Source organism: Pleurodeles waltl, chromosome 4_1, assembly GCF_031143425.1.
Source record: "Pleurodeles waltl isolate 20211129_DDA chromosome 4_1, aPleWal1.hap1.20221129, whole genome shotgun sequence".
NCBI lineage: Eukaryota > Metazoa > Chordata > Amphibia > Caudata > Salamandridae > Pleurodeles > Pleurodeles waltl.
Window position 1 is genome coordinate 92,358,500 of NC_090442.1, and position 288,358 is coordinate 92,646,857.

Consider the following 288,358-nt stretch of genomic DNA (forward strand, 5'->3'; position numbering starts at 1 on the left):
TAAATCTGAAGCAGCGTCAAAATGCAATGGGTGTTGCTGTGGCACCCCCACAGCAACACCCATTGCACGCCTCTTCCACACACAGTGCTGCGTGGGAAGGGGCTGTATTTACAAGGTGAAGTTAAGCCACAGAAAGTGGCTTAACGCCACCTTGTAAATACGGCACAGTGCTTAGCACCACAGGAGCATCACGAAAAGTTACGCTTCTGTGGTGCTAGGGGCCTATAAATACGCCCCTTAGACTTTTGGTCTAAACTTAAACCAAGTGTTAAAGCTTACCTTTCTTAATGAGGCCCACTGTCTTTTCTCCTGCAACACCGTAGCAACAATACGCACAGCTCCCACCACCACACCGACCATACCTATCACGACTACTTTGGAAGAACTTACTGTTTCCTGCTCAACTCACAATCACTCTGCATGCACGTCACCGAAATGTAGGTGACCATCCCCTCCCTCGCTCTGAAGTCATCTTCCTCAACATGGATCAACCCCGCAGCGGCTCTCAACATCGCCTCTGCAACACCAGATGGCTACAAGATAGCATACCTGGACTGCAGCAACAAACACGAAGGTGGAATTGCCATCATCCACAAAGAACCATCCATTGCACCACAGCTGCAGATGACACCACCCTGATCATGAAACACCTCAATTTCTAACTTCAAATCAACAGCAAATCCACTATCAGAGGCACCCTTCCCTCAGACCCCTGAGGACCACACCCAGGTTTCTGCAACACCACCCTCAAATTCATTGCCCGCTCACCATTGACTCCACTCACTACATCTTTCTCAGTGATCTCAATTTCCACCTTGACGACCTCAATGACATCAACCACCAACCTCCTCAAAAGCAAGAATATCGGCTTCACCCAACTAGTCACTGATCACACACACTACGCCGGATACACTCTTGACCCTATCTTCACAGCCAGTGACAGAGTGAAGTATAACCATGTCACTAAACTCACCTGGACAGACCACACCATCGTCCACTTCACAATCACAGGAAACCCCTGCCACCAAGCCACCCATCAACCCACACAGCAGCTGGAACAAAATATTAGAGCGCCAGTGGACCGAAGCCTTCAACACCTCCCGCCCTGACATTGCAACCAACCGAGAACAGGCGGTCAAGAACCTCTCCGACTGAATCACTGATTGTCACCCCTGTCAAGCCTACCAAACTCAAGAGACCCACCAAGCATTCCTATTGGTACACCACAGGACTAAGAACCATGAAATGTAACTGCAAATGACTAGAAAGGAAGTGGTGAACAAGCAAGGAGCCCTCAAACAATACCACCAACTGCTGGAAGAGACAAAAAGTAGCACCCTTGCTGAACACATTAAAGCTAGGCCTAACCACAACAAAAAAATCTTCAACATCATCTGAGAGTACTCTAACCCCTCAGCCACCAAAGACATCATCACCCTTTGTCAGGAACTCTGAGACACATTGACGGACTTCTTCCATGGCAAGATCTCCATCACCTACAAAAGCTTTGAACCCCAACCCTCCACCAATGATACCCTCAGCCTCCTCGCTTCTATGGATGCAAACCTTATCTGATCACTGACCACCTGCTCACTGTCTGGGACCAGATCACCACAAAAAAACACCACAGCCATTATGAACTCCATTCACTCAGGAGCACCCACGGAACCCTGTCCCCACCACATCTTCAACCTCAGGAGCAAGATGATCAGCAGCAAAGTCACTGCCATCTTCAACTCATCCATAACCAGGGCCACCTTCCCTGAAGTATGGAAATAAGCAGAAGTCGAACCCCTTCTCAAGAAAGCATATGTCGACCCTAGCGAAGTGAAGAACTAATGTCCCATTTTGCAGCTCTAATTTCCCATCAAAGTCCTCGAAAAGGCCATCAAAAGCCAACACACAGAACACCTGGAGATCAACAACCTGCTGGACCCTTCCCAATCTGGATTTTGCATCAGCCACAGCACTAAAACTGCCTTCATCTCTGCCACTGATAACGTCAGGGACAAACACCAGCCCTGATCCTCCTTGACCTCTCAGCAGCATTCAAGACCGAATCCCACCACATCCATATCAAGAGACTTCATCACATCGGAATCCCAGGAAATGCCCTCAAGTGTATAGCTTCCTTCCTCACCAAAAGAACCCAGAAAATCCTCCTAACACTTTTCACCTCGGAACCCAAGAACTTCATCGCCGACTTCCCTCAAGGCTCGTTCCTTAGCCCTACACTGTTCAACATCTACATTGCCCCCTTGGCCAACATTGTCAGAACCCATGAAATGAACATCATATCCTCCGCAGATGACATGCAGCTCATCCTCTCTCTATCAGAAGACCACTACACCATGTAGGCCAGCCTCCACAGGACCATGATGGGCATTGCCGATTGGATGAAAAAGAACTGCCTAAAACTCAACACTGACAAAACAGAAGTGCTGGTCTTCAGGAAAAATACCTCCTGTGGAACGACTCCCTGTGGCCATCCGAACTAGAACCAGCATCAACTACAACGGACCGTTCGCACAACCTTGGCATCATCCTGGAGAGCAAGATCTTCAATTGGCTTCCTGTCAGCACCAGACAGACCGTCACTCCAGCACTAGTCACCAACAGACTGGACTACAGCAACATACTCTACATAGAAATCACCTTCCACCTCCTACAGACCATACAGAACTTTGCAGCCAGACTCATCCTCAACCTCCCCAAATGGACCCACACCATCCCCCACCTCAAGAAGCTCCACTGGCTCCTCATTCAGAAGTGATGTCAATTTAGGATCCTGATTCACAGCCACCAGGCCCTTCACAATCAAGGACCAGCATACATCAACCACCACCTTAATTCTACCAATTCTCTAGACACCTGTGCTCGACTTCCCTCTCCCTCGCACACACCTCCTGCATCCATCAAAGCAACTTTTGAAAGATGCTCCTTCTCCTACCTCATTGAAAAGTCCTGGATCATCCTCCCCATTAACCTACTGACCACATCCTCTCTTCTGGAATTCAGGAAAGGACTCAAGACCTCTTTTTTCAACTGAACACCTCAGCAGCTTGCTTCCAACTGCCTGCATAACCTCACAGGTGATTAGCTGCATTCTATAAATCCTGATTGGTTGACTGATTGATACCAAATATAGACACCAAGACAGTGTTGGCTGTCTATATGGGTTATGGTTGACCTGTTATAAGTCTCTGACCAAAACATGGAGAGAAAATATACCATGAACAGAAATTGCACTGTGATGACATGACTGTATGGACATTATAAAATATAAAGACCAAAAGCCTGAAGAAGTTTGTTTTCTGAATGAAACACATAGGCTATGGCTGTATACGTTTTTATCAGTTTGAAATGAAGGATGTCAGAAGACAAATAAGGAGGACATATGAATTTGGATGCTTTTTGACTTTTCTTTTTTTAAGTGCACCACCACATCAGGTATTCTATATTTACCTGTTTCACAGTAGTTTCATTCAGTGTCTGGGACAAGAGAGCAAGTGCACCAGATTGGACACTGGGGAAATCTAGGGAAGCTTCAATATAGGTTTGCCTGCTTCTAGTTTTTGTTTTCATTAATAGATCACTTGGTGCAAGTCAAAGGATACCTAGAAAAAATGTAGGTAGGTTGAAGGTATAAAGTGGGGGATATGGAGTTTCAGAATCGAGAGCCTGAAACCAACAAAGCCTTTATATTCCTCGGCAGCAGCTTAAATTGAGAAGTGACAGTAACATCTATCTTGACTGCCAATTGCAGGGCATGCCAGATACAAATATTCTAGCTACCCAGAACATTGGGGGTCGAAGGTCAAGTTATGCAAGCATTTAAAAAGATAACTATTACCTTAAAATGGATGCAGTTTTCTGTGGTCAACCAGTGCAAGGAACATCAGACGCGGCATATGATGTCTCTTGCTTGGACCAGTAATCAACTAAATTGGTGTATTTTGTACTGTTTAGAAGATGGAAGGTCAAAATAGATGGTTACGATCAGAGAGCTCCAGACCCAGATAAACTGGTGAGGTGAAAAGGGGGCAGAGAGAATGAGAGCAAACTATTCGGTCCAAGTGTGTCCTTTGTACCGGGGAATTGAATGCCTGAGCTGTTGTGCTTCCAAACATCCTCCAATGCCCATTGTTGTAGCCATGTTTGTAGACTCTTGTCTTTAGTAACTGTGGGGGAGCCAGTTAGTGGTGGATGAGAGTGATCTAGTAAAGAATCCAGAAGAGCACTGAAGTCACTCCCTAATAACCACCAAATATGTGCTCATCTCACCAGGCTGAACGAAAGTTGGTGTAGGAATGCGGGTTGGTCAGTGTTAGGGGCATTGATGCAACCTGTCGGGATATGATTACCATTCAGGTGAGCTTTCAGAAGAACATACCTACAACCAGTGCCTGTCTCCTGACTCAAACCCTCAAAAAGAGTACCCATCCGCACCCAAATGAGAGCTCCCCTTGCATATGTGTGAATTTGTGGTCTTAACCTGCCCCTCCATCTTTTCTGAAGCTTAACCCCTTCGGTCTTGGTAATGTAACTCTTGCAATAGTCTGATGTTTATGCCCTTCCGTTTCAGGAAGGAAATAAACCCAGAAACGTTTGGCCTGGGGTATGCATACCGCGGATATTCTAGGAGAGGACATTATACATCAGGGGGGCCATGGGTCCTAAATATGTAGTGCACCCTCTGCGTCCCACGAAGAGCCAAAGAATGGGTGGGTGAAAGGAATGTGATGATGCAGTGGGGGGCCCCGCCAACAAGAGGGTAGGCCAAGTATGCATCCGAAGACAACCAAACAAAGTGCCTAGCCTGAACATAACTCAACAAAGGATAAGACTACTGCTGACAGCATGGCAACGGCCTGCTGCCCAAACCAAACTAGGGGCGGGACAAGGGTGCAGATGTCCTAGTTTGTCCAAAGACCAGGTCCTTGAAAAATTAATGAAGCGGGCGGCCCCAGCTAAGTTCAAGTGGGCAACTGAGCCTCCCACTGGTCTGAGCCAGTACGCCATAGCCGGTGCACAGAGTAAGATATAAACTGTAAAGGGGGAGAGCCACTGGGCTAAATGAGATCATCTGCGTTTGAGGGGTCACTCAAGGGAGTAAGCCAGAATAGGACATGGAGGGAGCATGTGAGACTCCTCTATCTAATGTGGTTGATGACGAGTCAGACTGAACCACCAGAGCATCTTGAAAGGATGCCAAAACCTCCAGGGCAGACATGCAGCCTTCCTTGACCTGGTACAGGAAGGGGAACCTGGGACCAGAGTACAAGTGGGCCAGCTGTGCCCAGGACGACAGTGCCACCCAGTCTGTTGCCTGGGCAGCCCCTGCCGATCTGTCGGTGTAACTTCCAACCAGTCTCACGCCTCAGATGGTTCTGTCAAGAAGAACGAGTCAGTACCTCAAATTACTTAGGACCTTATAACAAGTTTGGCGGTCAGAACGCCAGACCTCCTTAGTGGCAGCTGCCAAAAGAACGCCATCTTGGTGGTCACACAGACTGCCCTATTATGAGTTACACAGCTAGCACTGCCAAAACCCAGCTTAAAAACTGACCCCGCCAGGACTCTGGGGGGTGGAAAATAGGCGGTCTGACCACCAACACTGCCAGCCCGTCAACCAACCACCGAACCTATTACAAGTCAAAAATCGTAATGGCGGTCCTGCCACGACGGTCTTCCAATGACAGTCTGAGCCACTGCGGTTGACGGTCACCACAGTAATACACTACACCACATTGGATGCATTTGAAAACAATATACGTAACACACAATCACACGCCTGACACACCAGGAAACAACACTATAAAACACACCCCCTCAAACACCACAATTCTTTGCATCTACAACGCCACACACAGCAAGATATAGGTCACAAAAAGAAAATTCAAACCATAGATTATGGACCCCTTCATCTTTCACAACCACATATCCCACATCCTCAACACACACCCATCACATCCAGTTGCACCTCCCATTTCTGTACACTCCCCGTCACCTGTTTAGCATCCAGCCATTTTTATTCCATCACCACCATGTCACCCTAGAAAAATTCCCATTTCACAGATGACAAATTAAGAATCATGATGGAAGAAATCGTTAGAGTAGAGCCACAATTATTTGGTGCCCAAGTCCAGCAAACTACTATTTCTAGGAAAAAGAAATGTGGCAAAGGATCATCGACAGTGAATTCTGTAGGCAGCTCCCCACACACAAGGAACAAACTCAACAAGAGGTGGCTTGACCTCAGGGACAAAGTCAGTTCCATGGCATCCAGGCACCAACTTGTGGGCCTGAAGGCTGGCGTTCGTCCCCCATTACCCTCCCGACAGTTCACATCATGAGAGGAGAAGGTCTTGGCCATCCTGCAACCTGAGGGTTTAACAGGAAAACCTGGGGGAGTTGAATTGGGTAAGTTGCAACAATTAAAATGGCATACAAATGTACTAGCATGCATGCTCACTGATCACCTTTGCCAATATTCACTGTCACCCCACTCACCAGCTCAGTCACCACCTGTCTAAAGACCACTGTCTGCCATCTCACATGGGAACTAGGCTCACCTGAGGGAACAATATCTCTGTATACCATGTGTTGCACAGGGATTGACAGCACTAGAATTCCAAGCAGACAGTGTTCTACCATTATCAAAACCAGAACGGTGTTCTACACTCAAAATTACCTTGTCCATCAATTCCTTTGTGAATGGTACTCACCTGAAAGAGGGACAACTGTACAGTGTGCGGGAGTAGGTCAGGCACTGACAGGAATGCCAAGGACAGGCGGCAATACTAGTGTCAACCCCTCCACCCCCGCCAACACAGTGAACCCTGATACAAAACACCATTCTCCCTCTAGTCACCTATTGAACTGTACTCACCTGACTGGAGGACAACTCTACAGTGTGTGTGATGCAAGGAGAGAGATGGTTAGAACTCATAGGAGGATCCCTTACTCTCACTCCAAGCAACAGTCCACTGTACGCCTGCCAATTACCTTTTCCTGGGAATACGCACGAGGTGCACATACCTGGGTGAGTCACACTGAATGACTGCATGTAGTATAGGGAGTCACATGACTGCTAAGGCCAGGAGGCTATGTCTGCCCAATCCAATGACCCAGCACACTCTGCATATGTTCAAACAACCTTGCTGGTATAATTGCTATGTAAGTCTAATCACCTTAGAGGACAGACAATGTGAACTGCGAGTTGTGATGTGAGTAACATCACTGTGAATCCCAGGAGGGCCAGGCCCCAAAAACCAGGCCAGTATCCATATGACATTGTGCCACTGTTCGTGAACTAATGAAGTTGACACACCTGGGAGGGACTAGGATACAGGTCACGGTACTCCCTCTGATGTGGCCACACACCCAGATCCATCTTGAGATGCTATACCAAGAAGAAAATAGTGTAGACAGTGAGGACAGCTCAAAATGTCTGAAAATAACATAAAAGGCAGGCCCCAAAATGTATCATCTGTATGGCATTGGCATTACGTACATCCACATTGCATTGACCACAGGATGACAGCTATAACTTTTTATCCAAGGTTCTGCCAATGCCTGCATGACAGACAACTTGGTCGCAAGATGACTCAAACAACATCCTGCCCAACCACTGTCTGCCTGCACTACAGGCAAGATAATAGCCTATTACCATCCCTGCAACAGATAATAATTCCAAACACTCTGAGGCTGGAATTGGAATGTAAGTCCCATTTCAAGTTACGACAAATGGGAAGACGTGTAGCTGTCACATAAGGGAAATCAGCAGATCCAATGTGAAGATGTCCCTAGGCCAATTGCACAGTCAACTATTAGAAGTAGATGTCACAATACCCAGTAAGGCCCTGATTTATACTTGTTGCCGCAAAACTGCAGTTTTGTGACAAAAAGTATAACGATGGCTTGCGTCATTCCAAAGCACCAGCCGGGTGTCAAATTTATGGAATTCGGCAAGCCCGGGCTCAGGTTGTGCTAGTGTCAGTAAAAATTATGTTAGCCGGGTAGCGGTGGCGGTGGCAGTAGAGGTGAAGGGGGTTTTGCCTCAAAAATGATGCTAGGCTGGTTAGAGGCAAAATAAATGCAGGTAACCTGCTTAGGGTCATTTCCTGATGTACGACCATCCATACCACATGACTCCTGTCTTAGAAAAGACAGGAGTCATGCCCACCACCCCAATGGTCACACCGGGGACCAGGGTCTCCTGGGCATGGCCACTGCACAGTGCCATGCAGGGGCCCCCAGGTTAGGGCCCCCGATGGCACTTAAAAAACAAATACTTGCCAATACTTACCTACTTACCTGGATGGGGTCCCCTATCCTCTGGCTGTCCCTTTGATGTGGGTGGGGGTGTTCCTGGGGTTTGTCGAGGGCACCTGCGGACCCATTTCATGGTGTTTAACCTTGGAAATGGGTCTACATGTCCCCTAATGTCTGGTCCCACGCATTAAATAATGGTGCAAAGCAAGCTTAGGACCATTATTTAGACCCTCCTCCCACCCGTGCGTCATTTTAGCAGAAGGGATAAATATGGGGCTTTGGGGATAGAAACATTTTTTAGATGGGAATGCCTACCTTGCATCTCATTGACGCAAGGTAGGTGCACGCATCTAAAAAATGGTGCAAACTCCAATATTTTGATGTGTCTAGCGGCAAAATATAAATATGGAGCTAAGTTTGCGCAAAATTTGTGCCAAATTAAGCAAATTCTGTGCAAACATAGTTTTAATATGTCCCTAACATTGTCTCTCTCACATCAGCAGGTTGAGCTGCCACTGCAACTACCTACACCACTGAGCAGACTGTCACAAACTCCATGAATGAAGCCCTCAGTGGGGTCACCACTCCTGGACCGCTGGATGTTGAGGAAGGTCCTGGCAACCTGGGCAGAAGACACTGGTCATCCTCAGCCTGACCACATCAACTCCTCCCAGCCCCATGGCCACTACTTTGCAGGCAGCCAGTTGCCCCCAAACCTGTGTCCCCAGGACAGACACCAACATCTTGTGCCTCCCAGTCCAAGTTCCTGAGTCACAGCCAGCCAACCTCGACAAAGAAGGACCTGGAACCAGTGGAAGGCAGTAGGCTGCACAAAGGGCGCAGACACATGAGGGTAGGGTGCGTGGCAGGTCTGGTGTGGCACAGTGGCAAGACACTGCTGATGATGCCCCCGGCCTGGATACCATCAGCCAAGTCTTGGGATCCTACCAACATTCACAAGGCATGATGGGCAAGGTACTAACTGAAGGAAATCAAGGGGCTACAGAGGGATTTTCATCGGGAAATGCGTGAACAGTCGGAGGACCACAATACCAACATGGCCTTCCTAACAGGAGTGCTGAGGGACATCAACACTACCCTAAGCAGGGGTCAACAACGACATCGCACCCCTTCCTTTGGTGCATCTACAACAGGCCATTTATCGGTGCCAGCCACTGGAAGGAAGGCTCTGCCAGGGGAAGCACCCACCTCAGACACCCATGCCTCTGTAGTTACAGAACCCCTGGCAAGGGGGGATGTCCAGCCAAGCATCCAGGATTTTTGGATGGCAAGACAAACCACTGTCAACTAGTGACCACTTCCTGATGTCACTCCTTTGTGTACCACAGATTCACTCTGTTGACTGTCCCTTACCACTTTCCATTTTTCATGCTATTAGGACGGTGGAATTTGGACTTCAAATGTTGTGTCCTCTACTGTATTGATCGCATCCACCATGGTGAAGGCACCTGGAGAAAATAATGATATACAAGGAGTTTAGGCAGGTAAAGGTATACATAAGAACCAAACCTCATTTAAAACATCTTTTGATCCCCTGACAGTGCAATGTGACTGACCCAAACAAAGAAGATCTACAAGAGAGTCACATTTTCAAGTCTGACTTAGCCAGCAAACCTTGGCTGTATGATGCATAGCATGAGATGTCTCCTCACTTGGGATTTCAGGAGGCTCACCCGGTGCCACTGCTGGCTCCCGGTCATCTGGAATAAACAGGATATTTCACCTCAGGGCAATGCTGTGGAGCATGCAGCAGGCCAAAATGATCTTGCACACTTTCCTGTGTGTAGAGGAGGGCTCTACCTGTCTTGTCAATGCTACAACTTTCAGGAGCCCAAAAGCCAGCTCCGTGATACGCTGTGTCCTTCCATGAGCCTCGTTGAAGCGGACTTCCCCTGGCGTAGTTCAGTTCCTCAAGGGTATCAACTACCATGGAGTGTTTGGGTATGCAGAGTCCCCTATAAGGTTATGCAACAAATGTGCAATCCTTAAGTCCCAAGCAGCGTCTCACTTGCAGAAGACATAGCATACAAACACACATGACATATGTGACTTACCAACCAGCCAGGCCCTCTCTGGGTACAGTTGTGTTATCAGCTGTGGAATAGGGCCGTTCCACATGATGAAGGCCTCATAGACTGAACACAAATAACAGGCACAGACCTGGGAAATGTAGAGGTCCACCAAACAAACACTCTGGACATTGATGGAATGGTAGTTCTTCCTGTTCCAATGGACTTGTTCATTGCTATGCGGTAGAACCAAGGCTACATGTGTACCATCAATGGCTCCCACAACATGTGGGATGTGTGCCAATCTATAAAAGTCAGCCTTCACAGGGGCAAAATCCTCTTGTTGAGGAAACAGGATGTAGCTGCCCAGGTGTTTCAACATTGTGTACATCCTTCAAGACCAAACTGTACATGGGTTGGGCCATCTGAGCAGATAGGGCCATTGTATTTTGGAAGGATCCTGTGGCCAAGAAGTGCAACACTGCTATGACTTGAGCAATGGGTGGTAGGCTATTTGGATGATTGACGGCTGGCATCAGATGTTGCTCCAACTGATGAAAAAGATTAATGACTGTCAGCCTATCCAGGCAATAGATCTCAATGATATGTCTGTCCTCCATGGCCTGAAGATCTGCCAGTGGACGGTACACAGGAGGTTGTCTGGTCCTTCCCCTCCCAGGGTAACTATGTGGGACAAAAGTAGTGTATTGCTGTCATTTAATGTATCCCTTGCAAGATACATCATACATGTCATTTACAAACAGTGAATTGGCATGTGAGTAGCAGAGGACATGATACTCAGTACACACACCACTCACAATTACACATAAGTGACACGTTTGCCTCTTGCTTTTCAACATATGTGTACACATCATCTATATGGACAGAAACAATGTGTGCATGTAACTTGCCACTCGGACTGTGATTCAATGCCCCAAATCCTAAGCTGCTCGTGGGGCAGGGGGCTGGAGCTGTGCCCCTCATTATGTTGTCATATGTGCTTAAAATTATACCAATATGGTTACAAAATTGAATGGCTTACATGACAGGACACGGCCAGCACTCCTGAATCGCCTAATCAGCATAATTGGAATAGCGACGCATCAAAAATAGTCATTAATAGCGTTGTATGCCTCTAAAATGGCAGGTGCCTGACCTACTCCACTGGACGTTAGGAACTGCCAGCAGAAGTCGTCATGACGGTAGGCGGATGCTACCGTGGCAGACAAAGCCATAGGTCAACATTATTGCCTCTGGAGGCATTGGGCCAATGGCTGTGTCTGCCGGAGGTGACAGTTGCCTACATGGTGGACGTGCCCGCCATCTTCTTCTGAATCCTCACTTGACTCCTGACACTGCTGCCAGCAAGACTTCCACTACCTGAGCTGCTGTGTACCGCCTCCGGGAGCAATCATGCCACATCCAACAGGTGATAGGGCCCCTGCCTTCTCACCGGAGGAGTTGGAGAAGCTCGCGGAGGAGGTCCTACCCCTTTATGAATGGCTCTATGGTGCACCAGATGAGCAGGTAAGTGCTCCATGTGCACACTTTTCTCAGTATTCGACATACCTTGCCTTTAGATTGCCTATAGTTTGGCCCAGTTTGTCAGATTGTGGAGTCAAACTCTGTAGGGGCTTTCAATGTATATCAATGGCTGTGTCAAGTGACAGGTAGTGTGTCCTGAGACAGTGTGGTGAATGTGTATGGAGTGTTCCCTGGGCCAACTTGTGTTGGATGCACATGATTAGGGGAGGTGTCATAACAGTTATCCCCAGGCAACTCTTGCCGGAAGACATTATAAATGAGTGGTCACATGTGATTGCATGACAGCAATAGAAATGAATGCATGTTGTATGTGTCGGTTGTTTGTAATTTGAGATCTGTCTATGTTGGCATAGTATTCTCAAGTCTCATCTGGCCTTGTTGGACTAGTGTTCAGAAGCCAGATAATGACTCACTGTGACCCTCAGCTCTGCACATAAACACCACATGGCAAATGGCTGTAGGCTACATAATGTACGCGCTGCGGCAGCCATGGACAGAGAGCTGCAGATCATGCCAGCCTTGCTCCTTGCCATATATCTACACGACCAAGACCGCCGACGAAGACGACGACGGTAAGTACCGCAACCTACAAAACAAGGGAGGAAAGGGCAAAGTTACATACCCACCCACTCCACCAACCCTGCAAAGCCCACCCCCAACCCTACCCAGCAGCAATAGTCAGACACCCCACACCAAGAAGGACATACCTGACCGAAGGCCACTGCAACATGGCCATAGTATATACAATAGCACCACAGCCATAAATTATTTAAACAAACACCAGGGTGGAACTGCATGCAGCCCAAACCCAGGCCACACAGAAACTTTATTATGAAGCTCACTGAGCGAAATGATGAAAACAGGGCCAATGGCCAGTCCATAAAAAGTCCATTTTCCTTGGCCACAACTGGCCACACCTGACTACCACAAGTGCTGGGTACTCCACTCAACAGGGCACCATAGCGGGATCCAGGCACCTCATGGAATGGGGGTGGGGGGTGGGAGTGGGGATTTACGACGGGGGTGGGACTTTAACTTGCATGAAGAGATAGGAGGGGGGTGGGCTTCTCCTTAGAAGGGGGTGGGGGCTGTTTGGCACGGGCGGAGCTGAATGCCTTAGGGTCAGAGCAGGCCTTCTTCTTAAGTGGAGAAGGGGCACGGGAATGGGAAGGCTGGACCGGGGTGGGCTGCGATGTGGAAGGAGCGGAAAGGGCAAGGAGGTGTGCACGTTTTGGGACAAGACGGGGTGGGACAGTGGGTTTGAACAGGTCTACACTGGATAGGAAACGTTTCTTGGGAGCAATTGGGGTGGGCGTGGATGAGGGCGTGGGAGTGGAGGCAGAGGGAGTTGATGTATGGGGTGTAGGTGTGTGTGTAGTGGGTGCCAGTGACTGCTCAGTATGCTGTGGTGTGGTGGATGTCTGATGGGTGGGTGTCTTGCTGCGTTTGAGTGTTTTGGGAGGTGGGGGGTGGACACAGTGGAGAAGACAGACAGCTAGTGTGGATGTATGTTGGGTGGGTGTCTGCAACTCGGGTGAGGGTGCTGCATGTGTCAACTACAGAGGAGGTGGTGAGTGCAGGTGTGGTGTATGGGGTGCATGTATGGCTGTCTGCTATTGTGGTGAGTGCAGGAAGAGGAGCAGTAACAGTGAGTGACGGTGCAGTGCATGAGGGCGTGCATGTAGATGGGACAGACAGGGAGGCGGAAGAGGCGGGCACACTGGGGAAGTGGACGTTGTTGTGTGTGCAGGTGTATGTTGGCTGTTCGAATGCTTGTGGTGGGAGGTGTGCTGCTTGTGTTTGGAAGTGTGTTTTTTGTGTGTTGAAGTGCTTGACTGTGTGTCTGAATGTGTGCCTTGGACGGGTGAACGGAGTGGGGCGCTGGAAGGGGTAGGGGAGGTTAGAGGGGGGACCGAATAGCCAGGGAACCTGGCTGCCGTCCAAGAGGAGGCTAGAGCCTGAAAAGATCTCTGTAGGGCAGACACGGCACCGTGAATGCCATCCAGATAGGCATTAGTCTGCTGCACCTCTGATGCTAGCCCCTGGATGGCATTGATGATGGTTGTCTTCACTACAGAGATGGTTCTCAGGAGGTCAATAGCCTTCTCTGTGAGGGCAGCAGGGCTGACTGGGGCAGGGGAGGAGGTGCCTGGGGTGAAGGAGACGCCCACCTTTCTGGGTGGGTGGGCACGGCCAACTCGGTAGGGAGCAGAAGGGAGAGCACTGATGGTATGGGTGGTGGCGGAAATGTCATGGTCGTGATTTGTCAACTAGTGTCCACCACTGCCGGAGGACCCCCATCAGAGGAGGTATCAGAGTCACTACCACCAGTGGTAGTAGCCTCCCCCGTGACAGTCCCCTCGCCCTCCCACCCACTGGTCCCCTGGGCGTCCGTTGTCTCTGCCTCCGAGGATCCGTGGGCCGTTGTCTCTCCACTAGCCGGTGCCTCAGCTCCCTTGCCTGATGTTGATGCTGTACCAGACACACAAAATAGAACAGGGATGGGGAGACAAAACAGGAGAGACACTTGTAAGTAGCTGAATGCTGATACACAATGGCCAGACATACACCCATCAGACACACCCAACAGGCAGCACCGTGCACTAGGCCCTTGACCATGCCCCTGACTCCCGAACAGTATACTGACCTACACCCATATCATGTCATTGCAGTGAAGCTGAGCTAGGTGAAACCTGACAGGGACACCCCTAAACCCTTTGGGGAGCAGACAGTAGCTGGACACCAGTCAAAACCCTGCTCTAAGACCCATGAGCCTTATCGCACACACACTGATCCTTCCAGGCTGAAGTATGGGCTGTGAGTACTCACCCCCTTGTGACTGCTGTGCAGCCTTCAAGCACCCAACCAGGTCTGGGTGCGCCACCACCAGGATCCTTCGCATTAATGGGGTCAGTGCCCGATGGGCACCCCTACCACGTTGGGAGGACTTCCCCAGCTGGGCCTCACTGATCTTCTGCACCCAGCGCCGCAGGTCCTCCCACCTCTTCCGACAGTGGGTGCTCCGCCGGTTGTAGACCCCCAGGGTCTGTACCTCCTTGGCGATGGCATGCCAATGTGCCCTCTTCTGGTGGGCGCTGACCTAGTAGGGAGACACACAGAAGAAACACAGAGGTCAGGCACCTGCACGGTGGCAATAGCTGGCTGATTGTTAGACATAGGACAGACAGTACTCCCAGACATGCAGGACAGTGGCACGCAGCATTCCATGCACCAAGCCCCATCCTGGCTCACAGGAACGCACATCAGAGCAATCCACTCCATCCATTACACACACAGTGCCCCCCAAACCCAGACTCACCTGTACCTCTGGCCGGCCGTCAAGTCTTCTTTACAGGGGCTGGACCCCTTCCACCAGTTTCTCCAGTTCTTCCTGGGTGAAGGCCGGGGCCCTTTCCCCTGCACCACGTGGAACATCCATAGCCAGAGGCAGGCCACAGCAGTACACGGAGTGGAGTACTTGTCCGCACAAGATCAGGGAGTCAAGTGAGCACACGATGACGAACGTGCGTACGTTCCGCAACGGAATGCACTGTCACCGCTGCCGGCGATCATGATACGCCAAGATTCCCCATTGGCATCCATATTATCCAATGAGGGTGCGAACAACGGTAAACACCGCCGAACGCTGTGACATCAACCGCTAGCAGTCTTAGGTCACTTCCACAATGAAGGGGCAGAACTACAGTGGGCAGACATTTTGCGATCACTTACGCATCCTGAAATTCAATTGAGTCACAATGCTGGGCCTACTAGTCATATGAATCACATATGCCTCTATCCATAGAGTATATTATCACACATGATTTACTCTGTTTCTTCTTAGTGATGACAATGTACATCTATCGGGTTGCAGTTATTGTACAGACACTACTATGAAGAATGCAGTGAATGTGGTTAGCAAATATGCCTGTGTATGTGTGCACATGACTCCTTGTTCTTACTCCTCACAGGTACAGACCCTTGTGGTGAGGAAGGGCACCTTCTGTGTACAGACTACTTGTGGATATGGGGACCATGGTTGAGCATCAGATCATTATCACTTACAGACTCACACATGCAACTATTCAGGACCTATGTGCATTACTGGATCTTGCACTGACTCCGGGAAATTGTAATCAGCATGCCATTCCAACTGAGGTGCAGGTGCTCTCCGCACTCCATTTCCTGGCCACAGGCTCATTTCAAGTGACAGTGGGCATGGGTGCTGGTTTCTCACAGCCAATGTTCAGCCAGGTACTTACAAGATTTCTAAATGCATTTGTACAACATCTGCAGTCCATTGTGCGATTCCCCTAAAGTGCTGAGCTCCCTGCCATCAAGTCAGACTTCTATGCCTTTGCAAACATTCCCCATGTTATTGGTGCCATGGATGGAACCTACATACCCATCATCCCCCCAAGAGTGAGTGAACAGGTGTACAGAAACAGGAAGAACTTTCACTCCATGAACATCCAATTGGTATGTACAGCAGACCAGTACATATCCCATGTGAATGCCATGTTTCCTGTTTCAGTCCATGATTCATTTATTTGGAGGAACAGTAGTGTGCCACAAAAGATGGAACAACTCCAAGAGGACAGAGGGTGGATCATAGGTAAGTGTGCCTGTCACTAACTGACACATTGCTGAAAAACAGCCTGTCAGACTAAGGACATTCCAATGACGGCTATGTATTGACCATTTCTCTAGGTGATTCTGGCTATCCAAACTTGCGCTGGCTCCTGACACCAGTGAGGAATCCCAGGACGGATGCAGAGAGGTAATACACTCAGGCCCATGGACGTACTAGGAGGGTGATAGAGCGTACTATAGGTCTCCTGAAGGCTAGATTTCGGTGCCTACATATCTCTGGGGGTTCCATGGCCTATGGGCCTGATATGGTGTGTAGGATAGTGGTGGCCTGCTGCATGCTGCACAATGTCTTAGTGAGATATTCTATCCCCCTTTTGGAGGTGGAGGGTACTACAGGTCCTGATCTGTTACCTCAGAGAGGTGAGGAGAGTGATGGTGAGGATGAGGAAGGGGAAGATGTAAATTCCAGAAACCCACTGATACAACTCTACTTCCAATAACTGTCTGGGACTTCAGCCTGTATATGTGGTTAGTGACTGATAGTGTAAGTGTGCCATGACAACTAGGGGGAATTGGTCATGATATGCGAGTCATGGACCTCTTCAGCATGGTACAGACAGACAACATAAGCATTCCCTTCTTGACTTTTTATAAACACACTGTACCAGCAGCATGCACAATTTGACAATAAAGTTTATCCCTGCCTGTTGCATCATTACTCCACTTTGTTCAACATTGAAGACAGGGGACAGTGTTACAGGTGAGATATGTTGTTTATTGGTGGAATACAGTGAAATGTGCTATGTACAGTGATGGAAGTCGGTATGGTTGGTTGTCCTCAAAACCGACTTGGTGGTAGGCCTGTTTGATTTCATAGGTGGGTCCTATTTGTAGTTCTGTACATCATTTAGCCCTCAGCTAAGTGCAGTTTGTGAATGGGTGGGCTGGTTGCTTGGCAGTAGCAGCAGTGTCAATTGTTGGTAGGGGGCTTCTTCTTTGCTGGGTTTCCAGTGCCTTATCTTAGCCTGACACTACGTTTGGGTGCCTGCTGTGAAGCTACTTGGGGTGACATGGTCGGCCCTTGTGATTCCTGGGAGGGTTTTTCCTGTGCTGTTTCAGCTGCTTGGGACAACTGTTGCTGTTTGTCCAGGGCTGTTGTGGGGGCCTCTTGTCCGGTGTGGGTGTCTGAGGGTTTGTTGACCAACTGCAGCAGTGCTCCAGCAATGGTGGCCATTGTGGCATTGTGTTCTTTCCACTGCTCCATGGCCTGTTGGTAGTGTTACAGCTGCATCCTCTGACTTTGCTCCAGGGTGGTTACAATCTGTGCCAACCTGTCTTGGGTATGTTGGTATTCCCCCAGTACCTCTGCAATGACGCCCTGGGCTGCTGCATCTATCTGGTGCCCTACCCCCTGACCCACTGGGGCACTTGACCTTGCCCTGGCCCCCTGTGCCTGTGTCCCGTGCACAGGTCTGGATGTGCCACTAGTACTGGGGCGCTCGTCTTCCTGCATGTTGGGGGTGGGAGACTGTGGCCTCTGTTGCTGTGGTCCACCTGTTTGTGCCCTGGGTCCACTGGTGTGGGCACACCTCCCCTGGCCTGCTGGTCTTGGCTGGGTGTTAGGGGTGTCAGTGATTTCCTGGGTGGGGCTGCTGCATGGTGAGCATCCACGGCTGTGTGAGGGGCCTGCCTGCTCATCAGTGTCCAGGAATCCTTCACCAGTGTCCTGTGATGTGCCTCTGTCTCCCTGGAATGCTGTGGCACTCCTTGTCCCCTCCATTAGGGTTGCATGGGTGGTGGTGCCTGTTGGGGGACATAGAAGTGTTTGTTACATATGCAGGAGAGTCTGAGGTGGGCGGTACTGTACAATTTAGTGCTGGTGTGCCTTTCAGTGGTCTTCAGGGGTGCCTTTGTGAGGTGGACATAGCATCTAGTGGAAGTGGTGGCGTTACATTGTGGTGGGGGTTATTATTCCATTGTGGGAACGTGCAGGGGTGCGTGGCTGTGCACAGGGGGAGTGATGTGGGCCTGGTAGTGAGTTGTGGGTGATGCAGGGTGGTGGATGTCGTGGGTAATGGCTGGGAGGGGTGTTGGTTTAGGTGAGTGTGGGTGGGGTGGGGTGGTGCATGCATTACAGGTATGGTGTATGGTGTATATGGGGTAAATGTAGACGACTTACCCGAGTCCATTCCTCCAGTGAGTCCCTCTGGGTGCAGGATGGTGAGTACCTTCTCCTCCCAGTCGGTGTAGTCGGGTGGTGTTGGTGGTGGCCCTCTCCAGTCTTCTGCACTGCGATGTGGTGCCTGGAAGCCATGGCCTGGACCTTCCCCCGCAGCTCATTCCATCTCTTGCGGATGTCGGCCCTGGTGCGTGGATGGTGTCCCACTGCATCCACCCTGTTGACGATGGTCTGCCACAGCTCCATTTTCCAGACGATGGGTGTGTGCTGCACCTCGGAGCCAAATATTTGTGGCTCCACTTTTAGGATCTCGTCCACCATGGTCCTTAGCTCCCTTTCGGTGAAGCATGGATTTTTGGGGGGGACATGGTGAGGGTGGTGGATGGTGTTGGGACTGGGGACAGTGTTTGGGTGCTTCTGTGTGGGTCGCTATGCGTGTCCTGTCTGCTGGCGTTCTCTGTCTGGCTCTGGTGCTCTCCGTCTTCTGGTCCTGGTTTCCTTGCAAGTGATTGTGGGGTGTGTCTGGGGGTGTTTTATGGTGTTCTGGATGTGTGTCAGGTGTGTGGGTGCTAAGCCTAGCCAATGTGTGCAGTGGTTGCTGTTGGGCCCTCTTACTGCCCGTGGCAGTTGCAGCTGCCAATGGTCATCCGGCCTCCACTGCCCGCCGAGGTGATTTGTGCATCTTTATTTGGAGGGCAGGGTGTGGGTGTGCTTGGCGGTGGCGGGGTGGGGTGGGCCGTGATTCCCGCCGACAGGGTCCTGGTGGGGAATGGTGGTGTGGGAATGTTTGGCGGGTTGGGTTTTTTGTTCATTATATGGTGGGTTTCTATTCGCCGCTGGGATTTTGTTCACCGCCGCCACGGCGGTCTTTACCGCCATGTTCATAATGACCGCCATGGTATTTCATGTAGGTCTTTCTGCTCAGCCTGCGGAGACTGGGGCCTGTCTACCGTTATTCACAGTAGCAGTTGAAATTTGGGCTGGTATGGATTTCCTTTTGCTATGCAAGTGAGTCACTGTGCCCACACCCAGTATCCTTGCACAGCATGTTTTGATGCCAACTCATGCCTCAGTCCTAATATGCATTTTCTTGAGCCTCTGTCCGCTGATAAGAATGGAAATGTTATTAGAGACAGGATGGTGATATGTGACTGATGTGCTCTTATGATCTTTGACAATATGTGTTACACAGTCTTGACAGCTCCCTTGATCCCGCAGCACTGTTGTCTCTTTCATCCAGCTCAAATGTGTCCTGTGCAGGGTCCTTGCATTTTGGCCATTGCTTTAGTGCACACAGTGTGTTGTTCACTGATGAGCCATGATATCTGACTCTGTTGTTTTGGGCACAGAGTGGGACATGGACAATGCATGCCCATGTTTTTCAGAAAGTACTCTAGGTGTGGAAGTGTGTAATGTGATGTGGATGAGACACACAGGCCCCCGCCCCTGAAGTGGCATGTGTCTGCATCTGTCTCTGCGTTCTCTGCACATGTCCACACCTGGCCAAGCTTGACTCCTTATGTGCCCAAGACGTTACTCCCTCCATTTTGTAGGCTGGCTGTGGCCTGTAGGGACTATACGCAGTGGGTAATATTTAGAGACAGTAGAGGTTTGTGTGAATTCTTGGCTGAGGGGTTTAACTATCATTTGCCACTTTGTGTTATGATTTAGATCAATGTCAGGTTGCTAACTCATGTCCCACAAAAGTCACATTTGACCTAACTAGTCACTGCAGTGCCAGAGCTGGGTGGTGTGTGGGGCAGCCTATTGGGGAGTGTATGTAGTCATGTCCCTGTGTCCAATGGCTGACAGGATGCTCTCAGCTTGGCACACTGACATGTATGTGACTCAGCTAGTTTGTACAAGACATGTGGACATAATTTACTTTCTTGTCTTTTGTATCCATGAAGGTCAACACCCATCAGAGGAAGGGGATATGGAGAGCCATCGCCAAGAAGGTGCAGACCCTGGGGGTCCACAGCCGGTGCAGTGCCCACTGTCGGAATAGGAGGAAGGTCCTGAGACGCTGGGCCTTGAAGATTGCGGCGGCCCAGCTGGGGCTGTCCTCCCAACGCGGACAGGGTGCCCATTGAGCAATGACCCTCCTAATGGCCTGCATTTTGGTGGTGGCCAACCCAGAGTTGGATGGGCATTTGAGGGCAGCAGAGAAGCCAAAAGGGGGTGAGTACAAGGCAAATTCCTGCTTGACCCTTTGCTAGGTGAATGATTGAGAGACTGACTGCTCTCCCTGACAAAGTGGGATGTGTCATGTGTCACAGATTATTTGGGAGCTAATTTGTGTAGATGGGCCATGTGTTTCCAACTGGTGTGCTCTGCCTTTTGGACCTGGGACCTAGGACAAAACTGTGGGAAGTCCTCAGTCCGTTTGCTCAGCACGAAGCACATATGGTTGTGTTTATTGTACAGATATTCTATATTACCTCCTCTGGTGGGTGCTAGTTTTCACCAAAAGATCACTCCTCACAAATGTTACAGTCTAAAGGTAAGTAGGATGTGGGTCACTGTACTCTACCATGCGTCTGGGGATATGTGTAGATTGACACTCGCCACCCAGGAGCAAGCTTTCTCATGTGTATGATGGGTGCTGGGGCCTCACTGCAGTCTGTGATGTGTAGGTGTCCGTCATACATGTGACATGATTTACATGGCTAATTGATGACAGCTGTAGCAAATTACTTTCCCTTGGTAAGTGGGGAATGTGCATTGTCATGAGTGATGTGTCATCACTGTAGCCATCATTCCTTGTGCCCTCATGTCTGCATGTGCTCCATTCCCCTTAGGATACAAATCAATGCAATTGTTTTAGGCATGTGCTAGCCATGTGGATGGGACTATGTATTGAGTCTCTCACATATATGTGCATGGAGTACTACTGCTGTAATGGTACATCTACAATGGTGGTCCATGTTTGTGCTACCACAGACAGGAGTGTGCCACCAGCATATGTTGTCTGATAGATACTTCCAAAGCCTCATAGTATGTCATTAGTAATGTGGAACTGCAGTAGCTATGAGGGACATAAGAGATAGGGCCAGAGTGTGGATCCTCTTCATGTTCATATGTACCCTTGATGTGGAATCATGTTTGGAGGTGCACTGCACCTTTGTACATGTAGTACATTCTGCCCTGGCTGTTGGGATGGATCATTGATTGACTTGCAGTGATGTTTATTTTAAAAGTAGGACAAAATAAACATGTTACAGCAGTAATACCTCATTTTCAAAATAAGATGTAATTATTTTGAATACATTAAATTAAATTAAAATTATTTTCCGAAATTTAAATTAAAAAGTAATACCTCATGTCCAAAATTAGATATAATTATTTTGTATATATTAAGTTGAACACTTTTTAAAAAAAATTCAATTAAAAAGGAATCCCACCTAAAGTGAATATATTACATATTTTTATGTTTAGACAATTATTAAGAGTAATGTTTAGATATATTTAAAACTATATTCATAATATTTTAACAATAAAAATGAATGTTGCATTACTATTTAATTAAAAAAGATTACTCAATTATGTACAAATAAACGTGTTTTATTTTTTGGTAACTTTTAATATTGCATTACATTTACTTATATTTTTAACTATTTTAAAATAATTACATTAATATTGTCATTATTTCGTTGAATTTTTATTTGTAGTCCCTACTACCATTATTTTCTGTGCGAAGGTTTTGCAGTGTATGTAAGTAGCCATGGACTTCCTCCAGCTTTGAGCTGAGGTGCATTTCCAAATGTTTTGGATATTTTTTGTCATTAGTAATTATAATGGTGCAGTTTCGTTTCTATCCCATCCTTAACTCCAACTTTGTCCCTGCTAAACTCATCCACTTTAGTCATAAAAATTCCCCATTTTACAGACATTGCTGCTTCCCTGACACATTTATTACTAAACCATATACCTACGTGTGCGGAGACTGCTCGTGTGTGTGGGTGTGGAGCTCCAAACAGAAAAATCTAGGACAGGTTGGGCATAGCCCTCTGCAAGTAGTTTGTGAATAGCATTTTAGGGCTGATTTTGAGTTTGGAAACTCCAGATGGTGAGGTCACCATGGTACCATGCTGGTGACTTCTCCGCTGGCCCCATTACAACTTTCCCACTGAGCTGACCGGCGGAAACCAAAGTTTCTGCTGGAGAGCCCAGTGGAAAAGGTGCGGCAACATTGCCTGCGGCTCCGCAGCATGCAGGGGGCACTAGCTCCCTTGAAATGTGCACTATCTGTACTGCCCCTTGTACTTATCTCCGCAAGCCTTTTCATGGCAGTGGAACCATCATGAAAGGACTGGTAGAGAACAAGGTTGTAATCAGCAGGGCGATGATGACTTCAGCGTCACCCTGGCTGATTACAAGTAGAACCGACGTCAGCAGTCGGGTTCACTGGTCCTGACGGGGACGGCAGTAGGTTGGTGGGTCTGCCCACCAACCTCATAATGTGGTGATCGGACTGCCACAGGCACAGCAGTTCGACCGCCACCGTGAGGGCTGGTGGTCGTGGGACCACCAGCCTCGTAATAAGGCCCTTGTAGTAAGTTTTGTGGTGCTACTTTAATACTACAAAGTACAGTTTGTAAATTGGCCCTATTGAGTTTGATTCGTTTTCCCATGAAAATACAGGAAGGCAAGGTTTTATTCTATTGAATTTCAACTTCAGCCTTTTGAGAGCAACTGAAAGTGAATTATGTCTCTTCTCAGAGGGGGCGGAAGCTGACCCTCCTATAACCTTTGACAAAGCCACAACCTTTGGAAGAGTCTGAGAAAACAGTCTCTCTCGACGTTCAGCTTCCTGTACACAGGAAGTAGGCGTGGGCGTGAGTATATTTTTTATCACCAGTAACCACGACTTGAACTTCATCTGGTGCTGGGGAAAGAAGCATCCTTGGGGTTCTGCTAATTGGGACAGACGGAGAGGAGCTCTAAAAGGTAAGAGAAAGGGAAGAAATAATCGAACCCAATCACAATTAAGCTATTGGACTTTCTGTACTAGGAGGCTGGGGCCCAGTACCACCCACTGGAGAGGCACCGTGCCTGGTATATTGTCACACTCATCGCTACATTTTCTGTCATGGCAGTTTAAGACATCACTCTGTCTCTCTATCCCGCTCTCTCTAGATCCCTCTCTATCTTGCTTTGCGAAGTTCCTTTCCTGGATCTGAACCCTTTTGGTGTTCTGTCTCTCCTTCCCTCTTAAGATCCGTGTTTTTTTCCCTTAACTTTTTAAGGTGAGGTGCCTCCTGATAGTAGCTAAAGGTCTCTTGAAGTCAGCGCCTATTAAAAATTACAACTGCCTTTTAATAATTCTCTTAATTTTATACATTGCTTTACATTGGAGTCGACATATACCTTTTTGTACCATTTCATATTTTTCACTTAGTAGAACATCATTTTTGCTACTTATCATCTACAGTGCAATTTTAAGCAAACGTGCAAACTCTAACACGAGGCTACTGGATACCTTAAATAACAGAGAAATATCAATAGGAGAAGCCACTGGAATCATCACATTGAAGAACTAAATTATGTGATCATGTTCTTTGAATTATGCGGCTTGAAAAGAAATATTATTAGCTCACTACTTGAACAGTATAACCTGCTTTTTCCCACATGGCTTGACACTTCTCTTGTGCCCCCTCAGCGCCCCCCTACCGCCACCAATAGTGCGCTGTATTTAATAAAAGGTGGACTATGGCGCAGGGTAGAGGCAACATCATCAACATTTTTTATGCTATTGATGTACTGTGCAGGATTACCACCAAATATTGGTTCTAATCCTGCAGAGTACATAGGGGACCATTGAAAACAATGGTATGCCCCCTTTTAACGCCTGCTCTGTGCAGGAATTTAAAATAGCTGCTACAAATGGCACAGTGGAATGTCTTAGATTGCACTGCACCATTTCTGCGGTCCCCCTAACGGGGGAACGCTCCCCCTTGAATACATTATGCCTGGTGCAGGCATAATGTGTCGCAAGGGGTTACAAAGTGGTGCAATGCATTCATTGCTCCACTTTGTAAATATGGTGCTGCGAATTAAGCCTCTTTGGGCCACATTAGCATCATAAAAAATTACACTAATGTGGCTCAAGGCGACGCTAGGCCTTAGTAGCCTTAGGGGCCTGATGTACTTTTTGACAGATTGTAAATGGTGGGTGCAAATAGTGAGTGCACCAACTTTTTGTGACCTGTCCATTGTTATGCAATGCAACTTTTGTCCTAATCTGTTACATCACTTTTATGCCTTGCTAATAATAATCAAGCAGAATGCAATTTGGGACCCCCGCAAAAGGCTTAGAATGGAGAGATGGAGCCCTGCAGCCAAATAGTGGGACGCTTCATTTTTTGCAAATCAGACGCAGCCCCAACTCAGGTGCAGATATTACATTAGTGGCCTGTAGCTGCAGTTGAGGTCAGAAAGCATTGGTACCTACTTCTCCAACTCTCATCTTGGAAGGGGATGGATAACCCTTTCCTGGACATTCTTATTTGCGATTCCCACTGGGTCGCAAAACCCCCTTTTAGAAGTAAGAATCCCAACTTTTAAAATGGGTGTTGTACCTAATAAACCACACTAGCATGTCCACAGAGCTGTGTTTTTAGGGGCGAGCGCTCCTTCCCTCTTTTAATATCTCTTTATGGGGATTTTAACTACGCCCATGTCACGTCAGTCACTTTCATTTGTTTCGTGGGTTTGCCTTTTAAAATCCGCTTGTTTTCATTCGTGAAAGGCATTCATACGTCATGCCTTTTCCGGTGTTTAGCCCTCCCCGAGAGCACCGGTAAACTACTGGAAACATACGAGGCTCCATGTTTTCCGTCTGGTTTTTGGACTACTTTTTCTCTTTATTTCGCAGCGCAATCGCGCTGTGTTCATTTAATGTGGCAAGAAAATCTGGTTCGAAGTTTACAACGCTAATAGCTCTAACTCGACGTAATGCGTGACCCGTTTTATTGCAAATGCTTGCTGCTATTGGGGTTGAGATTGGGGGCTCAAGAACCTGTCTGCCCAGGTACCCAAAGCAGTAATTGTCACAAGGCCAAAAGCCAAACTGTTTCTTCATTTTATAGGGTTGCATCTCCTTGACACTATCTGCTCAATGGTTCTTACAGAATGGACGGCACAAAAGTCTGCAACTCCTTTTGTGGTAGAAAAGTGTCTCAAGTTATAAAATGCAGCAATAAGTGGCTAGATGCAGCCCTATGGCACTACACGGCAAACCTCCGCCTCAATCTATTCATTGAAACCATGGAGCTGTGAACAGGTCCAGATCTAGGCAAAGCTGCACTGTGCAAGGTACAATCAGCTGATGATGCAATATGGTCCTTAGAAACAGAACATATGTGCTCATTAACAAATGAGGCACTTTGCGTAGGTGGCAAAACTCATTGCATCATGTTTTCTGTTAGAGGGGGGAGTGTGAGCTTTCTATGTAGTGTGGGCCATCTGGAATATTGCCACTTGGCTTGGTTAAATACTGGATCATACCCATCCTGTACACAAAGAGAAATATGTTTAGATTCGAGTTTCCTGAAGCTGGCCTTTACAGAACATTTAAAATAAAACCCAACCCAAATGGTTTTCCAAAGATCTCCAGGTCAGATTTTGAGCTTCTCTGTCTTCAGTACATAAGGATGTTTCTCATTAATTTTCCTGGCAAAATTGATGCTTTGACACTCTTTCATGGGAATTGATACTGAATTAAAAAAGAGGTATTAGCAGATGTGGAACAGCACAGGACCTGTAGATTCCCTCTGTGACGCTTTCTGTCGTCAGACTTGCACCCAAATCCTAGAGGAATTCTCACACCTCATACAATGCAGATCCAAGAGTGAAAATAACACAGTGACAGCAGGCCTGCCACGGGGTTCCAGCTTGGCTGATCTTTTTTGAAGAAGGGGTATGTCATCGGAAAGTGGGGAGTCAGAAAAGTGATGTACTGGATGTAGTGGGAGATCTCTCCTATTATGTGGGGACCATTGGTGGACCTTTTCTCTCTGGAGCCCTGTGGTTTACGTGATGCATCAGAACAGGGACACGTCCTTCGGGATGGGCTCTCCAGACACGGGGCGGACCTACTGGCGGTAGGAAAATTCCATCTGGGTTGCCCACACACTCAATGCCATTTCCATCTGCTATTTTTCTGTCCAGCTCCATTCAGTAGAGATACTAGCCTTTAACTGTAGAAGGGGAGCCAAGTGAGGTGGGCCTGTTTTTGGCAGATGTCCCTTTGATACACATCTTTAAATTAAGGGCTTGATCTTTAGGAATCCTGTTGTAAAAAAAAGTGTGATTTCACAGACAAGGTGATAACATAAGAACAACTATGAACAATGATTCGACGCCTCGCTTTAGGGTTCATGATGAATAAATGGAGAATAATGTGCCGTAAAAGTGCTACTGGATGTTTGTTTCACTTTTCCATCCCAAAGCTCCATAGCCATAAAGCATTATGTTAACAGTATAATTGCATCACATAAGGTAGTGCTTCATAAAAGGTAGCTGGTCCTGGGTGTGGTAGCAAGTCTTGAGCACAAGATGCAGCTTCAGTGGTGCTCAATGCCTGAAAGGATCAATAGACAGAAAGAAATATCATAAACATGAACCCTCTGTGAACCAGCACAGTCTCATTGTCTTTGGTTTCCCAACTTGGTAAACTATTCATGAAGAGGAAAATAAAAGAGACCATGTGAAATCTTGTAAAGGAGCAGCACACATCTTTCAATGTGATAATAATGAATACATATTTTTATATTTAACACATACTATTACCCAATGTAATGAAACTCAGTAAAGGCACCGAAGAAGCATGAAAAGGTTATTGTGGGTATTAAAAGATGCCAGTGACAAGTAATTATATCAATGAATCACCTTGTCACCAGTACACAGAAGCCAGCCAGGAGCAAGGATGAATTCTGGGTAAGTCTTTGTATGTTTCCTGAAACTGCCTGTATTGCTGCCAAAGACAGCCAAGGACCAAAAGGGCTCGGATGTTGCATTGTTTAGGGGATAATATGAGCCACCTCCATTGTGTATAGAGTTGTTTTAGACTTGCAAGGAAGGGCGAGGGGTGTTCTGTGCTATTCTGCGTTTGCCAATTGCTCTTCTGATCAATGAAGCATCTTTGAAGGGACCTTCAAAACATGATAAAATCTGTATTATTTATAAAATGGTCCCTCTGTGGCGTACCCCATGACCGTATTTAGTAATGCCAGAATGAACTTTCTTTTAAACCTCAAGCTGCTCTTTATTTCAGCTTTTTAGGAACAGCATAACTGTCAGGTGAAGTTGTCATTTACTGAGACTGTTATCTATTTGTTTAAAATTTTTTTTGTAACAAAAATAATCTGTCACAAGAATGCGATCTGGGTGTAAGAAAAGTGACAGCAGTGATTGTTCCTTTACTTTGATATTTTGAAGAAAGCTGTTGGAAATGGCCCTCTTTGGAGGGTCATCCCCAATCTTTTTGCCGCCTTACTCCTATTTCTCCTGACCTGTTTGTGTTGGCGTTAGGACTCTGGGCACTTTACCACTGCTAACCAGTGCTAAGGTGGATATGCTCTCTGTGTAAATTGGATTGGTGATTGGCTTTTCCATGATTGGTCTATTTGATTTACTAGTAAGTCCCTAGTAAAGTGCACTACAGGTGCCCTGGGCCTGTAAATCAAATGCTACTAGTGGGCCTGCAGCACTGGTTGTGCCACCCACATTAGTAGTCCTGTAAGCATGGCTCAGACCTGCCACTGCAGTGTCTGTGTGTGCAGCTTTAAAATGCCAATTCGACTTGGCAAGTGTACCCACTTGCCAGACCTAAGCCTTCCCTTTTTATACATGTAAGGCACCCCTAAGATAGGCCTTAGGTAGCCCCATGTGCAGGGTGCAGTGTATGTTAAAAGTGGACTTGTACTGATGTGTGTTACATGTCCTAACAGTTAAATACTGCTAAATTCAGTCTTCATTGTTGCAAGGCCTATCTCTCTCATAGCTTAATATGGTGGATGCCTTTAAATATTATTAAAGTGTAGATTCCCTTTGAGGGCAGATAGAAGTCTGGAGTTTGGGGTCTCTGAACTCACAATTTAAAAATTCATCTTTTAGTGGGGTTGGTTTTTAGATTATTAGTTTGAAAATGCCACTTTTAGAAAGCAGGCATTTTCTTACTTAAACCATTCTGTGCCTGTTTGTGGATTACCTGTCTGGGTCAGTTTGACAGTTGGGCTGTTTGTGAATCCCATCTAGACAGTGAGACAAAGGGAGCTGGGATGGAGCCTGCATTTCCTGATGAGCCATCCGTGCTAGAGTGGAGGGAGGAGTGGTCATTTACACCTGAATGGGCTATACCTGCCCTCTCACAATGCAGTCTCCAACACCCCTGTGTGTGTCTGGGGCCTGGCCTGGGCAAGGCAGGATCTTGTAAACAACAAACACTTTCCTTTGAAGTTGCCAACTTCAAAGGCAGAAAGGGATATAAGTATTGGGCCCAAAACCCCTGAAAATCAGATCACTTCTGGATTAAATAAGAACCTCTGCCAAGGGAAGAGCTGAAAAGCTGAGGAGAGGTGCTGCCCCTGCCTGTGACTGTGCTTTGTTGGGCTATCCTGCAGTTGCTACTTCTGCCTGTGAAAGGAGACAAAGACTGGACTTTGTTGTGCATTCCTGCTTTTGAAGAATCTCCAAGGGCTTGAGTTGAGCTTGCCTCCTGTTTTGAAGTCTCAAGGCAATCAAAGACTTCCTCTACTAACAACTGGATTCCTGCCGAGACTCCTGCCCTGCCAAGTGGTGTCCTATCCAGTCCCGGGGCCCTTGAAAGGTGAAGTTGGCAGACAAGAGCTGAAAATCCACACACAGAATGCCGCCTGGGGAAATTTATGCAGCACCATCTTCAATGCGGCTGATAAACGATGCGCCGCCGGTCTTGCGGCTAAAATCGGCGCTCCACGTGCATCGCGGCTAGAAGAGCGACACATCACGGCTTGAGAAACGCTTGCGGCTGCTGATAATGACGCAAACCCCACGCAGTGCTGTTTTCTCACACTGTGCAACAGGATTTTCCACGCATCGTCCCTGGGCATCAAACTCAACCCAACTCTGTGCGGATCCAAGGTGCCCTATCCAGAAATCAACACATCGCTATCTTGCGTGGGAGAAGAAACAACGCATTGCCGACCTGACCGGAGAAGAAAATTATGCACGGCCTCCCTTGTGAGGTCGGAATCGATGCATTACTGCCTTTTCCGACGCATGCTTGCCCGTGCGGCTTCATTTTATACACTAACCAGGTACTTTGTTTAACAACAGCATTCTCACTGTTTTCTAAGAATTAAGACTCTTATTATTTTTCAAATTCATATCTTGACTTGTGTATGTTGGATTTTTGTTGTTTTGGTCTTGTTGGATTTAGATAAATATTACCTATTTTTCTAAACTGGTGTGGTGTGGTGTCCATTTTGTAGTGTCTTCACTGTATTACTGTGTGTGTTGGTACAAATACTTTGCACATTGCTTCAGAAGTTAAGCCTGCCTGCTCATGCCAAGCTACCAAGGGGTGAGCGGGGGTTAATTGAGGGTGATTCTCCTTTACCCTGACTACAGTGAGGGTCCTTGCTTGGACAGGGGGTTACCTGACTGCCAACCAAAAAACACATTTCTAAAAAAAGCTTTGGCTCACGTTTTTGGGTGAGTCTGAAAATGTTTATTGTGATGTTAACAGTCTGTTATTCAGAGAGGTAACCAAGAAGGTGACCCCTATACATCAGTTATGGAGCAAGGCTCCCTGATACAAGGCTGAGCTCAAATATCGACTCTACTATACACATGGTTTTAGTATCAATCCCATGACAGTATTTAACGTAGCTGGTGGCTAGCTACGCTCAGAAGAACCAGTGAGTGACCTTCATGAGCAGCAAAAATATACACAGCTGAGGCTGAGGAAGCTAGTTTTCAACTTTCGCATCTCTGCTCCTAGCACACAGCAATTTCATGTCTCATAGATGGTGCAGCCATCCGGCATAGAATGCAGTAGTGGAGAGTGCAGTGTTTCAGAATAGAGTGGCATAGAGTGGAGCAGCATAGAATGCAGTGATGCAGAGTAGAGTGGAGTTGCCTACACTGGAGTGGTGAAGAGTGAGGTAAAGCGCACTGATATAGAGTAGAGTGATGCAAAATAGAGTACAAGGCGTAGAGTGAAGTGGCATAGAGTGCAGTCATATAGTGCAGTGCTGCAAGTGGCATAGAGTGCGGTGGTGTAGAGTGTAGTGATGTTGAGTGCATTGGTGCCGAGTGCATTGCCTTAGAGTGCAGTAGAGTGGTGTACAGTACAGTGCAGTGGCATATAGCGCAGTAGCACAGATTAGAGTGGCATAGAGTTCAGTGGTGAAGAGTGCAGTGTTGCAGAGTGCAGTGGTGTAGAGTAGAGGGGTAGAGTGCATTGGAGTGGAGGGCAGAGGCATAGAGTGGTGCAGAGTAAAGTGATGTAGCTTGCAATGGTGTAGAGTAGAATGGTGTAGAGTGTTGCAGAGTATAGTGGCATATAGTACATTTGTGCAGAGTAGATTGGCATACATTGCACTGACGTAGGGTATTTTGGTATTGAATAAAGTGGTGTAGAGTGCACTGCCATTGAGTGTAGCGGCGTAGAGTGCTGCAGGGTAGAACAGAGTGGTGTAGAGTGGAGTAGGTAGTTTGCACCATTCGATTCTGCACCACTCCACTCACCATTCCATTCTACGCCACTCCACTCTACACCACTGCAGAGTGGAATAAAGTGACGTGTAGTTCAATGGCGTAGATTAGATTGTTTCAGAGTAGAGTGCAGTGGCATAGTGTGCAGTGTCATGGAGTGTATTGACATAGAGTGCAGTGGTAGAGTGACGCGGAGTGTAGTTGCATACAGTGCATTGTGTAGAGTCCAGTAGAGTGGCATAGAGTAAAGTTGTGCAGAGTAGAGTGCAGTGGTGCAGAGAAGAGTGGCGTAGAGTTCAGTGTTGTAGAGTGCAGTGTTGCAGAGTAGTGTGGCGTATAGTGAAGTAGTGTAGAGTGAAGTGGTGCAGAGTAGAGTGGAGTGGTGCAGGGCAGAGTTCAGTGGCGTAGAGTGGAGGGGTGCAGAGTGTAGTGGTGTAGAGTGCATTGTGGTAGAGTGGTGTAGAGTAGAGTGGTGCATAGTAGAGTGCAGTGGCATACAGCGCAGTGGCAGAGAGAGCAGTGGCATAGTGTGCATTGGTGCTGAGGGGAGTGCTGCAGAGTAGACTAAAGTGGCATTGAGTGCAGCTACTTAGAGCGCAATGGTGTAGAGTTGTGTAGCATGCAGGTGTGATAAAGTGAAGTGGCATTGAGTGTTGCAGAGTAGAGTACAGTGATGTAGAGTGCAGTGGCATAGAGTAGTTTGGTAGTGTGCAGTACAATTGAATGTATTGGTTTTGAGTAAAGTAGTGTTGAGTGCACTGACATAGAATGCAGATGTTTAGAGTAGAGTGGCTTAGAGCACAGTGGCATAGAGTGGTGCAGACAGACTAGAGCAGCACAGGATAAAGTGCAATGGTGTAGAGTGGTATGGTGAAGAGTGGAGTAGAGTGGTATAGAGTTCAGTGGCATAGAGTAGATTGTTTCTGAGTAGAATGAAGTGTCATAGAATGGAGTTCTGCAGGGTAGAGTGGAATAGTGCAGAGTAGAGTGCAGTGGCATTGAGTAATGTCAGAGCATTGTGGCATAGATTAGAGTGGCACAGAATGGCGTAGAATTCAGTGGAATAGAGAACAATGTAGAGTGGTGCAGGGTGGTGTAGACTGCATTGGCATAAAGTGCAGTGGCATAGAGTAGAGTGGTGCAGAGTTGAGGAGAGAGGCATAAAGTGAAGTGGCATAGAGTGCAGTGACATAAAGTGTAGTGGTGCACAGTAGATTAGAATGGCGCAGAGTGTAATGGCGTCTAGTGCATTGGCATTGAGTGTATTGGTGTAGAATGCATAGGCATAGAGTGCAGGAGAGTGGTGTAGACTAGCCTAGTGCAGGACAGAGTGTAGTGGCACAGAGTAGAGTGGCAGAGAGTTCAGTGGCAAAGAGTGCAGTGTTGCAGAATAGAGCATTGTAGAATGCAAAGGTGTACAGTAGAGTGGCATAGAGTGCATTGGTATTGAGTGCAGTGGCGTGGAGTGGTGCAAAGTAAAGTGATGTAGAGTGTAATCGTGTAGAGTACCATCGCATAGAGTGTTGCAGAGTAAAGTAAAGTGTTGTACAGTGCATTTGTGCAGAGTAGATTGATGTAGAGTGCAGTGGTGTATTGTGCATTGGTTTTGAGTAAAGTGGTGTAAAGTGCATTGGCGTTGAGTGTAGTGGCACAGAGTGCAGTTGTGTAGAATAGAGTGGTGTGAAATGGAGCAATGCAGGTTAGATTTCAGTGGTGTAGAGTGGCATAGAGTGCATTGGTGCAGAGAAGAGTGGTGTAGAGTTCAGAGGTGGAGGGTGCAGTGTTGCAGAGTAAAGTGGCATAGAGTGAGTGTGGTAGAGTGGAGTGGTGCAGAGTAGAGTGATGTAGAGTAGTTTAGAGTAGAGTGTAGTGACATAGAGTGCAGGGTCATAGAATGAAGTGGCATAGAGTAGAGTGGCATATAGTTCAGTGGAAGAAAGTTCAGTGTTGCACTGTAGACACTTGTAGAGTGCAGTGGTGTATAGTAGAGTGGTATAGAGTACATTAGTGAAGAGTGCAGCGGCACAAAGTGGAGTGTTGCTGAGTGCAGTGGCACCGAGTGCAGTTGCCCTGAGTGCAGTGGCATAGTGTAGATTGTTCAGCTTAGAGTGCAGAGTAGATGAGAATGCAGTAAAGTAGATTGACATAGAGTGCACTGGCATAGTGTGGAGTGGTACAGAGTAGAGTGCATTGGCGCAAAGTTCAGTAGCATTGAGTGCAGTGTTGCAGAGGAGAGGGGCATAGAGTGTAGTAGCCCAAAGTGGAGTGGTGTAGAATGCAGTGGCGCATAGTAGGGTAGTGTGGGGAAGAGTGCAGTGAAATAGAGTAGAGTGGTATAGAGTTCAGAAGCATAGAGTCGAGTGGTGCAGAGTAGAGTGCCGTGTTACAGTGTGGAGTGTTTTGGGGTGGAGTGGGGTAGTGTGGAATGGTACAGAGTAGGCTGCAGTGATGTTGAGTGGTGCAGAGTGGAGTTGGGTAAAGTCAAGTATGCACGGTGTGGTAGTGTACTGCCATTACAGACAACGCATTTTCAATTGAAGTGACCATTACATTTGCACAGACATACACTTTCACTGCTTAAAAACGATTATGTGTGAAAACGTCATCAGCTAGGGGGTCATTACGAGTATGTCGGTCTTAAAACCGCCACACGTGTGGTTGCAGTCAGGACCACCGCGGATTCAGTAGTTGGACCGTCACATTACAACCGTGACTGTTAGACTGTCAGGAAACTGCCGGCTCCGCCAAGATCATGGATCCTGGCGGCCTGGTGGTGGCGGAGATCGTAATCCGCCAAGGCAGTGCTGCGGATTACGACCGCGTTCTCCGCCAGCCTTTTTATGGTGGTTTCACTGCCATGAAAAGGATGGCAGAAAACAGGTTCAGGAGGCCACGGGGGGGCTTGCACTTCTCTTGCACACGGCATGGGCAGTGCAGGGGCCTGCCTGCCCAGCACCCTTGCAATGTTCACTGTCTGCTTTTCAGACAGTGAACATTGCGAGGGTGCTGGTGCTGGTGCACCCTGCTGGCTACAGCATTGCTACCAGCTCAGTTACGAGCTGGAGACAATGCTGTAGCTTGTTTCCCGCTAGTTTGGGGGTGGAAACTCAGGTTTCCGTCTTCCGGAAAACTCATAATGACTCCGGCGGGGAGGTCAACACTTAGGCAGCAGCCACCGTGTCGGGAGTTTGTCGGACGGACTTTCCCATCTGCCAAACTCTAAATGAGGCCCCTAGTGAATTGCTTTGTTTTGATCGTATTTAAATATTTGTTTCCACCACATTTAAGAATTACCAAAAATGGGCTTCATTTGCGCCTTTCTAATTCTGATACATTATGAAATATCTGCACAGTTAATTTATTAACTTTTTTTTTTTTTGCTGTGCTACAAAAAATTTAACATTGTACAGCCTTCCTCGATCATACCTCTAGTAACCAGCATGATTTTCACATACATCTTCTCACTTTGAAGTCAGAAACAAATGCAAACATCAAGCTCTCTGGAAGACAGAGTATGACGTATTTGAAAGCACAGCAAATGCAGCAAGATTTAAAGGCCTGTTTACAATAATCCAGTACTGGTGGAAGATTACAGTAAATAGGGTTTGGGCAACTGGACAGCCGAAAACAATTACAGCCAGAAATAGAAAGCAAACAAATGTGAGGTACAAACCTCAAAGCTGACGGTGAGCAATGGGTGGAATGCATTCCCAGGGAATCTTTCCAAACGTCCCCAAGGGGAAACATCCATTACCATGAAGTCTTTACCACGTATAACACTTACAATGTAGTCACTACAACTCATATGTCATTACGACATATATACATTTACTACAAATGCTTTTACCACACATGGTTTTACCAGTGATTAGTAAGTCAGTATATAGGTAAGTATATATATATATATATATATATATATATATATATATATATATATATATATATATAGCATTTAATAAGAGTATTGTTTGATTAAAAGATTTTAAAGATTGCTATACTAATCTTTAGGGATGGGATGCAAGGGGTAAAGGGAAATTGGGTGGGGGAGTGTATAAATACTCAGGTATTACATTTATTAACTGAGCATTAATGTTTAAAGATTAAAATATAGGATTTTTAATAACAGTGCACTGCACAACTTTGCATTACTTTAATATACTATCCAATGTAAATATTGAAATCCCACCCTTACACTTTGCATTGAGTTTGTAATGCAAAAGTCATGCAAAACTGGCCTAAAGGATTAGTTATCCTGGGCTTGAGTGTCAGTAAGTATGAGTGAGTGAGATTAAGTGAATGCAAGCGAGTGAGTGAGAATGAAGTGAACGTAATTATTGTGATAAAGAATTACCTAGGGCAAAATACTGATGCTAGCATATTTGCAGAAAATCTTAGTGTAAGAAACTTGGGTACTAGATGAGGGGGACGAAAACCTACCCAAGCAGCAACCACAATCACAATCACTAGCAAACCCAACATTAACGTGTGCTCAACCCTCTGGTAGCATGGCAGAGAGCAGTCAGGCTTAACTTAGCTGCAATGTGTAAAATATTTGTGCAGCACTTCAAACAGTAATAAAGTGAAAAGACAACACAAGAAAAGTCCCACATCAATTTAGAAAAATTGAGTAAATTGTAATAAATGATTTGAGATCAAAACAACAAACATCCAATCAGTAGAACTGTAGATAAGCAATTTTAAAAATGTAAGTGAAAATAGTGCCTAAGACCACAAAGTGCTACCTGTGGATATCTGGTTACACTGGATCGAGACAAAGTCACAAGTTCACGTCACCTGCAATGGAGTGTATACTGGCTAAAAGGATCCACTTAGGCCCATGGAACACACCTTAATCCTGGTTCTGAAAAGATACAGAGTGTTGCGTTGAGGATGCTTCGCACAGCGGTGATTCCTAAGAGCTGCAAAGCTATGATGCAAGATCCTGGGTCTTCGTCGATGATGCCATCGATGAGGGGCTTGCGATGAGAAGTCCGCATGGAGATGTGTCATGCAACGGCTGTGGGGCTTGTGATGCAAAGGCCTGCATTGAGGTTGTGTAGCACAGTGGCGGTTCCTAGAAGGCTGTGGATGGTGATGCAAAGTCTTGCGCTGGACATAAACCGCACAGAGGTCCTGAAGAGGAGTTTGGTGAGGGGATGTGTTGGGTAGCATCTCCCATGTGGTGTTTCTATTCAGTAATACATTGCATTGTGGCTCTAATGGGTCTGTTCTGCTGGAACCACATTTGGGCTGGCAGAGCACCTTCATGTCCACGTCCAAGGGTCCAGGACTAGGGTGCACCACTTGGGAGGGTAGGACTCACAGCAGAAAGAGTCCAGGTGCTAGGTAGAAGATGGGCCAGCCAACTAACCCTTGGAGTCACTGTGGTGATCCTTTCTTAAAGTAGCTCGACTCTATTAGTTGGGGGAGACATCCCTGAGCCACCTTTCCATGCGCAAGCTCATAAATGGTTGGGGGAGCGAGTCTGTATATAGGGTTTGTAAGGTTCAAGAGAGTGATGGAGGGTTTGGAAGAAGGTTAAGGAGCTGTTGAAGATCAAGCACAGTAATAGATATACCCCTCTGTGGCAATCGCTGCTTTTCCCAATTAATTTCTTTGATACAATGGGTAGACGATGGGAGCAGTCCAGCCTTCTTAGGTTAGGGGATCATTATTATGCAGATCAGGCATACTCGTCTATGGACTTACAATCAGAGTTTGAGATTGACTCTAGGTCCTTCTTTAAGTATCTTCAGGCTCTGGACTTCAGTAGGCAGGTCAGTGCTAATAAGATCTCCTTGGACAGAAAAGCTCTTATAGAAGCAATAAACCGTCCAGATTGTAGGATTGGTCACACTTACAACCTATTCAGAGATACAGTGTCCGATGATATGGATAATGCTGAAGCCATGTGGATTAGATGATTAACCATTGACCATTGAATTAGGAATTAAGGTTTTTCACGCATCCAGTTTGAAGGCACAACACTACAAAACCATTTTTTATTTATATTACACTCCAGCGAAGCTAGTTGGCTGGGGTAAAAGGGAAGATAATAAGTGCTGCAGGTGTGGAGAGGGTCCAGCGGACATGATACATATGTTTTATGGGTGTGAAAAACTATCCCCACTGAAGCAGGGCATTAAGACCTTTTGGAACAAGCTGTTTGGGGGAGGGGTTTGCATTAGCCTATTAAAGATGCTTTTTGGTTATGACAATCGTAATAACTACGACCTGACCCAGTACTATTTTTAATTAATTTCCATGTCTGTCGCTCGATTATTAATTGCCACAGCGTAGACAAATCCTGAGCCTCCCAAGTTTGGGCCATGGTTAGGGTGACTAATGGGCATATATACAATGTGGAAAGAAAGTTATATAATTGGAAGGGCAGAGGGGCCAAGTAGTGGAGGAGGAAGATCTGGTCACCCTTGATTAACTGGCTGACTGGCTCTCTAGAGTGTACTGACTGGTTAGCTCAACACCACTGTTCGGGGAGAGTTATTATCCATCATGTCACGTGGACTGGGGTGTCAAATATGAGGCTGACCTACAGCATTGGATCCTCCGTATTCAGGATAGTGATGCTTTTGCAGATATGTATTTATGAATCTATGATGACTTTGGTTTTGTTCAATTTTATGCTTAAGTAACAGCACTACAGCTGGTGAAAAAAGATGATGTTTGTTCAGTTCAAGTAGTCATTGGTGTAATGTATTATACCCTTTTTCTTTTTTGAGTGTTGTGCTCTCCTCTTTGGTGATAAATAAAATATTTAAAACATTTTTTTAAAAAAAGAGGCACTATGGTGGTCCTGGATTCAAGATGCAAGTCATTCACTCAAGCAGCAGGGCAGCAGGCATTAGAGTAGAAATCATTCTTGCAGAGCAGGACAGTAGTCCTTCTTCTGCATCTTCCATAGGTTCGGGTGTAATGAAGAGTTGGGGTCTGAGGTCCAATATTTATACCTGCTTCCCACTTTAAAGTAAGAGAAATAGCTAAAGGTTTCCATCATCTAGACATGTGTGGAATTCCCTGCGTCTCTGCCATGGCCCTAGATTGTCTTGGGTCACCAAAGACTAGTATCAAGCCTCTTTGTGAGAGTGCTCAGACAGACCCTTTGTGATGTGCAAGTGTGGTAGGTGACAGCTCCTCCCCCTCAATAATTGAGAGTGACCCATCCTGCCAACACCTAGCTTCCCTTTGTCACTGTCTTATAGCAATAGACAAAGCCAACTGACAGCTACACCTAGGCATGTGACCCATGAACAGGCTGCAAACACCAAATGGTTAGGACACACATATGCCACATTTCTAAAAGGGGCATTTCAAGAATTGTGACCAAAAATCAGACTTTACCATTAAAGAGGGCTATTAGTCACAATTCCATAGGCTCCAAGCTTGGCCTTCTTACCTCTTCCCAATTGGAAGATATCACTTATTAAAATGTAATAAGGAAGCAAAATGTTATTGTAGGACGTTGGCTCTGTATATACTATCTCAAAGTGAGAGATAGTGTGCACAGAGTCCAAGGGTTCACCTTAGAAGTAAGATAGTGGCAAAATTAGATAAATATAATGCTCTATTTTGTGGCAGTGTGGTCGAGCAATAGGCTTATCAGAGGGTAGTTTTAAGCATTTTTTGTACTTACACAGGCAATAGATGAGGAACACACACTCATTGACTTAACTCCAAGCTAATAGTTTCTATATAGAAAAATATATTTTCTTAATTTATTTTAGAACCACAAGATTCAAGATTGGAAGTAAATACATAAAATACAAGGTACTCCACACAGGTAAGTAAGGAACTTTGAATTAGGGCAGTAACATACACAGTTTTAGTTAAAATGGCAATAAGCTATTTTAAAAGTAGACAGTGCAAAAATCATCAGTTCCCGGGGGAGGTAAGTATTGGTTAGTTTTTCAGGTAAGTAAGGCACTTACAAGTTCAAGTTCCTGGGCATAGGCAGTCCACTGTTTGGGGTTCAAGGCAACCCCAAAGTCACCGAACCAGCAACACAGGGCCGGTCAGGTGCAGAGGTCAAAGGAGGGCCCAAAACACTTAGGTGCCTATGAAGAACCGGGCTGCTCCGGTTCCAGTCTGCCAACAGGTAAGTACCTGCGTCTTCGGAGGGCAGACCAAGGGGTTTTTGTAGAGCACTGGTGGGGACACAAGTAGGCACACAAAACACACCCTCAGTGGCACAGGGGCGGCCAGGTGCAGTGTGCTTAGCAGGCGTTGGGTTTTCAATAGGAATCAATGGAGGGACCCAGGGGTCACTCTAGCGGTGCAGGCAGGGCGGGGCATCTCGGGCCAGCCACCAACTGTGCTAGGCAGAGGGTTGCCTGATGGTCACTCCTGCACTGGAGTTCGGTTCCTTCTGGTCCTGGGGGCTGCGGGTCGGGTGCTTGGTCCGGGCGTCGGGTTCTTTGTTCCAGGCAGTTGCGGGGGAGCCTCTGGATCATCTCTGCATGCGTCGTTGTGGGGATCCAGGGGGGTTGTCTCAGGTTACTCATGAGGTCGCAGTCACCTGGGAATCCTCCCTGTAGTGTTGCTTCTCTGGAACTTGAGCTGGGGGCGTCGGGTGCAGAGTGTGAAGTCTCATGCTTATGGTGGGAAGAGTGAAGTCTTTGAAAGTTGCAAAGTTGTTGCTGTTTTTTGACAGTGCTGCTGTTCTCAGGAGTTTCTTGGTCCTTTGGGTTCAGGGCAGTCCTCTGAGGCTTCAGAGGCCGCTGGTCCCTGTCGGATGCGTCGCTGTGCAGGTTCTTTGAGTCTGGAGACAGGCCGGTAGGGCTGAGGTTAAGTCAGTTGTCATCTCCGTCGTCTTTGCAGGGCTTTCAGGTTAGCAGTCCTTCTTCTTTGTGTAGGTTGCAAGAATCTGATTTCCTGGGTTCTGGGGTGCCCCTAAATACTAGATGTAGGGGTATGTTTAGGTCAGGAGGGCAGTAGCCAATGGCTACTGTCCTAGAGGGTGGCTTCACCCTCTTTGTGCCTCCTCCCTGATGGGAGAGAGGCACATCTCTAATCCTATTGGGGGAATCCTCCAAAACCAAGATGGAGGATTTCTAAAGGCAGGGGTCACCTCAGCTCGGGACACCTTAGGGGCTGTCCTGACTGGTGGGTGACTCCTCCTTGTTTTTCCAATTACCTCCTCCAGCCTTGCCGCCACAAGTGGGGACAGTGGCCAGAGGGGCCGGCATCTCCACTAGCTGGGATGCCCTGGGGTGCTGTAACAAAATGCATGAGCCTTTGAGGATCACCGCCAGGTGTTGCAGGTCCTGCAGGGGGAGGTGAGAAGCACCTCCACCCATTACAGGCTTTGTTCCTGGCCACAGAGTGACAAAGGCACTATCCCCATGTGGCCAGAAACTCGTCTGGTTGTGGCAGTCTGGCAGAAACTCATCAGCCTAGCACTAGGAGTCTGTAGGAGGCTGGACTGGCTTGTAGTGAGTACCAAGGGGTACTTGCACCTTGCACCAGGCCCAGTTATCCCTTATTAGTGTATAGGGTGTCTAGCAGCATAGGCTGATAGATAATGGTAGCTTAGCAGAGCAGCTTAGGCTGAACTAGGAGACAAGTGAAGCTCCTACAGTACCACTAGTGTCACTTGCACAATATCATAAGAAAACACAATACACAGATATACTAAAAATAAAGGTACTTTATTTTTATGACAATATGCCAAAGTATCTCAGAGTGTACCCTCAGTAGGAGGATAGCAAATATACACAAGATATATGTACACAATACCAAAAATATGCAGTATAGTCTTAGAAAACAGTGCAAACAATGTATAGTTACAATAGGATGCAATGGGGACACATAGGGATAGGGGCAACACAAACCATATACTCCAAAAGTGGAATGCGAACCACGAATGGACCCCAAACCTATGTGACCTTGTAGAGAGTCGGTGGGACTATTAGAAAATAGTAAGGGTTAGAAAAATAGCCCTCCCCAAGACCCTGAAAAGTGAGTGCAAAGTGCACTAAAGTTCCCCAAAGGAAATAGAAGTTGTGATAGGGGAATTCTGCAGGAAAGACACAAACCAGCAATGCAACAACGATGGATTTCCAAACGAGGGTACCTGTGGAACAAGAGGACCAAGTCCAAAAGTCACAAGCAAGTCGGAGATGGGCAGATGCCCAAGAAATGCCAACGGTGGATGCAAAGAAGCTGCTACTGGACAGTAGAAACTTAGGATTCTGCAGGAACGACAAGGGCTAGAAACTTCCCCTTTGAAGGATGGATCCCCCACGCAGTGGAGAGTCGTGCAGAAGTGTTTTCCCGTGGAAATACAGCCAACAAGCCTTGCTAGCTGCAAATCGTGCAAAAAAGGGTTTTTGGACGCTGCTGTGGCCCAGGAGGGACCAGGATGTCGACAATTGCGTCTGGGGACAGAGGGGACATTGAGCAAGACAAGGAGCTCTCTCAGCAGCAGGTAGCACCCGCAGAAGTGCCAGAAACAGGCACTACGAGGATGCGTGAAACGGTGCTCGCCGAAGTTGCACAAAGGAGTCCCACGTCGCCGGAGACCAACTTAGAAAGTCGTGCAATGCAGGTTAGAGTGCCGTGGACCCAGGCTTGGCTTTGCACAAAGGATTTCCGCCGGAAGTGCACAGGGGCCGGAGTAGCTGCAAAAGTCGCGGTTCCCAGCAATGCAGTCTGGCGTGGGGAGGCAAGGACTTACCTCCACCAAACTTGGACTGAAGAGTCACTGGACTGTGGGAGTCACTTGGACACAGTTGCTGGATTCAAGGGACCTCGCTCGTCGTGCTGAGAGGAGACCCAGGGGACCAGTGATGCAGTTCTTTGGTGCCTGCGGTAGCAGGGGGAAGATTCCGTCGACCCACAGGAGATTTCTTTGGAGCTTCTAGTGCAGAGAGGAGGCAGACTACCCCCACAGCATGCACCACCAGGAAAACAGTCGAGAAGGCGGCAGGATCAGCGTTACAGAGTTGCAGTAGTCGTCTTTGCTACTTTGTTGCAGTTTTGCAGGCTTCCAGCGCGGTCAGCAGTCGATTCCTTGGCAGAAGGTGAAGAGAGAGATGCAGAGGAACTCTAATAAGCTCTTGCATTCGTTATCTAAGGAATCCCAAGAGACAGAGACCCTAAATAGCCAGAAAAGAGGGTTTGGCTACCTAGGAGAGAGGATAGGCTAGCAACACCTGAAGGAGCCTATCAGAAGGAGTCTCTGACGTCACCTGGTGGCACTGGCCACTCAGAGCAGTCCAGTGTGCCAGCAGCACTTCTGTTTCCAAGATGGCAGAGGCCTGGAGCACACTGGAGGAGCTCTGGACACCTCCCAGGGGAGGTGCAGGTCAGGGAAGTGGTCACTCCCCTTTCCTTTGTCCAGTTTCGCGCCAGAGCAGGGCTAAGGGGTCCCTGAACTGGTGTAGACTGGCTTATGCAGAATTGAGCACAAATGTGCCCATGAAAGCATTTCCAGAGGCTGGGGGAGGCTACTCCTCCATTCCTTCACACCATTTTCCAAAGGGAGAGGGTGTAACACCCTCTCTCAGAGGAAATCCTTTGTTCTGCCATCCTGGGACAAGCCTGGCGTGACCCCAGGAGGGCAGAAACCTGTCTGAGGGGTTGGCAGCAGCAGCAGCTGCAGTGAAACCCCAGAAAAGGCAGTTTGGCAGTACCCGGGTCTGAGCTACAGACCTGTGGGATCATGGGATTGTACCAACAATGCCAGGATGGCATAGAGGGGGCAATTCCATGATCTTAGACATGTTACATGGCCATATTCGGAGTTACCATTGTGAAGCTACACATAGGTAGTTACCTATGTGTAGTGCACGCATGTAATGGTGTCCCCGCACTCACAAAGTCCGGGGAATTGGCCCTGAACAACGGGGGGCACCTTGGCTAGTGCAAGGGTGCCCTCACACTAAGTAACTTTGCACCTAACCTTTACCAGGTAAAGGTTAGACATATAGGTGACTTATAAGTTACATAAGTGCAGTGAAAATGGCTGTGAAATAATGTGGGCATTATTTCACTCAGGCTGCAGTGGCAGGCCTGTGTAAGAATTGTCTGAGCTCCCTATGGGTGGCAAAAGAAATGCTGCAGCCCATAGGGATCTCCTGGAACCCCAATACCCTGGGTACCTCAGTACCATATACTAGGGGATTATAAGGGTGTTCCAGTATGCCAATGTGAATTGTTAAAATTAGTCACTAGCCTGTTAGTGACAATTTGGAAAGAAATGAGAGAGCATAACCACTGAAGTTCTGGATAGCAGAGCCTCAGTGAGACAGTTAGTCACTACACAGGTAACACAGTCAGGCACACTTATGAGCACTGGGGCCCTGGCTGGCAGGGTCCCAGTGACACATACAACTAAAACAACATATATACAGTGAAAAATGGGGGTAACATGCCAGGCAAGATGGTACTTCCTACACAATCCCCCCCAAACGAAGGACAATAAGACTAATCATTCCCAGATGGGTCTTCATTGTCTAAGTGGAAATATCTGGAGAGTCCATCTGCATTGGAGTGGGTACTCCCAGGTCTATGTTCCACTGTATAGTCCATTCCCTGTAGGGATATGGACCACCTCAACAATTTAGGATTTTCACCTTTCATTTGTTTTAGCCAAAGTAGAGGTTTGTGGTCTGTCTGAACAATGAAGTGAGTGCCAAACAGGTATGGCCTCAACTTCTTCAGTGCCCAGACCACAGCAAAGGCCTCCCTCTCAATGGCAGACCAACGCTTTTCTCTAGGGGTCAACCTCCTACTAATAAAAGCAACAGGTTGATCATGGCCCTCAGAATTAAGTTGTGATAGGACTGCCCCTACTCCTAATTCAGATGCATCAGTTTGGACATATAATTTTTTAGAGTAACAAGGGCTTTTCAGGACAGGCACATGGCCTGCTTCAGCTCCTCAAAAGCTTTTTGACAGTTTGCTGTCCATAATACCTTTTTAGGCATTTTCTTGGATGTGAGGTCATTAAGAGGGGCTGCAATGGAGCCATAGTTCTTAATGAACCTCCTGTAATACCCAGTGTGGCCTAGGAAGGCTCTCACCTGAGTCTGAGTAGTAGGGGGAACCCAATCAATAATTGTTTGGATTTTCCCCTGAAGTGGTGCAATCTGTTCCCCACCAACAAGGTGTCCCAGATAAACCACCTTCCCCTGCCCTATCTGGCACTTTGAAGCCTTGATAGTGAGGCCTGCCTTTTGCAGGGCCTCTAAAACTTTCCATAGGTGGACCAGGTGATCATCCCAACTGGAGCTAAAGACAGCTATATCGTCCAAATATGCTGCACTAAAAGCTTCAAGCCCTTGCAGGACTGTGTTCACCAACCTCTGAAAAGTGGCAGGTGCATTTTTCAAACCAAAAGGCATTACTGTAAATTGGTAATGTCCTCCAATGGTTGAAAATGCAGTTTTAGCTTTAGCAGCTTCTGATAATTTGATCTGCCAATACCCTGCAGTCAAATCAAAAGTGCTTAGATACTTGGCAGATGCCAGTGTATCTATGAGCTCATCTATCTGCCCTGGGTATAGGGTGAGCATCAGTTTTGGTTACCTGGTTGAGACCTCTGTAATCTACACAAAACCGCATTTCCTTCTTTCCATCTTTGGAATGAGGTTTTGGTACAAGTACCACAGGAGAAGCCCATGGACTTTCAGAGTGGTCAACCACTCCCAGTTCTAACATTTTCTGGACCTCTTGCTTTATGCAGTCTCTGACATGGTCAGGCTGCCTATAGATCTTACTTTTGACAGGCAAGCTGTCTCCAGTATCTATAGTGTGCTCACACCAAGAAGTGGTACCTGGCACAGTAGAGAAGAGTTCAGAGAATTGATCTAGGAGATGTATGCAGTGGTCTTTCTGCTCAGCAGTAAGGCAATCTGCAAGTACAACACCTTCCACTAGAGCATCTTGTTCTGTGGAAGAGAAGAGATCAGGTAGAGGATCACTGTCTTCTTCCTGTCCCTCATCAGTTGCCATGAGCAGGGTGAGATCAGCCCTGTCATAGTAGGGTTTCAGGCGATTGACATGGAGCACCCTAAGGGGACTCCTGGCAGTGCCTAAGTCAACTAAATAGGTGACTTCACCCTTTTTTTCAACAATTGTGTGGGGTCCACTCCATTTATCTTGGAGTGCTCTTGGGGCCACAGGCTCCAGGACCCACACTTTCTGTCCTGGTTGGTACTGAACCAAAACAGCCTTCTGGTCATGCCATTGCTTCTGGAGCTCTTGGCTGGCCTGAAGGTTTTTACTGGCCTTTTTCATGTACTCAGCCATCCTTGATCTGAGGCCAAGTACATAGTCCACAATATCTTGCTTTGGAGCTTTTAAAGGTTGTTCCCAACCCTCCTTGACAAGTGTGAGTGGACCCCTAACAGGGTGTCCAAAAAGAAGTTCAAAGGGGCTGAAGCCCACTCCTTTCTGGGGTACCACCCTGTAGGCAAAAAGGAGGCATGGTAACAGGATATCCCATCTCCTGCGGAGTTTTTCAGGGAGACCCATAATCATGCCTTTGAGAGTTTTATTAAATCTCTCCACCAGTCCATTTGTTTGTGGATGATAGGGTGTAGTGAACTTGTAAGTCACACCACACTCCTTCCACATGGCCTTTAAGTAAGCAGACATGAAATTGCTTCCTCTGTCTGATACCACCTCTTTTGGGAAGCCCATCCTGGAAAATATTCCCAGGAGGGCCTTTGCCACTGCAGGAGCTGTAGTGGTTTTAAGAGGAATTGCTTCAGGGTATCTTGTGGCATGGTCCACTACCACCAAGATAAACCTATTGCCTGAAGCAGTAGGAGGGTCAAGGGGGCCAATTATGTCAACCCCTACCCTTTCTAAGGGAACCCCAACCACAGGCAGTGGAATAAGTGGTGCCTTTGGAGTGCCACCTGTCTTGCCACTGGCTTGACAGGTTTCACAGGACTTACAAAACTCTTTTGTGTCCTCAGACATTCTAGGCTAATGAAACAAGGGAACAAGCCTGTCCCATGTTTTCATATGTCCTAGATGCCCAGCTAGGGGAATGTCGTGAGCCAGTGTTAGGAGGAACTTTCTGTACTCCTGAGGAATCACTAATCTCCTGGCAGCTCCAGGTTTAGGATCCCTTGCCTCAGTGTACAAGAGGTTGTCCTCCCAGTAGACTCTGTGAGAGTCACTGACATCCCCATTAGCCTGTTTGACAGCTTGCTGTCTCAGACCCTCTAATGTGGGACAGGTTTGCTGTGCCACACTCAGCTCCTCTCTGGCAGGCCCCCCTTCACCCAAAAGCTCAGCAGTGTCTGCTTCAAACTCCTCTGGTGTAGGTTCTGCACAGGGAGGGAATTTTTCTTCCTCAGAAGTAGAATCCACTGTAGAGGGAGGGATAGTAGGTAGTGCTTTACTTCTACTAGCCCTAGCTTTAGGGAGCACTTGGTCCATTGTTCCAGGATCCAAGCTTCCCTGTCCTTTTTGCTTTTTGGCCTGAGCCCTGGTTAAAGCAAAAATATGCCCTGGGATGCCCAGCATTGCTGCATGGGCCTCCAACTCCACATCTGACCAAGCTGATGTCTCCAAATCATTTCCTAGTAAACTGTCTACAGGTAAATCTGTGGCTACCACAGCTTTCTTTGGACTGGTAACCCCCCCCCCCCAGTTGAGATTTACAACAGCCATGGGGTGGCTAAGTGTGTTGTTGAGAGCATCGGTTACTTGGTACTGGTGACCAAGTAGGTGTTGTTCAGGGTGGACCAGTTTCTCAATTACCATGGTAACACTGGCACCAGTGTCCCTGTAGGCCTGAACCTCAACACCATTTATTAGGGGTAGTTGCTTGTACTTATCCATGTTAAGGGGACATGCAACCAAGGTGGCTAAATCAATAGCCCCCTCAGAGACTAACACAGCCTCTGTGGTCTCCCTAATCCGACCAACCCCAACTAAGTTACCAATAGTGAGCCCAGCTACTCCCTTGGATTGGCTATTAGTAGGTTTGCTCCCACCACCACTGCTATTAGTAGGGACACTAGGTGTAGCAGCAGGGGTTGTAGTGGTAGGAGGCTTGGTGCTTTTCTTTGGACAACTGGGATCTGTTGTCCAATGGACTTTTATTTTACATAAATAGCACCATGGTTTCTTTTCTTTGTTTTGATTAGAAGAGGATTTGGGCCCACCACCCCCACCAGAGTTCTTTTGTGGGCCTGATGAAGACTCATTTTTAGATTTGTCCCTACCCTTCTCAGAAGACTTACCATCCTTCTTCTTATTGCCATCTTTGTCACCCCCTGTATGAACTTTTCTGTTCACCCTTGTTCTGACCCATTTGTCTGCCTTCTTTCCCAATTCTTGGGGAGAGGTCAGATCTGAGTCCACCAAGTACTGGTGCAACAAATCAGACACACAATTATTAAGAATATGCTCTCTCAGGATCAAGTTATACAGGCTGTCATAATCAGTAACTTTACTGCCATGTAACCACCCCTCCAAGGCCTTCACTGAATGGTCAACAAAATCAACCCAGTCTTGTGAAGACTCCTTTTTGGTCTCTCTGAACTTTATCCTGTATTGTTCAGTGGTTAAGCCATAACCATCCAGGAGTGCATTCTTAAGAACTATAAAATTATTGGCATCACTTTCTTTCACAGTAAGGAGCCTATCCCTACCTTTTCCACTAAATGATAGCCATAGGATAGCAGCCCTCTGCCTTTGAGGGACATCCTGTACAACACAGGCCCTCTCAAGTGCAGCAAACCACTTGTTAATGTCATCCCCCTCCTTATAAGGGGGAACTATCTTGTGCAGATTCCTTGAATCATGCTCTCTTGCAGGATGACTATGGGGAATACTGCTGCTGCCACCATGGGTTTCTAAACCCAACCTCTGTCTCTCCTTCTCTACTTCTAAGGTCTGTCTATCCAAATCCAGCTGTTGCTTCTTAAGCTTCAGCCTGGTTTGTTCCACTCTCAATCTATTGAGCTCCCTTTGTAACAATCTGTCATCAGGGTGGGTGGGAGGGACATTCCTAGACACAGAAGTATGGGGAGAATGGACAGAAGGAGACCTGTCCCTTATAGAAGGCACCCTAACAGCATGGCTAACAGTGTAATGTGAGAGCACACCACCTGTATGGTGTGATTCAACCTCTGTACCAACTATGCTAGACTGTCTAGTAATGGGCAGGCTGAGAAGTTTCTTTCCTGAATCTTTTCCTGGGGGAGTCCCTGGATCAGACTGGGAACCATTTGCTGCTTTTTCACCAGATGTGGCCCCTATGGCCTTATCTTGTTCTCTCAGCATATTAAGCAACAATTCCAAAGAAGGATTCTTCCCTACACTCAAACCTCTTTCTACACAGAGACTCCTTGCTCCTTTCCAGCTAAGGTGGTCATATGCAAGTTTGGACAGATCAACATTTTGGCCTGTGCCAGACATTTTAGAAAGAGTTTAAGTGACAGAAAAAGTGAAGAAAAAGTTTTTCAGAACTTTTAGAAAGAGAAAAAAAACTTTTTTAACTTTTTAAGAACTTTTTAAAAAGTTAGAAGTACTTTTCAGCACTTAGAAAAGAGTGAAAAGAGGAAATGCAGAACTTTTTAGCAATGTGTACACACACTGAACTTGTTTTGTATATTTTTCTCTTATGAAAAGTACAATGACAAGAGTGGTAAGTAGTCTCAAAGCACTTATCCCACCGCTGCACAACCAATGTAGGAGGCTGGACTGGCTTGTAGTGAGTACCAAGGGGTACTTGCACCTTGCACCAGGCCCAGTTATCCCTTATTAGTGTATAGGGTGTCTAGCAGCATAGGCTGATAGATAATGGTAGCTTAGCAGAGCAGCTTAGGCTGAACTAGGAGACGAGTGAAGCTCCTACAGTACCACTAGTGTCACTTGCACAATATCATAAGAAAACACAATACACAGATATAGGGGGTTATTCTAACTTTGGAGGAGGTGTTAATCCGTCCCAAAAGTGACGGAAAAGTGACGGATTTACCACCAGCCGTATTACGAGTCCATTATATCCTATGGAACTCGTAATACGGCTGGTGGTATATCCCTCACTTTACCGTCACTTTTGCGACGGATTAACACTCCTCCAAAGTTAGAATAACCCCCATAGTAAAAATAAAGGTACTTTATTTTTATCACAATATGCCAAAGTATCTCAGAGTGTACCCTCAGTATGAGGATAGCAAATATACACAAGATATATGTACACAATACCAAAAATATGAAGTATAGTCTTAGAAAACAGTGCAAACAATGTATAGTTACAATAGGATGCAATGGGGACACATAGGGATAGGGGCAACACAAACCATATACTCCAAAAGTGGAATGCGAACCACGAATGGACCCCAAACCTATGTGACCTTGTAGAGGGTCGCTGGGACTATTAGAAAATAGTAAGGGTTAGAAAAATAGCCCTCCCCAAGACCCTGAAAAGTGAGTGCAAAGTGCACTAAAGTTCCCCAAAGGACAAAGAAGTCGTGATAGGGGAATTCTGCAGGAAAGACACAAACCAGCAATGCAACAACGATGGATTTCCAAACGAGGGTACCTGTGGAAAAAGGGGACCAAGTCCAAAAGTCACAAGCAAGTCGGAGATGGGCAGATGCCCAAGAAATGCCAACGGTGGATGCAAAGAAGCTGCTACTGGACAGTAGAAACTTAGTATTCTGCAGGAACGACAAGGGCTAGAAACTTCCCCTTTGGAGGATGGATCCCCCACGCAGTGGAGAGTCGTGCAGAAGTGTTTTCCCGTGGAAATACAGCCAACATGCCTTGCTAGCTGCAAATCGTGCGAAAAGGGTTTTTGGACGCTGCTGTGGCACAAGAGGGACCAGGATGTCGCCAATTGCATCTGGGGACAGAGGGGACGTCGAGCAAGACAAGGAGCCCTCTCAGCAGCAGGTAGCACCCGCAGAAGTGCCAGAAACAGGCACTACGAGGATGCGTGAAACGGTGCTCGCCGAAGTTGCACAAAGGAGTCCCACGTCGCCGGAGACCAACTTAGAAAGTCGTGCAATGCAGGTTAGAGTGCCGTGGACCCAGGCTTGGCTGTGCACAAAGGATTTCCGCCGGAAGTGCACAGGGGCCGGAGTAGCTGCAAAAGTCGCGGTTTCCAGCAATGCAGTCTGGCGTGGGGAGGCAAGGACTTACCTCCACCAAACTTGGACTGAAGAGTCACTGGACTGTGGGAGTCACTTGGACACAGTTGCTGGATTCAAGGGACCTTGCTCGTCGTGCTGAGAGGAGACCCAGGGGACCGGTGATGCAGTTCTTTGGTGCCTGCGGTAGCAGGGGGAAGATTCCGTCGACCCACGGGAGATTTCTTCAGAGCTTCTAGTGCAGAGAGGAGGCAGACTACCCCCACAGCATGCACCACCAGGAAAACAGTCGAGAAGGCGGCAGGATCAGCGTTACAGAGTTGCAGTAGTCGTCTTTGCTACTTTGTTGCAGTTTTGCAGGCTTCCAGCGCAGTCAGCAGTCGATTCCTTGGCAGAAGGTGAAGAGAGAGATGCAGAGGAACCCTGATAAGCTCTTGCATTCGTTATCTAAGGAATCCCAAGAGACAGAGACCCTAAATAGCCAGAAAAGAGGGTTTGGCTACCTAGGAGAGAGGATAGGCTAGCAACACCTGAAGGAGCCTATCAGAAGGAGTCTCTGACGTCACCTGGTGGCACTGGCCACTCAGAGCAGTCCAGTGTGCCAGCAGCACTTCTGTTTCCAAGATGGCAGAGGCCTGGAGCACACTGGAGGAGCTCTGGACACCTCCCAGAGGAGGTGCAGGTCAGGGGAGTGGTCCCTCCCCTTTCCTTTGTCCAGTTTCACGCCAGAGCAGGGCTAAGGGGTCCCTGAACCGGTGTAGACTGGCTTATGCAGAAATGGGCACAAATGTGCCCATGAAAGCATTTCCAGAGGCTGGGGGAGGCTACTCCTCCCCTGCCTTCACACCATTTTCCAAAGGGAGAGGGTGTAACACCCTCTCTCAGAGGAAGTCCTTTGTTCTGCCATCCTGGGACAAGCCTGGCTTGACCCCAGGAGGGCAGAAACCTGTCTGAGGGGTTGGCAGCAGCAGCAGCTGCAGTGAAACCCCAGAAAAGGCAGTTTGGCAGTACCCGGGTCTGAGCTACAGACCCGTGGGATCATGGGATTGTACCAACAATGCCAGGATGGCATAGAGGGGGCAATTCCATGATCTTAGACATGTTACATGGCCATATGCGGAGTTACCATTGTGAAGCTACACATAGGTAGTGACCTATGTGTAGTGCACGCATGTAATGGTGTCCCCGCACTCACAAAGTCCGGGGAATTGGCCCTGAACAATGTGGGGGCACCTTGGCTAGTGCCAGGGTGCCCTCACACTAAGTAACTTTGCACCTAACCTTTACCAGGTAAAGGTTAGACATATAGGTGACTTATAAGTTACATAAGTGCAGTGAAAATGGCTGTGAAATAATGTGGGCATTATTTCACTCAGGCTGCAGTGGCAGGCCTGTGTAAGAATTGTCTGAGCTCCCTATGGGTGGCAAAAGAAATGCTGCAGCCCATAGGGATCTCCTGGAACCCCAATACCCTGGGTACCTCAGTACCATATACTAGGGGATTATAAGGGTGTTCCAGTATGCCAATGTGAATTGTTAAAATTAGTCACTAGCCTGTTAGTGACAATTTGGAAAGAAATGAGAGAGCATAACCATTGAGGTTCTGGATAGCAGAGCCTCAGTGAGACAGTTAGTCACTACACAGGTAACACAGTCAGGCACACTTATGAGCACTGGGGCCATGGCTGGCAGGGTCCCAGTGACACATACAACTAAAACAACATATATACAGTGAAAAATGGGGGTAACATGCCAGGCAAGATGGTACTTTCCTACAGAGTCGCACTGGTATTCAGGGGGCATCTCTAAGATGCCCTCTGGGTGCATTTTACAATAAATCCCACACTGGCATCAGTGTGCATTTATTGTGCTGAGAAGTTTGATACCAAACTTCCCAGATTTCAGTGTAGCCATTATGGAACTGCGGAGTTTGTGTTTGACAAACTCCCAGACCATATACTCTTTATGGCTACCCTGAACTTACAATGTCTAAAGTTTTGCTTAGACACTGTAGGGGCATAGTGCTCATGCACATATGCCCTCACCTGCGGTATAGTGCATCCTGCCTTAGGACTGTAAGGCCTGCTAGAGGGGTGATTTACCTATGCCACAGGCAGTGTGAGGTGGGCATGGCACTCTGAGGGGAGTGCCATGTCGACTTAGTCATTTTCTCCCCACCAGCACACACAAGCTGTGAGGCACTGTGTATGTGCTGAGTGAGGGGTCCCCAGGGTGGCATAAGACATGCTGCAGTCCTTAGAGACCGTCCCTGGCATCAGGGCCCTTGGTACCAGGGGTACCATTTACAAGGGACTTATCTGGGTGCCAGGGCTGTGCCAATTGTGGGAACAAAGGTACAGTTTAGGGAAAGAACACTGGTGCTGGGGCCTGGTTAGCAGGGTCCCAGCACACTTTCAATCATAGCTGGCGTCAACAAAAGGCAACAAGTCAGGGGATAACCATGGCAAGGAGGCATTTCCTTACAGTTATCTTATGGGAGAGGTAGGCCTTGCAGTAGTGAAAAACCAATGTAAGAGTTTTTCACTATCAGGACATGTAAAACCTAAAAGTACATGTCCAACTTTTTAAACACACTGCACTCTGCCCTCTGGGCTGTTCAGGGCCTACCCTAGGGGTGACATATGTATTAACAAGCATTTGCAATGCAATGGGTCTCAGATTTGCTCGAGTTAGAGCTATTAGCATTGTAAACTCCTAATCGAACTTTTCTTGCCATGTAAATTGAAAATTAAAAGGAACACAGTTTCACATAAGCGAGCCGATTCAAAGCACTACGCCATGAGCATGAGGGGGGCAGCCAAAAGGAAAAAGAAGTTCACTTGCAGTAAAACGTATCAGCAAAAGTGCAATTAGCGAGGTAACAGGGTCGATGTCCAAGGCGGTAAGCAAACAGCCCCAAGGAGGGACAAACGTAACACATTTACCAATGATAACAAGGGATTTTTGAAGGGCAAGCCCATGAATAAGCCATAGTGATGTGCGTGAGGTGGGCGTGGCTAAAAGCCCAAATAGATAACACGTCAGAAAAAGCAGCGCTTACGCACTGCTAAGTTCAACCTAAAAATGGAGCACCACTTAGAAAAATTGAAGTACTGTGGTATAAAAGATTATTTTTTACAACACTGCCAATTCCTGAAAATAGGGAAGAGACTGATCTTAGCACAACAAACCTTTTGATGATGCCATTAAAAAACCTGCACTTTCTTGCACAGCCCTTGTTTGGCAGTTAGAAAAAATACAAACAGTCAAATCTAACTTTATTTTGGCTGTTTTCTTGGTTCCCTCCAGGCTAATCCTCAAACCTTGGATACATTTAGAATCCCCAACATGTGGGGAAAAAGGAGGTACATCTGACCTTGGTAACTTTTGTGAAAAAAAGTAAGGAAAGCTTAAGCATGAACAGCCTCAAGCATCAAGTAACTGTGAGCACTTGTGGTTTGGGTGGGATAGAAACCTTAGCACTTAAGAGGTTAAACCTCTCTGATTCTGTTCCTCGTTGGCTCTCATTTTGAGTGGACCTAATAGATAACAGAGCTTCTCATTTTCTTTGACATCATATGGCACAGTTGATTTGCCTGTGGAGGTTGTTTGTAGTTTTCATAAGCTGTTGAGTATGAAGGTTTTGTGTTAGGGTATGCTTCATGCGGTTAGGAAGTGCATGTCATTATTGCAGTGTTGCATCTTTTCCATACATGGATTGGAACATGTGTGGCTGCGTTGGAACAAGTGTAGCTGCGTGTTTTAATTCTTTCCAGGAAAGTGATATTTGACCTCAAGGTTTAAAAAATGCAAGGACACACTTTTGGTTACCTGATGTAGCATAAATTTAACTACGATTTTTCTCATGTGAAAGTTGTACCATATGAGCATAAGACCAATATACAGGGAGTGCAGAATTATTAGGCAAATGAGTATTTTGACCACATCATCCTCTTTATGCATGTTGTCTTACTCCAAGCTGTATAGGCTCGAAAGCCTACTACCAATTAAGCATATTAGGTGATGTGCATCTCTGTAATGAGAAGGGGTGTGGTCTAATGACATCAACACCCTATATCAGGTGTGCATAATTATTAGGCAACTTCCTTTCCTTTGGCAAAATGGGTCAAAAGAAGGACTTGACAGGCTCAGAAAAGTCAAAAATAGTGAGATATCTTGCAGAGGGATGCAGCACTCTTAAAATTGCAAAGCTTCTAAAGCGTGATCATCGAACAATCAAGCGTTTCATTCAAAATAGTCAACAGGTTCGCAAGAAGCGTGTGGAAAAACCAAGGCGCAAAATAACTGCCCATGAACTGAGAAAAGTCAAGCGTGCAGCTGCCACGATGCCACTTGCCACCAGTTTGGCCATATTTCAGAGCTGCAACAACACTGGAGTGCCCAAAAGCACAAGGTGTGCAATACTCAGAGACATGGCCAAGGTAAGAAAGGCTGAAAGACGACCACCACTGAACAAGACACACAAGCTGAAACGTCAAGACTGGGCCAAGAAATATCTCAAGACTGATTTTCTAAGGTTTTATGGACTGATGAAATGAGAGTGAGTCTTGATGGGCCAGATGGATGGGCCCGTGGCTGGATTGGTAAAGGGCAGAGAGCTCCAGTCCGACTCAGACGCCAGCAAGGTGGAGGTGGAGTACTGGTTTGGGCTGGTATCATCAAAGATGAGCTTGTGGGGCCTTTTCGGGTTGAGGATGGAGTCAAGCTCAATGTAGGAAAGTACCATCTAGCCTGGCATGTTACCCCCATTTTTCAGTGTATATATGTTGTTTTAGTTGTATGTGTCACTGGGACCCTGGTAACCCAGGGCCCCAGTGCTCATAAGTGTGCCTGAATGTGTTACCTGTGTAGTGACTAACTGTCTCACTGAGGCTCTGCTAATCAGAACCTCAGTGGTTATGCTCTCTCATTTCTTTCCAAATTGTCACTGACAGGCTAGTGACCATTTTTACCAATTTACATTGGCTTACTGGAACACCCTTATAATTCCCTAGTATATGGTACTGAGGTACCCAGGGTATTGGGGTTCCAGGAGATCCCTATGGGCTGCAGCATTTCTTTTGCCACCCATAGGGAGCTCTGACAATTCTTACACAGGCCTGCCACTGCAGCCTGAGTGAAATAACGTCCACGTTATTTCACAGCCATTTTACACTGCACTTAAGTAACTTATAAGTCACCTATATGTCTAACCTTTACCTGGTAAAGGTTAGGTGCAAAGTTACTTAGTGTGAGGGCACCCTGGCACTAGCCAAGGTGCCCCCACATTGTTCAGAGCCAATTCCCTGAACGTTGTGAGTGCGGGGACACCATTACACGCGTGCACTACATATAGGTCACTACCTATATGTAGCTTCACCATGGTAACTCCGAATATGGCCATGTAACATGTCTATGATCATGGAATTGCCCCCTCTATGCCATCCTGGCATTGTTGGTACAATCCCATGATCCCAGTGGTCTGTAGCACAGACCCTGGTACTGCCAAACTGCCCTTCCTGGGGTTTCACTGCAGCTGCTGCTGCTGCCAACCCCTCAGACAGGCATCTGCCCTCCTGGGGTCCAGCCAGGCCGGCCCAGGATGGCAGAACAAAGAACTTCCTCTGAGAGAGGGTGTGACACCCTCTCCCTTTGGAAAATGGTGTGAAGGCAGGGGAGGAGTAGCCTCCCCCAGCCTCTGGAAATGCTTTCTTGGGCACAGATGTGCCCAATTCTGCATAAGCCAGTCTACACCGGTTCAGGGACCCCTTAGCCCCTGCTCTGGCGCGAAACTGGACAAAGGAAAGGGGAGGGACCACTCCCCTGACCTGCACCTCCCCTGGGAGGTGTCCAGAGCTCCTCCAGTGTGCTCCAGACCTCTGCCATCTTGGAAACAGAGGTGCTGCTGGCACACTGGACTGCTCTGAGTGGCCAGTGCCACCAGGTGACGTCAGAGACTCCTGCTGATAGGCTCCTTCAGGTGTTAGTAGCCTATCCTCTCTCCTAAGTAGCCAAACCCTCTTTTCTGGCTATTTAGGGTCTCTGTCTCTGGGGAAACTTTAGATAACGAATGCAAGAGCTCATCCGAGTTCCTCTGCATCTCTCTCTTCACCTTCTGATAAGGAAACGACTGCTGACCGCGCTGGAAGCCTGCAAACCTGCAACATAGTAGCAAAGACGACTACTGCAACTCTGTAACGCTGATCCTGCCACCTTCTCGACTGTTTTCCTGCTTGTGCATGCTGTGGGGGTAGCCTGCCTCCTCTCTGCACCAGAAGCTCCGAAGAAATCTCCCGTGGGTCGACGGAATCTTCCCCCTGCAACCGCAGGCACCAAAAAGCTGCATTACCGGTCCCTTGGGTCTCCTCTCAGCACGACGAGCGAGGTCCCTCGAATCCAGCGACTCTGTCCAAGTGACCCCCACAGTCCAGTGACTCTTCAGCCCAAGTTTGGTGGAGGTAAGTCCTTGCCTCACCTCGCTGGGCTGCATTGCTGGGAACCGCGACTTTGCAGCTACTCCGGCCCCTGTGCACTTCCGGCGGAAATCCTTTGTGCACAGCCAAGCCTGGGTCCACGGCACTCTAACCTGCATTGCACGACTTTCTAAGTTGGTCTACGGCGACGTGGGACTCCTTTGTGCAACTTCGGTGAGCACCGTTTCACGCATCCTCGTAGTGCCTGTTTCTGGCACTTGTCCTAGTGCTACCTGCTGCAGTGAGGGCTCTTTGTCTTGCTCTACGTCCCCTCTCTCTTCAGGTCCAATTTGCGACCTCCTGGTCCCTCCTGGGCCCCGGCAGCGTCCAAAAACGCCAAACGCACGATTTGCGACTAGCAAGGCTTGTTGGCATCCTTTCAGCGGGAAAACACTTCTGCACGACTCTCCAAGGCGAGAGGGATCCGTCCACCAAAGGGGAAGTCTCTAGCCCTTTTCGTTCCTGCAGAAACCTCAGCTTCTTCTGTCCAGTCGAAGCTTCTTTGCACCCGCAGCTGGCATTTCCTGGGCATCTGCCCATCTCCGACTTGCTTGTGACTTTTGGACTTGGTCCCCTTGTTCCACAGGTACCCTAGATTGGAAATCCACAGTTGTTGCATTGTTGGTTTGTGTCTTTCCTGCATTATTCCTCTAACACGACTTCTTTGTCCTTAGGGGAACTTTAGTGCACTTTGCACTCACTTTTCTGGGTCTTGGAGAGGGTTATTTTTCTAACTCTCACTATTTTCTAATAGTCCCAGCGACCCTCTACAAGGTCACATAGGTTTGGGGTCCATTCGTGGTTCGCATTCCACTTTTGGAGTATATGGTTTGTGTTGCCCCTATCCCTATGTTTCCCCATTGTATCCTATTGTAACTATACATTGTTTGCACTGTTTTCTAAGACTATACTGCATATTTTTGCTATTGTGTATATATATCTTGTGTATATTCCCTATCCTCTCACTGAGGGTACACTCTAAGATACTTTGGCATATTGTCATAAAAATAAAGTACCTTTATTTTTAGTATAACTGTGTATTGTGTTTTCTTATGATATTGTGCATATGACACTAAGTGGTACTGTAGTAGCTTCACACGTCTCCTAGTTCAGCCTAAGCTGCTCTGCTAAGCTACCATTATCTATCAGCCTAAGCTGCTAGACACCCTATACACTAATAAGGGATAACTGGGCCTGGTGCAAGGTGCAAGTACCCCTTGGTACTCACTACAAGCCAGTCCAGCCTCCTACATTGGTTGTGCAGTGGTGGGATAAGTGCTTGAGACTACTTCCCACTCTTGTCATTGTACTTTTCATAATAGAAAAATATACAAAACAAGGTCAGTGTATATACACATAGCCAAAAAGTTTTGCATTTCCTCTTTTCACTCTTTTCTAAGTGCTGAAAAGTACCTCTAAACTTTCAAAAAGTTCTTAAAAGTTTAAAAAGTTTTTTTCTGTCTTTCCAAAAAGTTCTGATAACTTTTTACTCTTTTTCTATCACTTTAACTCTCTCTAAAAATGTCTGGCACAGGCCAAAGTGTTGATCTGTCCAAACTTGCATATGACAACCTTAGCTGGAAAAGAGCAAGGAGTCTCTGTATAGAGAGAGGTTTGAGTGTAGGGAAGAATCCTTCCTTGGAACTGTTACTTAACATGCTTAGAGAACAGGATAAGGCCATAGGTGCCCCATCTGTTGAAAAAGTACCTAATAGTTCCCAATCTGATTCAGGGACTCCCCCAGGAAAAGATTCAGGAAAGAAATTTCCTAGCCTGCCCATTACTAGACAATCTAGCATAGATGGTAATGATGATGAGCCACACCAAAGAAATAGTGTTGTCTCACATCATAGCAAAAGCATTTATTCTCACCATACTGGTAGTAATGTTTCTGTAAACCAAGCTGTTAAGTTGGCTTCTGTAAGGGACAGGTCCCCTTCTGTTCATTCCCATCATAGCTCTGTTTCTAGAAATGTCCCTCCCACCAACCCTGATGACAGAATGTTAGAGAGGGAACTCAATAAGTTGAGGGTGGAACAAACCAGACTGAAGCTTAAAAAGCAACAGCTGGATTTGGATAGACAGTCTTTTGAATTAGAGAAGGAAAGACAGAAGTTGGGTTTAGATACCCATGGTGGCAGCAGCAGTATTCCCCATAGTCATCCTGCAAAAGAGCATGATTCCAGGAATCTGCACAAGATAGTTTCCCCTTATAAGGAGGGGGATGACATTAACAAGTGGTTTGCTGCACTTGAGAGGGCCTGTGTTGTACAGGATGTCCCTCAAAGGCAGTGGGCTGCTATCCTATGGCTATCATTTAGTGGAAAAGGTAGGGATAGGCTCCTTACTGTAAAAGAAAATGATGCTAATAATTTCCAAGTTCTTAAGAATGCACTCCTGGATGGTTATGGCTTAACCACTGAACAGTACAGGATAAAGTTCAGAGAAACCAAAAAGGAGTCTTCACAAGACTGGGTTGATTTCATTGACCAGGCAGTGAAGGCCTTGGAGGGGTGGTTACATGGCAGTAAAGTTACTGATTATGACAGCCTGTATAACTTGATCCTGAGAGAGCATATTCTTAATAATTGTGTGTCTGATTTGTTGCACCAGTACTTGGTGGACTCTGATCTGACCTCTCCCCAAGAATTGGGAAAGAAGGCAGACAAATGGGTCAGAACAAGAGTGAACAGAAAAGTTCATACAGGGGGTGACAAAGATGGCAACAAAAAGAAGGATGGTAAGTCTTCTGACAAGGGTGGGGACAAATCTAAAAATGAGTCTTCATCAGGCCCACAAAAACACTCTGGTGGGGGTGGTGGGTCCAAATCCTCCTTTAATCAGAACAAGGAAAAGAAACCATGGTGCTATTTATGTAAAATAAAAGGCCATTGGACAACAGATCCCAGTTGTCCAAAGAAAGGCACCACAGCTCCTACCACTACAACCCCTAGTGCTACACCTAGTGTCCCTACTAATAGCAGTGGTGGTGGGAGCAAACCTACTAATAGCCAATCCAAGGGAGTAGCTGGGCTCACTTTTGGTAATTTAGTTGGGGTTGGTCTGATTAGGGAGACCACAGAGGCGACTTTAGTCTCTGAAGGGGCTATTGATTTAGCCACTTTGGTTGCTTGCCCCCATAACTTGGAGAAGTACAAGCAACTAACCCGAATAAATGGTGTTGAGGTCCAGGCCTACAGGGACACAGGTGCCAGTGTCACAATGGTGATTGAGAAACTGGTGCACCCTGAACAACACATACTTGGACACCAGTACCAAGTAACCGATGCTCACAACATAACACAAAGCCACCCCATGGCTGTTGTAAATCTCAACTGGGGGGGGTAACTGGTCCAAAGAAAGTTGTGGTAGCTTCAGATTTACCTGTAGACTGTCTATTAGGGAATGATTTGGAGACATCAGCTTGGTCAGATGTGGAGTTGGAGGCCCATGCAGCAATGCTGGGCATCCCAGGGCATATTTTTGCTTTGACAAGGGCTCAGGCCAAAAAGCAAAAAGGACAGGGAAGCTTGGATCCTGGAACAATGGACCAAGTGCTCCCTAAAGCTAGGGCTAGTAGAAGCAAACCACTTCCTACTATCCCTCCCTCTACAGTGGATTCTAATTCTGAGGAAGAAGAATTCCCTCCCTGTGCAGAACCTACACCAGAGGAGCTGGAAGCAGACACTGCTGAGCTTTTGGGTGAAGGGGGGCCTGCCAGAGAGGAGCTGAGTGTGGCACAGCAAACCTGTCCCACATTAGAGGGTCTCAGACAGCAAGCTGTCAAACAGGCTAATGGGGATGTCAGTGACTCTCACAGTTTACTGGGAGGACAACCTCTTGTACACTGAGCATAGGGATCCTAAACCTGGAGCTGCCAGGAGATTAGTGATTCCTCAGGAGTACAGAAAGTTCCTCCTAACACTGGCACATGACATTCCCCTAGCTGGGCACCTGGGTCAAATGAAAACTTGGGACAGATTGGTTCCATTGTTTCATTGGCCTAGGATGTCTGAGGACACAAAGGAATTTTGTAAGTCCTGTGAAACCTGTCAAGCCAGTGGCAAGACAGGTGGCACTCCAAAGGCACCCCTTATCCCACTGCCTGTGGTTGGGGTTCCCTTTGAAAGGGTAGGGGTTGACATAGTTGGCCCCCTTGACCCTCCTACTGCTTCAGGCAATAGGTTTATCTTGGTGGTAGTGGACCATGCCACAAGATACCCTGAAGCAATTCCTTTAAGGACCACTACAGCTCCTGCAGTGGCAAAGGCCCTCCTGGGAATATTTTCCAGGGTGGGCTTCCCAAAGGAAGTAGTATCAGACAGAGGAAGCAATTTCATGTCTGCATACTTAAAGGCCATGTGGAAGGAGTGTGGTGTAACGTACAAGTTCACAACACCATATCATCCACAAACAAATGGACTGGTGGAGAGATTTAATAAAACTCTCAAAGGCATGATTATGGGACTCCCTGAAAAACTCCGCAGGAGATGGGATATCCTTCTACCATGCCTCCTTTTTGCCTACAGGGAGGTACCCCAGAAAGGAGTGGGCTTCAGCCCCTTTGAACTTCTTTTTGGACACCCTGTTAGGGGTCCACTCACACTTGTAAAGGAGGGTTGGGAACAACCTTTAAAAGCTCCTAAGCAGGATATTGTGGATTATGTACTTGGCCTCAGATCAAGGATGGCTGAGTACATGAAAAAGGCCAGTAAAAACCTTCAGGCCAGCCAAGAGCTCCAGAAGCAATGGCATGATCAGAAGGCTGTTTTGGTTCAGTACCAACCAGGGCAGAAAGTGTGGGTCTTGGAGCCTGTGGCCCCAAGAGCACTCCAAGACAAATGGAGTGGACCCCACACAATTGTTGAAAAGAAGGGTGAAGTCACCTACTTGGTTGACTTAGGCACTGCCAGGAGTCCCCTTAGGGTGCTCCATGTCAACCGCCTGAAACCCTACTATGACAGGGCTGATCTCACCCTGCTCATGGCAACTGATGAGGGACAGGAAGAAGACAGTGATCCTCTACCTGATCTCTTCTCTTCCACAGAACAAGATGCTCTTGTGGAAGGTGTAGTTTTGGCTGATTGTCTTACTGCTGAGCAGAAAGACCATTGCATAAATCTCCTAGGACAATTTTCAGAACTCTTCTCTACTGTGCCAGGCACCACTTCTTGGTGTGAGCACACTATAGATACTGGAGACAGTTTACCTGTCAAAAGTAAGATCTATAGGCAGCCTGACCATGTCAGGGACTGCATAAAGCAAGAAGTTCAGAAAATGTTGGAACTAGGAGTGGTTGAGCACTCTGACAGTCCATGGGCTTCTCCTGTGGTACTGGTACCAAAACCCAATTCTAAAGATGGAAAGAAAGAAATGCGGTTTTGTGTAGACTATAGAGGTCTCAACTTGGTAACCAAAACTGATGCTCACCCTATACCCAGGGCAGATGAGCTCATAGATACACTGGCATCTGCCAAGTATCTAAGCACTTTTGATTTGACTGCAAGGTATTGGCAGATCAAATTGTCAGAAGATGCTAAACCTAAGACTGCATTTTCTACCATTGGAGGACATTACCAGTTTACTGTAATGCCTTTTGGTTTGAAAAATGCACCTGCCACTTTTCAGAGGTTGGTGAACACAGTCCTGCAAGGGCTGGAAGCTTTCAGTGCAGCATATTTGGACGATATAGCTGTCTTTAGCTCCAGCTGGGATGATCACCTGGTCCACCTATGGAAAGTTTTGGAGGCCCTGCAAAAGGCAGGCCTCACTATCAAGGCTTCAAAGTGCCAGATAGGGCAGGGTAAGGTGGTTTATCTGGGACACCTTGTTGGTGGGGAACAGATTGCACCACTTCAGGGGAAAATCCAAACAATTATTGATTGGGTTCCCCCTACCACTCAGACTCAGGTGAGAGCCTTCCTAGGCCTCACTGGGTATTACAGGAGGTTCATTAAGAACTATGGCTCCTTTGCAGCCCCTCTTAATGACCTCACATCCAAGAAAATGCCTAAAAAGGTATTATGGACAGCAAACTGTCAGAAAGCTTTTGAGGAGCTGAAGCAGGCCATGTGCTCTGCACCTGTCCTGAAAAGCCCTTGTTACTCTAAAAAGTTCTATGTCCAAACTGATGCATCTGAATTAGGAGTAGGGGCAGTCCTATCACAACTTAATTCTGAGGGCCAGGATCAACCTGTTGCTTTTATTAGTAGAAGGTTGACCCCTAGAGAAAAGCGTTGGTCTGCCATTGAGAGGGAGGCCTTTGCTGTGGTCTGGGCTCTGAAGAAGTTGATGCCATACCTGTTTGGCACTCACTTCATTGTTCAGACAGACCACAAACCTCTACTTTGGCTAAAACAAATGAAAGGTGAAAATCCTAAATTGTTGAGGTGGTCCATATCCCTACAGGGAATGGACTATACAGTGGAACATAGACCTGGGAGTAGCCACTCCAATGCAGATGGACTCTCCAGATATTTCCACTTAGACAATGAAGACTCATCAGGTCATGGCTAGTCTTATTGTCCTTCGTTTGGGGGGGGGTTGTGTAGGAAAGTACCATCTTGCCTGGCATGTTACCCCCATTTTTCAGTGTATATATGTTGTTTTAGTTGTATGTGTCACTGGGACCCTGGTAACCCAGGGCCCCAGTGCTCATAAGTGTGCCTGAATGTGTTACCTGTGTAGTGACTAACTGTCTCACTGAGGCTCTGCTAATCAGAACCTCAGTGGTTATGCTCTCTCATTTCTTTCCAAATTGTCACTGACAGGCTAGTGACCATTTTTACCAATTTACACTGGCTTACTGGAACACCCTTATAATTCCCTAGTATATGGTACTGTGGTACCCAGGGTATTGGGGTTCCAGGAGATCCCTATGGGCTGCAGCATTTCTTTTGCCACCCATAGGGAGCTCTGACAATTCTTACACAGGCCTGCCACTGCAGCCTGAGTGAAATAACGTCCACGTTATTTCACAGCCATTTTACACTGCACTTAAGTAACTTATAAGTCACCTATATGTCTAACCTTTACCTGGTAAAGGTTAGGTGCAAAGTTACTTAGTGTGAGGGCACCCTGGCACTAGCCAAGGTGCCCCCACATTGTTCAGAGCCAATTCCCTGAACTTTGTGAGTGCGGGGACACCATTACACGCGTGCACTACATATAGGTCACTACCTATATGTAGCTTCACCATGGTAACTCCGAATATGGCCATGTAACATGTCTATGATCATGGAATTGCCCCCTCTATGCCATCCTGGCATTGTTGGTACAATCCCATGATCCCAGTGGTCTGTAGCACAGACCCTGGTACTGCCAAACTGCCCTTCCTGGGGTTTCACTGCAGCTGCTGCTGCTGCCAACCCCTCAGACAGGCATCTGCCCTCCTGGGGTCCAGCCAGGCCTGGCCCAGGATGGCAGAACAAAGAACTTCCTCTGAGAGAGGGTGTGACACCCTCTCCCTTTGGAAAATGGTGTGAAGGCAGGGGAGGAGTAGCCTCCCCCAGCCTCTGGAAATGCTTTCTTGGGCACAGATGTGCCCAATTCTGCATAAGCCAGTCTACACCGGTTCAGGGACCCCTTAGCCCCTGCTCTGGCGCGAAACTGGACAAAGGAAAGGGGAGGGACCACTCCCCTGACCTGCACCTCCCCTGGGAGGTGTCCAGAGCTCCTCCAGTGTGCTCCAGACCTCTGCCATCTTGGAAACAGAGGTGCTGCTGGCACACTGGACTGCTCTGAGTGGCCAGTGCCACCAGGTGACGTCAGAGACTCCTGCTGATAGGCTCCTTCAGGTGTTAGTAGCCTATCCTCTCTCCTAAGTAGCCAAACCCTCTTTTCTGGCTATTTAGGGTCTCTGTCTCTGGGGAAACTTTAGATAACGAATGCAAGAGCTCATCCGAGTTCCTCTGCATCTCTCTCTTCACCTTCTGATAAGGAAACGACTGCTGACCGCGCTGGAAGCCTGCAAACCTGCAACATAGTAGCAAAGACGACTACTGCAACTCTGTAACGCTGATCCTGCCGCCTTCTCGACTGTTTTCCTGCTTGTGCATGCTGTGGGGGTAGCCTGCCTCCTCTCTGCACCAGAATCTCCGAAGAAATCTCCCGTGGGTCGACGGAATCTTCCCCCTGCAACCGCAGGCACCAAAAAGCTGCATTACCGGTCCCTTGGGTCTCCTCTCAGCACGACGAGCGAGGTCCCTCGAATCCAGCGACTCTGTCCAAGTGACCCCCACAGTCCAGTGACTCTTCAGCCCAAGTTTGGTGGAGGTAAGTCCTTGCCTCACCTCGCTGGGCTGCATTGCTGGGAACCGCGACTTTGCAGCTACTCCGGCCCCTGTGCACTTCCGGCGGAAATCCTTTGTGCACAGCCAAGCCTGGGTCCACGGCACTCTAACCTGCATTGCACGACTTTCTAAGTTGGTCTCCGGCGACGTGGGACTCCTTTGTGCAACTTCGGTGAGCACCGTTTCACGCATCCTCGTAGTGCCTGTTTCTGGCACTTGTCCTAGTGCTACCTGCTTCAGTGAGGGCTCTTTGTCTTGCTCTACGTCCCCTCTCTCTTCAGGTCCAATTTGCGACCTCCTGGTCCCTCCTGGGCCCCGGCAGCGTCCAAAAACGCCAAACGCACGATTTGCGACTAGCAAGGCTTGTTGGCATCCTTTCAGCGGGAAAACACTTCTGCACGACTCTCCAAGGCGAGAGGGATCCGTCCACCAAAGGGGAAGTCTCTAGCCCTTTTCGTTCCTGCAGAAACCTCAGCTTCTTCTGTCCAGTCGAAGCTTCTTTGCACCCGCAGCTGGCATTTCCTGGGCATCTGCCCATCTCCGACTTGCTTGTGACTTTTGGACTTGGTCCCCTTGTTCCACAGGTACCCTAGATTGGAAATCCACAGTTGTTGCATTGTTGGTTTGTGTCTTTCCTGCATTATTCCTCTAACACGACTTCTTTGTCCTTAGGGGAACTTTAGTGCACTTTGCACTCACTTTTCAGGGTCTTGGGGAGGGTTATTTTTCTAACTCTCACTATTTTCTAATAGTCCCAGCGACCCTCTACAAGGTCACATAGGTTTGGGGTCCATTCGTGGTTCGCATTCCACTTTTGGAGTATATGGTTTGTGTTGCCCCTATCCCTATGTTTCCCCATTGTATCCTATTGTAACTATACATTGTTTGCACTGTTTTCTAAGACTATACTGCATATTTTTGCTATTGTGTATATATATCTTGTGTATATTTCCTATCCTCTCACTGAGGGTACACTCTAAGATACTTTGGCATATTGTCATAAAAATAAAGTACCTTTAGTTTTAGTATAACTGTGTATTGTGTTTTCTTATGATATTGTGCATATGACACTAAGTGGTACTGTAGTAGCTTCACACGTCTCCTAGTTCAGCCTAAGCTGCTCTGCTAAGCTACCATTATCTATCAGCCTAAGCTGCTAGACACCCTATACACTAATAAGGGATAACTGGGCCTGGTGCAAGGTGCAAGTACCCCTTGGTACTCACTACAAGCCAGTCCAGCCTCCTACACTCAACTCCCAGTCCTACTGCCAGTTCCTGGTAGACACCTTCTTCAAGCAGTGGTACGGGAAGAAGTCTGCATCCTTCAAGAAAAACATGATTTTCATGCAGGACAATGCTCCATCACACGCGTCCAAGTACTCCACAGCGTGGCTGGCAAGAAAGGGTATAAAAGAAGGAAATCTAATGACATGGCCTCCTTGTTCACCTGATCTGAACCCCATTGAGAACCTGTGGTCCATCATCAAATGTGAGATTTACAAGGAGGGAAAACAGTACACCTCTCTGAACAGTGTCTGGGAGGCTGTGGTTGCTGCTGCACGCAATGTTGATGGTGAACAGATCAAAACACTGACAGAATCCATGGATGGCAGGCTTTTGAGTGTCCTTGCAAAGAAAGGTGGCTATATTGGTCACTGATTTATTTTTGTTTTGTTTTTGAATGTCAGACATGTATATTTGTGAATGTTGAGATGTTATATTGGTTTCACTGGTAATAATAAATAATTGAAATGGGTATATATTTGTTTTTTGTTAAGTTGCCTAATAATTATGCACAGTAATAGTCACCTGCACACACAGATATCCCCCTAACATAGCTAAAACTAAAAACAAACTAAAAACTACTTCCAAAAATATTCAGCTTTGATATTAATGAGTTTTTTGGGTTCATTGAGAACATGGTTGTTGTTCAATAATAAAATTAATCCTCAAAAATACAACTTGCCTAATAATTCTGCACTCCCTGTAATACTTATAGCTACGGTTATTCTATCGTTTTACTTATTTTGTCATTCAAATGAAAGACATCGCTGTCCAAAACATACTGATTTATTTCTGCGACTGACAAGGGAAAAAAAATATTTTTTAACAAGAATGACTCAAATACTCACAAAGCACAATTCCAGAATAAACTCGAAATGCATTGGAGGAAGCAAAGTTTCATGGCACAGCAAAACCTCTTCATCCTTCCCTTTGCTATTTTTACACTGACACAGCTGTTTACTTTCCAACAGTGTTTCCTGTTGCATTATGACAATTATAATTATGATCAGCATTGCTTTTGGAGGAGCCCTGACATACATTGTGTATTTTCCCATTAATGGTGTAGAGGCAGCTTCTTTTAGTGCACAAGAGACAGATGTGAAATTGTCAATGGTAACCAACGTGTTACATAATGGTTTTGCATTTCTATGGTGTAAAGTTCAAAGTAAATTTGACACCCAAATGTTCAGTTTTTTTAGTAAGCTAATGGGTCCAGCCACAGTGCACTGTAAGCCTGTTTGCCTATACGTCGACACCCATCAAAGAAAATAGGTATATGTGATGCTATTCTGCCAGCTAATTAATTGTTAAAAGTAATATTTGAATGAGGTCATTTTAAATTGACCAAAATGTCTTTCCCTTGATTTGGTTAAGACTGTTGGAGCTATGAGCAAAAGAAAAGCTTATAATTTACCTTAAGTGGTAGATGAATGCACTTGTGTCACATTATTATGCCAGGAAAAGACTATGGCCCTCATTACGAGTTTGGCGGTTTTTGGGCAAGACCGCCATGTGAAATGGCACCTCCATACTGGCAGTGGTGGCTGCATAACAACCGCCGTTTTACAAGTCACAAAACACAAACCGCCCAAATACAGACACAAAACCAACACCGCCAGAGCAACCCACAACAAAAGAGTGACTAATCAACCACCTGCCCTGCCACGCCGACCCCATTGCCACCGTCATATTATGAGGGAACCTCCAGCACAGTCGAACATGCACAGCGGAAACCGTTGGCAGTTCGCATCGTGGTGGAACAAAAAGGCACTGCGGAAAGTAGCCAACACCACATTGGCTAGTTCAAGTATCCCACACCTGACAACCATACACACACCACGCACACCTGACCACATCACCATATAACACCCCCCACACCAACAATCCCTTACACCAAATACTAGCAGCCACAGCCACACCCGAAATGAAGCACACACCAAACACAGCAAACAAATATCACACAGCACACATTGCACAAATCAATGCACCAGCTCACCACCACACAAAGCCAAACACCCCCACATCACCACACACCCCGCACTGCACCGGACATGCACAACACATACCCACACCACAACATGTCATGCCAGAAGCACCCACGGTTCACCAACAGTGAGTTGAAGGTCATGGTGGATGAGATTTCGGAGTAGAGCCACAGCTCATGGGAGTCCAGGTACAACAAACATCCGGAGTTATGGTGGAGGATCGTCAACAGGGTCAACGCAGTCAGCACATACCGACACACAAGGGAGGACATCAAAAAGAGGTGGAACGACCTCAGTGGGAAGGTCCGGGCCATGGTGTCCAGGCAGAGGAAAGCCAGTTACAAGACCGGCGGTGGGCCCTCACCTTCTCCCCTTTAGTTGACATCCTGGGAGGAGACGGTCCTGGACATGTTGCATTCTGAGGGCCTGACCGGCATTAGTGGATGGCTCAACTCTGGTAAGTCAGCAATACCCCCCAAGCACCAACCACCCATGCCCAGCATGCCTCCCCACCACTCTCCAACCCACTGCAAGCCACCCCACTACCCCCGTCCCAAATACCCCACACCCCTCCTCTGCATGCCACCCCACTCCACCATCCCTACTCACACACCCTTAATGCATGGATGTCAACCACAATGTGAAGAAACACAGCTCCCACCTACCAATCCAAATCAATGTCTGCAGTCCAGTAGCTGTCATTGCCATCACTGGAAAGCAAGTCAAGCCACTGCATGCATCACAACAGGGACATAACTACAACCACACATCTACCCTCTACCATGTCCATTCACAAGTACCCCTGCCACTGACACCCTGCAGAGGATGTCTGGATGAGCATGACTTGCCTGGGCAATCTGGGGCCACTGGACAGTCCACCAATGGCACACCCCTGCAGAGGATGTCTGGATGAGGACGACTTGCCTGGACCATCTGGGGCCACTGGACAGTCCACCAATGGCACACCCACCCTGGACACACCGGACACCCCTACCCATGTGGCAACAACACCACAGCCAGACTCTGAAACCCAAACCTGTGTCCCAGGGACCCATCAATCAGAGGTGTGCCCTATAGTACAGGGGCCAGAGTCAAGGGCACACACCCCAGACAATGAAGGCCCTGCTGCTACTGGGAGTGGGCACACTGTGCCAGGGACACAGGCACAGGGGGCCAGGGGTAGTGGGAGGGGAATGTTAGGCCAAGGCTCAGGACAGCCACACCAACTGACTGCCCAGAAGGGCCTCAACAAAGGCCTGGGAGTATACCAGCACACCTCAGGACACAGTGGCCCAGATCCTCGCTACTGGGCAGGAGACCCAGCGGCTGCAAGGACAATACCATCAGGAGGCCATCTAACAATGGGAGGCCCACAATATCACCATGGCCTCCATAGTAGGTATGCAGGGGTGCTCAAGGACCTGACCACTGTCATGCCTGAGTCCGCACCCACCAGCAGGCCCTACCACTGGCCACATCCCATCACAGCCCTCCACGTCAGTGGGAGCCAGTGCTATGGAGGCCCTGCCGCAGGACTCGCAGGACACTGTGTGACTGTTGTGCTGTAATTGACCCATTGCACCCTATCTCTCTCTCTCTCTCTCTCTCCCCCTCCCTGTCTCCTCTGTCTTTGTGTGCATCAGCATCATCTGGCGAAGGAGAAGGGGCACCGGCGAGTGGGTAATCTGCAGCCCACGGGACCCAGGAGGCTGACACCAGCGGAGGTCAATCTGGTATCCCCCGGGAGTGCCACTGGGGAGACCAGATTGACCACTACATGCTCTGATTCCTCCTCTGATAGATGCTCCCTGGAGGTAGCGGACCCATCTGGGACCATCCCAGCACCATCCTTGTCCGCCACCCCCCTTACCAGCACCGCCCTCCCTGTAGCTCCCCACCCAGTTGCCTGTGCCCGCTCACCCAAGAGGGTGGGCATCTCCTTCACCACAGGCACCTCTGCGCCTGCCCCAGTCAGCCCTGCTGCCCTCAATAAAGAGGCTATTGACCTCCTGAGGTCCATCTCTGTGGGGCAGACAACTATTGTGAATGCCATCCAGGGACTGGCATCCCAGATGCAACAGTGCAATGCGTTTCTGGAAGGCATTCACAGTGCCTTGTCTGGCCTACAGAGATCGCTTCAGGCTTTGGCCTCCTCCTTGACGGCAGCGAGTGTCCCTTCTTCTTCTGTCCCCCCTCCAGCTACCTGTTCCCATACCAACATCCTACTCCCCTCACCCATCCAAGGCACACCTACTGACCACTATGCATCCACATCAACAGACACGGTACGCAAGGTTAGGCATAAGCACCACAGACACCCCCACCGCCATGCACACACACAACAGACACATGCAGACATGACAACATCCACACCCTGCACCGACTCCCCTACCACCCTCTCACAGTCAACACACCACTCACACCTGCAGTCAGCAGCACATCAGTCACCGATCCTGCCACATTTGCCCTCACTGCCACTGTCACCACATCCTCTGACCCCCATTCATGCACCCCATACACCACTGGCGCAGACCCCAAGACTGTCAACACACTCACATGCAGCACATACACCTTAACTGCAAACACCACCCTAACATTCACTCACACATCCCCTCTGCCATCTCCCTGCATCTCCTTCCCACCTCCTCCCTGTACACCTAAATGCCTGCACTCACCCACCCAACAGTCCCCCAGCACACACATATCATCCATCCATGTGCCTGCACCCAAGGTACCTCCACATACACACCTCTCAACCATACCCACTCACAAACATCTTAACCTTGACCACCCATGTGTCCCCAAAAAATGTTTCCTACGTGAGTTTACCCTGTTCCCCACCACTGACCCAGTCCCTGTTCCCCACAAGTGCCCTGCTACCTTAGCAATGCCCCTGCCTTCCACCTCCTGGTCTGCCACTGCCCCTGCCCCTCCACCACCTGCCACTTCCTGCCAGTCACGTCCACTGCTCCTGCTGCCAAACCTAAGCCCACTCCCTCCACTTCCCAGGCCATCCTGGCCCAGACAGAAGGACCCCCCTCCAAGCCTAAGGCCCCCCCTCACCCCTGAGGTGCCAGCATTCCTCATTGATGCCTCTGCCCTATGGAAGCCTGCACTTTGCAGTCAGGAGTTAAGTTGCCTTGTGTGCTCGGGGCACTGTGGATTATTGGACTGCCCCTTGGGCCTGTATGTTCATTGTTTTATGCACAGTTGTTACATTATTATTATATTTATGCTACACAACACCGTTGGTGTCGATGGTACCTACCTAGTCCTGGCTTTCCTTCAACATGTATGTGTGGTGGTTGTGAGTATAAGCGTGTATGCATGTGTGTATGTGTGTGTGTGTTGGTACAGGTGTTTGTGTGTGCGTGGGCATGGCTTCCTGTGTCATGTGTGTGTTGTCTGTGTGTGTTCTAACATCATTCCCTCCAGTGTGTGCTAGGATGGTGTACTTATGGTTTATGTTGTGGTCACCATCGCTGGGCCGGGAGTTACAGGGCCAGGTAGAGGATTGAGAGGAGTTGCAGTTTGCGTGCCATTGTGCCTACGGACTTGCCAATGTTCCTGAAGGTAGGTGTTCCCTTTTATATTGTTGGTTTCCACCAGACTTTTGGTGGCGGTGGCTCCACCCCAGAAATCCTGGCGGTGTGCAACCTTGTAATATGGTCGTGGGATACAGCCTGACCACCAGGCTGAAGATGGCGGCTGCCTGGCACACAAACGGTAACTTGGCTTCCCAGTACTTGTGATGTGGCGGTCTTCACCGCCGGGCCCGCAGTGGTGCGGCTGCCAACTCCACCGCAGCTGTACACTGACCGCCAAACTCGTAATGACGGCCTATATATGTATGTCGCCTTCACAGTTAGCAAGTTCACCTTTGTCACGGGATCCAACAGGACTCGAGTGTATCTCCATGAAACCATTAAGGGCTAGATCCCCCTTCTTAGTATAGACATGCCCTCATCCACGTTACCCAGAGAAGTTGATTTAGGACATTAAAGGCAGGGTTTATATCGCCAAGTGAACACTCTGCTTTGAGAAATAATGCCAGCACACAGGAAGACGGCAGGGCATTTTTATATCTTCCGATAGATATTAAATCAACAGAATCCTTGTGTTTTTGAACTAATGTGAAGGTCAACATTTTGCCCGGTCTTATTTACTAGGAAGCAATTATGACGTTTCATTGTCTCTGCTGCTACAGTAAATAAAGGTTTGGTTGGCATGGACATCATAGACAGGGGAAAAAAGTGGGCATAAGAAGAGTGTACCCTCAAGGTCGAACTGACAGTGCCCAATGGCCTGGTCTGACTGATCAGTGTGGGCCAGTTTTTAGCAGTAGCGTTTTAAACTCCGGACTTTTCTTGCCACATAAACTGAAAAGTAAAACAGTTTCCCATAAGCCAGCTGACTGCCGCCATGAGCGCAAAGCAGACACACAAAAGGAAACAGAAGTTCGCTCTCAGTCAAACGTATCAGCAAAAGTGCAATTATCAATGTAACTGGCAAAGGTGCAATTATCCATGTAACCAGCAAAACTGCAATTATCCATGTAACAGGATCGATGTCAAGCAAAACGCTTTACTGCCCAGCGAGATCGCGCTGCCTACGAAATAAAAAGAAAAAGTAGCACAGAAAACACAGAGCTTCGTATGTTTTCAGTACTTTACTCGTGCACTCGAGGAGGGCTAAACAACGGAAAAGGCATGACGTGTGCATGCCTTTCACTAATGAAATCAAGCAAATTTTAAAAGGCAAATCCACAAACCAACCAAACCGATGGGAGTGACATGGGTGTGGTTACAAGCCCACAGGGACAGAGCGCTTTGCGTGCTCAACCCTAAAAAGGAGGGTTTAGGCCTAGTAGAAGGTTTATTTTGCCTCGTCGAAATGGCAGTTTAAAACTGCACACACAAGCTGCGATGACAGGCCTAAGACATGTCTAAAGGGCTACTTAAGTGGGTGCCACATCAGTGCAGAAGGCCTACTACTAGCATTTATTTCACAAGCCCTTGGTACATGATATAACACCCAAGTAGCGACTTGTGAGTTAATTAAATGTAAGAGGAAAATCAGGGTCGGGACCATGATGCCACTTCCTCTGATGTAATTATTATCAATGGGCATATGATGTAATTTCCGCTACCCCTGGCATTTTGGTGAATCCATGTCCTTGATGAATCAGGAAAACATTTCCAGGTAGCCTTCTCAGATACATGTAGCACAGTTATTGAGTGTTGTACATCAAATTAAACAACAAGGTACATTTAGGTCAAGGTGTGGAGACTTTTGGCGCATAATACCTGTAAAACAGTTTCCACGTGCATTTGTCGCCCCAAGTGGGAAGGGTATGCCCAGACATGGTCCAGTGCTCACTATGCCACCAGATTCAAGCTAGCCTGGCTGATACCACGAAACCGGTCCCAGGATGCTTCTTTCTGGTCCAGGGAGGACCTGGTCTGGCAGTTCGGGCTGGACTGTTCCCATTTGGAGCAGGGTAAGACTGATTTGCATATGGCTGGGTCCAAACTGGAATGGCATGGTGAGCAAAAAAACTGATGGATTAAACCCAGATCTGTGACTGGGGTGAATGTTTGATTTGTTCTGCGTTCCGTCCATCAACTGTTCTTTTTGCAGTTAAGGAAAGGTGGCATTCACAAGTAAAACCTAGTACTTTTTTGTGGTCATTATTTAAAAATACAAAATGCCAAGATGTTCACAGTGATGGGTGAACTGCAATTAACTGGTATTGTCTTAAGGTTAAAAAAAAGATTACTCTACGGGCCTTTTCGTGCTTTTTTCACATAGCTTTTGTAAAAATGTGCTCACACACTTAATTTAGTAACCCACAGAGGTTCACACAAAGCACATAGCAATTAATACGGGTGTTTGTTGTTTTTCAGGCTACCAGCCAGAGATAGTGGAGCATTTCTGGAAACGGGGTATTTTAAATCAGAATTTGATTTGGATCTCATTTGCTCCCTGATAATGCCGGTGTACTTGAAAGGTATTACGGGGCGTTAGATTTAGATAGAACATTGAAGCTGATGCTAGGCATTTTGTAACCAGACCTAGCCGCAAGAGGGCGCCAAAGGCGTGCTTTAAGGACACGTTTGACCTGTTCATTTTTACCGATGTCGCATTTTTTAGGCCAGTGGCTCTTAACCTTTTGACTTGTGTGGACTCCCACTTAATCGTTACTGGATCCTGTGACCCCCCCTACTGAGTCATTACTGGGCGACGTGGTCGATGATTTGAACCTCAAAACAATACACATCATTACAGAAACATTTATTCATCAAATACACAAAAGCTGAAATATTTTATTTAATCCACAAACAAGTATAAAAATATCCAAATTGTCATTTTAGTGGGAAGGTTGGCGATGCTCTAAATTCAACTGAGGCCACCGAGCACCCGCATTATAGTTTGTTTCATGCATTCTTTCTCCTCCCACGAATCAATCTAAGGGCACCAACATTTAAAATGTATTCACATTTCCTGAACATTTAAAGTTCTACGTTTTGCTTCTTTATATACAATTTATTAATAATTTACTAAGCAGTTACGAACCCCCCACAGTAGGCGTTACGGACCCCCAGTGGTCCCTGCACCACAGATTAAGAACCGCTGGTTTAGGCGTCATATGACGTGTTTTTGCAAGACCTATTTACAGTCGTCTTTTCGGATAAAAATACATGAAGATCAAAAAGGTGGAGGGAGGTGCTTAAATATATTCTTTGTGCCACACACCCAGTTCAGTGCCTAATTTGAGGCGGTGGTTGCCAATGGGGGGCACCGGCACATATTTTTCTGCATCAGGCAACCAATGCAAAGACGAAACAAAGAAAGAGGGAAAAACGTCACAAAGGGAGAAAGCAGAAAAGTGAAAAATCAGAAGGGTCAGAGAGAGTGCCTGTAAATGCATTAAAGATGCCCGAGATGCCTCCGTATGCTGGGCTCGCAAATTTAAATGCAGCAGCTGCGTGTTTCAGAGGACAGCTTTTGCCACCGTCATGTTTTCAGGTTGAGCGCGCAAGCGCTCTGGCCTGTTATAATCTATCTTTGGGCTTTTAACCACACCCACCGCACGCCCATCACTATCACTCGTTCATGGACTTGCCTTTCAAAAATCCTTTGTTATCATTGGTAAATGCTTTATGTTTGTCCCTCCTTGGGACATTTTTTTTACCGCCTTGGCCATCGACCCTGTTACATGGATAATTGAGCTTCTGCCGATATGTTTGACTGCGAGTGAACTTCTTTTCCCTTTTGTGTCTCTACTTCACAGTCATGCTCCTGATGGCCGTGGCACTTTGCATTTGCTTGCTTATGTCAACTGTTTTATGTTAAATTTCCAATTTATGTGACAAGAAAAGTCCAGTTAGGAATTTAGGCCCATATTTATACTTTTTTAGCGCCGCATATGCGCCAGCGCAAATTTAGAAAATCCAATTGTATTTTGTAGGCTTGTGCCGCTTTTGCGTCAAAAAGCGGCGCAAATGCGGCGCTAAAAAAGTATAAATATGGGCCTTACAACGATAATAGCTCTAACTCGAGCAAACGTAAGACCCATTGCATTGCAAATGCTTGTTATTTATAAGTTAACCATTGAATACACCCAACTTTTCAGCATCGTCAAGGAGTTCTCCAACCCCAACGCCAACGCCGTCACGCCCTCACAGGATTTGTGCGAATCCCTCGCCACCTTCTTCCATCGCAAGATCAGCGACCTCCACGACAGCTTCGGACACCAGACCCAACCAAACATCACCGAACCCGCACCCCCCGCCTTCACCTTCAACAACTGGACCCACATCAACACTGAAGAAACCAAATCCATCATGAACTCTATCCACTCCGGCGCCCCTTCGGACCCCTGCCCTCACTTCATCTTTAATAAAGCCGACGACATCATCGCCCCGCACCTCCAGGCCGTCATCAACTCTTCTTTTTCTTCTGCTACCTTCCCCGAATGCTGGAAACACGCCGAAGTCAACGCCCGCCTAAAGAAACCTACGCCTGACCCGAGCGACCTGAAAAACTTCCGCCCCATCTCTCTCCTGCCTTTCTCAGCCAAGGTAATAGAGAAGACCGTCAACAAACAGCTGACCACCTTCCTGGAAAACAACAACCTGCTCGACCCTTCACAAACCGAATTCCGAACCAACCACAGCACGGAAACCGCCCTCATCTCAGTCACAGACGACATCAGAACCCTGATGGACAACGGGGAAACAGTCGCCCTCATCCTCCTCAACCTCTCGGCTGCCTTCGACACTGTCTGTCACCGCACCCTAATCACCCGCCTCCGCTCCACCGGGATCCAAGGCCAGGCCCTGGACTGGATCGCCTCCTTCCTCTCAAACCGGTCCCAAAGAGTTTACCTCCCACCGTTTCGCTCAGACCCCACCAAGATCATCTGCGGCGTACCTCAAGGCTCATCGCTCAGCCCGACACTCTTCAATGTCTACATGAGCCCCCTCGCCAACATCGTGCGCAAGCACGACATCATCATCACCTCCTACGCCGACGACACCCAACTTATACTCTCCCTCACCAAGGACCCTGCCAGCGCCAAGACCAACCTACAAGAGGGGATGAAGGACGTCGCAGATTGGATGAGGCTCAGCCGCCAAAAGCTGAACTCTGACAAAACGGAAGTCCTCATCCTCGGCAACACCCCGTCCGCCTGGGACGACTCCTGGTGGCCCGCGGCCCTCGGCACCGCACCGACCCCCACAGACCACGTCCGCAACCTCGGCCTCATCTTGGACCCCCTTCTCACCATGACCAAGCAAGTCAACGCCGTGTCCTCCGCCTGCTTCCTCACCCTCCGCATGCTCCGCAAGATCTTCCGCTGGATCCCCGCCAACACTAGAAAAACCGTGACCCACGCCCTCGTCACGAGCCGCCTGGACTACGGCAACACCCTCTACGCTGGGACCACCGCCAAACTCCAAAATCGCCTGCAACGCATTCAAAACGCCTCGGCCCGCCTCATCCTCGATGTACCCCGCAACAGCCACATCTCCGCACACCTGAGACACCTGCATTGGCTCCCAGTCAGCAAAAGGATCACCTTTCGACTTCTCACCCACGCACACAAAGCCCTCCATAACAAGGGACCGGAATACCTCAACCGACGCCTCAGCTTCTACGTCCCCACCCGCCTCCTCCGTTCCTCTGGCCTTGCGCTCGCTGCCGTCCCTCGCATCCGCCGCTCCACGACGGGTGGGAGGTCTTTCTCCTTCCTGGCAGCCAAGACCTGGAACTCCCTCCCCACCAGCCTCAGGACCACCCAGGACCACTCCGCATTCCGGAGACTCCTAAAAACCTGGCTTTTCGAGCAGCAGTAACCCCCCCCCTTTTCCCCTAGCGCCTTGAGACCGGCATGGGTGAGTAGCGCGCTTTATAAATGTTAATGATTTGATTTGATTTGATTTGAACCAAACGCCCTCCCACCCCACCACTCCTCCTGCTCTAATCTCATAGTTTGATAACACTGTGGGTAACAGGCTTTAAAATGATCCAGCTAAAAGGGGATCATTTGATCTTCTTAGGAAGGATAAAGAGCTGAATTAAACCTTTATGATTCGGGCTCATAGTCAGGAGAGAGATGCTCTCAGCAACAAGCTCTCCTCCCCGTTAGGACAGTGTATTCTTGGCTCTGTACGCCGAGATCACACAGTCGAACGCAGCTTGCCTGCAGCATCCGAAAGACAGGGCCCTATCTGCAGAGCGGTAGTATTACTGGCTTACAACCCCAAAAGGAGCAATGTGTCTTGGGGAGCAATGCAGGCAGTGGTAGACAGGATCAGTTTCCAGTACCTAATTATTACAGCATGACATGCACTCTTAGAAGCACCTGCACGCTGCAGCCTTTCTGTAAATGCACTGTGGCTGTACAAGAAGTTCACATCCTCAGAACGTTGACTTTTATAAAGCCTAAAAGGAAGCAGGAAAGAGAAAAACAAAAACCAGCATTGATCGCATCCTAGCATTTAAAAAAAATTAAATAGTACCTGAATCACTAACGGAGCAGTGGAGGGACACTAATTAAATGTAGTTAGTCAGTGTTTGGTCCATGCGCCGCCACCAGAAAAGGAAGTGACGCATACCAAGCACTGCCCAATTAGAAGGCAGAAAAGAAGAGTGACAGCATTGCCAGCAAAAGGGAAGCAATGGGTGGATTCCAAGCCCTTTATAGAATACAAGAGTCTCTCAAGCGAGAGTGCATGCGGTAGCTTATGCTCACGCAGACGAGACCTAAAAATAAGTGAAATAACACTGCAAACCAAATAATATAGACATATACACTAAAATTGTACCGAATGGATAACAAACATTGGTGTCTGGATGAGCATGGAATATATATTTCCACCAAAGCGTTGTTCTCTATGGAGGCCTCAATCCTTTCCACTGAGTTGTGGGAAGGATCTTCTGTGACTAGCTGTTGTTAACACTATAGCTGCATCTGGAGTTCTCCTTCAAGTCCTCCTTTGCAAGTGTGGGACTGATGTGAATGAGAGCTCCATGCAACTTCTGAGGACAGTACCATTGCCTCAGTGTTGGATGCAACAATTATTGCGTCTGCTGAGGGATTCAGAATTCATCGGGTGGGATAATTATAGCTTATATCAGTTTTGCCTGAACATGGAGTATAATTTCAGAATTTTGGTACTTGCTGCACCGTTATCTGCATATCCAGGCATTTACCAGTCATTTTCCCCTGGTAACTATTCCATTTCACCTGGGTAAAATTGCAGAGGTGCGCTGTTTGTTGCAAAACCTGTAATTATGATATGTGCCATTTACAGGATATACACAGTATATCATCTGCCTGCTACTGAGACATGGTAAAGCACCTGAAACTAACACATAATTGTGAGAAATTGGGTTGCTGATTGAGAGGGGTGTGGGGCCTTCTGACGCAGTAGCCACAATTCCTGTCAGGTGAACCACAAAAAGTCAATAAATTAACCTGCACTTAACCCAAAAACAGCTTGGCTCAAAAGCAGTCAGGCTTAACTTAGAGGCAATGTGTAAAGTAGTTATGCAGCATTTATACAGCAAAACACAAGACAAACCTCACACCAATTTACAAAATAGAGTAAATGTTAATACATTATTTGACACCAAAATTCCAATAAGAAGTTCCAGAGTTAACATTTTTTAAAGTGTTAAGTGAAATATATCACCTAAAAGATCAAAGCACCAAACACACACATCTAGTCACGCAAGACTAGGGCAAAGTCGAAAGTTATCGCCAACCAAGATGCACGATGGAGCACAGTTCAGATACACAAAGAGGATTGGACCCGGACTACTTACCTACGGACTTAAAAAACAAATTAAAAGAAAAATGTCTGACAAGGAAAAGTTCAGCGGGGCAAGGCAGCTTACAGTGTCCAAAAAGGAGGTGTTGCGTTGGGGAGCTGTTGGACAAAGTCACATTGAAGGTTTTTATGCTCAGATCTCGTTTCTGTTTTTAGAAGTCAAAATTCTCAAGCAGGACAAAGCTGCAGGCTGTAGCTGCCAAAGGCCCCACAAGGCTGATTACCCCTTCTGCGAGAAGCTGTGGAACAGGATTTGCTGCTCTGGAAAGGTATACAATGGGAGCTGCCGCAAAGTCAGGCCAACCAACGATGCAACCTGGGCAGATCGGCAAGCAGTCCGGGTCTACTCTCAGTTCTCAGTGCACTTTTTGGCAGAAAATTTTCTAAGTCTCAAGTTTTGGATTTGTAGTATATGGGCACCTTCAGCACCACTTTCAAGGGTCCAAAACTGGAGGGGCGGGTTCAAGATGGTTGGAGCCTTTTCAGTCCTTGAGACTCCGATCAGGAGGCCCTGACGTCACTCTGGAAGTCTTGGGTTCAAGCAGGAAAACAGGTTTCCAGTAGTAGGGCAGGCCTCTTGGTGCAGGAGGGCAATTCTCTGAAGTATACAGCAGGCCAACAGTCAGCAGGGCAGTCCTCTGGAAGTCATTTCACCAGTTCAGGAGCAAAATTAAGAATGGATCTGAAAGGCCTATTTTTAGGTTGAGCATTCGAGACCTCTTGTATATACTTAAAAAATATATACTTCTTTTTAGGTCGAGCATTCAAGACCTCTTGTATAAACTTTATTATATACTTCTTTGTGGGCTTCAACTTCGCCCCTGCTTCCCATTTGCTTATGTGAGTGTCCTTTAAAAATCCCTGCTTCTTAGTGGTTAATCTTTCCTATTTGTCACACCTTCTCCTCCTTTGTCTACTCCCATGGAGCACACCCCCAGTACATGTGCCCTTCCACTTGTCCTATTAAAGCATCTGTGTCAGGGACTATTTTTTCCTTGTTGCTCTGAGTGCTTTTTGAGCCAGAGGCTACGGTGTTATCTCCTCCAAGCTTGTTGTCGATCCCCTGCCTGCCGAGTTCTTAATTTTAATTATATTCGTAAATCACTTAATCTGTCTGTGCCACCTCCCACCCCAACAGCTCTCACACATGGCTGCTGGCATTTTATTACACCTACAATCTCCCCGTGCCTTCGTGCCGCTTGCTGCTTTAAATAAGTGGAACCAGAATTCCTAGCCACTTTTAAGAATGCAAAGAAACAATGCACAGAACAGAACTTTCTATTTTCTAATCCTTGGTATTATTCTTTTTCGGTCGCTAGTTAAGGAGCAGCAGGGAAGCAGCATCTTTGGTGCTTTAGCCTGCTGAGCGCCATCTATCATGTATACAATAGGGAGGTTTATGACATTAAGTTAAATCTGTCGGCGAACGATCGGTTGCACTGCAGTCACAAAAAAAGGCTTTTCTCTTGCAGGAAGGAAAACACATTGAAGTTAGAGAAATAAACACTAAATAAGATGCAATTATGTTTGTGTGTGTTCATTAATAATAAAAAGAGCCTCCCCTGCACATGCTCATTGCTAATATTCTACCTGGAGTTGAAAAGTTAGCTCTGTGTATAGGCTGTGCGTGGGGCTGTCAGTAAGCTTAACGCCCTCTATAAAGCTGTCCCAGAGCTGCATACTTGGTTAGTATGGACTGTGTAAGAGGCTGCCACTAAGCTTTCGCTTAGTTTTAGGGGCAAGCGCAAAGTGCTCCGTCCCCTGTTGTAATCCCTCTTTGGGCTTATAACCACGCCCATGTCACGTCAGTAATATTCATTGGTTTGTGGGCTTGCCTTTTAAATTCCGCTTGCTTTCACTAGTGGGAGGCATGCACACATCATGCCTTTTCTGGTATTTAGCCTTCCTCGAGCACTCCGACCAACTACTAAACACATACGAAGCTCAATGTTTTCCGTCTGTTTTCTAGACTATTTTTTCTCTTTGTTTCACAACGCGATCTCTCTGGGCAGTAGGCGAGCGCATTATATGACATCAGTCCTGTTAAATAGGTAATTGCACTTTTGCCGGTTACATGGATAATTGCACTTTTGCCAATAGGTTTCACTGCAAGCAACATTTTATTTCCCTTTGTGTGTCTGCTTTGTGCTGAAGGCGGCCGTTGGCTCGCTTATGTGAAACTTTAACTTTTCAGTTTATATGGCAAGAAAAGTCCAGTTAGTTATGTGAAAAATCAGTTTAGGAGTTTACAATGCTAATAGCTCTAACTCAAGCAAACGCGAGACCCATTGCATTGCAAATGCTTGTTATATCAGGTGTCCCCTTTGAAGTGGAAGAAACCTTAGAAGTTTTCCCCTTACAAAAGTGTCTGGAATTTCCTGCCTTTCTGCCCTGGTCCCAGTCTGTCTGCAGGCCTAATAGGTTAGTGTGAAGTTCTTTGTGTGTGAGCAGAAGCTGGTCCCAGTCTGTCTGCAGGCCTAATAGGTTAGTGTGAAGTTCTTTGTGTGTGAGCAGAAGCTGAGTCTGAAATGCAAGTGGGGCTGTGCACAACTTTGCTCCCCCATCATGCCAACACTAAGGCTCTCTATTGTGAGGCTATCTGGAAGGAATGAATGAATGAAGGCCAGCTGTCAACTACACCTAGTCATTTGACCCAGGAAACATGCTGCAGGCACCAGATACTTAAGACAAGAAAATGCCAATTTTATAAAAGTGACATTTTCAGAATTGTGACTTAAACACAAATGTACCATTAAAGAGGGTTTAAATTACAATTCTTCAGTCACTAAGCACAACATTTCTGCCTGCTCCCAAACAAAAGGTATAATTTATTAAATGTAATAAGGTAACCCAATGTTATCCTAAGGTAAGACTCACAGGGGTGAGAATCAAATTTTGAGTTTTTCACTACCATGACATGTAAAACCTAAAAATACATGTAAAACCTAAAAATACATGTCCACCTTTTTAATTACCATGCACCCTGCACTGTGGGCTTCCCAGGGCCTACTTTAGGGGTGACTTATATGTAGTGGAAAGGTAGTTTTAGACTTAGCAATGGGATTATTTTGTCAAGTTGAATGGGCAGTTTAAAACTGCACAAAGTTTGCAGTGGTAGGCTTGACACATGACTTAAGGTGCTATTTAAGTGAGTGGCCCAATAAGTGCTGCAATAGCATTTCATTTATCAGCTCTGGGTATGGTATGTTATATTGATTTGTATACTGCACTAATTACCCAAGAGGGTATCCAGGTGCTGGGTATATGGTATACAACTTTACTAGGAATGTTCAAGTAAATTAAATATGCCAGTCCTAAGGCCAACAACAATGAATTCATCAAAAAAGGAGGGGAGAAGGTAAAACGTTTGGGAGTGACCATGCAGAGCGGATCGAGTCCAAAAGCCAAGGGAATACCTTGATGGGTTTCCCTCCTCAAGCCGTAGAACATGGGGAATGGCCCTCTACTGCAGATGCCCTTGCCAGTTCTGTGCCCTTCTGAACACAGTTGCATCCCTCTGTGTAGACTCTCTTGAGCCAATGAACTGACCCGTAGGGAACCCTTCTCCTCACCTGTGGACCCCGCTGGCGAAGCACCTAATCTTAACTTGCTCACAGATGCATCCCAGTAGGCAGATAGGATCAACATGGCCAACAAAATGATGTGGCCCATTCCACCCTCTGAATCGGACTTCTCACCCCAACTCAAAGAAAACTCTGCACATAAGGACAACAACCAACAGAGGCCACTTACAGTTGTTAGTGTCAAGAGCCAGGTTCCAGGCAATACAGGGTTCTCGGATCTCTGCTGTTTCTCATAGTTAGAGCAACAGCCCCAGATATTAGGCATCTTTCTTCCACTCTCCTTCCCACTAGTCCAGTAGTGATAACCTGGGACTTGTTCTCCAGTCCTGGGGCTGGACAGGGGTCAGCAGTGAGCTTTTCCTCCTCCTTGACCCCTCTTGTGCCTCTGTACCCTGGGTTTGGGAGCAGTACTCCCAGAACCCTGAGCGTTGTTCTCCCCTTTTTCACTGAGGAGAACAACACTTTGGACCCATCCCAATCCGGATTCTGCAGCAACCACAGCATCGTAACTGCCCTCATCGCCACCACCAACGACATCAGAATCATACTGGACAGCGGCAAAGCCGCAGCCCGCATCCTTCTGGACCTCTCAGCCGAATTCAACACCGTCTACCACCACACCCTACACACACACACGCCTCAACAACGCAGGAATCAGAGACAGAGCTCTGAGCTGGATCACCTCCTTTCTCACCGGCAGAACTCAGAGAGTCCCCCTCCCTCCATTCCGCTCTGAAGCCTCCAAAATCATCTGCGGCGTACCCCAGGGTTCATCCCCCAGCCCGACCCTCTTCAACGTCTACATGGCTCCGCTCGCTAACATCACCCGATCTCACAACCTCAACATCATCTCATACGCCGATGACACCCAGCTGATCCTCTCCCTCACCAAGGACACCGCCAAGACCAACCTCCACAAAGGAATGAAGGCTATCGCCGAATGGATGAAGAACAGCTGTCTGAAACTGAATTCCGACAAGACTGAGGTCCTCATCTTCGGCTCCACCCCCCCTCCGCACAGGACAACTCCTGGTGGCCTGCAACACTGGGAACCGCACCGACACCCACAGACCATGCACGCAACCTGGGATTCATCTTGGACTCTTTACTATCTATGGCCCAGCAAGTCAATGCCATCTCCTCCTCCTGCTTCAACACCCTCCGCATGCTTCGAAAGATCCACACATGGATCCCCACTGAAACCAGAAGAATAGTCACCAAGCCCTCGTTAGCAGCAAACTGGACTACAGCAATGCCCTCTATGCAGGAACCACGGCCAAACTCCAGAAAAGACTGCAACGCATCCAGAACGCCTCCGCATGCCTCATCCTGGACATCCTCCCCCACTGCCACATCACAGCCCACCTGAGAGACCTACATTGGCTCCCCGTCAACAAGAGAATTACCTTCAAACTCCTCACCCACACTCACAAGGCACTGCACAACACCAGAACAGAATACCTCAACAAACGGCTCTCCTTCTACAGTCCGGCCCAACAGCTTCGCACCACCGACCTTGCCCTCGCCACCGTCCCACGCATCCACAGAACAACCACCGGCAGAAGATCGTTCTAGCTCCTCGCCGCCAAGATGTGGAACACTCTTCCCACCCACCTGCGTCAGACTAAGGACCTCCTTACCTTCAGGAGACATCTCAAGACATGGCTGTTTGAGCAGTAGCAGCCCCCCTTCAGCGCCTTGAGACCCTCACGGGTGAGCAGTGCTCTTTACAAATTCCATGATTGATTGATTGAGAACCCTGAGTTTTCAGGGTGCCCTTGGCGGCCATCCCCCCAGCTCCTCTACCACCCACTATAACCATTTCTCTGAATTTAGTCAGTCGGTACCTGGGGACTAACTATGACCCTCTTCTGGGTCACCTGCTGACCCCACTCCAGGGATAACAGCTCCATGGGGCAGAACATGCTCTGCCACTAGGTCTGGGTTACCCTAAACACCTTACGGTTTACTGCTCTAGGGAAACTAGCCTTTCCACTTCAATAGTCAGGCTGGCTCCAGTGGCCCTCAGAGAAGTGGCAGGGATCCGATTCACTTTGGCCTACTGGAAGTGATGATTCCCACCCTCAGGGATCACAAGCTCACCCTCAAAGTCTAAGTCCCAACTAAGGGAGATTAGGGTATGTTCTATCTCTTGCCCCTTGCGACTTCTTACCCCTAAGGCCACATTGGCTATCCCTGTAGGTGCCTCAAGTCTTGTGGTATGCAGACTCTCACCTTTCCAGTGGACCCTGAGCGTATGCTGCAACAATTGTTGCTGGACCCTGCTTATTTGGCTTTGAGCTCAAGCCCTCAGTGACTGAGCTCACGGGTCATTCTTCTTTCCCCCATGTCCAACTTATTTTCCTCAAGGGACCAGGCAGCTTCTTCTACCACCCTCTTGGCAGCAGCCTTCACCTTGGCTGCTTCCAATTTTATTTTGTCCAGCTGCAGCTTGAGCCTCCTCTCACCTTTTCTATCCTCCAACTCCTCTTGGGACAGACCTCAGGAAGACACACTGCTCTCTGCCCTGACAGGGGGCTCCTCTCCTGAGGGTTAGTTGTCTTCCTTCTCTGAGTGTGGAAGCTCAGGACCTGTGCCAAGGCTCCCCCATAGCCTTCTCCTCCTTCCCCTCATGCCCTAAGGTAACTATAACTCGCTCCCCCGCCATGCACAGTTTTTTCGTCAAAACTTTTACTGCAAATATTACATTGATATTATCAATGATGTTATGAAAGATGGCATGATTGCCGTAAATTGTGGGGTAATTTGAGGTGCATGGCGAGGGCGCAAGTAATAGTTACCTTAGGGCACGAGTTATAGTTACTTGAGGTACCTTTAACTATAACTGGTGAATTTCCATGGTTTGGTAAGGTTAAAATCTGAGCCTGACTATAAAGTCCCTGTAACCTTTGTTATTTTAAGTAAATTTCTATGTTTTTTTAAATTCTATTTCCTAACTATAACATCCCGGTAACCTTTGATTTTATCAGTGAATTTCTATGTTTTTTTTTTAAATATAGTAATTTTAATTAGTATATGTTAAAGCAAACACCGCCGTGCAGAAGCAGGCCCTGGGGGGTGGAGGTCCCCAGGGCCTTCTGTGGCTCCACAAGGGGGGCTGCACTGCCCCCTCCAACATGAATAGAGCCCCTGGGGATGGTGGTCCCCGGGGCTAATGGGGGTCCCATAGGGATCCCCTTTCTTTTTTTAAACTTTTGCACCGGGGAGTGGTGGTCCCCGAAGCAGCGGAAGGGGGCCAGACTGCCCCCCTGCTTATTACAGTAAAGCTGTGGGGAGGTGGCGGCCCCCAGGGCAGCGGGGGGGGGCACAGGCCCATCCACATCCAAAAAATAAGACCCGGGGAGGTGGCGGTCCCTGGGGTATTTGGAGGGGACCAAGAGGCCCCCTTCCCTCTTTTAAAAAAAAACAAAAGCCCCCAGGACTTGGCCCACCAGGGGGCATTAAACTAAAGAAGCGCAGGAGACCGCGCTTCATTTAAAAAAAAAAAAAAATTAGGACCGGATTCACGGATCCACCGCGTGTCTGCTCGTAAAATAAAATAAATGCTTTTTAGCCCGGGGGGGGGGTGACTCCCTTTGGGACCCCACTACCAGAGCTAAGGGATCAGGGTGTTTGTACCCTGGCCCCTTTTGTTTTTTTACTTTTATTTTGGGACTCGGCTGAAGCTGAGTCACAAGATGGCTGATAACACTTCAACTGCTTCTATTGTTGAAGTGTTATCAGCCAATCAGATCTCAGCAAGAGATTGTTAGGGGTCGCGAATCCTTCATATCCCTAGATATTCAAATTTGTTTTCTCCTTAACTTCTCAAAAACTACTGAATGGAATTATGCCAAAACAAAAAAGCACTCTTTCTAGACCAGGACCTACCTTTCTGCCAAATTTGCTGTAATTCCGGCCAGTAGTTTTTGCGCAATTGCTGTTCAAAATCCCTATGGAAAAACGAATGGGGAAAACGTGTTTTGGGACCCCTCCTTTTCTCTCTAGAATCTCGGCGACAGATAAAAGGCCTGTGATAGATGAAATATCTCAAGAACATGCTGCCTGACTGGAATCCCAATCAGAGATTTTAGACGGCCCACACATCATAAAAAACAGTCAGGATGTGTTGAGATCTCCTCCTCTTCCTGTACTTACTATCCAAATATTTTCATTCAACAACATCCCCAGGAGTATGGGAAAAGGCCCACAGTGCCTTTGGTTCCACATGGTAATAGAATAGTCATTATGGCTCTCTATTCCATTTCAGTATAATGGGTGTAACATACAATGTAGGTTTGAAATGTCACAGTAACAATTACATAAGTTCATACAAAATAACTCCCTTGACAAGCCATCAATGATAAAGTATTTCATTTGTTTTTTTCTCTTCATATATTCTGTTACAGGTTGCTTGTAGAGATTGTTCTAAGTTACATAGGCATAATTTCACAGACTGCACACTGGCTGTGCTCTAGACCACTGTGAAACTCAGTGGCAGCCGTTGACATTTGAAAATGATGGGGTGTAAAAGTTGGGTATGTCTTTTACGTAATGAGTGAAACGAGCAAGGTTAATGGGCAAATGTGGGGTATGTGGGGACGGGGGTCATCCTCTCGAGAAAAGTTTTGATAAAATATTGCCAAATTATGTATTCTAAGGCAAATGAATTTGGAGCTAAAGCAAAGTTTATAGAGCAGTGGGAACATACAGTCTTGAAATGGTAAATACATTAAGGCCCTCATTACAACCCTGGCGGTAAATGCCACCTACCGCCGTGCCGACGGCCGCCAACATACCGTGACCGCGGCGGTATTCCGCTACGGGTATTATGACCCACACTAAGAAATCCGCCACTATAAAGACACCCACACAAGTCCACCAGACCAAAGGTCAGTGATAAACTGGCGGTACCAAAACCCACACCGTTACACCAACAGGAATACGCCCACAGTATCACGACCCACGAATCACTGTGGCGGTCTTTCAACCGCGGTAAACCATTGGCAATACACACCGCTGCACTCAAAATACACACACATTTACAAGACACCACCACATTGGACAATTCAAAGTACACACACCTGACACACATAAACACACCACACCCACACACCCACACCACTATAAAACACACACCCACATTACCCACAACCCCTTACAGCGAAAATAAAGCAAGCAGAGAGAGACAAGCCAGGAGCACCCACTCAATCAGAGGCACAATACATCATCACCCATACACCATACACACACCTCACAACACAACACCCCACACATCACCCCACACATCCTCACACATACCACTCACACCACATCCATGGCACCCCAAAGACACCCCAAGTTTTTAGAGGAGGAGCTAAGGGTCATGGTGGAGGAAATCATCCGGGTAGAGCCGCAGCTATTCGGATCACAGGTGCAGCAGACATCCATTGCAAGGAAGATGGAGCTATGGCGGGGAATCATCAGTAAGCGGTGGAACGACCTACGGGGGAAGGTACGTTCCGTGGTTGCAAGACACCAGGTAGCCGTACAGAGGACTGCCGGTGGACCCCCACCTCCTCCCCCATAACTAACAACATGGGAGGAGAAAGTCTTGGCAATAATGCATTCTGAGGGCCTCGTAGGAGTAGCAGGAGGACTGGACTCTGGTAAGTCAAATCTTTACTACTATATCCCCCCCCACCCTACCTGCATGCCATCACAAACTCCTACCCCTACCGTCACCCCCATCACTCTGCCACCTCACACATGCCCACTATCACAACCCACCCATCCCAATAACAAGCCCTGCATGTAACACCAATGCAAGGACCCCCATCACAGACCTGCATGGACACCCATCACCACAGCATGCCCAGTAGAGAGACTCACCCAGCCCACAAAATCACCACTCACACAAGGCAAAGCTGACAGGGAAATCATAATCATACAGGGAAACACACCCATGCACAAGATGGCACATGCAAATACAATAACACTGCTTTTGCATCCCCACAGGACCCATACTCAATGTCACCAGAGAGGAGGTGCCAGCTACATCCAGTCCCCCCCAGAAGAGGCCCACAGCGACGACAGCAGCTCTGCACGGCTGGATCAGGATGACCAACCTGGCCCATCAGGGACCCCTGGACAGTTGGTTACCCTGCCACAATCCCATACCACCATAGAGCCTCCCCCCCTCAGTAAACACCACCACAGCACCCACCCAGCGGGCCCATGCCACTGTCCGCAGGACACGTCAGTCAGCAGTGTGTCCACCACTACAGGGACCCCAGGCAACCCCACAAACCCAGGACGAACAGGGACCTGGGGTCAGTGGGCACACGGTTCAGGGGACAGAGGCACAGGACAACAGGGAAGCTGGGAGGCCTGCTGTGCGACGGGGAGGACAGGCCCAGGGAATCCACTCTCTAGGAGGCACTCTCTAACATCCTGGGAGCATACCACCATTCCCAGGAGACCATGGGCCAGATACTGTACAAGTTGCAGGAGACCCAGAGGCTGCAGGAGGGACAGTACCAGGGGATCAGGGAGGACCGCAAAAACATCTACACCATCCTGGTCACTATTACAGGGGTGCTGGCTGACATAGGCAAGACCATGAGGTAGGCAGTGGCACACCAATGGGCCCTGACACTAGCCACACCAAAGAACAGCCCTCCACCTCCAGCGGGGCTAGTGGACAGGAGGCCCCGCCACAGGACCAACAGGCCATCAGCACCCCACCCCCTGCAGAAGGAGAACCACCCCGCAAACGGTCCCTGTGATCCAGGCCGAAGCCAGAGAACATTGCCAAGACCCAGCCAGGAAATAAGACTCTCCTGATTGTCACCCTTCTGTCCCACTCTGTCACCCTGTCCATCTTGAACTGCCATTACTCCCCTTCCTATGCCCCATTGGACAATGCACCTGTGATACCAAGAGACTGGACTCTACCCTGGACTTTCCTCCACTATCACCCCAGCCCATTTCACACCCCCCTCTACTTATGAGCACTTAAATAAACACCCTTGGAACAAATACAAATCAGGAGTCTGTCAAATGATTGAAAAATGTATTAGTTCAACATTATCAAAGCATTGCAAGTCATATGTACAGTTAAATATACTTTGGAATGACATTCGTTGGGCAGCAGTACACATATCAGGGCCAGAGCTGGACACAGAGATCTGAAAATAGAGATGCCAAAGGGTACAGTAAGTGGCGATAGTCATAGGGAAATCAGTCTGCCATGTACAATGTCCAACAGAAAACTGAAAAGTTAAGTGAAGTTACAGTGTTTTACCTGTGTGTCACTGGAAGTACTGCTGTATTATATTACTTCTGTTGTCTACATCTTCTTCCTCTGCCTCCTCTTCCTCACTGTCCATAGGCTCCACCGCTGCCACAAGACCATCTCCAGGCTCATCTTCCTGCAGAAAAGGCACCTGGCGCCTCAAGGCCAGGTTGTGCAACATGCAACATGCAATGATGATCTGGCACACCTTCTTGGGTGAGTAGTACAGGGATCCACCTGTCAGATGGAGGCACCGGAACCTGGCCTTCAGGAGGCCGAAGGTCCTTTCAATAACCCTCCTTATACGCCCATGTGCCTCATTGTAACGTTCCTCTGCCCTTGTCCTGGCATTCCTCACTGGGGTCAGTAGCCATGAGAGATTGGGGTAACCAGAGTCACCTGCAAATATCGTGGGATACCTGTTAAACACACACTAACCCTTAGGGACAACCCCATACCCAGACACCTACTTATACTGTGTGGGGACCATGGACTCACCTATCAGTCGCACCCGGTGCCTCTGGAGTTGGTCCATCACAAATGGGATGCTGCTATTGCTCAAGATAAAGGCGCCATGCACAGAGCCAGGATATCTGGCATTCACATGGGAGATGTACTGGTCCACCAAACACACCATCTGCACATTCATAGAGTGATAGCTTTTTCTATTCCTGTAAACCTGTTCATTTCTCCAGGGGGGGGGGAATGCCACATGTGGACCATCAATGGCACCAATGATGTTGTGGCTATACTGTTGTTTGGAAGGAACCACTTGCCAGGAAATGGAGCACTGACAGGACCTGCACTACAGAGGGGATACCTGTGGGCTGGCGGATAGCTGACATCAGGTCTCGCTCCAATTGGGCACACAGTTCTTGGATTGTGGCCCGATCAAGTCTGTAGGTTAGGATAATGTGTCTGCCCTCCATTGTCGCAGGGTCCACCAGGGGTCTGTACACCGGAGGATGTCGCCATCTCATATTCAGCCTCAGCGGTTGAAGCCTATGGAAGAAAACGGTGAGCAGAGGGTCATATTCACACATATATTACACTATAGATGATTTTTTTCCTTTACAGAACCAGTATGTGAATGCGACAGTCAGTTGCTGTGCCAGTGTCTGCTGTGACGCAGTTAGGTGCCATGCCTTGTGCCCCCCTGAAATGGCGGCTGCAGGACCTGTGAGGAGGGACAAGTGGAAAAGAGGTAATTCTGCTGGCGTTGTGCGCCGATGCAGTAAGTGGTCGAAGACCGCCTTGCAACTTCGCATTGGTTATCATTGGGCCCAATGGGTTTCAGGAGCCAATGGCGATGTACGCCAGTGGTGACTGTATGCACCGCCGTGGACGTGACCGCCATTTTCTATCCGTGCTCTCACTTGCTACCTGACCTTCAACAGGAGAGGACCTACACTGTAAGTGCTGCTGTGACCTGTGTCTGGAAGTGACAATGGCTTATGTGTCTGGGGAAAGGGCCCCTGCCTTCACTGCGCAGGAGTTGGAGAAACTGGTGGATGAGATCCTACCCCAGTACACGCTACTCTACGGTCCTGCAGACAAACAGGTGAGTACACTGTGAGCATGATGCGTGGGTCATGAATGTATGGAGTGCTGTGTGTGTAAGCCACATGTTGGGGGGACTGCGGGGTCCTGGACAGAGTGCTGCATGTATGGTGGTCAATGTATGTACGTAAGGGGATGGGAGGGATATGGTGGGCCATGAGGATGACAGCACGGATGGTATTTCTAGTCCTTTTTCTGCTGTCTTTTCCCTGCAGGTCAGTGCCCACCAGAAAAAGGGTATTTGGTGTGCCATCACCAAGGAGGTGCGGACTCTGGGGGTCTTTGACAGGCAGAGCACCCACTGGCGCAAAAGGTGGGAGGACCTGCGCCACTGGGCAAAGAAGACGGCGAGGCCCAGCTGGGGCTGGCTGCCCAACGAGAAAGGGGTGCCCGTCACACCATGACCCCCCTGATGTTCTGCATCCTGGCGGTGGCCTACCTAGAGTTGGATGGGCGCTTGAGGGCACACAGCAGCCACAAGGGGGTGAGTACAAATTCTGATTCATTATTTTGCGCGTGTTAAGGTTTTACCTGGGTGGGGATGTGGACTGTGGGTGCCCCTAGGCCAGGGCGAACATGGCAGGGTAGGTCCCTTGAAGGGAAGGCACTGAAGCACTCCTACCCCAATAGTGTTAGTGGGCATCTACTACTGGGCAGGGTCCTGTGGGTTTCGGGTGTGCAGCTAATGGCGTTAGGCCTTGTACCCCATGGGCTGGTGACCATCTTAGCAACTGGTAGTGCATGGCCTAGTGCATAGGGCTGCTCCCTGTGTGTTGTGTACGCCAACGGTAGTGGTGTTGCTGGCATTGACCAAGTGTATCTCTCCCCCCCTTTTTGTTTTGTCACCCTGTCCTTGTGTGCATTAGCATCATCTGGCGGAGGAGCAGAGGCACCGGCGACAGAGGGAGCTGCATCCCACATGGGCATGGAGGCTGAATCCACTGCGGGTGAGGGCACCAGTGGGACTGAGGGCGAGGGGAGCACCACGACGGGGACAGGAGGGGAGACCACAGACAGCGACTCCTCCTCCGATGGAAGCTCCCTGGTGGTGGCGGACACCTCTGTGCCCACCCCAACAAAAGGTACAGCCGCCATCCCCCCTACCAGCACCACCCTCCCAGCAGCCCCTCATCGTGTTTCCCGTTCCCGCTCACCCAGGAGGGTGGGCATCTCCTTCGCCCCAGGCACCTTAGGCCCTAACCCAGTCAGCCCTGCTGCCCTCAGTGAGGAGGCTACTGACCTCCTGAGATCCCTGACTGTTGGGCAGTCAAGCATACTGAATGCCATCCAGGGTGTTGAGAGGCATTTGCAACAAACAAATGCATACCTGGAGGGCATTCACTCTGGCGTGGTGGCCCAACAGAGAGCATTTCAGGCTCTGGCCTCAGCACTGATGGCAGCCCTTGTACCTGTCTCTAGCCGCCCCCCTCCAACTTCCTCTACCCAGACCCAATACCCTCAACCCCATCCTATCCCAAGCACACCTTCAGACCAGCATTCACCCAAATCAACACACAGAAGTGGCTCAGGCAAACACAAGCACCACACTTCATCTCACAGGCACTCACACAAGCCCCATCCCCATGAAGACACACCAACATCCACTGCCTCCACTGTGTCCCCTCCTCCTCATAGTCCACCTCCCTCCCACTAGCATCTCCACTCACACCTGCATGCACTACATCATCATCCACTACCTTTATCACCATCACACCCATCACAACACACCCCTCACGGGCAGTCACCACCCCCACATCCATGCACACGTCCCCTGTGTCCTCTCCCAGTGTACACAAACGCAAGCACCCACCCACCCAACAGCCATCCACCTCACAACAGCATCCAGCCCAGCACCTGCACCCAATCTCAGCAGACAGATACCTCCTACAACCACTCCCTCTTCCTCCACTCCCAAACCCTCTCCCTCTTCTCGCCCCAGTGTCTCTAAGAAGCTTTTCCTGGCAAACATTGACCTCTTCCCTACCCGTCTCCCCCGTCCTTCCCCTCGGGCCAGGGTGTCCAGGACCCAGGCCAGCACCTCAGCCACCAAGTCGACGTCCGCTCTGGTACCTGCAACTCACAGAGGCTCAAAGGGGGCACCTGTCAGCCCAGCCAGTGTGCCACCAACCCCTGCAAAGGACAAAACCATTCCACCACCTGCCAAGGTGAAGAGGAGGACAGCATGCAGCAAGGGCAAGGAGCACGAACCACCCAGCAAGGCCTCCTCAAAAACTCCAGCTGCCAGACCCAAGGTCACACCACCATCTGCCAAGGTGCGGAAGGGGCAGAAAGCACCAGGCAAGGCACTTCAGCCGTCAGAAGCTGCAGGTAAAGGCCTGGTGGCTACCAGCACAACCGCCAGCCCCGCCACCTTCACCGCGGCCAGCACCGACAGCAGCCCCGCCGCTAGCACCACCACCTGCACCGCCGCTAGCACCACTACCAGCAACAGCAGCCCCAGTGGGCAGCCGTCCGAGGCTACAGGAGAAGGGCTGGAGCTTCCCACCACCACTGGCAGCACCCACACCAGCACCGGCACTACCACCAATTTGCAGCCTTAGCCGCCGCAGGATGGAGTCTAGCCCTGCCTCCATGGACTATCATGCAACCTGTTCCCTGCAAATCTCGTGCCTCAGACACCCAGGTGAGAGACTGTGGCCTTGCACCATCCAGGATGAAGCACACTGGGCACAAAGCCCCCTCCAGAACCAGTGGAGATATGCATCCACTCACCCTATCCTTGGCAGGATGAAGCACACTGGGCACAAAGCCCACTCCAGAACCAGTGGAGATATGCATCCACTTACCCTGTCCTTGGCAGGATGAAGCACACTGGGCACAAATCCCCCTCCAGAACCAGTGGAAGAAGGCATCCACTCACCCTATCCTTGGCACGATGAAGCACACTGGGCACAAAGCCCCCTCCAGGACCAGTGGAAGAAGCCATCCACTTGGAAAACTGTGGCCTTGCACTCCCCAGGAGCAAGCAGTGGGAAAACCACCCACTTGAGAGACTTGTGAGACTGTGGCTTTGCACTCCCCAGGACCAAGCAGTTGGCAAACCACCCACTTGAGAGACTTGTGAGACTGTGGCTTTACACTCCCTAGGAGCAAGCAGTGGGCAAACCACCCACTTGAGAGACTTGTGAGACTGTGGCTTTGCACTCCCCAGGACCAAGCAGTGGGCAAACCACCCACTTGAGAGACTTGTGAGACTGTGGCTTTGCACTCCCCAGGACCAAGCATGGAGCCACCTCGAGGAGCAGTGGCGTTATTCCATCTTCCGGATGAGGTGCCCCCCTTTCTCATTCCTCTGAGGTGCCTGTGTGTTTTCGACCTGATGCCCCTGCAGTGTTCTCTCCGTATTGAGGCAGGAGTCAAGTGTGGGCTTGGCCCATGATTTTTGGCCCAGTGGCCCACGGACATTTAGAATGGACAATGTACCATCTTATGTACATATTGTATATTTTTGTAAATACTGTTTTTCTATTTATTACGTATATCTGACTATGTCTAAAATATCACTCAATTCCTTTTGTCCTTGCATTCTTCCAGGGGGTTATGGGGTTTAAATGTAATATTGATGCATGTGTTTGTGTGTATGGTGTTCTGGGTGAGGGTGGGGGTGTGGGTGTTGTGTGTTGTGTGTGTGTGTCACTCTCTTTTTCCTCCCCTGTGTACTAGGTGCAGTACTCACCGTGGTCGTCGTCGCCGCCTTTCATATTCCTGGTAGATGAGGTAGACCAACATGGGCAGGACCTGCAGCTCGGGCTCCATGGCGTCCTAGTTCTTCGTTGAGTGTCGAGAGGTGAGTTGTTTCCCTTCCAAGTCATGTTTCCGCTGTGCTTTTGATGGCATTGGTACCGCCCCAGAAAAGCAGGCGGATTTGCGGGTTGTGATGGGGTGGGCGGTACATTGTCTTCCACCTGGCTGTTGGCGGTTACCGCCGCGGTGTTTGTTGCTACCGCCGTGGCGGTCAGAGTATTAAAGTGGCTGGCAGTGTTGGCGGTTTCCGCCATGGTCGTGATCCCATTTTTTTTACCGCCGGCCTGTTGGCTATATTACCGCCTGTTAGAAATGGGGTCTTTGGTTGGCAGTCAGGTTACCCCCTGTCCAAGCAAGGACCCTCACTCTAGTCAGGGTAAGTCACACACAATCCAAATTATCCTGTGCCCACCCTCTGGTAGCTTGGCACTGAGCAGTCGGGCTTAACTTAGAAGGCAATGTGTAAAGTATTTGTGCAATAAATTATACAACACAATATAGCAGCACAAAAATACACCACACAGTGTTTAGAAAAATATATAATATTTATCTGGATATTTGCAGGTCAAAACGATCAAAGATGCAATAAGTAACTGTAGAGATATCACTGAAAAGTGATATAACGTGTCTTAAGTCTTTGAAAAGCAAACAAAGTCTCTTTTTAGCACACAGTACCTGGTTCGCGTGAAAAATCTCCGCAATGGGCCGCAGAGGAGGAGAAGCGTGGAAACAAAGGGGGTGTGCGTTGATTTCTTGGGCCGCACAAGGTGATGCGTCATTTAATTTCCACGCAGGGACGGCTGTGCGTCGATTTCCGGCGCTTGGTTGTGGATCCCCTTCGGGTTGCGGGGTTTTCAGACGCCCCGGGGTCTGTGCGTGGAATCCTGGGCACGTTGAGCGGAGTCACAAACGTTGCATCGTTCCGGTGGGCGTTGCGTGGAAATTTCTTCCGCACGGCAGGCACTGCGTCGATTTCCCCTCTGGAAGTCGGGCCGCGTCGTCCCAGGTCAGCTGTGCGTCGATCCGGTAGCCCATGCGTTCAAGTTCTGGTCGCAATGCAGGCACCACGTCGATCTTTTCCTTGCGAAGTCGGGCTGCGTCGTTCCGGTTTGGCATGCAGTGAATTTCTCACCGCGGGGCAGGCTGTGTGTCGTTTTTAGCAAGCTGTGCACAAGGAGTCCAGTTGCAAGAGAGAAGTCTTTCTGGTCCTGAGACTTCAGGGAACAGGAGGCAAGCTCTATCCAAGCCCTTGGAGAGCACATCTTCACCACAGCCAGGGAGCAGCAAGGCAGCAGGGCAACAGCAAGGCAGCAGTCCTTCACAGAAAGCAGTCAGGTGAGTCCTTTGGGCAGCCAGGCAGTTCTTCTTGGCAGGATGCAGGTTCTGGTTACAAGTTTCTTTTCCAGGAAGTGTCTGAGGTGGTAGGGCAGAGGCCCTGTTTTTATACCCAAATGTGCCTTTGAAGTGGGGGAGACTTCAAAGAGTGCCTTAGAAGTGAACCAGGTCCCCTTTTAGTTCAATCCTGTCTGCCAGGGTCCCATTAGGGGGTGTGGCAGTCCTTTGTGCGAGAGCAGGCCCTCCACCCTCCCAGCCCAGGAAGACCCATTCAAAATGCAGATGTATGCAAGTGAGGCTGAGTATCCTGTGTTTGGGGTGTGTTTGAGTGAATGCACAAGAAGCTGTCAACTAAACCCAGCCAGACGTGGATTGTAAGGACCAAAAAAATGTAAGTGCAGAGAAATGCTCACTTTCTAAAAGTGGCATTTCTAAAATAGTAATAATAAATCCAACTTCACCAGTCAGCAGGATTTTGTATTACCATTCTGGCCATACTAAATATGACCTTCCTACTCCTTTCAGATCAGCAGCTACCACTCCAACAATGTATGAGGGCAGCCCTAATGTTAGCCTTTGAACGGAGCAGGCCTCACTGTAGTGTAAAAACGAATTTAGGAGTTTTACACTACCAGGACATGTAAACTACACAGGTACATGTCCTGCCTTTTACCCACACAGCACCCTGCCCTAGGGGTTACCTAGGGCACACCTTAGGGGTGACTTATATGTAGAAAAAGGGGAGTTTTAGGCTTGGCAAGTACTTTTAAATGCCAAGTCGAATTGGCAGTGAAACTGCACACACAGGCCTTGCAATGGCAGGCCTGAGACAAGGTTAAGGGGCTACTTAAGTGGGTGGCACAATCAGTGCTGCAGGCCCACTAGTAGCATTTAATCTACAAGCCCTGGGCATATATAGTGCCTTCTGCTATGGACTTATAAGTAAATTAAATAGTCCAATTGGGGATGATCCAATGTTACCATGTTTAGAGGGAGAGAGCATATGCACGTTAGCACTGGTTAACAGTGGTAAAGTGTGCAGAGTCTAAAAACCAGCAAAAACAGTGTCCAAAAAGTGGAGGGAGGCAGGCAAAAAGTTAGGGGTCACCACCATAAGGCTGTCAGGTCTAACATGTGTCCCCCCCAGCTGAAAGTGGGGAGAGCTACCCAACCTCCTGGGAACTCTCATCACTAAGGAGGAAGTATCTGGAGAGACCATCAGCGTTGGCGTGGTCAATCCCTGGGCTATGCTCCACCGTAAAGTCCATCCCCTGTAGGGAAATGGACCACCTCAAGAGTTTTGGAGTCTCTGCATGAGCCATCTGAGGGGCCTGTGGTCTGTCTGAACCTGGAAGTGAGTCCCAAACAGGTAGGGTCTTAACTTCTTCAGTGCCCAGACCACAGCAAATGCTTCTCTCTCAATAGCACTCCACCTCTGTTCCCGTGGTAATAGCCTTCTGCTAATAAAAGCTACTGGTTGGTCTGAGCCCTCTTCATTTAGCTCTTCTAGAACAGCCCCTATGCCATGCTCTGAAGCGTCTGTCTGCACAATAAATTCCTGGGAGTAGTCAGGGGCCTTGAGCACGGGGCTGTGCACATGGCTTCCTTCAGAGAATCAAAGGCTTTCTGACAAGCCTCTGTCCAATTCACCAACCTGGGTTGTTTCTTGGAAGTGAGTTCTGTCAAGGGTGGCACAATGGTACCATAGCCCTTGACGAATCTGCAGTAGTATCCAGTGAGGCCTAAAAAGGCTCTCACTTCAGTCTGTGTTCTAGGTGGTTGCCAGGCCTTGATAGTTTCAATCTTGGTCTGGAGTGGCTGCACCTTGCCACCATCTACTAGGTGTCCCAAGTACACCACAGAACCGTGCCCAATCTCGCACTTACTAGCCTTGATGGTCAAGCCTGCCTGTTGCAGAGCCTAAAGCACCTCCTTGAGGTGGAGCAGGTGTTCCTCCCAGCTGGAACTGTAGACAGCTATGTCGTCCAGGTAGGCTGCACAGTAGGCATCCTTGCCAGCTAGGACCCCGTTAACCAACCATTGGAAGGTAGCGGGGGCATTTTTCAACCCAAATGGCATCACCCGGAACTGGTAATGGCCATCAGATGTGGAAAATGCTGATCTCTCTTAGCCCCATCAGTCAGGGCAATCTGCCAGTACCCTGAAGTAAGATCAAACGTACTCAGGAACTTGGCAGCGCCTAGTCTGTCAACAAGCTCATCAGCTTGGGGGTTGGGGTGAGCATCAGTCCGTGTGACTGAGTTGAGACCCCGGTAGAACACACAGAACCTGAGTTCTGGCTTCGCACCGGGGGCAGCAGCCTTAGGGACCAGCACCACAGGGCTGGCCCAGGAACTACTGGATTTCTCAATAACCCCTAAAGTCAACATCTTGGAGACCTCCTTCTTGATGCTGGCCTTCACCTTATCCGATAACCTGTAAATTTTGTTCTTTACAGGGGGACTGTCACCTGTGTCAATGTCATGAACACATAAGTGGGTCAGTCCAGGAGTAAGGGAGAACAGGGAAGATAACTGCTCCAACAGCTCATAGCAGTCTCCTCTGTGATTCAGAGTCAGGGAGTCATACAGAATGACACCCTCCACTGGCCCTTCACCTTCTTTGTCAGAGAGGAGGTCGGGGAGAGGTTCACTCTCCTCTTCCATGCCCTCATCTGTGACCAGGAGCATACTGATCTCAGACCTCTCAAAGTGAGGTTTGAGCCAGTTGTGATGGAGGACCCTTAGGGGGTGCCTAAGGGTCTTGAGGTCCACTAGGTAAGTGGCCTCCTCTTTACGCTCCTTGATCTCAAAGGGGCCAGTCCAGTGGTCCTGGAGAGCCCTGGGATCTACTGGCTCCATCACCCAAACCTTGTCTCCAGGTGAGAACTGAACCTGAGTGGTCTTCCGGTCATACCACTCCTTCATCACCTCTTGACTGGCCTCGAGGTTACTCTTGGCCTGCTTCTAGAAGCGTTGGGTTTGGTTGCGGAGGGCCAGCATGTAGCTGACCACATCCTAGGGAGGTGTCTTGGGAGCTTTCTCCCAGCCCTCTTTAACAATGCTTAGAGGTCCCCTGACAGGGTGACCATAGAGAAGCTCAAAGGGGCTGAACCCCACCCCTTTCTGGGGCACCTCTCTGTAAGCAAACAACAGGCATGGTAAGAGGACGTCCCACTTACGCCTCTTGGCTTCAGTCAGGCCATTAATCATGCCCTTCAGGGTCTTCGAATCTCTCAACAAGCCCATTGGCCCACCAGTAGGTCACCCCACACTCATCCCACATGGACTTCATGTACGCAGACATGAAATTTGTGCCCCTGTCAGACACAACCTGCTTAGGGAATCCCACATGGGTAAATATTCCCAACAGGGCTCTGGTCACCACCGATGCAGTCACTGTTCTTAGAGGGATTACCTCTGGATAGCGGATGGCATGGTCCACCAAAACTAGGATAAACCTGTTGCCCAAGGCAGTTTTGAGGTCCAAGGGACCAACAATGTCAATGCCCACCCTTTCAAAGGGGGTGCCAACGACGGGGAGTGGGAGCAGGGGAGCCTTAAGCTTTTTCCCTGTCTTCCAACTAGCCTGGCAGGTGGGGCAAGCTCTGCAGAAATTATCTGAGGCTAACCTCATTCTGGGCCAATGGAAGTGGGTGACAAGCCTGTTAAAGGTCTTGTCTTGGCCCAGGTGTCCTGCCAGGGGGATGTCGTGAGCCAGCCCCAGTAGGAAGGCCCGGTAACACCTGGGCACCACCAGCACACGTGCTGTCCCAGGACCTGGAACCTTAGGCTCGCTGTAAAGGAGATCATTTTCCCAGTAAATATGGTGAGTGCCAGAGGCGTCACCTGCTGCTTGGGCTGTGGCCTGTTGCCTCAGACCCTCAAGGGTTGGGCATTCCTTCTGCGCCTGGCAGAATTCTGCCCTGGTTGGCCCACCCTCTACTTGCCAGCCAGCAAGTTCAGGTAGGTTACCCAGGTCAGCTATGTCCTCCCCAGTTGGCTCAGGGGCCTCCTCCTCCTCAGGGGCCCCATCCACCACCGTGGAAACATTTGAGGTGGGTTTCCCGCGCCTCTTGCCCTTCCTCTTTGCAGCGGTCTGGGCCATTTTTCCAGGCTCCAGACGCCCTTGACTTCCTTGACGGGCAGCCATGGACCGTGTGGTCATGCAGACCCACTCAGGCAACCCCAACATTTCCAGGTGGGATCTGAGCTCTACCTCTTTCCAGGCAGTATGCTCAAGATCATTGCCTAACAGACAATCTACAGACATGGCAGGACTCCCAGCTACTTTCAGAGTACCAGAGACCCCCCCCCACTCAAAGGGAACCAGAGCCACCAGTAGGTGACTCTCGCGATTGTCAGCGACTATGACCTGGTGGAATGTATTGGGGACTATCTGCTCTGATGACACCTGTTGACTCTTGACAGTAGTCATACTGGCTCCTGTGTCACGCAGAGCCTCCACCCTTTGCCCATCAATGGTGACCCACTGCCTATACTTTGAAGTATTTTCTGGCATGTAGGCTTTAGGCACCATCTCTCTTTCTCCCAGGGACACTAGGGAAACCTCTGCCTGCTCCCCAAAGCTAACTGGGACTGTCTCCCCCCCAAGCGCTACACTAGCCAACCCAGGTCTCTGTCCAGTGGTGGACGGTGCCATCTTGGGGCACTGGGAGTCGCCCTTAGAGTGTCCATGCTGGTAGCACTCTAAGCATTTGGAGATGAATTTCCCTAATGTTTTATCAAAATACCCTGGCTTCTTCCCAAATCTAAAAGAGGAATGGTGACCACCCCCCCTTGGGAATTCTTTTGGGGGCCTTTTGAGAACTCCTTATCTTTAAGTTTTTCTCCCCGCTCTTTCTTCTGTTGGGAACCTTGACCACCTTTGTAGGAGTCCTCCCCAGATGCCTTTTTGGACACTATGGTGCTCACCCGGAGGTCGGCCTCCTCAGCAAGCTTCCTGGGGTCAGTCAGCTTACTATCTACCAAGTGCTGGCGCAACTCTGTAAAAGAAGTATTGAGTAAATGCTCTCTCAGAATCAAGTCATATAACCCTTTATAATCATCTACTTTGCTGCCCCGCACCCATCCATTCAGTGCCTTACTGGAAAAGTCAAAGAAATCTACCCATGTTTGTGTGGACTGTTTGGTGCTGTCCCTAAACCTCTGACGGTATTTCTCAGGGGTCAGCCAAAACCTGGCAAGTAAAATGGCTTTCTGAAGTGTGTATGTGTTTTGATCCTTTGGATCCTGTGTGAGAAGTGTGTCCCTCCCCAGTGCTGGCACATAACTCCACATAGCTGTACCCCATTGCCCTTCAGGAACCTCATGAGCCCTTAGTGCAACTTCATAAGCAGCTAACCATTTATCTATGTCATCTCCCACCACAAAACTGGGCACCCCATTTTTGGGTATACAAACCTTCTTTTCTCCAGCAGGTCCTGCCTGTATGCTGCCACCATTACTGCTGGACTCAGACTGTCTCGCCATGATCTCCAGCTCCTTGAGACTCAGTTCATGAGCCAACAATAGTTTCTTCTCAGCCAAGGCTCTCTCAGCTGCAGCTTCAGCTCTTTCAGCTTCAATCTGTTTGGCTGCTCTTTCAGCCTCAGCTTGCTTGGCTTCTCTCTCTGCCCTCCTTTCCTCCTGTTGAGCCTCAATTTTTAGCCTTGCCATTTGCAACTGAAACTCTCTCTCTTCTCTACTTTCCTCTGCGGTCAGGCTTTGATCAGAGACACTGCTCCCTGGTTTTGCAGGGGGCATAGTTGTAGTGGTAACATCCACTAGTGGCAAAAAATCCTCTGGGGAGCCATCTTCTGGCTCCTCCTCCTCAGGCACCCTCCTCTGAATGGGCTTCTCCCCAGGCCCTCAGCGCCTTTTGAAATTCCTCCTTTCTGGAGGCACCTTGGGTGGGTACTCCCATATCCCTGCAGAATCCTTTCAGCTGTTTGACAGTGCATGTCTCCAGCAGGGCTAGGTCAAAATCTCCTGCTTGAGACCCAGCCTGAGACATGTTGATTGAGGATTTTGGTCAAAATATTGACAGGAAAAACGAAATTGCAGAAAAAATATAAAAATCAAGTTGACCTTCAACTGTGGGTAGGTAGTGAAATACTTAGCTACTGTATGTCACTGCACAAATACAAGTCCTATCCTCACCGCTGATAAACAATGTTAGAAATGGGGTCTTTGGTTGGCAGTCAGGTTACCCCCTGTCCAAGCAAGGACCCTCACTCTAGCCAGGGTAAGTCACACACAATCCAAATTATCCTGTGCCCACCCTCTGGTAGCTTGGCACTGAACAGTCAGGCTTAACTTAGAAGGCAATATGTAAAGTATTTGTGCAGTTAATCATACAATAACACAATATAGCACCACAAAAATACACCACAAGGTGTTTAGAAAAATATATAATATTTATCTGGATATTTGCAGGTCAAAACGATCAAAGATGCAATAAGTAAATGTAGAGATATAACCGAAAAAAATTATATAAAGTGTCTTAAGTATTTTAAAAGCAAACAAAGGCGGTGATTCTAACCGCAGCGGGCGGCGGTCGCCGCCCGCCATGCGGTTACCGCCAAATGACAGCACCGCGGTCACAAGACCGCGGCGGCCATTCTGGCTTTCCCGCTGTGCTGGCGGGCGACCGCCAAAAGGCCGCCCGCCAGCACAGCGGGAAAGACCCAGCAACGATGAAGCCGGCTCCGAATGGAGCCGGCGGAGTTGCTGGAGTGCGACGGGTGCAGTAGCACCCGTCGCGAATTTCAGTGTCTGCTAGGCAGACACTGAAATTCTTTTTGGGGCCCTCTAACGGGGGCCCCTGCAGTGCCCATGCCATTGGCATGGGCACTGCACGGGCCCCCAGGGGCCCCGCGGCACCCCCTACCGCCATCCTGTTCCTGGCGGGAGACCCGCCAGGAACAGGATGGCGGTAGGGGGTGTCAGAATCCCCATGGAGGATTCTCAAGGGCAGCGGAAAGTCGGCGGTACACCGCCGACTTTCCGTTTCTGGCCGCGGCTGAACCGCCGCGGTCAGAATGCCCAGCGGTGCACCGCCAGCCTGTTGGCGGTGCTACCGCGGTCATTCGCCCTGGCGGTTTTTACCGCCAGGGTTAGAATGACCCCCAAAGTCTCTTTTTAGCACAAAGTACCTGGTTCGCGTGAAAAATCTCTGCAATGGGCCACAGAGGAGGAGAAGTGTGGAAACAAAGGGGGTGTGCATCATTTTCTCGGGCCGCACACAGTGATGCGTCGTTTAGTTTCCATGCAGGGACGGCTGTGCATCCATTTGCGGAGCTTGGTTGTGAATCCTCTTCGGGTTGCGGGGTTTTTTAGACGCCCCGGGGTCTGTGCATGGAATCCTGGGCTTGTGGAGCGGAGTCACAAGCGCTGCATCATTCCGGTGGGCGTTGCGTGGAAATTTCTTTCGCACGGCAGGCGCTGCGTCGATTTCCCCTCTGGAAGTCGGGTCGCGTCGTCCCAGGTCGCTGTGCGTCGATCCGGTGGGCTGTGAGTCGAAGTTCCGGTCACAATGCAGGCGCCGCGTCGATCTTCTCCTTGCGAAGTCGGGCTGCGTCGTTCCGGTTCGGCGTGCAGTGAATTTCTCACCACGGGGCAGGCTGTGCATCGTTTTTAGCAAGCTGTGCGTCGAATTTCCGCCGCACAAGGAGTCCAGTTGCAAGAGAGAAGTCTTTTTGGTCCTGAGACTTCAGGGAACAGGAGGCAAGCTCTATCCAAGCCTTTGGAGAGCACTTCTTCACCACAGCCAGGGAGCAGCAAGGCAGCAGGGCAACAGCAAGGCAGCAGTCCTTCACAGAAAGCAGTCAGGTGAGTCCTTTTGGCAGCCAGGCAGTTCTTCTTGGCAGGATGGAGGTTCTGGTTACAAGTTTCTTCTCTAGGAAGTGTCTGAGGTGGTAGGGCAGAGGCCCTGTTTTTATACCCAAATGTGCCTTTGAAGTGGGGGAGACTTCAAAGAGTGGCTTAGAAATGCACCAGGTCCTCTTTTAGTTCAATCCTGTCTGCCAGGGTCCCAGTAGGGGGTGTGGCAGTCCTTTGTGTGAGAGCAGGCCCTCCACCCTCCCAGCCCAGGAAGACCCATTCAAAATGCAGATGTATGCAAGTAAGGCTGAGTATCCTGTGTTTGGGGTGTGTCTGAGTGAATGCACAAGGAGCTGTCAACTAAACCCAGCCAGACGTGGATTGTAAGGTACAGAAAAATTTAAGTGCAGAGAAATGCTCACTTTCTAAAAGTGGCATTTCTAAAATAGTAATATTAAATCCAACTTCACCAGTCAGCACAATTTTGTATTACCATTCTGGCCATACTAAATATGACCTATCTACTCCTTTCAGATCAGCAGCTACCACTCCAACAATGTATGAGGGCAGCCCCAATGTTAGCCTATGAAGGGAGCAGGGCTCACAGTAGTGTAAAAACGAATGTAGGAGTTTTACACTACCAGGACATGTACACAAGTACATGTCCTGCCTTTTACCCACACAGCACCCTACCCTAGGGGTTACCTAGGGCACACCTTAGGGGTGACTTATATGTAGAAAAAGGGGAGTTTTATGCTTGGCAAGTACTTTTAAATGCCAAGTCGAATTGGAAGTGAAACTGCGCACACAGGCCTTGCAATGGCAGGCCTGAGACAAGGTTAACGGGCTACTTAAGTGGGTGGCACAATCAGTGCTGCAGGCCCACTAGTAGCATTTAATCTACAAGCCCTGGGCACATATAGGCCCTCATTCCAACCCTGGCGGTCATAGACCGCAAGGGTGGATGTCGACGGAAGCACCGCCAACAGGCTGGCGGTGCTTCATTTTGCATTCCGACCGCGGCGGTACAGCCGCGGTCACCCAGCCGGGTCCGGCGGTTTCCCGCCGGATTTCCCCCGGCTAGGAGAATCCTCCATGGCGGCGTTGCAAGCAGCGCCGCCATAGGGATTCCGACCCCCTTCCCGCCAGCCTGTTTCTGGCGGTTTTTACCGCCAGGAACAGGATGGCGGGAACGGGTGTCGTGGGGCCCCTGGGGGTCCCTGCACTGCCCATGCCACTGGCATGGGCAGTGCAGGGGCACCCTAACAGCGCCCCAGCATGATTTTCACTGTCTGCATAGCAGACAGTGAAAATCGCAACGGGTGCAACTGCACCCGTCGCACCCCTGCAACACCGCCGGCTCCATTCGGAGCCGGCTTCTGTGTTGCAGGGCCTTTCCCGCTGGGCCGGCGGGCGCTCCCTTGGTGGGCGCCCGCCGGCCCAGCGGGAAAGTCTGAATGGCCCTCACGGTCTTTTGACCTCAGAGCAGCCAAGTGGTGGCGTAAGTTTGGCGGGCGGCAATCGCCGCCCGCCAAACTTGGAATGACCACCATAGTGCCTTCTACTAGGGACTTATAAGTAAATTAAATAGTCCAATTGGGTATGATCCAATGTTACCATTTTTAAAGGGGGAGAGCATATGTACTTTAGCACTGGTTAGCAGTGGTAAAGTGCGCAGAGTCTAAAAACCATCAAAAACAGTGTCCAAAAAGTGGAGGGAGGCAGGCAAAAAGTTAGGGGTGACCACCCTAAGGCTGTCAGGTCTAACACCGCCGCTTTAATACCGACCGCCAGGGTTGTAATGAGGACCTAAATACTGCCCCATATTTTACTGCATTAATATGTTCAACAGTTACTGTAATGTGCAAATTGTACAGCGCAGCAACTTTAGGCCCTATAGTGAGTGCGTGCCCAGTGTCTTGCATTGCATACTGCATCGACTTTGGAAAAAAATATTTTAACCAGGCTTTGGGAAGCACCCACAGCTGCTGGCTGCAATCATTCATTTAGAAATACATGCAGACAGATCCATAAGTGGAATGGAAGAGAGTGGGGACACTCTTAAAGGGAATGCATAAAATATATTTCTGTGGTTCCCATAGAGTCCCACCTGATGTTAATGCATTCAGGTATATAACACCACAACCAACATACACCTAAAACCTGCCAGTACTTTTGGTGTTGTCAAAGGCTGTCAATCAATCAGTCAGGGATTTGTAAAGCGCACTACTCACCCGTGAGGGTCTTAAGGCTCTGAGGAGGGGAGGGGAGGGGGAGAAGGTGGAGGTGTCGGAGGTGCTGCTACTGCTCGAATAGCCAGGCCTTGAGAAGTTTCCTGAAAGTAAGGAGGTCTTTGGTCTGGTGCAGGTGGGTGGGAAGAGTGTTCCATGTTTTGGCGGTGAGGAGTGAAAATGATCTACCACCGGTTGTAGTTCTGTGGATGCGTGGGATGGTTGCGAGGGCGAGGTCAGCCGAGCGGAGCGAGATGCCGGGTCGGGGTGTAGTAGGTGAGTCGTTTGTTGAGGTATTCTGGTCCAGTGTTGTGTAGTGCTTTGTGAACGTGGGTGAGGAGTTTGAAGGTGATTCTCTTGTTGACTGGGAGCCAGTGCAGGTTTTTCAGGTGGTCTGTGATGTGGCAGTGGCAGGAGATGTCCACGATGAGGCGTGCGGAGGCGTTCTGGATGCGTTGCAGCCTCTTCTGGAGTTTGCCCGTGGTTCCTGCGTAGCGGACATTGCCGTAGTCCAGTTTGCTGCTTACGAGGGCTTGGGTGACTGTTCTTCTGGTTTTGGTGGGTATCCATTTGTAGATCCTTCGGAGCATGCAGAGGGTGTTGAAGCAGGAGGAGGACATGGCATTGACTTGCTGGGTCATGGATAGGGAGGGGTCCAAGATAAATCCTAGGTTGCGTGCGTGGTCGGTGGGAGTCGGAGCGGATCCGAGAGCGGCAGGCCACCAGGAGTCATCCCATGAGGAGGAGGTGGAGCCGAAGACAAGGACTTCCATCTTGTCCGAATTGAGTTTGAGGCAGCTGCTCTTCATCCATTCAGTGATGGCCTTCATTCCTTCATGGAGGTAGGTCTTGGCGGAGTCCTTGTGAGGGTGAGGCTCAGCTGGGTGAGCTGTTTAAGATAAATGAGTAACAGCCAGGAATTGAGAAGTTTCCAGAAAGTAAGGAGGTCTTTGGTCTGGCGCAGGTGGGTGGGAAGAGTGTTCCATGTTTTGGCGGTGAGGAGTGAAAATGATCTACCACCGGTTGTAGTTCTGTGGATGCGTGGGATGGTTGCGAGGGCGAGGTCAGCCGAGCGGAGCGAGATGCCGGGTCAGGGTGTAGTAGGTGAGTCGTTTGTTGAGGTATTCTGGTCCAGTGTTGTGCAGTGCTTTGTGAACGTGGGTGAGGAGTTTGAAGGTGATTCTCTTGTTGACTGGGAGCCAGTGCAGGTTTTTCAGGTGGTCTGTGATGTGGCAGTGGCAGGAGATGTCCACGATGAGGCGTGCGGAGGCGTTCTGGATGCGTTGCAGCCTCTTCTGGAGTTTGGCCGTGGTTCCTGCGTAGAGGACATTGCCGTAGTCCAGTTTGCTGCTTACGAGGGCTTGGGTGACTGTTCTTCTGGTTTTGGTGGGTATCCATTTGTAGATCCTTCGGAGCATGCAGAGGGTGTTGAAGCAGGAGGAGGACATGGCATTGACTTGCTGGGTCATGGATAGTGAGGGGTCCAAGATAAATTCTAGGGCCCATATTTATACTTTTTGACGCTAAACTGCGCTAACGCAGTTTAGCGTCAAAAAATTTTGCGCCGTCTAACGCCATTCTGAAGTGCCATGCGGGCGCCGTATTTATGGAATGGCGTTAGACGGCGCAATCAGACCGGCGCTGCCTGGTGTGCGTGGAAAAAAACCACGTAGACCAGGCAGCTCCGGCGTTGGGAAAAAATGACGTTAGGGCGTCTTAAAATGGCGCAAGTCAGGTTGACGCTAAAAAATCGTCTTAACCCGATTTGCGCCATTTTTTCGACGCCCAGACGCCATTTCATGACTCCTGTCTTAGTAAAGACAGGAGTCATGCCCCCTTGCCCAATGGCCATGCCCAGGGGACTTGTGTCCCCTGGGCATGGTCATTGGGCATAGTGGCATGTAGGGGGGCACAAATAAGGCCCCCCTATGCCACAAAAAAAATAAAAATTTAAAAAAAATTATACTTACCTGAACTTACCTGTACTTCACTGGGATGGGTCCCTCCATCCTTGGGTGTCCTCCTGGGGTGGGCAGGGGTGGCAGGGGGGGTCCCTGGGGGCAGGGGAGGGCACCTGTGGGCTCATTCTGAGCCCACAGGTCCCTTAACGCCTACCCTGACCCAGGCGTTAAATTCAGGCGCAAATGCGGGTTTTTTTGAGCCGCCACCTCCCGGGCGTGATTTTTGCCCGGGAGTATAAATACGACGCATTTGCGTCGCCGTCATTTTTTTAGACGGGAACGCCTTCCTTGCATCTCATTAACGCAAGGAAGGCGTTCACGCTAAAAAATGACGCTCTTTCTTCATACTTTGGCGCTAGACGCGTCTAACGCCAAAGTATAAATATGACGTTAGTTTTGCGCCGAATTTGCGTCGAAAAAAACGACGCTAATTCGGCGCAAACGGAGTATAAATACGGGCCTAGGTTGCGTGCGTGGTCGGTGGGAGTCGGAGCGGATCCGAGAGCGGCAGGCCACCAGGAGTCATCCCATGAGGAGGAGGTGGAGCCGAAGATAAGGACTTCCATCTTGTCCGAATTGAGTTTGAGGCAGCTGCTCTTCATCCATTCAGTGATGGCCTTCATTCCTTCATGGAGGTAGGTCTTGGCGGAGTCCTTGTAAGGGTGAGGATCAGCTGGGTGAGCTGTTTAAGATAAATGAGTAACAACAATGAGTTGTTGTATCATTGGGAAGGTTTTGAATTGTGAAATTGTGAGACTGTGAATTAAATTATTGAGGCCTGTGGAAGGATTATTGGCCTTTAGTTATGTGTGCTTTAAGTTAGACATGTATGCCCTTTTTCTCTGCACATCCCATCCATCTTCAACATCGTCTCTTAGCTCTTCACCACCCTCTTTTCACTCTCCCCCAAATGCATTTCCTTGCATCTCCCTCTCTTCACTGCTCCCCAAAATACACTGCACTCTCTCGCATTTAGGCACTTTATTTTCTCATACTTTTGCCTTGTAAATATTTTGACATCTGCGTACCCCTTTCACGCAGTATTTCGATTGCAACTGGAATACGTGACTATTATTCTGAGTGCTCTGCAGAGAGGCCAACCCACTGGCAGGCACTTTTCTTTGACTTCAGCCTCGTTGCCAGAGCTCTCAATCAAAGTTCCTCCTAAACAACTAGCCCTACTCAAAGTATGCACTATTCAAGAGTAATGAGATGCACACAAAAAATACAGAAACACGACATGATGAAATAGCTAACACTCTTGGGGACTGCAAGAATAAGTAAAACGTGAAAAGAGGAACGAAATCGCTGCTATGCATTATTTTAATGTTTTTAACATATATTATTCGTAACTCAATCCATGTTTTGACCATGTGCGTTGAGGGCATGAAGATAGAGCTAGTTTTAACGCCATACAGCATGTAACTATTTTATTATAAGCACATAGTTCTCCCTTTGCGCTTGACTTAGATATTTGGATCAACTTTGCAAGGGAACAAAACTCTGCTCATCTTTTGGATCACTTTTTCGGGGGAACAAATACAGCAGCTCCACTTCTAGAGATGGCTTCCATCTTCTGCTTCAAAGCGAGGCGGTGCAGGCAGCCTGGGACAAACAGACCAGACTTAAATACTTCAATTTGTTTAACGATATGATTGTATCTCTATGTAAATCGATCTTTTTCATATTTTTCTGGTAAATGTGTAGAAATTTCAGAGGGGCGCAGCCCAAGAGTGCTATATGGACCAGCTTCGTGAAAGACTCATTGCAATTTTTTTTTTGAGAGAACCACTAGAGTAGAGTTTACAAACAATACTGTCTTGAAAAAGCCCCTGGCCTGTGAGTCTACATGGAGCGAAACAGATATGGGTCATCAATGTTAGTGCAGGACATATGCAGGACATATACATTTATAACCCTCAGGATAGATTTGTCGAAAGGCTAGCTTTGTGTTAGCGAGCAACCAGCCAAAACCATGTAGCGTACTGGTAAGTAGACATTGGTTTTCTGCACAAGAAATTGTGCACGTCCCACCAGAATGTTAAAACGAGAAGCAAGTTGTCACACAGACACAGCACTCGAGACGTTTGACCCTACAGAATGTGACTAATATCCTGTGGCCTGGTAGTAGGGGTGTACAAAGTAGCCAAGGATTCTTTCGTAAAATTCGTGTCCTTCTTTTAAAAAAAGAAAAAAGCTAAAAGACTCTTTTTTGGAGCAACTATCTTACAAAAGATGCGACGGCTGGAAAATTAATCGTAACACTGTAATCTCTGAAGTGCAAAGCAATGGTGGCCAAACTGAGCTCTTATCTTCCCCTCTCAGTAGCAACCATTTCTTCTCCAATCAGCAGCAGTCTATGCTCTGCACCGATTTCAAAGACCACACAGTATCCCTTCGTTATTTACTGAGGAGCACATTGTAACTAGTGATTGGCTTCCCCCTAGCTGCCAAATGGGCCTCGTGTTCGCTGACAGTGGGCCTAATTGTGTTCCTGCTTTTAACCAAAACCATCTGTCTACTCAGCCCTGCGCGTGTTTTTAATTTGACAGCGTTTGATGTATTTCCGAGAGACAAATACAATTGGTTCCTTGTTAAAAGCTGTAGATGGGATTTGGTTTCAATTCCCAAAGCTTGCCTGATGCTTTATGCATTGAGAGTACCTGCCAGTAATAACACCCGAGTCTAGCAGTGACCTTAAGAGCTCGTGCCCCACTTCAGAGGTGTCTCCTGCATCCTAGAGTATATTACGTAGATCTCATTAGCATGCGGGCTTTCATCTACTATTGGCAAATATTTTGTCTACTGGCGTGCGTGTAATATAATCACCTTGATTTGGACTCTGAGGTCCAGGCAAATTTCCAGGAAGGGGCTGTGCACGACCCTTGACCGCTGTGACATCACCGGAAGTGACATTACATCGTATGAGGATCAATTACAGATTAACCCAGAAGCACCAGAAGACGATTCTCGCTGAATTAGCATGGTCTAGTGCTCAATTGCCACATAATAATACTAATAACAATGATACGTCACGAGATTAATTTATTCCTATCCAGGACTGCGCCCGTCTTGTTATGCATACATTCGGGTGTTGCACTTACATCAGCTCAATTAGATAACATTTTCTGACGCATCTTTACGTGCACCTAGGTGCTTGTTAAACCACGTGAGTCATTTGTTCAGCGTGTGAATATCATTCAGTTCACAGATGTAGCCTTGATCTGAACTGTGAATTTTACTGAGGAGGACTGCCACTCTTAATACGGGGTAAGGAAAATATATATATATGCAGTGGCAGCTGGCATCTGCGGAGGAGAGGGGGGTTGGTCAAATGGGTGGATGCACGCGTGAAGAATACTGAACAATGTTAAACATTCACCCCCAGTACAGTGATCTGGGCCTAAATCCATTGTTTTTTTGCCACCCATGCCATTCCAGTTTGGACCCAGCCATATGCAAATCAGTCTTGACCCTGTTTCCCATGGGATCAGTCCAGCCCGAACTGCCAAGCCAGGTCCTCCCTGAACTGAAAACAAGCATTCTAGGACTGGTTTCAGTGTATCACTCTTCATCAGCCAGGCTAGCTTGATTCCAGTGGCATGGGGGAGCAAGGGACCCACGTCTGAGCATACCCTTCCCACTTGGGGCAGCAAATTTAAAAAGAACAAGTGATGGACGGAATGCTGAACAATGTCACACATTCACCCCCCAGTACAGAGATCTGGGCCTAAATCAATCATGTTTTTGTTACCCATGCCATTCCAGTTTGGACCCAGCCATATGCAAATCAGTCTTGACCCTGTTCCCCATTGGAACAGTCCAGCCCAAACTACCAAGCCAGGTCCTCCCTGGACTGAAAACAAGCACCCTAGGACCACTTTCAGGGTATCACCCTTTATTAGCCAGGCTAGCTTGATTCCAGTGGCATGGGGAGCAAGGGACCCACGTCTGGGCATACCCTTCCCACTTGGGGCAGCAAATTTAAAAAGAACAAGTGATGGACGGAATGCTGAACAATGTCACACATTCACCTCTAGTACAGAGATTTGGGCCTAAATCCATTGTTTTTTTGCTACCCATGCCAATCCAGTTTGGCCTGGCCTGGCAGTTCAGACTGGAGTGTTCCCATGTAGCACAGGGTCAAGACTGATTTGCATATGGCTGGGTCCAAACTGGGGTGGCATGGTGAGCAAAAGAACAATGGCTTTAACCCAGATCTGTGACTGCGGGTGAGTGTGTGCATTGTTCAGCACTCCGTCCATCATCCTTTTGTGTCGCTAAAGTTGCCCAAAGTGGGACGGGAATGCCCAGACGTGGGTCACGCTCACGGTGTCACTGGATTCAAGCTAGCCTGGCTGATGAAGGGTGATATCCTGAAACTGATACCAGGAAGTTTGTTTGTGGACCAGGAAGAACCTGGCCTGGCCTGGCAGTTCAGGCTGGACTGTTCCCATGAAGAACTTGGTCAAGACTGATTTGCATATGGCTGGTTCTAAACTGGGGTGGCATGGTGAGCAAAAGAACAATGGATTAAACCCAGATCTGTAACTGAGGGTGAGTGTTTGCATTGTTCAGCACTCTGTCCATCATCCCTTTGTGTTGCTAAAGTTGCTCTAAGTGGGAAGGTTATGCTTAGATTTGGGTCCCGTGCTCACTGTACCACTGGATTCAAGCAAGCTATCCTGACTGATAAAGGGTGATACCCTGAAACCAGTCCCAGGATGCTTGTTTCCAGTCCATGGAGGGCGGGCCTGGCAGTTCAGGCTGGACTGTTCCCATGAAGAACAGGGTCAAGACTGATTTGCATATGGATGGGTTCAAACTGGGGTGGCATGGTGAACAAAACAATGATGGATTAAACCCAGATCTGTGACTCGGGGTGAGTGTTTGCATTGCTCAGCACTCCATCCATCATCCTTTTGTGTTGCTAAAGTTGCCCTAAGTGGGAAGGGTATGCCCAGACGTGGGTCCTGTGCTCACTGTACCACTGGATTCATGCTAGCCTGGCTGATGAAGGGTGGTACCCTGAAATCGATCCCAGGATGCTTGTTTCCGGTCCAAGGAGGGTCTGGCCTGGCATTTCAGGCTGGACTGTTCCCATGAAAAATAGGGTCAAGACTGATTTGCATATGGCTGGGTCCAAACTGGAGTGGCATGGTGTGCAAAAGAACGATGGATTTAGCCCAGATCTGTGACTGCGTGTGAGTGTTTGCATTGTTCAGTACTCTGTCTATCATCCTTTTGTGTTGCTAAAGTTTCCCTAAGTGGGAAGGGTATGCCCAGACGTGAGTCCCGTGCTCACTGTGCCACTGGATTCAAGCTAGTCTGGCTGATGAAGGGTGATAACCTGAAGCCGGTCCCATGATGCATGCTTCCAGTCCAGGGAGGGCCTGGTCTGGCAGTTCAGGCTGGACTGTTCCCATGAACAACTGGGTCAAGACTGATTTGCATATGGCTGGGTCCAAACTGGGGTGGCATGGTGAGCAAAAGAACAATGGACTTAATCCAGATCTGTGACTGCGGGTGAGTGTTTGCACTCCGTCCATCATCCTTTTGTGTTGCTAAAGTTGCCCTAAGTGGGAAGTGTATGCCCAGACGTGGGTCCTGTGCTCACTGTGCCACTGGATTCAAGCTAGCCTGGCTGATGAATGGTGATACCCGGAAACCGGTTCCAGGATGCTTGTTTCCGGTCCGGGGAGGGCCTGGTCTGGCAGTTCGGGCTGGACTGTTCCCATGAAGAACAGGGTCAAGACAGATTAACATATGGCTGGGTCCAAACTGGGGTGATATGGTAAGCAAAAGAACAATGGATCAAATCCAGATCTGTGATTGGGGGTGAGTGTTTGCCTTGTTGAGCACTCCGTCCATCATTCTTTTGTGCTGCTACACATACTATAAACCAGCATGAGAGCAGTGCCCTTATTGGAGGGAGAGGCTACTCTTGGCGCTCTCTAGCGCACTGTAATCCTGCACTTGCTCTCAACCCAGCTGTCTTAAGACAGCTGTTTGAGAGGCCTAAAATGTGCATGTCAGGCTGGCCGTCGCAAGACGGCCGGCAAAAGAGAAATGCACACTTTAAACAGTGCACAGGAAGCTCTCTGCCCACCACTCCTCCCTGCTGCCACTCAGCAGGCCCCACCCTGTCCTGCACAGGATGACGAGAAATAAAAGGGTAATAAATTGCCCTTTTATTTTTCATCTCTGGGGCTTTGGGGGGCATTTAAGTGTGGCAACGCTCCTCCGCTCCAAAGGAGTTGTGACTGTATATCTGCTATATGGATGGAAATCACTGGTGACAGTACTTAATTTGAGCTGGCAACTGCAGGTTGGGCCCAACTTATTTGGGGCACTTACTTTTCCTCAGCATAGAGAAAAACACAAAAGGGGGAACGAAGGAGGAAGAGAAAGACGGAAAACCAGATGAAAAAGAAGTTGCAGGCGTAAGTTAGAGTGGCATGGAATGTCCGGTGATGGATTAAAGACGCATGAAGTGGAATCAAGACTACGCATCCTTGGTATTGGGCGCCACAACCTTCTGCAGCGTGACAGCAGCTTTTGAGAAAATGTTTGGGCCCGACACTTATTACTTTACTACTGAAACCACAGATGATCAAAGAGTCAGGCAAACCCACACATGTTCATCTGACTGAGAAGATATTCCAAGAACAAAGCAAATTGTTCTGGAGATATTGGATATATCATGTTAAAAGATTGGTATCACTGGTATTTGAAATTGTGGTTGTAAAAGCTCTTACTGGTATTTTCATTATTTGTGCATAAATGATCATGTTCTGCCAATACCAAACTGTCTAGGTAATCTGCCCCAAAATGATCTATTTATCTATCTATCTATCTATCTATCTATCTATCTATCTATCTATCTATCTATCTATCTATCTATCTATCTATCTATCTATCTATCTATCTATCTATCTCCCCTTTTGAGGAATCTCCACCAAACTCTCCAGACCTATAGCTTTTCCTATATTGGCAGAGGATAGAAGAATTTGCGGTGATTGGTCAAGTGGGAGCAAAGATGAAAGAGGAGTCCCAAACTGCGGTTTCCCATCAATGCGTTTTCCATAGACTTTTGTATCACAAGTAGCACGAAAACAGCAGAAGGGCTTTCCATGAAATTTGACAAGATTATGCACTATGCTGCGCAGATGATCTTTTTGGGTACTACAGGTAAGTGAGGTAATTGTTATTTAAGCTATAATGTGTTTAAACGTAGTGATAACTGTTTTCACTGTAGCTTTGCAAAATTTCACGTATTTGGCAGAAGTACCGTGCTACATAGTGATGACAAGGCATTATGTGATTGGCTAATGATTGCCTTTACAAAAATGAAAGGCAGCCATGTTGTTTTCAGCGCACTTTGGCTGTGTTCTGCGTTACGCTCTTAGACATAGGTAGGTATTATGGTTGATTTTTTGTCCCTACTTATCACCACTTAATTAAAGTGGTAATAGGTAGGGAAAATCATTGATATGTTTCTGTATATTCAAGCAAAATGTACGGAGTTCCCAGTACTGTCTTGGAAGTACCTCAGTACTTAGAAAAAGAAATGCAATAAAAAATAAATATATTAAAAACTTAAAAATGCACAGTTTACACTATGGGGCATATTTACAAGCCTCTTGCGCCTCCTTGCGCAACACTAGCCTCATTTTTTTAACGCTAATGTGGCGTTAAAGAGGCATCTTTGTCACACCATATTTACAAAGTGGAGGAATGCAAACATTATGCCACTTTGTAACCCCTTGCGCCACATTATACCTCCGCCAGGCATAATGTATGTAAAGGGGACGTTCACCCATTAGGAGGCCCAGAAAAATGGTGCAGTGAAATCTACAGTTTTCACTGCACCATATTTAGCATAATTTGTAATGCTTGCCATAAGCAGGTGTTAAGGTGACGTTCCCATTGTATTCAATGGGCCTCCCTTGACTTTGGTGGATTAGCGCCATAATATTTTAAGCTAATTCACCAAAGAGCCACAAAACTGTCAACATTGTTGACACTATTGGCCTAACATGCACCATGGTGCACCGTATTGTAAATACGGTGCACACATGGTGTTGCTGGCGAGGCGGTGCAAGAAAAGTGGTGCATCTTCTATGATGCGCCACTTTTTTGTAAATATGCCCCCCAGTGTGCTACAGTGAATTTTCATTTTTTTAAAAATTATTTACAAAAAAACTATATGGAATACTGCCGTAATACCTAAAAAATACCATGCTGATTAAAGTTCTTTAGTTAAAAATGCATGGTTCTCTGTATAGTGGTGTAAAATATCTGGAAACATATAAATACATTGAATTACCTATTATAACTATTAACTATCATTATCAACAATAAAATCTATCACTTACCTATATTTGAAGCCCTAAACCAGAAGACAGCAAAAGTGTGCGGAAAACAGCATGGCTGCCTTTTACATTTTGTAAAGACAGCCATTAGCCAATCACCTACTGCCTTCTCATTGACATGTGCCACAGTACACCTTAAACGTAACGTGGTATACCATGGCACAGTATATAACTAAGTATTTGCAATATTATAACTTTAACACTACTCACATTATTTACACCATGTACCAAAAATTGTCATTTACTCCTCATAATCTATATTCTGCCACATTAAATATACATCCATGCACCCACTTTCAATCTACATATGTTTAAAGTACCACACTCCACTTTACTCTACTCCATTCTGCGCCACTCCACTCTATCCTACTCCACTCTATGCCACTCCACTGTACACTCTATGCCATTCCATGCCACGTCACTCGACAATATGCAATTCACTCTATGCTAATCCAGGGTATGCCACTCCACTGTACCCCACTCTACTCTATGCCACTCCACATTACAACTCGCCACTGTACGCTATTACACTCTATGCCACTCCATTCTATGACATTCCAGTGTACACCCCTCTACTCTAGGCTGCTCCACTCTAGGCTATTCCACTCTACACAAGTCCACTCTATGACATTCCACTACATTGTACACTTTTCCACTCTATACCTCTCTAGTCTACACCACAACACAATACACTACTCCACTGTACGCCACTCCAATCAACGCCAATCCACTTTTCACCACTCCACTCTATGCCACTCCAGTGCACACTATTCCAATGAACGCCACTACACTTTATCTCCCTCCAATCTGTGCCACTCCACTGTATGCCACTCCACGCCACTGCACTCTACCCCACTCTAGTTTATGCCACTGCAATATATACCACTACACTCTATCTCACTCTGCTGTATGCCACTCCATCTACGTCACTCCAAACAGAGCTACTCCAATGTATTCTACTCCGCTCTATGTCACCCCACTGTACGTCACTCCACTCTATACCACTCCACTGTACCCCTCCTAAATCTACACCACTCTACTGTATGCTAGCCCACTGTATGCTACTCCACTCTATGCCACTGCACTGCATGCTACTCCACTCTACACTATTCCACTCTTCATTACCACACTCCACTATACTGCACTGTACACCACTCCACTGTACGCTATTCCACTGTACACCATTCCATGCAACTCTATGCTATTCGACTCTATGCCATTCGACTTCACTTCACTGTACGGCCATCCACTGAACGCTATTCCACTGTACGCTACTCCACTGTACACCACTGCACTCTATTCCACTCCACTTCATGCCACTCTACCGTATGCTATGTTGGTTTATGCTACTCCAGTCTACGCCACTCCACTCTATGTCACTCCACTCTATGCTACACCACCCTACGCTATTTCAATGTACGCTACTCTGCTGTATTCTATTTCACTATATAACACTTAACTCTATGCCACTCCCCTTTATGACACTCCTCTGTACACTATTTCACTGTATGCCATTCCAGTGTACCCCACTCTACTCTATACCACTGCACTCTACACCACTTCACTGTATGCTATTCCTCTGTACACTACTCTGGTCTATGCCACTCCACTCTACCACACTGTACCGCACTCTACTCCACTCCATGCTACTTTACTGAACAACACTGTAATCCACTCTGTGGCACTCTACTCTACTACATTCTACAACACTTTATGACACTGTACATCATGCCAGTCCAATCCACTGTACGACACAACACTCCACTCTACAACACTTTATTCGATCGTATGTTACCGCAGTCCACTCTAATCAACTCCATACCACTTTACTCTACAACACGCTACTCCAGTCTATGCTACGCCATTCCACTGGACTCCCCTCTACTCTACTCAAAGGCACAACATTTTACCATACCCTATGGTGCTATAAAACACTCCACTCTACACTGCTCCATTTTACCACACTCTACTCCACTCTATGCAACTTCACTGTACTACACTGTGTGCCACTATACCTTACTGTCCTCCACTATATTCCCTGCAGTGTACTGTACAACCCTCTATTCCACTCTATGCCCCTACTGTCGACACTGTACTCCACTCTACGTCACTTTCTAACACTCTATGACCTACCACTCCACTATAGAAAACAACACAGCATTCCAATTTATCACAATTTACTTAACTCTTCACTACACCTATTTGCTGTAATGCACTCCGCACCACTGTACTATACAACACACCACTGCACTGTATGACACTTTAGTCCACTATATGCTACACCACTCCACTGTACTCCACTTCACTGTACCCCACTCCATTTAACCACTCCACTCTTCTCCATGTTACAGCACTACACTATATGAAAGTGTACTGTATGACAATCCCCTCCACTCTACTGTACCATACTCCACTTAATGACACTCCACTTAGCGACAGTAAACCCTATGATTTCAAACACATTTTTTTTAAAGCATTTAAATTGCCATTCTGTCGTTTTAGTTAGGAGTCCCATAGATAGGAATTCCATTAATGTTTGATCGGTAATAACTTTGGGCCCGTTTGATGAATTTTATGAAACTATGCAGACCAATTCATTTTTCTACATTGGCAGATGAATTAAAGTTCTGTGGTGATTCATCAAGGGGCACAAAGAAAAAAGGGGCCCCAAAACCCAGTTTTCTTCCAAAGTTTTTTCAGAAGACTTTGAGGCATATTTATACTCTTTTTGCGGCGAATGTGTGTCAAAAATGTTGACGCACATTCAGCGCAAACCGTGCACCATATTTAAACTTGGACGCTGAGCCCGCGGACGTCAAAATTCCTCATTGTGCGTCATTTTTTGGATGCGGGAAACTGCCTTGCGTTAATGACATGCGAGGTAGGCGCTCCCACCCAAAAAATGACTTTAAGGCCTGTGCGCCTTATTTATACTCCTGCGTCATTTTGACGCACAGGAGGGGGCGGGCCTTAATAAATGGTGCACAGCCTGTTGTGCACTGTTTTTTAACACCTGGGTGAGGGCAGGCGTTAAGGGACCTGTGGGCTCAGAGGTGCCCTTCCCTGCCCCCAGGGACACCACCTGCCACCCTCGCCCAACCCTGGAGGACACCCATGGGTGGGGGGGACCCATCCCAGGTCAGTACAGGTAAGTTGAGGTAAGTGAGAAAAAAGGTAAAGTCCCACTAAGATAGTCTTGATTTAAGTCATAATTTCAGGTCCAAAACCTTTGATTCAGTAGATTGGAATTTAACAGGAGGTACAAGGAACGTCGTAGTTGAGCAAATTAATCTTATTTATTTGTTGTTGAGAAAGCGTTATATTTCCAAGACAAGAAGCATCAATAATGTTCCAAGACAAGAAGCATCAATAATGAATCCAAAATAGTAACAGGAAGGGTCAGCCAACACGTGTTTCGCCCCCTCTGGCACTTTAGCCGGGGCTTTCTCAAGGCCTGCAGAAAGGGTTCAATTTTGTGATGCAGTCATTGAAATATATACATTGATATAGTCTTTATCTGAGCGGTGCCCGAAAGTACGGGAGACCGCGTCGGACTCCATTAATTAAAAGCAACCCTCTACACACAACACTAGGCCTGGGGTCCATTTGTGGTTCGCATTCCACTTTTGGAGTATATGGTTTGTGTTGCCCCTAGGCCTATTGCCTCCTATTGCATTCTATTGTGTTCTACAGTATTTGCACTACTATTCTAACTGTTTACTTACCTGATTTTGGTCTGTGTGTATATTTTGTGTATATTACTTACCTTATAAGGGAGTATATCCTCTGAGATACTTTTGGCATATTGTCACTAAAATAAAGTACCTTTACTTTTAGTAACTCTGAGTATTGTGTTTCTTATGATATAGTGCTAAGTGATATAAGTGGTATAGTAGGAGCTTTGCATGTCTCCTAGTTCAGCCTAAGCTGATCTGCTATAGCTACCTCTATCAGCCTTACCTGCTAGAACACTACTAATCTACTAATCAGGGATAACTGGACCAGGAACAAGGTGAAAGTACAACAAGGTACCCACTATAAGCCAGGCCAGCCTCCTACATTCACTCATAGATCCACTCACACACCCACTCAGAGACTCATGCTCCCACTCACACACCAACTCAGACACTCACGCACCCTCTCACAGAAATACCCACACAGGCACTCACGCTGCCACTCTCAGACCCACTCACACACTCATAGACTACTTCACACAGCCACTGAGACACTCACACTGCCACTCACAGACCACACACACAGTCATACACCCACTAACGCTCACACAGATGCTCACATATCCACTGTGAAACATTACAAGTTACTGTTATGAGAATATTTTTATAAAAACCTTAGAAATTCACTGAAAAAATTGAAGGTTACAGAGACGTTATAGTTAGGAAATAGAATTTAAAAAAATATATAAATTCACTTAAAAAACAAAGGCTACTGGGACGTTATAGTTATGAAATAGAATTTTAAAAAGCATAGAAATTCACTTAAAATAACAAAGGTTACAGGGACGTCATAGTTAAAAGTCTGAATTCTGAACTCGCACAAGACCATAGAAATTCAGCAGTTATGGTTAGCTCAAGTAACTGTGTAACATGTACTCGTATGTTTTGCATGTCCTAGCAGTGACAAACAGCCTATTTCATTTTTCACAACTGAGAGGGTTGCTTCTCTCATGGGTTAGCAATGGGAAATCCCTTACATACGTCTGGGACTGAACCTCTGTCAGAATGACTGATGAACTGCTCAAAAGACTCATCTGGAATACTCTTCCTCTATTGCCCTGCTGTCTGCTACTGCTGGTTGGCCTAAAGGTCTCACTGTATTGTTTTTCTGTTTGTTGCCTTGCTGCCAGCTGCTCTCTGACTTTGTTCTGCCAAGGCACTGTGGTGCTCCCAGGAGGGATCGCCATTAGGACTACTGGATTTTGTGTGATGGTCTGCCTACCCACTGCTGCCTGGGTCCCCCCCAAGTGTTCTCCCAGGAGTCCAGCACGTGGTGAGCGCTGGTGGTGTGCTTGGCCTCTGCAAAACACAGCACCTTGTGAGTGCTTTATTTTCCACTTTGTAGCATCTTGCGCATAGAGAGCATGGTATATTTTCCCTCCATCTTTGCAACCAGCACGTAGTAAGGCCCATATTTATACTTTTTTAGTGCCACATTTGCGCCGCTTTTTGACGCAAAAATGGCGCAAACTTACAAAATACAAATGTGTCAAAAAGCGGCGCAAATGCGGCGCTAAAAAAGTATAAATATGGGCCTAAGTGCTTTCGTTTCTCAGCCCTTCTTGGAAGACTAGCGTGTGGGAGCGCATCATTTCCATTTCACGCATGAGAAGCTCTTTTCATTTTGTTTTCCTGGCGCGTGTTGGGCACTTCACTTTCACCACTCTTTTAAAAGAAAAGCCTAGCATGTGGGGAGCACTATGGACTGAACCTGGTGTGGTGCAGCCATATGAGCCCGATTCGCTGCAGTGCCACCTGGTGCATGTGCAGCCAGGAGAGGGAGAAGAGCTGTCATGCCAGATGAAGCCCCGGCCCCAGAGTGCAGAAGGTTGCCCAGCAACGCGGGAGCCTCTGCTGGCTTCAGCAGAGGGCGGACTCAGCTGCTGAGCTGGAGCGTTTGGAACTGTGACGTGAAGGGGAAGTGCTGCACTGGGACTGACTTGTCACTGGACGGAACACCCAGACAGTCGAAGTACCAAGGGTGAGTCGGGCCCTGGGGAAGTCTGGAAGTCAACTCCTGATTCCATTGCAGACAGACTGGCTTGGGAAGAACAAGCTGTGCTTACTCATACTGAACACGGGTGGGACCTGGCAAGGTAGCTCCACATGCCGATGTAGTTGTGCCTCCCCTGCTTTGTTCTTTCCAGAGAAAGGGACTGTGGGGGTATTACTTACCTCAAGGATGCACCGGCCATTGTTTTGTGGGGCCAAAGACTTTCCACCACAATTGGCCTGGTTCTGGTGGGGGCTACTGCAATGCCAGTAATATAAGCTCCTGTGCTTTTGCTCTCTTCTGATTAAACCTGGTTTCTAAAGGAGTCACAATAGTACCGTAACCAGGATATTAGGGGCCCCGGTGTTCTTGTCCCCCAGTTACATTGTGATAATGTGTTTGGTATTCCTACGCTAATGGGTATCACAAACAGGAGAGGTGTGATTCAGGCCTAATGTGAGAAATATCTATAATTCATGCATTACTTGGTGACCTAAGGTCCTACGGTGGTGATTGGTCATTCTTGTGTCCTCTGGCCAAATTGCTGCATTCTATCACCTTAAACTATCATGTATGATTTTCTGATTATTGCATTATTAGGACACTGAGCCCTATGACAGTAATTGTTTCATATGCACAGTGTTTATGATTATGTTGCTTATGAGCTATAAGATATATATCTATATATATATATATATATATATTTATATACACCAATTAAATAAAATATTTCATATAATCCTGTGCACAGTGTTTTCTGTTTTGTATTTATTGTGTCATGGGTGTGAGTGTGTTGTGCAAATGCTTTACGCATTGCCTCTGACAATAAGCCTGTCAGCTCTGTGCCAAGCAAGGTGAGCATATGTTATCTTTTGGTGTGTAACTTACTTGCCCTGACTAGAGTGCTAGAGTGGTGGGTTCTGCCTGGCTTAGGTCCCAACTAGAAACCTCATTTCTAACAAGGGTAATATTATCTAATTTAACATTAAAAAGCCCCTAGAGATTCACTGAGAAAAATGACTTTATAGTCAGGCCTTGTAATAATATCAAAAACAGTGTTATAGAAAATTAGGTCTAGATGTACCTTACCAAATATCTTCTATTACAATAACTAGTATAAAAACGTTCACATTAATTGGATGACATCATCAGTAATGTCATCAATTATGTCACTGAACATGTCATGAGTAATGTAATAGGTGAGGTGGGGTGCAAGTTATAGAATATAAATGGTGAATTTCAATGTTTTGTTTGTTGTAAAATGCTAGTTTTTTATATTATTACAATACCTAACTTTACTATAACTTTAACCTTTGTTTTTGTCAGTGAATGTCTGGTGTTTTTTTATGATATTAACCCATCACTCATCAAGAACACCTATTAACCACTCATGGCATCATGTTGGCCACAGGGCCTAGCTTTCAACCAGTCCCTGCACCCAAACTATCCATGGGCAGCCAGCTCTCTGTGGGCAGCCAAACCCCATGGATGCTTCCCACACATTTTCAAATTTTTTCTTGGTCTTTTTTTGGTGTCCTGCGATACTCCTGTGGCAACCGTAGGATTTTGTTTTTCTTTTTTTTTGGCCCAGTGTAGGGGTCCTCTGAAACCCCCCACCCTCACTCCAAAAGAGCAGGTAGTCATGGTACCACTACTACCCACTTGTACATTATTATGTTTTTGGGATTCAGGACACCGGGACAGCCCTTAAAATTTCACAAGTAACATTTCTACTGATGAAGTGGTAAGCCAATCAGATTGCTCAGTCTGTAGGACCAAAGCAGTCAATAGAAAAAGCCCCCTCAGCCAGTCAGAATGCTTTATTCTTGTAATTTGTGGTACCTCAGTAGTCTGGGAGCAACTGACAATGTATCACTAACTTTTGAAACATAATTACTCTAAAACTGAGGAGAATACTTAAATCAAATCAAACAAAAACACACTTTTTGACTATAGATCTAGCTTTCTGCAAAATTTGGTGTAATTGTGTTTAGTTGTTTTGAATAAAATGCTCCTAAAACCCCTGTGGGAAAGTCCATGAAGAAAACATATTTTGCCTCCCTCATCCCCTTTTTCTCAGCCTTTGTTTGAAGGATCACCTTGAAACATTCCAGGATGGAGCTGAGTTGGATGAACTTTTAAAAAAATAAATTTGAGAGGATTTGTCAAACGGTGACAAACTTATTACATATTATACACATACCTATGTACACAAACAAAAATATATATATGCCTACGTCACATATTGTTTTCCTATATACAGGATTTGATTACTCAGTTGTTGTGTACTTCCTGTGAAAAAGAATGCTTGTTTTCCAGGGATTATGCTCAGTACGGTAGGCCTGGATTGCTTATGGTGATAAGCCGAAGATCAAGGATGTAGGCATGATTGGTTCTTTGAGAAAAGTTATGTTAGATTCTATTGGTCTCATCTATTTATTATGAAAAGTTATGACAAAGGCAGTGGGCCTGAATTGTTTATTGTGAGAAGCATATGTTAAATTTAATTGGCCTATATGGAACTTTTTGTAAAAAAGCAAAGGTTTACATTCTGAACTCTCTTACAAAAACAATAGGAAGGGCTTTTACACTGTGAACTTCTTTGGCAAACACCATAAACAGTGGCTTCACATTGTGAATCTTCTGAGAAGTGCAGTATTGAGGGGTTTTATAATGTCAGCTCTGACAAATGCAATAGGAGGGGGGTTATATTCTGGGTTCTGACAAAAATCATAGGCAGATAATTTACATTGTAGACTTAATGACAAACACAATACAAAGACTCCTTATATTTTGAACTATTTGACAAACACAACTGGTATGGATTTTACATTGGCAGTTTTCTGACAAATGCAATATGAAGACGTTCAGAGCATGTCATTCTTGTTAGTTCAGACTCAGTAAATCCTTAATATTTTCAAAAGGACAGTTAATGGTCATGTTAATGTATACTTTGGATCAGCACTGATAGTTTGATTGATATCTTTTGGCAAAGACCACATGCCATGTGTTAGAAATTGGGTTTCTGATTGGCAGAGGCATGCGCCTTGTCCAAGCAGGAACCACAATCCTAATCAGGGTAGGTCAGATACACACTAAAATAAAACCTGTGCTCACCCTCCGGTAGCTTGAAACAGAGAAGTCAGGCTCAAATTACTAGCCAATGTGTAAAGTATTTGTGCAACACTTCAAACAGTAAAGGAGAGAAAACACCACACAAAAAGACAAGACAACTGTTTAGAAATATAGAGCTTACTTTTATGAGTAAAACAAGGCCAAAAAGAAAAAAATCCAGTAAGTAAATTCGAGATATTAAAGTTTAAAGTATAAAATGTAATATATTACTTAAAAGCATAAAGTGCCAACCGCGAATATCTGGTCATGCTAGCCTGGGGTAAATCCAAAGGTTCAGGCCAACTGCAATGGAGCTTGAGTCAGATACAGTCCCAGGAAAGTCGCGCTGAAGTTTTACCTTCTTGGACTTGAGCCAAGAGTCCCGTTTGTGGGGAAGAAGTTCTCCAGGAGCAAGAAGGAGCAAGAAGTGTGTCGCTGGTATTGATCTGGGGGTGCGAAGACTCAGTTGAGCGTTGCCGAAGGGCAGACTTGAGCCTCATGGTCAAGTGCGGCAATGCTTGCCGTACGAAGAGGTGAACTTGCAGCGGCTTGCAATGATTTTTCGTGTGAGCGGTGCGGTTCTGATGCAAGCTGGCTGGCCAAGAAGTGCCCAAAAGCTGGATTTCAGAAGCCACGAAACAACTTTAGGGTCCCAGGACAGCAGTGGCACCTCTTGGAGGTCAGGGGCTGGATGAAGATGGGTCCAGAAACTGTAGCAGGAATGCTGGGTTCAGATTAATTTGATTGCACTAACACCTAAAAACAGTGATTTGTAAAAGAAAATACTAGGACTGGAAAAAGAATGTACATTTTATGTGGAGTTACCTGGTTGTGTACACGTTCCTGGAGGCAACGTGTGCTCCTGGCTAAAATACCAGGGCTGCATAAAGGGGCTATGCAGCGACAGCTCACAAGCCCAAGCGGCGGGCAAGAAGAACACCTTACCAACTACCACATGCTATAGTTTTTAGCAAGCAAAGGTCCAAGCACAGACCAACACTGAAACACATAGAAGCCTGTCTCAGCTTGGCCATCTCAGCTTTCACACTCTAGTCCTCTGAAAAGAGCACCAATGAATTCCATAATAGTACATGCATTACCATGTGACATCTTCAGGTACTCATGGCTTTTAAAGCAACCGGAACAGGGTAGGACATACTTATAATGGAAACTACATGTCCCAGAATTCAAGGTATTGTTAGCTTCATAGTCAGAACTGCTGCAAGTGTCACACACAACTTGGGGCCACTTGGCAGTCAGTGAGTAACAAGGACATCTGTTGTTACAGCTCTTGGCTCCTACTGGGTACGAATGCTGTATAAAACACTTTATTACTCCTTGTATAATTATTCTTACCCATGATATCATGTGCCTTTGAAGTAATATTTACATTCGGCCACCTGCTCAAGTGGGTTTGCACTCATGGTTTTGTTTTGAAAAATATGTCCAAGCCCCTGTCATACCGCACTGCCAAGCAACATTGACTCCAGTCACACTGCTATTAACTGGCTGCATCTGATGAGTGTGAAATACGGGAAATACGGTCTGATGACCAGTCAAATTGCGTTGTTACATAATTCATTAATTATCTAATATTTCCATAATTGAATACTTGTGGACAAATGTTTTTTTGCTCTGGAACAGGAGGCATTATCAAGAAATGGCAGGGGATGGGCCTTTCAAAAACAAAAAATCGTGCCTTTTTCTTGGCCGCTTCACGAGCACAGGAAGCAAAACCATGTAGCTCAACCTAAATCGAAGTTAATAGAGAGATACAATGAAATGCTCCCAATGTCTTGGGCACATTTAGAATGCGTGTCCAAAGTTGCAAATATTTTCCAGAATAGCAGTGAAGCATTGTTTGAGCATGTCTACTGCCAGTGCATGCTAGTGGTGGTGTGCTGCTTAGGCAGGTGCTAGGACTTTGAGGAGGAGTAAAAGTTTGAAGGGAGAGATAAACAAATAACATGCAGTTGATGAACATGTTTAATTACAAAGTAAAAAGTAGTGCCTTAAAAGGAGAAGGAAAAGTTCAAAGGAAGGAGTACTTGGTCCAAGCTCTCCTGATAAGAAAATACACAAACTAAAAAACAAACACAACAGGAACTGGCATGCTGCAATCAACAGAAAGCAAGGGAAACAGAGTGACAAGCATAAGAGCAAATGAAAAGTAAGGATGTTAGTCCAGTCTAAGATTTTTTTTTCCTTACAAAAGATTTCACAAGCAAGCGCAGTGCAAGTGCTGTGCAGGCGACACCTAAAAAAGCTAATGGCTGTGAAAAACTGAGAGCTTTCTTCCAGTGAGACGAGAACACGTGTGCACTATTCCTGTCAGGGATACACGGCATCAAATACCATGGACATAATGCCACCTAATGTGGTGGCAGCTCTGCCAAGTGGATTTTCTTGATGGAGGAGGAAGCTCTGCTATGGGGAATCATTGCACTTTAAATGAAGCAGCCAATGCAAGAGGTGGGAAAGATGGAAATGTCATCTATTTTGGGACCTGTCCTTTTACCTCCCACAGCTAAAAGAAGGGGTAGTCTTTACTTTTTTGCATCAATTTTGTTTGCTTCCGCACCAGAGGTATAATGCAAAATGATGGGCCCCCCTGCAGAACATGACGTGCACCCCTAAGCCCTCTATTTCTCACAGGTATTCATTGGTCTTGTGCTGAATGGGGAGTCCCTGAAGTGTTGGGGACCCTCCTGTGCTGCAAGGGCTGCAGGGCCTGTGTTATGCCCCTGACCTGCATATCTCTTACACACTTTGCCACTAAGAACCATTTTCTTTAGAACTGCCTTTACTTAGGTATTTGTGAGACCAGCAGTCTAGCTTGCGCAGTTTATTGTGAGATGTATTGTCATCTTACAGGGGGTGGGCTTGGAGCCCTCTCATTGCTTACCATTGGTTGGTTTCATTGTCACTCTAATGTATTTGCTTCTTATTTGTTAGCTTTTGAGGCTTTTCCTTCCTTTTGTATGTTTGTCCCTCTCAGAGATTTTATGCATTACTCATGTTCTGTCACTGCTCACTTTTCAGGCACTAATTTTTAGGGTTGATCGCAAGCGCTCTGGCCCCTTTTATAATCTCTCTGTGGGCTTTTAACCACGCCCATGTCACACCCATCAGTATGGTTGGTTCATGGCCTGGCCTTTTAAAATGTGCTTGGTTTCATTAATGAAAGGCATGCATATGTCATGCCTTTTCCGGTGTTTAGCCCTCCTCGAGATCACCGGAAAACTACTGACAAAATACGAGGCTCTGTGTTTTCCGCATGGCTTCTGGACTGCTTTTTCTTTTTCTTTCCTATGCAGCGCGATCTCACTGGGCAGTAGTCAAGTGCTTTGCATGACATCAACCCTGTTACATGGATAATTGCACTTTTGCCGGTTACCGGGATAATTGAATTTTTGCCAATACGTTTGACTGCGAGCAGACTTCTGTTTCCCTTTGTGTGTCTCCTTCACGCTGATGATGGCTATCAGCTCGTTTATGTGAAACTGTTTCACTTTTCATTTTGAGTTTATGTGGCGAGAAAAGTCTGGTTTACAACGCTAATAGCTCAAACTCGAGCAAATGCGAGCTCCATTGCATTGCAAACGCTTGCTCTTTTTGATTAAGCACTCCATGAGAGTCCATGTGTTTTCAAGCTGTCTCCCTCATGTAATCCTTCCCTCCGCTGCACTTGTGTTGCTGTTTCTCTAACCATGTGCTTTCCCTGCCTCCCCTCTTTGATGTGCTCGCCTTGTGCGCTTTTCCCATATGTTGGTTTCTCGCCTGTGTGCTTCTCCCCTCTCCCCAGCTCTATGCTCTGCTCTCTCTTGTCCGCTTGCTTTCTCCTCTGATGCTCTTCTCCCCCATTTCCTTACCTTCCACACCCTCCATGTTGCTTTCTGCCATCCTTGCCGCGTGTTGCATTCGTCCACCCCGTGTTGCTTCCATAGTCGTGCTGTTGCTTTCCCAGCTCCTTCCTCTGTGATGCCCCCATGTTTCTTCCACCACTCAGGTATTGCTTCCTCGCTCCGCTCACTCTACTTTCTTCATTTTGTTTACAGATCCAACTCAGATCAGTAAACAAAAATTTAAAAAATGCTTGCGTCATTTTACAGGCACAAACTTTTTTATGTGCCCACCAACAAAATGATAGTTTTGGTCATGTCACAGGCTTTTTTTCTTTTTTTTTTTACCCATGCTGTAGCACATGGCTAAAAACCTTGGCGATGCTGAAAGGTTCCAAAGGTGAGACCTATTGGCTTTGCCAGTGCTTGTTTTTAAATCAACTACAGTGAACCATGTTTTAATTAATGTACTTGGCAGTGACTGTAGATTGCTTTTATCCCTCATGGTTAGCTGTGGCCATTAGCTGTGATCTGAAGTGCAAAGCCATCAACGCAGACTCTATTTTCCATATTTCTGAAATGGCTGAACTGAGTGCAATTAAATAAGGTATTACTGACATTCGTTATTTATAGAGCCTAGAAACGGCAGAAGTGCCGTTCGAGGCACTATATAAATAAAAAGCGTTTCATTGCCGGTGCGGGGCGGGCTGTATCTGGCTCAGGGCAGTCGGACACGCCCTCGCGTCACTTTGTCTTGATATATCTATAAACAGAGCCGGGCACAGTTAAGCAGACCTCCCCCTTCTAGGCTGCTTTTTCTCAGAAGGGTGTGGGCGGGCTCGGCAACTGTTTACGTCTGTCATCCTTTCACCTTTCACCTCCGCACGGCGCATTTCAGATACTCTTCTGGCGGGCAGAGAGCGCTTTATCTGCCGAGGGGGCATCTGGGCGCCGCCGAGCTTCCTTCTCTGGGCTTCACGAGTGAGCCGGGCGCGCTCTGCATCTCAGCTCTCTGCTTCCCACAGTCACCCCCTCTCTGTCTTCCTCTTCACACCGCTGTCTCTTCTCTGCTCGCCCCTTCCTCTCTACTTCTACATCCAGACCTCTTTGCCTTGTCTCTTCACCGGCCCGTGACCTTTCCTCCAATATTTACATCCTCTTTGTTTCTCGAACTTCGTCACTTTTCTGTCCCTGGCCAAGTTTATTGTTTCCTCTCTTGCGCTTTTCCGCTATATTGCGTTTTTCATGGTCTTTTCCTATTTCTTTTCGTTTTGCTGCGGAAGCAGGCTATTTATATATTTATTCCGTATTTCATTAGATTCACGAGTCCAGCGTCGCATGTCGCTGAAGGCAGCTTCTGAGCGCTATGGCCTCAGCACCGACAGGCCTCAGCAGTGCGGTGGAGATGGACCTGCCACCGCTGCCCATCAAAGATAAGGACGGCCCCGCCCTTCCTGCCCCCTTGCCTCGGTCGCTGCAGAAGTTTTACGAGGGAGAGCCTTTGGCCCTAGGGGTGAGTGCAAAGACCATGCCTCGGAGCTATTGTATTGCACTGCAGCATTTATACAGCGCTTACTAGCCTGTGGGGCGCTGAAGCGCTTGCCTACCTCGATTGCACGCAAGGCTGTGTAGGGTGTATGGCTGGAAGGATGTTGTCTTTGTTTTGATGCAATGTGGGAAGTGTTTCCATGTCCTACGTGGTGAACACTCAGGTGCGGTTTTCGTGTTATGGGACTTAGCACATGCAGTGTGGTGGGTGATACAGTGAGAGACAGACGTGCAGTTTTATGGTCTTCAGTAAGCTGGTAGCTTTGAAAGCTCCGCAGGTCGCTTCATAGTATTTTATATGATATGTAGTCTGCTTAGATGGTTACTGCACTGGGTGTGTGTGTTTGGAAGTTTAAGTCGTAGTTCACGTTTATTTATGTCTGTAATTCCGCCACTGATGTGAGATCCTCCCAAAGGTGTGCTACTCAGTACTTGTTTATAATTTGTGGCGAACATTGTGACTCCATATGTTGAACTAGGGTTATGTGCTATGCTACCCCTGTTGCACCCTGTAAATACATTGCATGTGTTGGGACAGGAATGCTCCTTGCATGGAATGTCGGTCCCTGTGTCCTGAGTGACTGACTTGGAGTACATCTGGTGTCCTACCTTTTATTTTGTCCCTCGAGTTGCACTAATTTAAGCGCATGTGCAGAGTTAGGCCCGTCCCGGAGTAAAAGTCTTGGACTTGTCCTTTGACTGCAACATAGTAAAAAAATATATCTATATATATTTTGTGTTTTTACAACAAATTTTATTGCAAAAAACTATAAACATCCATTTAAAAATGCGACCCTGTTACAATATAGATAAATCCACACATAGCATCCTCAGCACATTGAGCTCATATAGTCTTATAGCCCTACAAAGCAAGCTATACCGGCCATTAAAGGCCTGCTCCAGCGTTCTCAATGAAGCAGGACTTTAATGCCGGTATAGCATTACACAGAGGGCTATAAGGCTATTAGAACATTCGCCACTAGAGGCAAAATGTTCTAACAAATAAAACAAAGGCCTCATGGAGCCCGACGGGGATTAAAATCCCCTCGGGCTCCGTGAGACATTGTTCACAGCAACAACTGTGGCCAACATTGGAATGCTGGAGCTCTGGGCTTCTACCCATCATTAGAAGCACTATATTGTTTTCAATGGAACTCCCAACATTCCAATGTTCTTACATACATTAGTCCAGCCCAATAATCCCTCTTCCCTAAATCCACCTTTTAAGCATTTCCACCTTAGGTTCCAGTCTAAGTGCAAGGGCAGGATCTCTTTTGGGTGTAGCATGGCAGTCAGCTTTAGAATATTTCTGCTTCCTCCTTCTACCCAAGTCCATAGTGTTCCCTTCATGTGCCCCACATTGAGTCAATTTGTTTGGGGCATTCTCCTCCTCCATGCACATATGCATGCCTGTATGCCATTACCACATAGATGGTACCTTCAACCCTCCCCAGAGCTGGGCTGTCTTTTTTAGCCATCATGAATCCTAAGTGGGAGAATAAGAGGTGAACCCATGGGAGATCCACGTCACACGGGATTCCCAGGAGGAGAAACTGCAATGTTGTGTGGATGGTCACCTCTAGAATGGCTTCCAATTCCTTGACGATGGAGCCCCAATATCTGTAGAAAGGGGGTATAAACCTACCCTCATCCACTGTGTATCGCTGGCATGGAGGGTTTAAGTTCCTTCTCATTTGGAATAGCCCACTCCTTTGATAATACATTTTGTGGAGGATTTTCATTTGAAAAAGCCATAGTTTGGACCTGTTGGCAGATACCAACACCATCTCCCGTACTTGTGCTGCTGAATCTGTCAGCAGCCCTTGACACATCTCACATGAAATACTGCTGTGCAGACTGTGTGAGATTGGTGTTGGTGGTAACATCCTAATATAACTTGCTGACTTTCTAGACAGCCGCACTCAGATGATCAGGCTGGGCTCGTTTAAGTCCCTCCTCATCTCCACCAACAAAGGGGTTCCTTAGGACTCATCCTTGGGTCTGACGTTATTCAACACTTACATAGGTGCCCTTGCCCAGATAGTTAAATATTTTGGTTTTGATGTCATATCAAACGCGGATGACACCAGACTCATCTTCTCATTTGGTCAGGGCTACGATAGTGCAAAACTTTGATAGATGGACTTTATAAGAAGGATTGCTGCCTGGATGACGGCAAACTGTCTTCAACTTAATAGTGATAAGACAGAAATATTGTTGTTCGGTAAAGCCCAGGACCTTTGGTTCCCAAACTGGTGACTCCTCAAACTCAGACAGCCCTCTTTCCTAGGCTTTCTGTGAGAAAATCTGGGCATCAAACTAGACCAGGCACTATCCATGAAGGATCACATCTTTGCTACCTGCGGAGCCTGCTTCGCCAACATGTGGCTCCCGAGGAAAGTCTTACCCGGCTCCTCACTGCCGCAAGAAAAACCCTGGTTAAGGCCGTGGTCATAAGTCGCTTGGACTCTGGCTACGCCTTGTTTATGGCCACCAATGACCCCTTATTCGCTATACTCCAGGTGGTGCAAAACTAGGCCACTCGCCTGGTTTGCAATTTACTGGTTACCAGTCAGAAAGCGTGCCGTTTTCATGATCTTCTGCCTTACTCATAAAGCTCTGATGGGTGGTGCCTCTGACTACCTGCAGGACTAAATGAGGTACCACAGTTCTGTTATAACACTTAAATCTAGCGATAAGGAGCTTCTGACCGTTCCTCACATTTGCGCTTCCAAGCTCGGCAGCAGGTCTTTCTTTTATCGCCCCATCAGCTTGGAATCAACTCCCACACCACATTCGTTGCTGTTCCAACTTTGCCAAGTTTAAAAGTCTCTTGAAGACCTGACTATTTAGAGGGTTGCGGTGTTTCTCTGTTGGGTTAGGGCCGAGATTTACCTTCAGGTCTGAGTCAATGTGCTATTTCAAGTGGAAAAAACATAACAATGACCACTTCTTTAGGGTGAATTAGGGCCCTCTCCCTGTCCACTGTCTCCATAATTCCTAAGTCTCTTTCCAAAGTCCCCCTAAGTCAGATAAGCAGGTCATGCTTGTTATTGATATTAACACAATACGTTTGGGAGACCACTTTGCTGGTCATTTCTTCTCCAAGTATCGGGTATAGGGGCTGCAATCGGGTATCAGCGTCTAATTGTGGCATTGCAGCTGGCACCCTGAGTGCGGGTACCAGCGAGATCCGATCCTGCCCAGAGACGTCAGGCTGCTTGCGATACACATGGAAGTGCCGGGCAGGCACAGGCTCACTCTCCAGAGTGGTGCGGCCCCTCTCCTCAGCTATCGGAGCAGCTCTCCATCCACAGCGATGTGGTAAGTCAGGTTCTCCCTGGTGGGGAAATTCAGTCCTTCGGCTCCCAGCTAAAGTCCCACTTGTGCACTTTCTCCTCTTTGGCATCATCCTGCTCCACGGGTGTCAGTCAAGGCAGATCCTTTGGTGGGGCTAGTCCTGCTGGCAACAGCCTCACTTCGGTCCCAAACGAAAGGCAAAAGACTAAAGATTTGGTCCCAGCAGCCCACTCAGCATACACATTTTGTAGCAGCACCTTCCGGTTGCAATGTAGACTCCCCAGGTGCAACGACTCCCCTCACAATGGCCCCTCCTGGCATATGGGGGCACCGCTCATGCCCTCACGAGTCATGACACACTGGTCACACAGCTTCTTTACCAGTGGCCCCCTCTGGCATAAAGGGTTACTGCAAAGAGTCGGATGGGCTTGGCACCCTCCGCACTGCGCTGGATACTTGGCACAGTCTATGCTAGTCCTCTTCTGGCATACAAGGGTTGCCAAAGACAGTTTTGCACATGGGCTATAAGCCCTAATTGGTGCACAGCCGAATCCTCTCACCTCGCGCAAGGAGTCCTCATGGTAGAGCTTCCCACTGGACCTTGCTCCCTCCAACACTCTTCCCTTCTTCACAGGGCACTCTGGTCTTGGCAAACAGGCAGGCGCTGGTGCTCCAGGCTCCAGGGCAGGTGGTCTTGGTTTCCCTGGGTGATGTCCCCTCAATCAGCAGGGAGACTAGCAGGCTTTGGCTTCCAGTCCTGGTCACAGGCACAAGTCTTGTAGAACTTCCCCTCCAAAAAATCCGGTCTGGCTGTTTGGCAGATGACAGATGTTTGGGGACTCGACCTCTCCTTTTTATAGTCCTTTTCCAGACATAAAATCAAAGAGTGAATCAAAGAGCAGTCTTTTGAACTGTAAACGGAGTCTCTCCCTTTTCCCTCAGTATGTCAGTAGCTCACAAAAATGCAGCAATGCATAACTCTGTGTGGGGGGAGGGGATTTCTCTCCTCCTCATGTTTATACCAGACAGGCCTGGGCTTCCGAAAATGCAAAATAGGGTCCTCCATGCAATGTACTATTGCAGGCACACTCACTCAATGTATATTCACAGCACACTTTGAGTCTAGCACTGTTGCCTGCCAGCACACTCACTCACTATGTGCACACTGCACAACATTTCACCTTTCATATTTTATTGTATGCAACAACACATACACTTAGCACATGCTTTATCCACACATACACTGTACATCACTACATCTCTCATGTAGTGCATTCCTCTTGGCAAACATATACCCAGTACATGTACTAACCACACTTGTACTGCATAGTACTGCTCCATCCTAGTACTGTACCCTTCTGAGGGACACCTACAACCTACACAGAGTCACCACTCCTGCCCTGCGTAGCACTCCACATTATACCTGTTGTAGGCCAAGAGTAAGTCAAGCACAAAGCACCGGAACTTTTAAAAAGATGAGTGAGCCTGTAGGCCTCAGTCCAGTGATACAGGGTAACGGGTCCTGTTCACTACTACTGACCACTATGCGGTATGCTACCATCACCACTATGAGGGTAGCACTTTGGGTGCCCCAAATGGTCCAAGAAGACCACAGTCCGTGACACAAGGATACGTTGTGGCACGCACATGATCCGCGTTCACCTATGATGAAGAACTCTGTATTAGGTATCCAGACAACAGTACAGTTGGGCACTCGGGGTAGGGGACCACATCTTTACCATGCAGAATACTTTTCAGTTCCAACAGCAGGAGTTTATAAACTTATTGATCTTGCCTATGAATTATAGCTCCATGATTTATAAGATGTTTCTTGGAAAGCATGTGACTTCATGAATATCCTAGTGTTATCTGTCAGTGACTCTCTGGTTTGCCTAATGTTCTTGAAGATGCATGAAATAAAAAATTTCCTAGCTAACGTGAAGGAAAGTTTCAATTCTATTAAGGACACGGAGGCGAGGATTATGCAGTTCTTTCTTCACTTTATTAATACAGCAGGTTCAAAGTACAAATAATAAAACGTCATAGAAACTTCAACTCCCATGACGCCCATGATCGTAACCATAACAATCAGTAAACCAATTAAGTGTCCATCCGAATGTCCATATAAGTGTCAGCCGGGAGCAGTCCTTCCTCTTATTCACTATAGGAAGTTAAGTTCACCTTGGAATCACCTCCTAAAAGATAAGGGAGATATCAGAGATACAGAACAAACCCATGCAGGTGTAACCATATGACAAAACGTAATCCTTAGTCAACAAAAAATAACAGGAAATATTATTACATCCTCACAACATACTAATCAATGGTTGCCTCAACTAGAAACATCAGAATATCAATTAACATGTTAAAACACATAAATGGGAAATTACTAGTAAAACCAGAATATCATAGAAATCACTTGCTTATATATATATATATATATATATATATATATTGGAACTCATAACCGACCTGTAAATAGAATCTCTCCAAATAACTTGTCAAGTATAGCCATCCAAACTGAGAAGAAAAACCCCTTTGGTGAGTAATAATGGATCAGTATTAGGGAGGGATAATCCTCACCTCCGTGTCCTTAATAGAATTGAAATTTTACCTCACGTTAGCTAGAAAATGTTTAATTCTATGTCAGGACCGGAGGTGAGGATTATGCAAGTTTAAAGCTTACTCAACACCAACGATGCGGCTTCATGTATAGGTTTGAAGTAGAACCTCTTGAAGATCGATTCAGATTACCAATCTGCGGCATTCATAATGTCCTCCAATCTACCACCTACCTGTATTGCTTTTGAAGCTACCGCCCCTCTGGTAGAATGAGCCCCAAAGAGGTGGACATCTATTCCTGCCTCCTTCATGATCCATCTTACCCACCTGGCTATAGTGGGAGGCGCAACCGCCTTATATGGCTTCCTGATACTAATCAGTAACTGTCTCTTTCCCGGAGGTCTAGATTCCTCCATCATTTCCTCATACATTTTAAGGCATCTTACCACACATAGTTTAGGATGTTGGCCAAAACTGGGATATGATACTGACCTTGTTCTCATTTTAGTTCTCCTGGAAATGGTAAACGTAAACCCTTCAGGGGTGAAGACTCTTGCCAAGATATCCGTGGCGCGTACATCTGAAGCTCTTTTGCAGGAAATCAGGTACAACAGCATCGCCAATTTCGCCAAGATTTGTTTTCTGGACAGAAACTGATTATCCTGCCACGAAGAGATGAGGTTGAGTACCTTATTGATGTACCATACCCAGAGTATCTGGGTGCCAGAGGTCTCAACAATCTAACTCCTTTGAGTAGTTTACTCACCCAAGGATGTTCACCAACCGGCAAATTATTGACTTGGTTGTGGCCAGCAGAAATGGACAGTTGGAAAGAATTGATCATGCAATATGCCGAGCTGGAATTGTAAAATTCTGCTAGGAAGTTGACTACGAGAGTAACAGGAGCCCCCACGGGATCCACCTTCCTCTACACACACAAATGAGCCCATCGATTCCAGGCTGATTTCTATCGCTTGATCGTGCTCGGAGCCTACGACTGTCTGGTAAGTGCATTAGCGTCTTGTGAAAGTTGGATGTTTTGCCAACGTCCCCTGAAATCCTCCAAGCCATGAGGCTGAGATGACCCTGAGTCACTAACGGGTGTTGATGTCCAGCTGGATCCCGAAGGATTCCGATGGAAGTCGGAAGTTTGAGGGGTGCTATCCATAACAATTCCAGAAGTGCAGGGAACCATGCTTGAGCTTTCCAAACTGGTGTGATGAAGATCAATGATGCTCTCTGCCATCTGACTTGAGCTACCACCCTGGGGATCAACAGAAATGGAGGGAAAGCATATCCCTGAATTCCCGACCAATCCTGCAGAAAAGCATCCATGGCTGCCACTCCCGGGTCCAGTCTCCAACTGGAATACTTGGGAAGCTGAGTGTTCAGTCGCAACACAAACAGATCCACCCCACAGGGTCCCCAAAGATTCATCAGAGATCGAAAAATTGCAGGATCCAGTTGTCAGTCGCTGGAATCCATGACATATTGTGAATTCCATTCTGCCACCTTGTTCTGCGCTCCGGGAGGTACTCCGCCGTAACCTATATCTGTTTCTGTAGGCAATAATGCCAGAAGTCTTTTGCCAGTTCCTCTAGGGCTCTGGAGCGAGTGCCCCCCAACCTGTTGATGTATTGGACCGCCAAGATATTGTCCAGTCTTAACAGGATACAGCAGAATAACTTGTCTTGTGTCAGCGATCGGATTGCGAACCAACCCGCTAGGAGTTCCGGGCAGTTGATGTGTAGGGTCAGCTCCTCCGGAGTCAAGAGACCTCCCATGGATATTTGTCCACACCTGGCTCCCCAGCCCAGCCTGTTGGTGTCTGATTCTGTCACCAAGTCGGGAAAGGATCCAAAGATCGCTCTCCCGTTCCACGTCTCCATGTGATCCAGCCACCACTGCATCTCCGATCTAACTTCTGATGACAACTCCACCAGTTCCGAGTACGTGTGTCCTTTCCTGAGGTGTTATGCTTTCAATCGCTGGAGGGACCTGTAATGTAGTGGGCCTGGGAAAATAGCCTGTATTGACAAAGACAGAAGACCCACTATCCTGGCTATCTGCCAAAGGGAGATCCTGTCCCTCCTGAGCACTTTGGATAATTCTTTCTTGATCTTGGAGATCTTGTTCTCTGGAAGTTTCAGCGTCGCCAACGTAGTGTTCACTACAAACTCCAGGAAGGTCATGGATTGTGATGGAAGGAGCTTAGACTTCTCCCTGTTGATAACAAATCCGAGGTCCTGAAGCAAGGCAATAGTCATGTTCACATAATCCAGCAGCTGAGTACGTGATTGGTCCTTCAAAAGTATATCGTCAAAATAAATTATTATTCTGACATCCTGAGTCCTCAGGTACTCTACCACCGGTTTCAACAACTTTGTGAAGCACCATGGTGCTGACGATAGGCTGAAGGGTAGAAATTGGAATTCATAAATTAGGTCCCGCCACTGGAATTTCAGAAAAGTCGGTGAGGCAGGAATATCTAGACCGTGAGGTAAGCATCCTTGAGGTCCAGATGGACCAGCCAGTCTCCTTGGCACAGAAGGTCCCTGAGAAGATGGATACCCTCCATCTTGAAGCGTCCGTAGACGACCCACTCGTTGAATTCCTTGAGGTTTATCACGGGTCGGATTCCTTTGTCCTTCTTCGCGACCAAGAAGATATTGCTCAAGAAAGTCCTCGGATGAAGGCTCATTTGGATAATGGCCACTTTGCCAAGAAGGTGTTGTATCTCCGTGTCTATCATTTGAGATTCCTATAAATTGAATCGGATGGGGCGAGGCCTTACGCATTGCATCGGGGTCCCATAGAACTCGATGTTGAAACCTTTCACCATCACCTAAGGGTCGGATTTAATCAGTGCCCAGTTCTCTAAGTATAGGCTTATTCTCCCTCCCAGATTTTTAGGGGAACAAAAGGGGGATGCTTACCGCCACCTCTTCCTGGAGCATTGGAGCTTCCTCTGGTAAAGCTGGAGGGGCGGCTTCTACCGGAACGTCGGTTGGGGAAGAAGGCACCTTGTCTCCCATCGTTCCAGCTATTGTTACAGCGGGCCTGAGCTCTGGAGGGGCCTGGTTGCAGGGACCGGCTGGAGGAGCGACCCCTGCCTCTTCCGATTTAATGGAAAACCTTCCCCGGAAAAATCTTTCTAGAGCTGAGAAAGTTGCCACAAACTTCCCCAACTCTTTTACAAAAGGGTCCCCAAACAGATTGCCTTGTGCAGTCGCACCTGCCTCAGAGATGGATAAGTCTCCCAATTTGGGATCAATCTTTATTATGAGGGAGCGGCGTCTCTCCGCAGAGATGGTGCAATTCTCATTCCTGAGCAGACAGACTGCCCGTTGTGCCCATCCCGCGACGACGTCAGTTTCCATGGGCACTCCTGATTGTCTGGCCGACTCTGCCAGTTCAATTATTTTTGTCACTGGCCCCAGGACTTCCAAAGGTTTATCCTGGCAAGCCCACCAGGAGCGATCGATCCCTTCCTTGGGGTCACAAATGTACTTATAAAAGAAGGTGCATAATTTGGGGCCGATAGACGGACTGGCCACCACTTTGTCCTCCAGCACGGGTCTGGGGCATTATGTGCGAAGGCGGGCTCTAACCTCCTTCCCTAAAGGGTGCTGAATCGTCTTGGCCACATAAGCCGCTACTTTGGGGTCAGGGACCCATTCTGAGGACCTTGGATGGTATATGTCCTCAGGGTTAAACATATCGGAATCGTCGGGCCCCTCCTCCTCTAGGCTACAGACGCCAAGGTCTGCCAAAAACACGCACCTCCGGTGAGCCCTCATCACCCCTTCCCTGGAACGGGGCAATCCCAAGAAGGGATCCATCTCTAGGTCAGCTGCGCCGCCATGCTCTCCGGGTATTGCATCCTTCCGGCAGGGTATGTTTGTGAGCATCCGCACACTCTTACGGAAAGTCTCTCTCAATTTGTTGAAACCTTCCAGGTGCCCCACGTCACGCTTAGTTGGCCTAGAGAAGGAGAAGCTACTAGAGGCATTGGCCCTCGTACCTGAGTCCCCAGATATGCCAGGGGCTTTAGACACTTGGTCCATTAACCTGTCAGCTCTATCCTGCAGGGGTGCTAAAGCCTTAGCTACTGCCTGCAAAAGGAGTTTGTCCACTCCAATGTGTAACTGGCACTGAGGGGGCCATACTTCTTCAGCCACTAAGGAAGGAGCGTAAGAATGGTCACCAAAGGACTCCATCAGAATCTGTCTCCGGGCTGTATGGACAGAAAAATATATATGTTGAACTCCTTGAGGGAGTGTAAATCTTTGTTGGGGTGAGAGCACCAGAATTTGCCGAAATACTAAATTATTTAAGGGCATCCCCTCGCTGTGCTCCCCAGCTAAGTGGTGGCTGAGAAATTCCACTATTGTGTTTCTACCAAGTAAAGATTTTAGCAGGCCCATCCTGCACCAATTGCGGTGTCAGTGAGGTTTGGGGGGCACTAATGCACTCAAAAAACCCTTAGGGAAGTGGTTTCAACGGTCCCCACACACGTCGGCAGGTCACATACGCGCTAACAATCGCTGAAGTGCGACCTGTCCAGCGTTCGCCAGAGTGCAATAATGGCGTGCAAGCGCGCCCCTAGCTCTGGTAGTCACTGTACTGTGCGCTCGGGCCGTAGCCTACCGCACACTCTCTTCAACTAAAATATGCCAGTAATAGAAAACACAGTAAATGTGCTCAGCACAATGTGTGAAATAACAAACGGTAATCCCTGACAACCCCTTGTAAAAGAATGAGAAGGAAGTGAGAACTTAACTGACGGGCAGCATTGAAGAAAGATGAAGGACTTCTCCTGTCTGACATTTATATGGATGTTCGGATGGACACTTGATTGGTTTACTGGTTGTTATGGTTATGATCATGGGCATCATGGGAGTTGGAGTTTCTATAACGTTTTTATCATTTGAAGTTTGAACTTGCTGTATTAATAAAGTGAAGAAAGGACTGCATAATCCTCGCCTCCGTGTCCTTAATAGAATTGAAACTTTCCTTCACCTTAGGTAGGAATTTTTTTATTTCAGGCATCTTCAAGAACATTAGGCAAACCAGAGAGTCACTGACAGATAACACTAGGATATTCATGAAGTCACATGCTTTCCAAGAAACATCTTATAAATCATGGAGCTATAACTCATAGGCAAGATCAATACGTTTATAAACTCCTGCTGTTGGAACTGAAAAGTATTCTGCATGGTAAAGATGTGCACCCCTACCCCGAGTGCCCAACTGTACTGTTGTCTGGATACCTAATACAGAGTTCTTCATCATAGGTGAACGCAGATCATGTGTGTGCCACAACGTATCCCTGTCTCACGGACTGTGGTCTTCTTGCACCGTTTGGGGCACCCAAAGTGCTACCTTCATAGTAGTGATGGTAGCAAACCGTGTAGTGATTAGTAGTAGTGAACAGAACCTATTACCCTGTATCACTGGAGTGAGGCCTACAGGCTCACTCATCTTTTTAAAGGTCCTGACATAGAATTTCAGAACAGGCCTTTCCTTTTTAGATACATTTTATATATCACAGATTGTTCATTGTCTCCAGCGTTGTGCTAGTTATCAGGGGCCAGAGTCCATATCCTCAGACTTGTGCACATCCTGGGCACCAGAATGTCTCAGCCAGCAGTTCCCAGATAGGTCTTAAGGTATCTGGGGATATGACATATGTTCTGATGTACTCAGACAAGCACTGGTTACCTTGATGGCTAGTCCATGAGCAAGAAGTACTCTAGTGGACTGTGTCTAGGCACCAGGCACCTTACCTTATCTCAGCACATGTGAAAGTGAGTATTTTGCTGCCAAACACTTGGGTGTGCAATTTATGCTGTAGGAAGGGGGCCCGGAGGTAGGTTTTTAGCTTGCGGAGGGTTTCTTGGAGGGGCACCAAAACCATTATAATATTTCTGCAGAAGCAACCCAAACCAAAAATCACATATGAATGGAACCAGAAAGATATATTTGACTTCAAAGTGTACTATCCTTTGAGACTGTGATCCTACTGCTTTAGGTTTCCTGGGTCCTTTTCTTGAATTCCTCGGACCACGTTCCAAGGCTGCAGACGATCTTCTTGAACATCATTCTTTGAATAACAGTTTTCACAGACTCCAATGCTAAAATGTCTAATTGGAGCTAGAGAGTTGGGTTGTTATTTGTTTAATCATTTCATATTCATCATCTTTTCCTCTATGTGTATTAAAGTATTTCCTTTTTAAGAAGTAAAGCACTGACTGGAGTTGTAACTTTATTGATTGCTATGACTGTAGACCAGAATGAAAATTTACAAAGGCATCTTGGAGTATGACAGTGCCTGGGTATGAATGATAAAAGGAAGAAAGACATTGCAAGGTTTAGAATGGGGATGAAAGAGGGTTACAGGAAAAGACACAAGGAAACTCGGAAGAAACAAACAGAAGATGCAACAAAGATTCTGTCAGAAGTAAGTGGGGAAGAGCGTGCTGATGCAGCCGACTTGCAAAAGCAGGCTGGAAAGACTAGTGAAAAGCGTATAAACAACATAAATCGGTTGATGTTGTTCAAAAAGACAAAAAATGACTTATTTCTGTGTTTGGCAGAGAGATAACAGAAACGGATGGGTCAAGAGAAGAAGAAAGAACTGGTCAAAGTGCCTGCAACCATAGAGAACTGGGCTACGTCCTTCTCTGCTTATAATAGTGTGATATTTAAGAGGGAACCCACATGCAGTGTCTCTCAATGGAAATACATGGACGTGACCTGACAAGCTCATGCCAACTTTGAAGCAATGGCGTGGTTACGAGTATGACGAGGAATATGGAGCCAGGAAATGGGAGTGTGTCTTAGTGTGAATTGGGCAACAGTTTACGGCTTTACTCAATGGCACCCACAAAGCCATTGGTGGTAAGCCACATGGCAAGTGAACATCCAGTAACTACTTACCAGCTGCCCTTTCAGGGTGCTCCACATAGATTGTGGTGAGCAATTATAAAAAAAATGCAAGACAATATGGAGGAGCGTGCTGGTCATTTAATAAGGATTCTTGAACACCACAGTACTGCAAGTTCAAACATGAATGCTCAAAGTGTTGGAGGAGGCATACAGTTGCAAAGCCCAGTGACACCGAAAGGGCACTGGAATAGTCACAATGGAGAGAAAAAGAGGTAACAGAAGGGCTTTAAATAAGAGCCAATACTCCGGTTAGGTGTGACGTGGCTAGCTCACCATCCTGATGAGAAGAGCATGCACATGTTTTACTGAAGGGTTTTGAATACCTTAATATGGGTCCAGGCAGCACAATATTGACTGGATCTGGGGCCATCTCATCTCTCCTCTGCCCAGCCAAGTCCTGCCCCTTAGGCACAATCCCATCAGTTTTCTTTACCACCTGCTCTCCGTATGTTTTCCAGCTCACTTTATTATAGGTTTTCTACATATCCAACAACGTTCCATCTGCTTCCACATCTGTAAAATAATAAGCACATACCATCATCCCTGCTTATTTACTTCTCTCACAAATACTTTCTAATTTTCGGAATTCCATTTGCTCAACCTCCCTCCTGCTTAGTCCAATCTGTACTCACTCTGTAACCGCTCTGTGTAGCTCCTTTTCTCTCAAACCAAACCTAGCTAAACCTTCCCTCAACAATCCCAGCTTTTTACTTCCTTTACTCTGTTTTCATTCTTGTGCACACAGAAACTCTCTTCCACTCCTCTGTCTTGTGCTAAACCTTGTCACCCAAGAACAACAAGGCAGTCTCTCATACTGCATATTTTGTCACCCATTACTCCTCTGGTCTGTTTTACTTTTGCTAATCCACCTATGCACCCATTCTGTATTCACCTCTACTTATTCATGCCATAAATCAGTGTAGGAGGCTGGCCTGGTTTATAGTGGGCACCTGACAGTACTTACACCTTGTGCCAGGTCCAGTTCTCCCTTATTAGTAGATTAGTAGTGTTCTAGCAGCTTAGGCTGATAGAGGTAGCTATAGCAGAGCAGCTTAGGCTGAACTAGGAGACATGCAAAGCTCCTACTATACCACTTATATCATATAGCACTATATCATAAGAATCACAATACTCAGAGTTACTAAAAATAAAGGTACTTTATTTTAGTGACAATGTGCCAAAAATATCTCAGAGGATATACTCCCTTCGGAGGTAAGTAAAACACACAAAATATACACACAAACCAAAATCAGGTAAGTAAACAGTTAGAAAAGTAGTGCAAACACTGTAGAATACAATAGGATGCAATAGGCCTAGAGGCAACACAAACCATATGCTAAGAAAGTGGAATGCAAACCACTTAGGGACCCCTGGCCTAGTGCAGTGTGTAGAGGGTCACCGGGAGTGTAAGAAAACACTAAGGGTGTCCAAGATACCCCACCTCAAGACCCTGAAAAGTAGGAGTAAAGTGATACTACTTCCCCAGAAACACACTAAAGTCGTGATATGAGATGCTGCAAAGACCACAACAGACTGCAAAGCACTGAAGATGGATTCCTGGACCTGAGGACCAGTAAAGGAAGGGGACCAACTCCAAGAGTCACAAAAGTGTCTGGGGGGGCAGGAGCCCACTAACCCTGGATGAAGGTGCAAAATGGCTGCCTCCAGATGGAAGAAGCTGAAGATTCTGCAACAACAAAAGGTGCCAGGAACTTCTCCTTTGTGCAGAAGATGTCCCACAGAGTGCTGGAGGAGGCAGAGCTGTTTCTTTGGAGAAAGACCACAAACAAGCCTTGCTAGCTGCAAAGGTCGCAGTTAAAGGAAAAGGGTGATGCCCGGGCCCAGGAAGGACCAGGAGGTCGTCACTTGGAAGAGTATATAGTCCATGGACCACAGTGCCAAAAATGCATGGGTGAGGCCCACACAAGAGACCCGATCTAAACGGAGAGAACACTGCAGGGGCATCAGATAGAAATACAATAGGCACCTCAGGGGGAAGGGAAGGGAGGGCACCTCAGCCGAATGAGTGCACGACGCCAGATCCACGAGGGGGCTCCATGCCCATTGATGTTTCCTGTGGAGTGATGGACAGGGGAGTGGTCACTCCCCTTTCCTTTGTCCTGTTTTGCACCAGAGCAGGGGCGGAGCACCATCTGTGCCCTTCAAAGCATTTCCAGAGGCTGGGAGAGGCTACTCCTCCCCAGCCCTTAACACCTATTTCCAAAGGGAGAGGGTGTAACAACCTCTCTCAGAGGAAATCCTTTGTTCTGCCTTCCTGGGACTGGGCTGCCCAGACCCCAGGAGGGCAGAGCCCTGTCTGTGGGGTGGCAGCAGCAGTAGCTGCAGTGAAAACCCCAGAGAGCTGGATTGGCAGTACCGGGGTCCATGGTGAGCCCCGGGGATGCATGGGATTGGCACTCCAATACCAGATTTGGCGTGGGGGGACAATTCCATGACCTTAGACATGTTACATGGCCATATTCAGAGATACCATTGTGAAGCTACATATAGGTAGTGACCTATATGTAGTGCACGCGTGTAATGGTGTCCCCGCACTCACAAAGTCTGGAGAAATTGCCCTGAGCTATGTGGGGGCACCTTGGCTAGCACTAGGGTGCCCCCACACTTAGTAACTCTGCACCTAACCTTCACTAAGTGAGGGTTAGACATATAGGTGACTTATAAGTTACTTAAGTGCAGTGAAAAATGGCTGTGAAATAACGTGTGCGTTATTTCGCTCAGGCTGTAGTGGCAGTCCTGTGTAAGATTTGTCTGAGCTCCCTATGGGTGGCAAAAGAAATGCTGCAGCCCATAGGGATCTCCTGGAACCCCAATACCCTGGGTACCTAGGTACCATATACTAGACAATTATAAGGGTGTTGCAGGGTGCCAATTAGAATTGGTGAAGATGGTCACTAGCCTATAGTGACAATTCTAAAGGCAGAGAGAGTATAAGCACTGAGGTTCTGGTTAGCAGAGCCTCAGTGGTACAGTTAGGTACTACACAGGGATACACATACAGGCCACAAACTATGAGCACTGGGTCCTGGCTAGCAGGGTCCCAGTGAGACATACAAAACACACTGACAAATAGAGTTTCCACTATGAGCACTGGAGCCCTGGCTAGCAGGATTCCAGTAAGACAGTAAAAACACTCTGACATATACTCACAAACACTCCATAAGTGAGGGTAACAATGCTAGAAAGAGGCTACCTTCCTACAATCAGTACTTATTTTTCCTTCTATCATCCCTGAAATCTTGAAAGTCTCAAAAACATAACTACAAATAATGTCCTAAACAACTTGTGTTCTCATTCTGAGAGGCATATGTCACTTAAATTATCCACCAACTTCTTCAGTATCAACATACAAGTCATCTGCAACCCCTTTGTTTTCGTTTCATTGCAGAGCATCCTTCTACCGTCCTCCTGAAAAACTCTCCACATGTTGGCCTATAGCACCAAAGCTTCTGCCAGAGAATTGAATTACTGTTAAGTTCCCAGTGATCGTGCCGGGGGCAGGTTGTTCACCACTCCTAGCTAATATCTCCCCATATCTTGTTTTCTTTCTTCCATGTCACTTTTGTCACTGCATCTCAACTTTACCCTACTAGCCAAAAATTGTAACCAGGCTAACCGGTAGGTACCTAAGGTGGAAGGTGGCAATATGTTTCCAGTAGTCTTCCAGTCGTTCGACGCCTAACAATCAAAGTTCATCTGTCATCCTGCTGGGCCGCACATTCACTTCCGGATCATACCACAGAATCTCGTCCACTGTCAACAAGGTAGTGCATCAGCCACATTATTACTCAGACCAGGTACACGTTTTGCATGAATTAAAAATGTTCAAGCACAGGCAATGCAGCACTACCACTCCAAGACTGCTATGATGTGTCTCTTCCACATTCTTGTGGCCACTGATCTGTACACTACGCTCCATTTCAGTACACCCCAAAACCTATTGCACCAGCAGCATCCAAGCTTACGTCAAACTGCCAGGTTCTCAGCTCCGCGTTCAACCATATGCTTCTGCTATTGTAGTTGGACAGGAAGAGATCCACATTACTAAATCTCCTTTCACCAGACTTGGTAAGTCACACTCTGTTATGTGCTTGCTGTGCAACTTTTCTCACATTCGTCAGTCAACTGCAAATCACTCTACTTTCACTCTACAAAGTTAAGTTGTTCCAACAAATGTCGTATCTCTTTCAATGCACAATTTATCAACCTGTTCACTGTTATTAGATCTCTCAGCTTAGTCAATTTATCTCATAGTAACCTCCTTTCCATCATAATGGAGTCCAACTCTATTCCAAGGAATACCAGAGTCTTTGATACCTGCGAAAGGTACTCCTAGTTCCTCCACCACCCTCAGGCGCTCATCTAACATTCTTTCACACCAGTTGTTTCCATTAACCCCCCTCCAACAGGAACTCCTGCCAGCCATGAGGATTGAAGGAAAAGAAAGGATGCCCCCTTGTGGTAGTTGTGAATTTTTGTGACAATAATTTACTAAACATTTTTTAAGTACCTTTATTAGAATTTTCAGTTTGGTGTCACATTGCTATACACACACACACACAATGACACTTAAACCTCCAGTATCAATAAGGATCACAATTACCCTGTGTATAGACCTCATGAAATAAGGACATCTCGTATTGAGGACTGTGATTTTCATAACCAGCCAAATAGTGGATACTTCAACAAGAGCAACAACAATAAAAACAACATTGCATGTAATGGTTCACCCACTGGGAACCAACTACTAAGCCCTGTACCCGGCCACACCGCACCCAGCATAACCGCAGTGTTTCTCGTGTTTCATTCTGGAGTACCTAGATTGCCCCCAGAGTTAATGATTTGCTAAGCACAACAGATTTGTCATTATAGAAGGTGATGAAAGAGACTTGATGGGAGTGTGCTGAATGGTGCCAGGAGGCAGGATGTGGTGCACACTTTTGTTCCCTAGGTGAGTTTGGAAACAAGCATGAAAATCATCCACAGAAGACAAAGCTAAAGGAAAACTGAATAAGCAAATGAGGGATTTTGTGAGGTGTTCGGAGTTGGGTTAGTACATCATTTAATAAGGTACGACACACCTGAAGACAGTGTTCACCTACCATTGGGAGGAATGGTGGTATACCTGGCAACACTCATGAAAGTGGTAGGAGAACCTGTGCAAGAAAAGGAGGGAGCAGTGAGAGGGGAGCAGAAATAAACACTCAAAGTAAGTTATTTCTGAGTGGTGAAAGTTAGCACAAGATGGACAATAAAAGTTTGGCGTTCTGTGTTAATAGAAAGTTGTTGGAAAGGATGTACTGAGTATACAGAAGGAAGGACCACACTAATCCTGGCAGAGCGAACAGGTGACAGAAGGTCGAGTTAACTCTAATAATAGAGTTAAGAAACAGCGAGACGTGCAAAGACACTGCGACCGCACCCTAAACTTTCATCGTTTAAACTGGTTTCACAAGATCTATTGAATGGTTGTGTTTGGAATAGGTAGGCACCTCAATAAAGCTACCTTTTCACAACAAAGAGCCTCTGTGTGGTTGATCGCCACCCCCCTCCTATGGCTTGAGAAAGGGCAATAAACTATGAATGCACTAAGCCCATATATATATTTATTACACAGTCAGTAGCTGGAATTCCTTTCCAGGGAGGCAGGGCCCTTGTGAATCTTTGGTATGTGGGCAGCACTCCATCAAGGAGCAGGCTTTCCAGACATGGAGGAAAAATATGGAATGTGTTCTGATAGGAAGATTCTGCTTAATGTCTTCTGTCCTTTCAGTTGTTCATAAGCTGGGATGTGTGTGTGTGTGTGTGTGTGTGTGTGTGTGTGAGAGAGAGAGAGAGCGCGATCATCATGGCCTGAATAGATCTAAACACACCGACGCTGAGAAAGTTGTATAGTGTTGTTGAAGTGTGCCATTGGCCGCCACATTGGAGATCAGTAGGTCCCTAATTTCCTGTTTCTTCTCAGATCACACAGATCCTAACCGGCCTCTTCCAGATCAGCTTTGGAATCCTCCTGCAGGAGGTGGGACAGGGAGTAAGCTTCGGCTCCCCAGCGCTTTCCATGAATCTTCCTGTCTGGTCCGGAGCTCTGGTAAGGTCACGCAGAGAGGTAAAGGCCCATAGACACGAGGATTATTGCAAGTGCTGTAGTCACTCGTCACCTGCTGCTGGTTCATTTTGCTTAACTCGCAGGAGCAATGCACAGTTTTCTTAGTGCTGCACCGTTCCACCTTTGTGCAGTGCAACCAACAACTATAGCTACTCTGCCGAACCACAAAGAGTTACCTCTGCCTTCGTGCACTGACTCTGTACAAAACTTCACTGATGAATTTCATATTGAACTCAGGGTGGGAGAACGGGCTCCATTCATTGGTGTAAGGCTGCCCGCGTTACAGGCGGGATTGCTTTTACGCACGAAGGGACACCTTCCTGCACAAAAACAATTCTCTGACCCTTTTTCCTTTTTCTGTGTGCTGTATTCTGCATATTTACATATTAATAAACATATTTCTCAGCGTTAGGCCTCCCCTGGGAAGACCTAGCATTTTAGCGCATTCCCATGTCTAAGACTCAAGGAAAATCTGGGAAAGCACCACGACGGGGAACACCCACGCTTCAGCTATGGAATGCCTTCCTGGGGCAGAGTAATGCAAGGCAGTGACTTGCACTGCCTTGCGTTACTCGAGATTTACAAGCCATGCAGGGCCGTGCAAGGTGGCCCTGGGTGGCCTGGTACATCTCATTGTAGATTTTGCATCGTCCTGCATCTTCTTGCATGGCGCAAGGGTGAACCAGAACCTTTGATACATCTGGCCTCTATTTTTTAGCCGTGCTCTGCTGCATCTCTGATGCTACGCAGCAAGGGCAATTAAGAACAAAAAGAAAAAGCCTACGATGTGCCTGTTTTTTTCTTTTTATTTACTGATCCGAATTGGATCAGCAAATAAAAAGAAAAAAAGTTGTTTATTTTTTAAAGTAGGTTGGGTGGAAGCAACTTGTGGGTAGCAGAAGGAATACAGGGGGTGGAGGTGGAGGGTAAAGGACACAGAGAGTGCAGGACAAACACGGAGAGAGAGCAGCATAGAGTGTAGGGTTGGGAGGAAAGCAAATGTGCGAGAATACTTGGAGGTGGGGGGTGGGGGGCTCGCACACAAGGGTGAACACATCATGGAGGATCCCAGCTGCACAGCCGGCGTAAACGCTGGTGGTGCCCAGTGCGACAATCATTTTTGGCACCCCCTTACCAATACCCTCTTCCTCGGTTTCCCTCATTACCACCGGGCAAGAGTGTCCCCCATCTCTCCATAGTCCCCCTCGCACATACATTTCATTTGTTTTAAAGCACTGGCAATGGCTTGCTTTACCAACGGGAATGTACATTTTTAGCAACATTAGGAATTGAGAATCAAAGACTGGGGGGGAAAAAAACTATGTTCTAAGCTATTGTATGCAGTTTTCATGCGGTTCTTTGATGACAGTTCATAGCAGCCGCTGTTCTATTGCATCTTATGAACTGCGGCAACAAAAAAACCTCTGACAAAGGCAGTGATCCACTCAGCTAGCCACATGAAATACAGATATGTTCTTTGCAGCAGGCATATTAACCCTTTGAACTACTTTATGGAGAATCACAAATTCCACTAGACAAAACTCTGATCTCTCTTTAGCGGGAACATTAATTACAGGAGTTATCTTGAAATTTTTGTTGCTGCCTGAAAGCTGGATGCACAGGGAACTCTGCACCAGCTGCTTTTGAATCACAAGTTATTGCTCAACACAGCACCCCCCCCATGAGGTCAGTGCCCCCCTTCCAGGTCAGCGCCCAGTGCGGCCACACCAGTTGCACTGCCCTAAAGCCAACCCTGCCCAGGGGAAAAGCACACATGGGACAGAAAGCAACACATTATGGTGGAAAGAAGTACACAAAGAAGAAAGCTGGAAAACACATGCACTCTTGTGAAGTGGTTAACTGAAAAGGAGAAAGTAGTGCTTCAAAAGCAAGCCGAGGAAAGGGACAAGTAATGTGCCCATGCTTCAGGAAAAGGACGAACACAAGAAGACAAAGTAAACCTCACACAAATAAGAACCAAGCAAATGATAGTGACAATTAAGCAGATGGTAGGCAATGGGTGGGCTCTAAGCCCATCGTAACATGACAACAGGTCCACAGCAGACAGGCCATGGCTACCTAGTAGGCGAGTTCTAAAAATTTCAAATTGTGGGTTCGATTCTACGCTTTCCTTTTTTATGTAAATGTAGGGAATCCACGTGCAAAGAAATACCTCTCACACTGCCAAGTGGGTGGAATTTGGGGCTGTATATGCCAAATTCGGAAAGTTAAATCAAATAGAAAAAACGTGCATTCAGTGTCCAGATAGTGCAGTTTGTGTTCCGGAACGAATTACACGCAGACCAGGACGAACACAATGGTTCACTGCGTTGATGTTTAATCTATGTGTCCGATTGTGTAAGACTCACACGGTGAGGCGCACGTGTGCATTTTCTTACTTCAGCCACCCCTGCCCCACGAGGAATACACTTGTCACAAACTCACAATGGCAGGAAAATGTAATAGGAATGGATACAAATGTTTAATATGTTATCAAAACCTGCAACTTTAACATGGTGGAAAAACAACGATACATTGTGTACTAATTGATAGGCATTCGGTATAAAATGATTGTGATTCACAAAATGCAAGAGAAATAACTTGGTAGAATAGTTCACGGTCTTTAAAGCCAAAACACGCACCTCGTGATGGTTAGAAATAGAACGTTCTCATTGCATGACTTGTATTTGTGAAGCGCGCGCTATCCGCCGGTTTCTTGGCGCTGAATTACAGATGTTCCGCTGCGATCCGGCGCACTGTTACTATTTTTATCGGCATTGGAAGGATAAATGGCTGAGTGGACTCGTAGAGACCAAACCTGCGACCAAGGGGTTAAGCATAGATCTCCTCGAAGGAGCCATGTGATTGTCTTTATGTAGCGCTTACTACCCCTAGACGTCGTATGGAAAATGAAAGTCACTTTCCCTGCTGAAGGTACTCGAGTGTGCCCCAAGTACTCTTTCCCTCTCTGTACGAGTCAGACTGTGCCTGAGTCTCAGTTGCAGGCAAACTATGAAGCATGCGCTTGTTTTTTTCATATTTTTTAATCATATTCAAACAGCAAAACAGCCTTCTAGGCGCCTGTTGTGTTTACTTCTTAATCTGCTGAAGGTTTGTACAGCGGCAAAGTATGACACCGTTGTGATGTGCCAAGACATATGGTTCTGGGCACTAGGCCAATGTGTTCATTTATGTATTTAAAAATGATATGTTATTTTTATATACCAGAAAATCTGGATTTGAATGTACTATCCGTACCTCTTATTCAGTAAAAGCTGGTGCCTGTCAAACACATCCAAACTTGCGTTAAATACTCAGGTATAATCAGCCCATTTTATATTCCATTTTATTAATTCCAAATGCACTTTTTCCCTTATGGTACACGCTAAAGTAATATATTAATTCCAACTAGGTTTTGAAGAGTTGAAGCTCAACAAAGCTTATTAGCGGTTAAAAAGTTTCAATGGAGTGTTTAAAGAACCGTCGTGTAAACAGAGCCCGGTCTGTGTTCCTTGCAGCTGGCCTGGAGCTGTTGTGGTGTGTGATCTTTACAACACACACTTCCTGGCGCCTTAGGTGGGAGGGAAGCGGAAGGTGAAACGAAAGCGCCATGACGCTAGGCTAGGATGACCCGGGCCCCCCATTTGCCGAGACAGCGCCCTTCACCTGCTGTCTTGGCAGATTTTACTAAATTTGGCTCATGTCCCGGTTTTCAGAGAGAGGCAGCTTTTATGTGTTCCAACGCAACACTAGTTAGCATTTGTTATCAGAAAGCAATTTAATGTGCAGGTAAGATTCTGGGCTTAAAACAATGCATTTTATTTCCTTAATACCTCGTTGTCTGTGTTGTTATGTGAATGAGCGCTGTCATTATGTGCCCCTGGGATGATGTAAAATTGTGGTTCTTCTATTTTTGTGAAATGTCCCTGTTTTTTTTGTTTTAAAAATCTGGTAACCCTATGTGACGCGGCCATCGCTAGACTTGTGATATTGCTTTTATAGGGTTGAGCTCGCGCAATCGCTCTGGACCATGTTGTAATCTCTCTGTGGGCTTCTAACCATGCCCATGTCATGCCTGTCACTTTCATTAGTTCGTGGGCTTGCCTTTTGAAAATCAATTTGTGAAAGGCATTCCGGTGTTTAGCCCTCGTTGAGCGCACCTGTAAACTACTGAAAACATACGAGGCTCTGTGTTTTCAGCTGGTTTCTGGACTACTTTATCTTTTAATTTCCTGTGCAGCACGATGTCGCTGGGCAGAAGTCAGTACTTTGCATGATATCAAACCTGTTACATGGATAATTGCACTTTTGCTGGTAACATGGATAATTGCACTTTTGCTGATAACTTTCACTGTGAGTGAACTTCTGTTTCCTTTTCTGTTTCTCTTTCACGCTCTTGGCGACCATCGGCTTGCATATGTGAAACTGTTTTACTTTTCATTATTAGTTTATGTAGCAAGAAAAGTCCGATTAGGAGTTTACAACGCGAATCGCTCTAATGCAAGCAAACGCGAGACCAGTTGCATTGCAAATGCTTGTTTTGTTATGGAGGGTGGTGAGGGGAGGGCAACGCAGATAAGGGGGTGGTGGGATGGACAGGAAGAGGCAACAGGGATAACAGGAGGGTGTGGGGGAAGAAGCAACGCGGACAACGGCAGGGTCGGAGTGGGGTATAAGAAGCAACACAGACAATGGGAGGGTGGAGAAAAGAAGCAACATGGACAAGGGGGGGTGGATAAAAAGGAACACGGACAAGGGTGCGGGGGGAGAGGAAAAAGCAACACGAAAAAGGACGACAAGGGAAAAAGAAAAAAGTACCTGAGTCACAACAGGACCAGCGAAAGGACAGTAATTAATGCAAGCACTGTATAATTAGGAGGCATCAAATAAGAGTGACAATGAACCCAACGAATGGTACGCCAGGAGTGGGCTCCATGCCCCTTGTTATACGTAATATCTCCTGCAAGCGGCAGCGCATGTGCACTGTTTTAGGCGAGCCTTAAAAATGAGCTGAAAACAAGGATGGAGGAGCCTTGACGCCCACACAAGTAAGACGCCACTGCTGGATATTTCACTTGTCTTGTTCAGAACTCCGCAGTGAAGTCTCTTTTGTGCTGAGTTGAGCCACCCTCCTTCCGTCTTGGTCAGCCAGGAGGTTCGGCAGTGTGTATAATGATCAGACACAATATAGCACTTAGAAAAACTATCTTCTGGTTTCTCCCTGGTTTTCACGTTTGTTTCACATATGGGTATTACATTTTTCTTAAATGTTAACAGTCTGGTCCTCTTTCAGAGAGGAGCAATAACAGTCGGTTAAACAGATTGGTAATCTCTCACCCTGACCTAAGAGTACCCAAAATATCGGAAGCACGAGGTTCCAGAATATTGTAGTATTCCAAATGAACTGCACCTTAGAAAGAGTAGTTTTCTCCTCTATGACAAATGTACATTTTGTAGGAAAGTACCATCATGCCTGGCATGTTACCCCCATTTTTACTGTATGTATGTTTGTTTTTGCCTATGTGTCACTGGGATCCTGCTAGTCAGGGCCCCATTGCTCATAAAGTGTGCCCTGAATGTGTTCCCTGTGTGGTGCCTAACTTTATCACTGAGGCTCTGCTAACCAGAACCTCAGTGTTTATGCTCTCTCTGCTTTTAAAATTGTCACTGCAGGCTAGTGACTAATTTTACCAATTCTCATTGGCACACTGGAACACCCTTATAATTCCCTTGTATATGGTACCTAGGTACCCAGGGTATTGGGGTTCCAGGAGATCCCTATGGGCTGCAGCATTTCTTTTGCCACCCATAGGGAGCCCAGGCAATTCTTACACAGGACTGCCACTGCAGCCTGAGTGAAATAACACACACGTTATTTCACAGCCATTTTACACTGCACTTAAGTAATTTATAAGTCACCTATATGTCTAACCCTCACTTGGTGAAGGTTAGGTGCAAAGTTACTTAGTGTGTGGGCACCCTGGCACTAGCCAAGGTGCCCCCACATTGTTCAGGGCAAATTCCCCAGACTTTGTGAGTGCGGGGACACCATTACACGCGTGCCCCACATATAGGTCAATACCTATATGTAGCGTCACCATGGTAACTCCGAACATGGCCATGTAACATGTCTAGGATCATGGAATTGTCACCCCAATACCAGAATGGTATTGGGGGGACAATTCCATGCATCCCCGGGTCTCCAGCACAGAGCCCGGGTAGTGCCAAACTAACTTTCCGGGGTCTCCACTGCAGCTACTGCTGTTGCCAACCCCTCAGACAGGTTTCTGCCCCCCTGGGGCCTGGGCAGCCTGGTCCCAGGAAGGCAGAACAAAGGATTTCCTCTGAGAGAGGGTGTTACACCCTCTCCCTTTGGAAATAGGTGTGAAGGGCTGGGGAGGAGTAGCCTCCCCCAGCCTCTGGAAATGCTTTGATGGGCACAGATGGTGCCCTCTCTGCATAAGCCAGTCTACACCGGTTTAGGGATCCCCAGCCCTGCTCTGGCGTGAAACTGGACAAAGGAAAGAGGAGTGACCACTCCCCTGAACAGCACCTCCCAGGGGAGGTGCCCAGAGCTCCTCCAGTGTGTCCCAGACATCTGCCATCTTGGATGCTGAGGTGTGAGGGCACAGTGGACAGCTCTGAGTGGCCAGTGCCAGCAGGTGATGTCAGAGACCCCTCCTGATATGTTCTTACCTTTCTCAGTAGCCAATCCTCCTCTGTGGGCTATTTATGGTTTCTCCTGTGGGCATCTCACCAGATAACGAATGCAAGAGCTCACCAGAGTTCCTCTGCACCTCCCTCTTCGACTTCTGCAAAGGATCGACCGCTGACTGCTCCAGGACGCCTGCATAACCGCAACAAAGTAGCAAGAAGGCTACCAGCAACATTGTAGAGCCCAATCCTGCCGGCTTTCTCGACTGTTTCCTGGTGGTGCATGCTCTGAGGGCTGTCTGCCTTCACCCTGCACTAGAAACCAAGAAGAAATCTCCTATGGGTCGACGGAATCTTCCCCCTGCTAACGCAGGCACCAAACATCTGCATCAACGGTCCTCTGGGTCCCCTCTCATCCTGACGAGCGTGGTCCCTGGAACACAGGAGCAGGGTCCAAGTGTCTTCAACAGTCCAGTGGCCCTTCTGTCCAAATTTGTTGGAGGTAAGTCCTTGCCTCCCCACGCCAGACAGCAATCCTGTGTACTGCGTGAACTGCAGCTGCTCAGGCTTCTGTGCACTTTTGCAAGACTTCATATGTGCACAGCCTAGCTCAGGTCCCCAGCACTCCGTCCTGCATTGCCCAACTCGCTGAGTTGGACTCCGACGTCGTGGGACCCTCCTTTGTGACTCTGAGTCGACCCCTGTCCTCAGATCTTCTAAGTGCCTGTTCAGGTACTTCTGCGGGTGCTGCCTGCTTCTGCGAGGGCTCTCTGAGTTGCTGAGCGCCCCCTCTGTCTCCTCCTCCAAGGGGTGACCTCCTGGTCCTTCCTGGGCCCCAGCAGCACCCAAAATCCTCAACTGTGACTCTTGCAGCTAGCAAGGCTTGTTTGCTGTCTTTCTGCGTGGAAACAACTCTGCGTCCTCCAGCACGCCGTGGGACATCTTCTGACTAAAGGAGAAGTTCCTGGCACCTTCCGTTGTTGCAGAATCTTTGGCTTCTTCCACCCAGAGGCAACCCTTTTGCACCTTCATCCGGGGTTTAGTGGGCTCCTGCCCCCACTGGAAACTTGCGTGACTCTTGGACTTGGTCCCCTTCCTTTACAGGTCCTCAGGTCCAGGAATCCGTCTTCAGTGTTTTGCAGTCACTTGTTGTCCTTGCAGAATCCCCTATCTCGCCTTTACTGTCTTTCTGGGGTAGTAGGGTAACTTTACTCCTACTTTTCAGGGTCTTAAGGTGGCGTATCTTGGACACCCTTAGTTTTCTTACACTCCCAGCGACCCTCTACACTCTACACTAGGCCTGGGGTCCATTCGTGGTTCGCATTCCACTTTTGGAGTATATGGTTTGTGTTGCCCCTAGGTCTATTTCTCCCTATTGCATTCTATTGTGATTCTACAGTGTTTGCACTACTTTTCTAACTGTTACTTACCTGATTTTGGTTTGTGTGCATATAATTTGTGTATATTACTTACCTCCTAAGGGAGTTTATCCTCTGCGATACTTTTGGCAAATTGTAACTAAAATAAAGTAACTTTATTTTTAGTAACTCTGAGTATTGTGTTTCTTATGATATAGTGCTATATGATATAAGTGGTATAGTAGGAGCTTTGCAGGTCTCCTAGTTCAGCCTAAGCTGCTCTGCTATAGCTACCTCTTATCAGCCTAAGCTGCTAGAACACCTCTATTCTACCAATAAGGGATAACTGGACCTGGCACAAGGTGTAAGTACCACAAGGTACCCACTATAAGCCAGGCCAGCCTCCTACACATTTGTGCTGGGAAGTCATACTGATGGCAAAATGCTTCCCATGGTAACACGTATATGGTGTGTGACAAAAAGACAGCGTGTTTTGCAGCTAGTCTCTCCTAAAAACATAGAATGCAGTATTGCACAAAAGTATTCTCTTTGTGTTGGTGGCAGTGGCCCGAATGCCGCTCGCAGTAATAAAGATTTACATCACATGGAGTCAGAATCTGTGATAGGATTGTTTGCTGGTAACGTTTGCTGATCAAGAGTTATGAGACACTTATTTAAGAAAAATGACGTTGCACACGTCTCTTGCGCCCCTTAGTGCCCCCCGAATGCCACCATGTGTGCGCCATATTTAAAATCGGGCGCACCATGGCTGTAGTTAAGGGACTAGCGTCAGGATTTCTGACGCTAATCCTGCAAGGAACCCAGAGGCCCATTGTAACCAATGGAAGCCTCCTTTTAACGCCTGCTCTGAGCATTGCGCCGCTCTGTAAATATGGCACAGAGTTTTTTGCCTTCTAACGCCACATTAGCATTAAAAATGATGCCAATGCACTGTTGAAATGGAGCTAGGGGCTCTTAAATATGTCTTTTAGATTTACTTTCCTTTTCAGCCCACTAGATTCAGAGTGCATTTACATTTCATTCTTAATGCAAACCAATTACTTAGTGTGTGTAGATGTCTCAAGTGAGCAGTGGGCCTCTTTCTAGGAAAGGTGCCACATTAAGGGATGAGGGCGCAAGCCTGGGAGCTTCAATGCACAGCATGCGTACAGAGTGGTACATTCTGCTGCTTAGCATTTTCATGCCATTTAGTCTCAGTGTTCCCAGTATGGACTTGTAGGTTATTGCAGGAAACAATGAAGGTGCCCTTTGTTTTTTACGGGTGCAGTTATCCGTATGTATATTGGTGCTATGGGCAATGCACTTAATTTATGATCTTGATTTACATGTTCATGCAGTACCTTGCTTGCTCCTTTACAATTATAGTTACAATCCTTGTAGCATGAAATAACTGTATGGATTAATGAAGGCTTCTATGCATTACAGCATATTGCTGCTTAAAGTGATATTTCTTGGACTGGTTTCTTTTAGTAGGAGGTTTAACAGCATTCCTATGTGGCTGTATTTTTTTTTATCTCGGCTACGTTTTAGCTGTTGTCTGCTGAAGACCTATTGGGCTAGATTCATCAATAGTTCATGCAGCAGCAGCACAACTTGCTGTGCTGTGCTTTGTGAAAGGGAGAGGGCAGGAATCTTCCATATTTTCCGATATATGGCACACACCTGCTCTCTGCCGGCGCTGGTGCCAATCTGCTGTCTAGTGCCAAAGTAAGCACCCTTACGTTGAGGCGCAAGGGTGCCTGTGTTGCAGACAGGATTGTTTTTAAGCAGGAAGGGACGCCTTCCTGCAGGAAAAAATCCTCTGACGCTTTTTCCTCTTTCTGAGCGTGCTACAGAGGAAAGAATTAAGAAGAAAACATATATTTCTCCTTGTTGTGCCTCCCTGGGAATGTATAGCATTTTGATGCAATGCCAGGTTTCCCAGTGATGGTTAATCTGGGAATGAACCAAAATCCATGGGTGGATGTGGGGGAACTCCCACGCTCCACCCATGAAACGTCTTCCCAGGGCACAGAGATGCAAGGCAGCGACTTGCGCTTCCTTGCGTTACTCCAGGTTTACCAAGCACCACAAGGCCATGCAAGGTGGCCTTGCGCTGCTTGGAGAATCTGATTTAGGGATTATGTTGCCCTTGCAGCTCCCTGTGTAACCAAAAGGCAATGCGATCCCTTGATAGATCTGGCACCTATTGTTTCCAATATAATACATTTACATCGAGCCGCCTTTGGGTCAGCCCCTTTCTCTTGAATTGATAGCTTTGTTGTCTGTCTCAGTTCAGTGCTTTAAATTGGTGGTTTTCCTCCTTAGTCTTGAGTTAGTTCCTCCCCGGGCCAATGCAGACTTAGAGGGGCATATTTAAGAGCCCGTGGCACCACCTTAGTGCCGCCATAGTGTCATTTGTTAACGCAAAGGCAGCACTAAAGTGGCTTTTTTGCTGCAACATATTTACAGAGTGGCACAATGCCTGCATTGCACCACTTTGTAACCCGTTGTACAACATTATGCCTGCGCCAGGCATAATGTATGCAAGGGGGGCATTCCGGCGCTAGGAGGCCTGCAAAAATAGCGCAGTGAAACTTAAAAGGTTTCACTACGCCATTTTTGGCATAATTTTTAACGCCTGCTCAGAGCAGGCGTCAAAATGATGCACCCATAGTAACCTATAGGCTTTCCTGCACCTTGCTGCACTAGCGTCAACATTTTTTACACTGGTGTAGCAAAGCGCCACAATAGCGTAAAAAATAGTAACGCTAACAACTGCCATTGTGCACCGTATTGTAAATATAGCGCAACCATGGTGTTGTTAGGTGTCGGTAAGGGGGACCACTTTTCCTTCAATATGGACCATAGTTTTTTGATTGGTTGGTGTGTCCTCTCACTGATTATGTCAGATCTTGGCCTGCATGGAATGTGAGAGACTATTTTCTTTTCCTATCTCTCTTCCTTCTCCTCCGTTCACCCTCTATTTGCTTCACTTCAATTTTCCAACTTTCCTCTCCCTTCCCATCCTCCACATAGTATTATCTTGGCCTCTGTGCTACCAGTGGTTGTCCATTTTAATATAATTTCTTGACCATTTCAAGATGGCGGCCCCCATGTGTGCGGGAACATGAATGCGTGGTGGGCATTTTTCACTTTTTATTTTCTTTTTACAGATCCCATTCAAAGATGCTCGATGTAGTTGTTCATGCATCCACAGAGTATCTGTGCATTTTATTTCCTTTACAGAAACTTTGCTTCTAATATCTGTTGATTTTCTGGTCCAGAGTAGATCATTATTGCTTCTGATTACTAATTTAAGACAGTGTTTCCCAACCTTTTGACTCCCGAAGACCCCCACTGAATCACTACTGGAAGCCGGGGACCCCCAAGAAATTTGTATGATTTAAATTTCAAACAATAAAACTGTAATTCGCAAAAAATACACAAACAAATACAAGCCAAACAAATACTCAAATTAGTAAAGATATCATTATTTTATATTGGAAAAAATAGCAAAAATTTGAAAATTTAATGGGAAGGTTTGTGCTGCATGTCAGTGACTAACTTTTCAATGTTTTGGTTTTATTTAGGAAAACTGAATCCTCAAGTCAGATTCTACATTTCCCAAGCAATTTTATTTTTTATTTTTTACATACATAAACTTTTTAATTTAATGTGTGGTGGGCAAAGGAAGTAAAACCATAAAGGCCTCTCATCTCTCCATAGCCTCTCTGTCACATGTATTTAATTTGATTTATAGCACCTCTCATACCAGTGAAGGGTGACAAAACACTTTACAGGGGACTACAAGGTGTAGGATTCACCTCATCCATACTGTTAGGCATTTTCCAAGAGTGCTTGGTCTGGAAAAACACAAACTCAGGATTCAGAACATAACACAGTGGCTAGCATTGATTTTAATAATAGCGTTCTTCTATGCAAGCCAACCTTTCTTTTAGCAGTAATGAAAGAATTGGAAAAAAATATAATTTTCTAATTTGTTCCATGTAGTTCTTTGTTGGCAGTTCATAACTCACTGTGCTAGATTACGATTGTGACTTTTGAACTGCACAATAAAAAAGAATCTCTGTAACCCACTGTGCTATGCACATAAAATGTGATTCTCTTTGCATGATACAGGTTCTTTCCATCTGGCATGTTAACCATCTGCACTACCTCCAATGAGTCAAAACTGCCACTACTAGACAAACTCCCATCTCTCCAGCAGGTACATTAATCACCAGAGTTACCTTGACACTTTTATTTTTGTCGGAATGCTTACACTGAACTTTGCAGTGCATTTAAAGCTGCCGCACAAATGAATAAACAGATAAAAAAGCACGCACGTTTCTGTAGAGGGCCCAGCTGGAGAAGTGCCTTCATGCCGGTCCAGGCCTGCGGACCCCCTGGGAATGTGTCACGGGCCCCTGGGGGTCTGCGGACCACAGGGCGGGAAACACTGATTTAAGACATTACACCTTGAAATTGTTTCTTTGTACGAATCTGTTGTTATGTACTCACACACCACATGTACTTTCCACTAGAGTGTAGCCTTTCTGCTCAGACCACACTCCATTGGATACCATGTGGGAAAACAAATTTTCCTCTGTCCACTGAACTGAGGGATGTAGTACGAGAGGCTATTTCCTGTTTCCACCCATCATACTACACACACTCGAAATTCCCAGCAGCCCCACCACCAGGAGGTGAGTCATAACTTTGGTTCTCAGAGGAAGGAAGTGAAGTCCTCTTCACAGTGGTGGAACCGAAGCACTCCGCTCACGCCTCACACTGCTCAGCTCCACATCGGTCCCTCTTATCCAAGGTGAATGCTGCTCTGGCCAGATGTGGAATTATTCCCTCTTTCCTGCAGAACTCTGTGATTGAACTTTGAACTCACTTCTGTAATTTTATCATTTGTTTCCTTGTGTGTATGAAGCATCCCTTCACTGCTATTGCTGTGTGCTCTGACATTCTGGTGGGCTTAGACGTTGCTACCTAAAGCTAAATACATTGGTGCTACCCCCATTGGTCCCATTTATATAATCGTGATGCTCATACTTCTCCATATTCACAATCTGAGGGCCCATGCTGCCCTGGGTGAGTTTTATATCCCACTAATGTTGCATCTCTCTCTCTTCACAGTACACAATTTCAGGGATCTTGTCTGTCATCACAGCATGCCGGCCCAGGTCATCCTTGGTAAGTCATTCAGAGAAGGTCTGAGAGAGGTGGCTTCGTAGGCGAGATGAATGTGTGTGTGTGACTTTTGGGGTTTCCTTTTTATTTATGTATATTTGTGTGCCTTCTTCTATATCAAATTGTTTTGGTTCTGCTTTTAAATGCTTACGGTATGAGTGAAGGTAAATTGCATTTATTCTTTCATGTGGTGTGTGTAGGTGTGTTGCCTTGAGTGCCTACATGTGTATATTTTTGTGTTTCTAATGAATTTAATAATTTTGGTGCACATGTATGTACCATTTTTCCTGTTGCAAACGGCCCGATTGGTAGAATTCGACCGTTTGCGACAGAAAAAAACACATTTTGGTATGTACAGAGCCTATTTTGCGATCCAGTAATCTATTTACCAAATCGCAAAATAAGTTTGCGAGTTGCAAACCCGGATCTTTGTACATGCGTCCCTTTGTGTTTTTAAGTAGTGTATCTTTATTTGTGCCTTTTTTGGGCATCCGCTTACATTTGCTGTTGATTTGTCTAAGACAGAATGACTAAACCTGGAAAGATGCCAGAGGGACTAGCCAAGACAGGGTGGTCCTTTCGATATCACTCCTTCCTGTGTCTGTTCTATCTCCAGACGTTTCCCAGTAGCATAGCCAGCTCTTGCTCGCAGAGCTGAAAATAAAATTTCCTTGATCTGTAAATGATGCGAGGGAGCCCAGAAAAGGGCAAATGGCATAGCCAGCATATCTCACAGTGCCCCCCTTTACATGATACTTACCACAGTCTCTCTACACCAAATGGAATGAAATGTTATTTCCTAGATACAAGTACAGCGGTTGTATGTTGGAAACGTACGTGACGCGTTCTTTGATGAGCGAGCGCTGCATAAGGACACCACCACCACCACCACCTACCACCACGGCAACAAAAAGTCTAATGTGATAATTATTGACCGACTTCTGTTTTTGGTCACTATTTGGACAAGTGGTGGTTTCAGATAAGTATAAGAACGGGTTTGGGCCCCCTTTCTACCATGTAATCCTGAATGTGTGAATAGGTATGGTGCTGGACTGATGAATATCGGCGGTGGTAAGCGTCCAGTATAAATCCAAGACTTTTTGTGATGCTTGCAAATAAAAAGTATGAGCGACATGTGAGGTTGGTTTGAAATTGGGGTTACGACTGCTTTTCACCGTGAAGTGGAGAAAAAAGCTGTCCTGTGGCTCATCAGAGAAGACTATTTCTGGAGGGTCGGCTTTGAATTGGACACATAGAATTGGAGCATTGGGCAATGCAACAAAGGTGAGCTTAATTCTTTAGCCTGGAGCGGATGCTCTTCTCTGGCTGAGAAATGAAGCCAAGCCTTTTAATGTGGGTCTGGCATTCTCTCAGTTAATGCTACTTTTTCAAGAATCAGGGGCTTTCCTGAGTACACTTAGGGGCATATTTATACTCTGTTTGCGCCGGATTTGGGTCATTTTTTTTACACAAATCCGGCGCAAACTTAACTCCATATTTATATTTTGGCGCTAGACATGTCTAGCGCCAAATATTAGAGTTAAAGTCATTTTTTGCCTGCGGAAAACTACCTTGCGTCAATAAGATGCCGGGTAAAAAATTACTATAAGGCCCTAGCGCCTTATTTATCCTACTGTGCAAAAATCACGCACAGGAGGGGAGGAGGGGTTAAAAAATGGTGCAAAGTTTGCTTTGCACCATTTTCGAACACCTCAGTCAGGGCAGGCGCTAGGGGACTTGTAGGCCTATTTCCACGGTGGAACACCATGGAATAATCCCACAGGTGCCCTCCCCAGGCCCCAGGGACACTTCCACCCACACCAGAGGGACAGCTGAGGATGGGGGACCCCATCCCAGGTAAGTATAGGTAAGTACAGGTAAGTATTTTATTTTATTTTTTAAAGTGCTATTGGGGGCCCTGAAACTGACCCCCCTACAGGGCACTGGGTGCAATGGCCATGCCCAGGTGACCCTGGTCCCCTGTGCTGGCCATTGGGGTGGTGGGCATGACTCCTGTCTTTTCTAAGACAGGAGTCATGTGGTATGGATGGTTTCACATCAGAAAATGACTCTAGGCAGGTTAGAGTCATTTTTTTTACTCTAACCTGCCCAACATAATTTTTTGGTGCAAAACCCCCTTCTTCTATACCACCGGCCCCACCCGACTAATGTCATTTTTTTTTACGCTATCCTACCCTTTGCACCGACTTGCACCATTACATTAATATGGTGCCCGGCTGGTGCACAGAAATGGTGCAAGTCGGTGCTAAACTTTTTGGTGCAAAACTGCATTAGTGCAGTTTTTTGCACCAAAAAGTATAAATCACGGCCTGAGTGCTGCTGTTGGGCTGAGGATTCCAGGAACTCAGCCAGGGGTTCTTCAATCGTGCATTTAACCTCTTCTGTGGACGTTAATTTTCTCCAAGTATGACAAGTCATCCTATCGGAGGAGGTTGCAGTTGTCTCCAATATGTGCTTGTTGGTCCTCTATAAGAAATAATTAACATTAATGTTATTCTTCTGGCTGCACACAAAGGAGATGCCATCAATCCAGGGGCCTTGCAGTGCCGCTGCTACATAACTGGTTCCTTCCAGATATCCAGGACTTGTTTAAAGAAACACTGGTCATTGGCACATCTCTAGCGCCAAAATATAAATATGGAGTTAAGTTTGCGCCGGATTTGCGTAAAAGAAAAAGGACACAAATCCAGCGTAGAGTATAAATATGCCCCTAAGTTTCTTCAGTAGTTAATTGATCGGCTTCTCTTGCCATGCTTTCATAGCCTTAGACTAGACCCTCTACAACCTGCCCAAATACGCTCACATTATCATAACCAAATTAGCTAGCTATCGATCTGAATGTAGAACAGCGTACAATATACTAATCCTTGCCTTCAAGGTTGTTCGACAGTCGTGCGCATGTCCGGACAGTAAGGATGATGTCTTGAAGTTAAGACAGATCACAAAGAGATGAGATGACCAGGCTCTCTAAACAGCAAATTGATGCCAAGAATTTAGCACTTAATTATACTGATTTGCAACCTTAATTAGCGACGAGAAGAAGCTACAAGCCAGAGCGAATCATGTCGGCTATAAATGTTTGTAGCTTTGCTTTTCTGCTACATGACAAATTATCACATAACCACTAGATCAGTTGACTTACTCAAGAAACAAAGGGGCAGATTTTGGAAAAGTAGCGCTGCACCTAGTGCAGCGCCACTTTTCTTGCACCCCTTAGCGCCCCCTAACGCCACCATGTGTGCGCCGTATTTAAAATACAGCGCACCATGGCAGTAGTCAGGCGTACTATCGTCATATTTTTTACACTAGTCCGACGCTTTGCAGGATTAGCATCAAAAATGTTGACGCTAATCCTACAAAGCACCCAGTGGCCCATTAAAAACAATGGGAGCCTCCCTTTAACGCCTGCTCCGAGCAGGCGTTAATGATGCCGATAAAAATGACCCAAAGAAATCTCTTAGATTTTCTAGAGCCATTTTTTCAACCCCCCTAATGGGGAAACGCCCCCTTTACATACAATATGCCTGGCACAGGCATAATGTGGTGCAAGGGGTTACAAAGTAGCACAGCGTTTTTGGCCTTCCAGCGCCACATTAGTGTAAAAAATGACACTAATGTGGTGTAGGAATGGCACTAGGCCCTCTTAAATCTTGCCCATAGACTTTTAAGTATGACTACCACAGAAGGAGACAATTATAGCCTCTGACTTCACGCTTTGATCAAAGTACAACAGCTGCAAAGTTTGAAGGAGGCTTTACCCCTTGACCTCTTCTACTTCCTTCAGTCCAACCTGCGCTGAGGCAAGTTACACCTCCTCGTGCCTCACCGCTCTCTGCCACATTACAATCCCGCTTCTTTGATCTACTGGATCCATATTATCGGAAGCCGCACCCCCCATCTTACTTCCCCCTCCTCCCCCGTACCTTCAAAACTGCTCTGACATTGCATCTTCTTATCCTAGAAAGAAGCCAGAATTCATTCATCATTTCCAGTTGCTTGCTTCTCCCCATCATGCTTAGGATGTAAATATGTACATACGACCTATATATTACAATATCCATGGTCTGTACTGTGCCCAATTCATCATGAGGATGCCTTCATAGCCACAGCAAATTTTCAAGGTTTCTATCCCACAATTTTTTGAACCTTGTGTACGTTGTGCTCTTGTAGATCATGTGTGCCAAAATCGATTCCTGCTGCTGAGCCAAGAAAATGAAATAAATGTTTCTATACATACACAAAAAAATCATAAGTAACACATATTTATAAATAATAAATTTGTTAAAAAAATAATATATCTGAAATAATAAATCAGCATAATGATTTAATATTATTTATTTTAAAATCTTATTTTTAATGTATTAAAATAATTTATTTTAACAACGTACTGACTGTCATGATATTTACTAAATTATAATACGTTATTATGTTTAAATGTGTATAAATAAATAAGTATATATGTATAAATAAATTAATAAATAAATACATTTCAACAAGTAAAATACATATTTGGACCTTATGTACCATATGCTCTTCTATATCATGTTTGTTGAAATTGATTCCTGCTGCTGTGCTAAAAGAAATAGAATAAAGGAATTATGAGTAAAATGCCTTATCCTTCAAAATGTACACTTAATAACTAGGACTTTTATTGAAGTCCAGTCGATAACGTTCTCTGATGGCAAGTGTTTCTGAAACAACTATCCTGACTGTGACGATACTTCAGCAAACTGAATAATCGTATACCTCAGCATTGTGAAGGTTTATTAACAATGGCACATCCAGTTACCAACTCACTGATCAAATAGCATCTTCACTCACAATCAGGATGCAATGGGGCGGATTTAAGAGCCCGTAGCGCCTCCTTGTGCCACATTAGCGTAATTATTTTCACTAATATGGCCCAACGAGGCCAAAATCGATGTGTCAAATTTACAAAGTTTGTATCCCTTTATGCCACATTATGCCTGTGTCACGCATAATGTATGCAAAGGGGGCGTTCCCCCATTAGGAGGGCTGAACAAATTGCGCAAAGAAATCTCCGAGATTTCTTTACGTCATTTTTTTTGCCACTTTTAACGCCTGCTCTGAGCAGGTGCTAAAACGCGGCACACCATTGTTTACAATGGGCCTTCCTGGGCTTTGCAGGATTAGCGTCAACATTTTTTACGCTAATCCTGCAAAGCTCCAAACTAGCGTCATACATTTTGATACTAGTTCCCTAACTACTGCTGTGGCGTTAGGGGGGCACTAAGGGTCGCAAGAAAAGTGCAGCTGCACTGGGTGCAGTGCCCCTTTTCTTAAATCTGGCCCAATGTTTGTTTGCCAGGAGCTAATGAGACCCTTTTGGACCACTCTCTCCTATGAACACTAATGTCGAAACTCTTTGAAGGACCTCTCCTTACATGCACAGGCTCAAAAAGATGGCTTTGTGCAGCTCGGGCTGGTGCAGACTATTTTGCTTCTTATCACACACCTGGTGTGGTTGGTGCCTGCGTTGTCTCTCTCACCTGAGCTACTGCAATGCGTTTTTATATTGGATGCCCAAATGTTTGGTCAGTAAACTGCAAAGACCGAAAATCTGGATTTGGCACACACGTCTGTGTGTTTTCTGAGCCCTGCTTGCTTCACTGGCTGCCTGTGAAGCAGCACATTCAGTTCAAGTCTATCTGCAATTATTCATCAGGCTTTCAACAAGATTAGACTTGCCAGTTTAACTGACCTATTGGTCTCTTACACCCATTGTAGGTCCTTATGATTGGCCTCCACCCTCCTTTTCTGTGCCACGTGATTTAAATGGGCGTGGAGTGGTGTCCGGGCTTTCAGAGTCTTGGGACCTCACTCTGGAATGCTTCACTCAGTGAATTATGCCACAATCTGAATTCACACAGTTGAACCTGACTGTAAGACTTCCCTTATTTGTGAACACTGTCTGCTTATTTTATGCTTTCTGTACTACTGCCAAGGTTTATTCAGATGAATGCATGCTCTGTGTGTAAATATATAAGGTAAATAAAGTAAGGATAATCTACATATCTACAATCAAAATGTCAAAGGTTGGTGGCCCAGTCATAACATCCAACCCTCTACTCCTGAGACATCAACACAGACAGGAAAAGAATGCACAGCAGTGAACTAGTGGTGATAGGTGCACACCACCCATATGAGAAAGAATATGAACTCACCGGAGCACAAACTTTTTATGGTACTTGTCAAACATCACCAATGTGGAACTGAGGATTACTGTGGAAAATTGAAAGGCCAGACAACCACTAGGAGCACACATCTCTTGGAACAACTACCTGGTCAATAATTGAGAGGTCATGTGTAGGAAGTTGGCTCTGCATATACTATCTCAAAGTGAGAGATAGTGTGCACAGAGTCCAGGGGTTCCCCTAGAGGTTGATAGTGGCAAAAATAGATAATACTAATTATTAGGCTTATCAGAGGGCAGTGTTAAGAATTTGTTGTACACAGTCAGACAATAAATCGGAACACACACTCAAATACTTAACTCCAGGCCAATAGGTTTTTATATAGAAAATATTATTTTCTTAATTTATTTTAGAACCACAAGATTCAGAATTCAAGTAAATGCATAAATTGTAAGGTACTTGACATAGGTAAGTATAGAACTTGGAAGTAAAACAGTAATGTACACAGTTTTGTCAAAAACGGCAATACGCTATTTTTAAAAGTGGACACTGCAAAATTCAAGAGTTCCTGGGGAGGTAAGTACAGGTTAGTCTCTGGTAAGTAAAGCACTTACAAGTTCAGTCTCCGGTGCATAGGCAGCCCACCGTTGAGGGTTCAAATCAACCCCAAACACCCAGCACCAGCAACAAAGGACCGGTCAGGTGCAGAGGTCAAAGAGGGGCCCAAATAACATAGGTGCCTATGGAGACTAGGGGTGCTCTGGTTCCAGTCTGCTAGCAGGTAAGTACCTGCATCCTTGCAGAGCAGATCAGGGGGGTTTTGTAGAGCACTTGGGGGTCCCAAACAGGCACACACAGTACACCCTCAGCGACACAGGGGCGGTCTGGTGCAGTGCGTGAAGTAGGTGTCAGGTTTCCAATGTAGGGACCCGGGGGTCACTGGCGATGCAGGCAGGGCACGGGGGGCTTCTCAGGCAAGCCACCAACTGGGCAAGAAGGAGAGTCGCCGGCTGGTCACTCCTGCACCGGTAGTCGACTTCTCTCAGACATGGGGGCTGCGGGTGCAGTGCTTCTTCCAGGTGTCGGGTTCTTTGTTACCCGGCAGTCGTGGTCAGGGGGATCTTCCGGATTCTCACTGCAGGCGTCGCTGTGGGGGTGCAGGGAGGTCATCTCAGGGTGGCCACGTCGTGGGAGTCGCCTGGGGGTCCTCGCTGCAGTGTTGGTTTCTCTGTACACGGGGCGGGGGCGTTGGGTGCTGACAAGCTTCAGGAGTGAGTCTGGAGTCCCTTTAAAGATGGTTTCTTTGTTGTTGTTTGGACAGAGCCGCTGTCCTCTGGAGTTTCTTGGTCCTTTGAGTTGCAGAGCAGTCCTCTGAGTCGGCAGAGGTCGCTGGTCCCACTGGATGTGTCGCTGCTGCAGGCTCTTTGAGTCTGGAGACAGGCCAGTAGGGCTGGGGCCAATTCAGTTGTTATCTCCGCCGTCTCTGCAGGGCTTTCAGGTCAGCAGTCCTTCTTCTTGTTCAGGTCATCAGGAAGTTTGTTTTCCTGGGTTCATGGTCGCCCCTAAATACTAGATTTAGGGGTGTGTTTAGGGCTGGAGGGCAGTAGCCAATGGATAGTGTCCCTGAGGGTGGCTAAAACCTCCTTGTGCCTCCTCCCTGTGGGGAGGGGGGCACATAACTAATCCTACTAGGGGAAATCCTCCAAAGCAAGATGGAGGATTTTCTAAGGAAGGGGTCACCTCAGCTCAGGACACCTTAGGGGCTGTCCTGGCTGGAGGGTGACTCCTCCTTGTTTTTCTCATTATCTCCTCCGGTCTTGCCACCAAAAGTTGGGGCTGAATCCGGGAGGTGGGCAGCTCTACTAGCTGGAGTGCCCTGGGGCATTGTAACCCCAGACTTGAGCCTTTGAGGCTCATCGCCAGGTGTTACAGTTCCTGCTGGGGGAGGTGTGAAGCACCTCCACCCAGGACAGGCTTTGTTCCTGGCCACAGATTGCACAAAGGCACTCACCCCATGTGGCCAGAAACTAGTCTGGGGGTGACAGGCTGGCAGAAACTGGTCATCTTAACACTAGTAGTCAGGCTGGTATACAGGGGGCATCTCTAAGATGCCCTCTGGGTGCATTTCTCAATAAATCTCACACTGGCATCAGTGTGGATTTATTGTGCTGAGAAGTTTGATACAAAACTACCCAGTATTCAGTGTAGCCATTATGGAAATGTGGAGTTTGTGTTTGACAAACTCCCAGACCATATACTCTTTATGGCTACCCTGCACTTACAATGTCTTAAGATTTGGCTTAGATACTGTAGGGGCATAGTGCTCATGCAGCTGTGCCCTCACCTGTGGTATAGTGCAACCTGCCTTAGGGCTGTAAGGCTTGCTAGAAGGGTGACTTACCTATGCCACAGGCAGTGGGTTGTGGGCATGGCACCCTGAGGGGAGTGCTATGTCAACTTAGTCTTTTTCGATCCCACCAGCACACACAAGCTGTGAGGCAATGTGCATGTGCTGAGTGAGGGGTCCCAAGGGTGGCATAATACATGCTGCAGCCCTTAGAGACCTTCCGTAGCCACAGGCCCCTTGGTATCAGGGGTACCTTTTACAAGGGACTTAGCTATGTGTCAGGGCTGTGCCAATTGTGGAAGCAAAGGTACAGTTAAGGGAAAGAACACTGGAGCTTGGGCCTGGTTAGCAGGGTCCCAGCACCCTTTCAGTCAAAACTAGCATCAACAAAAGGCAAAAAGGTAGGGGGTAATCATACCAACAGTGGCATTTTCCTACATCATGCAAATATCATATATTGTGCTACACATATTAATGACTTTGGACATACATAAGGTGTATCTCGATACAAAGTTATGAGTATTGTACAGTTGATGAATGACCGAGAGCATCATGAGAGGGTAAAGCGGTGGGTCACCTTGAGTGGTGGGGCTGCGCAGGGAAGGAAGGAGAAACGTTCCAGAGCAGGTGACGTAAGTGCCAGCTAGTGTGGGAGAACAGGTAGGCTGGGGCATTTTGAGCCAGATGTATCATCACGGCCCTCTGCGATTCGGTAATAGCGTTTTTTAAGAAATCGCTATTACCGACTCGCAAAGTGCCATGTATCATATTTGCGATTTGGTAATAGCGATTTCTTAAAAATCGCAAATGCTATAACCGAATCGCAAATTGCGATACCGGCCCCATTCACAGCTATGGGCCTGTTGGCCCATAGCTGCAAATTTTTTGCATTTCCAAAATTGCAATTTCTGAACCAGAAATCGCAATTTTGGAAATGCAAATCCCCAGGGTGCTGGGGGCCTATGGCCCCCTCCTGCTGCACCCCAAAAATGTTTTGGGGGACATGTAAGGTACACACATGCCAAAAGGGCATGTGTGCTTTACATGTTCAATTTAAAAATGCATTTTAAATGCATTTTTAAATTTTGCACCAGGTTACCACCTGGTTGCAGTCCATGGTATTTTGCACGTGCAAAATGCCATTCTGCGAAAAATCGCAATTTGCGATTTTTTGCAGCATTGCCTTGCGACCTGCAATTTGCGAATCATAAATTGCGACTCACAATTTCCAGGTCGCAATGCAAGAAATCGCAATTTTAGCGATTTCTTATTTGTGGTCTGCGAATGCCTTTCATGCATTGCAGACCACTGTTTTGCACTCGCAAACGGCCGAATTTACCGATTCACACCGTTTGCGAGTGCAAAACTTTTTCGTACATCTGGCCCTTTGTGCTGAGGGAGTTAGTTGGGTTACTGGAATGGGTGTATTCTTATGACTTGTTCTGTAATAAACCTCATAACATAACCTCTACATCTCTCTTCAGGTGAAAGGCGGACTTGTCCTGAACATCATCTGTGCTTTTGTTGCTGGGATCGCCGGGATTGTGTACCTAGTCACCATTGTATTCCACGCATTGGCCTTAGTACTGGTGCGCTGCACGCCGCAGCGGCCTAAGTGCGACACTGCAAAGCACCACGTTTTTGTAAGTCTGTTGCTATTTTTGACAGTTTCACTGCTCTCTCTTTCTTCTCTTTTTGTCATGATCTCCATTTTATGTCGTCACTCTTTGATCCCGACATACCATGTCTTTCGTCTCTTTTCTCTCTGTCCTTTCATCTTTTTCCATTCCCAAAACTAACTTAGATATAAAATATGCAGCACTGTACAAACTACCGTGCACTTTTAGTCCATCAGAGGGTGAGATTGGCCGGAAGGTAAACAGACAAAAAATAGATATATGGGGTGCTTTTTAATTCACTCTCGAGACAAAAGCTCGGATGAGAGGATTAAGTGACTGGTGAAGGTGAGAGTTTAAAAGGAGTCACCTGAAACAAAGACATATTCAATGAAAACTTGGCAGGAAAAAACGAGTTCGACATTAGAAGGAACGTAGTAGACAAGGCTGGAAGATGTGAAAGAAGGAAAATAAAACGGAGGGAAGAAACAGCTGTAAGGTGAAGGAAAGGATTTAGGATGGAATGAAAGGAGAGAAATCATGACTGACCAGGTGTAGGCAGTACCGGTGGATGATCAGTGGGGCAGTACGGGTGTGGTGGGAAACACATGATGTGTGTTGTGCTAGTGTGTTTGTGTTATTAAAGTCTTGCAGTACAGCATGTGTTTTAACCAAGGTGCACCTCACTCACAAGGCCCTGTGAAGCCATCTGTAGTTGTCTTGTGGAGAGGAGACATGGCTTAGCACAGTGGTTCCCAACCTTTTGACTCCTGAGGACCCCCAATGAATCATTACTGGAAGCCGGGGACCCCCAGCAATTTGTACAATTTAATTTTCAAACATTAAAACAGTAATTCGCAAAAACTATAACAAATACACACCAAACAAATACTCAAATTACTTAAGATAAAATTATTTTATGTTAAAAAAATATCCAAAAATCAAAACATTTTATTGGGAAGGCTGGCACTGCATCTCGGCAACTACCTTTTCAATGTTTGGTTTTATTTAGGAAAGGTGAATCCTCAGGTCAGATTCTACATTTCCGGAGCGATTTCTGTTTTTATTTTTTAGGTATGCAAGATCTGAGAAAGCTTTTTCACATAAATGAGTGAAGGGGAAAGGAAGTAAACCATAAGGGTCTCTCATCTCTCCCTAGCCTCTCTGTCATATGTACTTCATTTGTTTTATAGCACCTCTCATACCACTGTAGGGTGTCAGGGCACTTTACAGGGGACTACAATGTGTAGGATTCACATGTCATTCACACTGGTAGGTATTTTGTAAGAGTGCTTGGTCCGGAGAAGCACAAACTTAGGATTCAGGACACAGCACAGTGATTAGCGATGACGTTAGCACAGTGCTTAATTTGTAAATTAAAAGGTGCCGGTGCCCAAAGCCCTCCTCTTAAACACGCGGCTGCTGCAATTAAATGTGGGTATACGGAATACTGAGGCAGCATAATCCTGAAGCCATCTTAGGACTCTGCAATCCATATAAAGCCACTCCCTGCCACTTCAGCTCACTCTTGCAGCTTTCTGCTTTCTCCCTATGTGACACTTTTCGTTTTTCCCTTCCTCCGTCTTTCCCATGTGTGTCTTTTGGTTGCAGCAAATGCTTGAGGCAGAAGAATAAGCCCCAGCCCTCAAAAATAAGTGCTGGTGCTCAGCACCGGAAACAAAAGCCACAAATTAAGCACTGCGTTAGCAATAAGAATGTATTTCTACACAAGCAAACCTTTTTTAGCAGCATACGGAAAATGAAAGACTAGGAAAAAAACAACTTTCTAATTTGTGCCATGCAGTTTGCATGCAGCTCTTTAATGGCAGTTCACAGCTCACTGTGTTAGATTACTATTATGAACTGCACAGTAACAAAAGAATCTCTGTGACAAAAGCAGTAACCCACTGTGCCATGCACATAGAATACTGTTCTTCGCATGATACACATTCTTTGCAGCAGGCATATTAACCATCTGCGCTACTTTTGAGTCAAAACTGCCACTGCACGAAACTCCCATCTCTCTCCAGCAGGTACATTAATCACTTGAGTTAGCTTGACGCTTTTATTTTCGTAGTACAAGGAGCTTTCCAGTTAAAACTGCTCAACAAAGGAAGTAATAAATATGTAAACACACACGCACTGTTTGTCAGAGGCCCCAGCTGGAGAAGTGCCTTCCTCCCAGCCCAGGCCTGCGGACCCCCTGGGAATGTGTCACGGACCCCTGGGGGTCCGCGGACCACAGGTTGGGAACCACTGGCTTAGCAGGTTTGGAGAGACTGTGGTCATGGAGAGTGATGGGAGTGAATTGCCCGAAGTTCTCCCCATCAGTAATGAGACAGATCAGCCAAACATGAGAATATATTTCTCAGAGGAATTAGAGAAATTTGCTGTTTAGTAGAAGCATTATTCCAAACATTTCTGTCACCTTCAGTTTACTTTATTCTCTACCCTACCGGCTGGTGTTTAAAAGGACAAGCAACTCTAAAATCGCACAAACAGCAATAAGAGAAAAGCTGGTTGAAACGAAGTGTTAATTGGAAATTGAAGGATGGAAGTAGCTGCTTCTTCCTATAGGGCAGTTCTAGTGGATTCTTCCCTCCAGCAAACTCTGAAAACATTTGTGCCAAATACTGCATTTTACTAATAGAGTTTCACATGAATACGATAACAGCCATACGTTTCGAACAGGGACCGATGAAATATTCCAACTCTGACAAAATACTTCCAACAGGTTCCTTTTTACATTTTTTTTTTTAAAAAGTCTAAAAATCCATAAGTAAATACATGCAGTTCCGAAATTGTCTTTCATTTTTTATATTTCTATCTTCACTTTTCATTTCACTGCCTCCCATTTTTCTGCCGTGCCTCATCCCTTGTAGATTTTCAGTCAATTGATTGATAAACTCCATGTAAGGTTGATGAGTAAAAAAAAGTTAAATATTGCGATCTCACGCATTACACAGCTGAGGCAGACATACTAATCTACAGGCCTACACATCAGTCCTGTTGCAGGCGTGTAACGAAACTGCCTTCCCCCGAAAAGAACATGGTGGGGCTGCGGGGGCCTTTGTTACGCCATTGTCCTGTCACTCAAGTTTACAGAAGCCTTAGAAGCTCAGAAAACAGTCGCCTTAGAGTGTTATTTAGAATTGTGATTATCACTTAAATAACACCTGTTAAATTTATATTTGAAAATGTAATCATATGTCCCAAAAGTTCAGTTTCTTAGTTCATGAAAATTCATACATTTTGCTATAACGCTAATCCTTTTGAAAAATAAATAACTGCCCAAAACTAATGCTTATAATTTCCTTGAGAAAAAGTATACAAATCTCCTGAGATGACAGCTTTTCCTTTTTTTGTAGATCCATGTTTTGCCCATGCATGCATTAGCTTGTCATTTTTATCAAGTACTCACATGTACTACTGCCACATATGGGTGGATTCTGCATGACTCTCTAGTATCAAATCGTCATGCCATTGATTTCCATGGTGTGCTACTAATAACCAGTTTAATGCCAAGGTCAGCATTATGCCAAGGGGGAACTTCATCATGGCATGGCTGCCTTTAATATGTCAGGAATAATCAACAATAGGCCAGTGCCATCAATTTTTCATTCCTTAATAAAGATCCCGGCACTCCAGGTTCAGCTCTCTGGACCACAACCTCATCACATTAGGAGTCTAATTGACAGAACAGGGCCTTTTCGGAGGCCCAACATTGCCATTCACACAGTAGTTGTGATCTAGTGCCTACTATTGGGTTTAAATCCTGACATGCAGCACCCTGATGGTATACTGTAAGTTCCCAGTCTTCAGGCCTGATCCCCCTAACAAGATGCTGTGCATCAGTGCTTTAAACAATATCAATTGTGCCACGATTGATTGGTCAGGCTGGACTGGCAGCCCATTAGACTTTGCATGTTTTTCTTTTTTCTCTGCCTCTCTGGAACGGTGTATCCACGCTACGTATCTTCTGACCCTCACAGTGATGGGAAAGAAGCCCTTGATGTGCTGGGCTTTAATTAAGTCCTTTTGGGGTGTTTTTAATCCTAGGAAAGGACAAATTCCACCATACACAGAAGCCAGGAAATCAACAGCTTTCATTGTTTAAAAAATTGTTTTCAGGTTGGAGTCATGAAAGCATATTTAATTTGGTTTACATTCAGTCTTTTCTGCCTCTGCGTCTCCTCCCTATGCTTAGATTAAGTCCCTTGTATCTCAGGTTGGGTACTGGGGATTCCAGTTTGCTGTCGGAATTGAAAAAGAAAAATTCCTTGAATTTGTTTAGGTATCACACCTAAATATTAATTTCCATTTTTGGTCATGGAATGAATGTACATTTCACATTTTACACCTGTACCTTTTATGACCACTGAAAATGTGGAATGGCTGCCAAGTCTCCTGGATTGTGTCCAGGCCGTTGGTCCACTTAGCACAATTGAAAAAACGTAATTCCCAAACCTCTCTTCTTGATCTACCTGGGCAATTCTTACATCTTCCAAGGTTTGTTATGTGCACAACAATTCGGGGCTCTGTTTGGCTGAAAGTTGGTATTAGATTTACAAATAAATTGGGGTTGCTGCATATGTTGAAGTTAGAGACAGAGCTAGTTAATGTTAGGAGAAGGTCAGAAACAGGATAAGGATTAGGATTATTTAAAGATCACAGACAGGTTTAGGGTAAGGGTTAGGTGTATGAAAAAGGTAGTTTGAACATAAATCATTCGAACTAATATGTCATTAGAAATACAGATAACATTTGGAGCCAACATTTTGGTTAGTGTGTCCTCCTGTTCTCCACCATTCCAATGTCCCCCCTGACTTGGTAGATTTTATCTCTGTTGTCTCTTCATATCATTATCCTCTTTCACTCCCCAGCAATAAATGTTATTCTTTTGTCCACCTCTCATTCACAGGCCTTCTCCCTAGGCATCTTCCTGCTGTTTCTCTTCTTCAGCATGCTGCAGTTCTGCGTGTCCATCTCAGCCTCAGCATTCGGGTGCAAAACCCTCCGACAGAAAGACACTGTCAAAGAGGTAAGACGGATGCAGGCATGGTATACGATGCTCTTCACAGCATAGGACATGCAGTGATAGGGTTGGACCAGATTACTATACCCATATCATAGAATGATACATTGACATAGAATCTGGCCTGCTAAGGAAGCAACATTCACATTGAAGATAACTTACAGCTCTACAAGGCCACGGCTGATAGCTCATATTAAAGCATAACATAACTGATTGAGATAGGGAACACTTGTCAGGAGTGGAAGTCTACTACCCACCTAGCTGGGTGCAATGCCAGTGGATGTCTCCCAAAATTGTCATACTTGATCATACCTCTGCGAGACGAGAGAAGTTAAAAATGTAAGTATGACTCAGAGCTCTGGCCTTTCTTTGTATTGGAAGTACTCTATTGCTGTAATTGTAAACCACTAAGTCAGACAAATGGCTTTTGTACACACTCTTGTCTTTAACAGATCATACTTAATGATCCAAGGGATCAGAGTTGCTCCAGCAAAAATTGAGAGCTTAATGGAAAATACTTTTAAACACACATCTGCTCATTACGTTTAGAACACTTACTGTAATACATTCATGGAATACTCAGGTTGTGTTAAGGGCCAAATTTAGAGGGGATGATAAGCGGACATCTGCCAAACGTTTGTGGATGTCTTGTTCAACCTTAATTCAATTGCCCCAACTCATTTAAAGTAGTGGTAGATGAAATGTGGTCCTGATGGTGGAGCTCTAACCAGCTGCTCATAGGTCGAGCAGCCATAGGGAAGCCATGCACAAAATGGACTCACATGCCTTAGCCCCACACCCCTTGCTGGTTGTAGATTAAAACAACCTATGCCTGATGTCATGCCACCTTTTACCAAACGTTTTAAATATTGCAATATGCAAATTTCCCTCTCGAACATTACCTTCCTCTTCCCATCCCAAACATTCAAAACTGTTCATGCCTAGTTGCAAACCTGCCATGTCCCCCTCCTGACCATCTTTTAGAAAGCCGGGCCTCCTTCACCTTCTTCTGTCAATCACCCTTTCTTCACTGCGCCGGACCCAGCCCAAAAATAAAAACATAATACCTGGCGTTTGGTCTCTCTTCACTCACCTGTTCCTAACTTTTCCTTTAAAAAAACACATACTTGATGTCCTACCACCAATCCTCACCATGCTTTTTAGTACCTTTGCCTCTCCCAAATGCACGCAATATACCTTGCTTCCTGCCACTCTCACACACCATGGTACTTGGTAACCTGATATCTCCAAATAAATAAACTATTCCCTATACATTGCCACCATCCCACACCACCAATGCTGATAACCCTCTTGTTAGAAATTGGGTTTTTGGATGACAGAGGTATGCACAGTGTCCAAGTAGGAAACTCAATCCTACTCAGGCTAAGTGAGATATGCACTAAAGGTTAACCTGTGCTCGCCCTCTGGTACCTTGGCACAGAGCAGTCAGGATTAACTTAAGAGGCAATGTGTAAAGTATTTGTGAAACACTTCAAATAGTAAAACAATGAAAATAACACACAAAAAGACACCACACCTTTTATAGACAAGAATGGAGCTTAAGTTTATGAGTAAAACAAGACCAAAATGACAAAAAAAACAATAAATAGAAGTCGAGAAAGGGATTTATAAAGAATAAATTGGCAAGTAGCGGTTAGACGCAATAAGTGCTTATTGGGATATTTGATCGCGCTGGATCAGGACAAGATCAAGAGTTCAGGCCACCCGCGGTGGGGGGCAGGCCAGCTACAAGACCCACGCTGAACAACAATACCATAATCCTTGTCTCAGCATGAGATGCGTCGATGATCCCCACGCAGTTGGGACGTTTCACCAGATTTCTCCATGCAACTGCAACGATGCATCAGTTCTGAGTGTGATGCGCCAGTTCCGAGTGCACCAGTTCTGAGTGTGATGTACTGGGTTAATTCACGCTGAAGGGGTGATGCTTCGATCTTTTTCACTTAGTGGCGGCTATGTGTTGGTTCCAAAGCGGTGATTCCGGGATGATGCAGCGGTTCCGAGTGTGATGCGCCTGTCCGGTCTCTGCACCATCGGTGATGCGTCGATCCACAGCAGGTGATGGATCAGTTCTAATCTGCGCAGGTTCTGGCAGATGCATCACTTTAGACTCACATCCAAGGGCCCTGGAATGTATTGGCACTACTTGGCAGAGCAAGACTTGCAGCATGCTAAGTCCAGGTGGTGTTTGTGGAAGGGAAGTCTTTGCTGTCCCTGAGACTTCAGATCATGAGACAAGCCAGCAAGCCCTTGGCATCACTTTGGTTCTGGGATGTAGACATGCAGGTTCAGTCCTTCTAACTCCTAGGCAAGAGGCCAGCAGGCAGCAGGTCAGCTCAGCAAACAAGGAGTCCAGGAGAGTAGCAGCTCAGCAGAGTGCCAGTCCTTCTAGCAGCACAGCAGTCCTTCTTCCCGGCAGAGTATCCACAGGTCCAGAAGGATACTGAGTTGGTGGTGTAAGAGGTCCAGTACTTATACCCAGTTGTGCCTTTGAAGTGGGGGAGACTTCACAGAAAGGTCTTTGAAGTGCACAGACACCCTCCCTTCCTGCCCTGGCTCTAGATTCACTGCAAGGGTATGCTGTACTTTGTGTGTGGCAGAACACTGTCCTTTCAGATGTGTCAGCCCCTCCCCCACATACTGAGCAGGCTGGCCCCTCAGGATGTTGATGGCATATCAGTCACACCTAAGCTCCCTTTGTGTTTGGCTTTCTAGACGGAATGCTCAAGCCCATCTGTCACCCTACACCAGACATGTATTGGAGAGAGGCATTAGGCACCAAATGACTAAAGTAAGAAAATGCAAACTTTCTAAAAGTGGCATTTTCAGAACTGCAATTTAAAATCTGACTTCATCATAAGGTATGATTTTAAATTTTGAGCCCAAAGACACCAAATCTGACAAACCTATCTCTTCCTGATTTTGAATTACACTTATAAGATGTAATAAGTAACCCTAATGTTATCTTATGGGAGAGATAGGCCTTGCAGTAGTGAAAACTAATTTAGGAGTTTTTCACTACCAGGGCATGTAAAACCTAAAAGAACATGTCCTGCCTTTAAATACATTGCTTCATACCTTGTGGGTAACATAGCGCCTACCTTATGGATGACTTGTATGTATAAAGAGGGAAGGTTTAGGCCAGGCAAGTTGTTTATCTTGCCAGGTCGAAATGGCAGTGTACAACTGCACACACCATCTCTGCAATGGGAGGCCTGAGAAATGATTAAGGGACTACATAATTGGGTGGCACAATCAGTACTGCAGACCCACTAGTAGCATTTAATGTATAGGCCCGAGGCACATGTAGTGCTCTTTACTAGGGAAATTAAATATGCTAATTGGATATGAGCCAATTTTACCATGTTTTAGGGGAGAGTGCACAAGTACTTTAGCAGTGGTAACTAAAACCAACAAAAACGCGGTCAGAAAATGGAAGGAGGCAGGCAAAAGTTGAGGGAAAAACCACCCTCTCAGGTGTCAGGTCTAATACCTCTGCAACTCAAAATATATTACATATAAAAACCTAATGATCTCTAAGCCTCCCGCACCACCCTTCAATCAATCAATCAGAGTTTATGTAGAGCGCACTACTCACCCGTGAGGGTCTCAAGGCACTGAAGGGGGGGGCTGCCACTGCTCGAACAGCCATGTCTTTTGATGTCTCCTGAAGGTAAGTAGGTCCTTTGTCTGACGCTGGTGGGTGGGAAGAGTGTTCCACATCTTGGCGGTGAGGTGGGAGAACGATCCGTCGCCAGCAGTCGTTCTGTGGATGCGTGGGACGATGGGTAGGGCAAGGTCGGCGGAGTGAAGCTGTTGAGTCGAGGTGTAGAAGGAGAGCCGTCTGTTGAGGTATTCTGGTCCGGTGTTGTGCAGTGCCTTGTGAGCGTGGGTGAGGAGTTTGAACGTGACTCTCTTGTTGACAGGGAGCCAGTGTAGGTCTCTCAGGTGGGCTGTGATGTGGCAGTGGCAGGGATGTCCAGGATGAGGCACGCAGAGGCGTTCTGTATGCGGTACAGTCTTTTCTAGAGTTTGGCCCTGGTGTAGGAGGCTGGCCTGGCTTGTAGTGGGTACCAAGGGGTACTTACACCTTGCACCAGGTCCAGGTATCCCTTATTAGTGTAGAGGGGTGTCTAGCAGCTTAGGCTGATAGAAAAGGTAGCTTAGCAGAGCAGCATAGGCTGAACTAGGAGACGAGTGAAGCTCCTACAGTACCACTAGTGTCATATGCACAATATCATAAGAAAACACAATACACAGATATACTAAAAATAAAGGTACTTTATTTTTATGACAATATGCCAAAAGTATCTCAGTGAGTACCCTCAGTATGAGGATAGCAAATATACACAAGATATATGTACACAATACCAAAATATGTAGTAATAGCAATAGAAAACAGTGCAAACAATGTATAGTCACAATAGAATGCAATGGGGGCACATAGGGATAGGGGCAACACAAACCATATACTCTGGAAGTGGAATGCGAACCACGAATGGACCCCAAACCTATGTGACCTTGTGGAGGGTCGCTGGGACTGTAAGAAAACAGTGAGGGTTAGAAAAATAGCCCACCCCAAGACCCTGAAAAGTGGGTGCAAAGTGCACCTAAGATCCCCAGAGAGCACAGAAGTCGTGATAGGGGAATTCTGCAAGGAAGACCAACACCAGCAATGCAACAACGATGGATTTCCTGACGAGAGTACCTGTGGAACAAGGGGACCAAGTCCAAGAGTCACGATCAAGTCGGGAGTGGGCAGTTGCCCAGGAAATGGCAGCTGTGGGTGCAAAGAAGCTGCCACCTGTAGGAGGCTGGACTGGCTTGTAGTGAGTACCAAGGGGTACTTACACCTTGCACCAGGCCCAGGTATCCCTTATTAGTGTAGAGGGGTGTCTAGCAGCTTAGGCTGATAGAAAAGGTAGCTTAGCAGAGCAGCTTAGGCTGAACTACGAGACGAGTGAAGCTCCTACAGTACCACTAGTGTCAAATGCACAATATCATAAGAAAACACAATACACAGATATACAAAAAATAAAGGTACTTTATTTTTATGACAATATGCCAAAAGTATCTCAGTGAGTACCCTCAGTATGAGGATAGCAAATATACACAAGATATATGTACACAATACCAAAATATGCAGTAATAGCAATAGAAAACAGTGCAAACAATGTATAGTCACAATAGAATACAATGGGGGCACATAGGGATAGGGGCAACACAAACCATATACTCTAGAAGTGGAATGCGAACCACGAATGGACCCCAAACCTATGTGACCTTGTAGAGGGTCGCTGGGACTGTAAGAAAACAGTGAGGGTTAGAAAAATAGCCCACCCCAAGACCCTGAAAAGTGGGTGCAAAGTGCACCTAAGTTTCCCAAAGAGCACAGAAGTCGTGATAGGGGAATTCTGCAAGGAAGACCAACACCAGCAATGCAACAACGATGGATTTCCTGACGAGAGTACCTGTGGAACAAGGGGACCAAGTCCAAAAGTCACGATCAAGTCGGGAGTGGGCAGATGCCCAGGAAATGCCAGCTGTGGGTGCAAAGAAGCTGCCACCGGATGGTAGAAGCTGTGGATTCTGCAAGACCGACAAGGGCTAGAAACTTCCCCTTTGGAGGATGGATGTCCCACGTCGTGAAGAGTCGTGCAGAGGTGTTTCCGTGCAGAAAGACCGCAAACAAGCCTTGCTAGCTGCAAGGGTCGCGTTTAGGGTTTTTGGATGCTGCTGTGACCAGGGACCAGGATGTCACCAATTGCGTGAGGAGACAGAGGGGGCGCCCAGCAAGACAAGGAGCCCTCTCAGAAGCAAGCAGCACCCGCAGAAGTGCCGGAACAGGCACTACGAAGTGGAGTGAACCGGAGCTCACCCGAAGTCACAAAAGAGGGTCCCACGACGCCAGAGGACAACTCAGGAAGTCGTGCACTGCAGGTTAGAGTGCCGGGGACCCAGGCTTGGCTGTGCACAAAGGAAATCCTGGAAGAGTGCACAGGAGCCAGAGCAGCTGCAAATCACGCGGTTCCCAACAATGCAGTCTAGCATGGGGAGGCAAGGACTTACCGCCACCAAACTTGGACTGAAGAGTCACTGGACTGTGGGATTCACTTGGACAGAGTTGCTGAGTTCAAGGGACCTCGCTTGTCGTGCTGAGAGGAGACCCAGAGGACCGGTGATGCAGTTCTTTGGTGCCTGCGTTTGCAGGGGGAAGATTCCGTCGACCCACGGGAGATTTCTTCGGAGCTTCTAGTGCAGAGAGGAGGCAGACTACCCCCACAGCATGCACCACCAGGAAAACAGTTGAGAAGGCGGCAGGATCAGCGTTACAAGGTCGCAGTAGTCGTCTTTGCTACATTGTTGCAGTTTTGCAGGCTTCCAGCGCGGTCAGCAGTCGATTCCTTGGCAGAAGGTGAAGAGAGAGATGCAGAGGAACTCTGATGAGCTCTTGCATTCGTTATCTAAAGAATTCCCCAAAGCAGAGACCCTAAATAGCCAGAAAAGGAGGTTTGGCTACTTAGGAGAGAGGATAGGCTTGCAACACCTGGAGGAGCCTATCAGAAGGAGTCTCTGACGTCACCTGGTGGCACTGGCCACTCAGAGCAGTACAGTGTGCCAGCAGCACCTCTGTTTCCAAGATGGCAGAGGTCTGGAGCACACTGGAGGAGCTCTGGGCACCTCCCAGGGGATGTGCAGGTCAGGGGAGTGGTCACTCCCCTTTCCTTTGTCCAGTTTCGCGCCAGAGCAGGGCTGGGGGATCCCTGAACCGGTGTAGACTGGCTTATGCAGAGATGGGCACCATCTGTGCCCATCAAAGCATTTCCAGAGGCTGGGGGAGGCTACTCCTCCCCAGCCCTGACACCTTTTTCCAAAGGGAGAGGGTGTAACGGCCTCTCTCTGAGGAAGTCCTTTGTTCTGCCTTCCTGGGCCAAGCCTGGCTGGACCCCAGGAGGGCAGAAACCTGTCTGAGGGGTTGGCGGCAGCAGCAGCAGCTGCAGTGAAACCCCGGGAAAGGTAGTTTGGCAGCACCCGGGTCTGAGCTAGAGACTCGGGGGATCATGGAATTGTCTCCCCAATGCCAGAATGGCATTGGGGTGACAATTCCATGATCTTAGACATGTTACATGGCCATGTTCGGAGTTACCATTGTGACGCTATACATATGTCGTGACATATGTATAGTGCACGCGTGTAATGGTGTCCCCGCACTCACAAAGTCCGGGGAATTTGCCCTGAACAATGTGGGAGCACCTTGGCTAGTGCCAGGGTGCCCACACACTAAGTAACTTAGCACCCAACCTTTACCAGGTAAAGGTTAGACATATAGGTGACTTATAAGTTACTTAAGTGCAGTGGTAAATGGCTGTGAAATAACGTGGACGTTATTTCACTCAGGCTGCACTGGCAGGCCTGTGTAAGAATTGTCAGTTCTCCCTATGGGTGGCACAAGAAATGCTGCAGCCCATAGGGATCTCCTGGAACCCCAATACCCTGGGTACCTCAGTACCATATAGTAGGGAATTATAAGGGTGTTCCAGTATGCCAATGTAAATTGGTGAAATTGGTCATTAGCCTGTTAGTGACAATTTGGAAAAAAATGAGAGAGCATAACCACTGAGGTTCTGGATAGCAGAGCCTCAGTGAGACAGTTAGTCATAACACAGGTAACACATACAGGGCACACTGATGAGCACTGGGGCCCTGGCTGGCAGGGTCCCAGTGACACATACAACTAAAACAACATATATACAGTGAAATATGGGGGTAACATGCCAGACAAGATGGTACTTTCCTACACAACCCCCCCCCCCCCCAAACAAAGGACAATAAGACTAGCCATGACCTGATGAGTCTTCATTGTCTAAGTGGAAATATCGGGAGAGTCCGTCTGCATTGGAGTGGGTACTCCCAGGTCTATGTTCCACTGTATAGTCCATTCCCTGTAGGGATATGGACCACCTCAACAATTTAGGATTTTCACCTTTCATTTGTTTTAGCCAAAGTAGAGGTTTGTGGTCTGTCTGAACAATGAAGTGAGTGCCAAACAGGTATGGCCTCAACTTCTTCAGTGCCCAGACCACAGCAAAGGCCTCCCTCTCTATGGCAGACCAACGCTTTTCTCTAGGGGTCAGCCTCCTGCTGATAAAAGCAACAGGTTGATCCTGGCCCTCAGAATTAAGTTGTGATAAGACTGCCCCTACCCCTAATTCAGATGCATCAGTTTGGACAATGAATTTTGTGGAGCAACAGGGGCTTTTCAGGACAGGTGCAGAGCACATGGCCTGCTTCAGCTCCTCAAAAGCTTTCTGACAGTTTGCTGTCCATAATACCTTTTTAGGCATTTTCTTAGATGTGAGGTCATTAAGAGGGGCTGCAATGGAGCCATAGTTCTTTATGAACCTCCTGTAGTACCCAGTGAGGCCTCCCCCCCCAGTTGAGATTCACAACAGCCATGGGGTGGCTAAGAGTGTTGTTATGAGCATCAGTTACTTGGTACTGGTGACCAAGTAGGTGTTGTTCAGGGTGGACCAGTTTCTCTATTACCATGGTAACACTGGCACCTGTGTCCCTGTAGGCCTGAACCTCAACACCATTTATTAGGGGAAGTTGCTTGTACTTATCCATATTAAGGGGAGAAGCAACCAAGGTGGCCAAATCAATGGCTCCCTCAGAGACTAACACAGCCTCTGTGGTCTCCCTAACAAGACCAACCCCAACTAAATTACCAAAAGTGAGCCCAGCTACTCCCTTGGATTGGCTATTAGTAGGTTTGCTCCCACCACTACTGCTATTACTAGGGGCACTAGGTGTAGCAGCAGGGGTTGTAGTGGTAGGAGGCTTGGTGCTTTTCTTTGGACAACTGGGATCTGTTGTCCAATGGCCTTTTATTTTACATAAATAGCACCATGGTTTCTTTTCTTTGTTTTGATTTGAAGAGGATTTGGATTCACCAACCCCCACCAGAGTGTTTTTGTGGGCCTGATGAAAACTCATTTTTAGATTTGTCTCCACCCTTGTCAGAAGACTTACCATCCTTCTTCTTGCCATCCTTGTCAACCCCTGTATGAACTTTTCTGTTCACCCTTGTTCTTACCCATTTGTCTGCCTTCTTTCCCAATTCTTGGGGAGAGGTCAGATCTGAGTCTACCAGGTACTGGTGTAACAAATCAGACACACAATTATTAAGAATATGCTCTCTCAGGATTAAGTTATACAGGCTTTCATAGTCAGAAACTTTACTGCCATGTAACCACCCCTCCAAGGCCTTCACTGAATGGTAAACAAAGTCTACCCAGGCTTGTGAAGACTCCTTTTTGGTTTCTCTGAACTTGATCCTGTACTGTTCAGTGGTTAAGCCATAACCATCTAGGAGTGCATTCCTAAGAACTGTAAAATTATTGGCATCACTTTCCTTAACAGTAAGGAGCCTATCCCTACCCTTTCCACTGAAAGTTAGCCATAGGATAGCAGCCCACTGCCTTTGAGGGACCTCCTGTACAACACAGGCCCTCTCAAGTGCAGCAAACCACTTGTTAATGTCATCCCCCTCCTTGTAAGGGGGAACTATCTTGTGCAGATTCCTAGAATCATGCTCTTTTGCAGGATGACTATTTGGAATACTGCTGCTGCCACCATGGGGTCCAAACCCCAACCTCTGTCTTTCTTTTTCTAAGTCAAATGCTTCCCTGTCTAGATCCAGCTGTTGCTTCTTAAGCTTCAGCCTGGACTCTTCCACTCTCAATCTATTGAGTTCCCTTTCTAACATTCTGTCTTCAGGGAGGGTGGGTTGGGCATGCCTTGACACAGACGAATGGTGTGAATGAACAGAGGGAGACCTGTCCCTAACAGATGGCACTCCAACATTCTGGCCTACAGAAGTAACACTCCTACTGTGATGGGAACTCACATTAGTACCAGACATGCTAGGTGGCTTGCTAGGGGGCAGGTTGGGAAGGTTCCCATCTAACACTTTTACTGGGGCTACCCCAGAGTCAGAGTGTGAACCATCAGCTAATTTCTCACCAGATGTGCCACCTAAGGACTTATCATGTTCAATGAGCATATTAACCAACAGTCCTCTAGAAGGATTCTTCCCTACCTCTAAACCTCTATCAATGCAGAGACTCCTTGATTCTTTCCAGCTAAGGTTGTCATAAGCTATGCTGGCCAGATCAAGAGTTTGGCCTGTACCAGACATGATAGACAAGAGTTTAAGGGACAGAAAAAGTTTCAGAACTTTTTAAGGAACAGAAAAAAAACTTTTTAAACTTTTAAGAAACTTTTTGAAAGTTTAGAGGTACTTTTCAGCACTTAGCAAAAAGAGTAAGAGAAGAAAAGCAAAACTTTTTGGTTAGGTTTACATACACTGAACTTGTTTTGTATATTTTTCTCTTATGAAAAGTACAAAATGACAAAGTGGTAAGTAGTTGCAAGTACTTATCCCACCGCTGCACAACCAATGTAGGGGGCTGGCCTGCCTTGTAGTGGGTACCAAGGGGTACTTACACCTTGCACCAGGTCCAGGTATCCCTTATTAGTGTAGAGGGGTGTCTAGCAGCTTAGGCTGATAGAAAAGGTAGCTTAGCAGAGCAGGTTAGGCTGAACTAGGAGACGAGTGAAGCTCCTACAGTACCACTAGTGTCATATGCACAATATCATAAGAAAACACAATACACAGATATACTAAAAATAAAGGTACTTTATTTTTATGACAATATGCCAAAAGTATCTCAGTGAGTACCCTCAGTATGAGGATAGCAAATATACACAAGATATATGTACACAATACCAAAATATGTAGTAATAGCACTAGAAAACAGTGCAAACAATGTATAGTCACAATAGAATGCAATGGGGGCACATAGGGATAGGGGCAACACAAACCATATACTCTGGAAGTGGAATGCGAACCACGAATGGACCCCAAACCTATGTGACCTTGTAGAGGGTCGCTGGGACTGTAAGAAAACAGTGAGGGTTAGAAAAATAGCCCACCCCAAGACCCTGAAAAGTGGGTGCAAAGTGCACCTAAGTTTCCCAAAGAGCACAGAAGTCGTGATAGGGGAATTCTGCAAGGAAGACCAACACCAGCAATGCAACAACAATGGATTTCCTGACGAGAGTACCTGTGGAACAAGGGGACCAAGCCCATGAGTCACGATCAAGTCGGGAGTGGGCAGATGCCCAGGAAATGCCAGCTGTGGGTGCAAAGAAGCTGCCACCGGATGGTAGAAGCTGTGGATTCTGCAAGAACGACAAGGGCTAGAAACTTCCCCTTTGGAGGATGGATGTCCCACGTCGTGAAGAGCCGTGCAGAGGTGTTTCCGTGCAGAAAGGCCGCAAACAAGCTTTGCTAGCTGCAAGGGTCGCGGTTAGGGTTTTTGGATGCTGCTGTGGCCCAGGAGGGACCAGGATGTCGCCAATTGCGTGAGGAGACAGAGGTGGCGTCCAGCAAGACAAAGAGCCCACTCAGAAGCAAGCAGCACCCGCAGAAGTGCCGGAACAGGCACTACGAAGTGGAGCTTACCCGAAGTCACAAAGGAAGGTCCCACGACGCCGGAGAACAACTCAGGAGGTTGTGCACTGCAGGTTAGAGTGCCGGGGACCCAGGCTTGGCTATGCACAAAGGAAATCCTGGAAAAGTGCACAGGAGCCGGATCAGCTGCAAATCACGCGGTTCCCAACAATGCAGTCTAGCGTGGGGAGGCAGGGACTTACCTCCACCAAACTTGGACTGAAGAGTCACTGGACTGTGGGAGTCACTTGGACAGAGTTGCTGAGTTCAAGGGACCTCGCTCGTCGTGCTGAGAGGAGACCCAGAGGACCGGTGATGCAGTTCTTTGGTGCCTGCGGTTGCAGGGGGAAGATTCCGTCGACCCACGGGAGATTTCTTCGGAGCTTGTAGTGCAGAGAGGAGGGAGACTACCCCCACAGCATGCACCACCAGGAAAACAGTCGAGAAGGCGGCAGGATCAGCGTTACAAGGTCGCAGTAGTCGTCTTTGCTACTTTGTTGCAGTTTGGCAGGCTTCCAGCGCGGTCAGCAGTCGATTCCTTGGCAGAAAGTGAAGAGAGAGATGCAGAGGAACTCTGATGAGCTCTTGCATTCGTTATCTAAAGAATTCCCCAAAGCAGAGACCCTAAATAGCCAGAAAAGGAGGTTTGGCTACTTAGGAGAGAGGATAGGCTAGCAACACCTGGAGGAGCCTATCAGGAGTCTCTGACGTCACCTTCTGGCACTGGCCACTCAGAGCAGTCCAGTGTGCCAGCAGCACCTCTGTTTCCAAGATGGCAGAGGTCTGGAGCACACTGGAGGAGCTCTGGGCACCTCCCAGGGGAGGTGCAGGTCAGGGGAGTGGTCACTCCCCTTTCCTTTGTCCAGTTTCGCGCCAGAGCAGGGCTAGGGGATCCCTGAACCGGTGTAGACTGGCTTATGCAGAGATGGGCACCATCTGTGCCCATCAAAGCATTTCCAGAGGCTGGGGGAGGCTACTCCTCCCCAGCCCTGACACCTTTTTCCAAAGGGAGAGGGTGTAACACCCTCTCTCTGAGGAAGTCCTTTGTTCTGCCTTCCTGGGCCAAGCCTGGCTGGACCCCAGGAGGGCAGAAACCTGTCTGAGGGGTTGGCAGCAGCAGCAGCTGCAGTGAAACCCCGGGAAAAGGTAGTTTGGCAGCACCCGGGTCTGAGCTAGAGACTCGGGGGATCATGGAATTGTCTCCGGGTGACAATTCCATGATCTTAGACATGTTACATGGCCATGTTCGGAGTTACCATTGTGACGCTATACATATGTCGTGACATATGTATAGTGCACACGTGTAATGGTGTCCCCGCACTCACAAAGCCCGGGGAATTTGCCCTGAACAATGTGGGAGCACCTTGGCTAGTGCCAGGGTGCCCACACACTAAGTAACTTAGCACCCAACCTTTACCAGGTAAAGGTTAGACATATAGGTGACTTATAAGTTACTTAAGTGCAGTGGTAAATGGCTGTGAAATAACATGGATGTTATTTCACTCAGGCTGCACTGGCAGGCCTGTGTAAGAATTGTCAGTTCTCCCTATGGGTGGCACAAGAAATGCTGCAGCCCATAGGGATCTCCTGGAACCCCAATACCCTGGGTACCTCAGTACCATATAGTAGGGAATTATAAGGGTGTTCCAGTATGCCAATGTAAATTGGTGAAATTGGTCACTTGCCTGTTAGTGACAATTTGGAAAGAAATGAGAGAGCATAACCACTGAGGTTCTGGATAGCAGAGCCTCAGTGAGACAGTTAATCATAACACAGGTAACACATACAGGGCACACTTATGAGCACTGGGACCCTGGCTGGCAGGGTCCCAGTGACACATACAACTAAAACAACATATATACAGTGAAATATGGGGGTAACATGCCAGGCAAGATGGTACTTTCCTACACCTGGTTCCTGTGTAGAGGGCATTGCTGTAGTCCAATTTGGGGCTTACAAGGGCTTGGGTGACCGTCCTTCTGGTTTCAGTGGGGATACATTTGTAGATCTTCTGAAGCATGCGGAGGGTGTTGAAGCAGGAGGAGGAGATGGCATTGACTTGTTGGGTCATGGACAGTGAAGAGTCCAGGATGAGTCCCAGGTTGCGTGCATGGTCAGTAGGTGTCAGTGTGGTTGCCAGTGCGGCAGGCCACCAGGAGTCGTCCCATGCGGTGGGGTTGGAGCCGAAGATACGGACCTCAGTCTTGTCGGAATTCAGTTTCAGGCAGATGTTCTTCATCCATTTGGCGATGGCCTTCATTACTTCATGGAGGTTGGTCTTGGTGATGGCGAGGTTCTTGGTGAGGGATAGGATCAGCTGGGTGTCATCGGCGTATGAGACGATGTTGAGGTTGTAAGATCGGGCGATGTTAGCGAGCGTAGTCATGTAGACATTAAAGAGGGTCGGGCTGAGGAACGATCCCTGAGATACGCCGCAGATGATTTTGGTGGCTTCAGAGCGGAATGGAGGGAGGCGGACTCTCCGAGTTCTGCCGGTGAGGAAGGAGGTGATCCAGTCCAGGGCTCTGTTGCAGATTCCTGCGTCATTGAGGCGTGTGCATAGGGTGTGGTGGCAGATGGTGTTGAATGCGGCTGAGAGGTCCAGGAGGATGAGGGCTGCGGCTTCCCCGTTGTCAAGTATGGTCCTGATATCGTCAGTGGCGGCGATGAGGGCAGTTTCGGTGCTGTGGTTGCTGCGGAATCCAGATTGGGATAGGCCCAGAGTGTTGTTCTCCTCGAGGAATCGGGTCAGTTGTTTGTTGACAATTTTCTCTATGACTTTTTCCGGGAAGGGGAGCAGGGAGATGGGCCGGAATTTCTTGAGGTCCTTTGGGTCTGCCTTGGGATTCTTGAGGAGGGCGTTGATCTCAGAATGTTTCCAGCTCTCCGGAAAGGTGGTGGTCTCGAAGGAACTGTTGATGATCTTCCGGAGTTGGGGTGCAATGACGGAGCTTGCTTTGTTGAAGATGTGGTGAGGGCAGGGGTCGGATGGTGAGCCGGAGTGGATGGTGTTTATGATTTCGATGGCGTTGTTGTCATTGACGTGGGTCTAGGAGAGCAGGAGGCTTTGTGGGTGGTGAGTCTGTGGTGTCAGTGGTTGATGGGGGATCTGTATGCTGGAGCTGTCATGGATGTCTGCGATCCACATGCAAAGCTACACTGTATGTGTTTTACTGACAGCAGAAGCACTGATAAAAAGGTCTGCTGAGCCACAAGGCTGACAGGAGTAAATGTGACAAACGGTGCAAAAGAGCCAGCGACATTCCCACCCCTTCCTCTTGACTGCAAAAGCCTGAGATGGGCAAGAAAAGGTGGTCAAGATGTGGTACTATTACTTATCATTCCTCCAACCATCATTCCAACACCTTTGTTCCCTCTCCTGGAACCCAGCGAACATGGCATCACCAGCCAGACCTTCAGGTCCCAGTTTTATAATGCTGTCGATGTCAGAGCAGCAAGAAACAGCCTTTTCATAACTCATGTACTCAATAATGGCTTCCTATGAAGCCCTTAATAACTAAACACTCTTTATTGGTCACATTGAACAAGGATAGCTTTGCTAAGTAAGTCAACACTGGGATTGGACAGCTCACTTGCTCTTGCTCCCAGAATGGGAAACACAAATTAAATAAAAGCAGATGCTAGAATTGTGAGCATTGCTCCATAAATAGTGCCAGATATTGGCTGCATTTGAAGCTGCTTTGAAGTGTCCAAGAGGTATGTGTCAATCTACGGACTCCATAAATGAATAAATATGTTCTGTTTCTGAGCATTGCCCCTTGTTTATCCTACTAACACTGGGCATTGTTTCATAAATTGGCCACATACCATCTAAAAGAATAATAAGGCAAAACTGTTGGTAGGTCAGGACATCACTTTGTCACCCCATCGATACAAAAACCAATAATAGGACAACATGTTACTCCTTGATGTCCTCACACAAACACACCCTCTCTGAAGATACTATTAGAATGGAACAGGTCACTACTGAATAAAAACACAAACTATACCTGAAACCCCACAAAAATTACTTAACACACAAACTCTCATATTTTTTGGGTAGGTTAACAAACAGTATGTTCACCGACAAAACAAATAAAAGAATGTTCAAGAAATTAACATCCTTTCAGCACGTAGGCAAATTGGCATCCTACTCATCTCCAAACCTTGATAAATTGCAAAACTACATGAATTACCATTAAAACGCACCACAGGGACACAAGATGACCTGCAGCAATGCACAGCACAAAGTACTAGAATGGTTGACTCTGATAAACTAAGCATGTATTACAACCTTAGAAAGTGTTGTATCCTAGTAACCTGTCCAGTGTTGTTTAGAATGTGGGTTTTGGAATGTGATGGTTTGAAGGACTACGGAGAAGGCAACGGGAAAGACGGTGGAGCCGGATGTGTCTTTGAACCCTGGTAGGGGTTGTTCCTGTTTACTTAATAAAGAAGACTTTTCTCATGATTGGTTGGCATCGCTTTTGTACCTTAACATTGGCGACGAGGATGGGATACGGCCATTAAAGACAATATCAGAAGAAAGTCCTGAAATGCGTGTCTACGTCAACCCCTGCCAAAGGAGGGCGAATCCTTGGAAGTAAAAGAAGAAGAAGCGCAGCATTAATTCTTTTAAACGCAGGTCCGGGTTGTACAGCAGAGGCCAGACAGGAGTAATATCCAGCAAGGTGCTATTTCGAAGATAAGAGAAAGGAGCGGATGGACAAAAGCGACATAATTCACGAACGCCGCGTCAAATATCCAGGTGTGTGTTAACGCGCGTACATGGAGCAACAGGGGCATTTTGATTAATTATAACAAAATCTTACTGTGTTTCTACGGTGAGCTTGTGGAGGACGCGCGAGGAACCACGCGTGCAGCTAAGCGAGGAACAGTGACGGTTGCTGGGTGACGTCATCACGCCAACAACGCTACAGCACCGACAGCGTGACGTGGTGTTGTATGCACGCAAGTAACCACGGCAACGGCCATAGCAAGAGAGACTGGTGAAATAAACAGAATTTCTTACAAACCTGCTTAAAAAAAAAAGGAAGGAAAACTTTGCGCACGAATTTCAAATATTGGAGAGGCTAGTAAGCGATACAGACAAAGGTGTTTCATAATTTGTGTATTTATTCTATAGATTGGTTTTGGAATGAATTTACTTTGCAATTGTTGTTTTAGGATTGTTGTATGAAACTAGTAAGGTAACAGCATGGATATGTCATCTATTTTGGCGCCAGTGAAATTTTTACAAAGTCCGGGTCCACCATGTATGGAGTGGGAAGACTGGCGCAAAGCTTTTGAGACAAATTTGGAGGCAATTGGAGGAGTTGCTTTCGAACCTTTGCGCAAGTTAGCTATTTTAAAACACTGTTTGGGTGTCGAAGGTCGGAGAGTACTAAAAACACTACCAAGGCCCAGTCGTGACGTCTCCTCAAATGTAGATGGTGAGGGAGATGATGACTCATCATCACCTTCTGACAACTTCAGTGGTGATGAATACAGTATAGCTATGAAAGCATTAGATGACAATTATGGCAGAAAAGTCAGTGTAGTTGTTGAAAGACACAATTTTTTTTCCAGGATTCAAGCACAAGGAGAAACCGTAGAGCAATATGTTGCTGAATTGAGAACATTAGCTGCGTCGTGCAAATTTAGAGAATTGCAAGAAGAACTAATTAGAGACCAATTTATTAACAAAACAAACAACTCCAAAATTCAAGAACGGCTATTGGAATTGAGGGATCCCTCGCTGCAAAAGACAATCAATATTGCAAGACGTATAGAGAACACTTCTAAGTATTTATCTGAACTTAATCTTAAACAATGCAATAGTGTAAGCTTTTCGAAAGATGTGAACGTTATCTCCAGGTCAAATAAAGGGGATGTTGTAAAGTGGGATAAAAAAAGGGAAAGGGAATGTTATAGGTGCAGTAGCAGTAATCATACCGCGGAGGCTAGCAAATATCCTGCCACTTTTGTGAAATGTTACCAATGTAAGAAGATAGGGCATTTTGCACGTGTATGCAAGTTGGGACGAGTGCAGAAACAGCGACAAAAACTTTCGGTGAACAGCATCAAAGTGTGTGATGATACACAGTATAATGTGGATGATGAGAATGATGGTGAGAATGAAGATGAGGGCAACGTTGAAGTGTTAACTATAGAAGAATGTGTGGGGGCAATTGGAGATAATTACACCCCTCCGAAGTGTATGGTCAAGATAAATGATAAAATGATGGAAGTGTGGGTAGATTCATGTTCTCCGTACACCATTGTGAGTAAACAAGTGTGGAAAGAGTTGGGGTGTGGTGAACTCAAGCCCACGATCATCAAACCTGTAGGATATTGCGGAGACAAGTTACCTCTGATTGGTTACATTATGTGTACTATAGTTTTCAAGGAAAAGAGTGCAAAGGTACCTGTTTATGTGGTAGAACATGGGAAGAGTTTATTGGGGTGGAGTGAACAAAAATCTTTGGGAATAATATTGAATCCCAACCATCCTGATCAAGGTTTAGTAGTAAATGATGAAGAAAAGAACAAATGGCGGGGAAGGTTTCCCAGTTTGTTTTCAGAGAATTTGGGTTGTTTGAAAAAATTTGAGCATCGAATTGTAGTCAGGACGGGTAGCACTCCTAAGATACACAAAGTAAGAAACGTACCATTTGCTTTGAGATCACAATTAAAAGAGGAGTTGATGAGATTGTGCAAGGATAAAGTTATTGAGCCCATCGAGTCGTCTGAATGGCTTAGTCCCATTGTTTTGGCGCGTAAACCAAATGGAAAATTACGCATGTGCATAGATATGAGAGATCTCAACAAGTGTATTTTGGTGGATCGTCATCCCTTACCACACATCAGTGAACTATCGTCATCTGTAAGGGGGGCTAAGTATTTTTCATCCATCGATCTGTCGAATGCGTACCACCAAGTACGATTACACCCATCATCTAAGAAATTAACGTCTTTCATTACTCCTGAGGGCATGTTTCAGTGTGTTCGTAAGCCATTTGGGTTGGCATCAGCGTCCTCATTCTTTCAAAGAATTATGAATAATATTTTATCAGGAATTGAGAAATCTGTAGTGTTCCAAGATGATATTTTAGTATGGGGTAAGGATATAAGCGACCACAATGAAATGTTGACTGGAGTTCTGCAAAGATTACAAGATTCCGGTCTTACCATCAGTGCGGATAAGTGCAAGTTTGGTGTAAAGCAAATAGAATATCTTGGTCACACGTTATCTGAAGATGGTGTGAGGCCAAAGAAAAAATTGCTTGATGCCATAAAAAATGCGCCAGCTCCGGGGAACAAGGATCAACTACGATCCTTTTTGGGCCTGGCAGAATATTATTCTAAATTTGTTCCGCAATTTGCCGCAAAAGTACATGTTTTGAGAACACTGATGAAATCAAGGGTTCAATTTGTTTGGTCAAGGGAGTGTCAGGAAGCTTTTGACTTAGTAAAAAGGGAAATTTCAGAATCTGTAAGTCTTAAACCATTTGATCCCAATGATCAGTCTATCATTGCAGTAGATGCTAGTGCATATGGTCTTGGTGTGGTTTTGATGCAAAAAAAAGAAGGGTCAAGAAAGAGTGGTAGCCTTTGCGTCGCGCACTCTTAAAGGAGCGGAGGCTACGTATTCGGTAATTGAGAGGGAAGCACTGGCTTGTTGGTGGGGTGTCAATTACTTCAAAATATATGTATGTGGCAATCGGTTTGAGGTTAGAACAGATCACAAACCCCTAATTGACATATTTTCCACTAAAGGAGCTGGCAATGCCACTCCTAGGATAGCTAAATGGATGTATCGTTTGCAATATTATGATTTTGAGTTGACATATGTGCCGGGTTTGATTAACAGGTATGCCGATTGTTTGTCGCGCATTCCCTTACAGGATGTTGAAGAAGATGAGGAAGACTTTAATGGTGAAGAATGGGTAGTGGCCAGTATTAGTGAATCGTGTGGAGGCAGCATAGGAAGGGAGGAGTGGGTGAAAGCATTAAAGGATGATGAGGTTTTGAGCAAGTTGTGCGACAGTATTGCGAATCCCACTAAGTCACGCAATTCCAAGGAGGGGTGGTGTGAATATAGTAAATTATGGTCAGAATTATCTGTGATTGATGGGGTATTGAGAAGAGGTGAAAGATTAGTGGTACCCATGGGTTTGAGAGAAAAGCTGGTGAGTCTATTACATGAAGGTCATGGTGGTATGACTGGAATGAAGAGAAGAGCGCAGGTAGATTTTTGGTGGCCGGGTATGGACAAAGATATAGAGAGATGTGTTCGCAACTGCATAGCATGCATGTGTAGTGACAAATCCCATGTGGTAAGGGAATCTTCTATATCGGGTACTAAATTTCCGGAAAAACCCTGGCAGAAGGTGGCTATTGACATTTGTGGGCCGTTCGTTTCCAAAGGTATAATGGGAAAATATGCTCTAGTATTGGTAGATTACTTTTCTAAGTGGCCAGAGGTGGCATTTGTGAGTGATGTGAAAACTGACAGTGTGATTGATTTTTGTGAAGAGGTGTTCCGTAGGGAGGGTTATCCTGAATGTGTAGTTTCTGATAATGGTCCACAATTTGTGTCTGAACAGTTCAGGGACTATTTGAAGGATTTGAAGATGGAACATTATACTACTGCTGTATACAATCCTAGGGAGAATGGTCTTGTAGAGAGATTCAACAGAGTGTTGAAAGAGTGTGTTCAGTTGAGTGAAGAACAAGGTATGAATTGCAAAGAAGCGGTCAAAGAAATGATGTGGAGTTATCAGAATACCCCTCATGCTGCCACCGGCGAAACTCCTTTTTCCCTGTTAAAAGGGAGGGTAGCAGGTACCAAATTAACACCACCATGGATGTACAAAGCCAATGTTAAATTGTTTGATAGAAAAGAGATAGAGAAGAGAGTTGAAGAGTATCAGGACAAATATGTCAACAGACACAACGACTATGTGGGAAGAAAGCATTGTATATACAATGGAGGAGACTGGGTTAGGACATGGGTACCGAGTAGTCAAAGGAGGAGTTTGTCTAAATGGTCTAAACCCAAACAAGTTGAGGTTGGGGTAGGAAACAGCGTGTGGTTAAGTGATGGTAAGAAATGGAATGTGCGAAAGGTTACTAAGTGTAGTGAGTAGGAGTGTAAAGTGAAGGATGTGGCAATTAATGAAGGAAGGCCAAATTTAATGGATGGTAATGTGAGGAAAAGCAGTAGATCTACAAGCAACCCATCGTGGATGAGAGAGTTTTACGTTGCTAAGCCTGTTAAATAACTAGGGTGGTTCATTTGGGGGCGCCTGTGTTTTGGGGAATATGTGTCTTTAGTATAATTGCATTTAGCGCTATATCACATTGTTTATTTCAATTTCATCAAAATAACAAAACAAAAAAAACAAAAATATATATTAATAATATTAATAATTATAATGATAAGTTGTAGAAGAGGGGAGATGTGTTGTATCCTAGTAACCTGTCCAGTGTTGTTTAGAATGTGGGTTTTGGAATGTGATGGTTTGAAGGACTACGGAAAAGGGAACAGGAAAGACAGTGGAGCCGGATGTGTCTTTGAACCCTGGCAGGGGTTGTTCCTGTTTACTTAATAAAGAAGACTTTTCTCATGCTTGGTTGGCATCGCTTTTGTACCTTAACAGAAAGCACCATTAACTATGAGCCCAGGTGACACTCACTAGTTATTAAAGCCACTGTAAACTGTTGCAATGTCAGCAGATGTCTGTCACACTCCAGGAGCATCTAGCACAATCCAAGAAGACTTCGGAAATTCACACAAGACTGATCATGCCGACAGATGGAGTATGAGTTGCAGAGGTCTGTACAATCTGACTTTCTCAAAAGAACGACACTCAGCAAAGTCCAATAAATGAACGAAACTTTATTAAGTATGTTAAGAAAAAACACACTTTCCCTCAAAATGTTGAAAACAAGAAGTAAAAAATATTTTAATTCATCTTCACAAAAACTGAAGCTCCCCACTATTAAAAACACAACTCCTTTTCTCTGTGAAACCACTGCAAGCCAATCACACAAGGAAATGTCTTCATCTAAATGGACGCAACGCTTTGTTGTTCTTTCAGAAGAAAATATTACCAATCCTTGCACCATTCTGACACCAACCATCACATTTATCCAATAAACATACTCCCCAAGTACTAGTTAGAAAGGCAGCTTCATTTTAAATTGACTGTCTGCTTACGTTCTATCTTAAAATCTAATAAAAACGTCACTGTTAAATTGACTGCCTACTTTTACAACAAAACACAACAACAACAAGGGGAAATGTAGAAAAAAATAAGGAAACCACCAATACTGTTCTGGGCACCACTCAAATATACCAGCAATGCATGAAAATGACATAATCTCATGACACCATTGAATCAACCATGATACAAGCAAGCACATTTTCACACCAGTCATCAACCAAAAACGATGGATTTGCATTACAAATATGTCAAATTATGAAAAAATTGACCCAAACACACTAAGCCACCACACAGAAATGCCAAAAAAACAGGAACCACTAATCAACAGCCATTGACAAAGCCAATAGATCTGATTGTTGTCACACACTGTGAAGTTGCCTAAAGGGTAAAGTGGGATGACTCACTGCTCATGCTGTATGTTGTAGCGGGGGGAAGTAATATGGGACATATTTATCAAATAATCATGCAGCGCAGTAAATCAGCTTCATGAGCTGCACTGCATGATACGGAAAGGGCAGGAATGCGCTGTTATTAACAAAATACTGCACATTCCTTTCATTTCCCAGCACTGACGCACAATGTGCTGCCTACCGCCAACGCAGGCCCCTTTTACCAATGGTGAAAGGGTGTCTGCTTTGTAAGCAGGATTGTTTTTCTGCAGTAAGGATCACCTTGCTGCACAAAAACAATCCCCTGAGGGATATTCCTCTTTCTATGTGTGCTGCAGAATGCTACAATGATAATATTGAGAACATCTTTTTGTGACAGAGTATTGAAAGTGTGCATTGATGGATGGGTACCGGTACCTCTTTCTGTGGTGGCTAGGTTATGCATTATTGTGGTGTTGTCCGTGTTCTCCTTCAGGTAATTTTCAGTCTGTGTAGTAGTTTTGTGGATCAGTTTATTGGAGATTTTCTTACAGAAGCCTTGTGTCTGTGGTGTTTGTTTGTTTAGGCACTTTGGATTTAGGAATTCTGTTTATTCACATTGCTGCCACTTTGCTACAGGGTGGCAGAACCTAATGTTTCCAGTCCTGGACCTTCGTAGGAGAAGTTTACTCAATCTGGGAGATAATAAAACCCCTTACCTCCATTAAACCTATTAGGCTACAACATCTGGTACCGATCTGTAACGGGAAAGCCACAAACAGGAACATGACTACTGATTTTGAGTGAGGTGGCATTCTCACCCGCTGCCAGTTTGATGTGTGCATGAGACAGCTGCATGAACTACTAAAACCTCTGGAAGTTAACCTTTATATAAGCATAGATGAAGCTTAGCTCTTCCCCGGGTTTTTAGGAGACCACCAAGTACAAACGAACAACCCAGACCACATTCTAAATAATATGAGCTTCACTGTCCTTAGATCTTTACTACAGGTTACAGCAAGCTGTTACTTGGAGGTGTACACATCTGCAACCAGATAAAGATAAAGAGTATTGGTATCTTAAGTAACAACCAGCTCAGCAGGCAACCACAGTTCAACGACAGTCCCTCTTTCATGATCCTAATGCTTCTAATACAATCTTCTTCTCCCTGATTTTGTAACAGCCATCAAGCACATCTGCATCTCATCCACTGTGGACTAGTTGAACTTGCCTTGTGAGAACATAGCTAAAAATCTACAACACATGTGACAAAAAATTCAAAACATATCAACCAGACTGAAAAATAGACAGTGCTTCCTCCCATCCTGAAACATATTAAAGTCTTTCACTTGTCCCAAATTTAAGACCTAACATTAATACACACATATGCCTTCCGGGAAGCACCAGAATTCATTAAAAGAAATACATCTTGTTACATTCGAACTGAGCCATAAACAAACCTTTCCTGTCCCTAAAAAATAAAGAGATTCAAGAATAATCAATGAAAATTTGGTAAAGAAAACATCCTTATACAAACCTATTTTCGTAATGAAATGAAATTGTCGAGATAAATTCTGGAAAATTATTTTTGGACCAGTTGGGAAAAACGTCTTCCAGAAGTGAAGGTAGAATAAGTTCATGTTTGAAATCAATCACTTGTTCAGCAAAGGTTTTCTTCTCCTAAAATATAATACACAATATAAATTTAAAGTAGCATGTCTTTAATAAATGTTTTTAAGTGCTTGAAATCAATACTAGTAATTTCTGTTTTACATTAAGTGGTGAATGTATATTTTCATTGAAGTGTATCCAGGCTTCAAATGATTATGTTGCTTGTGGAATCTGGAATAAAAAGTAAACTCTTTGTTACTTCTTCATGTAAATTCTTCTGATTTGTCCTTTTTCAGTATTCTAATGGAATTTTGAAAACAATGGAGATCTTTCATCATTGGGAATTGCTGTATTTATTATATTTTGGCTTGCTTTTTTGTAGTTAGTTACCCGATTAGCATTACATCCAGGATTAAAGACTGTATTTAAAAGGCTGGATTTTAGTTCCATTTTGAGGTTTATTACTCTGCTTGAGACATGAGTGAATGGAGGAAGGGTAGGGGTTCTGGGAGGAGGGTAGGTGAGTGGGAACAGAATGGAGGTCTAACTGATCGCAATAAACTACATTTTGGACTTCCTGAAGCTTTATTGAAGTTGGGTGAAATCTGAATCTGTCTGGGATCTACAGTAGAATTTTAAAATATGAAAAGAATACAGATTTGCATGTAAATTTCACTTTGCATTTTAAATGTTTCTATTGCAGTATTTTGAAATGTTCTCTCAGACAGTGGGCCTAATTAAGAGTGTGGCAGTCGGATTGCAGCGGTTGTGGTAGTCCGACTGCCACATTACAAGGTTGGCGGGCAGCCCCGCCAACCTACCGCCATCTCTGCCGGGATCGGAGAACCCGACGGGCTGACGGCGGTGCAGGTTGGAATCAGCCAGAGCGGTGCTGACCTCAGCGACATCCTGCTGATTACAACCTGGTTCTCTGCCAACCTTTTCATGACCGTTTCACTGCCATTAAAAGGCTGGCGGAGAACAGATGCAGGGGGTCACGGCATGGGCAGTGCAGGGGTACCTCTGCACACTGTCTGCGGTGCTAGTGCCCCCTGCGAGCAGCAGCATTGCGCCAGCTCGTAATCGACCATGCTGCAGCCACTTTCCCACTGTGCTGACCGGCAGAAATCTTGGTTTAAGCCGATCAATCCAGCCAGAAATTCTTAATGGGGCCGGCAGGGAGATAGCCAGCACAGTGACAACCTCCCCATCAGGAGCTTGGTGGATGGGTGTTCCTATCCGCCAAAGTCATAATCGGGCCTAGAGTGTCCTGTCTGCAGTCATTTAAATCCCTATTTTACCTGTTCATCAAAGAAACTTGCATTCTTTGCCATTGTCATTGCACAGACATAAGGCTGATTTCAAACAATATATATTTTATAATTACCTTGATTTTGGATACAGGATAGAATCATTAGGCAAACCTTGGGCAAATGGATAACATTTTCCTGGAAGAGGCCCCATGCTATGAAATGCCCTGCCAACTCGTACTACATGGCACATTTTCCAAAGCATTTAGTTCAGAAAAACTTTCTCAAGAAAACATTGGCTAACTAGCTGTTGAAAGCACTTACCCAAACATACAGTTACACATGTATTTAGACAGCACAGTAGGAGATTTCTAAATAATTAGGGGCATGTATATCAATGAGTTGTATTGCCTTTGCGCCACGCAAGGGTGTGCAAAGGCAACACAACTAATAAGTCAGATTTATCAAGCCACACAAGTCCACCTTGCATGGCCCTGAGTGGCTTGATAAATCTAGAGTAATCGCAACAGTGTGCAAATCACTGTGTTGCGTTACTCTGCCCCAGGGAGGAGTTCCATGTGTGGAGCATGGGTGTTCCCGCGCATCCACCCATGGATTTTGGCGCATTCCCAAATTTACCAACACTGCTAGACCTGGGAATGCATCACACTGCTACGCCTTCCCAGAGGAGGTGCAACAAGGAGAAATGTATTTATTTCTGCTCGTTGTTTCTGCAGCACACTTAGAAAGAGGACAATGCCTCTTAGGATTGTTTTTGTGTAGGAAGGTGCTCCTTTCTACACAAAAACAATCCTGTCTACAATGCTGGCACACTTGCACCACGGCGTAAGGATGCTTGCATTGACACCAGGCAGCCAAAAGGCCTCCAGCACAAGCAAAGGACAGGAATTTGCGTGTAATGTTAAAAACGCCACATTCCTGCCCTCTCATGCAGTGCAGCAAGGTCGCTTGCTGCATTGCTTGAAAGCTTGATAAATATACCCCTTAGTTAATATATATATGAAGTAGTTTTCCAATAGGGTGCCTACACCACAATTGGCAAGGGTCTCGCCTCTATATATGCTTAACCTCCTCATGGGCAAATACCTTTCTCCTTCCCACACCCCTACACTGATGACCTCCACCATTTCCCAAGTCCTCCTTAGGTAGGTATCAGTACACCTTATTAGTTAGCAAACTGCCCTCCATCCAGCTCTAGGATTGTCCCACTTACCATCCGTCAGGCATATCGATTCATCAAAATTACAGGGAAAGTGGAGGTGAACTCACGTACCCATTGATCCTTGGGGGATTCCTGGATTCACAAGTCATACCACTTCACCACCAGAGGATTCATAACTGAATGTGTGAATTAAAAATGCAAACATTTGTGTGCACACTAACTATAAATAGGTCTCTTGAAGCTATAGGGTCTACGTAAACTACAGAGTTCCGGCTTACTTTCTATTCCTGCCAGTGCCTTCACGACCTGTGAGACCTGGCATAGTAAGGGCAATGACAGGCGTCCCAGGGGCAAGTGGAAGGTAGCAATCACTACCCCTGGATAGCACTGTTTGAAGCCCATGACAGTCGATGTTGCTGTTAGTTTGGAAGAGACAGGCAGCAGCTGCGGTCTCCTCTGCAGCCTGCTGGTATTCAACCAAAATATTGATACTCAAATATTGTGTCAAAAATCTTAGAATTTAAAAAACTATAGTAGGACAGAATATAGAAGGTAAGGATATAATTTGTTGTAGGTGTAAGACTGCTGTTTTAAAAAATATATATATTGTTGTATATAAAATTGTATTCTTTCATATAGTTATATAAAAGAGTTTTTGAATTATTACATATTAGCTATTGTAATAGCAGGTATAAGTATTATGATAATATTTGTTTTTTTTATTGTTTAATATGGTCATATGGGTTGTAATGTGAAATTTACATTTTTTTAAATTTAATTAGTAATTTTTGAAATATTCGTGGGTTTTTGGGTTTGTAAGGGATTACATTAGGAAATTATTTAAAACATAAATTATTGTTTTCTATTGTTAATTTTTGTTAATTAAATTGCTAATTGATAAGTATGTAAATTAGTTAATTGAATAAATGTTATTTTAATTCTTTGTTGTTTTTATTTGTTAATTGTTTGTTCAGTTTATTTAATTCTAACATTTTGAAAATAGTATTTATTGTTTTAATTGCAATTGCTTTATTCACTAATTAATATGATGTTAATAATCTTTCATTTGTAAAAAAAAAAAAAGAATTACTTTTAATTGTTTGTTGGTGTTTTTTGGTTTGTATGAAGGGAAGCGGATTTATTTTGAACACTTATTTATTTTTTATCTTGTAATAAGAAATTAGATTTTTTTCAATTTAATTTATCTGTAATTACTCCTAGTCCTACTCCCTCGTCTTCCTTATTAACCAAAGAGGCCCCTTTGCCGCATCTAGACCCCTCCCTTCCTACTTTAAAAACTCCCCCCGCTCCAACCCCCTCCTGTGCAGAAACAAGCCAAACAGCAACTCAGTTGACCTGCACCAGGAGGGCAGGAGAGAACTGGAAGAAAGGCGAGGGAGTAGGGCTAGGAGTAATGCCATTAACGGTAAGTAATGGACGCATTACCTCCGGTCCCTCCCTCACCTTCCTTATTAACCAATCAGACACAGCAAGTAAAGCATGAGCAGACAACTGAGATGCAAAACAGGAAAACAGTAAGCACAAACCAGGCAGGACACAAAAGCACCTCTAGTCCATCATAGAGGACAATACCCAGTGCCCCAAAACTGCCTCCAAATGTTGCAACCCAGCAAATATATAGTGACTTCCAAAGGCATAGGGAGTGGACCAAGTAGCAGCCCTACAAATCCTACAAAATATGCCAAGGGCCCTGAAAAGCCCGGATCGCAGCCCATGGCCCCGCAAAGCGGCCACAAACAAACCCATAGAGGCCCCAAGCTGCAAAATCTGCAACACCAAAACAGAGAGGTCACTGTATGATCCACCGCTGATGAAAAAAAACAAAAAAAACAAGAGGAAACCAACCAGCCAATGATGAGCATAAGAATGTAGAGTGGATGCCTGCCTACAAGCCTCTAGGGCCACAGCCAGGCGTTCTGGCACCCCTAGAACAGTCAAACTCTGCCATTCAACCTTCACCCACGTCGGGACCAGAAGAGTGACCAGAGGCGGCAGAAGGGAAAAAACAAAAGGAGGAAGGAAGCACCCTGCTCAACAGATTTGGCCGGACACTATCCACCCCCCCGAAGGGCTAGGGCCCGAATAGATAGAACAGAGACCCAAGCCCACAAGAAACTGTCCCGTGAACAGATTCAGAGTCCTTGACCTGGTCCTTTCTTGTATGATATGGTGACCAAAGTGTCTGTCTGCATCAATACCGCCACCCTCCACAGGAGCTCCTGAAAATGCTCAAGAGCTCTAGAGCCAGAGGAACAGCTGTCAAAACCCTCCGACTTGAGGACCTCAGTGACACTCTGAGAGACCAAAACCCCCGCACCTGCTCCGAACCCAGCTAAACCCCCCACCCGGAGAGACTGGCATCGGTCGTCAAAGCCACCGGACCCGGAGGAGACAGAGGGACCCGAAGATGTCTCCACACCAGCCATCAACTCAACACCCAGCAGATAAGTGCTGACATTGGAATCCTCGTCTGAAGACCCAGAGGATCCGGAGACCAATGGGAGGGAAACCAGTTGACCAAACAAAGCAGAGAAAACTAGGCCTAAGTCACTAGAAATATCACTGAAGCCAATGGACCTTGCAGTAGTAACCATCAGAGAGCCATGGGAGCCACCAGCTCCAATAAGGTGCCTCCTAGCTCCTGCAGGAAATGCAACCACCCTTCTGACACAGTCACCCATCCCTGCAGAGGCAGAAAGGGAGCCCCAAGAAAAAACAAGCCCTGAGAGGGCTCCTAATCTGAGTTCCCCCTGTTCAGCAAAACCCTTGTGACCCTGGATGACCTGCAATACTCTTGTCACATGAACCGGGAACTGGACCTCGCTGTGAGCCTGCACCAAAAGATCGCATAAATAAGGATGCACAAACACCTGTCTGCATGAAGAAGCGCCGTCAGAGGCGCGTGCACCTTAGAGAACGTCCATTTCTGCGACAGAGACGTGAAGGAAGGCATCGTGCAGATCCAGAGACCCCAAGAAACCACCCGGACCAAGCAGAGGGAAAACGCCTGCACAGTCAACATCCTGAAAGAACAATCTTGATCCAAGATTTACCCCCTTGAGAACCAACACTGGGCAAAAAACCCCAGATACCTTCAGAACCAAAAAACAGTATGGAATAAGTCCCTCTATCATGTCCCCACAGAGGCACCCTGAAGATGGCGTAATCCCACAATAATTCCTGAACCCCAGCTAGCAGGAACTGGAGTCGGCCGAACACCAGTAACCGGAGGAATCAGATCGAACTCCATGCAGTAGCCATTCCCCATAATGTACAGTACCCGTTGATACACGACATCCTCCTGCTAAACCGACAGAAATGCCATAGCCGTCCTCCAACCTGCCAATCTCCACCAGCACCGTGATTGTCAGGAGACCCTCGTGGATGCCCCCTATGGAGATGGAACAGAACGGGTGGGAAAACAGCAGGGCCAGAATCCACCCTCACTGGATGAAGAGGACCTGGGTTCACATCGAGGAGAAGACCTAGCACGTCACATCCACCATTTGCTAGCTGAGGAACCACGTTATAAGGCAGACACGTTCCAGTATCCTAAAAGCTGTGGAGACCATGGCTGGCAACTGACCCCCAAAAAGAGCCAGACCCCCGAAAGGAAGCCTCATAAGAGCTGACTACTCCCCAGGGTCCGCCATCCACAGATGCAACAACAGAGACCGCCTGGCCACAATCAAGGCACCTGAAGCCATAGCTGAGGTGTGGATAACACCAGAAAAAAAGTCCACCAGCAACCTAGCCCGCTGCTCGGTTACAGCCAACAAGGCAGAACACACCGAGCCCTCCTGCACGGCCTCTGGCAGCTTAGCAAGGACTGCGCAGAAGAGGCAGAAAAGAGACCGACCCGGAAACCAAATCGACAGCTGTCATCGCCCTTTGAAGCCCTGAGTCAACCGTCCAATCAGTGGCAACAGCAGGCGCACAATTCTCCAGATTGACTGCCCTATTCCCAATCAAAGTAGCCAGCATGGAATACAGACAGACTGAAAGAGGCAGAGCGTCCTCCCCGTCCAAGAAATACAACTTCTGAAGGAAATGAGAAACCTGGACCTTGACCACATCCATTCATACACGAAAAACCAGAGCACATATAGGCCCCTGGAAAGGCCCAGCAAAACAAGATGGGGTAACATACTGAGTAAACAAGTGTGACTCCGCCTACGTAGGCGGAAAGAAAGGAAGCCCCGAATGTCCCGCACATGTGCCAGAATGACCCATATCTCTTCCTGTGACACATACATCCCCCAGAGAAAGTAGAAGGAGCCACCCCATCTGAGGAAAAGGAGAAACTCGCAGCCAGTGATTATTGTGACCCGGAGGGACGCCTTGGCTGCGCAGCCCCTACATGAAGGGCCCTGGACTCAGCCACCTCAATCATGTGCACCCACTTCCCAGATATGAGAGGTGCATTCCTGTCCACAGAACCTCTGGGTGAATGAGGAGTCTGCAGGGGAACCAGAATATTCTCCCCTTCGGATGAAGACAAGGAAGACAAAGCCCACCTCCGTTTGCACCTCGTTCCACCTCCAAGGCAATACACAAATACCCACACCAACAAAGGTAGCCATATATAGGGGAGAGAACCCCATGGAAAACAGAAAGGAGAAAGTGGCAAAAACGGCCCCCAAACAGGGCTTACATGATTCCCCCACCAAAAAGAAGAAAAACGGGCCCAAAAATCCGTGCTCACTGCCTATCTACCATCGACATGCAGCCGAGGACGCGTCCTGCCCCGCAAGGCGCCAACCCAGAAGCTCAGCCCCAGCTGTACCAGAGCCGTCCGAACCCGTCAGAACAGCCCAGAAGCCGTGTCAGCAGAGGAACCGTGCTCACCCCAACGAGATGCTGCCAAGCCAGGAGTCGCCACCAGGAGCACCGTAACCCGCAACAATGGTACACTGAAGCACTCTCAGGCCCCACTGTGGAGGACAAAAAGAGAGGTAAGTTATGTCCATAGGATGAGACAAAAAGTAACAGGAGGGGTTTGGGGTGAGGGGAGTTTTTAAAGTAGGAAGGGAGGGGTCTAGGTGAGACAAAGGGGCCTCATTGGTTAATAAGGAAGGCGAGGAAGGGACGGGGGCAATGCAATGTTGTATTAGCTAAAACGCATGGACTAACTGAAGATGCTACACTAGAAACAGGACCTCAAGGCAGCGCTGACATAGACAAATCAGACATTTCTTCTATGCTCAGGTATCCCTTAACATGATTGCCAGCAGACCTGCCACCCTAAAATTGTCAACACTGTGGTCTTTTATTAAAAAAGGAGGTGGTGGTTTATTTGGAGGCCTCTGTTCGACACTTATTCCCAGTCTGGACATGACTGACAAGAGTCCTTGAGGAACTCCATTGGCTCCCGATACACAAACGTGCTCATTTCAAACTTCCCACGCACACTTTGAAGGAGCTACATAACTTAGCGAGAAATCCCTGTGTGGGTCAAACCTGATGGTTCTGTCTTCTGAATTTATTGTGACTAAAATCTACTTCTTTGTTTATAAGTGAACCCTTGAAGGGGGTAGGTGGACAAGAAAGCAGCAGGCATGCAAACATACGAACCTTCTCGATTCAGGCGACAGATTTTCGATTTCAGGGCTAGTCTCCTTCCTCCCAGTTCCTGCATGCAGAAACCCAATTCCTCTGCAGGACTCCCACTCGGACGTTGTCTTAAATGGCCTCTATAGCATGAAACGGCCTCCTCCTCCACACCAGAGCCTCTCTTACTGAATTGCTCCAAAAGCTGAAGGCCTGGCTTTTCAATGAACCAACCTCCCCTGTGACATAATATAACATAATATTTCTGTCCCTTCGCATGCCTAGCAGATGTGTAGAGGGCATGTGGGGACTCCATGAAATTGAAAATCAGTAAATTGGGGGAAGATGCAGGAGACTTGTGATCGATAAAGCTGTGCGTTGTCTGACAGGCATTGACTACCCCGCTTTAGGAGCTGCAAGGAGAAGCGCGCGCTGTGGCACAGTGAGCATTTCCACACACTGCTTTTAATGACTTGAACATATTAAAAGGAATATGGTAAGGTCGATACACTGTGGAGATATCGAAAATGCGTGGTAGTTTTTGTGGGAGATATTTGCTGGAAGAATTTCAGGTCTCTCGTTGACACATTACTATAGGCCATTGGAAAACGCTTATTTGGCTAAAAAAAATTCTGCTGTAAAATTCCTATGATGGAAGTAATTCTGGCAGAGAATTCTACAACTGTGTAGAAGCCCCCACAAAATACAAAACACACACTTCCTCCACAAAACGGACCCTTGCCGCCAAAGTCTTAATCAGACTGTTGCCAACTTTACTCGTAGCGTGTAATAGTCGCCAGGTGGCAATAGAGAGCTGTGCAGAGCCGAAACTAAAGCAACCACGCACAGATCAGAGAACATTGTAAAGCAAGAAGGCGCGGCACGTGGGCGAGGATTCGAGTTGGAACGGGAGCTGGGTTTGAAGATAGTGCTTATGCATGGAAAAATGTGGATTAGTATGAAATAACTCCATAGGAGGGAGAATCGGTGGCGTAACGAAACTGGAGCCCCCCCCCCCTGCACATAAAAAAGAGGGGGCACCCGCTAGACTCACTAAATCCAGGTGCTGTGCTGAGGGGGCCTGCTAGAACTCGGAGGCCGGGGGCCTTTGTTACGGCCATGGGGAGAATGGTGATTTTAGCAGGATTACAAAATTATTTTACCACTTCAAACGCATCTTTAGTCCCATTGGGAGTGAAGCAGATCCGACTCTGAAGGGGGCTACCCGGCCTCCTCTTTTTGTGTAATTGTTGAATATAATTTCATTTTAATGTTGCATGGGGGAGCAGGGCACAAGTCCTAAAACAAGAAGTTTGTGGGGGGGTGGGGGGGGAACTAACCAAGTTAGGGGACTAACCAAGTTAGGCAATATGCAAGGCTCATGGCATTACAGCGTGTAACATCACAGATAATAATTAAATTAAATCTAAAAATAAATAAATAAATAATTGTTAAATAAAAAAATATATATAAATAAAAAAAATATAAACGTGCTCTCTTGTAAGCTTTACTCTGTCTCACCATCACTCTATGTCTCCATCCCCACTCTGACTCATCCCAAACCCATTCTACTACTTGCATCTCCAAAATAACACTGCCTAAGCTGTTCCCTCCTCTACCGCATCTAGCTCACCCAAACCTCAGTTTACTACCATGATCTCCCAAACAACCCTACAAAATTCTCCCTTATTTATCTCACCTTTAACTCATCTGAAACACCTTCTGCTACTATGATCTCCCTAACCCAGTGGTTCCCAACCTGTGGTCCGCGTACCCCCACGGGTCCGTGACACATTCCCAGGGGGTCCGGAGGCCTGGGCTGGGAGGAAGGCACTTCTCCAGCTGGGGCCTCTGACAAACAGTGCGTGTGTGTTTACATATTTATTACTTCCTTTGTTGAGCAGTTTTAACTGGAAAGCTCCTTGTACTGCAAAAATAAAAGCGTCAAGCTAACTCAAGTGATTAATGTACCTGCTGGAGAGAGATGGGAGTTTTGTGCAGTGGCAGTTTTGACTCAAAAGTAGTGCAGATGGTTAATATGCCTGCTGCAAAGAATGTGTATCATGCGAAGAACAGTATTTTATGTGCATGGCACAGTGGGTTACTGCTTTTGTCACAGAGATTCTTTTGTTACTGTACAGTTCATAATAGTAATCTAACACAGTGAGCTGTGAACTGCCATTAAAGAGCTGCATGCAAACTGCATGGCACAAATTAGAAAGTTGGTTTTTTCCTAGTCTTTCATTTTCCTTATGCTGCTAAAAAAGGTTTGCTTGAGTAGAAATACATTCTTATTGCTAACGCAGTGCTTAATTTGTGCCTGTTGTTTCCGGTGCTGAGCACCAGCACTTATTTTTGAGGGCTGGGGCTTATTCTTCTGCCTCAAGCATTCGCTGCAACCAAAAGACACACATGGGAAAGACGGAGGAAGGGAAAAACGAAAAAGTGTCACATAGGGAGAAAGCAGAAAGCTGCAAGAGTGAGCTGAAGTGGCAGGGAGTGGCTTTATATGGATTGCAGAGTCCTGAGATGGCTTCAGGATTATGCTGCCTCAGTATTCCGTGTACCCACATTTAATTGCAGCAGCCGCATGTTTAAGAGGAGGGCTTTGGGCCCCGGCACCTTTTAATTTACAAATTAAGCACTGTGCTAACGTCATCGCTAATCACTGTGCTGTGTCCTGAATGCTAAGTTTGTGCTTCTCCGGACCAAGCACTCTTACAAAATGCCTACCAGTGTGGATGACATGTGAATCCTACACCTTGTAGTCCCCTGTAAAGTGCCCTGACCCCCTACAGTGGTATGAGAGGTGCTATAAAACAAATGAAGTACATATGACAGAGAGGCTAGGGAGAGATGAGAGACCCTCATGGTTTACTTCCTTTCCCCTTCACTTATTTATGTGAAAAAGCTTTCTCAGATCTTGCATACCTAAAAAATAAAAACAGAAATCGCTCCGGAAATGTAGAATCTGACCTGAGGATTCACCTTTCCTAAATAAAACCAAACATTGAAAAGGTAGTTGCCGAGATGCAGTGCCAACCTTCCCAATAAAATGTTTTGATTTTTGGATATTTTTTCAACATAAAATAATTTTATCTTAAGTAATTTGAGTATTTGTTTGGTGTGTATTTGTTATAGTTTTTGCGAATTACTGTTTTAATGTTTGAAGATTAAATCGTACAAATTGCTGGGGGTCCCCGGCTTCCAGTAATGATTCATTGGGGGTCCTCAGGAGTCAAAAGGTTCGGAACCACTGCCCTAACCCTTTCTACAGACTCTCCCCTCCTCCATCTCTCCTTAAACTCATCCCAAACCTCATCCTATTACTATAAACTCCCAATTAACACTTGGATTCTTCCCTCCACTATCCCTCCATTACTCTAGTCAAACCAACTTACAAACTCAGATATCCTCTGCTCAAATTAACTCATAATAATACTAATACTGTACTCATATTTCCCTATACTAACCCACCACTAATTTCTCTTTGGTTCCGGAGTAGCGTGCCACTCGCCGAAAAGTGCTTTGACGCCTCATCAGGGGTAGTAAGCGCTATATAAATGCAACTACATTACATTACAGAGAGTGACATCGCATGTGGCCTCAATCAGTGCATCACAATCCATTACCTCACAGGAAGTGACATCACAAGAAGAGATATCGGATATTAAGACCTCAGACATATGTTTAGCAGGTCTATCATGAGTATATTTGAGAGCATTACAATACTTACCAAATGAGATTTTGCATTGGAGGTTTGCCAAAAAGGTGACACACCGACGCAAAATCTGGGCCTCAACTTATATATTAAGGGGCACGTTTATTAAAGACTTAGGCCCATATTCATACTCGGTTTGCGCTGAATTAGCGGATTTTTTTTTTTACGCTAATTCAGCGCAAACCTAACTTCATATTTATACTTCGGCGCTAGACAAGTCTAGCGCCAAAGTTATAGAGTCAACATGGTTTTCTAGATGTGAAAACATACCTTGCGTCAATGAGATGCAAGGTAGGCGTTCCCGTCCAGAAAAGGACGATATGGCCTTTGTGCCATATTTATCCACCGTGCTAAAATGCAGCACAGGGGGATGGGGGCCTTAAATAATGGCGCTAAGCTTGCTTAGCACCATTATTTAACACCTGGGTATGGACAGGCGTACGGGGACATGTAGGCATATTTCCATGATCAGAGACCATGGATAGTGCCCACAGGTGCCCCTTCTTTAGCCCCAGGGACACCTCCACCCACACCAGAGGGACACCACAGGATGGAGGACCCATCCCAGGTAAGTCCCGGTAAGTATTTTATTTTTTTTATTTTTCCCCACTCGGGGGCCCTGACTTGGGCCCTGAGCATGGACATTGGGTTGGTGGGCATGGCTCCTGTCTTTACTAATACAAGAGCCATGTCCATGGGGGTTGTGCACCAGAAAATGGCGCTACACTGCTTAGAGGCATTTTTCTGCTTCTAAACAGTGTAGCGCCATAATTCGGCGCACAGGCCACGGTTTCCCCTACACCTCACCTGCCCTGTTAGCGTCTTTTCCAAGGATGCTAACAGGTTATTGTCACCATTCCATAAATATGGCGCCCGGCCAGCGTCTTGGAATGGCGCTAGCCGGCGCTATACTTTTTCACGCAAAACTGCACTAATGCAGTTTTGCGTGAAGAAGTATAAATCTGGCCCTAACTTCGCCCTTGCACCACGCAGCGGGCGTAAGGGAGTAAACTCTTAAGTTAGATTTATCTTGCCTGGCTTGATAAATCTAGAGTAAAGCAACACAGCGCAACTTGCTGCGTTGTGTTACTCTGCCCTGGGAAGGCGTTCCATGAGTGGAGCATGGATGGTGCATTCCCAAATTTACCAACACTGGTAAACCTGGAAAGATATCGAAACGCTACGCTTCACCAGGTGAGGCGTAACGAGTAGAAATAACTTTATTTCTCCTCGTTACTTCTGGTTCCTATGCTGCATTCATAGAAATAGGAAAATGCCTTTCAGGATTGTTTTTGTGCAGGAAGGTACACCTTCCTGCACAAAAACAATCCCGCTAGGCACATTGTGCACCAGCTCAGGGTAAAGGCAGGAGTGTGCCGTCCAATGTTCCATATATTGCAGCGCAGCATTGCAAGGTAACTTGTTGAACTGTACTGCAATTTTTAATGAATATGCCCCTTATTTTTTAAAACTCTGCCACAAAGAAATTAGCAACAAGGAGAAAGGTAGCAAACAATATGTTCTGCTTAATTGGTTGCAAAGTCTACATTTTAAAATATCTTATGGGGTTAAGGCACTAGCTGCATAGATCTCTGTGTGCCCAGTAAATCCCAGGGAATAATAAAGGTAAGATAACTCTGGAGGTTAATGCACTTGCTGGAGAGATCTTTATTTTGTCTGGTCCCAATTTGAATCAAAGTAGCATAGAGTGGTAATATGTCTCCTGATAAGCACATCATGTGGCACGCAGATGACATATGTTTATTTTATGTAAATGGGTGAGTTACTGCTCTTAACACAGAGATCCTTTTGTTACTTGCAATTCATTAACTGCAATTCTTCTAATATAGCACAGTGAGCTATGAAGGACATGTGACTCCTACATTTTGTAACCCTCTCTGTCTTATGTAATACAACCTGTACATTGATTTACACAACTATGATTTACTGTCAATGTGTGATGTGATGTGTATGTTTGATGTAAAGCACTTTGTCACCCTGGGTTGGGATGAGTAGCACTATTAAAGAAGTAAAACAAAATAGTGGTATTTAAATTGTTATTTGTGTAAATTCTGGGGCAGTCCAACACATTTGACATTCTTACAGTGCTTGCATATGTCTTATATATAGAGTATGAACAACGTAAAAAAGCATGCCTCTCTTAAGTACCTGTGAAGTAATAACAAGCTGCGAGCCTTTGCTTTCCCATCCATTGCACTTGCAACTAGTTGTGAGGTTCAAGATGGCTCCCAGCAAGGATACTCAATCAAAAGGGGCCTGATGGCTCCTTGACTTTGGCTTTTGTTTTAGGCGTAGCTGGAATTTAAAGCAACACAGCCCCCTGCCCGCCTGCCGTTCCTGCTCAGAATGAAAGCAGACCACGTGCAGGTGCTGCTGAATGTGTCCCAGTGTCTGAAAATTACGGGGACAAATTCAGCATATTTCTGTGGGGCACAACTTCTTGGCAGGAAAGGCAGTGTCTACCCTGTGAAAAGAGGGTAGATGGCATCTACCCAGGACTTGTGCCCTGATGGGGAGCTGTTCTTGCCATTGCCTATTCTCAGTGGTTAATTTGTAAAAGAATAGGTGGCGGGGTGCAAAGTTTTGCTCAGAAGCTCGGGCCAGTGCTGTTCAGTTTCTAAGTGCCAAATACCACGGTAGCTTAGTGTTGATTCCAGCATGCATCTTTAGGCCACCACCAGACACTCCCTGCCTCCTTATCTCACTCTCAGATTCTTTTTTTTATCTCTGCTTTCTCCCTTTGTCACTCTTTTTCTGTCTTTCTCATCCTCCTCTTTCCTTCTTTTGTGTTGTTCTCCCTCTTGTTCTGGGCCAAAGTCAGTTGAGGAAAGATAAGTGCTGGTACCTAAAAATGAGAGTCCGTGGCCCGACCTGCAAACACCAGTTCAAATTAAGCACTGTTTATTGCATGTGTTTTACGCGTTTATGCTACAGTGGCACTTTAGCAGCCCAATGGCAAATGTATTGTCCTTGCATTTTACAGTAGTGCGTAACGTAAAGTAAAATTCCTCCTCCGGTCCACTACACGTACTAGTGGTCCCTGTGCTGTCTTACTGACCAGCCGCACTGGAATTAGACACCAATGTGTGTGTTACTGCTCCTAACACCCCACCACCCCTAAATATTCACACCGTGTGGCACCGCATCCATCCACTAGTACATAGTATAGTTCCTATCAAACCCCAGCGCTGAGGCACCATGTTTCCTTTACACGTTAGTCACATGCTCTCCCAGTACTTTGTACACTGCTACCTCCTACGCTATTCCAGCGGCCTCCACTGAACCCTTGCCCTGGCCCTCTGCTGCACTGATATCAGTGTGAATGAAGAAGGGTACAAAACTCGAGCTTCGCGCAGGCTTTGTAGCCTTGGCACCATGGTGCAAGGGTGTCTGCGTTGGGCTACTTCAACTCCCCCAAATTCATTAGAATAGTTGCCACGGAACAAGAGTAAGTATACAAAACAGTGATGGATGGAATGCTTGAATGAATCTCAGCCACTGGTAATTACTCGGTGCTGCATCGCAGTCCATTGTTATTTTGCACACCATGCCACTTCAGTTTGGACCCAACTATACGCAAATCAGTCTTGACCCTGCTCACAGAACAAGGATAAGGCATATGTTGTGGGCTTAATATGTGAAAAAAAGTCTTAAGAGTCTGCCTCCAGTGCTGCCATCTGCCAGTGGGCGTGCATCTGAAACCATAAGGGGGGTGAATACAGCCACCAAATCGCTGATGATGCCAAAAGCAAAAAAAAAGAGACAATTCCACACCCAACTACTAGATGTGGGAATAGTGCACAGCATGTGAATTCCTCTTTCTATGTGTTGCATTCTATAGCACACATAGAAAGAGGAACACATCTCCTAGGATTGTTTTTGTGCTGGAAGGTGCCCCTTCCTGCACAAAAACAATCCTGCATGAACCACAGGCACCCTTGCACCTTGCACCTTGGTGGGTGCCAGGTGAGAAGTAGCATTTTAACACCTGCTTTGGTGCTAGGCAGCAAATTGTTCCCCAGCGCAAGAGGGAAAGGACAGAAATGCACTGTATCTTATAAGTATGGTGCATTTCTGCCCTTTTCCTGTGGTGCAGGGCAGCTCAGCAGGGTCACTTGCTGCGCTTCCCTGTGCCACATCCTTGCAACTATGCCCCTAAGAGTCAGATGCTGAGAATTTGAATGTTCCCTGCTTCTTAAGCAAACCACTAGAGTCAGAATTTATGTTTTGAAGCAGCAAAGGGGCGGTGTAGTTGCTTTGTATAGTTAGTGAAACAGTTTATTTAGTTAAAATCCATGTGTACCTTTAGGGTGCCCAAAACCTCCTCCCAGATGTTTTAGGAAAAAAAAGATCATGGCAGGAGAGCGATAACTCTGAAAGTAGGGGGGGCGTGGTCGGACGCCAATGACGGTGGAAGTCTCCTCGTGAGGCTTCCGTCTTAAATCCCCCACCTCGGCACATTCTGTAGGTCAGAGGACCCCTAACCCAGCCAACGGAGTGGCTGAAGGTGCGGGGAAGCTGCGGGCGGGTCGGTAGATGTCTGACCAGCTCGTGGCTTGAGACCGGAGGCACAAAGGCGAAGCGGCACGGAGCCACGAATAAAACAAGATGGCGGCCGCCATGAGAGGACGGAGCTGGCACTTCCCGGGAGGGAGCGGAGGCGTCCTTCATCCCCTGAACTGAGGTGAGGGGTCCCGGGGACACCCGGAGCAGCAGCCCCGATAGGCTCGGTGGGTGCTGCGGCGGAGGAGCCGGACTACAAACGAGGAAGGCGAGGGAGAGGGATCTTGCTCTGTTCTGGCCCCTGGTGGCTCCGGGGCGGCCCCCTCTGATATGGAGGCCCTGACGTGTGAAACACACTAGCGGAGGACAGTGGGCGCCCTTTCTCCTCATAGCGGCAGAACCTCCTGACGACAGGGGGGACCAGGGCGGAGCCAACAGGGAGTCCTATCGAAGCCCTACGAAACCGTGAGCATTACACAAACACCCCAGGACTGGGCGGAACCTGGGGGGGGAGGGGGTTTGGGAGCCCTTCCCTCAGATTTAATATTGACTGGAGCGATCTGGGGGTTAGAGACAGATCCTCTGGTGATCCTGCCCAGCCCAGTATAAAGTGGGACCAGGAGAGAAAGGGCAAAGGCACCTGGAGAGAACAAGCCTGATGTCGCAGAAGAGCGGTAAAACTGGCAGCAAAAAGGAAACGGAACCAAAAAGTGGACCAAACTTAAGGGAGATGACCGACCAGGGAGGCATCCTGAATCCCCGCCAGGGGAAAAACGAGGAGACCCCACCCTCCAGGATGTACTGCAGGCCATAACAGCCTCCCGGGTGGCACTAGAAGGGAAAATTGATGCATTGGCCACGGACCTCACAGTACTCAGAGACGTCCACCGCCGTCTGGCTGAAAAGGTATCCACTGCGGATAGACAGATAGATGAACTTCGGCCAGAAATTAAAGACACAGCCAAGATGGCGCAACAAATGGAAAAACGGATCCGAGATTTGGAACTGCGAGCGGAAGACGCGGAAAACAGATCACAGTGAAATAATATCCGCGTGATTGGCCTGCCTGAACGCACCGAAAAATCCAGCCTGGTGGAGTTCTTCGAACATTGGCTGAAAGAGGAGGTAGCCGGAGACGGATTAACTCCCTTTTTTACGATTGAAAGAGCAAATAGGGACCCAGCTCGCCCCCCTCCCCCAGGGCCCCCCCCAAGGCCAATAATAGCTAGACTACTCCACTACAGGGACAGAGACTACCTGATTAGTCAAAGTAGGAAAAAATGGGACAGCACACTGGACGATCATGTGATTCGTATCTTCCCCAATTTCTCCAGAGAGGGGCAGAAACAAAGAGCCTCTTTCAGGAACGCTAAACAAAAACTCCGCCAATTGGGGATCCAATATGGGATGATGTTCCCTGCAAAATTGAGAGTGGTGGCTAAAGACGGCATACAGTTCTTCAACACGGCAGAAGAAGTTTGGCAGTGGATCGATATGCAAACGCCAGTGGAAAGTATACTCATGATAGGGAGCTCACATACAGAGCGACAGAGGAAAAGCAGGCACAGTAAGGCCCGTAGAGTGGGTATCCCTTCCCCTACTGAGATGCAGAAGGAAAGACAAAAAGCGATGGAAGCGGCTGCTTCATTAAGCGGGCCCGACCTTGGATCCTATAAACGGATACAGGAAGAACTGGAACAATCAGAGTCAGAACAAGAATCTGAACTCTCACACACAACAGAAAAGACAGGCCCAGACGTGACACCGGGCACATCAGACTGTATCATCTGAGGGACTATTGCCGGACTCTCACATGGAAAAAAAGAGATCAAAAATGGAAAACCATCGCGACTGGTACAACCATGACGGACAACACCGAAACTCTGGCCGGCCCCGCGGCAGAGAACTGCATCATTTACAAGAGGACTGGGTCCACAAAACCCCAGAGAATCTTTCATTCCGAGATTGGGGGATGGTGAGGCGTATTACTCCTTGCTCAAACTAGGACCACCCCCTACTTCAATAGACTGGTTAAATCACTTTTTACGTTTGGATGAGGGACGTTCCTACTTTTGTCCTGGGGATGGGGAGTTGGGTTGTTATCTGTTGTATTCAGTTTATGGGGATAGGTAAGCCACAAAGGGAATTCACAGGGGAATTGGAGCTGAACTGGGAGATCGTAAAGATATGCGAAATGATTGGTGTCACAGATAGGGTCGTAACCAGTCGGGGGAGAAAAACTCCGGTATGGCAGTATTAGATTCATATAAATTCCTCACGTGGAATATAAGGGGCATGCACTCAATGGCCAAGAGATATAAGTTCTTTTCTTACTTACAGCGGAGGGGGATTCAGATAGCTATGCTCCAAGAAACGCACCTAACTCAAGCTGAAGGGAAAGCGCTTCAAAAGCGATGGAGAGGCTAGGCATATTACACTTCATATTCAGCATATGCGAGGGGAACACTAATATGGATTAGAGCCGGGGTCCCATTCCAGATGCTGGATAGCCTTATAGACCCAGGGGCCACTTTGTGGCAATTCGTGGATGATTAGAGGGCAGAGAGCTTGCGTTGGTTAACGTTTACGCACCCAAAATGGACCAGGGTGAATTTTTCACACGCATATCAGGCCTATTAGCCCTGTATCTACAATCCCCCTTGCTGTTGGGGGGGGACTTTAACTGTGTAGGAGACCCCACTATGGACGTTCACACCCGCCACTAAATGAGTCCCCTTTGATGAGGGTAGCGCGACAATTTTCGACCTGGCAAAAGAACTGGGGGCCGGTCGATGCCTGGCGTAGATTACACCCAGACGATAGAGACTACTTCTTTTCCCACTTGATGAGTTGCATGTCTGATTAGATGCGTTCTTCTGCACTCCAGATGTCTACCCGCATATCCACAATGCGGAATACTTGGCCCGCACACTCTCTGGTCATAACCCCTTCTTGTTGTTGCTGCGGTGGGGTTCCCCCCCCCCCCCTTACATCCCCACTTGGAGACTCAAACCAGAAATATTGGAAAATGCACTCTTCCAGGGGGAACTGCATCAGCATATCACTCAGTTCTTTGAGGGCAATGAGGCCTCCACTAATAACCCCCTGATTGAGTGGGATGCCTTTAAGGTGGTGTTGAGGGGGAGGTGCATAGCGGGAGCGGTGGGAGTGCGCAGGACTCTTCTCAGGGATACTGAGCGGGCAGAAGATAAGCTAAGAGAGGCCGAGGAAAATAAACCTGGAAACCCGCATCTACAAAATTCCATTTTGGAGCTCAGGGCAGTAGTAGCAGACTGTATAGAGCGTCTCCGGTGCTTTGATTACAGAAACTACCTTACAGGAGCGCACGGAGAGAGAGACAAAGCGGGCCGAATGCTGGCATGGGTTTATCACAGTCTCATAGGACCTCAGCCATATTGGACTTGATAACAGAGCAAGGGGGCCATATATATGGGCAGGAGCAAATTAACTCACAGTTCATGACCTATTACGAACAGCTGTATAAAAGTAAACTCAATTATGACAGGGACACCACTGAGAGTTACTTATCCGAGCTACAACTCGGATCGCTCCCACCTGTTTACGGAACTGTTGGGAGGGGCCATTACGCAGCCAGAGCTTAGAGGAGCCATAAGAGACTTGGCTAGAGGGAAAACCCCGGGGACAGATGGGCTACCTATTGAATTTTATGCTACCTACACAGACATACTCACACCAAGATTGGAAAATGTATATAGGATTGCTAAAGAGCAGGGTGAGTTACCTGCAACAGCGCAAGAAGCGATCATAATCCCCCTCTTAAAAACAGGTAAAAACCCAACAGAAACTGGGGCCTATAGACCATTATCCATGTTGAACCTTGACTATAAGATACTCAGTAAGATATTAGCTACTAGGCTCCTTCCATATATGACAACACTAATACACCCAGATCAGGCAGGATTTATTCCCGGGCGAAACACAGCGGACAATGTTCGTAGATTGCTGGCAGTCATGAGAGATCAGACCCCTGCAGCCACAGCCTCCGGGGTCCTAGCAGTAGATATAAAAAAAGCCTTTGACAGTCTAGAATGGAAGTTCTTTTACACTGTGATGTCCCGGCTTAAACTAGGACCCAAATATATCACCTGGGTAAGACTCTTGTATACCAAACCCATAGCTAGAGTACGCACAGGGCGGACAATATCCAGAAGTTACACGGTTGAGCGAGGTACGAGACAGGGATGCCCCCTGTCGCCACTGTTATTTGCCTTGGCAATGGAACCACTGGCGGCCGCGGCGAGAGCTGGAGAGAGTGGCCTGGGAATCTTAGCAGGAGGCGAGAGACATCGGATAACTCTCTATGCAGATGACCTGTTGATATTCTTAGAGGATGTCCACAGGGATTTGCCCCGAGTGCAGCAGATGCTGTCTCAGTTTGGGGGACACTCTGGCCTGAGAGTGAACTGGGACAAAACCGGATTGTTCCCTCTGAGAGCCTCCCTGACACCTCTGCTGGGACTAGGCCTGGTCAGATGGGTCCGAGCTGTCTCCCATATTTGGGAGTCAAAATCTATCACGATCCACAAGATACCCTAGAGGGCAATATAGGTAGTTCCATACACTCCCTCAGGTCCTGTATGACCTTTTGGCAAACCTTACCACTATCTGTAGCAGGGAGAATAGCGTTTCTTAAAATGATCGTGCTTCCACGACTATTATACCACTTTACAGTACTCCCAATATGGATACCCAGGGCCACATTTAAAGAGCTGGAAACTATGGTAGTGACATTCATATGGGGCGAGGGGCGGACCAAACTCCAGAAACACTCCACAGATGGAGGACTAGCGGTCCCCAATTTTGAAACTTACTACCTGGCAGCGCAACTCCAGTGGCTGGTACAATGGATAACAAGCAGAGTAGAGCCAGGGGCGAGGGTAAAGGCATTCACCCCACCAGGGTCTAGGCTGTTCGAAGTATTATTGAGAACCGCCGGAGACGGGAAACAAGACTTTCCTGAACTAAAAATTTTGACTCAATGTTGGAAAGCTTTCTTGCGCAAAATCAAAATAGGGGCCCCTTACTCACCAGAACTCCCTTTGCTATCGCTGCGGGCTTTGCCCCATCGTGGTGCCTGGAGTGCACTCCAGACTTGGGTAGAGCCCGGAATCCTAACGGTGGGAGCATTATTTAAGGAAGGAACATTGATACCCTTTGATGCTCTCGGGCAGAGTTTGGGCTACCAAGGGGGCACTTCTTGTTGCACGGTTCACTTGCGGGCAATATTCGTAGGCACTGGCAGGGGGAGGGAGGGAACCTCCTACACAGGCGGCATGTTCATATCTGGCGTCCTCAGCTAGCAAACACAAAGCAGTCTCAACCCTTTATAGTAAGATGCGATCTGACAGGACCACTCCTCTGACCCCTCTTAAACTGGCCTGGGAGAAGGATCTAGGCACTGATATTACTGAGGAAGAATGGGAGCGCATTCTGGGGGGTTTCCCTAAAATGACACGCAATGCCAGATTCAAGCTTATAAACTTCTATGTGCTCCATCAGGCATATCTAACACTTGTACGGATTAATAAATATTTCGGGAAGAAGAGCGAGAGCTGCCCACGATGTGGCTTGATAGGGGTGGAATTTAAACATACGTTCTGGGACTGCCCCAAGTTGGGTACATACTGGGCAGAGGTGAACCAAATCGTGGCACGGGCCATAGAAAGAGATATTCCTTGCACAATGGGTCACTGTCTATTGGGTTGGTTTCCACATACAGCCAAACATAAAGTTGCTGACAAGTTTCAGGACTTGGCCTTTTCTCTGGCAAAGCAAGAGATTGCGATGTCCTGGAAGAACCCAGTGGGGCCGAAAACATCCCAATGGAAAAGAGAATTGATTAAATGGGCTAGTAGTGAGGGGAACATTCTCTACCGAGAGGCCAAGAGAGGAATCAAACCTCCTGAAGTGGCAGAGGGCTGAGAGATGGTGCTTGAAACTTTTAGAGCCGAAACCCAGATTGGGTCGACCCCCTGACCCACGCATTGTTCAATGGGCAATAAAGTTATAGTAATGTTCTGACTACTGGCGGTTCCCTCGGGACCCGGACACTGGGAGCGACAAGGAAGATAGAGGAGTAGTATTTTACCTTTAGTTTTGAGAATAAGGTCACACCTAACCATGGCACATTCAGCTCCACTTAGAGAATTACAGTACATCATCACGCTCACCTGGGGGAGGGGAAATAGAAATAGAAGCGGGCAATGGGAGGAATGTTAGGGGATTGGCAGTGATCTCAGAATTCCTTGAATAGTAAAGGTCAGATATTGTGTAGATATAGGACATTTAGATTGTTACATGTAATTTTGTATGATGTTTTAACTACCTGCCAATGACTGATTGAAAATCACAATAAAATATGTTTAAAAAAAAAAACTCTGAAAGTAGCTGGGAACAAAACACTGACATATTGCAAACAAAAACACATAAAAAATGTGGTAGAGCAATACAGGCAGTCACATGATTTCTTATCCATAGCTATAGAAACCTAACATTCCAATGTTTTAGGTCATCAGCAAACTGACTGCAGTCAAGCAGCTCTTGGCAGCCTCCTAGGCTGCGTCAGGCGTCAGAGTCCCCTTTTACCAGCACAAACAACACTCCCTTCTCAGGCTCTGGCTCCAGGTATTTCCAAGAAGTGGCAGCAATTACCCAAGCATGCAGTTCTGTCCCTGATCCCTCTGCACTTGTGGGACATTTTACCTCAATACCTCTTCTCTGGGGCATACCTGATGTAGGCAGTGGGTGGTAGGATTGCCTGTTACTACCCCCCCATGCTGCACAGCAGTCATGAATCAAGACCTTCACCTAAAGAAATCAGTTTGAGGATGAGACCTCAGCCTCCTGCACTCAGTGTGTCACTGTTTAACCATGTCTCTGTCTCTCTGCTAGGTCTGAGTGACATTTGTATTAGCTGGTAAAATATGCAGAATTTTAGAATTTTCACATTATGTACTTTACCGTTTTTTATACCAGATTGCACGCTTCATGTTAAAATGTCTTGCAAAACATCAGTTATGTTTGTGCTCATAACAGTCTCCTGCCACCAGCATGTGATGTGCAAGCCCGGGTTAAAAAATGTGATGCGAGATAGTAGCAAACCAGAGTTCACCACCAAAGCATCATTTAAAAAACAATTAACATGGGATTTTACAGATTTCGCAAGAGAAAGTATGCAGTTTTGCAACCCCTTTGTTCCCTCTTTTTAAGGTATCTGTAGAGTCGGCCTTTATTGAGAAGGGACCGTATCAGTGAATGGGATGGAAGCAGGAACAGTGACTGAATGAGCAATAGCTTGTTTTCAACTCTATGAAATTAGCCTCTAAGTAGCTGCCTTCCTCTAGAAAAGTTATCTGGAGGGAGAATAGGCATCAGTTCATGGCTTGTTGTTTAGTTCTTAAAAGTCGGCTCAGTTTTCCTTCTGTTCACGTAATGACTGGTTTGTATGTTCCCACTGTGTCCCACCTAGAGTGTACATTCTCACCTTAGTGTTCTTCATGCACAGTCTGTCGTTTACTTCTATCACTGCTAGGATATTGTTTCTCGTTCCCTCTTGAGTCATTGTCATATGAATGTGGATCTCCAACTCCCTCCTCTAACCATGCAGTACATCATTATTTCCGTCGAACTGAGAAGAAATCACAGAAGTCTAGGGTGACTAAAAGAGAAAGACATACTATAAGAGTGGAGAATCTGGGAGAAAAAGAACTCTTGTCTTACTGCAGATGGAAAGTGCACCTAATGGCTCTGACTGTGTGTAGTGAGACACAGATTGTAACACAGAGACTACCCCAGGAGGATGCAGACAGACATACTCACAGGTGAAAACATGCATCCTCACAAATACAGACATAGGCCCTCATTATGAACATGGCGGTGTGGGCCGCCATGCCAGCAGTAGTGGGAAATCCCGCCAGCCGGCATGGCAGCCCACACCGCCACATAATGAAGCCATGGAGGGCCGCCATAGGCGCCCCTCACCCACCACCAGGCTGCTTCCGTCAGGCAGCCTGGCGGTGGACGGCATCATTATCCGACAGGGCAGCGGTGCTGCCCCTCGGATAATGATCCCAAATCCCCTAGCCTTTCCATAGCGGGTTTCACCGCCAGGGAAAGGCTGGCGGAAGGGGTGCACGGGGGCACCCCTGGGGGCCCCTGCACTGCCTATGCACTTGGCATGAGCAGTGCAGGGGCCCCTGTGCAGTGTCCCATCGCGCAGGTCACTGCCCGATTTACGGGCAGTGATCTGTGCGACGGGTGCAGCTGCACCCGCCGCACAGAGGCATTGGTGGCGGCTCCATGTGGAGCCGCCGTCAATGTCCTAGCCAGGCATTCCTCTGGGCCAGCGGGCAGAAACAATGTTTCTGCCCGCTGGCCCAGAGGAATGTACATTATACGGCCGGCGGGGTTCCGGGGGAGCTGGCGGTCACTGGGAAGACCGCCAGCATGAACACAGTGGTTTTGACCGCCCTGTTCATAATGAGGGCCATAGTCACAGGTGAAAACAAACATAGGGCCTGATTCTAACTTTGGAGGACGGTGTTAAACCGTCCCAAAAGTGGCGGATATACCACCTACCGTATTACGAGTTCCATAGGATATAATGGACTCGTAATACGGTAGGTGGTATATCCGCCACTTTTGGGACGGTTTAACACCGTCCTCCAAAGTTAGAATCAGGCCCATAGTCACAGGTGAAAACATGCATCCTCACAGATACAGATATACTCACAGGTGAAAACAGGCATCCTCAGAGATACAGACATACTCACCGGTGCAAACAGACATTCTCACTGGTGAAAACAGACAGGCTCACAGTTGAAAATTGTAGGACACTGAGCTTCATTGCAGATGCCCCCCCCCCCCAATTGTTGCCTCCATTTGCACTGCTAGATGCTGTTTTTTTACTCTGATAGTGCACTGGGACCTGTTAACTAGGACCCAGGGTCAGTGCCCTTTCCCCTTAAAGTAATGTGAATTGGTACACCCAATTGGAAAGGTACTTTCCCCCCTTATAAGTCCCTAGTATATGATACCAGTGGTACCCAGGGCAACGGTGGTAAAGGGGTTACCAGGGCTTCAGCACTGTATTGTGCCACCCTGTGCGACCAAAGCATAGGTGTGTCTGCAGGTCTGCCATTGCAGCCTGTTTGCTTGAGAGAAACCCTGCACACACAATGTCCTAATGTAAGTAACTCACCTCTATGGTAGGCTTCCTAGAGCCCAGGAGGAAGGGTGCATTTATATTAAAGGCAGGCCTTGAAAAAATCATAAAAATGTTACTAGACCTGCAGATCGAGTAACTTGAATAATCTTCACGACCTAATTGTAATGTACATGACCAGTAAACGGGTCTCAAATTGTGTGATCCTAGGGAAATGTTTAAATAAATGACACCCTACAGCCTTTCATTTCAAACCTTTTTACAGCAGGTCAGACAATTCACCTTACAAAATCTTGGAACTCTGCAGTAAGAAGGAAAGAAAGACAAACTGACTTTGGACTTCTGTCTCTGAACACAGAGCAAATGTGACAAGAACAAGATTTAAAGGTGTCTTTATTGCTTCTCCACTTTCTGACTGAACAGAACACCGGTTCTTGGTCAACTTGACAGAAGTGGTGAGTAGGTCCTAAAAATAGCTCGACCTGATAAAATATGGCTTGCCGTAGCTAGTAGGCGAGTAGATTTTTCGAGGCCTGATTAAAGGTGTGGATAAATATGTTCAGACATATATATCACTACAGCAACCCTGTAAAGCAAGGTTTACTGTAAGTAACCAGGGGTCCATAGGTTAACATGGGCTGGCTACCAAGCATACTCTAGATAGCCAGCTCCATTATGGTTCCACCGAATTGTGTCATGTTTGGCCTCAAACATTGTGCTCTTTCATCCCTGACATGATTCTCGTGTCAAGGATGAGCTGCCATGCACTGAGGTGGCATCCTGAGTGGGTGCTTCCCTAAAATACAGAGACCCAGTGCCTTGGCGGGTTTCTTTGAGCCATTTGTCACCATGACAAGAGTCTGCCCTCCTGCTGGTCGTTATAGCACGTCCACAGGATGTGAGACAAAGGACCGAGGACAGGTCAGGACAGGTCACACCTCCGCCCTCCAAGGATGACTAGTGAAAGAGTCATTAAGGCGGTGGGCCTCAAAAGCTTCAACACCCTTGTTATGTAATTAACTTGTCCCCCACTGGAGGACAAAGCCCTTCCTGTGCCTCAAGAAGATTAGCATGCATGCAGACAGGAAAAGTATCGAATCAGGAGGTGTACACCCTCAAAAGGCTAGCCACACCAGGAGGTCTGTACATCCCCAAAAGGCTAGCCACACCTAGGAGGTCTGTACAGCCAAGGAAGGGTTTTGCAATGAAAGTAGAGAGTTCTGGGTAGAAAGGTGGCGTACACCCAAAGGATGTTGTCACCTCAGGGACGGATTAGCCTCAGGGACCAATAGCCCATTGACCACCATCCCTCACACCCTTAATGCCCCCTAAACTAGGATTAAAGGGGATCCCCTGTCACAGAACCCTACTTCTGCACAAGATTACCAAGAAGGACACCAAAGAAGCAAGTGATGACTGACACAGGATTTGGACTCTGCCGCAAAGCTCGAGAAGGGATACTTAAGTCCCTTTGGCACTATATATTGGAACTGCGTGAATGACTTGGGTCAGTGGCTGAAACTCGAGTCTCCCTGCAAGAGAGACTGCTGTGGATTCTAGAAATCAAGTCAGACTACCGTGGACTGGTGAGACCAGTCCCCTGCAAACTGCAGATAAATCGATGTGCTGATCCAGACGAATTGCCATCCACTGGGCCTGCCGAGAGATAGCATGAAGAAAAGTGGTGAAGTGTATGCTGGGAGTTGTAGTTGGGCTCACACCAAGTTTCACACTGCTACCTCACTTCCTTGGACCTCCAGCCACTAAAATAACTTTAGATTTCCTTTGCTGCAACCAAGGCTTGTTGGTTGCCAGTACGGTAACCGACCCTTTAAGTGACATCCATAGCAGGACTGCACTACACAGAACCTGCAACCGACATCGGCAACACCCCTTGTCCTGTCTTTCTGCATCCTCAAACTGGTGAGGTCGACACTGTGGTAAAAGCATCTTTGGTGCGACCTGTTCCCAGTAATTGACAGCTCAAGCTACTTCTGCACCCGGAGTCACTGAGCAAGGTAGAAGAAATCCAGCTGTTGAGCCTGGGTCCTGAGACTACAAAGCCCACTGCTCTGCAAGGCTAAACTTTAATTCAACCCCAAGTGACCAATTGTCAAGTGCTGCATTTTTGACAGCTCCCGTGGCTCCCGTTCAAAGTGATTGACAGCTCAAAGCTACCTCTGCACCCGGACTCACTGAGCAATGTAAAAAAGTGAACTGGCTGTTGAATCCTGGTCCTGGGACCCCAAACACCTCTACCCTGCAAGAGTGAGAAGTAATTCACCCAAGCAGTGACCGTTTGTCACAAGAGTGCTTTTTCCCATTGACCACAATGTTAAAAGCCCAGATTTAAAGCCCACCGACAGTTCAGTAGGTCCCTCTGCACCAGGGGTCCCCGTACAGAGTGCAAGCAATCTGACTGTGGAAATCTGCTCCTGGGGCCCCAGAGACCTCTGCCTCACAAGGGTCGAAAGTAACTCAACCCCTAAGTGGCTGTTTGTTACTAGCAACATTTCCGACTGATTGCAATGTTAAATGTCTGAAGTATTTTATGCATTTATTTCCTAATGCTTTGAAAATTCATAACTCCGGTTATATGTAAGATAAAAAGTATGTTTTGGTGCGTAAATTTATATAAGACTAAGCTCTATTTTTATCAATTGCCAGATTTCTTTTGAGTTTCCTCAGTTATGTATGCACCATAATGGTACTGTAAAATGCTTTACACGTGTTACTCCAGTAATGCCTGACTGCTCTTTGCGACACTACCAGTACTGAGCTAAGGATTCTTGTTGTTGATTCCAAAGATCACCTCTGTGTTTTGTGAGAATATTGCATGGTAAGGCCTCCCAGCCATACCACATAATATTCCTCCTTGCAACAAAAACAGATATACTCACCAGTGCAAACAGGCATACTCACAGGTGAAAACAGACATACTCCCAGGTAAAAACAGACATACTCACAGGTGCAAACAGGCATACTCACAGGCGAAAACAGAAAAACTCATAGGTGAAAACATATATACTGTTAGCCCTGGCATCCTTGGTGTAGTCTGCCCTGTCTTTTTTGCCTCTGCTTCCTGTGTTTTGACTGTATGCTGGACTCTGTTTTTGCTGTTTTTGTTACTCTGGGCACTTTATCACTGCTGACCAGTGCTAAGGTGCAAGTGCTCCTGTGTAAATTGTATTTTTAATTGGCTTTTCCACGTTTAGCATATCTGATTTACTAGAAAGCCCCTAGTAAAGTGCACTAAAGGTGCCCAGGGCCTGTAAATCAAATGCTACTAGTGGGCCTGCAGCACTGATTGTGCCACGAGTAGCCCTGTAAACATGGCTTAGACCTGCCACTGCTGTGTCTGTGTGTGTAGTTTTAACCTGCCAAACCTTACCTTTTTAAACATGTAAGGCACCCCTAAGGTAGGCCCTAGGTAGCCCAATCAGGGAGGGTGCAGTGTATGTTAAAGGTGGGACATGTACTGATGTGTTTCACATGTCCTAATAGTGAAATACTGCAAATTTGATTTTCACTATTGCATGCCTTATCTGTCTCATAGGTTAACATGGGAGCTGCCTTTAAATATCTTTTAAGTGCAGTTTCCCTCTGGGAGCGGGTAGAGAAGAGGAGTTTGGTGTCTCCGAACTCACAATTTAAAAGTACAACTTTGGTAAAGTTTGTTTTTAAATTGGCAGTTTGAAAATGCCACTTTTAGAAAGTGTCTCACTTAAAAATGCTCCTAGAGGAATTATTTAGCTATAGTATGCGTATATATTATCCAGTCTTCAATTAATGAATAAGACAATTCTGTACTGTTAAAATCCAATATATTACTCAATAGGATTCAGGAAGTTCAAATAAATGTACAACAATTCAAACGAATGTCTATTTCATAAACAACAACTCTGGATATAAACCCTCTAGATCATAAAATTGAATCCCAACTGCAGACCCAGGAAGAGGTTATAACCCTCCTCATGACACAGTTCTGCACAATAATTGCCTGGTTTTCAGTCCCAGTTCAAGCAATATCATGGACTTTGAATTCATCTTGTGAAATGAGACGGTAATGTCGACGTTTCGGCCTGTAGTGGCAGTCAGAGGTCTGTCAGACCATCATCAGGACTCAGTGTTGTTAAATAATACCTACACATAAGAAAAATTAATTACAAAACAGTACTTGCAATCTATTAAATCACACCATCTGTTAAACCCAAAAAAACACCAAAACACAGGTGTGGACACTAGTATAAGCCACCACCTATATGACAAGGAAAGTTCAAAAATAGCAACATGCACCATAAAGTACAGTGTGTCAGGCTCCCAAATAGAATAGCTATATTCTGCTACTTACAAAAGGTTGAAAAAATAGGCTCTGTAGCAACACACCAGGAGACTTCAACCTACAAGCCCAAGTAAACAAATCTACAAAGATTAAAATATTAGAATTGCTTAACAATCATACAACATAAACTCTAGAAAAACTCTGCCTCCACTACAGTGTACTCAGACCTTTTAAATATGGAACCGCTAGTGTCTCTCTCCATCCACATCCATTCAACACATGCGAGTCAGAATCAAACATTGCTGGCCTTCCCGGTGAGTTTAAATAAGGAAGTGAAAGGTCATGTGACCATTCCAGTGACTATGGCGGCCATCTCAAACTGGTAAAAATGCCTAACTAATACCCTGAGTTTGGAAACTATTGTAATTACGGAAAGTATACTGTTGTCGACGTGAGTAAGTTAATAAATAAAATATCCATCTGGATATGGAATCGATGCATCGCTGACTTTTTTTACGCAAGCTCACCCGTGCAGCTTTATTTTTTAAGCAAACCTATGGAGTAAGACTCCTTTTAATTTAAAAATTCATATCCGGACTTGTGTATGTTGGATTTTTGTTGTTTCGGTCTTGTTTGAGTTAGATAAATATTGGCTGTTTTTCTAAACTGATGTGGTGTCCATTTTGTAGTCTTTTCACTGTATTAATATGTGTGTTGGTAGAAATACTTCACACACTGCCTTTAAGATAAGCCTGACTGCTTGTGCCAAGCTACCAAGGGGGTGAGCAGGGGTTGTCTTAGGAATGTAACTCCCTTTCCCAGAGTAGAGTGATGGTTCCTGCTTGGACAGAGTGCAAACTGACTGCCAATCAGAGACCCAATTTCTAAGACATACTCACAGGTGAAAACAGGCATACTGCACAGAAACAGACATACACACAGGTGAAAAGAGACATACTTACTGGTGAAAAGAGACATACACGTGAAAAGAGACATACAGGTGCAAACAGACAAACTCGTAGTTGAAAACAGACATACTCACTGGTGCAAACAGGAATGCTCACAGGTGCAATCAAGAATACTCACAGGTGAAAACAGACATACTCCCAGGTGAAAACAGATATACTCATAAGTGAAAACAAACATACTCACAGATGCAAACAGACATTTTCACAGGTGAAAAAAGAGAAACTCACAGCTGAAAATAGACATACTCACAGTTGAAAACAGACAAACTCACAGGTGAAAACAGACATTCTCACAAGTGAAAACAGACATACAAGTGAAAACATGCATACTGCACAGATAAAGACATACACACAGGTGAAAAGAGACATACAGGTGAAAACAGACATACAGGTGCAAAAAGACAAACTCATAGTTGAAAACAGACATACTCACTGGTACAAACAGGAATACTCACAGGTGCAAACAAGAATACTCACAGGTGAAAACAGACATACTCCCAGGTGAAACAGATATAGGTGAAAACAAACATTCACAGGTGCAAACGGACATTTTCACAGGTGAAAAAAGAGAAACTCACAGCTGAAAATAGACATACTCACAGTTGAAAACAGACAAACTCACAGGGGAAAACAGACATACTTTCAGGTGAAAACAGACATGCTCGCATATGCTAACAGACATACTCACAATTGAAAACAGACAAACTCACAGGTGAAAACAGACATACTTTCAGGTGAAAACAGACATACTCACAGTTGAAAACAAGCATACTCAGATGCAAAGACATACTTACTGATGCAAACAGACAAACTCACAGGTGAAAACAGACATACTCACAGGTGAAAACAGACATACTTTCAGGTGAAAACAGACATGCTCACAGATGCTAACAGACATACTCAGTTGAAAACAGACAAACTCACAGGTGAAAACAGACAAACTCACAGGTGAAAACAGACATACTTTCAGTTGAAAACAAGCATACTCAGATGCAAAGACATACTTACTGATGCAAACAGACAAACTCACAGGTGAAAACAGACATACTCACAGGTGAAAACAGAATTACTTTCAGGTGAAAACAGACATACTCACAGTTGAAAACAAGCATACTCAGATGCAAAGACATACTTACTGATGCAAACAGACAAACTCACAGGTGAAAACAGACATACTCACAGGTGGAAACAGACATACTTTCAGGTGAAAACAGACATGATCACAGATGCTAACAGACATACTCACAGTTGAAAACAGACAAACTCACAGGTGAAAACAGACAAACTCACAGGTGAAAACAGACATACTTTCAATTGAAAACAAGCATACTCAGATGCAAAGACATACTTACTGATGCAAACAGACATACTCACAGGTGGGCTTGACTTCTCATGCAAACAAGTTTTTTAATACCTGTCTTCCGACTTCTCTCTCGGGTCCCACATCACTCAACCCTTAACACCTTTCTAACGAGCGAATGACACTGTCTGCGCCAGGAAAGCTGGAGACCACATTCATAATAATAACTCGAATACATGACTGTTTACAGTCTTTTCAGAGGAAATGTTTGCTGATCATAAATGCTGTGATTAATATGTTATTATCACACAATTTAGAGGTGCTTTTAAACCAAAACTCATCACCTCGGAAAGCCCTACAGTCTAACTTGTGTTTATTGCACAAATCGCAGGCATCATGGGGAATAATCAAAAGACAATTGTCATTTAAACTGACCAGAGATGTCACTCATACTGGGGTCAGTTGCAGAACAGAGCTAAAGGTAGTAAAATTTCAACAGGTTGCATACACTTTTACTCTGTGCAAGTCTATGGACCGAAAACATGTGATTGAAAGTTGTCATTCTAACTAATCGTATCTAGAGAGCCAAGTAGCAGATGTTGAGATGGAGAAGATGCGCAACCTGCTCCAGATTGTGATAAGTTCAGGAATTCAGTACTGATTTTATTACGTTTCCTAAAAATCACACTCCTAGTTGCCTATTTTCAAAGTGAGGTCATGCTTCTACAGAAACGTGCAAATGTGCAGCAGTGTCCAAGATGTCCTTTGGGCCTGTTGGTATCCTAAGACCCCATCATGTTTGTTTAGGCCAACAAGTACTTATAATTGCATGATGAGATCTATGGACAAGAAGCATTGGCACAGGAGTACATACCTATGTTTTCACAGTACGCAGTGTACCACCCATAGAAGAATGAAAGGATGACTTGCTTGTCAGACCGGATGTTAGCATGAAGGATATTGACTCACGTTGCTGCCTTTCAGATCAGGGCAGTAAATATAAGTAAATAAAAGGAAAGATGAGAACTGCGTCCATAATACATACTTTGGGACAGATTTACAAGGCCCTTGCGCCTCTTTGCACCACACTAGTGTCTTTTTTTTAATGCTCCTCTGGTGATAAGGAGGCCGTTTCCCCACACCATATGTGCAGAGTGCCGCAATGCATGCATTGTGCCACTTTGTAACCCCTTGCGCCACAGTATACATGTGGACATTCCCACACAGGGAGGCTGCGAAAAATGGTGTGGTGAAATCCACAAGATTTCTCTGCAACAATTTTTCCATCATTTTTAATGCCCGCTTGGGACAGACATTAAAGTGACGGACCCATAGTAACCTATGGGCCTCCCTAGAGCAGAGAGCCACAATAACATCATGAATTATGACGCTACTGTGGAATCGAGCGCCATGGTGCAACGTATTGCAAAGGTTGGGCAGCGGCGGCGCAAGAAAATGGTGCATCGGGGGCCACTTTCTTGTAAATCTGGCTCTTCTTGTTCACTGTAATCACACAAGTGACATCTGTATTCAAAATATATGAAAACATGCAGTTCATTAAAAACATGGCAGTGGGGAGGAGAAGGCAGTCGGCAACCACCAAACGATAGTTTGCGTGTCCTGTGTCATGGGACAGAAGCTGGTATGGGTGTGTAAAGAAATCTGGTACTGCGTGCTACCATACATGCTGCTCATGCGCATGTAGCAGCCGCTTGTGTGATCGAATCTTGGTGTCACATGTAATGTGCACAACAAAGTCACTGTCACTAATATCTACCTGATTTCTGTTTGCTTTTCAGCCTGTGGTTGTATACCAGTCTGTGCCTGTCAGGGAGAACGCTGACATCTCTTCACAAACCTTGTATCCCTCTGCGGACCAGAAAGCAGTCTGCCCAACAAATGCTGAAAATGGTGGTCAACACTCTCAAGAATCATCTCAAGACATGAATCTTTGACTTCAGACACCAGACCGCCCCCTGTGGCTGTAATGTGCATTGTGAGCAGCAGCGCTTGCTCCCCCTGAATCCTGTACACGCAACCTGTGGGCAGAGACAGTCGAAGAGAAAGACATGCAAGAAGCGGTGGAAATGTCACCTGATAGGTTACAAAAGGCCTGGATTAGACACTGCCTTTTTAAGACTGATCTTCGATAGGACCCCGCCCACCGCTTGTGCAAAAGACTGTTCTGCAGCAGGTCTCAGGTCTGACAGAAAAATAATTCTGTGGTGAAACTTGAAAGCGTTTCTTAATCCAAGAAAAAAAATAGATTATCAGTGGCATAGTTTAGTTAATGGGATTGGGGTGGGGGGGTTGAATGTCAAATTTCGCCTGTTTCCCAACGTGGGTCTCAGGATGGATGGGGGAAATAACTATGGCTCTAGATGGACCGGCTCCCATGAGGAACCGGGTCCTCAGTGATTTGCATTAAGTGGGCCTCTGTCTAGAATGGGACAATTGTGGAAAAATGATGGCTTGGAATGCTACCTTGAGTGAGTGCCACTGGTTACACCGTTAGCAAGCATTCGTCCTATCATCTTTTGGGTGTCTGATTGCCAGTAGTATGCCCAGATTCTTAAAACCGGTGCAGCTTTCCAAGCCTACTACTACCAATGTTTGTGAATTCCAAAAAGTTGTAAACTTGCACCCATTAAAAGACTACTTCTAAGGTGCAGAATTACTGCTTTTGTAGTAAAACCATCACTATATACATTTGAGTTCCCAATCCCAAAAATTAAGAAGTTAAAACCTAAAACCTTTTAATTAGAAGAGAGCAATGAGAAAAATCAACACAGGCATAGCAGATCCTACTTGGGGGCCTCTGACCCAACTGCCAAGCCAAGAATACATTTATTTGGAGAGTGTCACCGCAAACACCCCCCTCTACCCATTTATTTGGAATATGTCACACACCAAACTAATCCTCCATCCCCCAAAGCTACTCCCCTGTAGATTAAATTAATTAAGAATGTATAATAAGAGAGGATTGTAAAACCAATCTGAGAGCTGGTAAATTGTGAACATGTGCAGAAAACACCGAAAATGCACCAGGGTGTGGTTGGCACGTACAAGAATTTGGCAGCTTGCTGATCAGCTAGCATCTACCACACTGTACAGATCCAAACTGTAAATGTGGAAGCAGCTGGCAAGGCAGGTGTTTGTTATGCACAAGCCAAATACTTACTAGGGATGCTGCAGGTTAGAGTTATGTTGTGAATACTGTAAGCCCAGATCCTTGGTACTCTGCCAAAAAGATTTATTTTTAATATGTTAGGCTAAAATGCTTTCTGAAGAACTCACCCAGGGACACAGATTTGAGAAGAAATCACAATTTTTTTGTTTATGTTCAAGCATTTGTCTGAAGAACTCATCCAGGGACACAAACTTGAGAAGAAATCACCTTGTATTTTATTTGTGTTCGAGCATTTGTTTTGTTGTTCATGTCAGTATCGATCATGAAAACATACCTGAATATGAATATTATGACACTGAAAAAAATCTTTCCAAATGCAACAAAATGTTGGTTATTATTTCAAACACTATGGGGCATATTTAAGAGCCCCTAGCACCACCTTAGCGCCACCATAGTGGATTTTTTTTTAGACTAAGGCGGCAACAAAGTGGCTTTTTCCACACGCCATATTTACGAAGTGGCGCAATGCATGCACTGCGCCACTTTGTAAACCCTTGCGCCACATTATGCATGCACTAGGCATAATGAATGCAAGTGGGGTGTTCCTGCGCTAGGACGCCCGCAAAAAGGGCGCAGTGGAATTAAACAGATTTCACTGCACCATTTTTGGCGTCATTTTTAAAGCTTGCTCAGAGCAGCCGTAAAATTGACGCTCTCGTAGAAATCTATGGACCTCCTTGCACTTTGTTACATTAGCGCCAAATTTTTTTACACTAATGTAGCAAAGTGCCACATTAGGGTAAAATATTTTGATGCTATTTTCCTAACGCCCGCCATGGTGCACCATATTATAAATACGCCGTAACCATGGTGTCATTAGGTGCCGTAAGGGGGCGCAGAAAATGTGGCGCATCAGCTCTGATGCACCGCTTTGTCTTAAATATGAGCCTATATGTCACTTAGGGCCTGATTTAGAGTTTGGCCTATTGGTTACTCGGTCACAGAGGTGATGGATATATCCTGTCTGCTGTATTACAAGTGCCATAGGATATAATTGACTCGTAATACCAGGGACACGATACTCTGTCGCAATTGTGACGGAGTAACTTGGCCCTCCAAACTCTAAATCAGGCCGTTAGTTTGCCTAGGTAAGGTGAACAAAAGAACATGATCTGAGTAACTTGTTTTTATGCTGAAGGACAAACCATGCCTATTGTCTGTGATGTATAATGCTAATTCACGCATGACCACAGGTTGCCTTTGTTGATGACGGCGTTTGACGGGTGGGGTGGGGGGGCATAGCCTGCAGGAATAAAATATTTGATTTTGCAGTCTATATCTGTGCATGTGCAGGACTGCATTTTCAATGCTTCTAAAACTGCTTTCCAAAAGTATTCTTTTCTTTACAAAATAATTGTCTCACAATACATTGCCACTAATTCTACTCAGTCCCGGAAATCACATTCAGACACAAACAAGAGCTTTCCCTGATTTGGGACTACCAATAGTTATTAATGCATTATTTCTTTAAGCGCTACCTGGATGAGTTTGTGCAGGGAAACACCACAATATTCGGAGTTTTGCAGCTCGAAACATGGGAAAATTTGTGGTATTACTATATCACTCCCTTTGCGAGGTGTGATGATAATGAGGAGGTAACGCTGCACCCGGTAAATACTGCACCATCTGCATGGTACTTACCAAGGCCCATATTTATAATTTTTTAGCACTGTATTTGCATCATTTTTTTACGCACAAGTGGTGGAAAGTTACAAAATATGAGTGTATTTTGTAAGTTTGCGCCGCTTTTGCGTCACACAATGACACAAATGCGGCACTAAAAAAGTATAAATATGGGCCCAAGTGCAGTATCTGAAAAACCACAATATTAGTTGTGCACACCAGCAATTAAATAAATCTAGAGCTTAAAAAAAACCAATAAAAAACATTTTCTTCCACTGTTTTTGCTTAAGCCACTCCATCTGTTCTGGTATATCTACATTCATCAATTGTTTAAGTGAAACAGTGGTAGTGAGCTGAATCGCCTTCAATTCATTTGTACTTGTTCCTAAAGGTAGAACTTTATCCAAATATGCTTGCTTTTGTTTGGCTTTTACTATTGTTCTTTTCTGATGGTGCAAAGCTAAGAATTTAGGGACCTCATCCAAAAATGGCAAACTTTGTTATTTTGATATAGATTTGGCCTATGATTAAACTTTCAAAGACACACTTAAGGCCTGATTTAGAGTTTGGCGGACGTGTTACTCCGTCACAATGTGATGGATATCCCCTCTGCATACTACAATCTCCATAGGCTATTATAGGATCGTAATACAGCGGGCGGGATATCCGTCATGTTTAGGATGGAGTAACCCCCTCCACCAAGCTCTAATCAAGCTCTTAGTCTCTTCTGGTCATGAGTGTGTCTGTTGTGAGCTATTTTGTATGTAAACATCATGACTTATTGGCATTGTAATGCTGAAAGTCAAACTTCAAAAGTATTCCCTGAGGCTCTGTGTTGCCTTCACCAAAACCTCATTTGCAGTCAACCACTGGAGGTTAAATTGAAATTACCCAACTTCTGAATCCATTGAAGTTTGTCCATTATGTTCACCTCTCGTTCTTCACTTCGTGTCTTCACTGATTTTGTGGGATGAAGAAATTCTGAATTGCGTATCTGTCAAACTCTCATTTTCACTCTGGGTACAGTTTTAGGTGTTTGACCCAGCTCATGTCATCAACACAAAACAAATACACACAGAGGAGTTTTGGGTTCTTCCATCGGTTTGTTTGGGTCACGGCCATCAACCAATTCTGGAATAAAGAGTAATTCACATTTTTGATCAGGCTACAGCAATTTTTCAGGGTCATGTTATTGGCAATTGGATGCATTAGTCCGCCCAAAAAGTACTTCTCATTGCAGTGCATGTGTGGCACTGAGTCCATGCCCTTTCCTGAAGGAAGTTCTCAAGAGTACAGATGGATGCATGTCCTGGGATGTCCAGTCCTTTTATGTGCCCTGCTTCTGTTCCTTTTTCCTACTGTTTACTCGTGGCTTCAGTTTCTGTGGCAGAGTTCTGAATTTACCGCTGCAGTGTGCAGGTGCAATGGGGCAAGTAAGGGTGAAAAAACTGGGATTGGGGCAGCCCCCTTCCTCTGCATAGGGCAGCAATTTCACATTACAGGCACACACAACACAAACTGGAGCTAAGGCTGCATGAAGAAATGGACAACCTACAATTGTGGTACGCACTTTGCACAAGCGGGACGTGCACTGTATGACCTGCATGTAAAGTGCGTATCCTTGGCCCACACTGCATGTACTGCTGGTAAACACTGTGTCCACTTCTGGCCAGCACTATATGCACTGCTGCTGGTCACTGTGCTCATACCTAGCATTACTGTGAAAATATCTGGCCCACACTCTATGAACTGCTGGTAAACACTCTGGGGCATATTTATACTCCGTTTGCACCGAATTTGCGTCGTTTTTTTCGACGCAAAACTAACTCCATATTTATACTTTGGCGTTAGACGCGTCTAGCGCCAAAGTTCACGGAGTTAGCGTCATTTTTTTGCGTGAACACCTTCCTTGCGTTAATGATATGCAAGGTAGGCGTTCCCGTCTTAAAAAATGACTGCGATGCATATGCGTCGTATTTATACTCCCGGGCAAAAATGACGCCCGGGAGTGGGCGGGTCTAAAAAACCCGCATTTGCGCCGGATTTTAGCGCCTGGGTCAGGGCAGGCGTTAAGGGACCTGTGGGCTCAGAATGAGCCCAGAGGTGCCCTCCCAAGCCCCCAGGGACACCCCCTGCCACCCTTGCCCACCCCAGGAGGACACCCAAGGATGGAGGGACCCACCCCAGGGACATTAAGGTAAGTCCAGGTAAGTATTTTTTTTTTGTTTTGTTGTGGCATAGGGGGGCCTGATTTGTGCCCCCCTTCATGCCACTATGCCCAATGACCATGCCCAGGGGACAGAAGTCCCCTGGGCATGGCCATTGGGCAAGGGGGCATGACTCCTGTCTTTGCTAAGACAGGAGTCATTTCAATGGGGGATGGGCGTCGTAAAAAAATGGCGCAAATCGGGTTGTGGCGAATTTTTTGCCTCAGCCTGACTTGCACCATTTCTGGACGCCCATACTCCATTTTCCCCCTACGCCGGCGCTGCCTGGTGTACGTCGTTTTTTTTAACGCACACCAGACAGCGCCGGCGGCTAACGCCGGCTAACGTCATTCAATAAATACGGCGCCCGCATGGCGCTTCAGAATGGCGTTAGCCGGCGCTAATTTTTTTGACGCAAAACTGCGTTGGCGCAGTTTTGCGTCAAAAAGTATAAATATGGGCCTCTGTGCATTCCTAGCCCGCGATGAATGTACCACAGGTGCTCAAAAACAGTCAGGACTAACTTAGAGGCAATTTGTAAAGTATTTATGCAGCACACAAACAGAAATAAAGTGAAAACACAACACAAGAAAAATCCCAACCCAATTTAGAAAAACAGAGAAAATGTAATAGGTAATTTGACACCAAAATGACAAAAACTCCAAACAGTAGATGCAAAGTTATGATTTTTATTTTTTTTTAGTGAAAAATAGCACCTGAAAAGTCAAACGCCAACTACAGAAGTGCCAAAGTGTCATGACTACCGGCTGAAGCACCGGATGGAATTACACCAAAGTTGGGAGAAAGCTAGCTGTCAGATCGCAGATTATGTTTTCACTTATTCGGTGTGAATCTGTTAAGTAGTTTTTGAGATATTAAAGGGAAAATACATTTGTACATCTCTGGCTGTGAATAATTTGCAATTTTTTGTGAATACGCCTGCAAAAAGCAGCGTTGCAATTGGCTGACTACAACCTGACTACAAAGTTACAGCTGCCTTTTTATTTCAGGGGACACAGTGCCCGGGGGTGGAAATCCAAAATGAAAGTGGCATAAGGGGTCAGGGTGAGGGTACCATGACACCAGGGGTGTGATATAAGTGTATTTTAGGTGCAAATTATGGGGTTTAAATAATTTTGTGTCACCATGCACGATATTTGTGATTTTTCAAAATATATTCGCAAATATGAAAAAATTTGAAATACCACAGTCTCATTCATACACTAATTCATTCACTCATACCTGCACTCAGGGACTCATGAATCCACTCACACAGCCACTCAGACACTCATGCGCCCCCTCACTCCTACTCAGGCTCACACACCCACTTTCAGACCCACTCAAACACTCACGCACCCACTCACAGATCCACTGACAGAGACAGGCCCTGTGGCCAACCAGTGCTGCCCAGAGCCAGAGGACATGCATGGGGCTGGGTGGTTATAAAGGCTTGGCTGCAAGGCCTTACTGCAGGCTGCAGGACAGGCCTTGACACCAACCCCCGCCGTGTGTAGCGGGGTTGGAATATCATATAGTCATTAAAATTGCTTTATGTTAAAAAAACAGTGAAATTCACTGAAAAAAACGAAGGTTACAGGAACGTTATAGTTAGGTTCCGAATTCACTCATATAAAACCATAGAAATTCAGGAGTTATAGTTTTAGTTCTTTTAAGTAACTATAAATCGCGCCCTAAGGTAACTATAACTCGCACCTTTGCCATGCACAGCTAATTACTATACAAATTATATCATTGATGAGATCTTGTATGGCATCTTTGATATTATCATTGCAACATTTGCAATAAAATTCTTGATAAGAAAACTGTGCATTGCGAAGGCGCAAGTTATAGCTACCTTAGGGCGTGAGTTATAGTTACTTGAAAGAACTCTAACTATAACTGCTGAATTTCTATGGTTTTGTATGAGTAAATTCAGAACCTAACTAAAACATTCCTGTAACCTTTGTTTTTATTCAGTGTATATATAAAAACACCTTACCACCTAAAAACACAAACCCATCCTAAAACTTAAAAAAGCCCTTGCCACCCAAAAACCCATACCTACCCTAAAACCTAAAAAACCCTTACCAACCACAAACCCATACCCACCCTAAAAACAAAAAACCCTTACCACCCAAAAAACCATACTCATCCTAAATCCTAAAAATGCCCTTGTCACCCAAACAGTCATACCCACCTTACAAACCTAAAAAACCCTTACCACCCAAAAACCCATACTCACCCTAAAATCTGAAAACCCTTACCACCCAAACCCATACCCAACCTAAAAACTAAAATGCCCTTACCACTGAAAAACTCATATCCACCCTAAAACCTCTTACCACCCAAAACCTCTTACCACCCAAACACCCATACCCACCCTAAAACCTATGAATGCCCTTACCACCCAAAAAACACTTCAAACATACTTGTACTCACTTGTACCTGTACTCACTTGTTAAACCTTTACCACGCAACACCTTCACTATTCATGCCTTTATAAAATTAAAAAAAGGCTTACCTTTAAAACCTTTACCACGCATATGCGTTTACCATTCATGCCTTTACAATGAAATTTGCTGTAAAGTTATGCATGATAAAGGTATACTCGTGGTAAAGGCATGTGTGGTAAAGGGATGCGTGGTAAAGGCATAAGCGTAGTGATTGCTTCTTTGTAGCAATCATGCAGGATAATGACCGCCTTGTAATGGCTTTTTCCCATGTGCGACGAGGCACCTTAGCTGACTGAGTCACAGGGGTGGTTGTGCACTTCTTAGCAGCCCATGCACGGTGAGCATGAGCTGAGGTTGAGAGGAGCATTGCTATGGCGATGTCAGCCTAGACCCAGCAGGTGTTTATAGAAATTGCAACTTTAAAAATAATTCCAATTGCTCCGTCATCCAGCACTGTTTGTGTTCTGCAGCCAATGTCAGTGCTGCAGCCAATGTCAAAAGTCTGAAGAGTACAGAGAGCAGTGAGCCTATGTACTGTGACCTGGCATCCATTCCTAGGGAGGTCAGTCCTGACAGTAAGACAATCCCAGGCTCGCTGTAGAGGAGAGAGCAGCATTGGTTGCGCACAGAAAGCGAGCCTGGCTCATGCTGGACAAATGTGGAACTCAGGGCTAGATGTAAGAAGCATTTTTCGATTTGAAAACGGCCCGATTCACGGAATCAGGCCATTTGCAAATGCAAAAATGGTTCTTCTAAAGTACAAAGGCCAAATTGTGATTCAGTAACTTGTTACCGAATCACAATTTACATTTGCGACTCCATATTTAGAAGGGGCGTGTTGAGGGTGCGCTTTCCTAATACTGAATTGCAGTGTTATGTACGAATTTGTTGCGACCAAACTGCAGTCGCAAAACATCCCAATTTACTTTCAACTGAAAGTTGGTGTTCACCCATTCGCTAATGATAAGGGGTCCCCAAAGAACCATTTGCCCTCTGCAACTGGTTGAGTAAATAGTTTTTTAAGATCAGGCGGTGGTCCAAAGGACCACTACCTACTCTTATAAAATGAAACACCAAAGTTTCATTTTTTTTAAACACATCCTGTTTCCTTTAAGTAAAACAGGCTGTGTATACAGACATGGTGGTCTGCTGACTCCAGCAGGCCACCATCCCTCTGATGGCAGTGAATCCCAGTGGATTGCAAATTGCGACCTATCTTATAAATATGCATGAGGTAGGTCTATTTGTGGCCAAATAGGAAGTACTAATGAAACTCAAAAGAGTTCCATACATTAGGAATAGTGATGTCCTAATTGCAATCTGCAGAAAATCGCAATAAGGAAATTGTTATTCATATCTTCATACATCTAGCCCTAACTTCCTCAGCACAGGTCAATCCAGCACTGGAGATGATTTCTTTTTAAACACCCCACCTTTAGCATTTTGTATAAGAAAAAACATACATCACTGTGCCCTTACAATGTGCCACGAAAGTAAGTCATAGATAAAGAGATAAGCTAATGGTGCTCATTTTATGTTGATAAAATTGCAGTAAATTTAATCTTAACTAAACACCAAGCTAAGAGAAAAAAAAAGATTATGGTTTTGCAGTCTATAAGTAATAGAACTAGTATATGTAGGGCAGCATTATAGTTTAAAGAACCACCTATAAGTAAGGCTTTTTTAAATGTATGCTTTATGAATAACAAGATAATCAAAAAGAAATGTTCTTTTAACATTCAAGGAATTTTTCCAGTTTACCAACCTGCTTCCTGAGTGCATGGTTTTACTCGTGAGAAAGTATCACTTTGTGTCAAACATTCGGCAGTAGAAGTCACGTATAGGTACACTGAAATGGTGGAAATGTCACAAATACCCAATCGTAAAACTTGACAGCAATGACCCTTCAACATCTGTTTTGGTGACAGTAGTACACCATTAGAATAAAAGCCTATAAAGAACCTCAAACAGCAACTGTAGAGCTGCCTATGGATTGGCCACCAAAGCTGCTGCCAAGAACGTAGAAGAGACAATGATTAATATGATAAGATAAGCCAGTGTCCTTGTCTGATATTTTTATTCCAAAGTGAAAGGACAAGGTTAGGCATTATTGGTAATTAGGACACTGGAATGTTGAGCGCTCAATTGAAGACAATGGGGTGCTCCGGGCTTCAATTGGCTGGTAAAAGCCCAGAGCATCAACATTCCAATGTTTGCCTTTCACAGCTGTTGCTGTGAACAAATGCTTCATGAAGAAGAGGGGATTTCAAACCTCTAGGTCTCCGCTAGGCCTTTGTTTTACTAATTAGAACATTCTGCCCTCTAGAGGCGGTTTGTTCTAATAGCCTTATAGCTCGCTGTAGCTGGGCTATGCCGGCCTTCACCTCAACCCTTCAATGCTGGAGTGGGCTTTCAATGGCCAGTAATCCCCCCACGGCAGACTATAAGGCTATAATGGACCTGATCAAGTACCTTAAAAGTTCTAAGACATCCCTGTGCACAAGGCTGACAGGGAAGTGGACTGGGAAGTGTCATGCTTCTATTAAAAAATTCTCTCCTCCCTGTAGGGCACCTTCTTGAGTTTCCCAGCACTGAGATCATGGTCATGCCAGGAGTGTTCTGAAGCCAGAGAAGTGACCCTCAGCAATATGAGTCCAAGAATCAATAAAGAGGTAACCATAAAACCTCAGATTCTGAGCTGGAATATCAGGCAATGCAGTATGAAGTGGATGTGGAGGTTTGCCAGTCTCTCTTTCAACCACTCCGTTGATATTGGCAGTGAAGGAGGCAGTTCAGGACATCCATGATCTCGAACACTAGAAAAGAGAGAGGAGTGGCTAGCTTTTAAATAGTTAATTCCATTGTTAAATGAAGCTTTGTCTTCCTTAGGGTAAGGCAATAAGTCTTGTTAATTTGTTCCACACCGTGCTCTTTTGCTTTGTTAAGTGTGTGTTAAAAGTCAAGTTCTCTTCCTTTTCTATTGATTCTTTTTGCCAAAGCTAATCCATCTTCTACGTTATCTTTGGTTGTGAACAACAGCATTCTTGTGCATCCAACACCAGTATAGAGGTTATGTGCCAGGATAGAGGCTATGGGCCTCATCTGTAAGGCCATAGCGGCACACTGTTTTTACGCTCCAGTGTCACAGTGCACCAGCCCATATTTACTGGACCAGGCAAAGCCAACTTGCTTTTCCTGGCCTTGTAAATATGGACCCCTTTCATGCAAAACACTGTGTGGAAGGGGTTTTACATGGCTGTTGGTTGAGGTGTTTCCACGCAACACCCGTGGAACTCAAAGGAATCTGACGCATTCCCAGATCCCACAGGGATGATGGTGTGCAAGTGACACAAAGGGGAGGAATATCTGTATTGCGCCCCATTTTCCTCTTTCAATGTATGCTACATTGTGCGCCATTGCAGGGGGAGAGGAAAGAAATGCGCTGTGTCTTGTAGATATGGTGCATTTCTGCCCTTTCCTACGCCACAGGTCTTGTTAATGAGGCCCTATGTTCCACCGTTTTTGTCCTTTTACCCAGAAACCGACAAAGATACACCCTCTGAAGCCCATAAATCTCAATAAATACAGCATGACAGAGGCATCCATTAAAGCTAAGAGCTCAGAAATCTGCATCCTCCATACCAAAACTCTACAGACTGTTCTCTCGTGTCTAAATTCTCCCTCCAGCTAATCACAACCATCTAACCTCTGTTTTCGTCTTATTTGATCCTCTTGCCAGCATTCAACATCTTCGATCCCTTCACTCTGTTTACAGCACATACCAATCCTAGGGCTATCAGCTCTTTTTTTCTTGGACTGATCTTTGTCAGTCTTCTGGCGTTCAGTACAGTGCACCCAATCCCTTGATCCTACTGGTGTCCTACTTCCTCTCTTCTTTGCACTTTAGGCTGCCTTTCAAGGAGAAATCATGTCCTCATTTTACTCCTCCTATCAGCTATACATCAGCAACATCTCACTCTTCTTCTTTTCTGTCTTTCTCTCACCACTTCCAGTCTTATCTTAGACTGCCTGGGCTATCTGATGTCAGTCAAACACTGTAAGCCTTTTCTTCTAAATAAAAAATGGCATGCCTCCACATCTCCACACCACCACACTCCTTAACTGATCCCATTCTCTTTCCGACAGAAACTCTAAACTCCTGCCTTAGCTATAAATGTGGTTGTACTCTTCAAACCCAACATGTGCCTGAAAACCTTCTCCACTACAGTAACAGTGGGCAGCTGTCTGATACCGAACTCATGTAATAACCACCCCATCAGTATACTAGCAAAGCATAACATTGATTATTACAACATGGATTCTCACCCCTGGGCATTGTAATCAATTTCACCACACAAACCTGATTCAGCCCCTAAAGACTGACATCTACCTCCATGTACCAACATCAGCCTTTCTATCTGCCTGCCTGAAACAATGCCCATAATAAACTCCTGCCCCCTGGTATTTAAGCCAATTCACAGAGCATCATATATGAATCTGACAGAAGACCATCCCTACTACTCTTCAGAGGGAAATGTGAAGCCGGCTGTATGCATTCTTCTGTCCACTCCTACACACACCTGCACCCCATAAAACTGCCCTTTAAAACAAAGTGGAGTTTTAGTTAGGTGGTAGTGGGAGAGAACCAACCTCAAATAACAATCATAATCTTTGCCAGGGAGAAGCACTAAAGTCAGTAAATAACCCTGTGCTTAACCTTCTGGTAGTTTGGCACAAAGCAGCCAGGCCTAATGTGTTAAGTATTTATATAGCATTTAAATAGTAATACAGCGAAAACACTAGAGAATATTTTGATAAATAAAATGACACCAAAACAACAAAATCCCATTATGTAGAACTGGAGATATGAATTTTCAAATTTTAAATTAAATCAGGGGCAGCCCCTCCATGAGAGCAGAGGAGCGTCACCCTTCTAAAAAATGCCCTGAAAATGCCCCAGAGCTGAAAAATAAAATGGTAATAAACGTTCTTCATTACCATTTTATTTTTCAGCATCCTTTTGTGAATGGAAATGTCATGAGAGGGTGGGCCACTTCTGCTCTGCTGCTGAGTGACAGCAGAAGGGAGCTGTGCACTTTAGTTTAAAGTGCTCATGTCCCTTTGGTCGGCCGTCTTGTGAGGGCCAGCCTGACATGCGCACTTTAAACTTCTTAAGACAGCTGATTTAGAGAAAGCACAGGCCTCCAGAGCTCTGGTGAGTGCTGAGAGAGCCCGCTCCCACCAATCCTGATGCTGGTTTCATGCTGGTTATCAGCATAAAACCAGCATCAGAATTTGGTAGCACTGTTTCCTGGTCCCCGTGCCATGTTGGAGCAATGACGAGAGGAGGATGCTGTGAGGAGAGGGAGACCGTTGTAGTCAGGAAGTGCCTTTTCTTTTTTTTTTTTATATATTATTATTATGTTGGACCTGTCCCTTTTTGCAGGGTCATCCCCAATCTTTTTGCCTCCTTCCTCCTATTTTTTCTGACCATTTTTTGTTGGCTTTAGGACTCTGGGCACTTTACCACTGCTGACCAGTGCTAAAGTGCATATGCTGTCTGTATAAATTGTGTTGGTAATTGGATTTTCCATGGTTGGCATATTTGACTTACTGGTAAGTCCATAGTAATGTGCACTAGAGGTGTCATGGCCTGTAAATCAAATGCTACTAGTGGGCCTGCAGAACTGATTGTGCCACCCACATGAGTAGCCCTGTAAACATGTCTCAGACCTGCCACTGCAGTGTCTGTGTGTGCAGTCTTCCACTGCCAATTTGACCTGGCAAGTATATCCACTTGCCAGGCCTAAACCTTCCCTTTCCCTACATGTAAGGCGCCCCTAAGGTAGGCCCTAGGTAGCCCCATGGGCAAGGCGCAGTGTATGTTAAAGGTGGGACATGTACTGGTGTGCTTTACATGTCCTAACAGTGAAATACTACTAAACTCAGCTTTCACTGTAATGGGCATATCACTCTCATAGGTTAACATGGGGGCTGCCTTTGAAAATAATTAAACTTCCGATTCCCTTTGGGAGCAGAGGGTAATTTGGAGTTTGGTGTCTATGAGCTCACAATTTAAATATGCATCTTTTGGTGAAGTTAGTTAGAAAATTCCACTTTTCGAAAGTAGGCATTTTGTTGCTTAAACCATTCTGTGACTGCTGGTTTGTGGATTCCCTGTCTGAGTCAGACTGACAATTGGTCTGTTGTGAATTCCCTCTAGACAGTGACACAAAGGTGGCTGGAGTGTCGCCTACATATCCTGATAGGGCATCTGAGCTCAAGTGGAGGGTGGAGTGGTCACTTACACCTGAATGGGCTGTGCTTGCCCTCTCACAATGCCGTCTCCAACCCCTGGTGTGTGTCTGGGGCCAGGCCTGCGCAAGGCAGGATCCTGTAAACAACAGAGACTTTCCTTTGAAGTTTGCCAACTTCAAAAGGCAGAAAGGGTTATAAGTATTGGACCCAAAACCCCTGAAAATCAGATTTCTTCAAGGATTCAAGAGGAACCTCTGCCAAGAAGAAGAGCTGAAGAGCTGAGTAAAAGTGCTGTCCCTGCCTGTGACTGTGCTTTGTTGGGCTATCCTGCAGTTGCTGCTTCTGCCTGTGAAAGGGGACAAAGACTGGACATTGTTGCGCATTTCTGCTTGAGAAGAATCTCTAAGGGCATGAACTGAGCTTGTCATCTGTTGTTGAAGTCTCAGGGCTATCAAAGACATTCCCTGCCAGCATCTGGACTCTCTGGTGAGACTCCTGCGTGGTGGAAAAAGACAGAAATCCACGCAAACACCACAGTGCGGGGAAATTTTCAATGCACCATCTGCAACATGGCTGATAAACGATGTGCCGCCGGCTTTGTGGCTAAAATAGACACTCCACCTGCTTCGTGGTTGGGAGATCGATGCACCGCGGCTGGAGAAACGAAGCAGAACACCCGCTTGCTACTGCTGATAACGACGCAAACCCCATGCAGCGCGGTTTTCTGATACCATGCGGCCAGATTTTGAACGCAACATCGCTGGGCATGAGAAATCAATGAAAAGCCTGCCCAGACCTGAGGTGCCAACCAGAAATCAATACATCGCTCTCTTGCGATGGAGAAAAACTACGCATTGCCAACCTTACCAGAGAAGAAACGATGCTCGGTCTCACTTACGAGTAAGGAATCGACGAATGAGTGACTTTTCTGACTCACACTCGTCCGTGCAGCAAGCCAGGTACTTTTGTGTAACAACAGCGTTCTCACTGTGTTCTATGGATTAAGACTCTTATTCTTTTTCAAATTCATATCTTGGCTTGTGTATGTTGGATTTTTGTCATTTTGGTCTTATTTGATTTAGATAAATATTACCTATTTTTCTGAACTGGTGTGGTGTCCATTTGGTAGTGTTGTCACTGTATTACTGTGTGTGTTGGTACAAATATTTTACACATTGCTTCTGCGGATACGCCTTTCTGCTCGTGCCAAGCTACCAAGGGATGAGCAGGGGTTAACCAGATGTGTTTCTCCTTTACCCTGACTACAGTGAGGGTCCCTGCTTGGACAGAGTGCAAACTGACTGCCAACCAGAGACCCCATTTCTAACATATTGTATCCCCTCTGCCCTCCGTCATAAATAAAAAACAGACGCCACTGAATTAAACATGGTGCCAAAAGCGCAAAGTGCCACTGCGGGTATTTGGCTGCACTAGACTGGGTCAAAGTCAAAAGTCAAGGCTGACCACAATGGAGAGTGGGTCAGATACCAGGACCACTGTCATCCGGGTGGAAGGTTTACCTTCTGATATAGAAACTTTTATGGTGAAAAAAGTGGGCATCAACAAGTCGTTGGCAGGGCAAGCAGAGGTCGACAACCTTGAGTGGCTGAACAGTAGAGTCTTTGGAGTGGTGATCGAAGAAGACGAGAACGCTCCAAAAGAGCGAAGTCTGAAAGAAATGTCCAAGAAGACTTCAATGTTGATTGCATGCTGTTGGCATTAGTCCTGAGGAAACCCTAGTGGGAAAGGGACTCTTTTGACATGGTAGCCTCCCCACTTTCTACTTGAAAATGATGTGGTTTCAAACTGTCAAGTGCCCTGGTAAACAGGTTCCCAGGGCCAGATCTCTTTCCCCAAAACTGTACTATGATTGGCACTTCCGCCATTTCAATAAGTACCATGTAAATGGTTCCCTTGGTACCCAGGGCATGAGTACTAAAGAGGACTCCCCAGAGCTGCAGCACCAATTGTGCCACTCTGAGAGGCCCCACATGAGCCTCATGCAGACTGCCATTGCTAGTGCATGAAAAGGTGAACCTAAAGTTGCAAACTCGGCATGATACTCACTCAGAGTGCCATGCCCACTAACACTGCATGCAATATAGGTAAGTCACCCCTCTGGCAGGCCTTACCTGCCCTAATGCAGGGTGCACTATAATGCATGTGAGGGCATATATGTGAATGTGTAAATATGCCTCTACTGTGTCTGTTAAACCCTAAGACACAGTAAGTGTACAGGAAAGCCATAGCAAATGTATCTGCTGGACACTGGACATTACAAGTTCCCTAGCTACATGATGGCTTTTCTGAACCCTAGGGTGTTTGGTATCAAACAACTCAGGATATTAAACTCACACTAATGCCAGTGATGGATTTATTCTAAAAAGTACCCAGAGGGCCCCTTAGAGGGCCCCCCTGCAAAACCTAATAGCCCCAGCATGGTTGCTGACTAGTCCTCACCAGCCGGCCACCACCAGACATGATTCTGGACTCCTCAGGTGAGAGCCTTTTGCTCTCAGGCACCAGAACACAAAGCCTTTCCTGGCTGGTGGTGGTATCCCTTCTTCCCCAAGCAGGCACTCTGCACCAGCAGTCAGCTTCAAAGGCTTTACAGCCTTTGAAATCTGACCAGCGCCTCTGCTGCTAGCAGCAGATGGCTGCCCAATGGTTTTTCCCCCACTTTGGGTGGGAAACTCGACGGGAAACCTAGCAAGATTAGGAGGAGAGGTGATCCTCAGCCTGCATCACTCCTCAGGTGTGGCAGGCGAGATGACCACTCCATTTAATTTTCCCCCATCTTAGATGGCAGGAAGATAGCCAATTAGGGTTAGAGATGTGACCCATTCCCACAGGAAGTAGTCACATAGTGGGTGTGGCCACCCTAAGATAGGTGGCCCTTTGACCACTACCAGGTACTCCCCTTAACACCCTCTAAATCCAATTTTAAGTGGACATCCCTTTACCAACAGATCAGATTCAACAGACACAAGAAGACCAGGAACAAAGAAGCCCGAAGCAAGAGAACAGAAGTCCTGCTGCACCAAGAAAACGGCGGCAAACCCTGCCTGATACTCCAAGGGTTCGACCATCACCGCTGAGCTGTCGCCTGGACACATGAAGGACTCTACAAACCTCCAGAGGACCTCCAGCCTTCTAAAAATCACCAAGAACCTCCGTCAGACTGAAGGTATCACTCTCCTGCACCCTGCAGGCAAGGAAGCAGTTAAACCCAGTTCACTGACTGGAGACCCAGTAGCCTGACCAAAATCCACATAACGGACCCGGAGAACAAAAGCAATCAGTGTGCTAAGTTTGGTGGCACTGGGACTTTCAGGCGACATTAGCATACTCTGGACCCCCAACATCAGACACCCAGAAGCAAAGTCCACTTCGGACTCCCAGAAACAAGCACCCATCGAGGGACTTCAGGCCACCTAAGGACCACCCCCCAGAGTGGCCCTGCTAACCTGCAAACAACCCTCCAATTGATCTGCTCCTGGCTCCAAGGAACCTAAGATGCACGACCCTTGGCTGACCTATCTGCACTGCACCCGGTCTCCCTGGCCCCTGCATCGACATACCAGCTGTGCTCTAGTGGTCCCCTACCCCTTGCTACGTCTACCTTCCAAGGGGACCCACCAGACTTACCTTTAAGTCCACCTGTGCAGTGTGTTTCCAAGTGGTCCCCTTTACCATTGTGCACCAGCTCCAAGACTTTCAGCTGCTGCTCCCGCATGAACCGGGAACTGCCCGAACTTCTCCGGCTGGCCCACAGGACATCTCGACGACCTTTACCTAAAAATAGAAGGTGACACTTGTGAGAGCATTCCCTGATTTTATATGCATCTTTAAACTTTTTTCCATTGATTCCTAGGGTGCGTAATTTTAAAAATCATAACTAAAGAAGTACTTGCCATAAATTGATGATCTTGGTCTTAAACATTTTATAAAAACCTGAAGTACTTTTGTAAATAAGTTTTGAGTTATTCATCCGAGTGTGTGTCCACATTTATTGATACTGTGAGTTCAAAAAATGCTTAGCACATCTCCACTATATCTCCAAGATAAGCCTACTGCTCGCCCACTCTTGCTTTGTCGCCATTCTAGATTTGGTGGTTTCTATATACAAATAAATCTAAATAAATTCAGGATTTGAAAAGTGCAGCAAACTGTGAGGGTCTCAAGGCACTGAATTGTGGGCACGGGGAGATTAAGGGAAAATGATGTCATTTTCACAATGCAGGGATGTGCCATATTTAATAGAATACAGTGCACCCGTGTGTTTCCCCCTGCGCCGGCGCTGAATTTGCTGCTGTGCACCAATGCAGCAATCCTTGCACCATTGTGCAAGGATGGCTGCGTTGAGGGGAGATTGTTTTTGTGCAGGAAGGAACACCTTCCTGCACAAAAACAATCTTAAATGGCAATTTGCTCTTTTTATACAGAATGCAGGACACATAGAAAGACCAAAAAACGAGGAGAAATTAAAGCATTTCTCCTTGTTGCACCCTGCTAATGCCACCCCTTGGCGCTGTCTCAGGTTTACAAAAAGTGGTAAATCTGGGGCAGCGTCAAAATACAATGGGTGTTGCTGTGGGCGGGTATGGAGCATTCTGTGGCTGTCCACTTTGAACATACTGCAGATGGGGAATTCCTAGAGTCTAATCTTGCTGAGTGTAATATGGAATGTCTTATTAATGAGGGGGTGGAGGCCCACATCCCCTCTTTTACTGGCAGGGGCTGTAGCTCAATAATTGATTATATTTTAATCTCTGGACTAGTTTATGATAGGGCAAAAAACTTTGCTGTAAGGAGGAGCGAGTATAGTGATCAGAACCCTCTGGTTGTTGAGTTAGAGTGGGGTGTTGGAGATATGGACAGTTTAGTAGGTAGATGTGGAGGAAAGGAGTTGCGACCAAAGGACCAAGGTCACTACATTCAGTAGAATAAAAATATTCCCTGATAATGTTTTTGCAGGCCTCTGATTTCAACATTTGCTCAACCCAGGGCCAGTCCGATAAGGAGGTTGTATGTGCGTTCCAACAGATCTGTAGGCTGGTGGCGAATGATCCTAGTAGGGCCATAGGAAAGAAGGCTAAGGAGGGGTGTAGGTGGTTTGATCAGATGTGTTCATGAGCCGATAGGGATTTAAGGAAGGCCCTGAGTAAGATGCCAAGGGATGGCATTGAAATTGCAAAGAGGAGGAACATTTATAAACAAACTGTGGCCGGCAGGAAATCAGAGTTAAAGAAAAGAGCTTGGGATGATCTGTTGCACGTCAGTGTTTTGAATGATAGTGTGAAGTTTTGGGAGGTGCCCATTAAACTTTTTTTTAAGGATTGTAGAAACGAAGCCATGGACTGTGTAATTGCACCCGATGTTTGGGTCTCACACTTTCAGAGCATGTATGGTGATCTTGGGGTGGATACCCAGTCTTTGATTCAGGGAAGTGGGTCGTTGACCTATACACTTGGGCTTCCTGAAGAGGAGTAATTTGAAGCAATTCTCATAATGCCCAGTGGGAAGGCCCCCAGTCCTGATGGGGTGCCTGCTGACCTTTTTAAAGTAGAGCCTCAAATTTGGGTCAAAATGTTAACCCGTGAAGACAATGCAGTGTGTAGTCAAGGTATCCCGCAATCTTGGTCCAATTGTTCCTGTTTTTCAGAAGGGGTCCAGAGTGGATCCAAAATGTTATCACCCTGTCTCCCTTATAGATTCGAACATCACGGCCATAGGTAAAGTTATTTTATACAGGCTTTATACAGGCTTATACAGGCTTATGGAGTGGTCTGATCAAAACCGTATTATTTTGGGTCCTGAGTACGGTTTTAGGCCCGGGAAAGGAACCTTGGCCCAATGTTTCAATTACAACTGATCACTGAAAAACACACAGTGGCTAAGAGGGGTATGTTACACATGGCATTCATGGACCTTACTTCTGTGTTCGATCAATGAATATATGGAAACTGTGGAGGATGATGATTGAGTTGGGGATGGACAGGAGTATGGTTTGTTTCTTATCCAATTTGCACCGGTATCTGGTTGCCAATATAAGATATGTTCAGGCAGGACATTTCACCGACTCTGTGAGACTTAACTGGGGGTGAAGCAGGGCTGTATTTTGCCCCCCTTTATTTATTTTATATATTAATAATCTGGGTTGGGACCTAAGTACAGCTTGTAAGGATATACTTAGGGCTGGTTCACAATTTGTACCCACCCTTTTGTACAGGGATGATGCAGTTCTAAGTGCTAAAACCTCAAAGAGCTTGCAACAGCTGGTTGATTTGTTTATATCTTTCATGGGTACGTTGGATTTGAGTACTAATTACCTTGAGTAACACACAATGGTTGTTGGAACTAGAAAACCAGTGAAAAAAAGGTCATGGGGTCCTCAAATGAGACTAAAAAGGGATGCCTTCTCTCAAGCAGCCGCAGCAATGTAAGACTTTGCCAAGAAGCTGGTTGCGAGACCGATTCAGGCCCTTATCAGGGTCTATCAAGACAAACATGTTCCAATTTTGACTTATGTTAGCGACATTTGGGGTTTTCAGGATATGAGGGAAATCCAGATACTGGAAAATACATTTTTAAGGAAACTATTGTCGGCCCCTCAGTCTGTTCCTGCGTACATCATTCATAAGGAGCTGGGGCTTGGGTATATTGGTGACCAGTTAGCTCTTGCTCCCTTGCTAGGATGGATTAGGGTTTGGTCCAATCTGGTGTTAGATCTTAGCCAGGCCATTATTGAGGATTGTCTGACTCTAGATAAGTCACCATGTATCCCTTGGTTAAAATATATTAAGGATGTTACTCGGAAACTGGGTCGTTGTGAACTTTTTTAGACTCTGTTTGTTATTACAAAAGGTGATCTGATTTGGGTGAAACAGCATTTTATCTGTATGACGAAGATCGAAAGGGAGGCGCAAGAACTTAGTAAACCTACTGTCCGCCCTTATGTTATGTTAAAAACTAGACCCCTGATGGAGCCCTATATGATTACCGTTACATCGCCACAGCATCGATCATTATTGACGAGGTTCAGACTTAATTTATTACACTGGTCTCTTGCAGTTCCTCAGGGGAGACATAAGGTGGGTTGAGAGAGGCCCATGCCCGTGCGATGATTTTTCTGCACAAGACACGGTGCACTTTGTTTGTTTTTTAGAGTACTATAGTGCACCGCGGCGTAGGTATATTTTGCCATTGCTTAGGGAATGCTCTTTTGTGCAGGTCAAACCGGCACTGCTGTACCTTCAAATGCTAATCAGTCCTTTAATTTGTTTTAATGTTGCAAGCTTCCTGGTGAGGGCTCGCAGGTTCAGGAAGTTTTTGCCTAGTTGAAATGTAGGTTGCTTGTCATGGACGCTGGCCATGCATTCTCCATAATTTTTATGGTCGAGCGCAAAGCGCTCCGTCCCATTCTGTAATCTCTCTTTGGGCTTCCAACCACGCCCATGTCACATCAGTCACTTTCATTGGTTCGTGGGCTTGCCTTTTAAAATTCACTTGCTTTCATTTGTGAAAGGCATGCATACGTCATGTCTTTTCCGGTGTTTAGCCCACCTACACAGCACCGGTAAACTACTGAAAGAATACGAGGCTTGATGTTTTCAGCATGGTGTCCAGACTACTTTATCTCTTTTTTCTTTACAACACTTATTGCTCTAACTTGAGCACATGCGAGACCAGTTGCATTTAAAATGCTTGTCTAATTAGAGCGACTCTTGGGCGCTAAGTGGAAAGTGGCAGAGAAAGCGTGTAATGGTAAGAAACGAGTTTTAGATGTGAACCCGTGTTTGCCCGTAACGCCCCCTCTCCCTTCTTCCCTCTGATAATGCCCTTCATGGCAGCAGCTTTGTCACAGGTTGAGGCAGATGACACGGTGTGTGCCAGTATTGCGCTCTGGAGAGTGAGCACCACTCTCGTGCAACAGCGGCAGCGAGGCACTCCTGTGATATGAGGGGCTCTCTGCACCCCTAGGAAGGGACGGGCTGCACTCCTGGCTCATGAAGCTGTCTCTGCTGGGTGTTAGTAAGCAACATAAACACTTCTGCAATGATTGTACTAAACAGCACAAGAGTGAAAAGTTAAAATTGTTTCTCCAAAGTACACACCAAGGGCCAGGTGTAGCAAAGGTTTTTACCCATTCTATGTCTATTGGAAAAAAGTGTTCGTACATATGGCCCCAAATCCCTTATCCGCCTCTCTCAATGCTGCATAAAAATCAAATTGACTATGACATCGCTCAATGGTGTTCAGTAGTAACGTTCTATTAATTTGCTTAGGGTTAAGCTCCGTACATTCGCTGTGTTTTATCTTTGAGGCCAGTGAGACTGGGGCAGAGTCAATCTGATGTCCGGCATGGCGCGACCTCCAAGCTAATGAGAGCCTTTGGCCGATTACGAACATCCTAACCATATTCTGTTCCCAGTGCGTACTCTATCTCTACTGTATTGACAACACTTTTTCCCTAGTTATTGCTCTTCTGCTGCTATTCGCATTGCATAATTTACTTGGCAATTGCGTTTTTCAATTATTTAATCACAGGCCAATTATAATTTTTGGTTTATTATGTCTTCAGATAACACCTGAAGATTAATTTGCTGTGGCAATCGCCTGCTTTTGCTACAAGGCCATATCTAACACAGTATGGTATGTATGTTATGTATGGTATCTTACACATACCAACATTACCATATCGAATACACTCACTCTCTTTTCCAATCTTTCTGTTCTATTGATATTCTAATAAATATTCTTCAGTTAGTGTTTATCGTCCCCATTGTTTTTTTTTTTGTTTTACACTAAGTACTTAAGAGTTAATGATAGCAATGCATGATTTTCAGCTTTCAGAACTTTGGCATGAACTGCTATAAATATGTTTGTTATTATTATTACTGGATTTACGTACTCGTATGTACTCCCTACTTATTGCGATCTAAAGTAGTTTAAATACTGCAATTTTTATCTGGTTATGTGTTTGGCCGTACATTGAACAATGGTGTAGCATTTGATCACCTATTTTTCTCTCTTCATTTCGTTTTCAGGTACTCGTCTCTCTCTCAGCATTGTTTCTTTCTGCCCTATTACTCTTCCTCTTTCTCTCCTATTTCTCTTTCTGTCGCCCCCTCATCTCTTTTTCTCCATCGCTCCTCTTTCTCCCCCACATTGCCTCCTTGTTTCCCTTTCTCTCAATCTAGTTTTGTATTTTTACCCACCTAAATCCACTCTATGCCACATAACAACAATCCACATAAATACACTCTACACTATACCACATAATTCAATTCAACATAATTTCAATCAACACCATACTGTTCCATTCCACACTATTCAACTCCACACAAATCCATTCCACACCACATAACTCCGCACCAAGCCACATAATTCCACTCCAGAACACAATTCCACTACATACCACAAATATCCAATTCACAACACAATGATAAACATCATACCACAATACTCAACAGCACACCACATCATTAAACTCCAATACATAACAAACTACAACAAAACTAACATTCCATCTAATTACACTCTGTTAGAAATGGGGTATTTGGTTGACAGTCAGGTTACCCCCTGTTCAAGCAAAGACCCTCACTCTAGTCAGGGTAAAAGAGAGTCACCCTCAGCTAAACCCTGCTTACCCCCTTGGTAGCTTGGCAGAGCAGTAGGCTTAACTTCAGAGTGCTAGGTGTAAAGTATTTGTACCAACACACACAGTAACTTAATGAAAACACTACAAAATGACACAACACCAGTTTAGAAAAATAGGAAATATTTATCTAAACAAAACAAGACCAAACCGACAAAAATCCACCATACATAAGTCAAGTTATCAATTAAAAATCAAAAAGAGTCTTTAAGTAGTTTTAAATACACACTAGCGCTGCTAGAGTGAAAATGTACCTGGTGCGCGTCAAAAATAACCCCGCACGGGCGGGTGTGCGTCAAAAATAACTCCGCACGGCGGTACGCGAGTCGAAAATCCAGCCGCACGATGATCCGAAAAATCCCGCAGCGCAGGTTGTGATCTCCCAGCCTCCGTCAGCGATGCTGCGCGTCGTTTCTCCTGCTCCGTGCGTCGATTCTCCGGTCGCGTTTCCTGTGTGCGTTGTTTCTCAGCTGCGGAGCTGGCGGTGTGTCGTTTTTCTCAGCCGCAGATTGGATTCGCGTCAATCTTTTCCCCGCACGGCGTTCGGTGCGTGGATTTTTTTGTCTTTAGGCTGCAGCTTCTCCTTTCAGGGTCCCAGGAACTGGGTGGGCACCACAGGGCAGAGTAGGAGTCTCTCCAGAGACTCCAGGTGCTGGCAGAGAGAAGTCTTTGCTGTCCCTGAGACTTCAAACAACAGGAGGCAAGCTCTAGATCAAGCCCTTGGAGATTTCTTCTCAAGATGGAAGGCACACAAAGTCCAGTCTTTGCCCTCTTACTCTGGCAGAAGCAGCAACTGCAGGATAGCTCCACAAAGCACAGTCACAGGCAGGGCAGCTCTTCTTCCTCAGCTATTCAGCTCTTCTCCAGGCAAAGGTTCCTCTTGGTTCCAGAAGTGTTTCTAAAGTCTGTGGTTTTGGGTGCCCTTCTTATACCCAATTTCTCCTTTGCAGTAGGCCTACTTCAAGTACAGTCTCTTTGGAATGTGAAATCCTGCCTTGCCCAGGCCAGGCCACAGACACTCACCAAGGGGGTGGAGACTGCATTGTGTGAGGGCAGGCACAGCCCTTTCAGGTGTGAATGACCACTCCTCCCCTCCCTCCTAGCACAGATGGCTCATCAGGATATGCTGGGTAAACCCCAGCTCCCTTTGTGTCACCGTCTAGCGTGAGGTGCAACCAGCTCAACTGTCAAACTGACCCAGACAGGGAATCCACAAACAGGCTGAGTCACAGAAATGGTATAAGCAAGAAAATGCTCACTTTCTAAAAGTGGCATTTTCAAACACACAATCTTGAAATCAACTTTACTAAAAGATGTATTTTTAAATTGTGAGCTCAGAGACCCCAAACTCCACATGTCCATCTACTCCCAAAGGGAATCTACACTTTAATCAGATTTAAAGTTAGCCCCCATGTTAACCTATGAGAGGGATAGGCCTTGCTACAGTGAAAAACGAATTTAGCAATATTTCACTGTCAGGACATATAAAACACATTATTATATGTCCTACCTTAACTATACACTGCACCCTGCCCTTGGGGCTACCTAGGGCCTACCTTAGGTGTGTCTTACATGTAAGAAAATGGAAGGTTTAGGCCTGGCAAGTGGGTACACTTGCCAAGCCGAATTTACAGTTAAATCTGCACACACAGACACTGCAGTGGCAGGTCTGAGTACATGATTACAGAGCTACTTATGTGGGTGGCACAACCAGTGCTGCAGGCCCACTAGTAGCATTTGATTTACAGGCCCTGGCACCTCTAGTGCACTGTACTAGGGACTTACTAATAAACCAAATATGCCAATCATGGATAAACCAAATACATACACATTTTGTAAAGGAGCACTTGCACTTTAGCACTGGTCAGCAGTGGTAAAGTGCCCAGAGTAACACAAAACAGTAAAATCAGAGTCCACCACACATCAACAACCTGGGGAACAGAGGAAAAACGTTAAGGGAGACCACGCCAAGGATGAAAAGTCTAACACACTCCATAACACACAATCCTACTCCACGTAATTCCAATACTCAAATACACATATTTACTATCCACATAATACCACTGCACAGCATGCCACACAATTCCACACACAAATCCTCTCCACACCACACAATTCATGCCACACAGTGCCACAACTAACCTCCAATCCAACTCACATAATACCACTAAACCCAACATAAATCCACTCCATAACACATAGGTAAGATACATTTACAGTTACAACACCAATAGCTCTAACTCTCTTTCTATTTTTTTAACACCCAAACACACAGATCTGGAGCTTAGCTCCAACGTATTTCTTTTTTTTGTCACCAAAAAGGCAATGCTATCCACACAGTTCCACACTGTAGGAAAGTACCATATTGCCTGGCACGTTACCCCCATTTTAACTGTATGTATTTATGTTTTAGCCCCTTTGTCACTGGGATCCTGCTAGGCAGGACCCCAGTGCTCATAGTATGTGCCCTGTATGTGTTCCCTGTGTGGTGCCTAACTGTATCACTGAGGCTCTGCTAACCAGAACCTCAGTGTTTATGCTCTCTCTGCTTTCTAAATTTGTCACTGCAGGCTAGTGACTACATTTACCAATTCTTATTGGCACACTGGTACACCCATATAATTCCCTTGTATATGGTACTTAGGTACCCAGGGTATTGGGGTTCCAGGAGATCCCTATGGGCTGCAGCATTTATCTTTCCACCCGAAGGGAGCCCAGACAATTCTTACACAGGCCTGCCACTGCAGCCTGAGTGAAATAACATCCACATTATTTCACATCCATTTTTCACTGCACATAAGTAACTTATAAGTCACCTATATGTCTATCCTTCACCTGGTGAAGGTTGGGTGGCAAGTTACTTAGTGTGTGGGCACCCTGGCACTAGCCAAGGTGCCCCCACATCGTTCAGGGCAAATTCCCCAGACTTTGTGAGTGCGGGGACACCCTTACACACGTGCACTATACATAGGTCACTCCCTATGTATAGCATCACAATGGTAACTCCGAACATGGCCATGTAACATGTCTAAGATCATGGAATTGTCACCCCAATACAATTCCATGATCCCCCTCTCTAGCACAGAACCCGGGTACTGCCAAACTGCCTTTCCGGGGTTTCCACTGCAGCTGCTGCTGCTACCAACCCCTCAGACAGGATTCTGCCCTCCTGGGGTCCAGGCAGCCCTGGCCCAGGAAGGCAGAACAAAGGATTTCCTCTGACAGAGGGTGTTACACCCTCTCCCTTTGGAAAAAGGTGTGAAGGGCTGGGGAGGAGTAGCCTCCCCCAGCCTCTGGAAATGCTTTGATGGGCACAGATGGTGCCCATCTCTGCATAAGCCAGTCTACACCGGTTCAGGGATCCCCCAGCCCTGCTCTGGAGCGAAACTGGACAAAGGAAAGGGGAGTGATCACTCCCCTGACCAGTACCTCCCAGGGGAGGTGCCCAGAGCTCCTCCAGTGTGTCCCAGACCTCTGCCATCTTGGAAACAGAGGTGTTGGGGGCACACTGGACTGCTCTGAGTGGCCAGTGCCAGCAGGTGACGTCAGAGACCCCATCTGATAGGCTCTTACCTCTCTTGGTAGCCAATCCTCCTTTCTTGGTAGCCAAACCTCCTTTTTCTGGCTATTTAGGGTCTCTCCTCTGGGGAATTCTTCAGATAACGAATGCAAGAGCTCACCAGAGTTCCTCTGCATCTCCCTCTTCGACTTCTGCCAAGGATCGGCCGCTGACTGCTCCAGGACCCCTGCAAAACTGTAACAAAGTAGCAAGACGACTACCAGCAACATTGTAGTGCCTCATCCTGCCGGCTTTCTCAACTGTTTCCTGGTGGTGCATGCTCTGGGGGTCATCTGCCTTCATCCTGCACTGGAAGCCAAGAAGAAATCTCCGGTGAGTCGACGGAATCTTCCCCCTGCTAACGCAGGCACCAAAAGACTGCATCACCGGTCCTCTGGGTCCCCTCTCATCCTGGCGAGCAAGGTCCCTGGAAGACAGGAACTCTATCCAAGTGACTCCCACAGTCCAGTTATCCTTCAGTCCAAGTTTGGTGGAGGTAAGGCCTTGCCTCCCCACGCTAGACTGCAAACCTGGGTCCTGTGTGATTTACAGCTGCTCAGACTCCTGTGCACTCTTCCAGGATTTCCTTTGTGCACAGCCTAGCTTGGGTCCCCAGCACTCCGTCCTGCAGTGCTCGACCCTCTGAGTTGGCCTCCGGCGTCGTGGGACCCTCCTTTGTGACTCTGAGCCAGCTCCGGTTCACAAATCTTCTAAGTGCCTGTTCGGGTACTTCTGCAGGTGCTGCCTGCTTCTGTTGGGGCTCTCTGAGTTGCTGAGTGCCCCCTCTGCCTCCCCTTCCAAGGGGCAACATCCTGGTTCTTCCTGGTCCCCAGCAGCACCCAAAAACCTCTACTGCGACCCTTGCAAATAGCAAGGCTTGTTTGCAGTATTTCTGCTTGGGAACACTTCTGCAACATTCATCGCGACGTGGGATATCTTCCATCCAAAGGAGAAGTTCCTAGTCCTCTTTGTTGTTGCAGAACTCCAAGCTTCTTCCATCCGGAGGCAGCTTCCTTGTACCTTCATCCGGGGTTTCCTGGGCTCCTGCCCCCGCTGGACACTATCGCGACTCTTGGACTTGGTCCCCTTGCCTTTCAGGTCCTCAGGTCCAGGAATCCAACTTCAGTGCCTTGCTGGTGTTTGTTGTTCTTGCAGAATCCCCCTATCACAACTATTGTGTACTTTTGGGGTAGTAGGTGTACTTTACTCCTACTTTTCAGGGTCTTGGGGTGGGGTATCTTGGACACCCTGACTGTTTTCTTACAGTCCCAGTGACCCTCTACAAGCTCCCATAGGTCTGGGGTCCATTTGTGATTCGCATTCCACTTTTGGAGTATATGGTTTGTGGTGCGCCCAGACGTATGTTCACCTATTGCAACCTATTGTAATTCTACACTGTTTACATTACTTTTCTGACTCTTACTTACCTGTTTTGGGTTTGTGTACATATAACTTGTGTATATTACTTACCGTCTTACTGAGGGTACTCACTGAGATACTTGTGGCATATTGTCATAAAAGTAAAGTACCTTTATTTTTAGTAATTCTGTGTATTGTGTTTTCTTATGATATTGTGCATATGATATAAGTGGTATAGTAGGAGCTTTGCATGTCTCCTAGTTCAGCCTAAGCTGCTTTGCCATAGCTACCTTCTATCAGCCTAAGCTGCTAGGAACACCTCTGTTCTACTAATAAGGGATAACTGGAACTGGCACAGGATGTAAGTACCTTTGGTACCCACTACAAGCCAGCCCAGCCTCCTACATACACCACACAATTTAACTCCACACATTTCCAATCCACAACACATAACTCAACACCAAACCACATGACACAACTCAACAACACAATTACACAACACACCAAATACATCCAATCCATACCACACAATTCCACATCATGCCACAAATGTCAGCAGCACACCACATAATTCAACCCCACTACATACTACTCCACAGCACAGCATTACACATAATTACAATCCTTAAAACACAATCCCACTCCATATAATTTCAGTACAATGAATACCACATAATTACTATCCACATAATTCCACTACACAAATTCACTCCACACCACACAATTCCATACAACAGAGTTCCACAACTAAATAACCCAGCCCACATAATTCCACTACACAACACATACATACACTCCATAACACATACATAAAAGACATTCCCATTTACAATGCCAATAGCTCTAACTCAAACAAATGCTGCTGCCTGTGCTGTATCTCATCTGTGTGTGAGTGACGCTTGCACTGCTATATATACTGTATCTGTTGTGTGTGAGAGAAGCTTGCAGTGTGCCTTCTCTGTGAGGGAAAGTGCACTGCTATCTGTGCAGCATCTGCTGTGTGTGAAGGAAGCATGCACTGCTGCTGCCTGTATTGTAACTGCTGTGTGTGAGAGAAGCTTGCATGATACATTCTCTGTTAAGGAGGCTTGCATTGTACCTTATTTGTGAAGGAAGCTTGCCTGGTACCTTCTCTGTGAGGGAAGTTTGCATGGTACCTTCTCTGTGAGGGAAGCTTGCATTGTACCTTCTGTGTGAGAGATGCTTGCATTGTACCTTCTGAGTGAGAGATGTTTGAATTGCACCTTATCTGTGAGGGAAACTTGCACTGCCTCTGTGCTGTAGCTGGTGTGTGTGAGGGGAGTTTGTATGGCTGCCTGCACTGTGTCTGTTCCTTGTGTAAGGGAAGCTTGCACTGTACATACTCTGATAGGGAAGCTTGCATCGCTGCTATGCTGTACCTGGTGTGTTTGAGGGAAGCTTGCACTGCTGCTGCCTGTTCAGTGTCTGCGCTGTGTGTGAGGGAAGCTTGCACTGCTGATGTGCTGTATATGCGCTGTGTGTAAGGGAAGCTTGCAATGCTGATGTGCTGTATCTGCGTTGTGTGTGAGGGAAGCTTGCACTGCTGCTGTGCTGCATCTGCTGTGTGTAAGGGAAGCTTGGACTGCTGCTGCCTGTGCTGTATCTGCTGTGTGTGAGGGAAGCTTGCACTGCTGCTCTACTGTATCTGCTCTGTGTGAGGGAAGCTTGCGCTGCTGCTGCCTGTGCCATATCTGCTCTGTGTGTAACGCTTGCACTGCTGCATGTACTGTGTCAGCTGTGTGTGAGGGAAGCTTGCATTGTACCTCCTCTGTGCGGGAGCATGCACTGTGGCCTGTGTTGTATCTGCTGTGTGTGAGGGAAGTATGCACTGCTGCAGTCTGTACTGTATCTGTTGTGTGTGAGGGAAGCTTGCATGGTACATTCTCTATGAGGGAAGCCTGCATTGTAACTTCCATGTTGTGGAAGCTTGCATTGTACCTTCTCTGTGAGGGGAGCTTGCATTTTACCTTCTGTGGGAGGGAAGCTTGCATTGTACCTTTTGTGGAAGAGAAGCTTACATTGTACCTTCTCTTTGAGGGAAGCTTGAATTGTTTCTTCTGCGTGAGGGAAGCTTGCATTGTACCCTCTCTGTGAGGGAATCTTGCATTGTACCTTTTCTGTGAGGGGAAGCTCGCATTGTGCTTTCTCTGTGAGGAAAGCTTGCATTGTATCTTCTGTGTTAGGGAAGCTTGCATTGTATCTTCTTTGTGAGAAAAGCATGCATTGTACCTTCCCTGTGAGGGAAGCTTACATTGCACCTTCTGTGGGAGGGAAGCTTGCATTGTGCCTTCTCTGTGAGGGAAACTTGCATGGTACATTCTCTGTGAGGGAAGCTTGCATTACCTTCTATGTGAGGGAAGCTTGCATTGTACCTTATCTGTGAGAGAAGCCTGCAATGTACCTTCTCTGTGAGGGAAGCTTGCATTGTACCTTCTGTGGGAGGGCAGCTTGCATTGTACCTTCCACAGGAGGGAAGCTTGCATTGTGCCTTTTCTGTGAGGGAAGCTTGCATTGTGCCTTTTCTGTGAGGGAAGCTTGCATTGTGCCTTCACGGTGAGGGAAGCTTGCATTGTACCATCTCAGTGAGGGAAGCTTGCATTGCACCTTCTGTGTGAGGGAAGCTTGCATCCTACCTTCCATGAAAGGGATGCTTGCATTGTACCTTCTCTGTGAGGGAGACTTGCATTGTACCTTCTCTGTGAGGGGAGCTTGCATTTTACCTTCTGTGGGAGGGAAGCTTGCATTGTACCTTCTCGTTTTGGGAAGCTTGCATTGTGCCTTCTGTGTGAGGGGAGCTTACATTGTACCTTCTGTGTGAAGGAAGCTTGCATTGTACCTTCTGTGTGAGAAAAGCTTGCATATTACCTTCCCTGTGAGGGAAGCTTGCATTGCACCTTCTGTGGGAGGGAAGTTTGCATTGTACCTTCCACGAGAGGGAAGCTTGCATTGTACCTTCCGCGGGATGGAAGCTTGCATTGCTCCCTCTCTGTGAGGGAAGCGTGCATTGTCCCCTCCTTGTGAGGGAAGCTTGCATTGTATTGTTTCTCTGAGGGAAGCTTGCATTGCACCTTCTGTGTGAGGGAAGCTTGCAACCTACCTTCCGTGAGAGGGATGCTTGCATTGCGCATTCTGTGTGAGGGACATTTGCATTATACCTTCTGTGTGAGGGAAGCTTGCATTGTAATTTCTGTCTCAGGGAAGCTTCCACCAGTTCCTAAATAAACCACCTATCCCTGTCTATCTTCCTTTCTATCTAACCTGTGCACCTCTCACCCATATATATTCACCATGCCAAATAATTCCACTACACAGATACAGTCCCTATCATACAGTTCCACACTACACAATTCCACAAGTAGCAATTAAAATACATACTACAAATTTCCACTCCACACCACATACATCCCCTACACTCCAAACCAAAACACATAAGTAAAAGACATAGGGGGTCATTCTAACTCTGGCGGGTGGCAGAGGCCGCCCGCCAGAGTTCCCCCGACAGAACACCGCTCCGCGGTCTGAAGACCGCCGCAGTGATTCTGTGTTTCCCGCTGGGCTGGCGGGCGACCGCCAGAAGGCCGCCTGCCAGCCCAGCGGGAAACCCCTTCCCACGAGGAAGCCGGCTCCGAATGGAGCCGGCGGAGTGGGAAGGTGCGACGGTGCAGTTGCACCCGTCGCGAATTTCAGTGTCTGCTAAGCAGACACTGAAATTCTTTGTGGGGCCCTCTTACGGGGGCCCCTGCAGTGCCCATGCCATTGGCATGGGCACTGCAGGGGCCCCCAGGGGCCCCATGACACCCCATACCGCCATCCTGTTCCTGGCGGGCGAACCGCCAGGAACAGGATGGCGGTATGGGGTGTCGGAATCCCCATGGCGGCGCAGCAAGCTGCGCCGCCATGGAGGATTCCTGAGGGCAGCGGAAAACCGGCGGGAGACCGCCGGTTTTCCCTTTCTGACCGCGGCCAAACCGCCGCGGTCAGAATGCCCTTGAGAGCACCGCCAGCCTGTTGGCGGTGCTCTCGTGGTCGTTGACCCTGGCGGTCAATGACCGCCAGGGTCAGAATGACCCCCATTGTCATTTACAACACCAATAGCTCTAACTCTCGCAAATGCGAGACCTATTGCATTGTAAATGCTTGTTAACATATTTTTATTTTGTACTTGTAATCTGTTTTTAATTGATATTATCATATTATGTCTATTTTTTTAATTGATATTATCATATTATGTCTATTTATATGTGGATTATGTGTTTTTATGACTTTTGGTAGTCAAATAAAGTTTTTATGATGATGACACTGTTGCATGTTTTTGCACAATTAAGCCAGACTTCTGGGCACAGCCAGTGCAGTTGTTTCTCCCATTCAGTTAATTGCTGGACATGTTAATCAAGGTTGCCTCAGTCATCGTTAGAAAACACTAATAACCACATGAAAAAAACTGCCAATAAGATCCCACTTCTATTATTTACTCTCTGCAGACCACATTACTTTGCCACCTAAAAATAATCAAATGGAATGCATGAACAGGAAATGTCAGAAAAGTTTGGAGAAATGAAATAATGTAAATAGGTAATTAAACACACACTAATAGGTTTCAGGTCTCATTTTACATTTTACTGTACAATATATGTTTCAAATATGTCCTTAAAAATAAGACATGACTAAAATACTGAGGGGCATATTTATACTCTGTTTGCGCTGAATTATTGTAAGATTTTTTTACGCTAATTCAATGCAAACCCAACGCCATATTTATATTTTGATGCTAGACCTGTCTAGCGTCAAAATATTGGTGTTAACGTAATTTTTCAGTTGTGTGAAACCTCCTTGCGTCAATGAGGTGCAGGGTTGGCATTCCCGTCAAAAAATGACTCAAATACTGTAGTGCCTTATTTAACCACCCGGGCAAAAAAGCTGCATGGGTGAGAGGCGGACCCAACAAATAAAGTTAACACCGATTTGCCTCAAAATTCAATGCCTGGGTCATGGCAGCCATTAAAATGAGGCAAACACACCACTGCTTAAGGAAAACACACAGAAGCAACATTACAACCCACAGGAGAAGATGAAGGTGATACTGATACAGCTTACTAGACGGCGCAGAGGATAGCAACCGCACCAGCAATCACCAGCATGACAACACGGCCCACAAAGGCAATACAGAAGGCAGGAGAGGGTCTTCAGAACCAGGACCACCCTCCTTAGCCTCAGGGACCAGAACATAATTAGGACTTATAGACTCAACTGGCAAGCCGTACTGCACCTGCTGCACCACATTGAGCCACAAATTGCAGCCAGTCTGCAGACCCCACACAACATACCACATAAAACAAAGCTGCTCGCTGTCCTGCACATGCTGGCAAGTAGCTCATTCCAAACAATGGGTGCACTGGTTGGTGGTGTCTCACAGCCGTTGTTGTCTGCATTCCCGCCAAAGCTGTTAGACGCCATCATCTCCCTGACACCCCACCACATCAGATTCCCCAAAAGCAGCAGGAGAACAAACAGGGGTTCTATCAAATCCATGGCTTCCCACATGTGCTTGGTGCAATTGACTGAACCCATGTCCGGCTCGTACCACCTGCAGCAACAGAGCACTTATACTGGAATCGCAAGCACACACATTCCATTAATGTGCAGGCCATAGTGGACCACCGCGGACTATTCTGAAACATTTTGGCCAAGTATCCTGGGAGTGTTTATGATGCATACATATTCCGGCACAGTGCGATCAATGAACAATTCCAGGATGGACAATTTGGAAATGGCCTACTTGTGGGTAAGTCTACAAATCTAGTAATGTACACACAACACCCCAACCCTGTTGGACACACAACACATACACCACTACAGTAACATATGGCCAGGGTTACACACATGTGTAGGTGATAACACATATGCACCATGCTGCAGTACAGCACAATCAGTGCACAACAACAATACATACACCCACATGTACGTAACACACTCACAACTTGACAGGCACACCACAGGAAGGACAGGTGCAGACATGTACCCTTTGAAAACAGTAGAACTACACAGACCACCACAAGTGCCCTCAGGTTGCCCACTATGTACACATCACACACACTACACCAAACAAACACTAGCACAGAGACGTCAAAGGCATACACCATGCCCATGTCATGTAACGTCCAAATAGGCACAGACGTCTCAAGTCATGCCGTGCATATCACTGCCAGAACAAATATCAAACACCACACAACTTGCGCCTATATCAACTGCATCCCATCAACACATACCTAACTTACCTGTAGTGTGCAGGGACATATGTCTGATGCATTGGCTCACACACATAGGAATATAAGATCAATCCCCATCACATACCATGTGCTAGATGTGTAAGAAGTGGAACCAGTCACTGTAGTGCAACCTCAAATGCAACACTCACTGACTTACAACACCATCATGTCTGTACCAGATACAAGATATTGCCTAACAGGGAGCAGAGACACAGTTAGACAGTGCAGATCATGGATGTCATAGTGGGACCCAGTAGGAGACAACAGGACATCACTGACCTCACATGCACTGTGCCAAGGGACACATTGGCTAAGTAGCTGAGCTACATCCCATAACCTGCACTGTGCATGTGTTGACAGTAGAAATGCAAATTAATGTTTTGGTCCCAATATCTACTGCCATGCTACATGACTTGCCTGTTGCAAGCCCTTACAACAAATTACTCCTGTAATCTTTTGCAGCGGATCTGAGTTATGGCATACAGCCATGGTTAATTACCCCATTTCACAACCCAAGCACCACAGCAGAGCGTGCATATAATGAGGGACATCGGAGGACACGGACCATTGCAGAGAGGACATTTGGCATCCTGAAGTCCAGATTCAGGTCCCTGGACATCACAGGAGACAGCCTCCCATATGCCCCACAAATGGTCTGCAAGATCATATTGACTTGTGCTATCCTGCACAACATATGTGTATGGATGAATGTACCATTATATGAGCAGGTTGATGACGTGCCTGAGGAGGAGGAGGATGGTTGAGAAGAAAATGAGGGGGAAGACCAGAAAACAGCTGCTGGGATACACCGCAGACTGCACATTGTACAGAACTTCTTCACATAATCATCACAGAACTCACTTTGTAAATTTTCTCAATAAACATCTCACTTATTTACACAGTCTGGCTTTGGTGACTTCAATCTCTTAACATATACCTTAGGATTATGAGTCTAACCTCAGGGAGCATGTCACAAATACAAATCTGAAAAGTACTGTAGCAACATCACATGTGAAGCGTAAGAGCGAACTGCTACCATCACACTCATCACAATTAGCCTCATCACTTGAATGTGACAACTGAAGGACACAGTCTATGGACCACAACATGTTAATTACATCCACGTTGCCAACTTGTATAACAATAGCTCATCACACATAACAACAACATGTGTAAAAATGACATAAATAAGGGACCCACACATGAGGCAGTGGATGTCAAAATATGGTGGGACTGTAATGTTTGAACAGACAACTAAGACAACTCAGTGTGAGAGTTGCAATGGCTGCATGGAGCATGTATGACAAGGTGCGGACATCATTGGTGACAATGCTCAACATGATTAGCCCAGGTATGACAAGCAATAGGAGAAATGTAGCATGTGCAGTACATCCATGGAAATCACTCCTGCCACTGCCATGGGGCCCAATCCTGTCACAGGGTGCACATGACCTCACACTTTGCCCAGACATGTCTTTGGAATACACATCGGAATGGGTGAGACCATATGCAGTTAGGGCTGCCGGTCTACCACAATGTAATTGTAATTACAAAGCAAAATGTTTTGATTTTCAACTGTCTATTGGTTTCAATACATGATGTGGTTGGAATTTAGGCAGAGTGCGTCAATCACAGTATGTAGCAAAGATGTACACCTGTCAGACATATGTGTAGTCCACACACAAGTCATCCATATACTCAAGATCAACATATGGAGACATTTGTCGGATAACATTTGCCAAATTGCATTCATCAGCCATCATCAATAATCCCTGAGCTGTATATGTTGGATGAAATGTGGTGCTCTGTAAGACAACTACTCACAACACATAGGTGAACACAAATCACAATCACATACCATGACTCTTGCATAGTACTGACTGCCATACATATGTGGATACATTGTTGTCACACATACAGATATATGCATGACATGCATACATTTACATGCTGTTGATTCTGTAACACACATATTGGTGTAACAGACCAATCACACACATATCACATTGTACAATGGACTACCACATGTGGCCCTACACAAAATGCCATACTGCAGCCCAGCACAATCAATTTTTATGTTGATACAGGGTGCATACATTAACAAAAGTCAAAATCATGCAATCAAGATTAGAGTGAAAAAAAACGACGCAAATGTGTCGAAAATATCTGCAAACGCAAAGTACATGACCCATGTGCCATTAGCGTATTTTCCACCTTCGCACTCATCGCAATGCTGATTTAATGTTAATTCAACGCATAAGGGTAATGCGTCAATATAAATAGCCACACGTAACTAATGCGTCAGAAAAACTCACACAAATATCAGATGCGTCAAAAAAATACACGTATAACAGAAATTGTGTTGCAAGGGCACAGTAAGTGATGTATTAGGATATCCTGTTTACAGGCATGGTACAGTGGGTGTACTTTCACTTTCTCTTTACAGTCTGTGCCTCTTTTGACTGTGTGTTTGTGTTTTGGAGTTGGTGGTGTCTTCTTGCTATTTAGTATATCTTGTGCTGTCCCTCCTGTTGTGTTTACTGTTGTATTTGATTGCCATTTGTCCCAGAGTCTGTGACTTTGTGTATCTAGTGTATTTTACCTTGTACTTGTGCTGTGGGGTGTCTGTCTGGGTTAGTTCTATAGTTGGGTTAGTTGGGTTAGTGAACTTTTGGGTGTTAAGTTTCCTTTTATTATTTCTGTTTCTCAATACTACTTTTCATTTTTTTTTAACCGGTACCCCAGTGCAATGCCTGGCAGGGGGAGGCAGACCAGAATGGGGAGGAGGAGGTGGGAGGTTTTGTTTGGCTGGTAGCCCACTATCTTCCATTGATGCTATAGATGGGTGGTCGTGTGATCCAGGGCTACCGTACGGAGACAAGGCAGCTGCGATGGGGAAAGGTGCTCCAACACCTGAAGAGGGTGTACCACAGCAGCCGCAATCACCATCAGCTGAAGCATCGCTGGGCTGATCTGGTGGCCAGGGAGAAGGATCTTCTGGACCATCTTGATGTGGTGATTGATGGCCCTGTTGGTGAGTACCCCATTGGCTAACTAATTACTGTTCACTGCACTTGAATGACAAGTTCATGGGCCGTGCAGGGGCCCCCAAGGGCACCCCAAGTCCCCCTTATCGCCAGCATTTCCATGGCATTGTTTACCACCATGGACAGGCTGGCAGCTGGGGACTCATAATCCCCAGGGCAGCGGATTATGACTGCCAGGTGGAAGCCTGGCAGTATGTTGGAGGGGCCGATGGTGTGGCCGTGGCTAATGCCCCACGGTCATAATACGCTGCTGGTAAACTGCCAGCCTGTTGGCGGTGTTACTGCCAGCTTACCGCCAGCTGTCAGGGTCGTAATGAGGCCCTAACTATTTAGCCGCTTATCCTCCTGCCGCTGTGTGCCTTAGAGGACAAGCCAGACTACCTGAATCAGTTGTCTTGCAGAGCACAAAGGTTGTGTCATTTATCTGTCATCCACCTCCTCCTCATTCCATGGAGTTCCATCTTCTACAGATTGGCCACACATGGTTGTTGCAAGGTGTAGCACTACTTGAGTTTCAGGCGCAGTGTAAGAGTGCAGATGTATGGCTCTCATTCACCAGAGTGATAGTCTCATTGTGAGTTTGCAGTGGTGTGTCTGTTGCACTGTCCACAACCTGGATGATTACCTCACTCTTCTGAAATAGTACATACTGCCATATGTAGTGACAGTGATGTGATACTAACCATGGTTTTCTATCCATATAGTTCAGGTGGACGTCCGCCTTACACCATAGGCGAAGTGGCAGGATTTGAGGACCCAGATGTATCCAGTAAGTGTGATTTTGTCTGTCCTGTGTAGTGTTGAAGTGTTTAGTGTGAGTGAGTCATGAGTTCAGCACCCAATGTTAGAAGTGATGAGCTGCAAAATGATCAGAAATCAAAGTAGGCTGGATGGTGACACTGTGGGCCTCATTCCTACCTTGGCGGGCGGCGGTCGCCGCCCGCCATGCGGGAACCGCCACTTGGCCGCTCCGTGGTCAAAAGACCGCAGAGGCCATTCTGGCTTTCCCGCTGGGCCGGCGGGCGCCCGCCAAGGGAGCGCCCGCCGGCCCAGCGGGAAAGGCCCTGCAACCCAGAAGCCGGCTCCGAATGGAGCCGGCGGGGTTGCAGGGGTGCGACGGGTGCAGTTGCTAAGCAGACAGTGAAAATCATGCTGGGGCCCTGTTAGGTGGCCCCTGCACTGCCCATGCCAGTGCAGTGGCATGGGCAGTGCAGGGCAGTGCAGTGCAGGGGCCCCCAGGGGCCCCACGACACCCGTTCCCGCCATCCTGTTCCTGGCGGTAAAAACCCCCAGGAACAGGATGGCGGGAAGGGGGTCGGAATCTCCATGGCGGCGCTGCTTGCAGCGCCGCCATGGAGATTCAGCCCAGCAAGGGGAAAACCGGCGGGAAACCGCCAGATCCCCTTTTCTGACCGCGGCTTTACCGCCGCGGTCAGAATGGGCTGGGAAGCACCACCAGCCTGTTGGCGGTGCTTCCGTCATTTTAGCCCTGGCGGTCGCCGACCGCCAGGGTTAGAATGACCCCCTGTGTCTCATTTAAGTGGTTCCTCATGCACTTGCAGAGAGTCATATCTTGTGAGGCTTCGGGCGCTCAGTGGCCAGCATTGTGTAAACAAGGTGATGACAAGCCACATGTAGCTCCATATGTGACTTAGATGTGCACCGTTGTGTATATAATGGCACTGGAACACACCGTCATTCCCACAACACAGTGATGCACCATTTTGTACACAAATTAATGTACATGTAGGATTGTGTGGGCATTTGTCCCCCAGCATGGTGCCAATAATTTTGTAGTCCACTTACGTAACAACTATATGGAATGTAATAGGCGTGCATGCAGGTCAAGTCCAATCGTGTGCTGACATGGTTATGGGTGTGTGAGGAATGGTATTGGTTGATCAAGTACTGATGAGTGTCTACACCTGGACATATTAATGTAGAAGTGATAGACCTGTGGATGCCAGCTTCATTTTTGTCATCACCTAAATTATGGTCCACTCCCTGACTTCATGTATGAGTGGGCATGCATTGGTAGATGACCTGGACAGTTGAGTTGTTGATCTTCATGGCCATACCCCTGAGGCACAGGGGGTGGGATCAACAAATGTGTAGGTAGATGTGATGCTCACAATGTAGGTGACAGTCATTCTGACAAGTCTCGCATGTGTACCTATCAACACTGAACCCTTATGGTAAACACCAGAATCCCATACTCCCAATAACAGCATCAAGTTGCAGGTGATGTATGTTAGTAAATCTGACACATATGAAGAGGAATAGTGGCCCTGATCAATGTGAATTTGACGCTGCCTTAGCATTGTCACACATGTGCAAAGTCTGAGCAGATCTAAATTTGTTTGTTACCTAATCTTGTTGTGGATGGCTATGGTGTAAGGGAAATGGTGCTAAGGCAGGGTTGTCATTTCATCCATCAGGGCCATTGTATCATCTGGATTGTGAGTAGGAGTGCATGTGCTATTCAATGTAGATAGTAGGGGGGTGGTGGCTGTACCTGTAGTCGGGGTGGGCACAGAGGTGTCCGCCACCGCCAGGGAGCTTCCATCAGAGGAGGAGTCACTGTCGCTGGTATCCCCTCCTGTCCCCGTTGTCCGTTGTGGAGCTCCCCTCGCCCTCTGTCCCACTGGTGCCTTCACCCTTCGTGGATTCACCCTCATGGGCCATGTGGGATGCAGCTCCCTCCGTCGCTGGTGCCTCTGCTCCTCCGCCAGATGATGCTAATGCTGGGTGACAAAACAAGAAGGGGGGGAGACAGAGGACACACATGGTCAATGCCAGCAACACCACTACCGTTGGTGGACAAAACACACACTGAGCTGTCCTATGCACTAGGCCTTGCCCAACCACTCACTACGGTAGTCACCAGCCCATGGGGTACAATGCCTAACCCCAGCACATGCACACCTGACACCCACAGGACCCTGCGCACTAGTAGCTGCCCAATTGTATCATTAAGGTAGGGGTGCTTCTGAGCCTGGAAACAAGGGACATACTCTGGTATGACCGCCCTGGCCTAGGGGCACCCACAGCCCACAACCCCGACCCAGATACTTCCTAAACCGCGCAGAGTCAGCTTTATGACACTGTACTCATCCCCTTGTGGCTGCTGTGATGCCCTCAAGCGCCCATCCAACTCCAGATAGGCCACTGCCAGGATACGGAACATCAGGGGGGGTCAAGGTGCGACGGGCACCCTTCCACGTTGGGAGGCCAGCCCCAGCTGGGCCTCCGCCATCTTCTTGTCCAGTGGCGCAGGTCCCCCCATCTTTTGCGGCAGTGGGTGCTCTGTCTGTGATAGACCCCCAGGGTCCGCACTTCCTTGGTGATGGCACGCCAAATACCCTTCTTCTGTTGGGCGCTGACCTAGAAGGAAGGTACAGGAGGAAAGGAAATTACTCACCCGTCCGGACCGTCATACTCATTGCCCACCAGTTCCCACCCATGCCCTGACGTATATACACTGACCATCCTCACATGCAGCACTCAGCCCACCCCCCAACATGTGGCTTCCATTCACACCACTCCAAACAGGCATTGCCCACACATCATGCTCACAGTGTACTCACCTGTTTGTCTGGAGGACCATAGAGTAGCGTGTACTGGGGGAGGACCCCATCCACCAGTTTCTCCAACTCCTCTGCAGTGAAGGCAGGGGCTCTTTCCCCAGACACTGTAGCCATTGTCGCTTCCAAACTCAGGTCACAGCAGCACTTGCAGTGTAGGTCCTCTCCTGTTGATGGTCAGGTATCAAGTGAGTGAACAATTAGAAAATGGTGGTCACGTCCACAGCGGTGCCGGCGTACATCGCCATTGGCTCCTGGAACCCATAGGGCCGAATGATAACCAATGCGGAGTTACGCAGCGGTCTTTGATTGCCTACCGCAACGCTGCACAATGCCAGCGCATTTACCTAATTTCCCCTTGTCCCTCCTCACAAGTCAGGCAGCGGCCATTTCGGGGGTGCACATGGCAAGGCACCTAACTGCGTCACAGCACATATTGCTACTTATAGGGACTCACAATTTCACAGACGGATTCTCTAACATGACTTCAGACACAGTTGTGCTACCTATGTGGTAAATTACCCTCTGCTCACCGTTCTCCTCCATAGGCTACAACCGCTGGGGCAGATGATGAGATGGCGGCATCCTCCGGTGTGCAGACCCATGGTGGACCTGTCGACAATTGGAGACAGACACATCATAATCACATACAGACTTGATTGTGCCACAATCCAAGAACTGTGTGCCCAATTGGAGCCAGACCTGATGTCAGCTATCCGCCAACCCACAGGTATCCCCCCTCTAGTGCAGGTCCTGTCAGTGCTCCATTTCCTGGCAAGTGGCTCCTTCCAAACTACAGTGGCCATGGCATCTGGGATGTCTCAGCCAATGTCTTCTAACGTGTTGAGCAGGGTGTTGTCTGCCCTGCTGAAACACAGGCGCAGCTACATCGTGTGGATGATTTGGCCACAGTGAAAGCTGACTTCTATGCCCTGGGACATATCCCCAACATCATTGGTGCCATTGATGGTACACATGTGGCATTTGTCCCCCACTGCAGAAATGAACAAGTGTACAGAAATAGAAAATTCGATGAATGTGCAAATGGTGTGTTTGTCGGACCAGTACATCTCCCATGTGAATGCCAAGTATTCTGGCTTTGTGCATGACGCCTATATCTTGAGTAATAGCAGTATCCATTATGTGATGGGCCAACTCCAGAGGCACTGGGTGTGGCAAATAGGTGAGCTCAAGGTCCCCACACAGTATGAGTAGGTATCTGGGCATGGGGTAGTCCCCAACGGTTAGTCTGTGTCTAACATGTATCCCTCGAAATTTGCAGGTGACTCTGGTTACCCCAACCTCTCATGGCTACTGACCCCAGTGAGGAATGCCAGGACAAGGGCAGAGGAATGCTACAATGAGGCACATGGGGGAACTAGGCGTATTATTCAGAGGACGTTCGGCCTCCTGAAGGCCAGATTCCAGTGCCTCCATCTAACAGGTGGCTCCCTGTACTACTCACCGAAGAAGGTGTGCCAGATCATTGTGGCATGCTGTATTTTGCACAACTTGGCATTGAGATGCCAGGTGCCTTTTCTGCTGGAGGATGAGCCTGATGATGATCTTGTGGCAGCGGTGGAACTTGTGGACAATGAGGAAGAGGAGGCAGAGGAAGAAGATATTGACAACAGAACGAACATCATCATGCAGTACTTCCAGTGACACGCAGGTAAGAGACTATGGGGGTCATTTTGACCCTGGCGGTCCGAGACCGCCAGGGCTAAAATGACGGAAGCACCGCCAACAGGCTGGCGGTGCTTCCTGGCCTATTACGACTGCGGCGGTAGCGCCGCGGTCGCACCACCGGGGCCGGCGGTTTACCGCCGTTTTAGCCCCGGCGGTGATAATCCGCCAGGGCAGCGCTGCAAGCAGCGCTGCCCTGGGGATTATGACACCCCTATCGCCAGCCTGTTTCTGGCGGTATGCACCGCCAGGAAGAGGTTGGCGGTAAGGGGTGTCCTGGGGCCCCTGGGGGCCCCTGCACTGCCCATGCCACTGGGATGGGCAGTGCAGGGGCCCTCTAACACGGCCCCGGCCAGCTTTTCACAGTCTGCATAGCAGACAGTGAAAAACGCGATGGGTGCAACTGCACCCGTCGCACGGCCGCAACACTGCTGGCTCCATTAGGAGCCGGCTCCTATGTTGCGGCCTCATTCCCGCTGGGCCGGCGGGCGCAAACTTGGTTTGCGCCCGCCGGCCCAGCGGGAATGTCATGATGGGGGCTGCGGGAGTGCGACCGCTTGGCGGGCGGCGGTAGCCGCCCTCCAATGTCGTAGTGACCCCCTATAACTCCTCTTCACATTTCAGTATACTTTAGGACATTGTATATGGCAGCCTCTTAATCTCTGTCTATGGACACTGACTGTTCCCTTTGGATTTCCTTTTTTAAGATCTGTGTACCCCATTCTGCCTTCTGCTGTGTGTACTGCTGCCCAACAACTGTCATACATTGGTATGAGTAAATTAACATTTACATTGCAATGTGTTGATAATGTTGTGACAATGCATTTGTGAAAGATCAGACTGACTCTAGATTGTTTTTTGATTAAAGGGTGTTTATTTAGGTGCTAATGGGTATAGGGGTATGTGCAAGGGGCTGGGGTGATGGTGGAGGAAGGTCCATGGTAGAGTCCAGTCTCTTGGTATCATAGGTGCATTGTCTAAGGGGGCATAGGAAGGGGAGCAATGGCAGTTCAAGGTGGACAGGGGAACAGAGTGGGACAGAAGGGTGACAATCAGGATGGTCCTATTTCCTGGCAGGGGTCTTGGCAATGTTCTCTGTTGTCTACCTGGATTGCAGGGACCGTTTCCCCTCCTTCTGCAGGGGGTGGGGTGGGGTGCTGGTGGCCTGTTGGTCCTGTGGCGGGACCTCCTGTCCACTAGCGCCAGCAGAGATGGAAGGCTGTTCCTCGGTTTGGTTAGTGTCAGGGGCCCTTTGTTGAGCCACTGCCTCCCTCATGGTCTTGCCCATATCAGCCAGCACCCTTGCTATGGTGACCAGGATGGTGTAGATTTTGGCCATGGTCTCCTGGGAATGGTGGTATGCTCCCATGATGTTGGAGAGTGCCTCCTAGAGAGTGGGTTTCCTGGGCCTGTCCTCCCCCTGTTGCACAGCAGTCCTCCCAGCTTCCCTGCTGTCCTGTGCCTCTGTCCCCTGAACCGTGTGCCCACTGCCACTGACCCGAGGTCCCTGATCGTCCTGGGTTAGTGGGGTTGCCTGGGGTCCCTCTAGTGGTGGACACACTGCTGATTGACGTGTCCTGGGGACAGTGGCATGGGCCCGCTGGGTGGGTTCTGTGCTGGTGTTTCCTGAGTGGGGAGGTTCTGTGGTGGTTTGGGACTGTGGCAGGGGAACCGACTGTCCAGAGTTCCCAGATGGGCCAGGCTGGTCATCCTGATCCAGGCGTGCAGAGCTGCTGACATCACTGTGAGCCTCTTCTGTGGGGAGACTAGCTGGCACCTCCTGTCCGGTGACATTGGGTAGGGGTCCTGTTGGCATGCAAATGCATTGTTATTGTATCTGTGTGTGACATCTTGTGCAATGGGTGTGTTTCCCTGTATAAATGTGCTTGCACTGTCGCCTTGGCCTTGTGTGATTGCTGATTAGGTGGGCTGGGTGAGTCTATCTAGTGTGCATGATGTGGTGATGGGTGTCCATGCAGGTCTGTGATGGGTGTCCATGCATTGTTGTTGCATGCAGGCCTTGGTGTTGGGATGGGTGGGTTGTGCTAGTGGGGTATATGTGAGATGTTGGAGTGATGGGGGTAAGCGTAGGGGAAGGAGTTTGTGATGGCATGCAGGTAGGGTGGAGGGATAAAGTAGTAAAGATTTGACTTACCAGAGTCCAGTCATCCTGCTACTCCTGCCAGGCCCTCAGGATGCATTATTGCCAAGACTTGCTCCTCCCATGTTCTTAGTTGTGGGGGACGAGGTGGGGGTCCACCGCCAGTCCTCTGTACTGCAATCTGGTGTCTTGATACCACGGAGCGTACCTTCCCCTGTAGGTTGTTCCACCTCTTCCTGATGTCATGCCTGGTTCTTGGATGCTGTCCCACAGCGTTGACCCTGTCGACGATTCTCCGCCGTAGCTCCATCTTCCTTGCAATGGACGTCTGCTGCACCTGTGATTCGAATAGCTGTTGCTCTACCCGGATGATTTTCTCCACCATGACCCTTAGCTCCTCCTCAGAAAACCTGGGGTGTCTTTGGGGTGCCATTATGTGGTGTGAGTGATGTGTGAGATGATGAAGGGGGGCTGTGTTGTGATGTATTATGTGATGTGCGTGGATGGTGTATATGTGATGGTGTTCTGTGCCTCTGGGTGAATGTGTGGTCTTTGCTTTTCTCTCTCTGCTTTTTCTAATTTGTTAGTTGAATGGGTTGTGGGTAATGTAGGTGTGTGTTTTATAGTGGTGAGGGCGTGTTGTGTGTATGTGTGTCAGGTGTGTGTATTTTGAATTATCCAATGTGGTTGTGTTTTGTAAGTGTGTGTATATTTTGAGCGTGGCGGTGTGTACCGCCAATGGTTTACCGCGGTTGTAAAATTGCCTCAGTGATTCCTGGGTTGTGATACTGTGAGCGTATTCCTGTTGGCGTGATGGTGTGGGTTTTCCTATCGCCAGTTTATCACTGACCTTTGGTGTGGCGGACTTGTGTGGGTGTCTGTATAGTGGTGGATTTCTCTGTGTGGGTCATAATACCCGTAGCGGAATACCACCACGGTATGTTGGCGGCCGTCGGCATGGTGGTAAGCGGAATTTACCGCCAGGGTTGTAATGAGGGCCAAAGTGTCTTTAGTCTCTTAAAAGCAATAAATGTCTCTTGCAAACACAAAGTACCTGGTTTGCGTTCAAAATCTCCACAAAGAACCGCAGAGGAGGAGATGCGTGGAAAACAGGGTGGTGTGCGTCGATTTCTCGGGCCGCACACAGCGATGAGTCATTTAGTTTTTACGCAGGGAAGGCTTTGCATCGATTTCCGGCACTCTGTCTTGGTTCCTCTTCTGGTTGCAGGGTTTTCGGACTCCCCAGGGAAGATGAGTGGATTTCCCGCGCTGACAGGATGAAGTCACAGGGGCTTCTGCGATCCGGCGGGCGTTGCATCTAAATTTCTACAGCACGGCAGACGCTGCATCGATTCCTCTTTGGAAGTCAGGCTGCGTCGTTCCGGCTCGGCTGTGCATCGATCCAGTGGGCTGTGCGTCGAGTTTACGGTTGCTATGCTGTCGCTGTGTCGATCTTCTCGTCGCAAAGTTGGACTCCGTCGTTCCAGTTCTGCGATTGGTGAATTTTTTATCATGATGCAGGTTGTGCGTCATTTCTGGCAGGCTGTGCGTCGACTTTCGCTGCATAAGCAGTCCTTCTTGTAGAGATGAAGTCCTTTTGGTCGTGGGACTTCAGTGAAAAGGAGGCAAACTCTATCTAAGCCCTTGGAGAGCACGTCCCAGCACAGCCAGAGAGCAGCAAGGCAGCAGGGCAACAGCAAGGCAGCAGTCTTTCACAGAAGGCAGTCAGGTGAGTCCTTTGGTCAGCCACGCAGTTCTTCTTGGCAGGTTGCAGGTTCTGGTTTAGGTTCTCTTCTCTAGGAAGTGCCTGTGAGAAGAGTGTCTTGTCAAGAAGTGTCTGAGTTGATAGGGTCAGAGACCCTACTTAAATACCCCAATGTGCCTTTGAAGTGGGGGAGACTTCAAAGAGTGGCTCAGAAGTGCACAAGGTCCCCTTTCAGCTCCATCCTGTCTGCCACGGTCCTAGTAGAGGGTGTGGCAGTCCTTTGTGAGAGGGAAGGCTACTGTCCTTTGACATGCAAGCGTCAGGCCCTCCACCCTCCCAGCCTAGGAAGACCCATTCAATATGCAGATGTATGCAAGTGTGACTGAGCATCCTGTGTTTGGGGTTGTCTGAGTAAATGCACAAGGGAGCTGTCAACTAAACTAAACCTAGCCAGATGTGGATTGGAAGGCACAGAAGGATTTGAGTGTAGAGAAATGCTCACTTTCTAAAAGTAGCATTTCTAACATAGTAATATAAAATTCAACATCACCATTAAGCAGGATTTTGTATCACCATTCTGGCCATACTAAATATGACCTGGCTACTCCTTTCAGATCAGGATCCACCACTCAAACAGCATATGAGGGTAGCCCTAATGCTATCCTATGAAAGGAGCTGGCCTCACAGCAGTGTAAAACAAATTCAGGAGTTTTACACTACCAAGACACACATTTTCATGTCCTGCCTTTTACCTACATATCACCCTGCCCTATGGGCTACCTAGGGCCTACCTTATGAGTGACTTATATGTAGAAAAAAGGGGAGTTTATGGTTTGGCAAGTACTTTTAAATGTCAAGTCGAAGTGGCAATGAAATTGCCCACACAGGCACTGCAGTGGCAAGCCTGAGACATGGCTAGGGGGATACTTATGTGGGTGGCACAACCAGTGCTGCAGCCCACTAGTAGCATTTGATTTGCAGGCCCTGGGCACATGTAGTGCACTTGACTAGGGACATACAAGTAAATTAAATAAGCCAATTGGGTATAAGCCAACACCGGCCCAACCTACCTCAACGAGAGAGTGACCTTCCACACTCCCACATGCCACCTCCGCTCCTCCGACCTCTCCCTCGCCTCAGTCCCCTGCATCAAACACACCACCACGGGGGGCAGATCCTTCTCCTATCTGGCCCCCAAAGCTTGGAACTCCCTCCCCACCCACCTCCGCAAAACCCAGGACCTCCTACTCTTCAGAAAAAACCTTAAAACCTGGCTTTTCGAACAGTGATCTACCCTTCCCCCCCCTCCAGCACCTTGAGAACCTAACGGGTGAGTAGCGCGCTCTATAAATCTCTTTGATCGATTGATTGATTGAATGTCACCATTTAAGGAAAGAGCATATGCACTTTAGCACTGATTAAGAGTGGTAAAGTGTGCAGAGTCCTAAAGCCAGCACAAATGAGGTCAGAAAAATAGGGGACTCCCTTACTTCAAGTGTCATATGCTTGGGTCTCAGGGTCTTCCCATGGGTTTACAGTGCAAATTGTGTGTTGTCCTGGGGGATCCATCCTGCATCCAAATCCCTCTCTTGATATGTTCAACACCTCTTTATGACTAAGCTGTCACATTGGTAGCTACAACACTTCTACTTACGTGTGCACCTGCCATCCAGTGTTCCCACCACTCAAGCTAACTATGTTGACCGTGTATAGGACAGGATAGGTGTGTGAATGCAGCTGACATTGTATGGGTTTCGTTTTGGAATGTTGGGCACTGTGGGACATATTACAACAGCCTTCATGTCATTCCTTTACTGCTAAACTGACCAGTGGCAATAATGGATGAGTTTGAGTCCCTCTATTTCACACCAATGTGTTCTACTGGTACTCCCAGCTGACGATATTACCCAATTACTGTTTCACACCCATTCTTGCAGTATGTAGTGGGTGTAGCATACATGTGTTCAACATGTATCACATATTCAGTGATTCGCTTGTAGGGGATGAGGCCAACATTGACGTACAACATGTAGGTACCATGTACATAGATATGTGCCCACATATTCATGCAGTCTTGTACTGATACTCTGTGACCTGAGACATGTTCCACACATCACAAAGACTATGTATAGTAGACGTGTCACAACACACATAAACATGCTGGTTGGGTAGGTGGTCTTTATTTACGAGTGTAACAGTGCTAAGTATATACAATGTCCAGGTCTGTGACCCCACTGGGGGAATCCATCCAATTGGGACACAACACAAGTCTAGGGTTGAGGGACATGTCATGGGACATGTTTGGGTAAAGTGTCTTTCCGTGCAGGAGAACATAAATTGCCAAATGGAAAGTTAGGGACAATAGCAGTCCATAGCAGAAAGTGTGTAGAGGAGGAGTGCATATCTGTCAGAGTGCCATCATTGGCATTATATCAAGCACAGGACTAAGGAAAACACTGCCCATGTGGCATGGGCTGGTGCTACAGGGAACTCCTACGGGTAAAGATGATCTGTTCCACATCTTCATCCTCCTATGTGTGTGGTGCCTCCTCTACCCTTGATGGTGGTAGTGGGGAGGTAGAGGGGACCACACACACCTCAGTGGTTGCAGATGTGGAGGCCCAATACCCGGCAGCTGCCATCTGTGGCACTACATATGGCATCACTGCAGCAAGGAGGAGCTGCTGGTTTTTAAGTATAGCTGCAACATCCCTGTGTTAGGCATCCATGTCTGCCCTGAGGGAGACCAATTCCCGGTGCATGGAGTCCTTATTGTCCTCAGGCACACTGCTGGCAGTTTGGGAGGGCAGTTGTTGTGGCCTCTCTCTCATGGCAGCAGCTATGACCCTCAGACACTCCTGGACTCCACACATTGGGGAGTATGTGCGTCGGTTGGCTGCAGTCTGTTCTGTTGCCGTACCATGCACATCCGCATCCCCTCAAAGCTGGCTGCCATTGTTTGCATCCCCACCGCACCTCCTTGGCCAGCTCCCGCTGGACTCCTACCACTGTCCTCTCAAAGCTGGTGCCTGTGTCCTCTGAGTCCTCAGCTGAGTCCGTGCTGGCAGGTTGTACTCTTAGGATGCTAAGTGGAGCCTGTGGGATGTCTGCTAATTCAATCCTCCTCCTTGTGACTTGAGGTGGTGTCTGCATGTGCACAAGGACTTCTTGGAAGGTCTCTTGGCTGATAGTTGCCAGATAGTCATCCAGGTCATGAGGGTACTCCAGGACAGGCAGATCCACAGGAGAGCCATCACCCTCAGCAATGAGATGGTGTAAAGTCAGTCTATCTGTGTTGTGGCAGTTGACAAGTCACGTCACTGACTTGATATTTGAGGACCATTGTCATAATAGGCCCATGTTGATGTAAATGTGGTGCAGCATGTGCTGTGCAATAACAATCAACGCCTCACTGCTTCACTTTGGTGACACAAGAATGCACCGTATGTGAGTGAGTACGGGGTACCCCTGAGTTGTCCCCCATGCTGGTGCAAGACTCAGCTGCCAGGTTCATAGCAGGCATCCTTGCAACATCATGCAAGGATGTATGAGTTGACGGGTGTGACTGTTTATGTGCGTGAAAGTGTCCCTTCATGCACATTAACAATCACCAATGGTGCTTTGGCACTTCTGTGTGAGCTCTAGAATACAGCACTCTCGGAAGAGCCAAATTGTCATTTACACATTATTGTTTATGCTTGAAGGAACATCTTCACGCTCATAAACAATAATTTCTAAAATTCTGCACTTCCTATGCATGCTGCGGAATGCAGCACACATTGGAAAATCAAAAATGAAGGAGGTATAAATGTATTCCTCCACGTTGCACCCTGCTAATGCCATCCCTGGGGCTGGCGTAATAGGTTTGGCCCTACCTCAAGTTTACAATATTGCATTTATCTGAGGCAGCATCGGAATTTAATGTGTGTTGCTGTGGCACGCCCACAGCAACACCCATTACACCACCTTCCACGCACAGTCATGATCAGGTGGCTACGTATTTACAAGGTGACAATATGCCAAAAAAGTGGCTTAACGCTACCTTGTCAATACAGCGCAGAGGTTAGCGCCACAGGAGCGTCACTGAAAGTGACGCTCCAGTGGCGCTAGGGGCCTATGATACACTCATTAGTTCCAATGGATTGTTCCAGTACACCATACCTGCAGTCTACAGCCCTATGCCCAACCTGCATGTCACATGAATGGAAGCCCAGTTGCCAGTATTGGGTGCATCATATCTTCTAGGTGTGTTGTCTATCCTTATTGTGTCTTGACGGCCTCTTATCTTGTTCTACCCTCGCTTTGCATGCATTTGCATGGTGAGGCCTTGCAATGTGTGTTGCTGTGCACATAGATAAAAACAACGAAGAAACATTTCAACAGTACCTCCCCAAGAGACCGTGCCATCCATCTATCCTTCCCCTCCTTGACCCCACATTATCAATCGCACTTCCCATCTAGCGCCCCCTCCCACGCTCCAGCCTATAATTCAAATCAGCCTCAGAACTCTCAGGTAGGTCGGGCATGTCAGCTCAGTAAACTCTACAGAGAGAAGCCGAATAAAAGGCTACCACAGTGCACCCAAGTCTTCTGACCGCTGCTGGGTGGCCAACGTAAGTTTCTCCAT

The 288,358-nt window shown here is 46.7% G+C and overlaps 1 protein-coding gene across 3 annotated transcripts; it reads left to right on the plus strand.

Moving 5' to 3' along the window:
- Nucleotides 1-23,459: 23,459 nt before the first annotated feature.
- LOC138287417 (membrane-spanning 4-domains subfamily A member 4A-like) lies at nt 23,460-238,419 on the plus strand. Of its 3 annotated transcripts, none has more exons than XM_069227832.1 (7): nt 23,460-23,574; nt 131,697-131,891; nt 150,726-150,851; nt 164,030-164,086; nt 174,091-174,249; nt 179,144-179,263; nt 236,811-238,419. In XM_069227832.1, exons 2-7 carry the CDS (start codon nt 131,745-131,747, stop codon nt 236,964-236,966), a joined length of 765 nt encoding a protein of 254 aa, XP_069083933.1. In that variant the 5' UTR covers nt 23,460-23,574; nt 131,697-131,744; the 3' UTR covers nt 236,967-238,419. The 3 variants fall into 3 exon arrangements, with proteins under 3 accessions (XP_069083933.1, XP_069083934.1, XP_069083932.1); XM_069227833.1 differs by lacking the exon at nt 23,460-23,574 and adding an exon at nt 123,275-123,410; XM_069227831.1 differs by lacking the exon at nt 23,460-23,574 and adding an exon at nt 131,185-131,359.
- Nucleotides 238,420-288,358: the final 49,939 nt, after the last annotated feature.

What these genes read in the sequence shown, in the direction of transcription:
- LOC138287417 (XM_069227832.1), top strand. Translation starts at nt 131,745, where the DNA reads ATGGCCTCAGCACCGACAGGCCTCAGCAGTGCGGTGGAGATGGACCTG. An exon ending in GCCGGCCCAGGTCATCCTTG is followed by an intron (nt 164,087 to 174,090) that starts GTAAGTCATTCA and finishes ATCTCTCTTCAG; the next exon opens with GTGAAAGGCGGACTTGTCCT. An exon ending in CTGCAAAGCACCACGTTTTT is followed by an intron (nt 174,250 to 179,143) that starts GTAAGTCTGTTG and finishes TCTCATTCACAG; the next exon opens with GCCTTCTCCCTAGGCATCTT.